This window comes from Peromyscus californicus, unplaced genomic scaffold, assembly GCF_007827085.1.
Source record: "Peromyscus californicus insignis strain IS unplaced genomic scaffold, ASM782708v3 Scaffold_7__1_contigs__length_154581171, whole genome shotgun sequence".
NCBI classification, from domain to species: domain Eukaryota; kingdom Metazoa; phylum Chordata; class Mammalia; order Rodentia; family Cricetidae; genus Peromyscus; species Peromyscus californicus.
In genome coordinates, this window is record NW_026294595.1 from 21,676,795 (window position 1) to 21,965,152 (window position 288,358).

Sequence of the window (288,358 nt, forward strand, 5' to 3'; positions counted from 1 at the left end):
GCTGGGTGTTGAGGTATGTGGATTCCCAATTTTCTGAGATACCATCATATTGATTTCCAGAGTGGCTGTACAAGATTGCATTCCCCCCAGCAGTGGAGGAGTGTTCCCCTTTCTTCGCATCTTCTCCAACATAAGCTGTCTTCTGTTTTTATTTTCTTAGCCATTCTAAAAGGCATAAGATGGTATCTCATTGTTGTTTTGTTTTGCATTTTCCTGACAGCTAAGCATGTTGAATATTTCTTTAAATGTCTTCTAACCATTTGAGATTCTTTTGTTGAGAATTTTCTGTTTAGTTCTGTAGCCCATTTAAATCGAATTATTTGATATTTTGCTGTCTAATTTCTTGAGTTCTTTATGTAATTCAGAGATCATCCCTCTATCTGATGTGGTGGTAAAGATCTTTTCCCACTCTATAGGCTGCCTTTTTGTCTTATTGACAGTGTTCTTTGCCTTACAGAAGCTTCTCAGTTTCAAGAGGTCCCATTTATTAGTTGTTTCTCTCAGTGTCTGTGCTACTGGTGTTATATTTAGGAAGTGGTCTCCTGTGTCAATGTGTTCAAGGCTATTTCCCACTTTTTCTTCTATGAGATTCAGTATAACTGGATTTATGTTAAGGTCTTTGATCTATTTGGACTTGAAATTTGTGCATGGTGATAGATATGGATGTATTTGGATTCTTCTACATGTAGATCCAGTTATGTCAGCACCATCGATTGAAGATGCTTTTTTCCCTATTGTATAATTTTGTCTTCTTTGTCAAAAATCAGGTGTTCATAAATGTGTATGTTAACGTCAGGGTCTTCAGTTAGATTCCATTGATTAATGAGTCTGTTTTTATGCCAATACCAAGCTGTTTTTATTATTATAGCACTATAGTAGAGTTTGAAGTCAGGGATGGTGATGCCTGGGGAAGTTCCTTTGTTGTATAAGATTGTTTTGCCTATCCTGGGATTTTGTTTTTCCCTATGAAGTTGAGTATTGTTCCATCAAGTTCTGTGAAGAATTGCATTGGGAGTTTGATGGGGATTGCACTGAATTTTTAGACTGCTTTTGGTAAGATTGCCACTTTTACTGTGTTGATCCCACCTATCCACAAACACGGGAGGTCTTTCAATTTTCTGATATCCTCTTTAACTTCTTTCTTCAAAGACTTGAAGCTCTTGTCACACAGGTCTTTCACTTATTTTGTTAGAGTTATCCCAAGATATTTTATGTTATTTTTGACTATTATGAAGGGTATTGTTTCCCTAATTTCTTTCTCAGATCATTTATCATTTGTATATAAGAGGGCTACTTATTTTTTGAGTTAATCATAGGCCTGAAGGGAACCTTCTTTCATTATTTACTAAATTATCATATTATCATCCCTACTTATTTAAAAAAAAAGAGATTTATTTTGTTTTGTTTATGTGTATGTTTTACACACACACACACACACACACACACACACACACACACACACACACACGTATATATAAAATGAATGTACCTGCATAGGCCAGAAGAGGTATATTGATTGTCCTGGAATGGCAGTTACAGATGATTATAAGCCAATATATGGATGGTCTCCAAGCCCCCTTCTTAATATTTGTGCTTATATCCATAGATCTGTGCTTCTTTCACCTTAGGAAGGGAGTTTGGAGTTTCTTTTATTCAGTAGATAATGCAGAGACTAATAACTGTTCAAATTGCTGAGAATAAGTATCTGTGAGTGCTCAACCATAGGGGGCATCCCTATCAACCTCCTCTCACGAAGGCTCAGGGAACATCTCAGAAGAGTGGGAACAAAGAATGCAAGAGCTAAAAAATGGGGAGGAGAGCTGCAAAATGCTGTCTTCCAGATGTCATATCTCTAATGTACATGTAAACTTCTTAGCAGCTGTGATAACTTGAACAAGATCAAGCTAGTCAAAATTAACATGGGTTGGGGAAGAGTCCTTATAGCCTCAACCCTAGCCAAAGAACTGTTAGCTGCTGATTGCTACTGAATGAGAGAGACTCATTTTCCTTTGGGGATGTGGCAAACAATAGGTTGTCTATACCTGGTTTGGTGCCCCATACCCATTCACATATGATCAGCACTAATTGGATTCAAGAGACTTTTAATAATAATAATAATAATAAATTTACATCACAGTTCCTGTATCTATCTTTGTCTAGGAAGAGGGTCCAGAAAAATTGTAAAAGCCAGAATAGCAGGAAGTCTGCTGTGAAACAGTTTCTCCTATAAAATGGCTGCATAAACAAGACTGACCCAAGGAATGACAATATCAATTGACATGAAAAGGGGAAATTTTCATGGATTCCCATCTCTACACAAAGAACTATGGGCTAGTATCGAATGCTGGGATTAGGAGAACTAGCCTTTCCCAGGAGCTAGCCTCTTGTTGGCTTTCCAATGTAGTTGTCAGTCTTGAAACCATATATACACCACTAACAAAAAGAGATTTAACAGGTTGTTTGTATGTGTATGCACATGTGCGTGTGTGTGTGTGTGTGTGTGTGTGTGTGTGTGTGTGTGTGTGTGCAAGTGCGTGTTTATATAAATATTACTTGCCACTGCCAATAAACTACCAATCCATCCCTGTCTGTGTTGGATAGTTTTATGTTAACTTGACACAAGCTAAAGACATCTGGGAGGGGGAAATTTCAATTAAGAAAATGTCTCCATAAGTTTGGGCTGTAAGCAAGCCTTTGAGGCCTTTTCTTAATTAGTGACTGATAGGAGAGAGTCAAGCCATTGTGGGTAGTGCCATTCCTGGGATGGTAGTCTTAGGTTCTGTAAGAAAGCTCCATACAATCTCATAATCTCTGCATTGCACTCAGTTGTTTCCTGTGATGTTCTCTATTTGCTGTAAAAGGAGGCTTTTTTGGGTGAGGCATCATGGTTATGCTTATCTGCAGGTATACAGATATTATTTAGAATATAGTAAGGAATTATGCTGATCAAGCAAAGTGGCAATGCTAGATTATTTTCTAAACTCCGTAATCTTACTCGCCTTGGGAAGGTGACTCAGTTTCCAGTGCCAGGCATGATTTCCTTTGTGCTACATGGGCCTTAAGTCTAATTAGATAACTGGTGGTTACCACAGATCTGTGGGTGTTTTGCTACTTTTATGCATTTCTTGCCTTGCTGGTAATGATCATAGTTCACAGGTATTTTAGCTGGACAGGCTATTTGATTACTTCTCATCTCATGGCAACTTGTGTAGTATTTATTTTTTAGAATCATGGGAGCTGGACCACAGGAAAGGGGCTTCTGCATCAAATCCAGCCCAAATCATCTCATCTGAGTCCTATGTTGTAAGTGTACAGTGTCTTCAGCAATAGGGGCCTGTCCTCAATCCCTGAGAGGGAATGAAGAGCTACATCAATAACCTATACTGTTTTGAGAGTCAATAGGACTACACCAACTATTTGAATGGAGGTTTCTTGTGATTGGTACTGGGTTTTTAATATTCTGGTTTTTAATTGGGAGCATTTTCAACTCAAGTGGCTTAACTTCACACAGACACACACATGCAAACACACATACACACATAGGTGTGTGTGTGTGTGTGTGTGTGTGTGTGTGTGTGTGTGAGTGTGTGTGTGTATGAGGCTTTGTCAACAGACTTATTGTCACTTGTCACTCACCTGTCCTCCTTTTGTATTGACCTCTGTCCCTTCTCCACAATTGGAACTCCCTCCCCCATTATTTCATTTCTAATTCATAAGACCTGTCTATATCCAGCTATGTCCCTCCCAAGCCATCTCCCCACCTATGACTGCTTTATATTTTCCTGGTTTCTGTGGTTACTCCATATTGTCTACTCAAACCTGAGGATTTGGAGGCAGGAGCCACAGAAGAGTGAGAATAAGAGACATTTGTCTCTCTAGATCTGAGTTACCTCACTCAATGTAATCTTTTCTTGGTCAATTCATTTAACTGGAAATTTCATAGTCTTATATTTTGTTACAGATAAAGAGTATTTCATTTGTATATGAAAAAGATTTTCATTATCCATTCATCTGTTGAAGGACATTTATGGTTTCAATTTCCTAGCTATGGTGAATAGTGTAATAATGAGTATCTTTGGGGTAATAGGTCAAGTACTTTGGGCATATACCAATGGTCATATGGTAGATATATTTTTAGTTTTTGAGAATTTTCATATTGATTTACAGAATGACTGCATGACTTTGCATTCTCATCAACAGTAAATAAGGGTTCCTGTTTCTTCACAATCTCAGTAGCATTTGTTGTCAGTTGTTTCAATGTTTAATGTCATATTTATAAATTAATGTTCATACATTTGTGCTCTTTTGTGTATGTATACATATTTCAACCTTCAGTATTCAGAGAATTGTGGAGAATTTTTTTGCTTGAAATCAAGGTGATGACTGTGATTCCATCGACATTAAAACATAAAACTATATGAATAATTTTTGCTCATTTTGCTGATTTTCACTTATTGATCTTTATTATAGAATAACACTGTGATGATAAGATAGTTCACACATATCAGCAAAATGATAGGTTCTTCACTTTCCCTATTCAGTTAGAGAGACTTCTAGATGTAGAAATTTGCTTTTAGAATAACTTATGGATATCACAACTTTATTTCCTCACTCTGAAAGTGTAATAAAGATGTGGGAGAGTCTAAATGCTGTGCTAGGAGCAGAAAGGTATCAGAAATCTAGTGGAAGCCCAAGGTAACTCCATGTGATCATCACCCTGTTGAAGCAGACTCATTCCAACAGGGAGCCTTACTTTAGCGTAGTCTCCCTTCTTTCTAAAGAAAAAGAGAAACGGCTTTGTAGTGTCCATTGTCCTGTGGTCAGTCATATAAAATCACATGCCTTGGATCAGCACTATCTTGTCTCAAGGTCATTTGCATATCATTAAAATACAGCAATGTGCTTTGTTTCAACTCAATGAAACAAGAGTCAAAAATTATTTATATCAATACATCCACAGTTGACTAACATTTAGCTATGGTTGTAGAATAAAAATCTTATTATTTATAGTAATATGGATGAACATGGGAGATAATGTGTTATGAGAAATCATCAGATGCATCAATAAAAATTCCACTTGTTCTCATTTCTACAAAAATCTAAAAACCTGATTGCTGTGGGATGTTCTGTATGGCAAATGTGTTGCTCTGATTGGTTAGTAAATAAAACACTGATTGGCCAGTAGTCAGGAAGGAGGAAATATAGGCGGGACAAGGAGGAGAATAAAGCTGGGAAGTAGAAGGCTGAGTCAGAGACACTGCCAGCCGCCATGATGACAAGCAGCATGTGAAGATGCCGGTAAGCCATGAGTCGCATGGCAGGGTATAGATTTGTGGAAATGGATTAATTTAAGCTATAAGAACAGTTAGTAAGAAGCCTGCCACGACCATACAGTTTGTAAGCAATATAAATCTCTGTGTTTACTTGGTTGGGTCTGAGCGGCTGTGGGACTGGCGGGTGACAAAGATTTGTCCTGACTGTGGGCAAGGCAGGAAAACTCTAGCTACACCTGATCTCATAGAAACAGAGAGTGTGATACCTACGAAAGGCTAGAGTAAAAGGCTATTGGGAAAAGGCACATGTTGATCAAATGGTACAAATATTCAGTGGGAGAGTAATCAGTGGTTGTATGATTCATAGAAAAGGACCAAAGAAAAGGAAGGCTATATGATATATTTCAAATTGCACAAATGATAGTTTTTAAATGTTTTCACCATACACACTCAAAATGTGAATGTCAATTAACAATTTTGTTAGTTTTTCTAATTTAAACCTGTATTAGAAACATATGTCAAAACATCACAGTAAGTCCCAGGAACATTTACAAATGTCCTGCTAACTAAAAAATAACATTAAAAATACTAACATAGAAAGTGAATCTTTTCCAAGTACATATTTTTCTAATTACACTAAGGATTTTATCTCCTACGTTCAGAGAACACTTTAGTGGGTGATACTATGTAGGATATGGAAAAGAGCACCACATGTATATGTCAGCATGTATAAGCATGCCTGTGCCTTGAACTCATGTGTAGTGCCCTCACTAGTAGAAATGCCTACCCATATGTAATCTCTTCTGGTCCACCCAGCAGCCTTGCAGGGGGAAGTAGGCATGTCACAATATTTTGGAAAGGGTACTTACTGAGTATTGAGTGTCCATGTTTTGTCAATGTCTGGGAAACTAGGATGAGACAGATTACTGCTTTGATTTATCTGTTCATGTTTGATTATTCATTATTATTATTATTGTAATTACAAAAGTAGTTATTCAGCACAACTTGGCAATTTGAGTGGAATTCTATGAATTGGTCACAGGCCTGGGAAACTCAAATGTCTACACTATTCTTCAGTAAAGAAATCAAATACATGGCAAAATTATTTTAGCAGAGGAAATAATACTAAAAGCTTTATGCATTAGACAGAACTTTAGTACTTACAATTTTGTCTTGTTAGCTGTACTTAATAGATTAAGAAAGTTGGCTTAAGGAGATACTAAACTGAGGTGATTTCTCTCTGTAAGTGCTGAAGCTATGGCTTGAAAATGAAGATTTCCAATCGGCGTTTGCCACTGCTGTGCACCACACTTGTAAGCTATTAAGTGAGTTCTGCTATTCTGTTTTTTCAGAATCTTTCAGCCTCTTCATACTGCATCCTCCTCTCCAACATAAGACACATCTCCCTTTTCAATAATTCAAAATGAGAAATATCCCTTTAAAATGGAAATTAAGATGCAGTCTTGTGCATATTACAGTACATACTTAAAAGTAGTCACAACATGCCACCTCAAAATATGTCACTTTGTAGTGAATATTCTTTTGAGCTGAAGGCAATTGAGATTCAACAGGTATAGGAAGCATTTTCTGTTCTTTTCTCACTAAGCTAAAAGCAGGTCATAAACTTACCTTTACAAAGGTGTCTGTTTCCTTCCCTCCCTGACAAGAAACCCATCATTGAAACAGAGTTGACTTCAGTATGAGTTTATGTAAATAAACATTTCTGAAATAAACATTATCTTCTTTAATATATGTCTACTAGGTTCCCCATGGGATTTTTCTTCTAAATGACACCTAATTGCCTTTTTTTCTTGTTCTTCTTGTTCTTATTCTTTTTCTCCTCCTCCTCCTCTTCCTCCCCCTTCCTCCCCCTTTCTCTCTCTCTCTCTCTCTCTCTCTCTCTCTCTATATATATATATATATATATATATATATATATATATATATATATATATATATATGTGTGTGTGTGTGTGTGTGTGTGTGTGTGTGTGTGTGTGTGTATGTGATTATGATTTAATTACAATTTTCCCCTGCCTTTCCTCCCTCCAAACCCTCCCACATATCCCTTACTGCTCTCCTTCAAATTCATGCTCTTTTCCAATAATTGTTATTGCATGTGTATATGTATATGTTTATGTATATGATGTGTATGTATATGTTGTGTGTGTATGCATTTGATATATGAGTATATGTATACTTAAATTACACATATGCATACATATATATATATATACATATATTTAGATGTATATATGATGTCTATGTACACATGTATACGTATATTCCTAAATATAACCTATTCAGACTGCATACTGATACTTGTGTGTATGTGTTTGGGGCTGATCATTTGGCACAGCATGTGATATGCTGAATCTCAAGGCAGGAGAAACTGCTCAAATATCATGGTAAGGTCAACTTGTCATGAGTGCATAGGATTCAATTCCATTTCAGTACCACAAAAATTAAAGAAGGAGAAAAGAAACAAAGTTTTAAAAGATTTTGTTTCACCACCTGCTTGATTTTCCTCTTCTGTTACCTCCTATATATATATAAAATATTAACTAAATTGGATTTTTCTTCTTTCTGTTATGTTATCCTTTGGTGGTTTCGTTGACAAGCTCTTAGTTACTGAATATAGAGATTAGAAGAGTCATTTTTATCTCAATACAGTGATATGACTCTGGAGGCTAGGGCAGAAGGGTAGAGAGCTCAAGGCCAGCATAGTCTACAGAATGAAACCTCTCTCTCTCTCTCTCTCTCTCTCTCTCTCTCTCTCTCTCTCTCTCATAAAAGTCTGTGTGTCTGTGGTTTTTTTTTTTGTGTGTGTGTGTGTGTGTGTGTGTGTGTGTGTGTGTATGTGTGTGTGTGTGTATTTTAAATTGTGAAACATTTGAGAGGTTTGAATATATTTCCAGGGATCTGATCCCAGAGGATTCAGACTCTATCACTTTTAATATGTTAAGCCACATAAGGCATTTCTGCCTTATACTTCAAAATGTAAAGATGTCTGGAACAAGTAAATATCTGAAATTAATGCCACCTATTCCATTTTCTTAAAGAACTAGAAAGGCAAACTGTAAGTAATCACTGATATACAGATGGAGAAAGCTGAATACAATGAAGAAGAATATTATCACACTTCCTTTTCCATGATTTCCATTACAATTGACCTTGCTTATAAACCATTTCATTACATTAGAAACAAAAATAGTATCATAGATATCATACATTAGTGTGTGATGACAATTCTAGAGAGGTTTTCAAAAAAAAAAACAGCATTTTAAATTTCTTTTTTAACCACTGAGATCACTACCCAGTTTGGTAATTTCTCCTAATGCCAATCCTTTGGTGTCATACTAGTGACAGGATTCTGATAGGTGCAGTGCCCAACCAACTCTGCATAGCGGAGGTCACACTTATGACCTATCTACATGGTCTCTGCTTTTATGGTTCCATCTGTAGAATGATAGATAAATCATCATAAACTTGACTAAGTGTGTCCTGTGTGCATCTGCTTGACTATACTGGATATGATTGACAGATAACAATAAAAGGCTATTAGAAGAAGTCTCAGTATTGACAAATGAGTGTCATCTGAACAGTGACTTCTGAGGGGTGGTCAGGATTCAGATGGGCTGAGAGGAAAAAAGCCATCCAAGGAAAGGAGAGATGGAAAGGGCAGTAGGTGCATGATAGTATGGCATCTGTGTGTGTGTGTGTGTGTGTGTGTGTGTGTGTGTGTGTGTGTGTGTGTATGCATGAACACAAGTGAAAGAAGGGAAAGGAGGGAAGAATATCTCACTATTAAATTGTTACTCATTGTAGCCAGTACATTCATATTAATCAGGAGGAGATGATTTTATAACTGTTAGTTTCACTGTAATTGTTGAATACCAAAACTTTACATCACTGTCACATTGGCAGGTCTGTACAGTAACACTGACATCACATCAAGGAAGAACTCATTACCTCCAGGCTTTCACACGTTTCTCTTTTCATGTTTTTCATATCAAATTATGTCCAATCAGAACAAGGTTAGTATAGAACAAAATCCTGGAAGCATCTTTCAAATATTATATAAAACTAAGAAAATATACAAACTAGTTGAACCAATTATTTAAAACAAGGTCCAATAACAGGTTTCTGTGGCTTCAGATGTGCCATGAACTGTAGCATCTCTGCAATGGTTTTTGTTACACATTCAATTCTTCCCATTACCCTTTCCTATTACTACTGGCCAGAGTTCATCCAGTGATCTGATGGGATCCCCCCACCTTGCTTTGTGGTTCTTATAAATCAACAGATATGCCTTAGTAGTTTCCCATTATTTCCTTTAATCAACTTGAACTTTCAATTCGGCTCTTTGGAACTTTAGAACTGCCTGTTCTGTGTGTGATCTGATCCTATAACCTGAGATTATAGATTTTTAATTTCTTTTAACAAGAATTTGAATGAATAGAGTCAATCTAAAGAAAAGGAGTAATATAACAGAAATGAAAAATTCACGAAAAAAAAACAAACCTCTTTTAATTATCGTAACCTTAGAGACTTGGGTAAACATTTCCTTGGAAGAAAATGAAAATGCTTAAGTCCTTAATTTCAGAATCTGATCTCTTTATAAGAGTTTGTGCCTAAAGAATTTCATACATGTCTAGGTACAGTCAAGTCACCATGTGGAGCACTATACAGATGGAGAAACAGCCTCAACAAACATAGGGACCTTAACACAGAGAGTCAAGTGAGGATGATGACCAGTGTAACAGAAGGGAGACACAGTGAAGCCATCACTCAGCAATGATGCATGGGCTTCCACAGGGGTCCACCCTAGACCAGTTCAGGAGCTGAGGGGACCTCATATGACGTCTGATATGCTGATATCATACATGTTCCCACAGTACCAACATACCAACATTTTCTTTCTTTCTTTTTTTTTTTTTTTTTTGGTTTTTTGAGACAGGGTTTCCCTGTGTACCTTTGCGCCTTTCCTGGAACTCACTTTGGAGACCAGGCTGGCCTCAAACTCACAGAGATCTGCCTGCCTCTGCCTCCCCAGTGCTGGGATTAAAGGCGTGCACCACCACCACCCGGCAACATTTTCAAATAGTTATTCCAACAACCTAACTTCTGCTTTTTATTAAATAATTAAATTTTTAAAAGATATACTGGCATTAGAAGAGTAAAATACAAATATTATGAGAAATATTTTGAACTAAAAGGCTAGGGAAGGATTTCTCTCTCATAGGACTTTGAAGTATGATTTAAAATGAAACAGTTCAGATGAAATATGAAAGGTATTATAAGAGGTAGGGAAAAGTCTATCAAAACAAATGAAGAAAGGCAAATGTGATGTAGTGATACTTCACTTAAGAGAGCGTCCATCAAGACAGTCTGACACAGGAAATAGTCTGTCCTACAGTGAAATTCGCAGAGATTCCTTTGTGTAGAAAAGGGGATGAGTTCAGGAGGCAAAGAGTGAGAAACACTTATAGTTTAAATGTCTTTAAAAACATGTTTCTTCAGCAGAGATCTTACCTTCTTGTAGGAGGGAATTGGGGGTGGGTGGTTGGGTGGGGGAGGGTTGGAGGGATGGGAGGAGGGAAGAGGGTGATCTGTGATTGGTATGTAAAATGAATAACAAAATTTCTTAATAAATTAAAAAAAAACATGTTTCTTCATCGTAGCCTGCTGGCATATGCATGGAGTAGCTGTCACAATACCACAGAATTGCCATCTGAGGAAAAACCACACCTTTAAACTAAAATTAAGACTTCTCCACATCTCTTGAATGTGCTTTTGGTCTGGGATTGAAATTTATAAACTTCTCTCAGAGTAAGAGAGCCATATTTGATATTGAGTTTGAGATCCAACATGTGCTTGAGCCATAATATAATCATTTAATTTTTAAAATAACATTGCTAAAATAGCTTTCACACAAGCACTGGATAATAGATAGTAATACAGATTAGAAAAAAACTGCAATGCCACTCTTCAGGGTGCAAAGCAGGTACCGCTACATCTCTGCATGTGTATCTAATGCTTGTACATTTTAAATGTAAATTGTTTCCTTTTAAGAAAAAATACTATATTGAATATGGATTCAAAGGGGTTATGCATTTGTGTTTCATTTTCTTGTGCTGTCAAACTCATTTTCTATCAGTAATGGGAGTTTTAGAAAATATTACAGTGTTTGTAACAAATCTGGCTTTTAAAGAAGCAGATTTACATAAACTAAAGCAGGGATTTCTCTCTATCTCTATGCAGCTTTGTTCTTTGTGACATTTTGTGCAGGCTTATTATGATTTTATCTATAGATGCCTTTAAATGTGCTTTGAATGCAGGGGAAAAATAAAAATTTGAAAGTGAACAAAGTGAGTTACTAAGACAAAAAATCTTAAATCGTATGTTTTAAATGTTAGATAAAGTTATCTGGTAACTCTTCAGGCTATAAAGCAAGTGCATGAATCATTTTAGGTTGTGAACTAGTCATGAGTTTTCTACAGCTTTTTCTATAATCATCACAGTCCCCGAGGTGTGGATATCATAATTACAGAATGTTCAAGAGACTGCCCTTGAAATAGGCAACATGATCGTAGCTTAGATGTCTATACACAAGCATTTACATTAGCAATTTTTCAACCAAAGAAATCCAAGCCTGGCGTGTTGGGTAGCACTTCAGTTTGCTATATTTTCAATACATCTATTGTAGTTAATATAGAATTGTGGCTTATGTAAGGTATATTATGCACATATAACTTCAGGTGAACATATATATATATATATATATATATGAAACTTAATATTATACACACACAAATAGAGAGAGCCAGAGAGGAATGGAGGAAGAGGGATGAGGGGATGAAGGAGGGAGAAAGAAAGAGAGTTTGGATTTTCTAATTGTTTATAGGTATGTGTATGTGCTTGCTTGTCTATATGATTATCATGTTTGTGTGAGCACATGGTGTCCAGAAGAGGGCATCAGATTCCCTGGAACTGGAATTGCAGGTAGTTGTGAACTGCCATGTGGATGCTAAAAACTGAATCTAGAGACCAAGCCTAGCCTGTCGGACCTTCCCAGCAGGCGAGAAGAAAGCCAGCCCAGGTCCTTGGGTCAGGCATGTGGGCCCCCTCATTTTAAGGAAATAATGGTGGGAGAATTAGGTGTGTAAGAGAATTGGAATGGTTCATTGGCACAGCCATATCTGAATGGAATGGCAGAAGTCATAAAGCCAGCACAGCTGCTTGACAAAGATCCAGCAGAGATGAGCCACATGATGGCTGCCATGCCACCTTTGGTTTTCATCTCCACCTTGGAATGGCAGAAATCATAAAGCCAGCACAGCTGCTTGATAAAGATCCAGCAGAGATGAGCCACATGATGGCTGCCATGCCACCTTTGGTTTCCATCTCCACCTGTTACATACTTGGGGCACTTTTAATATTTGTACAATTTGGGGATGTTGGATTGATGGAAAATTCTTTATGAATCATTTATGCCTTCTCCCAGGAATGCTGCTTCTAAGCTTACCCAGGAAAGTCCTGAACATACTACCCCCCCCCCACTTTGAGGGAGATATCCTTATCTACTTGAAGGTCTTCCTTATGCCTTGGAGGTTGTGACATATAAAGTAGCCACAGGTCTCTTCATGAGGCTATGAGACATTCTTGAAACATCTGTCCCAGTACTTACACTGGAACAAGATATTCGAAACAAAGTAAATTCAAAAAGGTCAACAAGATCTGGTAGGCTAGAGGAGTTGGCCACAGCTCAGATTACAAGCTTCTTCCCACTATACACTCAGATAATTACATGGCATACAACTCTGCCCTACATAGAGATATACTGATAAGTAAATTATGGAGTGGAAAGATGATAAAAGTACGAGATGTTAAGACCTGCCTCTCTTAGAAGTTAGCTCATGTAGAGCCACTATAATGTCATATGACCAAGGAACAACAGAATGCCAGGATTAGACATATAGACAAATTCTATAAGGATATAAATGTGAACATTGATTGTAATAACTGCAGCTTTAGCCTGGGCACTCTGACCACTAAGAGTTAATAATACACTGCTTGGGACATGGCAAAATGCCCAGGGTGGTTGAAGATTTTGTTTTGGTCTAATGTCCTTGAAGCAACCAAAACAACCAGCTTGAGCACAGGCTGTCATACGCCTCTAGATTCTCAAAAATTGGGTTATGGGTTTATGAGTAAGAATGATAACTCTGTTTATTAATGATTTCAAAACTTGAGGGAAATGATTGGAAATGATAACTCTGTTCTGTCATAGTTTATTAATGATGACTAAAAGATGAGCAAAAGGAAGTGAAACACATGTCCAAAAACAAAAATGATATGATCTATATGTTTTAGAACGTCATGAATGTATCCCTGCTAACTAAATTCTGTATAAATAAAGAAACACTCTGGCTGCTAGTTAGTCAGGCTGCAAGAGTCTCCAGACCACCATGGCCTGGCTTACTTTCTTCTCCCGTTCCTTATACCCTCTTCAGGACCCATCCACCACCGGGGAATGGCTCCGGGCAGTTCATATGCCAAGGAAAAACACATAAAGGAAGAAGGTAGATGAAGAGGATTGGGCAGATGTTGGAGGCCAGCTTGCTATCTGGGTCTATGACTGAGGAGGGAGGTCTCTTTACCACCTGGGACCATTGTGATGTCAGGCTCAGGCTGCTACCAGGGGCCATGTGTGGGTCTCAGGTCCTACAGTAGTCTACAGGGTCTGTGTTGATATCCATGGCTCCTGTTGCCATCGAATGTCAAGCTGACTCCAGTGAACTGGGCCCCAGATCCTGGGTCCAAGTTCAGATCTAGGAGTCATGCTGCCACTGGGGCCGTACTGATCTGGGTAGCCTTTGCTGTCACCTGTGGCCATGGTAACAACCAGGCCTAGGCTGCTTCTGAGGGCCATGTATGTGCCCATGGTCCTACCACAGCTGAGGTCTATGTTGATGCCCATGTCCCCATGCTGCCACCAAAGGCCACATGAAGCCTGGGGTCTGGGCTTATTGGTGTCCAGGGGTCATGCTGATGTCAGAGCCACCCTGATTTGAGTGACCAGAGCTATCACTCAGAGCAAGGATGTCAATGGAGCCAAGCTGCTGTATGAGGCCATATCTGAGTCCATAGTCCCACTGCAGCTGGGAATCTCTGTTGAACTCAGGGGCACAGGTTGCCACTAGGGCCCACACAGAGGCCCAGAATCTGGGCCGGAGCCTACAGCTTGAGTGAAGTCATGGGGAGCATGCCTCAGCAGGGTCCATACAGATATGGGTAGTCTGTTCTACCACCTGGGTCCAGGCTGCCACCGTGGGCCAAGTCGTGGTCCCTGGTCCTGTAGCAGCCAGGGTCTGGATTTACATACGTGGCCCTGGTTCTCTGAGCGCCATGAAGAAGCCTGGGGTCCAATCAGCCACTTGAGTCGGATTGTTGTCCGAAGATCAGGATGCATCCATGTTTGAATGGCCTGCACCGCTACTCAATGACATGGCTAGTCTGGGCCTGAGCTGTGGCTGAGGGCCATGCTAGGGTCCATGGCCCTACTGTGCTGTTGTCTGATGCTCCTGTTGCTATCAAAGGCCATGCAGAGACCCAAGATCATGGGCCCAGTTATTAGTGCCTCGGGACCATGCTGCCACTGGGGGCAGTGGTGACATCCAGACTAAGCTCTTGTTAAGGACCTTATTGGGGTCCAGGGTCCTACCTCGGGCCTACCCTGAGGGCATGCATATAGGGGAGCTGATCCTACCAACCACACCCGAGGCAGGTGGCCCCAGTGGCTTGATCTGACCTGCATGACTAACACCCAGATCAACAACTGGGCCTTGGGTAGATCCACCCTAGCATCTACCCCATCTAGGTCCTCCTGGAGCTCATGAAGGTACTGATCTTCTGGAACCTGCACGATCTCTAAGACATAGGATACCCCAGGAGAGCTTTGGTGAGGATGAGGTGAGGATGGTGTACCAAAAAACAGAGGCCTTGAACCAGACCAATGATTCACTGCAATGAACAGTTGCCAGTCGAGCTGATGGGACAAAAGGGTAGACTATATGACACACCAAAGCCTCCAATGCCATCAGGAGGGATGAAGAGGTGATGGAAAGTCAGGAGAGAAGAAGAAGCATAGTTTTTTCTGTTTCTGGTGTGGTTTTTGTTCTGTTACAGTTTATTGTTTTTTGTTTGTTTTGTTTTGTTTTTGTTCTTGCTTTTCTTTGCTTGCTTGGTTACTTGCTTTCTTGCTTACTTTGTTTTGCTTTCTTTCATGGTGGTGGGATTGCAACAGGGATGTCGGAGTGTTGGGTAAACTGGGTTGTTTACTGGGAGGTAAACAAAATTGGGGTTCATGATGTGAAACCCCCAAAGATTCAATAAAGAAGTTTAAAAAAAAACTGAATCTATGTCCTCTGCAGGAGCAATAAGCAGTCTTAGCCACTAAAACATTTCTCTAGACCTATGTCTTGACTCCTAAACATTTTCACACCTTAAAAGCCTATGTGCCAAGGCTGGTTCCTCACTCTACGACACTACTGGGATATGAGAGAACATTGCAGAGGTGGGACCTACTAAGAATGGATTAAAGCATTGGAGGCTTGCCTTCAAAGGATCTCCAGTTTCTTCTCCTTCCTCTTTGTTAGTGACCATCACTTGGTGAGCATTGCATTCTCCCATGCTCCCTCGGTGTGATGTACTGACACCCCATATGAGTAAAAGGTCAATGGGCCAGGCATCTAAAACTTCAAAAAAAAAAAATCAGAGAAAGTAAATCTTTCTCTTTATACAAGTGTTTATCCCAGATATCTCAGATAGTAAATGAAAGCTGATATTCTGTTGCAATAAAGCGAGCAAGTAGATCAGGTTCCTCATCTGTCAGTGACCATAAGCAGCAGGGGTCCTCTGCAGGCAGTGGGAGTAAATTTTATTCTCACCACTTGAAGAAACAGACTCATTTGAGCTCTAGAGTCAACGTGTGGAATATGGTAGGTCTATTATGTGGTCACCTTTAACCTTTATTAGGAACAGTAAAAGTCCCGAGAGAACAGGGTAAGAGAAGAATTGATTTTGACTGTGGTGTGGTAGGTTCCATTCATGGTAGAACATCATAGTGCAGAACTACAGCAGCACCTTCCTGAGGGTATGAAACAGAAAGAGACCAGAAGGGACAAGAATCACCAGGTATCTGTTAAAAACTGCTTAGTCATACGGTGTGTCCCTACTTTATTTCAATAAATTTAAAACCCCTAAATTTCAGAATGATGAGTTTTCTGAACCAAAGTGAATAAAGAGCTTCCCACTTTCTTTCTTGCTCCAGATGTTATCAGAATTTTAATTTTATGAGCATTATCGCTTTATAGACATTTCTAAATACCTTTAATGTACACTTCTGTGACTACTAAAGTGTTTGTCTATCTCTTTAAAAATATATTGACGATTAAGGTTTCTTCTTGTGGGGTGTTTTTACTTTAATTCTTCTTCCATTTTTCATGTGTTGTCTTTAGAAAAAAAACCTCTCTTAAAGTTTTAGATGTTGTTTCTAACCTCTCACCAGTGTTAACTCAATCTAATGATTATAATCTACTTCCTGCTTTTAAAAATAGAAACAATACTTGCATTGTTTGTTTCCACTAAGTATTTAATTAGGTAATAAATATAAGATACTAGTACAACATTTGACATGGAGTGAGGGTTTCATTCATTCTTGTCATTTACTAATCTGCTTTCAATTGTACTGATACATTTCTTGTACCTAAATATGTACATGAATTTAGAAATTATAATTTTAATCTATACTTAAATAGATTATTATGTCCATTTCCTCTCAGATCAAAGTCTTAGACTAGACACCTGCAATTTAGAGTGGGTGCTACAATGATAGATGAGGAGATACTTCTGGGAAATGAAAAGCCTTGTGCTCACATTAACCTGCTATTCCTGTCAGTGTGGATAGAGACCCTCTTTTACAGCTGACCTGCATTTCTGAACTCTTCATCTGACCTGCTGGTGATGGAGACATCTAAAATGGTACCTACTGAATCTGTATTTTCAAAACAAAGGCACTTTCATCTTAACCACTCTTGTACCTACTACTATAAGATTTATCACCCAACACATCAAAGTATTTTGAAGCAGGTATTACAAAAGGCAAAGTCTACTTTTTATCTGATTTCCTTTCTGAAGAAAAACCAACCTACAGGAGAAGAGAAAGTCCTACAGATGTCATAAAAGTGAATAAAGTCATTCATAAATTCATGAGGCGAATGTTTTCCCTAAGATTTTACTATAGATGTTAGACAATAGAGGTAAATGTGAAAAATGTGACCGTTCAAAGGTTTTTTTTTAAAGTATATGGCATCTTCTCTTAGCAGAAAATTTTACTTTCAGTTACTAAATAAATTTGTGAACAATGAGAGTATTTCAGAAGTTACCAAGACTTGATCATTAAAGCAACTTGCTTAGTGTTTGTCAAATGTCCACTCCAGTGTCAATTCTCAAGATATGGAGTCAGATTCTTCACTAGCAAAGAGTCCTGGGAAGAGTTTTATGTTCATTTGTCTACTTAGGTTAATCTACTATTCATGCTGTACCATACTGGATATACTCAACCCTAAGCTGGTAAAAAATTTCATCCCTTAAAATTAGTGCCTGCATACACTGTTGAAAGAGTGATAGATGACATCCTGGCATGGCACAGAGCAAAACACATAGTCAGTTCAAGTAGTAGTGGCCATCATACAGAAGTAAGAAGAGAATAGCATAGAGCATATCATCCTTTGTCTTCTGGAACATTCTCACCTCCTCAAAGAGTAATCATTACCTCTTGACAATGCTGTGGCAATGTATTCAAAACACTGTGATTGACTATTCTAATCATGTAGTCCAGGGTTCTAACAGATCAAAGGCAAATATAAAGTACTTTTCTTGAAAGCTTAAGATTCACTCTGGACATTCACAATGTTAATCAATAATTTCAATTCATTAATCAAGTAGCTTACCAGGTATTATGTACTTAGGAGCTATGCATAATTAGGGCTTTCCAAACTGGGCTAACCCTTTGATCTAATCAGATGAGTATTACAGGTATGTTCATATGGTTTGAGGGTTATTAAAAAAGTCATATTAAATAGCTCACTATTCTATAAGCCATATGTCAATAGGCTCAAGTCTCACAAACAGAATAAAAAATGTTCCTTCCATTGCTTTGTGCTGTAATTATACTATAATCAAGTTATAGAGCACATGAGGTAGTAGAAATAGATACACAAGGCCTGTCTCATAAATCAAGAATGAGATTCATTTAATAAGCAAAGACTGTTTAACTGTTAGGCTAAGAGGCAGAGTGGAAAAAATTAAGCTTTTAACAACACTTCTTTAATTGAAAATACAAGCATAATCTTTTGTTTGAGCACAAAACGCAAAGGACTGGTTCTCAGTCTGTGTGAGTAAGTGTGCATGATTACCCAGGACCATGAATGCTTGTAATAGGGGCAGCTTTGGTTGTGAAAGCATGAATTGTGTATGATGATGAAGTGAAAAAGTAAAAGTAAAATACTTTCTTAGTAATTCTACAGCCTCAATTTAATCTTAGTAGACGTTTTTATCAATGTTATAGTTTCCTCAAGACTGTGTTTTCTTGGTGGAGTTTCTTGTTTGTTTGTTTTAATCAAAATAAGATTATCCCAGTCATGTTTTCTATGAATAATTTTTATACTGAAAATTTAGAAATAAATTAACTATTGAGACCAATGATTATATTTTCATATAATTTTCTATTTGAAGGCTTACTTACTCAAATCCTTGGTTATTAAGACTTTAAAGTCAGCATTTAAAAACGTATTCATTTTTCAAGGAATAATTTTCTTCTTCATTATCTAATTAATTTGTCTCTACAAATTAATTTGTTTGTGGAGACCCCATGTTCATTTTTCATACCAAGTCAAGATAATACACAGATACACAGTCAGTAGTATTTTTTGTTTGCTTGCTTGCTTACTTGTTTGCTTTCTTGCTTGTATGTTTGACATGCTCTTGCTATGCTATCAGGCTAACTTTGAATTCATGCTCTTACGAGAACTTTTTGCTTCAGGTATCCCAGCATCTGGGACTATAGGTGCATGACATCATGCCCAGCTTGTTTCTTTCCTATTCCATTACCATATGTTTTGGTTTTACCTTGTGATATCCTAACATATTTGAATAATTGACATAATAGAATAAACCTTATGAATAAAGATAATTCAGAAACAATAAGTATAATTAAAAAGTTTAACCCAAATCACAAAATATTTGATTAGCTTCTACTTAAAAGTCAGTAGAGAGAGAGAAAATGTCCTGTGCAAGTGAAAAATTATCTAGAAAAGATGATAATTGTCCTAGTCAGTTCTGGGAGTTACAAAAAAATGGAGTTGATTATTTATAATTAAAATTTGCTTCCCACAGTTCTTGTGCTTCAGTTATCTAAGAAAAAAGTTAGGACAGATACTGGAAGAGTCTGCACAAAGATGATGCCTTGTTTCTTCATCCTCTGAAAAGGAGGGGAATGATGTATCCTCACATGGCAGAGGGAAGTGAAGACAAAAGCTTCAACCTGTGTGAACTGACATCCTGTAGTGTATTCACAAAGTGAAAAGATGGTGAAGATCTCTAGGCCTCATGTATAAGGCCATCAATGGACCTATGACTGACCCATCTCCTAAACATCCCGCCTCCTGATACCATCACCCTCCATTACAATGCATAAATGCAGGAAGGCACCAGGATTCAAACAATTCAGTTCTGCCCTTGAAACCATGATTCACATATAAACTGCATTCACTCTATCCCAATAATTCCAACCAGCATTAACTTAGAAAACCTGTGTCCTCAGCGTCAACTAATTCAGATGTGGGTGAAACCCAAGGTGTGAGCCATCATGGGGCAAACTTACTCTAGCTGTAATCCTGTAAACGCAAACAGATTAAGTACTTCCAAGCATAGGATAAACATTTACACTTTTAAGAATGAGACACAGCCAAAAAGAAAGGGTATGAAAAGGCTCCCAAGTAAGAGCAAAGCCCATAGAGGCAAACAATAAATCGTAGCATGAGAAAAACTGAGAACATTTCCTCTAAAATATAGACTGAGATAAGGATATCCATTTTCACCACCACAGACATACAGATAAGCAAAACACCCACCCCCTGACAAACACATAATATTAAAAAAAAAAAAAAAACTTAATGAAAGTGCTACCAATCAACAAATTGGCTAATGAAATCAGCAGATTGTTCTCAATGGATTTGCTCTATTATTCTCTATAATTGAATTTTTCTTGAGTTGGAAGAATATAGATTTCTATTTAGTTTTTTTTCTTCATTCTTTCTGCCAATATCCCATTTCCTATCTCCTACTTCTCTACATGCTCTAACATTTATACTCCTGGTGGTTTTTTTTCTTTCTTTCATTTTATCTATATTTTATTATCTCTTCTCCCTTAAGGTATCTCTACCCGCAGTGGCCCATTTCAAGTGCTCTGGCTTCCACATTGACTCTAGGTTAAGCATAGGAAACAAAGGATTTTAAGCTGGGATCTACCTATGAAAGAGAGGAGGCAGCATTTGAGTTTCTGTGCCAGGGTGACTTCACTCCATATCATTTTTTTTTTTTTTTTTGCAATTCCATCCATTTACATGTAAATTTTGTTATTTCATTTTTCTTACAGAGAGTAATATTCCATTATGTACATGTATCATGTTTTCTTTATCCATTCGTCTGTTGATGGACATCTTGGTTCATTCCAGCCCTTAACTATTTTGAATTGAACTTCTACGAGCATGAATGTGCAGGTATCCCTGCAGTAGGATATAAAATACTTCGGTGATATGTCCAGGAGTGATATAGCTAGGTAATGTGGTAATTCTATTTTATTTATTTATTTATTTATTTATTTATTTGTTCGTTTGTTCGTTCATTCATTCATTCATTCATTCATTCATTCATTCAGTTTAGAAACACCCACAGTGGTTGCCTTGCTTTATCTAGTTTATTATCCAACTAACTGGCATGAGGGGTCTGTTTTTCTTACCTCCACAGCATCATTTGCTGTCATTTGTAGTTCCAAACTTAGTCATGCTTCCTGGGGTGAGATAGAATCTCAGTGAAGGTTAATTCTGCATTTTCTTGTGGCTAAAGATGTTGCATACTTTTTAAAGTGCTTGCCAGCCTTTGTGTTTCATGCTTTGAAATCTGTTTTTTCTTGTTATTTTGTTAGTTTCATAACTGATTTTTAACTGGGTTCTTTATGTACCTTTTAGTTCGTTGTAAATGATAGACATTAATCCTATGTTAGATGTATATCTGGCAAATATTTCTGGACTTAAAGCTTTAAGTGGAATATGGGGACTAGGAGGAGAAGAAGAAGTTAGATTGTGCATTGGCCAAAACTTAGGATATATGAAGAATCATTTATAAAATCCATCAGTTTGTAGGGTAAATACACACACACACACACACACACACACACACACACACACACACATATATATATATATATATATATATATATATATATATATATATATATATCCGAGAAGATAATGAATATTTTGATGAAGATCTCAGTGGCAAGCATGAGATACCTCCATATGAGTTATTGGCTATGAAACATCTAAAACAAAACAGGCTGTTGCCATTGCCCTTGGTTGGTCATTATGACTAAATGGTAATGTGAAGCGTGATCCTAATCAGCCTTAACAATAAAAACCCGATTCAGATATTGAGGGTGAAAGCTGAATGATCAGAGGAGCAGAACAGCCAGCCACTAGAGACTTCTTACCTCCACAAAAATCTCAGAACAAATGGGCAGATCCTGTCTCTACAAATCCTCAGACTGAATTGGGGAGATTCTGTCTCTATGAATCCTCAGACTGAACTGGCTCCAAGATCCTGTCTCCACCAGCCTTATATTCCTGTTTATATTCCTGTTTCCACCTCCCGATTGTCCTGGGATTAAAGACATGAGCCTCCCAAGTGGTGGGATTAAAGGAGTGCACTACCATACCTGGCTTTGTTTCTCTTTTAGACTGGTTCAATCTCAAGCAGCCCAGGGTAGCCTTGAACTCCTGATCTCCCTGCTTCCTCTTCCCAAGTGCTGAGATTAAAGGTTTGTGCCACCACTGCCTGGCCTCTATGGTTAACTAGTGGCTAGCTCCACCCTCTGATCTCCAGGCAAGCTTTATTTGTCAGAAAACACACAAAATATCATCCAACAGTAACATCCTATTGCTGAAGATATCACTCATTTTGATTGCAAGACAGAGAAACCAACCTTAAACTGGCCAGGAAACTCTCTCCCTGCTTGCTAACTTCCATGGTACTAAAAGATGCTATACATTCTGCTAGAGGAGGAAAAACACTGATGTTGATACTCAGCAATGGACTCTGAATGATATAATACTAACTTGATGGCAAAATGGGCCTAGTGGTACAATTGTGGCATGATATTTATGGACATAATCAACCACTTTCTGATTGAATATGAGGCCTGTTCCATGGGGGTGATTTCATGCCTGCTGTATAACCCTGGTGTAAAACTCAGGACTGTGAAGATAATGGGCCCAAGGGGGAAACCTACTGCTGCTTTGTTAAATAACCATGCTGTCAAACTACAGTCTGTATATTTATGTGTATACTCACAGATTTTTGCTGCTCTCAACTTGGGTCTGAGAAGCTTCTTTTTTGCAGTGTATCAATGCAGAGACTCACATTTGTCAAAGTGCCAAGTATAAATAACAATGAGGGTTCTATTGTAGATGGATCACCTGTATCAATCTCCCATCATAGAAGGTCCAAGGAGCATCATAGAAGAGGGGAAAGAAGGAATCTAAGGGGCAGTGTGTAGGGAAGAGACATTGATGAAATGCTGACTTCTGGACATGATGGCTATTGCACACAGAATCCCAGCAGCTGTGATTATCTGTACAAGTTCTCTCCAGGCAAAATTCTATCATAGACAGGAGGACTCCAGAAGGCTTCACCCATGGCAGCAGAGCAATTGGTGGTTGGTGGCTACTGAGTGCATGTCACTCATCTTGGGAAAAGTGCTATTGATATTTTTCTCATATTCCTGTGGATGGGCACGTAACCATGAACATATGAGTGGCACTAATCATGCTCAGGGAGTTATTAATAACAATAAAAAAGACGTTATGAAGTTGGGGAGGAAACAGAGTATGGGGAACTAGAAGGAATTTGACGGAGGTAGTGGTGAATGCATTTGATCAAAATGTGTATTGCTGTGTGGAACTTTCAACGAATCAAAAATAAACAAGAAAGTCAAATGATCAGTAAGCATTTTAAAAGTTTCCAATACCCCTAGCTATCATGGAACTATAAATTAAAACTACTTTAAGACGTCATCTCATGCCAGTCAAAATAGCTGTCATCAAGAAAACAGATGACAGCAAACGTGGGTAAAGATGTGGGGAAATGATCCTTATTCACTGCTGCTGGGAGTGTGGAGCAGCCACTGTGTGTGAAGCACGGCCACTGTGTGTGAAGCACGGCCACTGTGTGTGAAGCACGGCCACTGTGTGTGAAGCACGGCCACTGTGTGTGAAGTATGGCCACTGTGTGTGAAGCACGGCCACTGTGTGTGAAGCACAGCCACTGTGTGTGAAGCACGGCCACTGTGTATGTAGCACAGCCACTGTGTGTGTAGCATGGCCACTGTGTGTGTAGCACGGCCACTGTGTGTGTAGCACGGCCACTGTGTGTGAAGCACAGCCACTATGAAAACCACTATGGAAGTTTTCCCAAAACCTGAAAGTAGAATTGTTATCTACCCCAGCTAAGCCACTCCTGCACATGGACCTATAGGGCTCACTGCTCTGTCACAGAGACACTTGCACACCCGTCTTTACTGCAGCTCTGTGCACAGTAGCATGGATATGTAACTAGCTTAGATGTCCAGTGAGAGTTAAATGAATGGTGAAAATGTGATTTATATCTACAATAGAATTTTCCTGTAAAGAAAAATAAAGTTATGAAATGTACAGTAAAAGGAAGATCTGTATCTTACTTACATTAAGAGAGGTGACCTAGACTAAGAAAGATAAAAATCATGTAATCTTTCTCATATGAGATCCTAATATTTAATCTTTCTCTCTCATATATATGTATATATAAATGTATATACACACATACATAGATACATATTTATATGGCTTGTATTAGTCACTTGTTGTTGCTGTGATAAAGCACCATGGACAAAATCAACTCATGGAAGAAAGGGTTTATTTGTGCTTGGCATTCTAGAGGGACATCCCATAACTGGAGTAGGGGATGTGACAGCAGGAACTCAGCTCAAGGATTCAATATTCAACCCCAAACATGAGGCAGAGAGGACAAACTAGAAGAGGAAGAAGGCTGTAAACTCCCACACCGTGCCCCAGCCTCCAGCGAGGCTCCTCCTCCTGACGGTTCTGTCACCTCCACATCATCACCACCAACCAGAGGCCAGCTGTTCAAATATGTAAACCCACTGGGGGACATTCTTCATTCAAATCACCATGCCACCTGAAGTCTGAAACAGGACTAGAAGAAAGGAGTGCTAAGAAAGGTGAGGGAGGTGAGAAGGAAGGAGAGTCGGCTACAACACATTTTGTTTGAGAATGTCATAATGAGAACTAATACATTGCATGCTAATTAAAATCAATCAATTAATTACAAAAAGACTTAGGGCTTAAGAATTCTCTGAACTTCTATGTCCTATATATTTACTAGCGCAGGTATTGATAATGAACTAAATGGGAACTGACCCTGTGTTTCCTGCAGACAAAGCCTCCACAGAATCCCTCTTCTTTGAAGTTGAACCTCTACAGCTCTCCCAGGATGGCACTGCATACTGTGGCTAAGCAGTTAGGGAGTCTGCTTGCTTAGCTTCTCTATACATTGCAGTTGTAGGAAATCTCAGCAATGGTCTACCCATGTGACAGTTCTCTGTCTATTTCCTAAAATACCTTGGAGCATTCTTTGAAATCAGGTGGAAATAGTATCTCTCAAGAGTCCATGCTTTTTTCATAAATGCTGAGTAAGTTTCTTATGGACATGACCCATATTTACAGCTTCAATATTCCAAATGGGTTATTCTGGATGATGTAAGTCATAACAATGACAATTAATAAGCACTGCATTCAAATACAGAATGCAAATGTTTGAGCTATACAAAGAATGCCAGATCCTCACAACTTCCTTAAATCCCTTACTAAAACCATTATATCCTCAAGCTCCTAGTTTTCTTGGCCTCTAGGTGGTGGTGATCTCCAACATGGCAATATGCCTTGGAGTTCATTCTTCCATTGTCTTGATAAATAGCTTCTGTTTTCCTTATAGCTACACTAATTTCTTTATCAAATATTCATTTGATGCCTTGTTCCTCCCTCATGAATACTCCTCTTCATTATTTATCATCTGATGAGCCTGAACACTTTCTAAATCTTATGGTTCTGCATCCCTTTTGACTATAAATTACATCTTTAATTCATTTCTCTCCTCTCACACTTTCTAGTAAGCAGCCAAGGGAAGCCATACAGAATCCTCAATACATCTTAGAGATTTCTAATGTTAAAAACTCAAATTTCATTGCTCATACACCTTTCTTTCCACACAATTGTAGGACACAGGCACAATTTGGCCACATTTTTTTGTCACTGGTTAAGAAAAATTGCCTCTTGGCCAGTTGCTAACACTGTACTTTTATTTGTATATGAGATCCTAGAACTGCCTTCACTGTGTGTGTTATTTCAATACTACAACTTCAATGGCTCATGCAATAATAGTCCAACGAGGTAAGACTCTCCCCACAGTTTTTGTCTCCTTCTGAGTCCTTATGGTCCAGATTCCATCATTGCCTACCTCAAAGCTGATTACACATTTGTGGGAGGGCATTTTAAAAAATATTCCTTTCAGTTTTTGAAATTAAAATATACTTACATCACCTTTCCCCCACTTCTTCCTCCCTCCAACTATTCCCATGTACTGTGCCCCTTGTTTTCTCTCAAATTCATGGCCTCTTTTTTTCTTTCAAATATATAGAACCTATGTAGTCCACATGTGTCAGACAATCCAGTCCAGTCTGCCATAGAGAACACCTAATCCACCAGGAGTCTTTCCATCTTTCTCACAGCTCTGGGTTTGAGAATGGTAAGATGCTGATAGTATCAGTGTATGATAAGGGCTTGCCTTGCCTGTCTACCATCTCTGGAAAGGAAGAGGAGACTGTTGTGCCCTCACAGGTCAGAGTGGACAAGAAGGCTGCTCTCTGAAACTCCCTTCATAAGGGCATTAATCTGAATCATGACACAAAGCTGCTGTGGCCCACTTATGTTCTAAGGCACCTAACTCGGTGCCATCATCTTAAAATTTAAGTTCTAAGGTGGGAAATTTGGGTACATGCAAACAGTAGAAAGGACCATGAATACCAAGAACATTGAAAAGTAGACTTGCTATGCAGAACAACACACACACACACACACACACACACACACACACACACAAATGTTCCAAAGACAAACCTGAAGGGTCTGTTGCACATTGGTAGCTCAAAAAGAGGAGCATAGAGAAAGAATGTAAGAGAAGAGGCAGAGCAGGGCTAGAGAATAAAGATTGGCCCAGGATCTGCCCAGGGAAGAAAATAGTAAGAGCGAATATAGAACCTGTCAACAGAGAGAACAGTTAGAATTTGTCTAGAGCATCATTGCAGCAGGGCCAGGAAGAGGGTACTATGAGTGATTCAGAGGAACTCGTGGTTAAAGGGACATGTAAAAGGTCTTACCTTGGCCTTCTCTTTAAGGACAACAGAAACTATGGAAACTTCTTTAAAAACACAGAAGGCAATTCCCTTTATTACAACAGCCAGGAGTGAAGCTACTCAGGAGGCTAAGGCAGGAAGGTGGCAAATTCAAGTCTAGCCTGAACAATATAAGCAAGATCCTGACTCTAAATACTATCAACAGTTCTGGAAATGTTCAGTGGTGAAGTTCCTTCTTAGCATGTCCAAAGCTTGGTCCTAAATAAGTAAAATGAGCCACAATTCTAATTTCAAGCATGTAGTATAAATGAGAGTTGCTAACTAGCATTAAGACACAGATGGAGGAAACCTAGGGATGGAGAGGGCACTGCTAATTGCTATGAGTGTCCCAAGGCAGATGATGTGGTCCTTGGCAACCCATTGAAGCCTATCTCACCAGGAGTTTCTAGGAAACTAAATAATCTGGGGAACGATCTCTAAACTCCATTCTGTGACTGGGCAGATGGCTCAGCATATAAGCATTTTCTGTGCAAGCAAGAGTACCCAAGCTCAGATCCCAGAGCACATTTAAATGTTGTGTGGGTGTGGTGACCTGCTTATAATTCCAGACCAGGAAGATGGACAGAGGGCCATTTGAGCTAGCTACCTAGCTAGCTAGGGAGCCTACCAATCCTAACCAGAGAGCTCTAGGTTTGTTTGAGGCCATACCTCAAGTAATGAGATGAAAGCATGATCTAGGAAGATTTGAAACATGAATTGGGCCTCCACATGCTCACATGTGTACATATACCTCACACATGCATAGGCCCATTCACATACTTATGTGCATGTGCACATACCATACACATGGGGGGAGAAAAAGAAAAAATAAACTCCAACTCCCTCTCTGAACACTGAAAGAAGACAGAAGACTGGAGGAGAGAGTGCATAGATCGAGCATTATCCTAAAAAAGTGTAGTCACTGTGGCCATCGAGTAACAGCAGCAGCAATTTGCTTTATCCACAGTGATCCAAGCTAGCTAAGTCATCTCCCAACAGAAAAACTGGGTCACCTGGTGCTAATCTTGAACCATATTGATTTTCTGCTTTAACAATAACAAAAAGGATTGGGCCATACAGGGAAGATAAATCCTTTCATGGCTCCTGGATATCTAACCTCTCTCAGAACAAAACCAGACAGTTAAATAAAACATTGTGAGGAGCAATATAAAAGAGGAGAGGAAAAAAAACACCTCTAACTATAGTATAAGGAAAGACCTCAGAGTTAAAATTGAGACTGAAGTTGGTTTTTTTTTTTTTTTTTTAAGAGTAACAAGAGAGAAAAGAATACCAGAGACAGGAGGAAGTAGCCACATGTAAGGGAAGGCAGAGAGGTGACAGAGAGTTTGAGAGTCAAATTCTCATAGAGAATCTAATGGAGCTCTTCTCACCCACAGTGAAAAGGGACACAAGATGTGACCCAGAGCTCAGCACAGGTCAAATCGTAAGAGCCCTGCATGTCATGTCGAGAACTGCATCTTTTTCAAATACCACTGCACAAAGCTCTTTTTCCCCTAATATATAATTCTACTTGTGTTTAAGAAAAGTTGATATATGGATCACAGAGACTTTATAATGCTAGATAAATTGCAGACGCGGAGTATTATGCTAGGATATTGTCTAAAGAAAATTAAAGGAAAACGAGTGGAAAAGGATTTGGAGAAATAAATGTGACCACACTCTTGGTCACAGCGCATGGGTGGTTTGGATCTTAACCATGCCCCAAGCCAGTGCGGCATATGGCATTGCCAGGAAAAGGTAGAAACTCTTGGGGATGGGGCAAAAATTGAGGGAATAGGTCATTGGGAGTGTGTGCGTCAGTGTCTATCAGGACCCTGGCCCATCCTTTTTTCCTCTCCTACATCTCCATGCACCCCATTATGCATTCTTTTGCCATGTGTTCCACCACGATGCTCTACCTTATCACAGGCCTAAAGTGATGTGACTAAGTTCTCATGCACTGAATGCATGAGACAAATAGATCTTTCCTTTCGTGGTATTTATAATATTCCCTGCCAGCCGTGGAAAGTTTATACTACAGTGAAAACTCCACATTTGCCATAAAGGATGGTGGGATGCTGATTCTACAGTCTTTGTCAAGAATTACAGACAAGAAACTAGAAACAAATCCTCCGGAAAATATTTCCTGGTGACATTTTTGTTCTGTATTAATGATATTTTATCTATTAAATATTTAGAATGCCATACCTAGCTACTTATTTGTATGAGGGAAATGTTAACCAATGATTGCATCTCAGAGTGATGAATCCAAATGTCCATTCTTTCAAGCAGGGAAGAAATTAGAGTTCTCATGTAAGGGGACTAATTGCAAATAATTTGTTAGATAAACAAGACAAATAAAGACAATTTGAAAGAAACAAAGCATAAGATATGTACATTGCTGTGTTAGAAGCGAACCTATGAAAACAGGACAGGAAACAAGCTAGTTGCTGACTGCTGTTTGTATGTTGTAGCTAGTATCCAGACTCAAAAGTCTCTTCCTATGCCAGTTAGGCTAGGGATGCCTGAGGACCTGCCTGTATTTTGAGCTCTTCCTTTGATCAATGTGGGGGCGGGGAGCGGTGGTGGATATGTTTCATACATGCTCTCAAGTGTATGATAATGAATCAAAGATAGCGCAATAAGTAGGTTTTAAAGAAGTACTCAAAATGCAGAGAAAATGAGAGATGGAACCTAGACAATGGCTCACTGGCCTTCCTGACACTACCAAGGCCATAGGTTTGATTCTCAACACCAGAAATGCCAAAAGGGAATTGTATGCATTGAAATTATGTCTATACAAAGAATGGGAAAGAAATAAGTAGGTTGCTAGAAGAAAATTGTGTGACCAATAAGGTCGTTAATGGTGAGTGAAAAGCTGACTGCCGCCTCTAACAGCCAGAGGAAATGATAGCACAAATCTGCATCATTTTTGAACACTGATATTTGAGAACTATTTCTCCTGTGGCTTCCCAACCAAAAACTCATGCTTTGTATTAGGTGTGGTGGGACATGGTTATAACTCCCTCATCCAAAAGTCTGAGGGAGGCAGGTTACAATTTTGAGCCCAGCTTGGATAACATACCAAGATTGCCCCAAAAATTCAAAAACAAGAGACAGACCAAGACAGTGACAGAGACAGATAAAGGAGCCATTCTGAATTGGAGTTCATAAAACGTGAAACCCATGTCTGTGCTGCCTTTACATGGCCCAGTTTACACCATAAGAGAAACAGAGTCCTCTAAGAGCCAAACCCACTGAACCAAAAGCAATGCATTGTAAGTATGCTTGCTACTATAGGTAAAATGAAATCTTCCTGGAGATGACCCAGATCTCTGAACTTCCCATTTTCAAGGTCCCTTCTCCTGCTTGTGGTCACCAATATGTAAGAATAGAGAGGTTAAAATATCCAACTTCTCCCTCTTGTATGAGTTCCAACATTCACAATGTTATTTCATCATGAAGACTGTCATCATCCAAAACTTTCTCTTCCTCCATTTGATAAAACTGTATTGAATGTCAATGTTATTCTGTTATTCCTGGCAAGAATCACATGGGCCCAGTCTCTTGACTTCAACTCTACATAGAAAACAGTGTATATCTCAGGGTACTAACATTAAAGATCACCAACTCCATTAGTTTGAATGAAAAATGTCCCATATAGGCTCACGTATTTGGACACTTGGTCTCCATTTGGTCACATTGTTTGGAAAGGTTATGGGACTTTTAGAAATACAACACCAGGAATAGATTTGCTGTATTGCTCTGCTCCCTGCTCACTTTCTCTCTGTGTCTGTCTGTCTGTCTGTCTCTGTCTCTGTCTTTCTGTCTCTCTCTCTGTCTCTCTGTGTGTGTGTGTCTCTCTCTGTCTCTTGCTTGCTCTCTCTCCTTACTATGCGTCCATGAAAATGTCACCCAACAAATTCCTACTCCTGCTGCCATGCTAAGACTTCTTTGCGATTATGGAATTAAGCCCTCCTAACCATAAGTCACAATAAAGTCTTTCTTACATTGCTTTTGGTATGCCCTTTTATCACAGCAACAGAAAAACAGAGTTATTTGTATCTTTTTTGGTTAACTCCTTGCCCATCACTTTTTGTGCACAGAAATTTGAGCATTGCTTTCATTTTTAAATGATATAAAACTTTGCTTCTACCTGCTGACCTCAATTTAGCTACGCCAGTTTACAGAATGAATTGCTTGGGGGCTAAATTTGTGTTGTTCACTTAATCATTTTTCTCTCAAAATTCTGGAATTTGAAAAGAAGCAAATTAGGAAAATCTCTTGAAATCTTTAAATCATTTTTGATTCACAGAATACAGATTTCCTGCTTTTATCTAAGGGAATGTACTAAAGTCAGACTGGATCATTTAGGGCCTGTTTTCTTAAAAAAGTAGGTAATTCGGGGAATAAGATATAATTTTGTTCGGACATTTATGCATTCAAATGTATATGTAGATACATGAGGGAAGGAGGGAGAAATACTCAAGGGAAGGGAACAGCCTGGGACTTTAGAATCACATGACAAACTTGTGCTTTCATTTAGCTATTAGTCTATTGAAGGAAACCAGTATGTTTTAAATCAATGGAGAAAATATTTGACGCAGGCCAGTCTCTATATGTCAATATCCAACAAGCAGCTAGAGTCGAAAATTGTAACAGCACCCCTGATATAGCCACTGGTGGTAGATAGTATGTATTTTCAAGATGTCCCTTAAGGATCTGGAAGATGAGTCCCAATAATCATGTGATTGCTACACATCAAAACTTTGATTGGTTGTACATCTCTGTGATAGCAGCCAGGCCACACAAGTCTTTGTCATCAGCACTTCCACACGTGAAATATCCCTCCATGACAGAAGATGGCAACAGCATTAATCTACAGGTATGCAAAAAAAATCTGTAAAAGGCAGTCATGCAGGCATGTGTCACATCCATCTAACAAAGCATTAACTGTTGTATCCACATTGGAGCCTACGACTTCTGCAGCCACGGGCTTCTGTTTTGGATTGCAGTACACGATTTGAGTTTTTCTCACGGAAAAGGCCTTAAGTTCTAGTGAATAGCAGTTGGTGGCATTCTAACATTATAAAAGCCAGGCAGCATGGAAAGAGCTCCCAACTCTTTTCTTATTTCTCCACATCACACAGTCAAGCATGGGGTGTCTTAAGCAATACAGTGTTATCATCTGGCCCCAGCATGCAATGAACTGCATTAGCATCAGCCTTTGTGGTTTGGGAGTGTCAGGAGACTCCTGGCTTAAGAGAAGATAGAAAGATAGGCCACCTCTGATACTGGGTTATTTAGTCAAATGCCTTATGATTTCTGACACTGTCTTTTCATGTCCACAGAGGTACTTTATTTAAAAACCCTCTTAACCTCTTTTTCATTCTTCTTCAAAATCCTTAAGTCACTCAAAGGTTAGCACTACATAATAAGATGTTTTTACAGAGTAGGGCAAGATCATTGAAGGTCCTGCTATGCTTTATAAGCAAGCATCAGTTGGTCTTAGACAGTTAAGAGGACACTAAAATGAAACATTATCGGGGCCCAAAAGATTATGAGAAGATCTTGTCCTAGTTTCATTTCTGATGAAATACCAAGACCAAAAGCAACTTAGATGAAAGGGGGTTTAATAGACTCATAATTCCACACTACAATTCCTCATGGTGGAAGTGAAGTCAGGAACTAAAAAGAGCTATTCACCTCATACCCTCAGTCAAGGGCAAAGAGAAATAAAGTCATGTATGTTGGCTTGCTTGCTTACACTCAGTTCAATTTCTTTACTCTTACATATGATTCAGCACCCCTACCTAGGGAATGGTTCCACTCAAAGTGGTCTGAGTCTTCCTATAGCAATTAACATAAGACAATACTCCACAAACATGCCCACAGCTCAACCCATTATAGAGAATTCCTTAGTGAGACTTTCCCATCTGATTTTAAGTTTTGTTAAAGCTAATCACCAAATGCCATCACTTATATCAATTGTTTCATCAGAAGAGTAATGCTAACTTCAGGCATGGGTGGGAAACACTATGCCATTCAGTCGTCAATCATTCTGGAAGGAATTCCAAACCATTTTATTTAAAGTACTCCCTTATTTTCCAAGTAGGACTGATAATGAAAATGGTTGAACATATGCATATCCTTAAACATTCATGAATTGTAACATGCACTTCAAAAGTATAAAACTGTAGGCAAAAGGAACAAAGCCAGTTCAGATTTCTCATTTTAACACAGACCTAGAAGAAAGAGGAACTTCACCTGCAAATTAATGACAAAATGTTATTCCAATATGATAAAAGATAAAATTCAGTCATTCTAACAACAAAAATATATTTTAGAACATATATAAATTCAGTTAAAATGTCATGCAAAGTAATTTGAGTGTCATGGATTGAATCCATGTCCTCAAGCATGCTAAGCACGTGCTCTAATCTTAAATACTCCTCACATCCTGCAAAAAGTTTAAGAAATAACTCTGAAATAAACACTGAATCACAAAAGACACTTTAAATAGAGTAAGAAGGAGAGAGTAAAGACTCTAGAAGAAAATTAGATGAAGCAATGTTACCATCTATATCCATCTGTGCATAATGAGAAGGTAGTTGATAATGACAGACTTGGAAAGTATAGTCGTCACCCTAGATCCAGTCTCTTGTAACCCTTGTTCCAGTCTCTTGAAACAGAGGGGGGTTTATGGAAAGTCTATTAAATATTAAACTACTTTAGCCAAGTCCAGAATACATATACGTCTGTACTTCAAGAAGAAGGAAGTAAAAGATTTCCAAATTTCTAATCTATGAATAGGCAGAAACAGAAGGGAAAGAAAGTGAGTGAAAAGCCTTTTAAAGGTGTCATTTTTCATGAGGGGAATGTAATAGGAAGGAAGAAGCAGTGAGGCTTGCCAGAGGAAAACGACACTTTGGTTCCAAAAATGGATTCATGAGGAAGAAATGGAAAGTGCCTAGTAGGTGAAAAAATATAGTAGAACTTCCAGTTGAAGATTGATGGGTCAAACAAGAAAAATGTGGGGATGGACAGGAAAAAGAATGTTTGAAATAACCAAAGATCTGTGACATAAAATTTGAATTGTATGTCACAGAACAGACTAGAAGTACAAAACATACGCCTGTGTGTAACACTGAAGATATTTGGGATTAGAAGATAGATAGGCAGATAGACTAACGATAGGCAAATAATGGACAGATATATGACAGACTGATGATAGATGGATATATAGATAGATATGGTAGAAGATAGATGATAGAGAGATATATGGAAGGATGGATAGATGGATGGGTGGGTGGGTGGGTGGATGGATGGATACAAATGCACTTCATATTATTGTGTATACATCAGGAAATTAAGAACAATGTGTGTGTAACAAGGTAGTATCTCAAATGTGGGAGTTCATGAGCCCCAAACTAACCATAATCCCCAGCATCCATGAAGCCAAGAGACTACACATGTCCAGGAAGTAGACACAGGGACAAGGGAATGGCCCTTAAGAGAATGAGGAGTTAAGTGTCATAAACAAGGATTGGTTGGCATGAAGGTACAAATTAGAAGAAAACATGTCCAAACTTAGACAGATATCATTAAGGGATAACAAGATACAACCAGAGGTATGACTTGCTTAGTGTTCAATCAGACATCACAAGATTCCCACGACCCAGAGCAGCTGTAGTTCCATTATTTTGCTTTGACAAAGAGCATGCTAAAACTTCCTGATTCTGAATAGTAAGTAACAACTTAGGAACAACTTGTTACTAAGTAGCTTAGTAACAACTAAGGCTACCTGTCAGGACAGCAGAGTGTTCCTCTTCTAACTGTCCTATCTAAGTAGTTTGGGCATATCATAAAAAGATGTTTTTAATTAAATACGATGATAATTCCCCAATACTAAACGTTTAAGGGAACTGGGAAATAATGTAAATTATGAAATAAAGCCAGCAGGGTGGAGTGAAAGGATGGAATCTAAGAACCTAAGGTCTGCAAGTCAAAGTACAATATGAGTAATGAAGGAAGCCAGGCCGCAACAGCTCTGTCTGAATGTGCTACAGTTATCACTCCAAGATTTTACCAATTACATGAAAGGAAGACTTTGACCTATCAGTCTTTTTCTTTCCATATCCAGTCAACAAGGGAGTATGGCTTTCTCTCCTGCATAGTAGAACTAATCTTCCAAAATTCTGACAGCACAAGACACTAGCTGATAGAAAATAAATAAAAATAGTATAATATTTTAGATTTCTCAATTACATTCAAATTTTTTATAATTCCTATTGAGTCAACGTAGGATCCTCTATTTTATGTGTTTCTTTTAAAAGTGGTCAGTAAATTATCTTGAAGTAACTTCATGTGTTCTATTACCCTGTCTTGGAAGCTGGGGGACAGTATGTTTTGTCTGGGGAATTTTGTCTAATTTGAGGCAACAAAGGATGTGTCAAAAGGATTTATGTGTCACGGTACAGTGGTTTTCTTTTCCCCTGCATTGTTTCACTATCTCAATAACCTTGTAAGGAAGATGTGTTTTCTGCTCATCAGGTAGATAGTAGCCTGAGCCTGAGCAAGATACAGCAAATTGTGCAGGTCACAATGAAGACACTCAGAATAAACTGTAGAGGGCCTCAAGGAGTGCAATGTGCTGCAGGCTTCAGGAAGGAACAGGAGCCAACCAGCAGCGAGCCAGGCAGTCTCTTCTGCAGTCACCATGCTGAAAACCGTGGCTCTTTGGATGCCTAATAGCACCTTCATCAAAAGACCTGAGTTCAGGAGTAGGCTGGACAAGGGAATCTAGGCCAGACAATAAAGAGCAGAGCTTAAAGAAATAATTTGCATTAGTGAAGTTTCTCAGTCTGCTTCTCACATGGACTTCCAAGACCTCTTTTTTTTCTGTGGTTGTCATACTAACCATCAAGATTTATAATCTACCCATTTTAAAAATTCCATTTATTGGACAATAAATTATTGCGAGGAACTAATTAGTTATCCATATTAATCTTTCTTTTGAGACAAGTTTCTTCTTATTTAGCGCAGAGTGCTTGAGTTAGTGGTATACACCACTACACCCAGTTTATTTTAACTTTTGAATAAAACCGTTATTCATTATAAGTCAAAAATCCTACAATCAAACTGAACAGTGGGTCAGTGTCTCAAAATCCAAGAGAAGTGTGTCCAGAGTTGAAAGAGAGCATGTCTCCAGGGTTTAGAATATTCTAGAGCACAAAGTAAAAGCACAAAGTAAAAAATACATGCAGATGTTTGGAGTTCAGTTCCCTGACACAGAAATCACCACAGAAACAAGTAGAGCTTAAGGAAGTGTCTGTGTGTGTCTAGAACTGACAGGAGCTCTATGGAAAAAGCTCTCCGAAGAGCCGAAGAGCCGGACGTCTCGCAGCCTGCAGGGGGAGGTGCAGCATTTTGCTTAGTTTCTGTCAGTGGCTAGAAATTTACAACTGATTAAACAGGGTGGGAGGGACTAAAGTTGACATGCAAATTCCTAACAGGGTGGAGTCTGATCAGTTCTTAGAGTCTGGCTGGCTAGCAACAAGGAAATATCAGGCATCTCCCCCACCCCAGAAGGTACTGGAAGCTGAGGGCCCTGTGAGGATCTGAGCAGGTAAGCAGGGAGGCCATGGCATGGCTCTACACAGAAACGTACATTCACTTCTCTTATTCTTTTCCAAATGGTAATTCTCTATGCTGATACAGTGAGGTCCTTTGGAGATTTCTTTTCCTTGTTTCTTTTATGGCATGGCCTCCTACACCTCTAAACCCAGGAGAGAGAAGAGATCTAAATAGCAAGAGTGAGATAACACATTGCAATTCATCTACTAAACTTGATTAGTTAGCCCTGCACTTCCTCCAGTTTCAATGGTCCAATAGAGTGAGTCCGAGTGAGGACAGGCATGTTTCAATAAGCTTTCTGATTTGTGGGTCTGTGTTTTGTCCTACACTGCTGTTAGTCACAGTAATTTTTACAGAAGTGAAAGTGTCTCTTCTGGAGTGGAGTCTCTTCCCCTTTTGTTTTCTATAGCGTTTGCCTAAGAATAGAAAGTCAGTTGATGTTTTTCTGTGTTTGGTAGACAGCTTTGGTTTCCAATGTTCACTGCTTTAGGAACTTGGAAACACTCAAATGCTCAAACAAACTAAAGCAAACACAAATCTTCTAAGGCTCAGCTCGGCTGACCGTACTGTGACGTCACATAATTCTCAGTGGCAGTCCCCCAAAAGCATGCTTTGTGCACCTGCATACAAACTTTTTACTTTTCCGATGGAGGATGACATTTCATGAATGTGTCTATACCAGCTTCTAAACTTTGAACTTGGGATCCAGTTTCCTCACTTCAGGGTTAGAAGGGCTCTTTGCTGTGTAAAGATTAACTATTGAGTACTGGGTCATTCATTTAACTGGTTAATCTTAGAACAGTAGGATCAGGATTCTTACCTAATAATCAGCTATTAGTAAGTAAGTAAAACCTTTCAACTGTGAAAATTTAGCTTCACAAATATAATCATGAAGATACAGTTTTCAAAATTTCAAGGGTATGACTGAGGACAAAATCAATTTCCTTCAAAACACATTGATATTTAAAGTTGTTATGAAAATATCTTATGAATGTGACTTGATGCTAACCACAGCCTCCTGCAAAAAGTTAAATTGAAGTTTAATTTATATAACAATGACCAAAGAGTGTTCAGAGGACTTGAATCAGATACATGACATGTTTGTCTACCTTTGCAAAATTAAACCATGCTAAGTACATGAAATATGAATTTTGACAGTTATGATGAACTAGGATTTAATGTCTTCATTTTCAAACAAATCATGTCAATTTACTTGGAAATGATAAGTCTAAACAAGGCATAAAATGATGTTTTGAAGCACTAATTGTCTTAGCTGGTGGTATGAATGCAGAATTAAGCAGCAATTAGTGTGAACTAATCAAGTGCTCTCTTGGGGCGAAGGCCTTGAATGAACATTTCAGCCTGTTGGAGCTATGCACAGAAGGTAACCCAGAAGGAATGAGACTCTATTTCAGCAGAGACACTCCTGTCCAGTAGCTCCTCCTGCCTTAGGTGTAACAAGCCCGGAAGTGGAAACTGCCTCAGTTTTGCCAGAAGGAATTAGATTTTAAAATAAAGACAGATAGGCATGAATCTGCAACCCCAGTACCCAGGAAGGAGAGTCATGAGTTCCAGCTAGGCCACTGCTGCCTCATGATGCTCTGTCTCCAAGTATGTTTTTAACAGGAAATAAACTCACATTTAGACTCTGCTGGTGTGTAGACTTTATGTGCAATTGAAAAGAGAAACTAGAAAAAAAGGGAATAAACTAAAGTCATTGGTTTTAAGACTCAAGAAACAGGATGCAAGGAAATAAGAGGCTGCTCTGAGCAGAGAGTTTTCTCTCTCTGAGCAGGGGGGATTTCTCTGTGGGTCTGACTCCATGCCTCCTCAAGAGAAGCACAGTTTGCCTCTTGGACACACTTGATGATAAACACTGCATTGGCCTCAGAGTCCATTTTTTAATCTGTTGTACAGTCTTTGGCCTCTGGGTTAAGGTAAGTAACTCTACCTCCTCAATATTGTTACAAGGACTAACTAGACATAGGTGAAAACATACTAACACTTTTCTTGTTTGTTTTTGGATAGGGTTTGGCTATGTACTCAGGGCTGGCCTAGAACTCGTAATCCGTCAGTCTTTTCCCCAGTAAGATTACTGTGATATAGGCCACTATGCCCAACATGATTTGCTTTTATATTGTTCACATGCTTTGTCATGAGGTCAGAAGCATTATTTTACTTTTTCAGAGCTATATGTCTGAGTCATAGTAGAGCTCAATAAACATTTTTTGAATTGGTGGTTGAAGAACTACCATTCTTTTCACAGTTAGAAAGTCTCTACATTTGTTCGCACAAATTATCACAGGTTGTTTTCTAGCATTATTTTATTGTATGTCAAAATATATGTAAGTAACCAGAAAGACTGTTTCTAGGTTGCTGTTGTTTAAGACAGGGTCTTATGATGTGGTACAAGCTGGCCTGGAACTCAGTATAGCCCAGGATGATGCTGAATTCAAGGCCATCTTCAGCCTCCCTAGTGCTGAGACTGCAGGCATGAGTAAACATCCCCAGTTTCATTTAGTAGTATTGCACCAGCGTTTCACAGATTGAAGGGATGATAGCAAGGTTAAAATGTGGCCACAGAAGATTTCACAGTGTTAACAAATGCTCCCTGTGAGGATAGTGGGGTGCTGCTTGGAATATGACAGTGAATTAATCTCAGAATGGAAATAATCTCTCTCAGAGCTCATGTGTCCCCAAAGAAATAGTAAAGTGCCAGCACTCCAGGTAAAATCCCACCATAAGGCAAACTCTTGACTCTGCGTTTCACTTGAAGTGTTTCTGTAATTGGTCTTCCTATGGTCAGAGTGAGAGAGGTCACATTCTCCTGGGAACAGCTAGTGCTCATGTCACATAATTCACTGAGCTGTTTGTTTGGCTTCTCCTATTCAGCTGTCATTTTATTCTAGGGGAAAGCCTACATAAGCAACAATGCTTAGCAATGAGGTAACCAGCATGAGTAATTAAACATGGTGTAGTGCCAGTGGAATAGACTTTAACTGAGCCTGTGAGAACTCACTGTCACAGGTCTGTAGTAAGGATACACCTTACAGCAAGGACATAAAACACCCCAGGATATTTAGCAATAGCCCTCAACAGGCCCCAGAGCTTTGCACAGAGCTCAGTGTATAGCAGCATTCTGTGACTCTCAACAGAGGACCAGCCTGTATTTGTTCGGAGTCTTCACTGTTTAGCCACAACAATTGCTCAGCTTGGTGACCTTATTGGCTACTGGAATCACTGCACACTTTCCATGGTTTAATAATCTATACTTCTGTTTCACTGTGAAAATAAAAATGAGTCTCTCGTGACCATATGCTCTTGAGCCCCAGTCTTTCATAGCTTCTCTCTGATTCTTTGCAATTTATGACCCTGTTTCTACCTGAATTAATCAATGTCTATCACAGTTCAAACTTCGGGAAGAATTTGCTGTTATGCTCAGCTAAATACTATGCCCACTGCCTCGACAGAGTTGCAGCAAGTCATTCAGACACAGAAATGCATGGTCAAGTGTTCAGGCAAGGACTAACTAAACATGTCAGGTCAAGGGAGAGACGCCATCATCTCTAGACAAGCTTCCTTATTCAGAAGGCACCCCAGTAGGAACCAATTTAAAATCAAGTTGCAGGCATAACAGGCGTATTCTGTCTTTCTCATCTGCACATGTACCTAAAGAAACTGTGCTTTAGTTAGAGTTCAAAACAAAAGGAAGGATAGAAAATAAAATGCAACTTTAAAACTTCTTCTATGCCAGTTTTGAACAAAACCCATTCTAGATTAGCATGAGGTGAAAAGCAGACATCATACACTGTCTTCATTACAATGGCCTTAGTAGCATCGCTGTCTATACTTTGGGAGTTGAATGTTTTCTATGTAGGACTTTCTTCTGTGCAGGAGAAGCCATTGCCACCCTGTCTGTATTTTTCTTACCAAATGTGCCATGAGCTCACACTCTTCTCTTTTCTCAATCCTGTAACATTTAAAAAATTATCTGTTATTACTAGTATAAGTAATATTGTGTATAAGTAATATTGTGTACGTGTGTGTGTGTGTGTGTGTGTGTGTGTGTGTGTGTGTGTGTGGTTTTTCTACATTAGTACAGGCATATATGTGCCATGGTGCGTGTCTAGGGGTCAAAGGAAAACTTTTGGGAGTAGGTTCTCTCCTTTCACATTGTTCAGTCAAGGGCTTTCTTGTATCTGCCAGACTCACACTCTAGGCTGGTTGTCCCAGGGAATTCTGGGGAGTTCTCCTGTTTCTACCTCCCATCTTTCTGCTAGAGTGCTGGGATTACAGATGTATGGCATATCATCTGGATTTTTAACTTTGGCTCTGAGAATCAAACTCAGGTTGAAAGACTTATGCACCAACTACTTTCGTCTGCTTTGTCGTGTCTTCGGCTCCCTGTTAAATTCTTATAATTCTTCAGAGCACATGGTGTTTTTCATTTAATACAAATTTACATATCTTTTCTTCACTCAAATCACCGAATAAGCCTATTTTCTGTTCAACAAGTACCCCAAAGCCCCTTTTGGTCACAGAAGTTTCCAAAACTAACATCTGCCCTTGTCTACTTCACTCGATTTCCCACACCCTTAACCTTACAGAGTATTGTGTGACCAAGCCAAGATCATCTCCTGCCCTGGACCTTTCAGTTTTAACCATCTTCCTTCCAACTGAGATCTTCATCAAGACAAATGCACAGGGCCCCACTGAGGCGGATCATTTAAGCCACAGCTGCATCCCATTATTCTGTCCCCTTAGTTCTTAGAACTATCCACAACATTTACTACAATATTTGCTCTCCTTTTCTCCCACAAAATGTCAACCATGTAAGAACTGACACTTACGGCCTTCTCCCCTGCCCTCCCACCAGTGTCAGGAGCTACAGGAAGGGAGCAGGGCAAGCACAGGTCTTAAAGGCTTAAGTGGATGATGCTTACAGAACGCCCATGTGTAAAACAAGGAAGTCTAAGGCGGGCTGGTAATCTTTCACACCTTTCTTACTCAACTTCAAAAACCTGAAATTTCGGGGAAATATAAATCAATATACCAGCTGATGGATGGAGTTAAAACATGCAGTTAAACCTCCGTTATCAGGCCAGTGAGATAGCTCAACTGGTAAAAGTGCTTGCTGGACAGCGGGATATGTTGAACTCACTACCCAGACCCACAGTGCAAAGAGAGAACGCACTTCTAGCAGTTTTCCTCTGATGTCCACACATGCTCAGTGGCATATAGGTGTCCCCATATGCATTTTATACATACTACACTAATTAATGAAGCAAAATTTTAAAAAACTAATATTAAATCTCTAATGGCCCCTCAGAAAGGTTCAGCCCACTTCCCCAAACACTAAAGAGTTCTAGATGATTATGAAACAGAGTAGAATGTGGTTTCAAGAAACACCACAGAATCCTGCTTGCTCTGGGGTGGCTGAGAAGCAGCAGGGGGTTGAATTAATTGCTCTGGTATCCTATGGAGAGAAAGAGGACATTCAGAGAGAACTTGCCTTTCCATCAATATCATATACATTACATTTGCATATACATTAAAGACTCTTGTTAAAGTTTAAGTTATCTATAGCTTTAAAAGGTTGTAACATGGAGAATTAGGTATCTATACTTTAAAAAAAAAGGACCCTTCATTGTTACAACTTAGTAAAATAGCTAGATAGAATGAGGTGAAACAATAAATTCGTGGTCTGTTTTTTTCAGATAAGAATGGAATGAGGACTAAAGAGATGGCTCAGTTCACTAAGAGTACTTGTTTCTTACAGAGAACCTGACTTTGGTTTCCAGCACCCACACAGCTAACAACTGCCTGCAACTCCAGTTCCAAGGATCAGAAACCCTCTTCTGGCCTTTGTGGACACTGCACACATAGCACACAGAGGACACACACACACACACACACACACACACACACACACACACACACATACACATATATATGTAGGCAAACAATCATACACACAAATTAAAAATAAATAAATCCTAAAATTGAAAAGTAAAAGAATGAGGAGGTTATGGGAGATGCTTCACTCAGGAAACTATCTGCCATACAAGTCTACAGACCTGATGTCAGATCTCCAGCACCAACAGAAAATCTAGGTGCAGCAACAGGCATTTGTAACCCCAGTATGAAGGGAAGGATGGAAACTAACTGGTCCCTGGAGCTCACTGGCAAGCCAGCCTAGGCTATTGGTGAGCTTCAGGGTCAGTGAGAGCATCTGTGTTAGGAATGTAAGACTAAGTGCATGAGGACAACACCAACACTGACGTTCAGCCTCTGCATGCACACACACAGACTTGCGACCCACAAACACACATGCACATACACACAGAAACACATGCATGCACACAGACATCTATATACCCCACACACACACAATCACAAAATAAAAAAATTTAAAAAAACAGCAATATTAACAACAAAAACTCTTCTTCAGCCTTAGCAATTTTTGTTTTTTATTTATGTAGACAAGGTATCACTATGTATCCCTGGCTGGGCTGGAAAGCTCTATGTGATCCAGGCTGACCTCAAACTCATAGAGGTTTGCCTCTGCCTCCGTATTGTGCCACCACACCTAGCATAGTGTTTTCAAACATTTCTAAGTTACTACTATTTTCATTTTATATAGGACAAAATCTTTGGATTAGGTTTAAAGTGAGTAATTACATTGTTCTTTCCAACATGTGGGTTACAGGAATGGAACTTGGGTTTCCAGACTTGACAGCAAAGGCCTTTACTCTTGGTGCCCTATCTCCAGCCACTTCTGTTGGTTTGATTTGAGCGAGGGGTGTTGGTTTCAGCATGTAGTCCGTCCTGGTGTGACACACTCACTGTGTAGCCCAAGCTTGTGTCTGTCTCTCAGTAATTCTCCTACTTCAGCCTTCCAGTTCCGGGATAACAGGTGTGTACCACTGCTCCTGACTATAATTCTATTGTTTCTGGAGTTGCAAAAATAGGAATCTCAGTTTAAAATCATGGTGCACTCTGTAAAGGGATAACACTCTGTAGAGAAATGATGATCCTATATTGTTTCATCATTTTACTTCCTTCTTAGATAACAGTTTGTGATGGAGCCCTCGCCTCTTGAGCTACCAGTTGATGCAGTGCGGCGCATCGCGGCTGAACTCAAATGCCACCCAACAGATGAGAGGGTTGCACTCCGCTTGGATGAGGAAGATAAACTGAGGCATTTTAGGGACTGTTTTTATATCCCCAAAATGCGGGATCTGCCTCCAAGTAAGACTACTGGGAAGGGTTTTATAATTCAATTTAGTAATTAATTTATCTCCACTAAAGCATGTGATTGTCATAAAATCTTCAAAACCATTGTTCCATTTCATAATAGAGCTGTTACAATTGTTTCTGAGAAAACAGCGGGCCCCTGGCACTACCCTACCAACCCATCCTCCTACCTGAGCCTAATATTCTTTATGTTTCTTATCCTTCCTGAATATAATGCTCACAGGGTGCTTATGCTGTCAACTACTTTTCTGAACAATACAGCAGCTGATTGAAAGTATAGGCAGAGGTGCTTGCTTGTTCTCAGCACTTAAAGCACAAAGCAATTCTTTTCAAAGCGATATTAGAACATGTTTTATTTTGTGGCATCTCATTGATGATAGCATGGTGCTTGTCTGAGAGCTAATGCATTTGTGGCTGGAAGTTTAGGAGGCATAATATGTGAACAGCTTTCTTTGCATGCTAAAAGGAAAGGCAACATGTGTCAGAGCTTCAAGAAACCCACACTGCATTTCTAATGTGACAAAGTGACCTCAATGTTTCTGTTTTGGGGGAGAAAACCCTGTCTTTAAACATATGTATACCAGGCGCAAAAAAATATAAAGCATCTTGTTTCAAGCTCTGTTGCTTTACATCAGTGAAAAGGCTACAAGGTTGACTGGAATGGATTGCAAAGTCAGCCTCACTTGATGTATATAATCCAAATTCCTTTAATTTTCCTTGAAATTTAATAAAGTGGGTACAATTTTGAATACTTAGAATCCAAGAACTTCCACTAACATTATTCATGATAGGTTTGGGTCACATATTCTCATTTGGCTTACACTCTCTGAACACCCTTGCGAAATGTGACACCTAGAGGATGGATCCATGTGTGACTGCCATGTCTAGCATCAGACATAATTTTGGAAAGATGAAAGTGCAAACCAGGTGTCAGAAGATGAATATGCTTGCCTCAGAATTGTACACTTAAAAATAGATGAGATGTAAAATTTTTTCGTGGGGATTTTAGCATATTGTTTTGCTATGTGTTACAAGTAGAAATTTCTGGGGCTTGAGAGATGGCTCAGTGATTAAGTGCACATGTTGTCCTTCCAGAAGATCAGAGTTCAATTCCCAGTACCCATATCAGGTGATTCACAACTGCCTATAATTCCAGCTCCAGGGGGATTCAATACCTCTGCCTCTGTAGGCACACAAATTAATGTTCACAGACCCACACAGAGACAGACAAACATATAATTTTTTTAAATAATTTAATTTTTAAAAAGAGAAGTTTCTTTTAAAAACAGCATTGCATATATGATCATTAAGGAGCTGATACCATTGTCCCAACCCTAAGAATAATATCCACTTTGAGTTTTTGCCAAACAGACTTATTTGGGCAATTCATGGCTGATTCTTAAAGAAAATAAAGAGGGATGATAAATTGATTCAATAAATAATTTAAATTTGTTTTAATAAATTGAGTTTCAGATGGCAAAAAAAAATAGTTCATCAAGGCAAAGTAAGGTTTCTTCACGAGCAGTCTGAGGGTGAACAGGGACTGAATTAGAAATTCTGTTTCTTAGTTCTGGCCCAGGGTTATTGAATCACAGCCTTAGTTTGAGGACATTGTCACCTACTCTAAATGAAACTGGGTGGTATACTGAAGGTGGATCAACTAATCACCATTCTTGAATTCCCATTCTGTATGTGTCTTTCTCTAAGTATTCAACCAACATTTCTTCACCATTTTCTGGTATGACTCACTTTTCTCAGAATAACTGAGTGAAGTAAGTAGTGGTTGATAGTGTGCTTGAATGTGTATCTAATGTGAGGAGATGGATATTAAGGAAAATCACGAAGAACACAATGTATGCTCTACTCTGAGGTATTGCCCTGGTAGAACAGTGATGATGGATGTTATTTTGCTCAAGATCATATGGGATGGAAACTTTGATATGGTTACATCTGTGTAGGGGATGATAAGGGAGTGAGAAGGTGAGCCCTGTGTAGATACAGGAGAAGTAAACTGAAGAAGAGCTCAGGTTTATACTATTAAAACAAAACAGAATCCAACTCAGGAGCAATGACGATGGCTTCTCTTTTGTGTTTACTTTTTACAAAATATAGATGCATCAAAAAATCAATATTTTAAGAGTATAGAACAATGGCATAGCAGGTCATTCTGGGAGACTAGCATAAAAGTCAAAGCAAAGAGCTTTAAATGCTGAGCGACAAGAAACAAAGGCAGGCCAGTCAACAAGACTGGAAAAGGAAAAGCAACAGGATTCTCAGTGGTAGAATTCTATTTTATTTTATTTTTTTCTGTACTACAAGATCTTGCTCATTGCCCAGTCTGGCTACAAACTGATGATGGTTGTCCTCCAGCCTTCCAAGTGCTTCTCAACTCTAATAGTATGTACCTTAGAATATTCAGAAAGCACTATGTTTATTGACCTGATAATTTCTCAACTCGTTGCCTGTGTGCTTGCCTTGAAGTATTTTCTGGGATGGCTGTTTAATTTAATTTTTATACACCCTAGACATTAATACCCCATCTGAGCTGTAGTTGTCAAAGATTTTCCCATCTTTTCTCAACTCCTTGCCTGTGTGCTTGCCTTGAAGTATTTTGCTTATGTTCTCCTCTAAACAGTTTCCAAGTTCTGGGTCTTACATCAAGTTCTTTGATCCATTTTGAGTAGATTGCTATGCAGGTTGGGATATAAGACCTCAGATCTAAAAATCTACAAATGCAGAAGTACATGCAGAAATCCTACTTTGTCCAGACCCATTTGATAAAGTCTGTTTTTCCTTAACTATGTTTTTTCGTTTTATGTTATTTGAGGATTTTGTATATGAGTCCACTATCCATTTCCTCCTCTCTCCCCATTCCAGTTCTTCTTGTATCCCCAACCCCTTCTCAAATCATTACCTATATATGTTTTATAAATATACATGTGTATGAATGTATATATGAGCTATATATGTAATATATATGTTATATATATGTTATATATATATATATATATCTCAAATACTTCCACAAATATGGCATCCTTATAAAAATTTGTTGTTACATTTTTGGGAGGCCCTCTATTCTGTTGTTCTGTATGTCTTTTATGTGCCAGTACCATGGTGGTTTTGTTATTGTGTCTCTGTAATACAATTTGGGATCCGGTTCTGAAGTACCTCTAGCATTGCTCTTTATAGTGTAGAGTTGCTTTTGCTGCTTGGGGTTTTTTGTGTTTCCATATGGTATTCATGGTATTTTCCATGTCTGTAAAGAATGACAACACTTACATTTACTCAGCATATTGCTTTTGGTAAATGGTTATTTTCATAATCTATATTATAAAAATGACTACTATATATATATGGCATATATATATATATATATATATATATATATATGGCATATATATGTAATTCTGCCAATCCATTAATGTAAGATATTTTTCTATCTTCTGTGAGTTTTTATTATAGAAGTCTTTCATCTCATTGGTTACATTTATACCTAGGCTAGTGTGTGTGTGTGTGTGTGTGTGTGTGTGTGTGTGTGTGTGTGTGTATGTGTGTGTGTGTGAAGCTATTGTGCATATATTTTAGCTTTGATTTATTTCTCAGGAAGTTCATTTTTGGTCTAGAGAAAAGTTACTGATTTTTCTCTCCTGCATTCTTGTTGAAAAATGTTGCCAGGTGGTGGTGGCGCATGCCTTTAAACCCAGCACTCGGGAGGCAGAGACAGGTGGATCTCTGTGAGTTCGAGGCCAGCCTGGTCTACAGAGCGAGATCCAGGAAAGGCGCAAAACTACACAGAAAGAAACCCTGTCTCCAAAAACCAAAAAAAAAAAAAAAAAAAAAGAAAGAAAGAAAAATGTGTATAAGTTCTAAGAGTTTTTTTTACATATGGGAGCATTTGCAAGTGAGAATAATTAGAATCTCTTTCCTCATTATACTCTTTTTCTCTTGATTTATCACTCTAAGACTTTGAGGCAGGTGGATCTCTGTGAGTTCAAGGCCAGCCTGGTCTATAAACCAAGTTTCAGGACAGACTCCAAGGCTAAACAGAGAAACCCTGTCTCAAAAACAACAACAAAAATAATAGCTCTGGGCTAATGAACTTCTCAAAAGAAGAAATACAAATGACCAGATACTTGAAAAGTGTTCAACATTCTTAGCCATTATGAAATTGAAACTGAAAATTTTCTTTAGATTCCCTCTCACTCCAGTTGGAATGGCTGATATCAAAGCAAAAACAAAAACAGAAGAAAGAGGAAAAAAGTCAAATAGCAACAAATACTGTCAAGATGCAGGGAAAGAGGAGCTCTCCTTCCCCACTGGTGGGAATGTAAGCAGACACAGCAACTGTGGAAAGGAGTGTTACAGCAGGCTTTCTTTTAGACCACCAACCAACTCTCATATCATGACACAGATACCTGGTAGTCATAATGAATGCTCAGGCTTAGCTTAGGCTCGTTTCTTGCTAGCTCTTACAACTTAACCTGTTTCTCTTTATCTACATTTTGCCTTGGGGCTTTTACCTTTCTTTCCTTCTGTAGATTTTACTTTCACTGCTTTTCCATGGCTGGCTGATGGCTGCCTGGCTTCTGGCCCCAGGCATGTCCTTCTCTTTTTCCTTCATTCCCTCCTACTTCTTCTCTCTTATTTTTCTAGAGCCTTCATTTCTCCTCTTATTTATTCTCTCTGCCAGCCAGCCCCACCTGTCCCTCTCTTGCCTAGCTATTGGCCATTCAGCTTTATATTAGACCAATCAGGTGCCTTAAGCAGGCGAAGTGAAACAAATATAACACATCTTTACATAATTAAACAATGCTGGACAAACAAATGTAACAATCCTTATATTGTTAACAAAGGCAGTAGAAACAAATGTAACATACCTTCACATAATTAAAGAAATATTCCTCAGCACAAACAAATGTAACACATGTTTACACAGTTAAAATAGTATTGTACAACTGTAGCAGGGCCCTTGCTGTTGTTCCTTTTCGGGGGGTGGGCAAGTAGGCGCAGAGTCAATCCACACAGACTCCGGGAGAATGTTGAAACAACAAGCTCAGTTTATTTAGGAAGAGGCAAGCCTTACATACCCTCCACCCCACACTGAGGGGAGGTCTGATGAATATGCATCAACTGGTGTGACATGGCTGCCTCTCATTGGTCCAGGTCATCTCTAGATCATGTTTCAGATGCTGTTGCTAAGACCCTTAGGCAGACCCAGGTTGGCTCTCAGAAAGTATCTTTTTTACTTGTTTGGGCCGGCTGGCCCTCAAGCCCATTAGGGATGAGTCATCCCACATATCTACCCCTTTTTATTATTTTATAGGACATGTTCAGTGGGAGCTAGGGTGTATTGTCCTAACCTTGTTGACCCCACCTCAGGAGAGTTCAGCATAATAGACTGTGTCTGTCTTAGATTGGCTTGTCTAACAAGCTCGTATCCGTCATTGACTACCAGCCCTGGAAGAGCATCAATCCTGGAGAGCTGTCTGGGTGGTGGGCTTTAGGCAGTAGCCTTCTGTATCTCAGTGAACCATGTGTGCATTATCTCTCTAGGAGGACTTTGATCTAGGTATCTGAGAGCCAATAAAACCCATAGGATCGTCTTTGTGGCCACCTTTTATTGGTGAACCTGTTGCAGAAGATATTTAAACAAGAGAAGGATTAGTCAAAATTTTAATCTTAAGGACATGGATGGGACTCCAGTCATTTTTATCGTGCCAATTGAAGTCCTTTTGATGGTATATAATCAACCCTGTAGGGGTTGAGGCAATTGCTTAATCTTTAGGGTCACATGTCAGTGATGACATGACTTTTACTAATGCCACAGTAGCAAGGCAAATCATACATTATCCTTTTGAAGCTTCTTTTTTGTCCAAAGTCTCTTGGTCTGTTGCCGGACACACATCTCTGGAGGGTACCCATATCAGTGTGGTGGTATTCTGAGGAAAAATGCAAGCATATCCTCGCCCCCAGGTTAATAGGGGACAGAGTATTGTCACTGAAGGGTGATGGGATCCCTTTAACATACTAAAGGCAATGGTGTCTCCCAAGTTAGGTAAATAAGTGTGTTGTCCAATTTGGGCTTGTGTAACACATGGTTCTTGGTCTGTGAGCATCTCAAGAGAAATAACGATATTGTGCTGTATATTAAAATGAGCCTGAGCCTTGGCCTGGTCATCATAGGCAGTTTGTCAATTAAAGAAGACCATAGGCTCCAACACAGCCTTCATCAAATGTTGCCAGTCATAATAAGTCTGTAAATGCATTGACTGTTGCCATAGGACTTGTTCAAAATACGGTGAGTCAGGATCTGATTCATTAGCAGCCTTATGGACCAAAGACAGGTCTGCAAGAGGGGTAGGGATCCATGGCTTGTTAGCCTCATTGGGGCTCACATTAACTGGAAATGCCATGGTGGGCATATGTGGCACCATAGGTGGAAGAGCCTGGGAGATCTGTAAAGCAGCTATCTTGGCAGGCAGACATCCAGGCAAATCACTCTGTGGATACTGCAGTGGTGGGGTAGCCACTCAAGGCATGGTGAGAACAGAGAGAGGGGCTGCCAGTATAGGCTTGGGTGTTGTAGCAAGCATTTCCTCTCTCTTTTTATTTTTTTCCTTTACTTTATGCCTATTTTCATGCCACTCCTTGCCAGCAGAGGCAGAGGAAATATCAGTTATGGATGGAATGAAGGCAATAGATAAGTTAGTGTTACATTGTTTTTGGTAGTGCTTACTGTGGGCCTCAGTAGAGGATGACTTTAGGCCAGCAATTATAGTCAACAAAATGGGCATAACAAACAATTGGAGGGTTACTCCTGAGGCCACTTCCCTTTTTCTGGCCAGGAACAGAATTCTTATCCACAGATCAGGTTCCTACATGTTCTCTATGGAATAACTACTACCAACTACTGATCCATCTCTCCAGGCATCACAACCCACAAGCACTTGTATGTATTTACAAACATACACACATACATACACATACACACACACACACACACACACACACACACACACACACACACACATACATATACATAACTAAAAATACTCAGATGGTGGCTTTTGTTTCCTGAGGGACCAGCTCTTATATGGAAACACTAGGCAAGCCTGAACAAAAGTATATGCCACCCTACCGTACAGACTGACTCGTGAACAAGACAAACAGAAAGAAGAAAGTGGGGGTCCCAGCATTTATTTGCTGAAGGGACCGAATTCATACAACGTAGAGTGGCCTACTCACTGAAATACACCGCTCAAGGGGGCTTCTCAACCAGTGCCGCACATGAGTAAAGGGAGACAAACAGACCCTGTTTAAGTACCAAATTTCCCGGGTTTCGGCACCAGATGTAGCAGGGTCCTTGCTGCTGTTCCCTTTGGGGGCGGGGGGCCAAGTAGGCGCAGAGTCAAACCACACAGACTCCAGGAGAATGTTGAAACAACAAGCTCAGTTTATTTAGGAAGAGACAAGCCTTATATACCCTCCACCCCACCCTGAGGGGAGGTCTGATGAATATGCATCAACTGGTGTGACATGGCTGCCTCTCATTGGCCCAGGTCATCTCTAGATCATGTTTCAGCTGCTGTTGCTAAGACCCTTAGGCAGACCCAGACTGGCTCTCAGAAAGTATCTTTTTTACTTGTTTGGGCCGGCTGGCCCTCAAGCCCATTAGGGATGAGTCATCCCACATATAACAGTATAGAGGGTGTTCAAAATCGAAGCCAGAACTACCATACTACTACACTCTGCCACTTTCTTACATATTGGAAGGACTCTAAGTTGGTATGCCACAGAGACACTTGCATATTCATGTGTTTTTGTTTGTTTATTTGCTCTGCTATTCAGAATGGCCAGGAAATCAAATGAGCATTTCATGTCTAGCAACAAAGAAACAGATAGAGAAATGTGCTACATGTAATGTGATGCTATACAACCATAAAGAAATATGAAAAAGTTACATGTCCAGGAAATAGATCAACTCATTGTGCTAAGTAAAATAATTAAATATGTGAGCACAAATACCACATGCTTTCTCATCTATGGACATTCAGAATTGCATGTGGGGATTGTTAGAACTAGGAAAGAGAAAAGGAGTTCTTAGGGGCAGGGAATCAGTTGATGGAATACATGGAATCAGAAAGCAGAAGGAAGACTATGTGTGGGAAGGAAGAGAGCCAGTCAGAGGGAAGCAGAAGGCAAGGGGGAGAGCAAAGGAGAAATAAGTGGGAGCAAAGGACCCTGGCATCTGTGTGTGAAAATGTCATAACAAAATCGATTATTTCATATGCTAACACAAAAATTAATTTTTAAAAATTCTTCAAGGAAAACTACAACCTATAGTTTTCTAATTTTTCTTCATTGAATACAAGATTAGTCTAGGTTTCCAGTAGAATTTTTTGAAGTGAATAAGCCTTAAAAACATTTTCTGGAATACTATTATGGATAGGATGAAAATATTCTTACTGATCTAGTGGTATTCTTAATGCTTCACATTGTTCTGCAGGTTATAGCCAAAAATGGAAGGAAGGAAGGAAGGGAGGGAGGGAGGGGAGGAGGGAGGAAGGAAGGAAAGATGGGAGGAAGGGAGGGAAAGAAAAGAGAAAACGTGAGTAATATATAGTGGTTGTGAGTAAAGAGGAGATAAGACCAAAGAAGTAAAAGTAATGGAGGCGAAGAAAGTGGCTGAGTTTCAAGACAGACTTGAAATGCTTATTAAACAGTAGATTTAATGTTAGCAGACACTGTACCAGCTTTATGGTATAGGTTAAATAGCAGTGACATGATTCATGTAATTAGCTTGTTTAGGTAACTACTCATCTCAAAAAAATGTCTTTTGCTGCTTTAGTATGTGTGGCCTTCATTTAGAGTTCAGGAAGGTAGCAGCTAAGTTTCATAGTAGTAAGAAGCATGCGGTGACAAAGAGAAAACAGAGCAAGGTATGTCCTCTACTTTGAAAAGGATTTTAGGTTCACCTAACATGTCCCCACTTAACTGGAAAAACAGGAGTGTAGATGGAATCTTAAAGAGTATTAATAAAACAAACCCAGAACCAAGTATTGGGGTGAACACTGGAAGATCAGAGAGACAGAACAAGCCACAGCTAACCTCACCTGGCCAACTTCTCTGCTGGTCTTGTTTCCTCAGACTGGAAGCTTCTGTGTCCTCATCCCAATGGCTCTCAGATGAACTGCTGCTCAAAAGCCTAAAAGTTTAACCAGACCAAATGCTTAACCAGCCAAATGCTTCTAGTTTCTGGTCCTCACGCCTTATATACCTTTCTGCTTTCTACCATCACTCCCTGGGATTAAAGGCTCACTTTCTGGGATTAAAGGTGTGAGTCACCATGCTTGGCTGTATCCTTGAACACATGGATTTCTGCCTCTGGAATGCTAGGATTAAAGGCGTGTGCTACCACTGCCTAACTTCTATGTTTAATATTGTGGCTGTTCTGTCTCTGACCCCAGATAAGTTTATTAGGGTGCACAATATTTTGGGGAACACAATACCACACAGGAGTGCTGATAAAATGTCTTTTTATTTTAAAAAAGATTTATTTAAATGTATATGTGAGCCTGCATGAGTTTGTCCACATTACATACATACAAGTGCCCTTGTGGGCTACATGGCATCAAATCTCATGGAACTGGAGTTCCAGTCTGTTGTGAACTGCCTAATGTAGGTGCTGAGAACCTGGGTTCTCTGCAAAAGCAGTAAACATTCTCAACTGCCAAGCCATCTCCCTAGCCTCACATTCATTCTTAATAGTTACATGCCAAGCTAACAATTCTAATACTATAAAGGAAAATGAGAGAGGAATCAGGGAACAGCTAACAGCTGGCTTAACAGTGAAATTATAAATTTGAGAGTCATCAACATTTAAGTAACATTTGAAAATATATGCTTGAACATTAAAAACCGTACATCCCACTGGAACAAAATTTCTAGAAGCAAAACAGTAAGCATGAGCCCGTAAAACAAACTATTAACAGAGTTGGAAAAAGTGAATCAGGGAACACATAATGTGTGTAGAAAGGCATTCAATAGAATGAGAGTGCTTACCACCTTCTGCAGTCACAGAAGCTAAGTCCAGCAGTTAAAAAAAGTGTTATTTAATAGGCTTAATTTTAATCAAGTCATTGGAATGATAGTGGGAATGGATTTTTGCAAATGTAATTGAAAGATTGGAAACTGGAATTTACAGGCATTTTCCAAGAAACTTTCCCTTGAAAAGAAGAAAACCAGAGATCACAGGGAGAGAAAGGAAACCCTAGAGGTCTTTGATCATGGCTGTACTTTAAGAAAAAGAAGTTGAGAAGAGTATGAGATAGAAAGATAAGTTTTCCAGCTAAGAGGAACTTATATTAGCTCTGTTGTCTTTCCTCACATATTCAGCTCATGGAACCCACAAACCTAAGACAGTCCTTGTCAATTCTCAAGAGATGGGCATAGTGGGCAAGATCTGCAACTGGGATGGATATTTCTTGAAGAACTTTCATGTCCCCATCTCAACATTACATCATCCTGGCAATACAGCTCATGCCTTACTCTCCAGTGTCACAGAGGGTTGGAAATAAAATGTGTTTATTAAGCATCCAGGGTTTCATCCAAGTGTGGGGGCAAGGTCTACTTTCCCTTTCAGTGGTTGCCTTAGTTGCATTTCTATTACTGCACTAAAGCACCATGACCAAGGCATCTTATAAAAGAAATCATTTATTTTGGCTTATGGTTTCTGAGGGTTAGAGTCCATGATGGAGGAACAAAGGAACAGCTGAGAGCTCACATCTTGATGCACTACCACAGACAGAGAGAAACAGTGGGAGTCATATGAGTCTTTTTAAACCTCAAAGCTCCTATCTAAGTGACACACCTCCTCCAACAACGCCACACTTCCTAATCCTTTCCAAACAGTTCCACCAATTTGAGACCAAGTGTTCAAATGTATGAGCCTATGAGGGTTGTTTTCATTCACACAATCACAGTTGTGTATATTTTTCCTAAAGGGAACTTATCTTCAAGAGTATAAGGAAATCCTTCTTAAGTCCTCAAAATGCATCCTTTCTTTGCGAGTCTTCCACCCTATAATTTCCAGATTACATAGAAGACTAACAAACTCAAAAATTACTTAAGAGTATATCAGTTGTGAGGGTAAGTCTGGAAGTGAACCATATTTTTCTCAATCTTCCTCTTAGAAGATAAAGTCCCAAGGGCTTTGGATGGGCATAGCCTTGCATCCTCATAAAAACAAAAATAAAAACTAAAATGGTCCTCTCTTAGTAGCCATGAATTGCCTATAGCTATTTATCTATTGGTGAGTCCAAGTAAGATATATCCCATTCACACTGGCATCTCAAGTGGTGGGTGTCATTTTTCAGATATTATTTAGGTGACCATATTTTTAAGATTCATGGCTGCACCTCTCTCGTATACACAGAAGACACTATCGTCCAGTAGATGCCTGGTCCTCTATCTCTTAGGTTATACAATCCCAAGTGGGCAGCTCTGAGCACATATACATTCAAGCAACACTAAAGGGACTCAACAGGTTGTATTTATAAATTAATATAGACATATGTAACAATAATAATTAAAGAATAAGAGGTCATGAAAAAAAAAGAAAGGGAAAACTAGTGTTCCTACAGGATAATATCAAGAAATCTAATAGTATTAAACTGGACTTAATGAGATGTTGTGGTGTGTGATGTTAGTATTAAGCCACTCAGCAATACACAAAGATATGAACTCATTCCATTCTGAACGGTAAACTAGACATAGGTACAACTTTTATTCAGTAAAATATATAAACCAGATTAATGGGTCTTTACAATGTGAGTAAATCTGTCATCAGACACATGGGTACCATTTTACAAATTAATGCCAGATCTTTGTGCATACATGAGTTCAGAGGCTCATGTGTGACTGACTCTGTATGATCTTCTGAAACTGCCTACTACTGAGAGAGGGTTATTTTTTGTGTTAATTTTTGTTTGGGTGAGGATTTTGCTCTAGGTTGCACACTAGCCAGCTTCAAAGGGCCCTAGTTCATGTACCTCTGCTAGAAAACTGAGAGTTTAGTTTATGTTCTGCTACTGACATGAGGGGCAAGGGCACTGGGAACAAGTTGTGCAAGTGTCCACCTTGCCTTCCTCCATGTGGCCAAGAGCCCTGATGCTGAATCAACACGTTGCTACTGGAAAATCAGATGGAGGGCACAAGCAGAAAACAAAGCAATAATTGCAATATCTCGTTCATTCTTCACAATCTTCAGAGGAATGCTGCTCTGACAAGTAAAGGAGAAGTAGGATTCTCCTAGAATTCAGCCAGACCTCCAAGTTTGGGGTTTCTGTTTCTGTGAATTCCTCAAGAATAGGAAGAAACCCTGAAACTCCTTTACAGTTTGGTTGTATTTCCAGTTCTGACTTTTTAGCCTAATTTACAGTTGGCCCTTAAACATGAAGCTATATCCCAACCAGCTTATCACAAGCTGAAAATGCATTTGAAAGTTAAAAACTATGAGTGGAATTTAAGTCTGTTAAGTTGAACCAACTCATGCCTCTGCTGTCAGTTCTCCAGAACCATCAGACGGCCACTAGACACACCACAATAGACTCCAGTGTCACCCTGGAAGTGCTTCACCGTGTCAAGTTGTATCTGACTGCTACCTAAGTGCAAAATACAGGCAAGAGTTTCCACAGTTCAAAGTAAAGTAAATACCCATTGTACCAGTACTGAATAAAAAAAAAAAAAAAAAAAAGCTTTATTTTAAAACATTTTTAAGGCAGAATATGTTAGTACCCTCATCTTTCATTTTAATGGCCAGGAACAGAATTGCTCCTTAGGAAGTTTGACAGGCAGAATTATATGTATTAGATAATGGAAGAAAAGGAAGCCTTCCCTCACCTATTGCTTTGCTTCTGAGGCATCTTTGTCTTCAACTAAAGTTTTGACCTGATTTCTCAGAGGACCGTGATCTCAGATTTATGGACATGAGCCTAAGTCCCAGCTAAGTGCTATTGCAGAGTGCTGAGATGCAGCTCGATATTGCCAATAGTAATAACAAGCCAGTTACATTACTATCACAATTATTAAGATTGGAACAATTTTACAATTAGGCAGTGTGTACCCAGCAAATTCAGATTATACGCTTGGCTCTTTCTGGTATTAAGGGGCTCCGAATAATCAAAACATGAAGGAAACAAGCACATCTGGGCCCTCTGTGTTTTCACCTAGTGATTGTAACACAACCAGCAACCATTTTGTGTCCATTAACCTGCAAAAACATTGTGCTTCTTTGAAGAACAGAGTATCTTTCATTTATTTCCTTTCCCTTCCCCGTCTTTGCACTCTGCCCATTTCCCTCTTCCTGCCCTTTAACGTGAAAATAAACTCTCAATTGAGATGAAATTGAAAATAAAAACAAAAGCAATTCATTTCTGCTTTCTTAAATAAATAGTTATGATGTCCCAGTGATAAGACAAAACTCTGGATCAGGATTTCAATCAGACGGGGCCACACTGCCAGTCCTGGAGAGGAGAGTCGGGGAGGAGCATGGGGTAGAAGTAGGGAGAGCCCTATGTCTAAGGTTTATTGTACAGTTGTCAGGGAGGTAGCAGAAAAGTTATCAACAAGTTCAATAGAAAAGCTCTTGTCACTATAGTCATTCCAGGCACCAGCAGATGGACACAGGAGCTGAACAGTCATCTAAGCTGTTAGTGTCAAGGTTTTGTATGCCAGAGTCTCCCATGCCTGAGCCAATTACTAAGCAGAGTAAAAAAACTGTTTTGTAATGCTCTGAGTGGGCAGTGTCTGTGTCTCCAGTTACACTTTGTGTGGTGGTCTTGCTGTCCCTTCCCTGGCCCTCTGGTATCCAGAAACACCTGGGAGGCAAGGAAGAGGGATCAGGTGGCCTTCTAAAGGCCTCATCTGTGCAGCACCCACAGACAGCACAAGGGCTGTTCCAGAGGAGGATGGAACTGAGGCTCATGGAATACTTGCAAAACTAGGCCAAAATCAAACACCTCAATGCAGAGCCCTGTTTCTACTCCCCTTCCCTAAGCCTCTGAGGATACTTCCCAGCACTGATAGTGGGCACTCAGAGAACCTCGTGTCAACAGGAGACCAAGAGACTGTGGAGAGAAAGATGTGTTTGAAAGGAGAAGATCCTTATTAGCAACCTGAAGGCACTGGGCAGAACTGAAGGCAATGATCTAAAATCCATCCGCATATGTTCGTTGCAGTCTTGGTGTTTGCTCTATAGGAAAGAGAAACAAAGAAAAAGGCTTAGGATTGTCACTGTGGCCCATCACCCAGCCTATCTGGCCTTATAGTCTGATTGATCATAACCTTGGAACATTATGTCAAAGTCAACCATGCAAGGCTTTGTTAGCACAGGAAGGTCACTGTAGTTTAGGAGGTAGATTCTCATATTCACCAATGAGTTTTATTATTCTTGGCATGGAAAGTAACCTGAGAGGAGAAAGATTGGATAGCTCCACCAGGAAAAGAAGCAAGAGGGAGTCAGATATAACATGGAGTTGGCCTCGACAGTAACATGGCCCTCCTTCAAACTTCCAGTGGCTGGACAGCCATCATTCCATTTTTATCAAAGTGGGGCTGAACATACAGCAGATACAATGGTGCATTGAAAATTGAAATTTTAGCTTAGAGCCGGGCAGAGTGGTACATACCTTTAAAATCCTAGCACTGGGGAAGCAGAGGCAGACTCTGTGAGTTCAAGGTCACCATGGTCTACATAGGGAATTCCAGGACAGCCAGAGCTACATAGTAATACCCTGTCTCAAAAAAAAAAAAAAAAAAAAAAAAAAAAAAAAAAAAAAAAAAAAAAAAAAAAAGGAAGGAAGCAAGGAAGGAAGGAAGGAAGAGAGAGAGAAAAGAAATTCTAGCAATAGCAATTTCAAATTAAACAGCTCTGTAGTAACATCTGAATCCCACCTGTCAGATAGTTGTTCACTAATGGTATCATGTCTTCACATACACATATAGGGAAAGACATGTCACATATGAATTCTTTCAAAGCAAATAATGTAGTTTGGAGTTAAATCTCACAGAGGTATTTCATTTTCTTTGATTTCTTTTTCTCCCCCTGTGCCCTCAGGCCAAAAACATCACCATAAATGCTCTTATAGCTATCACAACAATCTGTCCGGACACGTCAATGTTGTCAAAGCAGCTTTGGGCCCTGACATGTTTCCCAAGTCAGGACCTCGGCTTTGACAGCTTTGCTTTTTTATGTCACTCTGTACTTTGACATCTCCAAAGTACAAAGTGCTGTTCTCTGGTTCACAGAAAAAAGAATTTCAAAACTGGACAATATTTTTTTTTTTTTTTTTGGTTTTTTGAGACAGGGTTTCTCTGTGTAGCTTTGCGCCTCTCCTGGAACTCACTTGGTAGCCCAGGCTGGCCTCAAACTCACAGAGATCCGCCTGGCTCTGCCTCCGAGTGCTGGGATTAAAGGCGTGCACCACCACCAATATTTGTTTTTTTTTTTTAAAAATGTTGTAGCTAGAGTTTTCCTGCCTGGCCCACAGTCAGGACAAATCTCTGTCACCCACCAGTCCCACAGCCACTCAGACCCAACCAAGTAAACACAGAGACTTATATTGCTTACAAACTGTATGGCCGTGGCAGACTTCTTGCTAACTGTTCTTACAGCTTAAATTAATCCATTTCTATAAATCTATACCTTGCCACATGGCTCATGGCTTACCGGCATCTTCACATGCTGCTTGTCATGGTGGCGGCTGGCAGTGTCTCTCTGACTCAGCCTTCCACTTCCCAGAATTCTCCTCTCTCCTTGTCCCGCCTATACTTCCTGCCTGGCCACTGGCCAATCAGTGTTTTATTTATACAGAACGCTATCCACAGCAACATGTCCTTCAAAATAATTAAAGAACATTAATCTTGTATTCTAATTAATTCTAATGACAAACATCAATTGCATAGAAAGAAATTTGAAGGTTTTATCTTGTTGAAAATGAATGAATGCAGCTGCCGATAGTCACACTGAATGCTGATGTATAAATTACAGCCAGGACTGTGGTTCATACACCCTAAGTTTACACCAGGCACCCAGTAAACTCAGTCACTAACGTATGAATTCATTACACAATCATTTTATTTCTAAATATTCTGTATGCATTTAAAAATGTTCTGTAAAACTTCATGGTCACTTTTCAGTTTCCTTCATAATTTGAAAAAAGATGATGATGAGGATGATGATAATGAACCGAAGAGATGGTTCAGAGTTTGAGAGCACTTGCTGCTCTTCCAAAGGACCTGAGTTTGTTTCCCAGCACCCGTGTCAGACAGTTCACCAACTCCTGTACTCCTTCACCAGGAGATCTGATGCTCTCTTCTGGCTCCTGCGGCCACTGCACGTGCATGGCAGACAGATACACACAAGAATGAAAGTAAATGTAAATTAAACCTCTAATTAAATACTACAGTTGAATGTAACAATAAACTTCCAACTAGATTCTCAATATGAGATTGTTATTGCTTATGTTTGTATATCTGCTCTGAAGAGATGGAATTGTTCTGAGAATGCAGTCTTTGAGACAGCTGGCCAGAACCTGTCACCTAGATCCCAACATGAGCCACTTGACTTACTAAATATGCTGAACAATATACATTTAATCATGTGAAGACTGTGAAGATTATGCTCAAAAGGACTCTCTTATTGAATCCTAAAACATTTTAAGTGGGGTTCCTCAAGTCTTATATTCCTGAAATTACATGTCATACTAAGTGGGATGTAAAATATCCTTTATGGCCTCAGTAATTCCATTAAACTTGAGCAATCTCTGTGTTTTGCTCATTCTGTGATTTTTGAGAATTGTGTTGAGTGAAAGACTTCCCAAAGTAAACCTGGATAATTCGTTAGGTGATTTTTTTTAAATGCTAAATAGAGGGGCACTCTATAGGAACAAGTTAATTAGAATCTTTGATTCTAGCACAGATGCTGGTATTTCTTTTCAGGTTTTTTAAAATGATAGACTAGAAAGTAAATCTAAGGAAGCACATGAACACTTGCTTGGCATTTACAGTATTTTAAAATCATTATTTCATTAACAGGTCATAATCACTTTAAACAGCATCAACCATATTAGGTATAAAATAATTTTATATATAAGTATATAAATATACTTACATGATTTAAAAATAAGAAATAGTTTACCTCTTTCAATCATAACATACCTGTAACTGGTATGCGATGTATTTTCAATTAAGAGCTTGTGCGAACAAATTATATCACTAAGTGAATGGTCTAAACATCTAATGAGCCCATTTTGTGTGTGTGGAAAGTGGTGCAATAGAAAATTCATACATATAAAAGACATAAAACTCTACTTACAGACATTAAAATAATTACAACTTAAAGTAGCTTCATTAGTATGCCTGCAATGACTAAAAGTATATTCCCTTTGAGTTAATCAACCCAGTAAAAGCCGGAAAAACTTAAGTTCCTCCAAAGAGCCCTACTTGGGAAATCTACCTGTAGGATTCAGTCACCTCAGCAGAAGGTCTGGAAATGGGCTTTGCCACCAGAGGTGAGAGACAGAAGCAGCAGACGTGAAATGTCAGCTGAAGGGAATAGTAACTACTCTAATGGTCTGGTGGCCCTGTGTGGAGAGAAGTTTCTGGAATACTTACAATAAGCTCCCAGAGGAAGGAGCTAACCTAGATGCACCAAGGCCTGAGTAAGCTTTCCTTCAGTTTCTGTGCTCTACAGTGTCCTTGGTTTGGTTTCAATTGTCATTTTCTGCTCTGATGGAGGGATTAGAAACAACATCAGCAACAGAAAAACAAGTCAGACTTTGTTTTTCTGAATTTAGGACAAGTGTAAGATGAAACTTCGCATCCAATATGACACGGAAATTTCACTTTATTTTTAACACATGCATACAGTGTGTACTGATCTAATCACGGTGATGAGCGGGTACAACTCCCTGTCAGAGCTTTATGTTTGAAGCCATCAAGTCCATTTCTCCTGCTTCTCCATGATGTGCCAAACAGTTAAGATCTATATCCTTCCCATTGTGCAGTGAGATACCAGAGTTTACTCCTGCATCTTAACTTTGATACTCGTCTCTGTGACCTGCCTCCAAACATTTGTCCTTATCTTGCTCAACCTTTAAGTAACCACTATTATACACTCAAGTTGGCTTTTTTTCATCATCTATGTAAAATACAAGCAGTATTTGGCTTTCTCTGTCTGGCTTCTCTGGTTGCTTGACCAAACTTGGAACTGTTAAATAATTATAAGGATCATTGTTTTAAACTAGGTCCTATCCTGGACCAAGACTGCAATTCAGTTGTGGCGATTCGGCACTGAAGGCTGATGGAGTCTGGCATCAACAAAGTAAAACCAAGCTATTTATCTGACCTTCTAAAAAACCAAGAGAAATGGGAGATAGGAGTCAACTGTGCCAAATGGGCCGCTTCAGCCTTACTCCTCTGCACACTGGAATATGTAATCCTTGAAAAATAACCTGAAGGAATCTGTGTTAACAGAGCTGTTAGTTTCTGTCATTTGGCCTCGTCTTACATGGAAATCATCACCTGGTGCTTCTATTTGTACTTCCTTCTATCTTCCTGTAAGGAATCAACTTTTTATTGATGAGGTTGTTCTTTGTTTTAATTGTTTTTATTTTCTGTTTGTTTTGTTTCTTTTTTAGCTAGATCTTCGTTGCATAGCCTCAAGTTGGTATTAAATTCTCAGTTCTTTTTGTAAAAGCCGAGTACAGGGCTTAGTCATTGGAACACTAATTCTGTCTTATACATTGAAATATTACTTGACACTCCAATTATAAATAAAGTCAAAAAATATCTTTCAAATAATTTGCTGTCATTTTGCTCACCCACAAATTATATCCACTGAATGACAGAGTAAGTAAAGACCAAAGTGATGGGCATTTTTTATTAATTAACTTGTTACTCAGATTTGTAGTAGTGTATTTCCAGAACCTCACATTCTAAATAACCAAACTGTAGCCATGACCAAGTATGGAGACTTCCACAATAAATACAAGTTTTTGTCTTAAGTTTAGCTCAATAAAATTCTATAGAGAAAGTTGAAATTCTTAAGTGCTCCTACAAGTTCTTAAGTAAGTGTGGAGTGATTTAAACCTTTGCAGAGACTGCTCTGGGTTGAAATATATCCTTTCAAATCCATGCTGAAGGCAAATGAGATATCTCAGTGGCTAGAGCCACATGGTATCAAGTCTGATGATCAGAGGCCAGTCCTTGGATACTACATGGTAGAAGGAGAAACTGACTCCTCAACGTTGTCCTCCAACCTCCACATGCTTGTAAAAAAATGAAAATGTCATGTGGAATAAATGTTACTTTAAAGATTAGTCACGTTAGGTTATCCCTAATCTACCATGACTTTGTATTTTTATGGACAGAGGCAATCAGGAGACACATTACAGGAGATACAATGAAGACAGCCATCTACGAGACAAGGATAGAAATTTAGAAGAGAGCCTTCCTTATGGGATGCACAGAAATCAACCCAGACAACAATCTGATGTTGGACTTCTACCCTCCATTGCCACAAGCTTCTCTGTGTTAGGCCTCCTCATTTGTGAGAAATTCTTAGAGAAGAACTGTCCTGTTCTTAAATTTTGGAATTGTTAAATTGGAAATAAATCCAAAGGGCTTATAATGCAAAGTGTTCCAGCTGCAACACATTGCAGATGCTTGGCAGATAAAGAAATTAAGAGCATACAAGAATTTTTCAGTGACCTAGGGAGAAATTCAATACTTCTTTGATTCTTTTAAGCAGACCCTCATGAGGTCATGGCCACCATTCTTGTCTTGGGTGTTCTCTATAGGTGCTTCCACGCTGATAAAAAAAAAAAAAAAAAAAAAAAAAAAAAAAAAAAAAAAAAAAAAAAAAGCACTGCAGTAGAGAGATGGTATGATCAACAGAACCGGGTTCATGAAGGTCAGTGCTTGGTGTAGAACAAAAGTACTACTCGCTCTTCTGTCTACTTGAGGTTGACAACACAAAAGTAGCAAGTGGTCAAACCTGGACACAGATCATCAGGGCTGCAGATCAAGCAGCCATTCAAAGCAGATATAAACAGTATGGCCTAAAAGGAAAAAACAGAGGGATCACTTTTACTTCCTCCTTCCAGTAAGAGTGAGGCCAATTCAAAGAAAGTTTTCTTCTGATGGACTAGAAGGAAAAAATTAAAAGAGAATCTCAAAAGATACCCAAAGAATCAACCTCCTCAGGTGTTAGGATTTAGTCAACTTTGGGGGTTCACTTTAAAAGTAGATTACAATAGCTCATTCAGGTGAGGGTGAAAACAAAACCAAAACATAGAGATGGTAAAAACTCTGACATAATTGGAAACCCTTAATTCCAAGAAAAGAGGTATGTCAGTGCCATCATTTCTACAATAACTAGTTTTCCAAGACATCAAATTAAACATATACTGAAATAAAAGAAGTTTTCATGATGAAAAAATATCCTGAAGAGCATTAACACCTGATATGAATCAATACTAACTTCATTTTGGAAGAAAAGAATAAATTTACCTCAAAGAAAAGGCTCTGTGTGTGTGTGTGTGTGTGTGTGTGTGTGTGTGTGTGTGTGTGTGTGCGCACGCGCGCGCTAGAAGAAATTTCTCATTAGTCCATGAATATGAAGCACTAAAGAAGTTATCTAATACACTCACAAGATGTCAAGTTGTGAAAGACTGGGGGTGGGGCACTATGGACTTGGACTTATATATGTACCCAGACCTACATTCTCAGGAGTTGCTCCTAGAAAGCACTGGGGATAGGAAAGATACAAATGTATTTTAGAAGGTTCTAGATGTGGACTCCAACTATAATGTAAGAGGAGATAATTATTAGTAATGATTGATGTAACGTCAGTAACAATTGACACAACCATCTTAACAACAAGAAACAATGAGCCTTGGCTCGCCCAGCAACTAATGATGTAACCAAGGGGATGTGGCTTGCACAGATGCAGAGTAACCTCTAGACACTCAAGGAACACATAAATGTCCTATGATTCCAAAGCAGTTTGGAAATGCTTTAATCAACCTACTTTCCTTTCTTCTTATTTAATATAGAAAGAATAGTTGTGCTGTAACAAATAGCAAGGATTAGAACAAGAAGGAAAAGAGAAACTATTTTTGGTCCACATGTTCATGAACAAGAATGCGCATGATAAATTCTGTTCAGCTGTTGTCTGGTCTGAAGACCCTCTGAACACCCATCCAGTTACTTTCTTGATACTATTTGATGCTATGTCCTTCACAACTATCACAGATGCTGTTTCTCACAATGAGTTCTTAAGAGATTTTGTACAGTAAGTTATGTGTGAACATAGATAAGTTTCTTCCTCAACCCATGTCTCAACTCTCCTCAAATTGCTGACCTTATGCTCTCTGTCCCCAAGTAAATAATTTTTTCTGAAAAGGAAGGGAGAGTGGGAGAAAGAGAGAGAGAGAGAGAGAGAGAGAGAGAGAGAGAGAGAGAGAGAGAGAGAGAGAGAGAGGAGAGCACTGTAATATTATGAGGGTTTAACCTGCAGGCAATATCATCCAGGTGAATCAATGACTGACTGATGAAATTTTCTTAAAGGGCAATAATGTGATAAAAATAAAATGAAATTCATTTATGATTTTTCTATATGACCTATCTATAAAACAAGTTAGAGTTAAGAGATGGAAGATCATGTTAGAAGTATTGCTTGGCAGTAAAATGCTTGGCTACATTGTACAAGGCCTTGGATTCAATTACCAGGACAAAACAAGGAAGGAAGAAAGCTCAGTTTGAAGAAGAGGGGTACTTTATTTTGTACAATTCCAAAGTCATTAATATTCTGCTTTCCTTCAAATTATTGGAATAGATATAATTTCATTTTTAAAACAGGACCAAATTCACTAGCACAAGATTTGATAGCAGATTTTGTTGCTTTCATTTTGGAATTTCCTTTCCCTCTTCCTGTAGGTCTGTAAGCTGTGTAGAGCCTCTCTGGTCTTGTAAGAAACTCTTCTCTCCTGTTTACTCTTGTCCCAGATTCTATGCCATAGACATAGGCCTCAATGACAGGAGACCCTTTCTCCTATCAGTCTCCTCCCCAGTCCCCAAACATACTCAGGGGAGGGGCTTTCTTTTCTTTTAATAAAATTATTTATTTATTTTATATCTCAGCCACAATTTCTTCTCCCTTCTCTCCTCCCAGTCCCTCCCCCACACCCCCTGTGTTTCCCCCCCCAATCCACTCCTTCTTCCTTTCTGTTTAGGAAGGTCTGGGGAGGCCTTCTTAATGCCTGCAGTTATACAACTTAAAATTTTCCTCACAGTGACAAAATATCTGAGAAAATTAACTCCCAAAAGTGAAGATTCACATTATGCTCACATTTTAAAAGGTTTTAGTGCACAATTAACCACTTGAACTTGCCTGGACCACGCTGAAGCAGAACATCATGATAAAAGAGTGTGAAGAAATAAAGGGGCTGTGCCCAGGAAACAAAGAGACAGAGAGAAATTGGAACAAGGTCTAGCCTCCCAAATATGGCACAACTACTACTTCCTTAAGCTGGGTTTCAACTTCTAAAGTTTCTACAGTTCCAAAATAGCATCACCAGCAGGGGTCGAAAGCTAACACATGAGCCCAGGACCATTTCCTATACAAACCCTAAAATCCTACCCCTGACCCCCAAGGCACATGTCCATTTCATAAAGCAAGAGGCATTTAGAATATCTCCAGGAGTCTTCAAAGTCTCTACAGTTGCAACATTGTTCTAAAGTTCAAATCCAATATCTCCTGAAACTAAAGGTTGTATTCCTCCAAGATACAACAGTACAGAGTCAATATTTCTGTTCTGAAAGGGAAAAAGGGGTGTGGGGTATAGAGAGGAGGGATGGACCAAAGACCAAAACTCAACAGGGGAAGCATTAATGAACATAGATCTGGGAAGAAATGGCTGTGCTAAGCAATAATTCCAGCACTTTGGAAGTTGAAGCAGGAGAATTGTGATTTCAAGACCAACCTGAGCTACATAATTATACTTTCTCCTCTGCCCCTCCCCGTAAAGGAGTTTGTAATTGTGCATCCAGTGTTCAGGACAGGTAGCCTCATAATTCACAACTCCAAGATCGTGGGTGGCCTTGTCTCTCTCTACATTGCCACCTGTAAGTGGCACTCTACCCGGCTTCTGTCTCAGCTGGATCCAAAATAGCTTTTCTTGGCGAACATTTAACTTTTCCGGAATCGCTAACTTCCAGGGGTCTCCATTGTGTCCTTAGCTTCAAACATTGCCGTGTCAAAGACTTCCTACAGAGATCCTGGCTCTCTTATACACTGCCTGGCCTCCTAGGTTTTCCTTTAAAGTCTGGATGGAAGCTTACATAACCCTGTAATTCTTGCCTTTTACATGCCTGCAAAACCAGCATCTCCTGGATGGTAGACAAGTCAGTCCCCAGCTCAAGCAGTAGCTCTCCTTTGACCCCCACACCCACCTCATTTAAACCATGACTACAATTACTTCAGAATACCTAGGCAGCTGATCCTGGGAAAACACTTCCCTAGGCTATTCAGTGTCAGCAGTGTTCTCTCAAAGGAAAGTCTTCCACATAAGTTTACATGTTCACTCTTTGGCCACAGAGTACTTTATTGAGTCCTCAGGTCTCTTCAAGGTGTCTTCCCTATTATTCCAGTCCATTTTAATTGCCTTTTTAAAAATGATGTCAACCCCTTTAATATTTCCATCCTATGTATGCTCTTCTCTGGGAAAACTCTAAGCTTTTCTAACATTTCCATTCTTTCTGCTTTGTGTTCATAATTCCCACTATACATTGATTCAAAGCATCCAGCAATATTCATGCTACACACAGAGTTCCAAATTGCTCCCACTCACCCACCATCAAGTTTCAGCTTAAATGTCTAAATAACATTAACACCACCTGTTTTGTTATGTCATGTTCAAAAGATGCAACAAGGAGGTCCAGTAGTTAAGAGAAAGTTTAGTACTTTATAGCCATTATTATTATTATTGTTTGTTTGATTATTTTTATCTCTCACCAGACATAGTGGCACATGCCCTCAATTCCAGCACTTAGGAGGCAGAGGCAGGCAGATCTCTGTGAATTCAAGACTAGCCTGGAATACAAAGCGAATTCTAGGATAGCCAGAGCTACACAGAGAAACTGTCTCAAAAAACAAACAAACAAACAAAATTATCTCTTACAGTTCTAGAGATCCAAGATGAAGCTGTTGGCAGATCTGGTGTCTGACAAGACCCCTTCCCTTCACAGATGATTCCTTATTGGGTGGCCCCATGATGGAAGGGACTGGATGTTTTTTAAGACAAAGCCCTTCTGAGCTTGCAATGCCCCAAACCCTTCATTGCCTAAAACAAACAGTCTGGGAAGTAATATTTCAACATAGGAGTTTTGAGGGGATCCAAACATTCAGAATATAGCATATTTTGACATTTTCTACACATTTCTACATATGATTCAAATTTTTCACGGTAGAATAATTTACCTGTCTCCTTGAAGCTTTTCTTTATGATGAAATATATTTGACAAATCATAATAATTAAAAGCATGGAGTAATTCACTTGCTGAGAGAAAACATCACACTAGTAAACAGAGTTTCCACAGATGCTCTCATATAGAAATTATCTCAGCACATCCTTCTGAACAGCCACCCTCAAATCTCAGGGGATACCCCAAAGGTTTAGTTGGTCAGCTGGGAATGGCTAAGCTAAACGGCTGTTGCTCAGCAGTTCCCACAGTCCCTGTGGCACAGAACAACAGACTTGTTTCCTGTTGCAGAGATGATGCTCTATTCATTAGGTTCTCAAGGATTCAGCCACAGCGGGTCTCAGCAGTTGTGCTAGAGGGAAAGTAAGTTCTGGGTGACCTCACTTTGCTGCGTAAAGAATCCAGGTTAGAAATGACACACGTCCTTCCTGCTCACAATTGACTTGCCTAGATTAGTCTTGTTTGTCCTACTCAGTCACAAGAGGACAGGAAGTATGTTGTCATCGTATGTCCAGAAGATAGGAGAATCAAAAGCATTGGCAAAGAACTCCAATGATTTCCTTACTAACACCCGATATGTCCTGGTGTTGAAGTTGTGTCTTAAGTCTTGGGGATGACTATGCCTTGTTGCTCATCCATGCTGTTGGACCATGTCCTCTGACTCAGTCATGCAATACACAACGTGCAGAGATTGCAAAACGAATGTGAGGCTATTGGTAACTTAATTCTGAATTCAATAAAGTTCTTTGATGTTGGTTGGTCTTTGTATTTCTCTGGTTCTGGGGATTGAACCCAGTAGCCATTATTATTAATGTGTTCTTTTCTTCATGGTCTTAAACATAAGAATTGTTTACTTAATTGCTGCAGTGAAGACTAAGACCTAAGATGGAAAACGCAGCAAAGTTCTGATGTATCTGAAAGAGAAAAAGATGTAGACAGCAGTATTTACTTTATGATGTTTGTACTATACATGTGTATATATAAACACATAATAAGATACATAACTCTAATAGCATTATGCTGTTTAATTTCTAAACATTTCCATGACACCCAGTAATTCAGAGTGTACTTTGCCTAAATTCTGGTAAGCTAACACAGTTAGATAGGCTATCATATTTCCTGTAGAAAACTGTTCTTAAATCTTCCTAAAGCCTTTGGCCATTTATGATGGGAAGTAGTTACTAATTTAGATTTCTTCCTGTAGCACAATAACTGCACAAGATCTTCATGTCACCTCTGTGGGTTTAAGTTATGTTTTAATGTAAAATACAAAAGGTTAATTACTGTTCAGAACCTGACGCTTCTGTGGGAGTAGCTGCAAGTTATTTATTATCCTTCCCCCAGTTAATTATGTTAATTGTGGTGGATTTACAATGTCAAGTGCAAGAACGTTAATTAATTTAATAAGCACATATTTTTTTGTACTTTCTTCTGTTTCAGTTGATCCATCTTTAGTGAATAAGGATGAAAATGCCATCTATTTATTGGGAAATTCCCTTGGCCTTCAGCCAAAATTGGTTAAAACATACCTGGAAGAAGAGCTAGACAAGTGGGCCAAAATGTAAGTACCATCTTGAAAAGTGTAATTCTACATCTGACAGAAGAACTTTGAAAATTACAAAAAGTGTCTAATTTGTGCAAGTTATGCCCTAGCATTTTAGGACTGAGGAAAATCTAATTGACCATAATTATCAATACTACAATATTTTGAGGAAATGACTTAGGGTCAGAATAAAGCCAAACTGCAAATTTGTGATGAAGGGAGTGTAAAACAACATATTTAAACATTTAATCTCCTTTCCTACGACTAAATCAATGTAGCCACTTTATTTCACATGCTTGACCACCAGCAAAGAAGTTAATTTATGACTTTGAGTGTTTTATGATTCATTCATCTCTAAGCTAGCAATGACATCAAAAATATGGAAGCCAGGTTTGTTAAGATAACGTTAGGTTGAGGGACACAGGATCATGGATATACTGAGTAAGATGTATCACGTGTTCTTAGCATCTTTAAGCTCCCACAGTTTCCTCTTGTGTAGACAGTTAAAAGACATCTATTTCCAGGCTTTCTATATATGAATTCTTACAAGAGCACCCGTTTTCATCCTGTGTTCAATGTATACTTGTAGTCTTCTAAGGACTAACCCTTCCTCTTTCCACCCTTCCTGAGCCCTCTTCTGTAAACTAGCCTCCTCAGCCATATGCCACCTCTCCCAAATGTCACTACATTAAAAACACATCACTTTAAACATTTAAAACTTTTTCATTAACACCCAAGAGTTGTACATATTGATGAGTATATCAGTGTGATATTTTTATTTATGTTTATAATATGTACCAATCAATTCAAGGTAATTGAAGTTCCCATCTAGTTACCACAGCTTATTGTGAATTATGATGCCATCAGTTTTATAAAACACCAGAACTTATTGCTTCTGTCTAACTGAGTTCAGACGCCCATTTTTAACCCTCTGCAATTTCCCCTTGAGTAGACAGCTTAGAGATATCTATTTTCATCACTTTCCCGTTCTTAGGGAAATAATCTGGTTTTGTGTATCTTCTCTCTTTCCACAGTAATTACTTATAAAACTGAAATGAGATATATTTGTTAAGTACTTGAATGTTTTTGTCTTGTTGCTGAATTGTAAACACTTAAGTATTTTAAACAGCCCCAAAACATTCTTTAAATGTTTTCTCTGATCATTTGAAAAATAAAAAAAAAATCATTATGGAAATGAGTCCTACCAGATGGTCAGGAAACATTTCAGAAAGATGAGGCCACATTAAATATGAATTCTGGTGCAGGACATTGTGTGTTCATACGATCTCATGTTTTGTGACCTTTCCACCTTCGTGCTCTGTCATACTGGGAGCAGCTTAGTTCTTACCACCTAAGTGAGGACAGCTACTATGACTGTCAGGTAACGCTGCAACGCTCTCAGTTTTTATGGTTAAGAATGAGAGCTCTCAAATTAATGCAAGAGTGATGGAAAGCTGATATAATTTATTAAGCATGTTATAATTTCATCTGCCCAACTTTTATGCATAAGTTTCAAAATACACATCGCCACATTTGAGAGCATTTTGGACTAGCAGGTTTTAGTATTTAATAAATGAGGGTCACAGTTAATAAAAATGGTCGATATTCATGTCGGTCCTTAATGTGTGAGAGCAGAGTTAAATTGGATGATTTTGCACTTTTGGAAGTGTCGTCCCCCCTTGAATACTCAGGCAGCCAGGCTTTGCATTTTTATGCTCTAGGTATTTAAAAATGCTGCCCTGCTGCTCCATTCACTCCACAGCATACCTCAGGCCACCAAGGGACCAGCTGAGGAGTGTTGAGATGTTAAAATGATGTTTCAGGAAAGTGCCTGTCTCTCAGAGCATTGTCTATTGTTGCATTTCACTTTCATATTTTACTTTGTGAACGTAGACAAAGCCAGAGCCTTAGTTAGATCCTCCCAGTGTTCATTAGACAAATGATTCAGAGAAGAGTGCTCTTTAAGGCAGAAAGCAATGAAAATTGAATTAAAGGCCTTTTCTCGGCAAAAGACATCCACCCATTTTTGCTTTGGTTACTTTCCTTTCCTTTTCCCTCAGCCCTGGGGACATAGTCAGCCTTGTGGCCCTGCTTTCTCCTAGACAGCCGCAGGATTTCAGATGTGCAGTTACACTTCTGTTCCTTCCTCTCTTGCTTGCACATCTTTGATCCCAAAACAGTTCTTATTTGTTTTTTTGCCCCCAAAATACTTCATTTGAAACCTGACTCCTAGCCTTTTCTGTATGAGACTCTGTAGGAAAGAATTTTTTTTTTTCTTATCAACTTAGCTCCAAATAATAAGAGGGCCTGCAAACTTTTTGACAGCTGAGAAATTATTGAGGGAGGAAAGGTTTTCTTAATGGAGGAGCTGGCTGAAGAGCTGGGCATGATGGATAACTGTAGTGACTCACAGGGAAACACAGGACGCTGCTCTGTGGGACCCTTCACAACTGTGCTGAGTTAGTGAGTGTTCTGGGCTGGGAGCTTCCAGGAAGGACAGCAAGAAATTGCCTTTGTCCCTGAGTTTGGGTCCATGACAGCCTTCCCTTGAAGAGCCCTTTAGTCAAGTTCAGACTGTTTCTTTTATAAAATCTTGCTTTGTGTGCACATGTTTTCATTTAAAGAACTGTGGTAGGCTGTCCTCTCAGTTCCTTTTCTGACGACCGTTCTGGTTTCTATGCTAATCTCCCCTTGTGCCATTTGTCAATAGATCTGGGACTTCCCAATGTTGTGGTAAGCTTTTAACAGATGCGATTTTACTCTCTCTGCATCCTCCAGACCCATTTTTGTTCCCAGGCTGAACCTCAAGCCAAGTCTGTGCCTCTTTCATTTGACTAAAGGAAATTCTCAATTAAAAAAAGCTACAAGCTTCATTATTTTTTCCTTTAAAAACATTACGATATAAAGTGATAAGTTTCACTGGGGTATTTTCAGACAAAACTTAGTTTTGTTGATCCTTCTTCCTCTGCTTACCTCCCCTGGCCTCCTGCTCCCAGGCTTGTGCCATGCCATTCACAAGAGTTTCCTCTCAGTTTCCTTCCCTATCTTGTGTATTCCGTTACTGTAGTCCCCTACTTCAAACATCTGTTATCTACTATCCAGCCTCTTTTCTAGTTTCATGACCTACAGCCACATTGGTGTTCCTGTATGGTCTCATGTGATAGAGAAAGTGCAATTTTTCTCTTTCTGAGTGTGGGTTGTTTCCTGTACTATACTGGTTTCCAGATTTCTCATTTTAATATAATTTTAAAATTTCATTTTCTTTATAGCTGAATAAAGTTCTATTATATGTGTGTACCACATTTTCACATTGTCACTCTCTCGACAGAAATCTACCTTAGTTCCTGTCCATAGCACAGCTAAGAATATGGATATACAAGGATCTCCATACATACTACAAGTCCTTTAGAGTAGTCCATAAATGGTATTGAAATGATAAGAAGCAGGAGAGGGCCGGTGTCTTTGAATACAGTGGAAACTTTCTCACTAACCTCAGGTGGGCTTTGACTCAGAAGTTAGAGTGCGAGAAACTCATGGTCACACAAAAGGTATGCTGAGTCAGGGGCTCACAAATCTCAAAGAAGAAATTCACAGAGCACAGAGGGTGACTTTTAGATACATGTTTGATTGTAAGGAGTTTAGGACAAGAAGGGTCAGCATCCTACACAGCAGGAATGCAGGAGTGAGTGCATCATTCAGCTGCCACTCTGGGGGCTAGGGAAGGACTTAAACAGAAAGTGGGTGCTATGAGGTAGCTAGGAGAGGGTGCACTGCTCAGTGAGTCCCATGGGCCTCCTCTCAGTTCCAGTCAAGTCTGGGCAGAGCTGCTCATTTAGAGGAAGAGAGAGAAAGAGAAACCAGATTAGGAACCAGACTCCTTTGGGATTTCTGACCTCTAGCTAGGACAGAACCAAGGACAAGAATACGAACTGGCTGCTTTCATGTCCCAGTCCCTAAAACCACCCAGCCAGTTTCTCTCTCCCTTTTCCCATTCTTCTCCATAGAGCTGGTTATGTGGTAGCGCTACTTACAATTTTTTGAGGAGCTTTCATACTGATTTCCATAATGGATGTTCCAGTTCCTACTTATCAGCAGGGAATAAGGATTCTTTTCCCCTACTTCTTTGCCATCACTAATTAAAGGGGGATTTATTAAGGCAACTCCACATAGTTAAAAAGGGAGGTTTATTTTGAAGTAACTTACAACATGTAAAGGGATAGGTTACAGGATCCAGGAAAGGTGAAGTGCAGTTCAGCTGGGTTCTCTGGAGACCTCTGCTTGGTCTACCATCCAGCATATAGGATCACCAGGAACCAAGAGAGCCGGCACATCCGAATCTCAGGTCTTAAAGGCTCCCATCGTGGCCCTGCCTCAGGGCCAGGTCATAGGTAGGCATGACAGTTACTGGAAGCCTCACTGGGGTAGTGCTTCCAGGGTAAAGCTGGAAGAGCTATCCACTATAATTAATTGTCATATATTTTCTTAATGATGGCCATTCTAACTGGAAGAGATGAAATCTCAAAGTAGTTTTTATTTACATTTCCCTGATGGATGAGTAAGTGAAACAGGATTTAAAATATTTGTGGGCTCTTTGTGTTTCTTGGTGAGAATTGCCCAGTCCACTATGCTATTTATTGATCAGCAGATTTGAGTGGAGTTATTTAGGGGGTTATCCAATTTTTTAAGTTCTTCATGTATTCTAGATATTAACAATGTCTAAAGTATAACTGGTAAAACACCTTTTACCATTCATCTTGTTGTCCATCATGAGGGCTGATAGTTTCTTTTGCTATGAAAGCTTTAAGTTTACTAAATAGTCTAATATGAATTAAAATTTGTTGTCTTGGTAAAGACGATATTAAAAAGCACAATCTTGCCATGCGGTGGTGGCACACGCCTTTAATCCCAGCACTTGGGAGGCAAGGCCAGGCGGATCTCTGTGAGCTCCAGGCCAGCTGGGGCTACAGAGTAAGTTCCAGGAAAGGTGCAAAGCTACACAGAGAAACCGTGTCTCGAAAAACAAACAAACAAAAAGCACAATCTTAACAATAGAATTAAAATTATCAATACACTTTGACAAAACAAGACATCACTAAGAGCTGTGGATATCAAGGCAGGAAATGTCATATTCTTCTCTCTTGCACTCCACTACAGACATCCTGCCTATTTGAATACAGCAAAACCTACTTTTTACTGTAACTGACCTTATACCCTATGATGACCATGTTTGATTACTAATACTAAAGAAAAATCAAAGGTCAAAACACTTAGTGATTTTTTTTTTTTAGTAAGGGGCTTTGTATTCTAAAATAACAAAACACTGGAGACTGAGAATCTTATAAAGAACAGAAAAGTTTTATCTCACAATTCTGCAAAATTAAGGTATGAGAAGACTTGGTACTTGCCGAAAGCAGCACTTGCTTCCCAAATACTGTTTCTTGTCATGTCACAGGTGATAGATGGTGCATGCACCTTACTCACCTTTTATAAGGCTGTGGGTCCTAGTCACGCCTCTGCCCACATGACTTAAATCACTGTTCAAATCAGCAGTTATTAGCCTGTGGCTTGAGACCCCTTCAGGGGTCAAACACCCCTTTCACAGGGATCACCTGATGTCATCAGAAAACAGGGATATTTGTATTACAATTCATAACAGTAGCAAAACTACAGTGATAAAGTAACAACGAAAATAATAACACAACATGAGGAACTGTATTAAAGTGTTGCAGTATTAGGAAGGTTGAAAACCAGTAGTTTATACTCTATAGCTCTTAATACAGACACTCTGATGACTTACATTTTCACCTATTACTTCTGAAGAAATATATCTAGGCTCTAGTTGTATGCAAAGTATTTCTTCTACAATTTCCACTTATTAAGAAAAAAATTGCATCTCCCCCAAAGTTTAGTAAGAACTTTTACCTCTTATAAAACAATCCTTATTATTGCTATTTTGCAAATTGATTTTCATTTATGAAATTTCTTAAGTTGATCTGAACAGCTTACAATATAGTTTAACATATGTGTTCTGTCAAATGAAATTATTTAGGCAATTCTAATATTTTGAAACAGAAAAGTTGTAGCATAGACTCATTGCTATGTTATAATTATCAATAAAAAGTTTATACAATCCTGAACATTGTATCATAAGCCTAGTATCCCATCACTCAGGATGTTGAAACAAGAGAATTGGATATTTGAGGACACCCTTGGATATAGAGCAAGATATTGTCTCAAAAATGAAGAAAAATGTCCTCTTTATGAGAGATGGCTTAGAGGTTAAGAGCACCGACTGCTCTTCCAGAGGTCCTGAGTTCAGTTCCCAGCACCCACATGGTGGCTCACAGCCATCTATAATGAGATCTGGCGCCCTGTTCTGTATATATAATAAATAAATAAATCTTTTTAAAAAAAGACTAATATTCTTCAATCCTATGGTATATGAGAAAGGATAGGATGTCTGCTTACAAGATTTGGGGGAATGTTTTCTATTACATATTTACTAACAGTCTGTATGGTGGTTTGGAAGAAAATGCCCCCCAAAGAGAGTGGCACTATTAGGAGGTATGGCCTTGTTGGAGAAAGTGTGTCACTGTGGGGGCAGGCTTTGCGGTCTCTTTTGCTCAAGCTTCCCTCAGTGTGACACTGAGTCAACTTCCTGTTGCCTGCAAGATGTAGGACTCTCCACTCCTCCCACAGCACATCTGTCTGCATGTAGCCATGCTCCTCGCCATGATGATAATGGACTGAACCTCTGAAACTGTAAGTGACTTCCTTCTGTAGCCAGAAGTTTTTCCTATGTCCCCCAGCCACTTGGTCCCAAATAAATACTCAGAGGCTTAATATTAATTACAAACTGTTTGGTCTATAGCTTAGGCTTATTGCTAGCTAGCTATTACATCTTAAATTAACCCATTTCTATTCATCTATATTTTGCCATGTGGCTGTGGCATTACCAGTCTCCTGGCATCTTGTTCCTTTGGCAGCTAGATAGTGTCTGCCCTGACTCTACCCTACTTCTCCTTATCTCTCTGTTTGGATTTCCCACCTGCCTCTTATCCTGCCTTATCATAGGCCAATGCACTTTTATTTATTAACCAATGGGAGCAACATATATTCACAGCATACAGAAAGACTCTCCCACAGCACCCCTCAATTAGATGTTTTTCTTGTAAGAGTTGTCATGGTCACGGTGTGTCTTCACAGCAATAGAAGAAGCCCTAAGACAGTCTGCATTATGTAAAAGAAAGTAACGTGAGTTAATAGTCATGATGATAAACTTCAGTTAGAAGGCAAAACATCAATCCTAAGAGTATATTGTAGATTGAGAAACATACATTACATTCCAAAAACAGAACCTAGAACCATGGTATTTAAGTCATCTGCATTCTCAAATTTACTAGATAGATGCTGTCTTCTGTTTTTCACAGGAGTAATTCTTTCTGTGGTAATGCCTTCATAGGGACTTTTGTAAAAGATTGACAGCCTAGGTAGAATTAGTTAAAGAAGAAATGTCCCATGGATTTATACTTCAGGATATTCCAGCTGGCTGATGGAATGATTTACATGGCAGTGTGTTTGTGGACAGTGCAGTGATTAAGTAGCCCAGAGAAGCTTTCACCTGAAGACACCTACAATAGTTTTTATTTAGTTATGAATTTCTCCCTTTAAATAAGAGGGGGACACATGAATAAGAAAATACAGATCTCCACTAGTCAAATATGGATTATTAGCCAGTTATCAATTGGGTCATGGATAAAACTGTGCTTCATTAAGAAAGGCTCTGAAAATTTATTTATTCACTTACAGGGAAAGCTTTCTAAAATAGGACCACTTCTCATTTTGTAGGATGAGTAAAATATGGCCCCATTTTAAAGAGAATCCAAGTTTCTATTAACTTCTTAATTAGATGTTATATCCTGAAATCTGATTTCATAGGCAAATATTGCTCATGGCCACCTCACAAAACACTCCACTCCTGGCAATGATTAATTTTGTGGTAATGGGTTAACTCTTCATATTTCTTTCCCAACATTTGTAAAGGATTGCAGCTGTGTTCGGCTTATTTTAAGCAACTTTGAATGAAAGCAATCTAGCAACTTTCCTAACTCTAACACATATGTTTATAACCACACTTTAATCTACATCAATTCTTCCTAATGACAGGCCACTTTACTTTGGGTTTATTTGGATAAAACGTTCTAAATACATTTCACTACCCCAGGCTAGTGGGCTGACAAAATGAGGAAGTAGCCTTAGTGTGTAATATTTTAAAGAGAGGAAGATGCCAAAAGCCTTGCAGGGAGAAACATATCCCTAAAGATTATTACCATGGTGTCTACCAGAGTGAGAAGTAGGTGGCATAATATTCTGAGATATAAATTCTCTGAGGCAGAACATAGAATTTTACTACCTAGATGTAATAAGATATATTGTGCTATCAGCAAAGGCCAGGGAGCTCTATGTGATTAAAATAAAAAAGGATCCGAGTATCTGCCTTTAACTACCATTTAATGATAATGATTTTTGTCTTTAACATTTATATTGGGAGTCCAGAGAGGCAAGCTGCAGGCTATCTAATAATAATATGAATAATAATAACTAGCAATTGAATTGCCCTTTTCTTCCTCCTAGTTCTTAGCAGCCTATGTTTATTCACACAGAAAGTCCTCCTCCTTCATCTCAGTTTATATGGTAATGGAAATATTAGCTTAAAGATTCCTGTTATGTACCACATGTTGATGAAGGCAGTTTAGCATTAGATTTACATTAGAAGAGATGAGTCAGCAAGGGAATATTGTGCATCCATCTCTTTTATATGCTATCTCATTTACTTTTTCTGCCAACCCTTTAAAGAACATATTGTCACTCTTTTATTTACTTTTACAGATGTGGAAAATTAGCCCCTGGAACCTTCTAATAAATGTGATTTTCCTCCAGCAGAGACCTGAAGTTGACTCATACTATATGATAAAAAAACTATCAAACATTCAGAATGTATTTTTTTTTTGGTAGCATAGCATCAAATGTGAAGGCATCCCAGCTCACCACAGGCAAATGGAAGAATTTCAATAGGTGGACATAAACCTTGACTTCCCTTAGAATAAAAAGCATGTGCACCAGCCTTATTTCCTAGTCTATAAGGCATCACCTAAGATCAATCCATTTCTGAGTCATGGAAGACATGAGCATTCAACAGCATTCTAGATGTTCCTGCACAGACTTGGATTCAATTTCCTCCACATTTTCATGTGTATTATTCTTTCTCATTTTCTTAATACTGAAATATACTCTTCTGTATTTTCTGATTTCCCTCCCCCCCAAAAAAAAACATAGGAAATTTACTTCAATAATAAAATTGAGCTGAAACAGGATAGCCCAATTGCTAGAGAGGCAATATGTAGGGAAAGATAGGTGAAAATGTAGTGTTGACTATGATTGTTATTAAATTTTTGGTATTTCTATAAAATACCATCACAAGGATAGTCATTTTATGTATTTTTATCTCATTCATCGATTTTGGCCTCCCAAAATAAATTAGTATGTGTATTTTTGTATAGATACTACTGTAGGCAACAAGTATGTAAGTAGAGTGCTGTAATAGTCTTGAAAATTTCCAAAATAAAGAGAAAATAGTAGCTTAGGCTGGAAAATGTTTTACAAAATGAAATAGCACATAGATAATATTCCAACCACATGACAGTAGAAAAAAAAAAAAGCAATGAAAGAATGATGAATCTTAAACATACGATACCCAGGTACCACTTCTTGATTTTACAAAAGCTATATTTTAATATTTTTGCTTAAGCATTATAAAGATATGTATACTGGTTACTTGTCTTGTTACTATGTCAACTGCCTGAGAAGGCTCAACCTTAGGAGGGAATGATTTATTATGAGTCATGGTTTGAGGATACAGTCCACCATGGTAGGGAATGTGTGACAGTGGTTGCAGTGACTGATGGCTCACATTTGGGCAGATTAGGTGTGGTGATCTATTGTGTACCCTCATAAAACTTAATGTGGTGATATATCGTATACCCTAATAAAATTTGCCTGAAGATCAGACAGACAAAGGAACAAGCCACTGCCACATCTTACCTCTAGGACTCCTCAGCCTGAAAAGACTTCAGTTCTTGTCTCCTCGTGCCTTATATAACTTTATCTGCCCAGCTCTATTACTTCCTTTTTAGTGCTGGGATTAAAGGTGTGTGACTTCCCAAGTACTGGTAGGAGAGGCATGAGATTTCAAGTGCTTGGATAAAAGGTGTGTGCCACCACCACCTGGCCTAATATTGAATCTAGTGGCTTGTTCTGTTCTTTGATCTTCAGGCAAATTTTATTAGGGTACACAATATGTCACCACAATTAGGAAACAAAGCAGGACTGGCCTACAAACCTCAGATTTGCCCCTGAGTTACCCATTTCTTCCAGCTAGGCTCTACCTCTTAAAGGTTCTATTAACTCCCAAAATAGGGCCACCAACTTAGAAACACCTGTTCCAGTATATGAGCCTGTGGAAGACATGTTACCTCTAGACTAAATAGTACACATGGAAGTATCTTACTAGCTAATATTTGAAAACAAAATCACACACACCACCACCGCTGCCGCTGCCACCACCACCACACTACTATTGGTTGTAGTATTAAGGCAACATAGTTAAAAGGGACGTTTATTTTGTGGGGTAACTTACAAGTAAAGGGATAGGTTACAGGGTCTGGGAAAGGTGTAGTACAGTCTAGCGGTGTTCTCTGGAAAACTCTGCTCAATCTACCTCCAGCGTCCAGGATCCAGGAACCAAGAGAGCTGGCACATCCAGATCTCAGGTCTTAAGGGCTCCTGTCTCGGCCCTGCCTTGTAGGCATGACAGTTATTGAAGCCTCAATGGGGGTAGTACTTCCAGGTCAAAGCTGGAACAGCTACCCACTACACACTACTAAGAAATGTTTATGTCCCTTTTTCAATTTCAGGGGAGCCTATGGTCATGATGTAGGGAAACGCCCTTGGATTATAGGGGATGAGAGTATTGTAGGCCTTATGAAGGACATTGTGGGTAAGTACATAACAAAAGAATTGTGAAGATATAGTTTAGCTCTAAAAGTAAGTGATAGATCTTATTGACTAACATTCTGGTTTTCTAAGTTAATCCATAAAAGTAAAAAGAATATGTACCTTTAATATTATTATTCAAAGGTTTTTATGAAGAATATGTTATCAATATACAAAATATAAAAATAAATATCTGTTATTTCTAGCCCTTTCAATTATCTGTTTGTTTATTTAATTCTTTATTTTGTGGTACTGGGGATGGGCCCCAGTTCCCTACTCAAAATAGTCAAGTGTTCTCCACTAAGTTGCACCCAGGTCTCCTGGGTCTCTGCTTGATTTTTAACACAGTCTTCCTCTGTAACCCAGGCTATCTTACAACTCTTGCTTGGTCTATTGTGTGCTGGGATTATAGGCATGTTCAGCCCCTTACATATTTTGAAACCCCTATTTATCACCTTCTAAAAGGAAAAGCACATTTTATTAATTTATAATCAAATAATTAAAAAATACATGAATACTATAATGTTACATAATAAACATTAATTATCATTAATATGTTTAGTGTAAAGCACTGAAAGCATTGTTTCAGTTTACTCCTTGGTGATCTATTTAAATTAAGACTGAGCCAGGTGAAGAAACCAAGGAGGAGGTGTGGGGACCCTAAGTTAATGGCCAACAAGCTGCATAGTGTGATCCCATCCTAAACTTGACTAACTAACAATCAAATGAACAAAGTTTTATTGTTTTGTGTGTGTGTGTGTGTGTGTGTGTGTGTGTGTGTGTGTGTGTGTGTGCGTGTGTGTGTGTGTGTGTGTTAGAATAAGAATGATCCCCATAAGCTCACATAATTGAATGTTTGTTTCCTAGCTGGTGGGCTGTTTAGGAAGGTTTAGGAGGTGTGGTCTTGTTGGAGTAGGTTTGGTCTTATTGGAGAAGGTGTGTCACTGTGGGGTGGGCTTTGAGGTTTCAAAAGCACATACCAAGCCCCATGTCTCTCTGGCTCCCACCTGCTGATCAGGATGTAAGCTCTCAGCTACCACTCCAGCACTATGCCTGTCTGCCACCCTGATCCCTGCCATGATGGTCATGATCTCACCTTCTGAAACTGTAAGCAAGTCCACAGCAGTAGAATAGTAACTAAGTCTCTCTCTCTCTGAGTGTGTCTCTGTGTGTCTTTGTCTTTCTCTGTCTCTCTGTCTCCCCCTCTACCCACCCCTCTTTCTGTGTGTGTATGTGTGTGTGTGTGTGTGTGTGTGTGTGTGTGTGTGTGTGTGTGAGTATACATGAGTAGATGTACCTGCAGAAGCTAGAAGAGGCCTTCAAATCCCCTAGAGCTGGAGTTCCAAGCAGTTCTGAGCCATCCAACATGGGTACTGGGAGTGCATCTTAGGTATTTTGTAAGAGTAATATGTGCCCTTAATCATGGAACCATCCATCCATCCCTAAAACTTTAACTGTAATATGACTGGTTCTACTTTGTTGCATAATGAGTTTCCAGAACTAAATTTTGTATCCTACTGGTAGAATTCATGATCTTTTAGATAGTAAATTAACTTTTTATTTCATTGGCTTGAATACTTGGCATTGACTGAATTTTTATGTGAAATTTAGGGTACATTATACTTTTCCAATTTTTATATTCTATCTGAAAATATTTGATGTACTTTAGGAAATTCCCAGTTTTCAAATGGTTTTAAAAATCCTGCTCCCTTATTAGAAAGTATAAAACTGTCTTTATTTTTGTCTCATTTGATTCTGGGCAACTAACTAGGTGATTCAATCTACATGGATGACAGGTGGAATTAGAGTGGAGAAGACAGACTCAATTGCAGAAAGGCTATGGCAAACCATTAAAGTGTAAGAAACAGAATATTTACTCAAAAAATAACTTATGATCCTTTGCTAAAAGTTCCAAGGCTGTAGTGAGGAAGAAATGAAGACAAAAACGTCCCTGACTGCAAAACATAAATTAATGTACATATGACCACTAAAAACACAAGGAAGCCCAGAACTTGTCATTGTGACTCACATTACGATAGGAACTAAGCTTTTAGTTGACCGAGTGCCAGGCATATGTATGTAAATCCATTTTATCTGAATTATCACTCAAGAAATTATTTAACAAATTGGAAAAATTATGTAAATTCTCAATGAACAAAATAGAAAGCCAAGACAATTGATGTCCATGTTATTTGGAGAAGCTGTTAGCAGAAAGATGATTGCTAATTGCTTTCGTATAAATAAACAAAAAAAAAAATCTGTAAACACACAATAAACCAAATTTTTATCTTCTAGAGAAAAAACAAACAAATGACAACCCTTTCATTACTCTGGTCATTATCTTTCAAAGGCTTGGAAATTATTCAGCCAATCCAATAGGGGAGTAAGTATGAAGATAGGAATAAAAGAGAGATCTCTTGAAACACTGTAACCACTGTATCAAATAATCAGTTCCTCTTGCCCCTGTGTGTGGCCTCCAGGCTCCTCCTACATCAGGCTGAAGAGAAGACTGTCGGGTTGGAAAGCAGGGGAAAACCAGGCCCAGTGAGAGGAATGGCATGCATGTCCGTCATCCCAGGCTGCCATATAAAAGTATCTAAGATGGGGAGGCTTTAAAAGACACCTTTTTCCTGAGACCAATGGCCCTGATCTAAGAGCTACCAGGCTCTCTTTCTGATTTGCACAAGCCAATTTCATATTTTCCCCCAGTGACTGTTCTTTCTTGTAAGAAAGCTAGTCATACCTGATTAAGACCTCACCCGAATGGCCTCAATTATTCTCAATTAACACAGGGGATCAGGGCTTCAACATACGACCTTAAGAAGATACATTAAATTCATAACACATAAATGTGAGCACACTCTTCATAGCAGCTGGAACTCACCAGGAGACTATATGCTTTAAATCTAAAGTCTTTAAATCTAAAGGCTCAAACAGGAGACCATCCCCTGGCCAATTGACTTGGTGGGACCACCTTATTGTAAACTGCACCACCAGCTTAATGATCCTCTTTTACATTGAAAACTATATTATCATGCTATCTACTACAAAATTTTTTAACTCTGGTTTAAAAAATTGTGAGCAAAAGTAACCTTACTTCATTTCAATTTTATTGAGTTTCTAATGTGCAAATTTCTGTTGGTTTCACGTGGCTGCATTGTAGAATCTGAAGACTGAGTGCACACTGACAATACCATCCACCTCCTATGGAACAGAAAGATGACAGGAATAATTTAAGCATATGTACCTCCACAGACCAAAAGTATAGCTGCTGTGAAAGGGCTCAGAAATTTACAAGTGCAGCTTTGGGGGCAGCAAGCGAAAGGCTCAGAGAGTGGGATCTGCATTAAGAGCACTCACAAGAAGCTGTAGGGTATGTATGCAACCTGTAATCTCAGATCTTGAAGCCAATATCCCAGGATGCCAAAGGGCTTCTGACCTCAGGGAGGCTAGAAGCACAGCATCTCCTGCTCTACCACGAGGTTCTCTCGGAGCAGCACCCTTGATCTGTCAGGAAGCCCTGTGCATGACAAGGGAGGAAACTCACATGGAAACAGTCTCTATTATAGCTAAGAGACTGCATGTTTGAAAACCATGTGTATTTGTTGAAGTTTCTAACAGATAAACAAATGAAAACCTAAAAATAAATATGTGTATTAATTCAACGTGAGATTTGTGTTTCTTTATCTGTAGACTGTGCAGTGTGTATGTGTGTGTGTGTGTGTGTGTGTGTGTGTGTGTGTTAGTAGTAAGCTTGTTGTTCAGATAACAATTGCATTCTAATCCTGTTACTTTGTGTTTAGTATTTATTATCCTCAAAAGGTAGAGTTAGGATGTTTATAGACAGGCCAGGAAAGTTGTAAGATGATATTATTTAGTAAGACTTATTTATAAAGCCAATAAACTCTACATAATTTTCCTTTGACCATTTAAAAGTTTATAGGGCTATTGCAACTTATTAAATGGACAAGCATTTTGTTGCTCAATAAGTACATTCATGTCACATAAAGATAGCAAAAAATTTTAAAGCAGTCATCTTCCACTGCTATTAGTAAGGTGTGGGGGACCATCCCTCACCCCCACATTTCCCCAGAGTACTCTTGAGTAGAAGCAGTAGGAAATATTAGACAGAAGGATAGAGGGGAGAGAAACAGACAGAAAATACAGGACAGCCTCCAGCGGGTCTGGATCCTAATCCATCAGCCCGACTGTCTCTGCCCTAGGGTATTTAAAGGAATGCCAAAGGCGTGGAGCAAAAGACCTCTCCCCAGCACAGTCAGGTGCAGACCATCTTAGACACCTGTACTCAGGCCCGGGGTCCAATCATCTTCTTTATGCAGACCTGCTAGGTAAAGCCACTAGGAAACCTAAAAATGGGCTCCAACAGTAAGGAGAGAAAAAAGGGCTATAAATGTTCAGGTTGCTTAGAAAAGAAAAAAATGCTTGAACATTTTTAAATTTGAAGAAGCTACATTAATTAACCTCTGCTTTGTGCAGCTTTGTCTGGTTTGTAAATTCTATACAGTGTTATGTAATTCATGTTCTGATGCATTTCTAATGCTGGAAACCAGTTCTGACATCGAGACTATGTTAACAATCATTTGATTAAATTCTGACACCAGCTTCCCAGTTTTCGTTCACATTACACAGGTTTGGAGTTTGACCCCCGCCACCTCTGGTGCTCCAGCTTGTGACACCTGCCATAGGTCCCCACTTTGAACTGACTAGCTATATACTGGGATTTCCACAATTGACTCCTCGGTTGTAATAGCATAAGATACACTTTTCATATTCTAACCAGCTGATTTGAAAGTACACAACCCAGCAGAGCAAGAAGGAATCTCAAGGCCATGCATGTGAGAGGGTTGACATGGAGCTTGGTCAAGCTTACCATGCCCTCAGTGCTCAGGTCTGCTCTCGGGGTCAGTGTCCAGTCCCTGTCCAAACAGGAGGTAGTAGGTGAGATGACCAGTTCAATCATCTAGTCACATGATCTCTCCTGACTTCACCTAATTCACAGCCTGGAATAAAGAGCAAAACATATGAGACATTTCTTCTTTTCTTTGCACATTTTAACTTGGATGTTGTATTAGTTAAAATAGAGATGTTTCAGTTCTCTATGTAAAAAGGCATATAAAAGATAATTATTCTTGAAATGTCTAAAGTCTATTTTGTATATAGAAACTCAATAAAATATATGAATAATTTCCCAAAGGCTCAATATTATATAAAAATTATTATAGAGTTAAATACTTGGCTTTCTGTTGTAACTCATGTGTCCAGTGAAATATCCCTAGTATTTCAGAGGCAATAACTCCCAAAAGCTGAAACCTTGACGTTATTTGCACAACTTGCAGGTAGCTCAATAGGTTGGAAAGTATACTCTCTTCAGTAATCTTTACTGCCTATTATTAATCTTCAGGGAAAGAAAAGGCTTTGTGGATCTGGTAAGTTTTAGGGACTTTCTGAGTCTTTTGAGTTGTCTCATTAAGTCTTAGCAAAATTTTATTTAGAATTTTTCAAATTTGAAGGAGTTTCACTCAGGGATGGAATGTTTGAATTCAGAGGAAATTGCTACAGGGAACTGGGAACTTGACTCAGTGACAGAGTGCTTGTCCAGCAAGATCTAGACCCTGGGGTCAGCATCAGAAACAAAAAAAAAAAAAACAAGGCAAATTGCTACACAGAAGTATAGTAAGTATTCCTGTGAATTAAGTAGAGGAGACTGGTTTTATTCAAAGAAAACCCCAAAACAGAAAGAGGAGAAAAACTATCCATTTTAAAGTTAGTTTCTTTCCAAGGTAAGACAGGGAGACAAATTTTTTGTATCAGGTTTCTGTTGGTTACCTGTTCTGTGAAGGCACAGGGAATGTTATTGTGCCAATTAAAAGTGACTTGTTTGGAAATCAGACTATCTTTCTGATGCTAGTCTTTAAGGCTAGGTAAGAAATTGGTTTCACCTGGATGACATAAAATATGAATGTGATTTCATTTTTATTACTGGCCTGATTTATTGGAAACTTAGTGTGGCAGTTTTGTCCTAATCAATGTCTTCTTATTTAACATTTTTTTCATTGTGTTTGTCAAAGAAAAACCATACATGATTTCCTTTTACCTTGCTTTCAAAATGTTTCTAAGAGGGAAAAAAATATCCAAATTTAAAGTAACAAGATTGTTAACAACTTCAAAATACTGTTTCTTCTATACATACTTTACTTCATTGTTCTCTCTCTCTCTCTCTCTCTCTCTCTCTCTCTCTCTCTCTCTCTCTCTCTCTCTCTCTGTGTGTGTGTGTGTGTGTGTGTGTACTCGAATGCATGTATGTGAGTGTATATATATCCTCAGATGGAACCCATGGCCTTACCTGCAGTAGACAAGCTCTCTATCACTGTGCCATGCTTCCAGCTTTATTGTAATTTTTGTTATTCTTCTTTATATTGTATCATAAGGAACGTCAAACTGTCTCCAGAAGATGACATGGCTTAAAATCACGAAATAATTAAAATAACAGTGAAGTGTAGCAAAAGTCAAATTACTTTTCATTACTAAATATGTCATGAGCGGACAGAGATGTCTCATTCTGGTCATTGTTGAATCTTCTAGTCACTTGAAAACATGGTATTTGCCATAAGATTATTCAAAAGAAGTAGTAACAGTGCAGTGACAGTTATTATGCGCACATATTGATGGCTCTAGAATGAACAGGAAGAGAAAGAGTGATCAGACATATTTATTCAAATTTTTTTCGATTTTGAATACAAAGAAAAACTACTAATAAAATATTTTATATAGAGCCAACAATTCCACAACACATGGGACATGGGGTAACTTTCCCTATAATTAATGTCATACTATCAAGATGATAGAAATAGACGTGCTGGAGAATATTATTAGGATCATTATTAAGTCTACTTCCCCTGGATACATAAAAATCACCAAGGGTTAGATGCATGCATTTGATCTTTTAAAAGTGCAATATGAACATATTTCTTTATGAAACTGTGGTTGACCATGAGAGGAGCGATGATCCTCAGGTGATCTGCCTCAGCTGTCCCAGACCCTCTTCCATGCTCTGGCCATCTCTATGGGCCATAGAAATTTGTAACTAGAAAAATTCCCTGGGGCTTTGCCTAATTACAGTTCTGACATCAAATGCACAATAGCATTCGCATCTGCTTAATAAAGAAGAGGGAAGAGGATATGACAGTCCAAGTGGACTCTCTTACCAGACGGTAAGCAGCTGGGGGACTTGCTCTTCTCAGCTTGCAAAAACTTTGATATTATGTTGGAGAGACAAAGAAGGAAATTGGTTATGAACCTGGGTCTCCCATATTTGATTTTTCGGGGAATGTCTCATAAACAATGCCTCCAAATGTAATTCTGAACAAAAATTTATTTTTATTTGTGAAACTTTGGGTTAGTTCTATTTGGATATCAGTTTCCATATTGATATAATGAAGGAAACTCACAACAGATTTCTCATCTCATGGCTAAAAAGGCTGTGGGAAATAATGTAAGTTGCAGATTTCAAAGTGCTGATGCACTTCCTGAACAAAGTCTGTAATGGTTCAGCTCACTTTAAACTCCCAGGAGTGGCCGTTTAGACATTTCTGAAATTAAAAAGTATCAGTGCATAGTAATGGCTCCATAACTATTACCTTGCCAGGCTTCAATAGAAGAAGGCAGTGCTTATAATGAGTTGCCAAAAACAAGTGGGAAACACTCATCTCAGATGAAGCAACTCCAATTTCGACATTTATCAAAGAAAATCACAAGTGGTCCCCTAAGGGGAAGAGCCTCCCAAGTCTTAAGCTTTCAGGAAGCTTCTAAAAAACTGTGCTCTGAATAATTTTAGGTCATGATGTTTCCTCATTAATTCAAAGAAGGCTCTTAGGACAGGAAAGGGAACAAGGAGAGGCAACTTGAAAGAGTTTCATTTAACTTAAACCATTTATCTCTCAGAGAATATTGAAATAGTGTAGAACAATATTGTGTTCAGAGGTATGACTTGAACCCATGAGGTCAATTAGGTAAACTTTCTTTTGAAAATAAACTAAAAATTAGTTAAATTGACATTGCTGTGAGGTTAAGAATAAATTATTCTTAAGTGCCTTTAGTTATACTCACAGTAAACATGTCTGTTAGTGTTTCAAGACTTTAATTCTAGCATCCCTCCTGGGTGTACCTGGGTATACACATTTGCATCCTTAATAAATGGGTCTTGTCTTTGGACAGGGCTCAGCAGTAGGTTAGGGTGGCATTCAGGGAAGTGCTCTGTGTGAATTCCGTATGTAGTAGTCAAAGTTGGGATAATGGTGTAGGGACAATCACTCAAAGTAGTAAGAGACTATTGACAAAGAATTGGTTCAAGAATGAGTGTGCCCTTGAAAGTGAGGGAGAATTGCCATGAATAAGCTGAGATTGGTTTAGACCAGCATGTCTGGGGTGGATATGCTTGTGGAGTCAGAACGTACTCATGCCAGAAATATTCAGAAAGCAAATATCTATCATGTGACAGACCAAAATTTCCCAGAAAGTGGTAGTTTTAATAAATATGTAATGCTTAAGCAAAAATAAATGTCTGGGTTTCTATATAAAAGCTCTCCATTAATCTCTTCCAATTCTTTGTTTTCATCTGACAACTACTGTGTTTTCTTACCATTTTTATTTATCTTTAAATGTTTTCCCCCATTAATTGTTTTCTTGCCATATTGTTTTCTTTCTTTTTTCCTTCTATTTTCTACATCAAGTTTTTTAATAAGTGGTTTTCACAATAAATACTTACAAATGAGAGAGAATCAATCATATGATCAAGACAGATACCATAGAACAGGGTTTTATTTCAGAAGCAATAGTTTAAAAAAATCATACTTCAGTACAGAGAAACAGCTGGGATAGAGCTGATAACACTTACTTTAATAGCATATTTCAAAAGGTATTTCATATGTAGGAGAAGACATATGTTGTTATATGTTAAGTAAGTTTATCATGTCCATTTACAATGTCTAGACGTGTAGATGGAGATTGTTTTCATGGCCCCTTGATTTCAGACCTGATCTCACTTAAAATGACCAAGGATGTCTTTTAATGCCCACTGCTTCTTCGCCAATTGTATAACAAATAAAGAAATCCAGATAGCTGATACAAGTTGCCTCTGACCAAAGGAAAACACAGGCTCCTCCTTGAATAGCTATGTTAATATATGAATTCATCAGTTAAACACTCATTTCCAATAACCTCACTCCAAGCTCACTTACCCTAGAATTTAGTGGACTTACTACCCCACTGACCACTGTGTTTCTAAAGGGAATTCTATTATAACTATGCCTGTGAGTAGACCATGTAAGACCAGCATTACATATTTTCTCTTACAGCTTTATGAACCTTGTGATAGATATTTTCCTCAGTGTTGGTGAGGAAATAATTTCCCTTAAATAGGTCTAGTTGGTGTTTTTAAAAGAAACATCTAGAAGTTGAAGCACAGAAGGTGTAGAAGCTTCTCTGGGGTGTCCCAATCACAAATATAGGCTCTGTCTCCTGTCGCCTTCCAGTTCTCAAACCTTCAGAGCAAGGTCCCATGGTGAGTAGGTAATAGACTTCTTAATTTTGCTTATGTTTTCATCAGACGGTGCACATTTACCTTGTCTTTTTATCCCTGTGTGTGAACAAATCATAAAGGTATTTAAGTTGTGGTATTTCCTCATGTAGCACTTTCATCTTGACAACTAGGACCGATCTTACTGTGGTAACAGTGAGATATATCTGGCAGAGTTGACTTCTGTTACTAAAGGTGCACTTTAGTTTCATGTCAGGAGCAACCAGCTTTAAAGTTTAATTTCAAAGTGTACACACATTAAAAAGTACTCTCTGGGGATTTTGCCAACTGATAACAGAATAAACCACTCTGAGTTTGTGAGTCATAGAAATGATTATTATCTTGGCTTTGTTATTCATAACATCAAAAGAGAAATACAATTTTTAACTGTCTACATGTATGTAAGTTCAGGTATAATTTGGTAAATGGATCAGGTGTGGAACTTCCATTTTCATAATGACATATCAATAATAACATTGGTATAATCAAATAAAGCCCCAGCCTCATGTTCCAACTACATTCCAAACCAACAAGATAAGCCTCAAATATGATGGATTTTTAATGATTGTTTTCCAGGAGCCCATGAGAAAGAAATAGTTCTAATGAATGCTTTGACTGTTAATTTACATCTGCTACTGGTAAGGTTTCTTTTTCATCTGTGTTTTGTGTTCTTTTATTTGCATAATCTGATCTATTTCTATCTTAAATTCATAAATCTCTGATGGACTATTCATTAACGTGTGAGATTATTTATATTTTCACCAAGGAATTCTAGACCATGACCACATCATTCCTTCATAATTGTGGAAGAGTTTCTTCTTACAAAGAGCTTCAGAGTAATGAGTTCTTATCAAGAGCAGAAGGAAAAATAGTAATAGTACTTGAAAGAAAAAACTCTTCCATAAGAGCACTCACTGGCAATCTCTGAGCCTCTCAGAAAGGGTGTTTCCCTATGCTGAAAAAAAGTCAGTGGTTTCTAACATCAAACTAAAATGCACCTTTGGTAGCAGAAGTCAACTATACCTAATGTATTTCACCATTATCACAGTTTGGTTGATCATAGTTATCAATACAAAAGAGCAGCATAACAAAACACCACAGGTTAAGTACCTTTGGGGTTTATTCATACACAGAGAGAAAAAGACAAAATAAATGTTACACTCTGATGGAAACATGCAAGAATCTGTTTTTGAAGTATATCTAAAAGTTCATACATCCTTAGTTTTGACTCCCAACTAATTGCTTAGTGTCTCTTTAATGTTAGTCAAACTTCTCAGTATCTCTGAGAAATAGTATTTCTCTTTGTAATAATGAGGACAACAGTGTCTTCCTCATAGATGTGCAGGACTCAGTGATTCAATATGTGAAAATTAATTTAGCACCTGGCCATTAATGAGCATCCTGTCGAAAGGTGTTGCCTGTATTAGAATCTGGGCCAAGCTGATTGTTCAGGGACTTCATGGAGAATGAAAGGGCCTGTGAACAAGCAGTATATTTCTGGCTGGTGCCTCTAAGATGGAGAGGGGCTTCATGTGAGGGTAGAGGCACATTTAGCTGGACCTAAACCAAAACTCCATAAAGCAAACAACCAGACAAGAGGGAAAAGTGATAAAGGGAACAAAATTGGCAGAGTAAGATATGTAAATAAGACACGCATAGAACAAGCTATTTCAGCCTCACTCTAGAGAAATTACCTTTAAATGTTTAAGGAGATAAATTTTCAATTAACATTTAGGTAAAGCCTTAGAATATGTTTTTATCTGGTTCACATTTTCCTCTGAGTTTGTTTTCCATTGATAAATGTAATGAGCCAATATCTTCCCCCTCTTCATAATTCATTGGAAACTAGGCTAATTGGAAAGGTCCCCCTGTCAGATATCTTAGATGTTTAATTAATTAATGTCTTTAAAATGTTGGAGCTTATACAATGAAAGTGTGGCATAAAGAAGTGAATGAATAAATTGTGTGTTAATGCTTCTCAATAACTCTGTTTCATTGTAGTTATCATTCTTTAAGCCTACACCAAAGCGGCACAAGATTCTTCTAGAAGCCAAAGCCTTCCCTTCTGATCATGTAAAGATTTCTTCAAATTATATTTATGTTCTTTCTACTCTTCCTAGCGGGACGTATCATTTTCCTGACTTGAATGTTTATTCGTTAGTCATTTCAAAGTAAGCTGACTAAAAAAGATCTGTCAAGTGCTTTTGATTTAAGTTTTTTTTCCTAGATACAAGATTTATTTCTTTTGTTCAAGTAAAACATGTGTTCAGGGAGGAAAGGACTGAATGGGGACACTGATTTATTAGTCTTTTTAAAGATGTTGAGCAAATCGTTCCCTAAATCAAGTGTGGTTATAAATGTTTTATTAATTCCTGTTGCTGTTTTATAAAATAAAATCAATAAAAACTCCACTGCTTAACCCTTTAGCGATGTTAAATTGTCATATGAACGTGTATTTGCATCTCTTTTGTCATAGTATGCTAGCAATACTTATTGATTCCTTTCTATGAAAAAAATATTAAAGATTACAAAATGCTAATGCAGGGAGATGGCTAAGTCTGTAAAGCAGTTGCTGTAGAGGCATAAGGATCTAAATCGAGCTATCTACCACTCACAAAAAAAAGCTGAGTATAGCCGTGTGGGCCTGTAGTCCCAGAACAGGAGACTAGAGAGAGAGGAGGATGTCGGAGGCTTGCTGGACAGCCTGTCTCTCTTGTCACAAAGTTCCAGTTTCAATGAGAGACCCTGTCTCAAAAAAACAAGATATAGAAAGGTCATCGAAGTCACCTTACATTGACCAATGGCTTTTATATGTGCATGTGAACACACACAGAAAAATGTACGTATAACTACAGCCTTACACAGAGAGAAGATTAAAGGATTTCTTGTAGCTCATTCAGATACTCATGATTCTTCCAGATCCATACACAGATAAAGCCTTTTCATTTAGTTTCAAAGAAACCTCACTCCTATTTTTTTTTTATTATTCTACATTACATCTTGTAATTTTAAATCGTGTAATTCTATTAAGCCAACAAATGATATTTTGCTAAAAAAAAAAATCAAAACAAGATTAAGATCTTGCTACCTTGAAGATGATTCCAGCTCCTTTTAGTTATTTGGCCGCGTGCATATCTGATTTTCTCCATGGAGTTTCAAATGTGATCTGTCTTTTGTGCCTGACTCTTCCTGGTGAGCTGTTAGTTTATCCTAACTCAAGCCCAGTGCTGCAAACTCCTCTCCTTGGGTACATTGCAAGCCCCAGTTGTGATTTGCATTGGGTGAGTTTTACTGTAACAACCTCCTTATCTCTGAAAGCTACTCTGCTCTTTTGATCACCTTTAGTATGTGGTACTTCAACAAGTGCCCCAATTCCTGCTCCATTACATTAAGAAGGTCCTCTCTGGTGTAGTCATTCACTTTACCTTTGACATGTGGTTTAATATAATGATTAGGTTTCATTGGTATTTTATTATTTATTTTCAGAGGAGTTATGTTAAGGGACTGCTGTGCTTTGGACTTAATTTAATGAGTAAAATTTCTTTCTTTTTCAGTATGCTATTGAGTCACAGATTCAACTTCATGGACTTGATGTTGAAAAAAGTATGCGGATGATAAAGCCAAGAGAGGTATCTGAGAAAGAAAGAAATGTTCATTATACTTCTACTTAATGCCCATTGATTTCCCTCAGAAATGTATTATCTTCATGGATTTGATGTAGCTTCTAAGAAAACATAAGAGACCAATGCATTTTTTACTATTAGATCATTTTGTTTAAAATAAAAAGTAAATGGAAGTATATTTATCTTCATTTTCAAGAGCTAGATATATGACAAGGAATTTTTCCTTTTATGCCAATGGAGTCCATAGTGGTCAAGCGGGTGAGAACGGGATGATAAATTGGATATACCACTTTAAATTTCAAATATAGTTGCTGGTGGATCCCATTAAAATCAAAGACTAGAGATCATTGGGAAATTGTATGGAGACTGTATTTCATGTTCTTTTGCAATGTATCAAACTTTTTCTTGTACGTGAGACACAGTAAGTTTTCTAGAGCCAATAAGTTGAAGAGTCTGGGGTTCCAGTGTGTGTAGGAACCAGCATGAAGGATTAATGGTATAAAAGAGTCTCAAATCTGTAAGAGGTATCTGTTTTCACAGGTGCTACATAAATGGGTAGTTTCTAGCATAAATGAATATAGCCACCAGAAACCAAAATTCAGGGCTAGATATGACCAGTATACTTTATCCTTTGGGTCCACTTTAACCAGTTGTTTGCATTAGTAGATAGCTTCAAATCAACATGCTTGAGAGCTTTAACTCACTGAAAATTTCATTTCTAATTTGATTCATGGTAATCCTTTAGGCAAATAACTTACATGTTAGATTCTGCAGTACTCTCTTTAGTCTGTTTTTGGTTATTGTCAAACTGTATTAGAATTTTAAGAGTTTTAAGTTGCCAGTTCCCTAAGTAGAATTTTTATAATTACTAAGTTCTTTCTTTATATTTATAAAAAGTATATATCTAATAAAACAGAGATTTCAATATCAATGATTTCCCTATTTGGTAAAAAATCCCTAGGAGTCTTATAATAGAAACAACACACACACACACACCTACTCATCCATACAAGTCTTCTAACATGGGACTTTGGCCAATAGCAAGAAATTTGAAAACTTATATAGAAGGATGGTATATTATTTTAATGAGCTTTCTACATAATATTAAGGCAATTAAGCATGCACGGACCCAAATTTATGTCATGTTTGCTACAAGAGAAGATTTGTGGAAAAGTTGGATAGACATCAAACCCGCTCACCCCTAAGCAGATGCTTATCTGATTTTTTAGAGCTCAAGTTACTCTTTCAAGATTGAATCTCACTTCACTGACAATTTCCAATCATTAGTTGTGGTGAGGAGGTTAGAGAAACTTTGTCCTTGATACTTTATTTTGATCTGTTTTCTTCATGTTTGTCTTTATCTTTACATTAGTTTGGAAAAGATTAAATTTTATAATAATTGAAATGTCCATTTGGCAAAACTCAGTTGAAAGGTGTGTAAGGGAGTTTTCACTGGAAAAAGTACCACTAACTTGATAAGTGTAATAAGTGAATCTCCAGCTTTGCTATAAGATATTTCAAGGACTTCATGCTTTTTTTTACTAGATAAAGATAATGGGAAAACTATTTACAGGTTTGTAAATTGTAAAGATTAGTTGAATACTGAAGTACAAAAGAGCAGATAGGATTGTGCAGACAGGCACTTAAATGAAACCTCTTTAGCATCTTTTATGTCTTTGTAACAAAACCTATCCCAGTGCTGCTCTTTCGCTGGATTTCTGAAGAGCATTGCCGTGGGGAAACCTAGTCACCTTTCATTGCATTGTGAAGGAAAGACATTGGTGGATATGGAGTGACACGTTTGTTACTGTCATACTGTCAACTTGCACTGAATTTGACTTAGGGGGAAGAGACCTTAAGAACGGAGGACATACTGGAAGTAATCGAGGAGGAAGGAGACTCGATTGCGGTGATCCTGTTCAGTGGAGTGCAGTTTTACACTGGTCAGCTCTTCAACATGCCTGCCATTACAAAAGCTGGACAAGCAAAGGTAGATAACTCCTCTCTCCTTGTCACTTCCCCAGGCAGCACTCTGCTTGAGAGTGGTCCACCTGCATTATTTTATGTGTGCTTTAAATTGTTTTGGAATCTTTTTTCTTTAGAAAGGAGGCTTAAATTTTAATATATTACTATTACTATTGCTATGGTTGTTGTATTTCAAGCCATAAACATGTAAACACATGACATCAATGATCCAACCTCATTCATCATAATATCATCCTCATGTGGGCCCCTAGAGTCCAGGATGAGCACATTTTGCACACATGATGTGTGTGACTCTTCAGACAGCAAAAGAGGGATGAAATATCACGGTCTTCAGGACGTGCAAGGACTGTTAAAAAGCCCACTTCAGTACATTGTCATACTGTAACTTGTTCTAAATGTTAAAGCTAGGTACTTCCAGATAAGGAAATATGGATACTATTAGTAGTTCATATAGAGTTATCAGTAGGATGAGTTTTACTCAAGCGACTTTAAGGATGCCATTTTATTTCTAACAATCTTCTAGCTTTATAATATTGTCTATAGCAAAAGTGTTTATTCCCCCGTATACTATTAATTCAAAATTAAATTATTTTTAATTGTATATCATGTTTCTCTCTATATAAGTAAGTGACTTAAGAATTTTTTTTATTAATTTTGGGCTATAAGCAAGAAATCAACTGGGAAAAAATTCAATAGTAATAAGTTATATTTAAAATCCTAAGAAGCTGTTCTGTTTGATTATGCAATCAAGAATTATATTAAAAAAGGTGACAATTGAATTTTATTCTGAACATGAATAAGTTATAGGATTACTATATATGTGAGATCCAGTTAATATATGCAGTTATTGAAGCTAATGACTGGAACTAATGAAAAGAAATTTAACACCGTTTTCAGTGGTCTCTAGGAATTTCCAACCAGGACTTCCAGCTGATTTGATGGATAACTGTGAAAGTGGTGTGTTACAAGAGATATAAAGATAATGTCTTCTTAATTTAGATATTAAATCTTAAGCACCAAAATAAAGGGAGGCCAATAAAACTTGTGTTTTAAAATGTTCTGCAAGTAATCAGCAGCCATGTTGCCTTAGTATGCAGGCATGTCTCATTAACCTTCATAGAAATGAGACAAGGGACAGAGAAGAAAGACCATGAGCTAGCTTGGCATTCATACAGTCAGGTTTCAGACACTGGCTGGATCTTCGCCATGTTAGATGATCCCTAGCAAGTTACTTGACCTCTCTGAGCTTCTGTCGCAAGGTTATAATAACAGCATCTACCTCATGCTCTCAAAATTAAGAATGTAGTATCTGAAGATTTTTGTGACTGCCTCACGTTCTGCCGTTAAGCAGGAGTCCCTCCCCATTCTTCTCTCTTCAGTGGAGTTGAAACAATGGGGAATGTCTCAGATATTGACTTTATTTCCCATTAAAAATGAAAATAAGGGAATTAGAGAGATGGCTCCATGATTAAGAACATTTGGTGCTATTGCAGAGGACCAAGATTTTGTTCCCAACATCCACATGGCAGTTTAAAGCATGGCAGTTTAAAGCCTATTCCAGGCATCCAATATCTTCTTTTAGTCTCTGAGGCACCAGGCACACTCGAAGTACATATACATACATGCAGGCAGAATACTCACATATTCAAAATATAAATAAAATTTTAAAATCTTAAAAATGTTTATTCGGTTTTATATTGAATTCTTGTTAAGGGATTTAGTTTCTGGAACTAGTCTCAAAGTGTGCCGCTGGCTGTCATTCATTTAACATGTCTGTGGAGTCAAATTCTCATGACACTGTCAGTCAAACAAATGAAGGGAAAAATGAGCGGTTCCCATCTAAATGCAATGATGCCGTGGGAATGAACTAGGGATATGGCTGACTTAGATTTACCCATTATCAAATTTCTTTTAACAAATGTTTACCCTCTTGCTGTCCAATTGCTTTCATTCTCAGCTGGAGTTGAAAAATTAGGCTAATTTAAAATTAGACTTATGTAACTCTCCTGTGTGGTCTGTGAATATAAAGCTGATGAAAGAGACAGGGAGAAAATTAAAGATGTCAATCACGAAAGAAACTGACAATTGTAAGGGGGAAGGAGACTTCAAATTATCACTGCTAAGACTTAAAGAGTGAGGTAAAAGAGAGGGAAGTTTCTAGAAATTGAGCATGATAGCAGCCAAAATGACAGTGAATAGAGCGATGAAAATCAATGAGACGATTAGGAAGTAAAAACTTCAAAATCTTGAAGGGAAAATTTCAAAGTTTGTAGTAGGGAAGTGGGTCCACACACTTTGAAAGGTAGTTTAAAAATGCATAAATACCAACAACAGCACAAATCATAAGTAGCTAGAGTTACTTTGTATCTTGAAATTAGTTTAAAAATCAGCATATGGTTCTCCAGGACTTGTTAGGCAACCATAGTGCTGAAGTGTTATGGATGTACCTTCTTTGTCATTTCCAGGAGACGCTTTCTCACAGCAGATTTCCTGGTCCTCTAGCTCTTAACAGCCATTCGCCCTTTCAGACAGTATTCTCTGAGCCTTGGGTGTAAGAGCTGTGTTGGTTCAGTTGGGGCTGGGCACCCCATGACCACTTGTTCTCTGCTTTTTGATAGACATGCTAGCAAGGAAGGATAAAATCTTAAGGGGCCGAACTATAGGCAATGAATGACAGACAACTAAAACATGCTGGGAGCAGGAGAAATATTCAGGGATAAACCCTCTAGTTGTTTATACCAAGTGGTCAGCTCTGAAATCATATACCCAAAAACAGCACTGAACAAATCGAGCATATCATGTTTATATATATATATAGTGTGTGTGTGTGTGTGTGTGTGTGTGTGTGTGTGTGTGTGTGTGTGTGTGTACGGGTGTGTATGTTCAAACATGCACACACATTCTGCTCAAAAGGGAGGAATCCTTGTGCCTTAATTTCCTCCCAATGCCCCCATTCCTTTTTTATTTTTATTTATTTATTTTTTTTGGGGGGGGGTTGAGACAGGGTTTCTCTGTGTAGCTTTTCACCTTTTCTAGAACTCACTCTGTAGGCCAGGTGGGCTGTGAACGCACAGAGATCTGCCTGCATCTGCCTCCCGAGTGCTGGGATTAAAGGTGTGAGCCACCACCATCTGGCCCAATGTCCCCGTTCTTAATGCTGGTATTATTTAACAACTTGGTATTACTCAACAAGTTGGTATTATTTAATAACTTGTGAATTGGGAGGATACACCAATATTTAGAGGATAGACCTTCCCATCCCAGATTCTACCAACTTTACAAATATAACCTCTTTGTCCAGTTTGACTCTTTATAGAAGTTCAAAGTGTGTGCAAATATAGACCTTTTGTGCCTGACTTGTTCCTAGATTGTAGTACTAATTCATCCATGCTGTACTGAGCTGCAGTCTTGCTTCCTTGTGTTTCCATCTGAGTATAGCATTCACAGACAGGAAATACAGCACAATTTCTCAATTTGCATCAGAGCAGATGTTTGTTTGTTTTTCCATTTGAAGGCTGCTTCTATACATGCTACTTCAGCTACATATCACTTAGGGTAAGTCTCCATCAAATTTCCGGTAAGGCTGTATCTTAGAAGCAGGATCCCTGGATTATAAGTTGTGTGTGAATTCAGTCATAATCAACAATACCCACCACCTTCCTACAGAATTATGTAAATTTGGTGTCCACTTTGAGCAGTGTGTATGAGAACAATTTTTGCCCTGTTGCAGTCTTGGTATCAGTTACTCAATGCCCGGATTGAGTCAGAAACTTTCAAATGTGCTATATGACTTGGGTATCTTCTTTTGTGAAATGCCTTTTTAAGTTTTTTTTTTAACCCATTTTCTACTGTTGTCTGGTGTTTTCTGGTGAGGTGGTAAGTGGTGTAAAGTTAATTTTTGAGGGACAGAAGAATATTAAATTTTCAATAGGTATCAAAGATGAAATCAAATTCATAGAAGAAGAGCTGATACCACAACTTTGACTTATATGGCAATTGTAAGACGTGGAAGTACTTTTCATAGCAAGAGGAAGGTCAGAGATTTGGGTGGCAAGGTTGAGGAAAATGAAACAGAGTAGATAAGAAATCATAGGGAAGGCCATGTGGTGTCAGAAGACATGAGTTTGAAGAGAGATACTCATCAGCTCTTGGAACTACATGGTTGTTTCATATTACTGAACAACCCATCTTTCTGGAGCTCTGATTTCTATATTTCTGATTTTCGTGGTCTGTTACTTGTTTCTACTAACATTTCTTTTCTGTACCAGCAACATGCAGATATATTCCCTTAACCTCCACCACCATCTCTAGTGATTTTGAAACTGCCCCTCAACTCAGCCATTGCTGCCAATTGAAAAGCCCTGGATTGCAGGACAATGAAAAATCAATAGTCAATGCTAATCTTCCTGTAACACTTGGACATCCAGCATGTGTTTCAAGATCATGTGCTTCACCATTTTGCCAGACTTGGGACTCAGCTCTAGTTTCCTATCTGAATCATTTTTCTTTCTTTTTTTCCCTTCCTTCCTTCCTTCCTCTCTTCTTCCTTTCTTCTTTCTTTCTTTCTTTCTTTCTTTCTTTCTTTCTTTCTTTCTTTCTTTCTTTCTTTCTTTCTTTCTATCTTTCCTTCTCCCTTCATTTCTTCCATTTATTTATTTATCTGTTTGTCTGTTTCTTCCTGATACTTCAGACGAACCCTAGGGACTTGCACCTCTCCCTCCTGAATGCTAAAATTACAGTCATGTGCCACCATGCTGAGCCTTCTGACTTACCATTTTTTTTTCCAGAGAAACTTCAAAATGATTTATTTTCTATTTAATTATTTTAAAGTGAGAAGAAATCACCTGCATCCAGTATTTTCTTAGAGTCCAGTTGAATGGTTTGCTGTGTGCCACATTTACTTTTGGAAGATATTTGAAATTTGTTGAACCAATAGTGAACCAAGACATGCACAGTACTTTTAGAGTTTTGAAATTACATTAGTCATTTTCATCTTTTGTTTTATTCTTCCCTCTTGTATTACATCCCATGTACTACAGTTTCCCCTCCCTCCCCTCCCCCAGTCTCTCCCCCCTATCACTCAGCTCCAACCCTCCCCTCCATCTCCCCTCAGAAAAGAGCAGGCCTCCCTGCAGTATCAACCAAACATGACATAACATGCTACAATAAGACCAGGCACATACCACCATATCAAGGCTGGATGAGGCAACCCGGCAGGAGGAAAAGGGTCCCACAAGCAGGCAAGAGTCAGAGACCGCCCCTGCTTCCACTGTTAGAATTTTAACCAAACACTTTAAATTCTTCTTTCTCACTGTCTGTCTTTTCTTAAGCATTCCTCAATCAAATATTAAGATTTGCAGTTGTATTAATTGTGTGATTTACATACTAGACAATAGTGTATTAATTATGTATTTACATTAATAAACTAATAAGTAACTAATATAAAATATATATGTTGTTAGGGTGTATTATATACTTTTATATTAGGAGAATTATATTTGAGCATACTTTAACTGATGAAATGCACTTATCAGAATAACTTATTTTGCCTGCCTAGCAAATTAAGATGATAGTAATGTTTACTTCATAAGCCTGCTTTAAGAAAAATTAAGGGAAATGACATCTTAAAAATATTTAATACTTATTATGTGGTAAGTACTCAATAAATGTTTATAAGTTTCAACATGCAAAAAGAGTAAATAGATATTGGGATATATAGCTTTCTTGGAAAAGGAAATAGTGAAGAAAGGAGACTTCCAGGTTAAAAAAAAGGAAGAGAGTTTTTCAGTAGTGAGTGAGTATTTCTGCATGAGAATGCACACAAGAGCAGAATAATATAGACAGCTTGTTAAGAGCAGAAGAAGCTATGCTGAAGCTTCGAAAGTTAAACAACGGACTAATATACCATTCAATAATTGAATTCTTAAAAATCTCACTGTAAACTCCTCGTGCTCTCTGTCCTCAAGCAAATGGCTTACACCACCCGAAACACCTGGTTCCTGGCAGATAGTGAGTGCCCAATCATTACCCATTGAAGAGGTAGATGAATAAATAAGTCGCTTTAATCCCTCATCCCTTTGACACATTACAGTAACACATATATGTGGGTGCTCATGTATTTGTTTCCTTTGAGCCTACTAAAACTAAAACGCAGATGGTGGATTAAAAGAAATAATTCTGCAAGACATCTTTTTATCATGAAGCAGTTTTTATTTTTGTATGTGAGTTATATGTCAGGCCCAACCATAAGGCCTTTCTATTGCTAATAAATATTAATAGCAATTGTAGTCCAACCAATGTTAATAAAGTTGAATTAATTCCCAGCTATACATGGTGATCTGTACCTGTAATCTTAGCCACCATCTGGAAAGTTGAAGTAGAAGAATCATTTTAGTCCAGCAACTTAGGGCCAGCCTGGGCAACATAGGAAGACCCCATTTCTTCAAACCTACACAGAGTGGTGGGAGAGACAGGGAAAGAGATGGGGAGAGGGAGAGGGGGCAGGGAAGGACGGAGGGATGGAGAAAGAGGAGAGGGACTATGGAAATGGCTCACTGAGTAACAACACTAACTCAGTAAGCTGAGGATCTGAGTTCAAATCCCAGCACCAATGTAAAAAGCTGGGCATAGCCACAGGTGCTCCTGTTACTCATCACTGTGAGGAGGAAGAGACAGGAGGATTTCTGGGGCTTGCTGGCCAGCCATCCTAGCTGGAATAAAATGACAAGCTCAGGTTCAATGAGCAACATTGTCTCCTGGAAATAAGGTGCAATTGATAGAATAGGACACACGGCCATTGCAAATGCACATGGGCATGTACAAGAAACACACACACACACACACACACACACACACACACACACACACACACACACACACAAACAAACACACAGACACATGTAAACACACACATGCACATGCATGCACACAATTGATTCTGAATACTGAATGATAAAGAAAACCACAGAAAACTGATAAATATCTCATTGGTAAAATCAACTAGCAAAAAGTCAGAGACACCAAAGCAACATTCACATGTGAATGGTCATTCATTTATCTTCAGCATAAATCCCAACTTTTCTTTGAAAAGTTTTCATGTCTGTAAGTGCACAAATAAATGATTGCCTAAGCTTTTAACAGAAACCTTAGCTGTAATGGCTGAAGTCAACTTCCAGGAACTGTTATAGTATAATACCAATAATGCTTATGTGGGGCATCAAGACTTGCAGTCAGTTTGAATGCATTAATAATAAACTAAGTCACCAATAATGCGTTGGTGTCACATTAAGAAAAAAAATCAATTCCCTTGTGTCACTTAACCAGGAGAGAGCCCAGATTTGAATTCTATACTTGCTCTCTGTCTTCTGTCTTGTCTGTCAGAGGAGTATGAATCTGTGCCTGCCTCAAGGCTGTCTTGTAAATGTGTCTCTGTATCTGTATCTGTCTGTCTGGGTGTGTCTGTCCCTAAGAAAGGACTTTGTTCTCTCTTTCAAAAAGCAGCATAGTAAGCACCACATGGGGGAAGGAATGCGATACTTTACAGAAATCTTTAACAGAGTTTTACGAAGGATTAAGTCACTGACTCCAGCGCACTCCAGCTGGCCCAGATAACAAACAGTATTACAAATAACATTGTTTATACAGCAATATCTGTAGTTGGCTTACAACATTTATGATGGATATTTATTTTATAATGATAAGCTTAGTCTTCCTTTGCTGTTTTCAGCAAGTGATTGTCATAACACATGAATAAACACATACACATTAATCTTGGGTCAGGAGCATGGAAGAACATATACCTTGAGATGACACCTGTGTAATAGTTTAGGCTGTAATGTTGGTTACATGTGATATCCAAGGCAAGTAAGGTTGGTTGTTATATTTTTCTCTTAAAGGCATGTTAAATAAGCAGGGCAAATAACAGTAGGCTAGAACTCTTAAGTCTTACATGACTTCAAGTTATATTATTAATTCTGGCTGTGAGGTACAACAAAAGCTTCTGTCTCTTAGAATATAAGATACATTTTTCTCATAATGCATTGCCACAGATGCTAAATGAAATATATATTAAAATACATATATTTTACTTTATTTTATATGTATATATTATATATTATGAATTAGCATGATGTGTGTTCACTTTTTTTTTGTAGCCCAGTCTAGCCTGACATTCATGATCCTCCTGCCTCAGCTTCTTGACCTTTTATGTTATGATCATGTGCTTACCTGCCTGAAGATGCATAGAATTCTGATGTACAAAAATTAAACTCTTACACAAAAATTTAATATTACATTAAAATAAGACAGTGTATGAGGGTGACATAGTTGGAAGCAGCATCTTCCAAGCTTTATGAACTTCATGAAGACCATTGGAAGACACTCCAGGGCTTTAGGTGTTTAAGAAGACAGATCCATTTTAACTTTCAAAAGGAACTTCCTACCTGCAAGGGTGAAAATGGATAGGAAGGGAATGAGAGTGGGCAAAATGAAAAAGCATAGCATCATCTTTGCAAAAATGTAAAGACTGTTGTTGTGATGCACTTCAGTGTGTTTTGATCATTTGAGAAATCATTTTTATCTTCATTCCCTCAGTTATAATAAAAATTAGTTTTAAATAATCATTAGAGATTGTATCTACACAGAATTCCTGAAGTATAATATAGACTATCAAGGAAATCCAAGGAAAAGAAATTGAGAATGTGTGTTTGTATACATATGTGTATGTGTAAGTGTGTGTATGCATGCTTTAGATAATAAAAATGCTGTGGCTGCCCAGAAAATGATTGAGAGCAAAACATTAGTCTTTGTTTTAGTAAGGAGAGAAGTAAATTTTAAATGGAATGTGCCATTAACACTGGTCTTTGGAATGGTAGAGGATTGCTGTACTACACTCAGAAAATTATCCATACTCTTAAATCCTCCCATTTGAAATCCAGAAATTATTAAGTCAAAATAAATTGGTGAGGATCAGTGCTCAGGAATCTAAAATTATAGAGCTATTTCTAAGCAATCTCTTCAAGTGTTTTATATAAGACTTGATTAAGTGGACCATACAAGATAAAAATAATTTATTCCCAGTGGAAGAATATTCTAGACTCCAGATGTTGTTTTAGGATTATAGATCTGGGAAAAGCAAACCTCCTAGTTGTCAATCAGGATTTCTGATATTGCAGCCATTCCTATCAAAGGCACAAGGGAGAGCTAATTTTCTGATCTCAAACCTCATTTACCTGATAATTCCAGGACCACCTGAAGAAGATGTTACAGTCAGAGGGTTTTTTCAGATGAAACAAATGATGTAATTAGTTGTCTAAGTCTCAGGGCTGTTCCTCTTCCATTCCATTTTTCTTATCCCTTGACTAATCAAGGAAGATTGCTTTGTCTTTGTTGTGATGAAAAGTAAATGAATTTCAATGCAAAATGTATATATCCATGTATATACCCATTCTAATTTATTCACTACTATAATAATAAAGAAAGACTATGGAATTCTAAGGGTTCCTGGCACAGAAGAAAATGCAAAATAAAATACAGAAATCACCCACATCATTTCCTCTTCCCATTTCTTTTTTCAGGTGAATTATTAATGTAAACAAGTTTAGTACTATCACCTTCAAAGTTAGTTGAGTTGGAGATAGTCTACCTAAGGTAAGGCAGTGACCAAAGAAGAGAACCATCAAATTATCTATAAGAAATCTTTTCCATTCTTTTGGTTTCCTTTGGCTTTTTTTTTAATTTTCTTTAGCTTTTTTTATGTATGTCAGCATTTTTCCTACATGTAAGCATGTGTACCACATGTGTGCCTAGTGCCCACACAGGTCAGAAGCAGGCTTTGAATCTTCTAGAACTGGAGTTCCAGATGTTTAGGGGCCCTCATATGCATTTTGGGCAAAAAAATCCATGTTCTCTGCAAGAACAGCAAGTGCTCTTAACCACTAAACCATCTCTCCAGAACCTGTTTTGGTATTTCTAAGACAGGGTCTTGATATGCAGCTATCTGAGCTCAAGCCTGTCACCTTCCTGCCTCAGCAGAAGCCCTGGAAGTGCAAGCATGCAGCATCATGGCCAGTTTTAAAAATTAGCTGTGATGGGACAAACTTAAGAGAGGTCTCTTTGACTTATTGTGTAGATTTTAATGTGGCATCATCATATTTAGTGCATAATTAAAAACAGAAAAGGAAAAGTTGGTTAAGGATTTTATTACTATGATTGGCACAGAAATCATTCAAAAAATACTTTCGAGGACAATGTTTCTTGATTTCACATCTCAAGCTGGGCTGTCTCCAGATAGAGTCACCATTACTATGTAAAAGAAAAATTAAAAGGTTTTTTTTTCCACCTATGAAGGAATCTTTACAGGTGAATGTCCTCTGTTTTCATTCCTCGGGTTGACCCCTACCTACTCAAAAAGGCAAAAGCCTGCTCTGGAGATTTTTCTTGCTGCCTTCTTTCTCTTGGTAAACAGAGTGCGATTTAATTACATATAAATAATTAAAATTTATGATATTTTACATAAAACTACCATTTGCAAATATCTCAGGAAAAGCCAGAAGTTTATTTGGATTATCATTCCTGCATAGTAACAACTCTAACCTAAGAACTCCCTAAAGGCAAGCCTATGGCTCTATGCTGTCCTTGGTGCTGAAGCTGAATCACAACTGATATTTACATTCATGCTTTGGCCCTGTGGCATTCTTACATTAGGAAAGTGAAGTATTTCTCCCAGGCCCAACTTATATGTAAACTTGTCTGACTTTAGGCAGCAGTTCTCAACCTGGGGGCCACAACCTCTTCAGGGGTCTTAAGACCATCAGAAAACATTACTATTCATAACAGTAGCAAAATTACAGTAAAAATGAGCAACGAAATAATTTTATGGTGGGGGTCACCACAACATGAGGAACTGTATTAAAGGGTCACAGCATTAGGAAGATTGAGAATCACTGCTTTAGGGATCCTACATGTGAAATACTTTACCTTCATCATGAAAGCTTTTGCACCTTTTTTTTTTTTTTTTGGTTTTTCGAGACAGGGTTTCTCTGTGTAGCTTTGCGCCTTTCCTGGAACTCGCTTTGGAGACCAGGCTGGCCTCGAACTCACAGAGATCCGCCTGGCTCTGCCTCCCGAGTGCTGGGATTAAAGGCATGCGCCACGACCACCTGGCGCTTTTGCACCTTTTAAATCCCTTACAAGGAATTTATCATCCTGCAGTATTTCCAGAGCATGATGGGAAACATATCATCGGTTTCCTTTTGATCTGCCTTACAACTTTTTCTACACCTGTTTGGACTCTTAAGTTTAGGAAGCTTAAATCAGTAGAGTATCAATGACTGACTCTACAAACTTCACAGGCTGCAAGCTTTTGTTTTGCACAAAGTGATTTGCTTTAAATACATGATACGTCTGTGAACAGATATCTGTGTGTTTTCAACAAAAGTGTTGGTCAAGCAAGTTGATGGGTCACAATATCACATAAAGAACAGAATTTAAATATGATCATTTTCTGGAGGACTACTTATAGTGGCTAGTTACCCTAAAAGTTGAATACTTTTGTTAATTTTGAGCTCCTTTCAAAGTCTTCTCTACTTGTTGTCATTCTTAGGCCATACATGGTGTTCCATTAGGTCATTAAAAATTCAATGAACTAAATTAAGCATGAAAAATTACCTTACTCTATTTTCTCACTTAAGATATCTGAAATAAAAAATGAGACAGGCTCATTTTTTTTTTTAGTAAGATCATTGTCAGACAGGCCTAAAATTGTGCAAGAATATGGTGCCTTATATAAGTACATTATATTTTCCTGGTTTCGTACACATGAAATTAAATTAGGAAAGGATCTGAACGAAAGTGTAGCCATGGGTAGAGTGCTTGTCCTGAATGCATGTGTCCTAAGATTATATACCCAGCACTGAAAAGGGTTGGGTAGATCATCAATTTGTGGAGTATAAGTGACAGAAATAGTGAGACAGAAGTTTCCAGCTTAAAATTATAGTGTGCGTCAGAGTCTCTGAATTAATTTGCTTTTCCTGTCTCCCCAGTCCATGATTCTTACTCTATAAGCAGCATTTATTTTTGCCTTATGTATTCAAAATAGACACATTAAATCTCATTAAATCGTACTAGAAGATGTCCCTCTCCTTCTTTCCATTCTTTTTCATCTTCAGATTTCCCAGGCTTCTTTGGGAATCGAATCCAGGGTCTCATGCTACCTAAATGCTTTATCACTGAGATAGTCCAGTCTCAGTGTTGACTTTGTAACAACAGAACTAAAAAGATGCCTGTCTCTGGGGAATGATGCATTCTTTAAGTGGGGCTAGAATAACAGCAGCTGCTTCTGATAGCCCACTGTGGTTCAGGTGCTTGCTATCTAGTACAGTGCTTTGGATTTCCCAGAAAATACACTAGTGACTTTACATCATGGCTCAGATGAGAAAACTAATTCTGCAAAACCACTTGCCCTGCACACTTAAGCAGATAATGAGGGTTGGTGTTGAAGTCTACTTTCAGAGTATACCAAAGCTATCTTCTCAATGGCTAGCACAGAAGATCTCTTTCCACTAGACTATCTCTTTTTCTTTATTCAGACTAGTCACACAGTGGCAAAAAAGTTTGAGCATTTATGAAATTCAAGGTAAAAATGGGTAATTATCTCTTCTTATCACCTCCTTCCTTGAGTTTTAGATTACACTCAGTAATCAAGGATAGAAAATAGAGATTATTCCAGGTAAGGGTCTGACCAGTGCCAGCGTTCAGAAGTCACTTCCCAGACCCTCAGAAATACAAACTCCACCTCATGTAGAAAGCTCTTAATACTCAGTTTCTCCATCCCTCTTGGTGGTTATCTCACGCAGCTGCTCCATTAACTATGGCTCCAGATGAAGGCCCACATATCTGTGCACCTGCATCTCTTTAGTGCTTTATGTGGTGTTAGAAAGAGTTCCTTCTAAACAAAAGAGTATGCAAGCCTTTATAGGAATGGATGAGATCTACATAATACTGGGCAGATTTGCAGCAGGAAGTCCCTAGACACTTCACTGGATCCTGGATCTGCGGTGCAGGGCACAATCAATGAACTTGGTTCTTTCATCTGTATGTTGACGTCTCACTTTCGTGGGATTGGCTTTGAAGGGAAAAATAGAGAGAAGACCAAATGGGGGAAACTCTACTCTCTTTCAAGAACTCAGTTAGCCAGGATGTACAGACATAGAAACATTTGCTTTTGACTATTGAGTACTGACAAAGGAAAGAGCAAATACTCTACTGAATTTCATGAAGTCAATCCAGATTCACATAACAAAATTTATGCATATGCATGCTTAAATTTGTTTAAAATTTGGCCAATATTGTGGATGAGGGACTCCATTCTCAGTCCAGAAGCTCTTGCTTTCTTTTGTGTCTCTCCTCACAATTAAGAAACACAGCCATGGTACTAATTCAAACTTACCAGTTTACACCAAGGAGTCTCTGACTATGTTAATCCCACTTTGGGAAAACTGAAACTTAAAAGATAATTTAGATTATGTCGATGTTCATGTCAAAAAAATGTAAAAGAGATCTTCCTATAAAAGAAATAATTGCATCCAGGACGGCTCCAAACGTTGTGCTAGCTTGACCACCCTCCACATTTCAGTAAAGTTTCCTTATCCACATTTGGTATTCTAGGGATTTCATCTAAAAACGAGCCTTTGATGGGCTTGTGCCCACCTCTTTCTCACCATCATTCCATCCCCATTACTATACTTTGACAACCTGACACTTTCTTTCAATGGGACATTTTACTTCGTGGTGATTTCTGTCACAAAGTACCTAACTTTTAAAAATAATCTATATCATGGGATATTATACTATATGTGAAAGCAGCTTGATTCTAATGAAATACTCATAGTGTGTTGCTTTCATTGGTACAGGTCAACTAGTTCATGAGGATTCCCACTTTCATTTTTATACTTACCCTTTAACACAAAGCAGAGTATAAAGATCAAATGGTAGAAACAGCCATTCCAATTTTATTCAGATTTCAAAGAAAAAATTTTTGAGTTGGGATATTGCTGGGTTGGTCTCAAACTTCCAACCCCTCTGCTTCCATCCCCCAAGTGCTGGCTTCATAATCAGGCATCATCACACCTGATAAAGCATTGTTTCTACTGCAATAAGTCCTTTCATTTTTGTGTATTCCTTTTCTCATGACAAACTCTTTTTTTTATTCAAAACTCTCTTACTGGATTTCTTATCTTTAAAATTAAGCTCTCTGGGACAGGCAAGTCACAGAGCAATGCTCACTTTATCAGGAACTGTTGTCTCTCTGCAAATATATTGCTTAAGTACCATCAATCAATACATCTGGGACAAAGGGAACTGTGAAATCAATTTAGTGAGTAGAGTAAGTGTAACCTAGTTACTATACACTTATGCATTAAAATATTTCATTTGAAATTATCAGACATCAGTCTTGGGGTAGCTATTTCGGGTGTCATCCCAGCTTCCTTTATCCTATTCCAGTTTGCTATTGACCTTCAATATGAGCATTTAGAATTCATCATCACGCAGTTCTCTTCTGGGATAAAAGATTGTGTGGATTTATTTTCTATAATGTACATTATTTGTAGTTCTATCTTCTGTATTACTTACAAGAGCCTAAGGTCTAATACAACCTTGACTAACAGAGTTCTGCTCACAGAAAACTTGCACGCTGAATTATTTCGTGATGCAACTTGACTCCTAAAATCTGTTCCTGTAGTTGCACGAAAAAGAATGTGCCTCATACCTTTAAACTCGTTGTTTTCATTTTTGTTTTAACACTAAAGAGCTGCTGTTCCCACTGAGCTATTTATGTAACTGACTGGCAGCCTTCCACCCTAAACTAGAATAGAGTAGATACTTCTAGGTACTGTTTGGAAAGCATTGTGACCCACAGAACTTGGTGACATTTGCTACAAAGTAGGCTTAATATACAAAGTAGTATTAATTCCTGCTCATAACCAGATAGCTGAAAGAAAATGAAAACAGCAAAGGGGAAGACATCTGACAGTCTTGGTTAATTTGGTATGGATAAAAGGAAAGATTTTGTAAATTCCCAGGCTGAGGTGATTGACAGAGATGGCGGGACAATAGAAACCCCTTTTGTAGATCTTATTGCTTGCTTTAATATTATTTTATTTTAGTTAGTTAGTTAGATAGTTTTCAGATGTGGTTTTACTATGTAACACTGGCTGATGAGAAACTTGATATGTACCAGGATGGTTTCCAATTTACACAGTTTCCTCAATACCTGGATTGAAGGTGTGAAGCACCACACCTAGTCAGGTCTCAGTTTTGGTTTTGGTTTTTAACTTGGTATCTGTGTATGATTGTGACTCCTAACAAGTGAGTGAATTTGGGAATTAAATGTTCCAATACTGTGGCAAGAAACCTTATTAGCTTTGATCCTCCATTCCATTCCTCCCTAGTAATTCAGCAGATATCTAATGGTAAACCTCATTGCAAAACTTAGCGTCAGAGTTACCTAGCCAACCTGTTATTGTTAATCCACCATATGTCTGTATTTCTCTATAAAGTAGTATGTTCACAGACAAGCATACACATATAAATATACATAGAAACTTTCTTATAGATTCTAAAACAAATTTTTCCACCTCACATATTTTTTTTCTTATGAGAATGTTGTCCTAATTAGTGTACAATGTTAATCTGGATTTTTGAGTCAGGTAAAGAAGGGTGATCAGAATTCTCAATGACTTCACTGTTCTGTAAGGTGTCTGATAAGAAGCCAAGATGTGCTCACACAAGTGCACCAAGAGTGCCCACAATTAGTCTCAAAGGAACTGAGAAGACTCTGGACACACCTAGTACAGTTTTTGTGACACTGGAGATAGACTACTTCATTCAACTGGGTCCGAGTCAGCACTTTGAGCGAACACTCTGGTTGGTTGTATCAATGTACAGAGTTGCCCTTCTGTGCAGCAACAAGGATCAGAAGGCCTCATCTGTAAGATGGAATTCAGCTGGCTTAGCACAATGGCTATTGCACACCTCGTTTAGGTTTTCGACAATCCTTATGAACACACAAATGCACACCTGGTGAATACCAGCCTCAAGTATTGATACAAATACATGTCTTGTATCGTGTTCTGCATAATTCAGAGGCCTTTTTTGAGTGAAGAAGGAGTAAACCAAATAATAGTAAAGAGTCAACATAATGCAAACTTCCAAAAGAATCGAAACTTAGACTATCGGAAACTTCCAAGAGAATCAGAATCTTAGCCCCCTTCAGTTATCTCATTCTATAATTCATTTAATAAGTCCTGATGAGACTGTGCTTTCTTTTCTCTGGGAGATATCAGCATTAACCCTGTGCTGCATTCGACTCCACTGATCAGAAAAAAAATATTAATGCTGTGTTAAAGACGATTAAAGAAACAAACTCATGTGGTGTTTCATATTTAATTGAGTGATTTAGAACATTTTGAACTGCTATTTTGCCCAAAATACACCATTTTAAAAGATACCCTCAGAGAAAATAGCATATAATAAAACTACATCAAGAACAAACCTCAAAGAATCTTCTTCTATAATCCAACATCAGGGTTTTCAGATAGCCCTGTCCCCTGTAGTCACTTGCTGTAAGCCACGGTCAACCACACCATGTTCAGTGACATTGACATCTTTGTAGGTTGATAGGGAGCCCTTGGGGCATACATCCTTTGAGCTATTTGAAGACAGAGTTCTAAAGACAGCAGAAAACTCTCCTTCTCTTAGCCCTGGAGAAAAAGGAATTGTTTACAATGATTTATTTTCTTCATACAATTACTTCAGGATTCCTGTGCCAAGGTGGTGACATCATATTCCATAATGGCACTGAAGTCCATCTCTAGGAAGTAGTTTGAGGTTGAGAACTTCACCCTGAAACATACAGGTCCTAGGATCTTGCCCATGGCAAATGCTGAACCAAACACAAACAACTCCTAGGTTTTGATCTCACTGCCCGGACTGAGTGGTTGGGTGACAAGCCTGTGGTCTTTAGGAAAAAGAAAGATGATGGAAGCGTTGTGGAAGCCATGAAGCTCTTTGACTCCAGAAATGACAAAGCCAACAAGAAGATGGCCATTCCTGACTCTGGATAGTTCTGATGCTTTTGACTTGTGTGCATCTCAACTACTAGAACATTCCTTCTGTAGCTCAGGAGAGCTCCCCCTTCCCATCTGCTTGCAATATCCCAAGATATTTGCACTCTCATTAAAGTTTTAAGATCTCAAGTCTAGCTGTATTGCAGTGTTAAGTTTATGAATGTGAATAAGAACTATTAAATAAAGAAACTCCAGCATCAGATGAGAGGATATCCACTGGCAGTTGATTTTATTTGTTTATTCTTTTGCTTACTTGTTCAACAATGTTTTCACTTATTGTATAAAACAATAAGATTGGAAATTTGCATAAGAATATATAAATAGGGGGAAAGTACTGAGAATGAAGCCCATCCTTAAAAGTTACTTTATGAACATAATCTGAGCTATTCAAGCCCATCTGCTACCTGTGGCTGTAACTGAACAGTATAGACTGTTTAATTCATAAAGGAATGTTGTTTTATTTAACTTGTGGTTCTGAAAGTTGATAAGTCCAAGAGCAAATCTTGGGACTCTTGGGAACTCCCTTTCTGCAGTTCATCATACCCTAGCAGGGGACATCACTTGGGAAGCAGAGCTTGGATGATATGATACTGTGTGGTCTTTTACTTTCCTTATTCATACTCAGTAATGCCATACAGTGGGACCCTGTGACTTCAGCTAATGTTAACTACTACCCAAAGGCCCCACCACCACATGCCATTTACATATGAATTTTAGGGTGAAGTTTCCAACCTCTGTACTTTGAGAGACTCTAACATCATGGCATCAGCACAGTGAGGAGGGAAATGATATCGGGGAGAAAGTGTAAACTAAAGGGAAGAAGCGATAAGGCCTCTGGTCCAGGACAGATAGAAAAGTCTGTAGAGGCTCAAGAACCATGGCAACAACTACTACAGCATGCTTCCTCATCCTACCAGGGGTTTTCTAGAGGGAGAGCAGGTGTTGTCAAATTCATGGTTTAGAAAATTCACTGGAAAAAGGCAGACTGCAAGAATTTGCATTGTTTGAGAAATAAATTCCTAGAATTATTCAAAATGGCTAGAAATTAAGGGGTTATGCTGTCTGTACACAACTGTATTTCATGCAGTTCACCAAAATGTATATGCAAAGACCCATTTATGGTAAATCTGAGTAAAAAAATGTGTTGAAAATTTGAGAATTTTTATTTTTACTTTAAAAATTATATAAAGGAGGCAGGCAAGCTTTGGAGTCTCCTCCTCCTCCTCCTCCTCCTCCTCCTCCTCCTCCTCCTTTTCTTTGCATCTCAAGTCACCTACTCTTATTTGTAAAATAATGGAAACAGCTGAAGGAAGGCGACTTGGGAAATGGCTCTGTGCTATGCTTTGTTTTAAGATGCTGCCATCTAGCGACACTTCTGTAAAATCACACTGTGGCCACCTCACTCAACTTTGCTTCTTGCTGCTTCAATAATTTATGTTTTCTGCCATCCATACAAAAGAATGGTACATTCAATAAAATGTATTGTGGGAGCCTGGAGTGCTTTTCTGATATGATGCCACATCTGTGACCACAGGGCATTAATAACGGGATCCAGTAGGTGAACTTGGTACTTTCCTCATAGTCCATACTTTATAAATAATTCATAATGAAATAAAGTACAGACTCTAGAATTGCTTGAGTTGTCTAAGAAGATTGAATTCTATTCTAAAAATGTGTAAAAAGATGAGTTTGGAAAACTCTTTCATTAAAAAATCTTTCCTCCAATTAGAAATATGGGTGAATAGAAAGATGACTTCAATTTCAGGATCTCGGGGGTTTTTTTAAACACGGAATTTCAGTCTGATGTGTATTTCATAATACACAGTAACAAATCTGTCTTTCTATTAAGCCTGACCATGAATCTGAGAGTCTAGATTCTGATGACCTCCAAGTCTTCTTGGTGTGGATTAACCACATTGCTTCCCCGTCGCTCTCAAAAGGTGCATTATCATAGAAAATGTCTTGTTTATATGACATATATTCCGGAATTTGGGAGTAAGAAAAATTGTACAAATTCACCTCTCTACCTTCAAAGAAAGCGGCAAAATCAGTTAAATATTATAGATAAGGAGTTCCTTTTGTGAAATAATAGATGCAGTCAGGTTATAATAAGTATAGTTTTGTGAACTGAATTTCCAAGAATAAAAGCCACACCTGTGTTAAGAATCCTACAAAGCTGAAGAGATTATTGACTGATTAGAACATCTGCGATTGTGGAGTGTTCAGATGTGGTAGGTTTGAAGCACAATTATCTTAGGCTATCTTTAGTCTCCTTAGCAGGGATTCATTGTTCACCTCTGTGTGTGACCTGCCATTCTATGTAACTATCAGGTGAAGTAATTTGGGACTGTGCTAACAAAACTAATTGCCTCCACCAGCCCATAGACTTAGAATGTCATCAGATAGCACCTGGGGCCCATAACAGAGACTTCTCCATTTTGCTATAACAACCTGATATTTCCATGAAAGTCCTTGAGAACTTGAGAAGTGACGTGGTTTATGACTTTCTTTTGTTCTGTTACTATAAGAAGCACTTCATGAAACTTCTGCCACACTGGACATGGTATATTTGCTGTAAACTGAATCTGTGTTCTTGGACATGATCATGCACATTTGGATCTCAAATAAAATGCCTCTTATTCCCTTTGGGCCAGGAGCTTTGCTTCTGTATCCTCAGTTCTGGGCATACAACATGGGACCCCAAGGATGACCCAACTCACAGCAGGAATAACATGCATCTGTGTCAGATACTAGCATGAACCTCTCATGCCCAGTTGCCTAGTGTGGCCTCATTGTGTGGATGTTGATGGGGTCTTTCTGGAGGTTGGACTTCCCTTCCATCAGTGGATGATCCACTGGTTTCTTTTCTTTTCTTTCTTTCTTTCTTTTTTTTAAAAAAAAAATGTTTTATATATTTATTTTTTTATTAAGAGATTTTCTATTCATTTTACATATCAACCATGGATTCCCCTGTCCTCCCTCCTCCCACCTCCCCAGCCTTCCCTCCCAACCCACTCCCCATTCCTAATTCCTCCAAGGCAAGGTCTCCCATGGGGAGTCAGCAGAGTCTGGTAGATTCAGTTGAGGCAGGTCCAAGCCCCTCCTCCCTGCACCAAGGCTGTGCAAAGTGTCTCATCATAGGCACTAGGTTCCAAAAAGTGGGCTCATGCACTAGGGACAGACCCTGGTCCCACTGCCTGGGGGCCCCCTAAATAGTTCAAGCTAAACAACTGTCTCGCTTATCCAGAGGGCCTAGTCTAGTACCATGGGGGCTCCTCAGCTATTCGTCCACAGTTCATGTGTTTCCACTAGGTGTTCCCGAGTGCTGGGATTAAAGGCATGCCCACTACCGCCCGGCTAATCCGCTGGTTTGTTTTGAGCTGGTAGTTGGGAAACTATTTTGTTTGGATTCGATTTGTTTTTTGTTTCTGAAGCATTTAGTTGAGGTTAGTCATTTTCAGAACATTCAGTTACAGGCATTTGGTTTGTTTCTGGTTTTGGAAGTTTTGTTAATTTGCTAAGATTTGACCTTTTCCCTCAAATATCTAATTCTGTGTTTTACTCTGCCTCTGTCTATCACAAACTCCATGATACATAAGCAAATGGGGGCGGGGGAGCCCAGAAAAAAATGCACATTCTTGCGATGAAAGGAACTTTAATGGCTCCGTTGGGAACAAACATAAGGATTGATCACCCAGTACGCTGAGTCCCCATACATTACACGTCATGTAAATGTGCAGCAAATAAATGTCCAGGACAAGTCTTAGATACAATACGGTGGAAGGAACTGACAGGGTAAGAGCTACAGAGGGAATTCCTTCTGAAAGCACTTTGCAGATTCCACCCAAAGCACAGGTCCCTAGCCAGCACAGAGAAGTTCGTAATTTCCAGAAGAAAATGGGAAACAGATGGAAAGATGAAATATTTGGAGAAAAACTGATATTTGGTATTCTTCCTCATTTTATGGTGATATTTTTGTTAATTCAACTTGGGAGAAAAATGGGCACAGATAAAGACAACTTGGCTTACTATTGCCTCTCTGGAGAGCATCTGGTTTTTCTGGTGTATTTCATTTGTTTGGTGTTTTCTTTGTTCTTTTCTGGGGTTTTTGTTGTTGCTGTTTGCTTGTTTTATCAATCTCACAGTATGTTGATCTGTTTAAATTTTTATCCCATCTTGGTTTAATATTGGAAATTCATTTGCATCTAAAAATGTACCAACTTTTAGATTTTCCAACTCACTGAAATGTATTTCAAAACAAGACCTGATGATTTTTTTAATTTCTTTGGTAACTGCTGTAATGGATCTCCTTTCATCACTTATTTTATTAATTTGGGTCTTCTCTCTTCCGTTTGGTTAGTTTGTCTAAGGTCCTGTCTACCTTGTTTATCTTTTCAAAGAACTGACTCTTCACTTTATTCATTCTTTATATTGTTTATGTTGTTTCCCATGTCATGAATTTCTGCCCTAATCTTAATGACTTCTTTCCCTCTGCTCCTTGGGGTTTGGCCTGGTTGCCTTTTCCCAGAACTTTAAGTGCATCATTGATTTTTTTATTTGTAGTTGCCCTGATTTCCTTCCTTCCTTCCTTCCTTCCTTCCTTTCTTTCTTTCTTTCTTTCTTTCTTTCTTTCTTTCTTTCTTTCTTTCTTTCCTTCTTTCTTTCTTGCCTTTCATTTACTTCATTTTTTAAATTTGTTATATATATATATATATATATATATATATATATATATAAAATCACATTTTCACTTTCACAAATCCTTCCATATTTCTCCCACCTACCCACCCAACTTCATGCTCTTTCTCTCTTAAAAAAAAAAAAAGACAAAACCCCCAAACAAACAAAAAGCATCAAACCAAATGATTTCTTAATGTAGGTAGGTAAAACTACAAACTTTGCTCTCATTGGCTTTGAGATATTGTGTTTTCACTTTTATTTGCTTCTAGGAATGATTCAATTTTTTTCTTGTTTTCTCCAACAACTCACTCAATGTTAAATAGTGTGTTGCTTAATAACCATAAGTTTGTGTGTGTTCTAGAGGTTTTTTTTTTTGCTTTTGTAATCTTAAAGTATTGTAGTCTGATTCAATACAAGAAATTATTTAATATTATCCGTATTTATTATACTTGATTTGTGTCCTAATATATGATGTGCATTGTTCAGTGTTTGGCTGGAATGTACTGTAGATGTCGCAATCAAGAGAACATTATTATTCTAAACAACTCAGTATGAAGTTGTTGTCTTTATCTTTTCTCATTAGTTTTGGCTTAAATTTTATTTTGTCAGACATTATAACAGTGAAACATGCTTGTTTGTAGATCCATTTGCTTGGAATGGCATTTTTCATTCTTTCATCCTAAAGTGATGAGGTGCATTTTTTTGAGGCAACAAATAGATGACGCCTGTTCTTTGATACAATCTATCAGGCTGTGTTTTCAGATTGGGGAATTGAGACCATTAATATTCAAGGTTATTGAAAGTTGTGTATTGATTCCTACCACTCTGCTGATTTTGTAGTGTTTTTTTTTTCTTTTCCTCCATTGATTAGTATCATTCTCTCAGGCTTATTCCTATTTGTAGCCTCATGGAAGGTTCGTGTTTATCTTAAGTATTAGGATTCCTTTCAATATTTTCTGTAGAGCTAGCTTAGTGGCCATAATTTATTTAGTCTATTTTTATCATAAAAGTTCTTATTTTCCCCTTAAATTATGATCAGTAGCCTATATTGACAGTGGTTATCTTCCAGAACTTAAAATACATCATACCAAGACTTTCTAGTTTTTAAATTTCCAGTTAAATAATCTGCTGTTATTCTGATGGGCCTTTATACATGCCTTAGTGCTTCTCCCTTGCTGGATACTTTCTTTGTCCTGTTTAAATAATATTCTAATGAGAATTCTATGAAATGAAGTTCTTATCTGCCCTCAATGCCTTATTTATCTGAATTGACATCTCTTTTCTTAATTTTGGTAAATTTTCTATCATGATTTTTTTTAAATATTTTCTATGTCTTCTGAATAAGTTTCTTCACCTTATCCTATGCCTACAACTTATAAATTTGATCTTTTCAGAGAGCCTCATACATCTTGGGATTCTCAATATTAACTCACTGTTTTATCTTCGTTCTTGTTGGATTCTTCCAGTCCCTCCACCTTGTCTTCAAGCTCGGCATTCTTTCTTCTCCATGGTCCATTCTATTGCTGAAACTTTTTAAAAGTTTTGTTTCACTTATTTTTTATCTTATTTTACTTATTTACTATTTTATTTTACTTACTATGAAATTTATATCCAGCATTTCAGGTTGGTTTTTCTTCAATATTTCTTTCTTTTTGTTGAATTCTTCTTTCATTTCATCTATCGCCTTCCTTATTTTGTTTGGCTATTTGTGTCTCTGAACATGTTTATAATCATTATTTTGAGTTCTCTGTCTAGGATTTCATCTAACTTACTCTTACTAGATGCCATTGCTGTAGGAATAATACTTTTTGAAGAAGTAATGTTGTCTTGCTTTTTCATACTTCTTTCATTAGTGCATTGAGAATTGTGTATTTGGTATTACTTCTCTTGATTTGGTGTTTCTTAATCAACCATATTCTTTTAGTTGAAAGATTTGTACTGTTCAGGTGAGACTTGGGTGAGGAAGCATAGAATGTGTAGCTATGAAAATAGTTCTTCATATCAGGATCTCCAGGTGCTTAGCAGAGACTGTATAAATCCTGCTGTAGGACATTAACTAGGAGGATGACCAGAGCTGCTTGGTATTACCACTATGTAGTTTTCAAACTAGCATAGGTTTCAAAAACTGTGGGAAGATAAACAACCAAGGATAACATGAAGTATACTCAGATTTTAGTTAATATGACAGAAGAGAGAGGGAAGTAAGGTAAATAAGAGAAAGTATTAAATACTGGATCGACTTTGAAGAAAAGAAATTCAAGTGGGGATAGTCGAAGTATAGTTAAGATCTACAGAATTTATAGATCGTTACATTGACGGAAGGTTATGGTTAGGAAGTAAAAGAAGGAGGGATAAGGATGATAAAAAGAAGAAAAGTCATATGGGGAACAGGAGAGTGTATGAGATGTGACAGAACAGTCTAGATTAAACTTGAAAACTAGACTAGAGTGAAACAACTTAGAGTAAACTGTATGGAGCAAAATAAACAAAAGTCTAAAACCAGCTGCGCAACAAACAAAAGCAAGACCATCATGACACATATGTGCATGAGTGGAAGGTAAATGATGGAGGCTACATGATAAAAAAAATGCTTGTGGGGTCATTGCTAGTACAGATGCATGGAAGAGGGTTGTACAGGAGCCATTGGCTCTGCCACCTGGGTGTTCTGGGAACCCTCTGAATCTGTTGGGGATAATTTGTTGCAGTTTTCACGAGGAGAATTTAAGCAAACCCCTTCCATCTCCCATAAATAAACTGTGGGTTGAGTGCAATAAAGGCATTCCAGTTTGGCATTGCTGCTTGCGTTTCTCCTACTGGACCTGAAGTTTCACCCCATCCCCATTTTTGCATACAAGTACAAATGTCAACGCAGTGAAGAAGGAAATCGTGGCAGTTTTAGGAAGATGGCTTTGGTCTAGAAGGTCATGGAAAGAATTGTGGAAGTTGTAGGTCAAATGTTGTGAACTAAGGCATCAGGGAGGGAACTGTTACTGTTTAACATGTTGCAAAAGACTTGAGATACTTGTCCTGACTGTTTCTAATCATTAAACAAATTGAAACCTTGTTCTGTTCTTCCTCAGGGCTGTTTTGTTGGCTTTGATCTAGCACACGCTGTTGGAAATGTTGAACTCCACTTACATGACTGGGGTGTTGACTTTGCCTGCTGGTGTTCCTACAAGGTAGGAACTAGCTAATGCCTGGAATCCTTTTATTTCACATTGGTCTTATTCTAAAGAAAAAGCTTGGCCCACGACTTATATTCTATTTCTGTCAGTCCTGTGTTTTCTGATTCAGAAAATAATGAAGTCATATGATAGAATAACATGAAAAACAATTTAGTTCTATTATTCCTACAACTGTAGAAAATTTATTCATTATTTTTTTACGCTACTATGAAAAGAAATTAAGTATACAGAAAAGATTCCACACTAGAGCTTAATTCTTACTGATTAATGCCTTTAGTTTTGATGGATATGAAAACCAAGTTATAATATCTCTACATACAGAAACAAAATTTTTAGACTATGAGTATTTGACACAGAGCATTTGAACAAAGACTTTGAAATCTGTTAAATCTTAGTTGAACTGCTACCTGATAGTGATGCTGGGCATTCCATGGGCACCTCTGCAGGTTTCCAGACTCTCATGTCCTGAAGGAAGGAATTGGACTCAGATATATGAAGAAAGCAGGGCTGTGTGTTAGAGAAAGGTAATTTTCTAGGTAGGAAATTGCAAGAGCAAAAGGAGCTCAGTAGTTTAAAAGACCCTACTCCAGGGGATTGCAGCTTCGGGGGTCTTTTTTTAAAAGCATTCTATGCAAGTTCTATCTGTTAAATGTAATTCTATATACAACTTCATGCACCACAAGCATGTGTTTTGACCAACTTAGGTCTCCCCCAAAGGGTGTGTGTTAGCATTTTAGTGAGTCACAGATCACCATCAGACACCAGCCCCTTGCATCGGATGGTACCTGCACTGTTGCTGAGATTAGTCAGCCTACAGGAGAGGATCGGGCCAGCTAAGTTTTCAATACATCCAAGGCTCTCCAGGGCCTCACTCTGCCACACTCTCCTGATGCAATAATTTTAATAAAATTTCGTGGAAAATAATATAGCTACATATTTTCAACTTAGTAATATTTTTCATTTGTTTTTCTTTTAACAGTAAGACCCAATATTCTGTTTTACTGCAGAAGCTCAAATAATCACAAATTTTGAACTGGTCAAAAGTTATGGGCTTATTGAAAACAAGTAAAAATGAAAACAGTGTTTATATTTTTCTCATGTATTCAAGTAAACCCATAAAATTTCACTTCTTTTCCAGTATTTAAATTCAGGAGCTGGAGGTCTGGCTGGTGCCTTTGTCCATGAGAAACATACTCATACAATCAAGCCTGCGTGAGTAGAATCTCATAGCTTTTATTCTGTTACAAACAAATCTGTGCGCATTCTTAGGATGTTAAATGTTCCTAAAATTGCTCACGAACAGGAGCTGGATTAGATTATAATTATTTTACCACTCCATTAACAGTACCATGCTTTATCAGAAAGAACTGCTTTCCAAAGACTTCAATTGGCTGGATGGGAAGTTTAATCAAAAAAGGAATCTCCAATGCAAAATGAGTTCTAGCAATCATGTAGAGCCAACAGTTTAACGCAAAAGCCCTCTTGAAATTTATACTGTTTAAATGTGCTGCTTTGGCTTTCCAATTGCTATAAATACAAGCTGTCCCCCCACCCACCCAAACCACAGTGTTGTGGCCACAACATGAAAGTTACAGGTTGTGTTTGCGTTCCCCAATGCCAAAGTGTCACATGAACCATTGGAACCAGGACTTTTACCAAGTTTCAATTGCTTTGCCCTCTGAGCTGGCCAAATCATCTTCGGAGTAAGGACAGTGGACTGAGCACTCCTCCACCTCTAGGGAATAGAAGGATCAGGGGAAAAGGTGAAGGGTCAAGGGAAGTGATCATTGTTTGACAGAACTGGAGGAGCAGCTTCAGGCAGTACATGAACAACTGGCTCTCCTATCCTATGGCCCAATAGCTAAGCCCAAGCTGAAGAGAGAGAAAAATGAAAAATGGAAGAACCAGAAGGCAGAAAACATCAAGGTCAGGTTGGGACTGATGAAGATGGTGAGGGGCCTCAGGTACCTTGACCCTTTACCCCAAGGAATCTAAGAAAGCAAGTGACAGTGGGGGTGACAATGCTGCTATTCTAGGCCACCTGGCTTTGGACTTTCAGGAAGAATTAACAAGACACCCAGGGAGGCCACAGAGACAGCCCCACCTGGCTTGCCCATTGATTAGGATCCAGAGGAGCAAGAAGACAACAGTCCCATGAGTTACAGGGAGAAAAGGCAGTTGAGCCTGGATATCAAGATTGCCTGGAGAGAAGCTGTATTGAGCCACACACATCACCTAAGCTAAGGAGCCCTCTTTATGTGACTCAAATCCAGAAGCAATTGGGATTGATTTTGAAACTTACAACCCATGCACACTTAGCTTGAGCACTGTTTTATCCTGTCCATGAAAGAAACTTAGAAACCTGACATTATTAAACATGTGGGAAGAGTTTGAAATACCAAATGGTTAGCCACCCCCCACCCCAAAGATTTTATATATATATACATGCATACACACACACACACACACACACACACACACACACACATTTGTAATAACAATTAATGAAATAAAGAAACCATGGATTTGAAAGAGAGCATGGGAGGATCTGGAGGAAGGAAAAGAAAGGGGAAAATGATATATTATATTATAATCTCAAAATATAAAAGAAATAACTTTTTTAAAAACCTCAAATAAGAAAGGAAGGAAGGCAGGAAGGGAGGGAGGGAGGGAGGGAGGGAGGGAGGGAGGGGAGGGAGGGAGGAAGGGAAGAAGGAAGGAAGGAAGGAGCCTGTGGGAATGGCCAGGGAGGAGCTAGCTTTGGAGAAGTGGGAACTACAGCACTTACAAGATGTCAGTGGACATCATAACTCACCAGGAAGCCTCTCAAGAGGGTGAGTATGAAACCAAGTTACTGTGCACCAAGTCCTAGTGTCTCGCCAAGTCCAGCCCCATATTTAGCTCCTCATCCTCATCTTCCTCTTCTTATGACACCATTGATTTTGATTCAGTCAGGCTAAGAGACAGATGGGGCAGGAAGGGCCAGACCCCTTAGCCACACTGCCCCAACACTTCCCTCCATGTTGTGACACTTCTTCATCTCACACACAGCTGTAGGAGATCCAGCTCTGTAGGGAAGAGGATCACAGGGACATTCACTGAAGTAGGGATATGAGTGAAATAAGACTGAACTCCCCAGGCTGATTGGCAATGACCTCTTAGATGTAGAATCTCTTTCAGAATGATGGAGATGGGCAAAGGCATAAGTAGCAGAGGGCAAAGGCCTAGCATGAGGCTACCTGAAGACACATCTCCCCTGTTTACTCCCAAAGACCCTGTTTGGGGGGTTTTGTTTGTTTATTTGTTTTTGCTTGAATTTACTTAAGCTAGGTAAGACTGGGAATGGTCCTATGTAGCTAGAGTTTCTCTAGCTACAGTTCTACCCTCAGCCTCCATGGGGATGAGAGGAGGCAAGAGTTCTCTTTCTTTGTTTGCTTTTTTGTTCCATTTCATTTGGAGCCTGAGGATTTGTTCATATCCTCCTTTGGATCCCAAAACTGTCTTTCCTTTGTCTCTTGATTCTAACTTGTAAATAAGGAAAATGTTGAAAGAATTAGACATTAGAAAATGTCTTATTCCTTATCAATATAAAGACAACCAGACTGTGCCTAATAGAGGCCTAAGTGTGCTGTTGTTCAAATTGCATCTATCTTTAAAGCTGTCAGTGTTACAGGATAGCTTGTAAGGAGTATCTTCTCTCCTGATAGACTTGATAATCCATGAAACCTAAAGGAGCTGAACATTGAGCAATAGACTGGTACTACAAAAGCAATACTTGTGTGCTTCACACAACTCTCTTCATGTTTTACAATAAGTGTAAATACAAGCACAGTGTACCAACATATTTATGCATTTTTATTTGATGAGGGAATTCATTGTGTGCCTTTTATTTTAATCTGGTGTGGAGATAAACAAATAACATCTTATTTGTTTTTGTCCTGGAATGTGTTTGAAGAGCATCAGGAATGCCACTACGAGATACAGGGCTGCTGGTTAGGTTTCTTCATCCCCTTGCCACTGGCTCAATGATTTAACCTTTAAAGAAATTACAGGAGAATTAGTAGACCTTGGAGCACCTCCCATTTCTGCAATCCTCTGCATATTAATCCTAGAAATTTAAGATCATTTTCTGTGGGTTACTTAATCATGTCTGAAGTCTCTTCAAGATTTCAAGCTTCTAAAATTAAAGAGCACTTTTTCTTTGGACAGCTATTTAGTCAGGCCTGTATTTTCCTTAAATATATTGCTGTCAGTACATTAAATTGTTCTCTATATCCCAAATCTTCAGAAAAGACTATAAAGCACATATTATGAGAATACTACACATATTTTAAGTCACTGTTTTTAGGTATGTATGTGTGTGTGTGTGTGTGTGTGTGTGTGTGTGTGTGTGTGTGTGTGTGTGTTGGGGTGTGTACATGTATGGTACATGTGCGGGTGCTGCATGCTCATGTATGTATATCTAGGTGTAAAGGCCAGATATTGATTTCGGGTCTCTCCTCAGTTGCTCTTTACCTTATGTTTTGAGACAAGGTCTTTCAGTGAACCTGCAGCTCAATGATTTGGCAAGGACAGATGGTGAGCAAGTTCCCAAGACCCCCTTATCTCTGCCCCACAAGTCTAGGTTTACAGGTGTGTATGTGTACTAGCACTCCTAAATTTCTAAATAGGTGCTAGGGATCTGAACACAGGTCCTCACGCTTGCAGAACAGGCATTTTATAAAATGAGGTATCTTCCTCACTGGGAAGATAGCTCAGTAGACAATGCACTTGCTCAAGCATGAAGACCAGCATTTGTATTCCCAGAACCATAAAAAACCAGATGTGTTTGCACACATATGAAAGTATCAGCCTGCCTGTAGTATAATGACAGACACAAACAAGATCGTCTCCAGAAGTTCACAGGCCAGCTAGCCTGGCTGGCATATGTCACAATGAACAATGAAGTAAATATCCAAGGTTGTCCTCTGACCTCCCCACATGTGCACCATGGTGTATGTCTAAACACATGCACAGGAACATGCAAGCACATACAATACATACACATAACAAAGGTGGCTACCATTTGAGCCAGCTTAGTTACTTTCTACATAGTTGACAGACAAGGTATTTTTGACTTTTGTGTGACGAGTAACCTTCTCAGCCATTTCTCATACTCTGTTATTTAAATTGGGATTGACGATCTGATGTGTGATATCACATTGAAGGGCAAACTGGTTACAGAGGGACAGAGGAAGAAGTAATTTATATGTGCTTTAGGCCATGCTAGGAGTTAAGCTCTGACCTCCCAGCAGAGGTGCGTTGTCCTTGATTTCCCTTGCAATGACGGGGGAGAAGGTGGGGGTGAGGATGCTCTTCTGCACTGCGTTCTGTAGACTCCCTAAATTATACTTTCTTGCTGGTGTGCAACTTTAAGATTATTCCTGCACTTTCAATGCACTTCCCCTAAAAGAAATCATATCTGCCTCTATTGCATACACAAGTTTTGTGAGAAAAAAAATAATTTGATGTATCCTAAGGCATTAAATGTTGCCACTTAATTTTATTATATGTCATAAATTCATATAGGGCTACATAAATATATTCAAAGTTTCAGAATGAATAAAACTAGGTGACAGTTCTAAAAATTAGGACATTATTTGACACTTAATCTTTAGGACTTCTTTAATACTACCCCCTGGTTACATTATTGGCTCCCAGTGAACATGTAGCATTTTGCCCAATCAAAAGCATAAATTCTCCAGCGAGAGATAACTCCAAAGTTTATGGTTTCTGACCTTCTAGGATATCAAATTATTCTTGACTGTCATCAGTTTCAGTGGACCTTTGAGGAGCTGACTGAATTTCCATTCCCCGAATTCTCTCTCCCACTGGTCTTATAGCCTACTGTTTATTCCTCCCTCCCTTCCTCCTCTCCATTTTGAGATTTATGAGGCAGATTGTATAGCCCAGGCTAGCCTGTTCTGAGGCAGATTGTGAAGCCCATGCTGGCCTGGAAGTCAGAACAGTCTAGCTCAGCTCCTGAGTGTCTCATTCATTACAGGTGTGTCAGCTACACCGGAAAGGGAGCTCCTTCGATGCTTACTTTGTATTTATATAAGCTGTCGTTTAAGGTTTTTGAAAGATTATGTTGTGATGTACTGCATTTTAGCTAGTCAGCTTGGCATGCGGATGGGCTTAAAGCAGGCTTAACCAGCAAAGCTGCATTACAAGAGACTGGCTTTTGCTGTTTGGTCTGTTGTTCATGTCTTTGTGTCCTTAAAGCTTCTTTCCATGTGATGTCAGAACGACGAACTCCAGGGCTTCCTGTTTCTAACCTGAATTCCCTCTTCCAAACCCAGGATCATGTGGTAATTTGTGTTAGAGACCTAGAGCTCTGCAGGCCTGGGATGTTGCAGATTTTCGCAAGAGCAGCGTAAGCTATTCCTGGCGATCTGCTCTTGTCTGCGATGAGAGGCTTAATGCTTCACTGAAGCTTCACTTTGTGCTCCGTAGTGGGCTTTCTTTCTTTGTGCCTCTGCCAATCAAGCAACATCCTCGGGAAAACGTTAGAGGAAGAACAAATATTGGAAATGTCAAAATAGGACACTGAATTAGACGGATTCCATAAACAGCAGTGGTGTCCAGTAAAGTTGTATTGAAATGAAAGGCTGTTTCCTTGTGAATAGTAATTATCATGCAAAGACCGCATATAACTTGAATTTCAAAAGTATAATGCTAATTCTATTGCCAATTAACAATCATATTTCAGTTGTTAGGTCTCAGGTTTCAGTTAGTTAACTGTGTTTAATAAATCTTCTACTCGAAAAACCAAAAAAAAAAAATCTTCTAATGCCTATACCCTATCCATTTGCATAGGACTGCAGAGTTTTTTGTTATTAAATTATTCATTATTGTAGCTGAGAGCAATGTGAACAGCCTCAATTCAAATGCAAGGATCTGAAGGCTAACAAACTTGACACAAGGCAAAGTCAGCTTTGTTTCTTGAAAAGGCTGACATCTAGTGGTTGAAGATGTTATTTCAAATTAATAACAGTCATTACCATTCGCCTTTACCAGATATTTTCACACACACACACACACACACACACACACACACACACACACACACACAAGCACGCACACTCACACAAGCACGCACACTCACAACACAATTTTTTTTAATCTTTTATCACAATACTATGTACATTGCAGCAGTCTGATAATCAATGTCTTTAAAAAGATAAGAACAGAATGTAGGTGGGAGTAAAGGTATGGAGGAATTTCAGGTGTATGGTTACAGAAATTTTAGCTATTCAGCATGGATGTGGAAAGGACTGCCTTGCAGAAATGGATAGTCCATCTGGTGTGAAATGAATCACAGGAAATGAAGCACATTCTAGAAAGTTAGCATTTGCTATATAACTTTGCAACGTTTTTGATGCAGTATTTCCATCAGTGATGGATGCATTGTGTCTATACCAAGAATTTTAGTCCCTTTTTTGTTAGAAAGTGCTTGTTGGACCTTGTCCATAGCTAATGATATAAGATATTTCTGAATATTTTGTGCGTGAAAAGAATGAGAATATTAGAGAGCATAGGCAATCTACTGTGCAAAGATCAGAACTCAAGCCATCTCACCGTCTTCTAGTTCAACATCACCCTTTCTCAGAGCAACGTCACATTTTAACCTCCCCTACTTAAGAATTATGATATATTAGGACTGCTATGAATGAATTACATATTGGGAATCCCTCAACAGATATTTCAGGTGGACTGCAGCTCAATCTACAAAGTTAATAACTGCCCTAAAACAATGGGAATATATTTTAAGTTCTTTGAGTGTTTCAAATATGTCTTGTATTTACATCACTGCCTCCCCTTCCTTTATCCTCCAGTTCTTCCCATGCCCCCCATTTTCTTTCAAGTGCATGACTTCCTCACTCATTATTATTGTATATATATATATATATATATATATATATATATATATATATATATATATATATATATATATATAATCAACATAAACATAACCTACTGAGTCCCTTTAGTGTTCCTCATACGTGTATAGATTTAGGGCTGACCACTCAGTATTGGATAACCTGTCAGGGGGCTTTGTCACAAGAGAAAACTGATTCTCCCTCTCTCAGCAGCCATTAATTATCTAGAGTTCTTCAGCTGGAGGAGGGCCTTGTGAGATAGGTCTCCCTCCCATATCCACACTGGCATGTTCATTGGGGTTGTCATCACACACATCATGCTCTGTTGTTGATATATCAAATTGGGGCTTCGCTCCCCACAGTCAGTTGTTCTTTGCATTTTAACCAGTTGTGTCTTTCTTTCTATATGGATCTCCATGTACTACAAAGAGAATCTTCTTTGATGAAGGGTGAGGGTTTATTCTTATCTGAAGGTATAAGGATAATTATTTAGAATGCAGTTAGGAATTATATTGGTTTAGGAAAGCAACAGTAGCACATTATCCTTTAAAGTCTAAGACCTGACTAGCTGCCAGCAGTTAGCTAGGTTTACAGTAGCCATTATGATTTCCCTCCTGTTGAGTGGGCCTTAAATCTGACTAGATGGATTCTGGTTGCCCCTAAAACGTTAAGTGTTACTGTTGTACCTTTTAGGGTATCTTGCCATTCTGGTCATTGTTGTTCATAGGCTTTACAGATGGGACTATTAGTTGCTGACCTCTCTTGGTAGCTTATTTAATAACATCACTAGATACTATGAGAGCTAGTCCTCAGGTAGGGGCTTTCTAGGTCCATTCCAACTTGATTCTTTCAAGTACTATATCTGAAGCGGTTTCTTCACCAACGGGTCTTACCTTCAAGTTCTGGGAGGCAACTGAGAACAACAGCAATAGCTGAAATTGTTTGGAAAGTCTCTCGGACTCTCCTGAACAAAAACTTGAAGGGAGGTTTCTTATGGCTGGTTCTCAAGGGGGAGCATTACCACTCCAAGTGGTGCAAATTCACTTAATATATATGTGTATATATTGTATATGCCTTTCTAAGTAAACATAAAATAATATGAAAGGAGTCTTTTTATTGCAAAGGCTTAATAATCAGAAATGTTTGGGAAACAGCAGTGTTCAAATGACCTTGACTTTGTGTTAGCTTTACAAATGTCACCTATTTCATATGGTCCATGATAATGTATAATGTTTGCCCTTTTGATTTAGGAATTCCAATGATACCTGAATTCTATGAAAAGTTTTATTTTTTTTCTGCAAGATCCCATAGACTGTAATTCAATATTCAGCACCCAACCTGTTTTTATAAAAATGGATATTCTGCTTTGATTGGATGTGCAGAAAGATGATTTCTGTTCACAATGTTAACCTTAGTCAGTCAGATCCTAGTGCTCAATGTTGTTGTCCCTCATTTGCACTCTGATTTAGCAGATCTCCAAACACCCCCATTATGTTTGAACTCCTGAAATGTTCATTTCTCTTGGAATAAATTTGTGAACATTTTAATTGGTCCAGAATGATGCTGATTGATAATTTTGATGAGAATTCTCTAATTTTTAATTTATGTCAACACATTTTCATAACAACTTACAGTCATTTGATTGAAATTTCTAAATATAGATGACATTATTTTAAAAACTTTATTAAGGGCTTTCCCCCTCTTTATTGCTACAGATAGTTTGCAAGTTAAAAAAAGTCTGTCTAACTTAGTGAATGGTTAAAACAAATTATAGATCTCAGAAGCACAGGTTAGTATCATTGTTTTGGCACTTATTATGTACATAAAATGATTCTCAGAGAAGTCCAGTGAAGAATAAACATATGCATCAAAATGTCCTACCAAAAGACTTGAAAAAACATATAAGCTTATACCATGCTTCACCCAACATTGATTTGATGTTTCCTATATCTACATACATCTAGAGGCATGCCCAAAACCGTATCTAAAATGGAAGCCTTGCTTTAGTTTCTCAGTGATCTCTTCTGACTCACTACTTACCGAATCCTCTGTTGCTCCTGCATAATGTCTCCTTATGCAAATGCTCCTATAACAAAGAGTAGAGGTTGCAAAGGAAGGTGCATGTCTAGGACTAGCTCAGCCCTGGGGATAATTTTAACCACACATTTGTGGAAGAAAAAGTGTCCATAGCTAGCCATTATTATCATCAAATTGCAAATTGTGAGAGTTTCTCATTATGCAAATAGTACCCAGTGTCGAACACAATACAGTGATGCAAGAAAACAAAGATTTTCCTACAAGAAAAAATGTTCACGCATCAACCACCCTCTTATAAAATTAGTCCTTACTTGAACATCCTTCCTCAACTAAATTGGCATACAATTCTGTGAATTACTTTGTGTCATTTCATCATAAACAAGAGAAGATACAGCGAAAGCATACTGAACATTAAAAGTAAGATCTTTCCAGAGAGTCACAATGTAAATAAAGTTGAAAAACTGTTGATTCCCAAACATGGGCAAGAATATGCCATAGTTAGAGCTGTTAGCATAGATAGTTGAAGAAATCTGATAAGAATCTTAAATCAAATAACTGAAATATTAAGGATTTTAGAGAAAATAACTGTTAAAAAACATCTCCAAGATCATCTGGAAAGAGTTAAACCTTATATAAAGGAATGGATGTATTGTTTGTTCTTTTCAAAATTTGTTTTCTAGGGCTAGAGAAATGACTCAGCAGCTAAGAGCACTGGCTATTGGTTCAGAGGATCTGGATTCGAATACAAGCAGGTGCACATGATTCACAGCTGTTGGTAATTCCAATCCCAGGTGACTCCCCTACCCTGTTCTGGCCTCTGAGGTCACAAGATCCACATGTGGTGCACAGATATACATGCTCGAAAAGCACCAATACATACAGAAATTAAAAACAAAATAATTATTTCAAATGGTATCATTTCAATTTCAAATTTATCAGATTCTAAACTGAAATTTTTCATAATTTTCAACTTCATATTAATTTTTTCTATTTATTTTTGTTTCACATGTGTGGGTGTTTGTCAGTGCTACATATCAGTGCCTAGTAGCTGCAGAGGCCAGAAGAGGGCGTTAGATCCTGAAATTGGAGTTATAGATGGTAGTAAGCTGCCATGTAGGTGCGGGGAACTGAACTTCAGTCCTCCGTAGGAACAGCCAGTGCTCTTAACCGATGAGCCATCTCTCCAGTACTTTCATGTACTTATTTTAAGGTAACACTTCAATAAACTACTTTCTCCATTACATTTAAAATCTATTTCAAAAGATATTTGCTCAGTTTGTCATCAAAGGAAAAGAATTCCAGTGTCTTTACATACATATGTGTGTTGTGGAAGTATAAGTCTATATATATATGAATTTATATTTCCAACTCAATAATTAAATTCGGCAAAGCTTACTATGTATCTTATTCCTACCTGAGTACCCATCTACATTCTCAGTGCTTAGTCATGTAAATGGAATAATACTGAGTGGGTTAAAATGAAGCATAATTACAACCTGCAAATGTTTTTATGCAAAAACCTCTTTTTTCTTTTACTAAAAATGGATTTTTTTTTCTCATATAGTATGTCCTGAATTGTGTTTCCCCTTGCTCTACTTTCCTAGTTCCCTTTCAAACTCCCCTTCCCCAATCTGGATTTACCCTCTTTCTGTCTTTCATAAGAAAACAAACAGATCTCCAAGGGATACTAATATAATAAAAACAAGATAAAACTAACACATTGGAATAGGACAAAACAAACAATATAAGGAAAAGAACCCAAGAGAAGTCACAAGGAACAGAGACCCACTTGTTTCCACACACAGGAATCCCAGAAAAACACTAAACTGGAAGCCATAATATAGATATACAAGGAACCTATAAGGTAAAAAGAGAGAAGAAAAAATATGAATAAATAAAATAAAAAAATAAGATACATTTGTTTTTTAAAAAAAGGAAAAAACCCTGACATGATATTATTAGATAGGGAACATCCAAAGGTGATGCTGAGTTTGTTTTCTGATGGCCATCTACTGCTGGACATGCAGCCTACCATTAAGAGTAGTTTATTCCCCAGTAAGACTCCCTTGGATGTAGCTGAAAGTTTTCCTGTATCCTGGCCTGCTGGTGGTCCCACCAAATCTCTTCCACTTGCATCCCCCAAGTAAGCACACAGAGGCTTATATTAATTATAACTGCTTGGCCATTAGCTCAGGGTTATTACTGACTAGCTCTTACATTTAAATTAACCCATAATTCTTATTAATGTTTAGCCACATGGCTCAGTACCTTTTCTCAGTTCTGCCTTGTCATCTTGCTTCCTCTGTGTCTGGCTGGCAACTCCTGACTCAGCCTTCCTCTTCCCAGAATTCTCCTTGTCTGTGTCTCTCACCTATACTTCTTGCCTGGCTACTGGCCAATCAGCATTTTATTTATCAACCAATCAGAGCAACACACATTCACAGCATGCAGAATGGCATTCCACAGCACTTGGAGGAAATTAAACTTTCATTTACAAGTGGTTATCAATTGGAGATTGCTTCTGGGTTAGGGTGCAGACCCGTGAAGGCCCTGTGTATGTTGTTTCAGTCTCTGTGTTGGTACTTATGATTTGTTTCCTTGGTGTCCTCTATCACCTCTGACCCTTGCACTCTTTCTGCCTTCTCTTCAAGAAGGTTTTGTGAACACTGAAGAGAAGGATTTGATGGACCCATCCCATTTAGGAATGTATCCCAAGGTCTTTCATTCTCTGCATTTTGTCTGGCTGTGGGTCACTGTATTTGTTCCCATCTGCTGCTGGAGGAAGCTTGGCCATGATGACTGAGCAAGGCACGGATCTACAAGTATAGTAGAATATCATTAAGAGTCATTTTATCCCTTCCCTCTTTTTGTAGACCATTAGTACTTAGTTTTTCCCAAGGTCCCTTGTATAGTTAGTCTCAGGTCCTTGAGCCAATCAGCATCAGATATGAGTTCCATCTTGTGGAGTGAGCCTTAAGCCAAAATAGATATTAGTTGGTTATTCCTAGAAGTTTTGTGCCACCATTGCATTAGCATATCTTGCAGGTAGTACACCATTGTAGATCAAAGGGTTTGTGGCTGGCTTGTTGTTTACATTTCTCTTTTGATAGTATACAGAGTACCTTCCTTCACCCAAGACTCTAGCACCTAGGGGTGAAGACTCTATGTAGGCAACAGCTCGATTTCTTCATTTTCAATGAGTTTTGTAAACATTATCTTCAGCACTATGGGCTTGCCATCAGTTTGTGAAGAGGAAACTATAGTCTTTGCAACAGTCTGGGTTATTTGGGGATTCCCATTGGAACCCATTTTAAAATAATGCAATTAAATGTAACCCAATCCTGGTACTGGAAGCTTCATTTAGTAATAAGAAATATCCAGTTGTCACTCTGTCTCTCGATGATTTGGTGATTTCATTTAGATTACCTTCATACATGTCTATATTTTAGGAAGCTTTTACTGTATTAGGTTTCCATAATACCCTTCAAATGACTCTTAATTTTAACTATCTCTCCCCATATTCTTTCCTGCCCCTCCTTCTATCTCCCTCTCCACTTCATCTACCTGTTTCAATCCTGCCACCCATCCATAACTATCTATTCTATTTTCTAGAGAGATCTATCTATGTCCCCCAAAGTCTCTCACTCTTTATCTAACCTTTGTTGTTTTAGAGGTTGTTGTTTGGTTATCATTGACTTAACAGCTGATATCCACACATAAGTAAATACATTCCATATTTGTCCTTCTGGGTCTAGGATGCATCACTAAGGATGATTGTTTTTTTTTCAGGTTCTATTCATTTACCTGAAAATTTTATTATTTCATTTATTTTTACAACTGAGTAGTACTCCATTGTATACATATACCCATGTTATTTATCTTCTGTTGAGGGACATTGGGTTGTTTTCAATTTATGAACAAAGTAGCAATTAACAGAGTTGAACAAGTGTCTCTGTGGTAGGATGTAGCATCCTTTGGGTATATGTCTCAGAGTTACAGCTGGATTTTGAGGTGGATATATTTCCATCCTTCTGACAAAGTGCCACACTTATTTCCAAAGTAGCTCTACAAGTTTGCCTTCTCATCAGCAATGGATGAGTGCTCCCCTTATTCCACATTCTCACCAGCATAAGCTGTCACTTGTCTTATTGATCTTAGCTATTCTGATGGATGTGAGATGAACTCTCAAAGTAGTTTTGACTTGTATTTCTCTGAGACCTAATGATAGTTAACACTTCTTTTAGTGTTTCTCAGTCATTTGAGTTTCCTCTACTAAAAATTCTCTTGTTTGGATTTGTAGCCCATTTTTAATTGAATAATTTGCTGTTTTAGTTAGGGTTTCTATTGCTGTGAAGAGACACCATGACCACAGCAATGTTTATAAATGAAACATTTAATTGGGGTGCTCACTTATAGTTTCAGAGGTTTAGTCTGTTATCATCATGGCAGGGAGCATGGGAGCATGCAGGCAGATGTGGTGCTGGAAAAGAAGCTGAAGTCCTATATCTTGCAGGGAACAGGAAGTCAGCTGAGACACTGGGCAGTATCCTTAGCATAGGAAACCTCAAAGCCTTCCCCACAGTGGCTCACTTCCTCCAACAAGGCCATACACTGCAACAAAGCCACTCCTCCTAATAGCCACTCCCTATGAGATTATGGGGGCCAATTACATTCAAACTACCACATTTGGGTTTTTTGATATCTAGCTTTTTTTTTAGTTCTTTATATAATTTTGGATATTAGCACTCTGTCAAATGTGTAGTTGGTAAAAAATCTTTTCCTGTTTCATAGGCTGCCCCTTTATCCAAATGAGTGTCTTTTGGTGTATAAGAGCTTTTCAGTTTCATGAAGTTATTAATTATTTATCTTAGGGGTTATACTAACACTTCTCTGCTCAGAAAGTCTTCTCCTATGCCAATGAATTCAAAGATATTGCCCACGTTCTCTTCTATCAGGTTCAGTTTATCTGGTTTCATGTTGAGGTCTTTGATCCATTTGGAGTTGAGCTTTATACAGAGTGATAAGGATGGATCTATTTGGATTCTTCTACATGCAGCTGTTCAGTTTGACCAGCACTAGTTGTTGAAGATGCTTTCTATTTCAAGTGTGTATTGCAGCTTCTTTATCAAAAATCAGGGGTGTGTGTGTGTGTGTGTGTGTGTGTGTGTGTGTGTGTGTGTGTGTGTGTGTGTCTGAGTCTGAGTCTTCAATTCAATTCCACTGATTGATGTGTCTATTTTTGTGCCAATTCAATGCTGTTTTTAGTACTATAGCTCTGTAGTACAACTTGAAATTAGGGATGGTGACCCCTCCTGTGGTTCTTTTACTATTCAGAATTATTTTTTTAGTTATCCTGGTTTTTTTGTGTTTCCATATGAAGCTAAAATTGCCCTTCCAAGATCTGTGAAGAATTGTGTTGGAATTTTGATGGGGATTGTGCTGAATCTGTAGATTACTGTGAAAATCTCTTTATTGATATAAAATGTTCTTGCCGTATAGTCTAGGCTGGTGTTGAACTTGTGATCCTTCTCCCTCAGTGCAGGCATTACAGCTGGGTGACACTGTGAAGAATACTCAAGAAAGTAAACATTCTTTCTGATGGACATTTAAAACTGTTACAGTTCATTTGGGAAGATACCACTCAAACAATCATGTAATTGATTTAAATGACAGACAACACCAAGGTAGAATCTGTGTCCCAAGTCAACTTGTAAGTAATGGCTGGTGTTACCATAGAAGTGAAGACGCGTAGCTAACTCGGGCTGCTTGGTCTAACCTCAGACCAGGGGAGAAGGAATGTAAAGCATCTATTCCTCTGTCAAACAGAATGCAATATTAACTACATGATTACCTTTATCCAGTTGTCTATAAGAGAGAGTCACTCCACAAATTCCATCCATTTAAGGAGGAATAAAAGGAACAAAGAATTGTTTAAATGACATTCCTTAAGTTTATGTCAAGGGCCTCTTTTCTTTTTATTTCCTTCACTGGTACCTTTATGGAAGTGTTATTGGTTTAACATTTTAAACCTGCCTCACTATAATCAGATTGCCCTTTATCCTCATTCTTTAATATTTCAGAAAGTATAAGCAATAGTAAAATCAAGATTATTTTAAGTTACCAGTTCTGAAGCCACACTGAACAAGTTAGTTACATCTGTCCTCAGACTTAGGCCTCAACTTGTAAGTATATGGGAGTCCAAAATCAGACATGCTTCTTTCAGAAAATTTACCTATGGAATTATGATATATAACCAACTCTGTTTTCGCTTATAAACTATTAAGATTTAAGATCAGTCATTACAAAATTATTCTTTCCCTCGATGGCAAAGTGTGGTGTGTGTGTGTGTGTGTGTGTGTGTGTGTGTGTGTGTGTGTGTGTGTGTGTGAAGAGAGAGAGAGAGAGAGAGAGAGAGAGAGAGAGAGAGAGAGAGAGAGAGAGGTGGGTAGCTGAGCTTATCCAGAAAACTGGAGGTCAATATTTGTTGTTCTCCTCTGTCAATCTTCAACCTTATTTTTTTTAATCATTCCTCTCCCCCAACTCCTCCAAAATCCTTCCCACCTCACTAACTACCAATTCTCTCTCTCTCTCTCTCTCTCTCTCTCTCTCTCTCTCTCTCTCTCTCTCTCAAAAATGAATGTATAAATAAAAACAAACACAAATCCAATAAAACAAAAAATATACCAAAACAAAAAAAGAAGTGCACAAAATTTATGGCATCCGTTTTGTGTGGATCAACTACTTCTGGGCATGAGGCTTGCCTAGGTTTGTAGTTAATATACCCATGACACCCCAATGGAGAAAACTAATTTTCCTTTTTCCAGAAGGTATCAAATGCAAATAGATTATTGGTTAGGAGTATGAATTTGTGTCTACTTCTCCTTCTCAGTGATGGGATTTTGTTTGATTTGAACCTGTGCAGGTATGTGCATGCTGTCACCATCTCTGTGAGTTCATATTTACATCAATCCTATTGTATCTAGAAGACACTGTTCCCTTGGAGCTGTCCACCACCTCTGAATCTTACAGTCTTTCAACCTCCTCTTTCTCATAGATCTCTAATCTTTCATGGGAGGGGTTTGATAATGTCATCCCAACTGGGTCTGAATGGTCCAAGTCTCTCACTCTCTGCAAATTATCCATTTGTGGGTCTCTGTATCAATTGCCATCTAGTGCAAGAAGCTTCTTTGATGAGGGTTGAGAGATACACTGATCTATAGACACAGCAATATGTCATTAGGAGTCATTTTATTGCTATGTTCCTTTATCAGAATAATAGTAGTAGGTTTACCACTAGGACCCCTGACCTACCTTGTCTCCGATTTTTGGCCACATTAACAGTGTCAAGCATGGATTCTATCTCATGGAGTAGACCTTATAAACAATAAAGATTGGTTACTCCCATACCATTTGTGCCACTATTACACTAGCATATCTTCTAGATATGTCTCTATTGTAGATCATAAGACTTGAAGCTGGATGATATTATTACTTTTCTCCTCTGGTATCAAACAGTACTCTCCAACACAATGAATACTACTTAGTAGGGGCAAAGCTTCTAGTTAGGCACAAGCTTGAACTCCCCATGTTCAATGACATAAGTAGAATCTTCAGCAATAAGGCAATACTTTCGGGTTGTAGAGATAATATTACTTAACATAGAGCTCACTGATTTGGCTAGACTGGCTGACCAGTGAGACCCCTGGAATCTACCTGTCTCCTCCTACCTAGGCTAGGGCTACAGGCTTATAGCCTTATAAGAATTTTTTTAATGGTTGCATGGTTGTCCATGATCTGGGCCTTGTCATATTAATTATTTTATTATTATTATCACTATTATTATTGAGATTATAATGTAATTATAAAATTCTTAATTCCCTTTCCTCTCTCCAAACTTTCCCATATACTCCTCCCTAATTTCCTTCACGTGGCCTTTTTATTCACTAATTGTTATTCATATATATATATATACCTAAATATAACTTTTTGGTCCATATAATGTTACTTGTATGTATGTTTTTAGTGCTGAATGTTTGGCATTGGGCAACCAATTGGTATGCAAGTGTGGGGAAGACCACTTCTCCCATGACCAGTTTATTCAGTTTCCTATAGTTATTTTTGTAGGGTTAAGACCTTGTGGGCTTTTCCCCATCCAGTTTAACATGTTCATTAGTGTTGTCCTTGTTCAGCTCATGTTTGGCCATCCATGTTGGTGAGAATTTATGGGTGTAGCTTCTGATATTACTAGTAGACACAATCTCACAACAAATGCCTTGATCCTCAGGCTCTTAAAATGTTCCCATCCCTTCTCCCACAATGTCCCCTGTATCTTAGGAGCAGGATCACTTTGTATAGAGGTGTCCATTGGGATTGGGTTCCACAATATTGCATTTTGATTGGTTGTGATTTTCTGTAGTGGTATCTGTTGCAAAGAGAAGTTTCCTTGATGAGGGCGAAGACTACACTTACCTGTGGGTACAAAGACTAATTTTTATAGACTGTTGTAGAGACTATGTGCATTTAGTAAATTAGTTGTTGTAGATTCTCCTCCAATAACCGTGATTTCACCAGCACTGAGTAATTAGCTAGGTCCAGTACCAGCCATTGTTTTCCACTCACTGACATATCAGACTTTTATATGGGTGCTAGGTATCTGAACTCAGCTTATTATTCTTGTGCTTCAAGAACTTTACCCACTTAACCTTCTCCCCAGCCTCAGCAGTTTTTATTCTGTGAAATTTCCAAATAACTTTCCCATATGGTAAATTTAAGCTGTTACGATAAAAATAACTTATTTGTACTAAGGTGTGATCACAATTAAAAATAAATTTGATTAATCATTTTGTTTTCTTTCTACTAAGGAAATAAATAATACCAGCTGTTAAAGGAAGCTAAACAGTGATTATCCACATTATAAGATCCTTGAGGCCCTTCTTGCTAGCGCATCAGTCTTCACTGATAATGATGACATAATCATTAATTTGGGAACGGTGAAGTCCTTTGGAACCTCACATTTTATTTTATGCTCTAAAACTGCAGTCTAGGGTCTCAGAAGGAACATAGGGTCAATGATCCTTTCAGACTTGAAAAGCAAAACTTGTCAAAGAGCTTCAGCTCTTGTGTTAATTACTTCAAATTCTGAACAGAAAATGACCTTTGAAATCTGCAGGTTTTTTTTTTCTAAAATTTAATACAGCATTATCTAGAAATTGCTTGCATTCCCCCCCACCCCTCAGCTCTTTAAGATTGTCAAAAGAGCTGGGGTAGAAATCTGCTATGAGGATACACACACGTGGGCAGCTTGGGAAATGACCTTATCACTCACAGGCCCAGGATATGCTGGTATGTTCAAGACATTCTGAATACAGTTCTTGAAACAAATGGCTGACCTGCAGGCTCTAGTTTCTCTTTGCCTGCTTGTGTTTTATCAGGAGAAGGAATTTGCTTGGGCGGTAATTACTCATTCACCTGCTACTTTCATGGCCTTATGTAGATATGGTGTGCCTTTGGTTTGCATATCATTTTCTGTTTCAATCAGTTTTGGTTGATGTCTCAGAAACTTAACATGGCAATTTAGGCAGGTGATATGTTCTTTTTTTCTTTTTTTTTTTTTAAAATAAAGGGTTTATGATCCTAGTAAGAGTTCATCATAATCTCTCCAATATAAAATTGATTGTAAATTGAAACTTCTTAATTCTGAATTATTTGAGTAAGGGGCATTATGCTATTAATCTCTCCTTTATAATCCAGAATGCTCAGTGAAAAAAATTAATGTATGTTCCTTTCTTTCTTTCTTTCTTCCTACCATAATAGACAAACCAGAGTTTAGCATATGGAGACATTTATACTCTGAAAATTATTCTGAAGGGGTGTGAGTTGCAAAGTGCTGACAAATTAAATATGCATTTCCATATGCTTCTAAAAAGATCAAATGTATCTGTGAGAGCTATCTACATAAATCCTTCATGAGTTTGGTTCAACACGGATGCCCAAAATTTGAGTACTTTCAAAAGTCTCAGGCTGAGACGTCTTTTTCCTGTTCTTGTACTCAGGACATCAATATTATTTCAAAGGATTATACAGCAACATTTCAAGATAATAAAAGACTTCAAGAAAGTATTTTCAGAAAAATTTCAAAGACTTTTTGAAAACAATGTTGTATTCTAAAATATTGATTCAGCTCTTACAAGAACAACATAATATTCTGAAATGTCAGTAAACAATAATTTTTATTAACTAACAGTTATCAACTTAGGAGATATGTTTGTATGACTGTGCTTATCATACTGCTAGCTCACTGGCCACATTTGAATGAGTCTCATGCAAAATGAGACTTGAAGAAGTAGCTGAATATGTGACAGACCAAGAAAGCATGGATGGGCAAACAAAAGGAAGAAAATGGGTTGCTCTCAGCACTAACTCCTCAAACTGCTTTGCAGAGACATGTTAGACAGTTGATGTAGAACTAAGCACAGCAGTGGTGAGGAGGTGAATAATTTCAGAAAATAGAAGCTGATGACAACCTCAATGCCATGCCATATCAAGCTTGATAGCAGGCCTGCTTGGGGGCTGGTCACTAGTTTCAGGAGAGGAACCAAAATTTGTAGACCCAACCAACCCACGGTGCTTCTTTGCAGGATCTTCTTTGTCATGGGGACTCTCAAGCCAGAGTCTGTTTTTGTCACACAACCACACTTTCACCTTTTTGCCAATATGCTGAATAACCAATGACTGAATGTAGGCAATCCTTGCTCCTTCTCTGGCTGTTTAATTCGTGTTTCATTATTTATGATTCCTTTCATTACTTTCTCCACCATTGCCTGCTCTGATTCCTCTGTGCTAACTGCCTTCTCTCGGTGCCTGAAATCCTGTTACTGCGGAGATACATTATCTCCTTGAAGTCTAACAAAAGAGTGTCTGTTCCCTCTGTTTCTTCTTACTCTCACCATTGCTTTAGCAAAACAATGTCCTGCTGTGACACTGTGGCCAAAAAACATGACCTCATGACTTATGTACCTACCAGACCAAGTCCAAATGTTACCCAACTAACTTCCCATGCCAGAACACAAAGTACTAGTACGTTAAAACAGGGGTTGTTTGCATTTGTCCATGCAAATTGGATTGTACATCTAAAAGACTGTCATGGGAGCATGCAAGAAACACTATGGCTTATGATAGATGAATAAATCTTAGAGCAATAAGAAATGATAATCAAATGATTTGCAATCATTCATGAATAGAAGTTATGTTCACTGAACCACAGAAGAATGTTACCTTACAATTTTAAATAAATATTGTCCACATTAAAGAAATATTTCTGTACATCCACTATATGGCAAGCAAAATTTAAGGTACATGGAATGTACCAACAAATAAGCAATCTTGCTTATCTCCATCAAGCTTGTGCTTCTACTGGTGTACAGACCATGCCCATTATATAGAGCAATTGCATGCATGCTATAAATAAACAAGTCTTACAGGGGATTGAAAGAGTATCAAAGAAGAGGTTTATAGATGCACATTTTTGGGAACGTCGACATGTCAGATTTTGAAAAGGCCTTCATGAAAACACATCCCGAGTGCTAAAGAGTTAAAGGAATGAAAATATTTATGAAGTTCTTCTGAAAATAGTTGCAAGTACAGGAAATACTTTATCCAAAGCTATAATGTAAGAGCAGAACTTGAGTACTTGTGGGAAAGCAAGGATGCTAGCATGATCTGAATAGATTGGATGGGATGAGAATAAATCGACACAATTAGGTAAAAATCATTATATGTTAAAAATTTTAAATGATCATCAAAATTGATTCTTAGGTAGGGATAGGATGAAAGAATGATACCTTCAGCAAATCTTTTATTATATAGGATTGTTTTAGCTATCCTGAGTTTTTGTTTTTCCATATGAAGTTTAGTATTGTTCTTTCAAGGTGTGTAAATAATTGTGTTGGAATTTTAATGGGGATTGCACTGAATCTGTAGGTTGCTTTTGGTAAGATACCAATTTTTACTATGTTAATCCTATGCATCCATGAGCATGGGGAATATTTCCATCTTCTGAGATCTTCTCCAATTTCTTTCTTCAAAGACTTGAGGTCCTTGTCGTACAGATCTTTCACTTCCTTGGTTGGAGTTACCTTGGGATATTTTATACTGTTTGTGGCTATTATATAGGGTGTTGTTTCCCTGATTTCTTTCTCAGCCTTTTTATCATGTGTTTATTTAAAATTGTAAGGTAAAATTCTTCTATGGTCCAATGAACATACTTCTATTCATGAACAATTACAGATCATTTGATCATCTTTTTTTATTTCTCACAGATTTTTTCATCTATCATCAGCCATATTGTTTTTCGTATACTCAGCTGACAGTCTTTTAGATGTACAATCCAATTTGGATGAACAAATGCAAACAACCTCAGTTTGAATGTACTAGAATTCTGTGTTCTGTGTGTAAAGTTAGTTAGGTAACATTTGGACCCAGTCTAGTAGGTGTGTAAGTCATGAGGTCATGTTCTTTGGCCACAATGTCACAGCAGGACATTGTGTTGATAAACAGTGGGTATAAGAAAAAACACAAAGGAAATAGATGTTCTTTTGTTAGGTTTCAAGTAGACAACACATCTGCTGGAAGTTTCCCTTGCATCAGGCGTCTACTCTACTCCTTAAAGCCTCCCTTTCCAGTCATCTCTCTCACCATTTTATCCTTCTGCCCACCTCCAACCTGATCCTTCAAGTTCCCATGTCTACCCACCCCCAATTCAACTAGGAGATCTCTATTTTCCCTACCCTGGGAGATCCATGCCTCCCACCTTGGGCCCTCCTTGTTACTTAGCCTCTCTGGATCTGTGGATTGTAGCATAATTATCCTTTACTTTACAGTTAATATCTACTTATGAATGAGGACATACCAAGTTTGTCTTTCTGGGTCTGTGTTACTTCACTCGGTATTTTTTTTCTAGTTCTGTCCATTTGCCTTTAAATTTCCTGGTGTCCTTGTTTTTAATAGCTGAGTAATACTTCATTGTGTAAATGGAATCAAATCGAAGACCCAGACATACATTCACACACCTATGGACACTTGATTTTTGACCAAGAATCCAAAACTATAAAATGGAGAAAAGAAAGCATCTTCAACAAATGGTGCTGGCATAACCAGATCTTGGCATGTAGAAGAATGCAAATAGATCCATTTCTATCACCCCACACAAAACTCAAGTCCAAGTGGATCAAAGACTTCGACATAAATCTAGTTACACTGAAAGTGATAGAAGAAAAAGTGGGGAATAGCCTTGGCACAGGAGACAACTTTCTGAATAGAATGCCAGTAACACAGACGCTAAGATCGACAATTAGTAAATGGGACCTCTTGAAACTGAAAAGCTTCTGTAAGGCAAAGGACACTGTCAAAGAACAAAATGGCTGCCTACAGAATGGGAAAAGATTTTCACCAACCCCACATCCAAGAGGGCTGATCTCCAAAATATATAAAGAATTCAAGAAACTAGACATCAAAAAACCAAACAAACAAATTTAAAAATGAGGTAATGATGTAGACAGAGAATTCACAAAAGAAGAATCTCAAATGACAGAGAAACACTTAAAGAAATGTTCATCATCCTTAGCCATCATGGAAATGCAAATCAAACAACTCAGAGATTTCATCTTACACCTGTTAGAATGCTTAAGATAAAAAAAAAAAAAAACCACTAATAACAAGAGGATGTGGAGTAAGAGGAACACTCCTCCCTTGCTGGTGTGAGTGCAAACTTGTACAGATACTTTGGAAATCAATAAAGTAGTTTCTCAGAAAATTGGGAATCAATCTATCTCAAGACCCAGTGATACCACTCTTGGGCATATACCCAAAGGATGCTCAATCATACCACAAGGACTCATGCTCATCAATGTTCACAGCAGCTTTGCTTGTAATAGCCAGAACTTGGAAACAACCTAGAGGTCCCTCAACTGAGGAATGGATGAAGAAAATGTGGTACACACTGGAGTACCACTCAGCTGTTAAAAACAAGAACAAGGACATCAAAAAATTTGAAGGCAAATTGATGGAACTAAAAAAAAAAAAATAATCCTGAGTGAGGTAACCCAGACCCAGAAAGACAAACATGGTATGTACTCACTCATAAGTAGATATTAACTGTAAAATAAAGGATAATCATGCTACAATCCACAGACCCAGAGAGGCTAGGTAACAAGGAGGGCCCAAAAGGGGGATGCATGGATCTCCCAGGGAAAGTAAAATAGAGGAGATCTCCTGGTTGGACTGGGATGGGTGGGCAGGGAACTTGAAGGATAGGGTTGGGGGTGGGCAGAGGGTAGAATGCTGAGAGAGATGATGGAAAAGGGGGGGGGCTTTAAGGAGTAGGATAGAAGCCTGATGTAAGCAAAACTTCCAAGAGTCTACAAGGATGGCCCCAGCTAAGACTCCTGGCAGCAGTGGATGCATAGCCTGAACTGGCCATCCCTTGTGACAGGATTGGTGATTACCTTACTTGTCATCAGAGAGCCTTCATCTGGTAACTGATGGAAGCAGATACAGAGAGCCATGGCCAAACATTGGGCCAAGCTCAGGGAGGCCCCCTGAGAAGAGGGAGGAAAGATTGTAGGAGCAAGGGGGTCAAGGACAATGCAGGAAAACCCACAGAAATGGCTAGCCTACCTCATGGGAACTCACAGAATCTGAAACAACAACCTGGGAGCCTGTATGGGACCAACCTAGGCCCTCTGCATGTATGCAACAGTTGAGTACCTTGGTCTATTTGTGGGGCTCCTGGCAATGGGAGCAGAGTCTGTCCCTGGTGATTTGGCTGACTCTTGGGAACCTACTCCTCATCCTGGATTTCCTTGCCCAGCCTGAACACAGGGGGAGGTTGTGCTGCACTTATAGCAGCTTAATATACCATTCTTTGCTGATGCCCATGGGAGGCCTGCCCCTTTCTGAGCCAATACAGAGGAGGGGTGGAGTGGTGGGGTGAAGGGGAGGTTAGGAGAGGGAGTAGGGGGAGAGAATAGAATGGAGGCTGAGGTTATAATGTAAAATAAATAAATCAAATTTAAGAAAATGAAGGAGGGAGAGGGATTATTGGTGAAATTATTAAGGCCACGCCGAGGGAGGGAAGGGAGGAAGCAAGGAACAGAGCGTGCTGGCCCATCCAGATCTCGGGTCTCGTGCCTGAACTGGGTGGTCTTTCTGCCTTTCTCTGCCTCTAGCGACCTCGAAACTCACCTCTGAGACACCAACTTCTTCAGGACATATGAGTGAAGACATGTAATTGTCAACTTTCTGTGCCTTATCATTTTGTGTAGCATCCCCCAGTGTTACCACCAATGACAGCATTGTCTTTTTATGTGGCTGAGGCCATGCTATTATGTATGTAGGCCAAACTTCTTGGTCCGTTCATCCACAAATGGGCATCCCAGTTGTCCATATCTTGGCTGTTGGGAATAGCCTGTCACGAATACAGTGATCTCTTTGTAAAAGTATAAGGTCAAGCTGCCAACCATTTTCTACAAAAATAAGAACATGTAAAATTTATTTTCAGTGAATATGTTTCTTATTTTTCTCCAAATAAAACAATCTTTGTGAAACTTTTGACTCCATGAAACTTGTTTCATATATATATGTGTGTGTGTTTATACATATGTATGTATATTAATGTATCTGCATTTCTGTCATAGAAAATTCTGGATTGATAGACATTCTAACATATCCCCAACTGTTTTTTACAAATTGTATTTATTTTTAGTAATAAGCAATTATAATGCATCATATTGTGGTTTTGTTATGTTTTGTTTTTTCAATACTATAACACTTTGTTCAAATCAATACATTTTTAAAAGCCATGGAAGGAGTAAGACAATTATGTTTAGCTTTAAGTTGTGAGGGGGGAAAAGGAAGAATAAGTTGTGAGAACAAGAAGCTTAAATTCTGAATTCATGATCATAAGATATGAAATCAAAAGACATTATGACTGTAACTTTTCATGATATTTGTTCCTAAAGAAATTTGGATCTGACTGTATTATATTTTGAAATTTGCTCCAAGAGCAACTGAGTTTTTATAATAAACTGCAAAGTCAAATGATTGCTTTGCTTGGTTTCAATGAGGTTTGGGGTGAAGGAAAGTAAAGGGTATAAAGTCTTTTTAATTTAGTAAGTTAGATATTTATGTTAATTTGTTAAATTTCTGATCTGAGGATTCTAGCACTAATGTCTTCTTTAGAAGACCAAAGATGGGCCTGCCGTTAATGGCATAGTGGTTAAGAGTGCTTTTGTGCTGGGTGGTGTTGGCGCACGCCTTTAATCCCAGCACTCGGGAAGCAGAGCCAGGCAGATCTCTGTGAGTTCAAGGCCAGCCTGGTCTACAGAGTGAGTTCCAGGACAGGCACCAAAACTACACAGAGAAACCTTGTCTCAAAAAACAAAACAAAACAAACAAACAAAAAAAGAGTGCCTTTGTCCCATCTTGAGGGCCACAGTTTGGATTCCAGAATCTGGTATCAAGCTGAGCATCTAGCAAACATGATAGAAGCAACTCTGATGGCCTCTGCTGTCCTCTGTGTGGATACACACAGCTAAAACAAATGCAGGAGAGTTTTGCCCTCACTTTGTCATTCCTTATGTCCACATTTAAGCACCCTTGTGGTTTTCTCACACGGAGCAAGATGGCGTCTCAGAAACACCCTTAACAAGTTGCAGTCATGATTTCCATTGGTTTGCATTTATTTGCTGCTCTTTTTTTTATGATGGTCAAAGAATTTTTTGGCTTTCTTCCAACACTTTCTTTCCCCCAATTCCTTTATTTTTTAAGAAAGCCAACCTCTGTTTAATTTTTAATTTTTCATGAAAAATTTTTTCAATGAAGACTTCAAATACCATGATACTGCATTTTATTTATGATTGCTCAGTTCAATTTTAAGGAATTATTTGTGAGTCTGTTATGTTGTTAGTTGATTACTAACATGATTATAATTTTACTTCACTGGCTTTACATCTGTTGATTGGTAGAGTGTATGCCAAGACGTCACTAGACTGCATCTCTTTAGTGCTCTGGTTTTTTGTTGTTGTTGTTGTTGTTGTTTTGTTTTTGGTTTTGGTTTGTTTATTTTCCTAATTCTAGTTGGTGGACTCTGCTAGATTCTGTGTGATACATTTGGAGTCTGGATATCTTCTAAATAATTATATTTTTGTTCGTGTTCTATATCTTTAAAACCCTTTAAACAGTCCTGAGTCCATCTGTAAAAGCTTCAAGGTAGACTGTATGAGTGAAATTACTCACTCAAGTTTACTAATTCAAGTGTCAAGAGATGTTCTTTATTATTCTGAGACAGACTATCATGTCTGGTCTCAAACTTGTTATGCTTTGTAGCTGAGGCTGGTCTTGAACTCCTGATCCTCCTACTTTGATCTCTCAGTGTTGGAATTATAGGCATGTCCTGTCACACACACCTAGGTCTATCTATTTTGAAGTAAAATTGCTAACAACCAGAGAAGTCAGGCAATGATGCATGCCAGAAGAGGGCACCAGATCTTAGAGCCACCATGTGGGTGCTGGGAATTAAACTCAGGACCTCTGGAAGAATAGCCAGTGCTCTTAACCTCTGAGTCATCTCTCCAGCCTACTGATGTGTTCTTAATCATCATTAATTTCTCAGATCAAGTCAACCAGCATCAATTGGCTAGTAAAGTCAAGGTTTCACTGTAGTGGTACTGGTATCTTGTTAACCATGGCTGATTCTTCAGCCCCAGAGAACAGAACCACAAATTGTTAACTCAAAATATCACACAAATAGCCATAGGAGAGTCTTTGTGTCCCCCTGAAACTTCACAAGCTCTTTCTTCTGCTTGGCTCTCAGCAGTTCTCATAATTCACCAAGTATTTGCACTAAATTGTTTTTCCTCCCGCAAAGGTTCCAAAGTCCTTCCACAAGCTTCCTGTGCTGGATAGTTTTATTTCAACTTGACACAAGCTCAAGTCATCTGAAAGGAGGGAACCTCAATATAAAAAAAGTTTTCATAAGTCCAGGTTGCAGGCAGGCCTGTAAGGCATTTTCTTAATTAGTGATTAATGGGGGAGGATCCAACCCATTGTGTGTAGTGCCATGCCTGGGCAGTGGGTTCCATAAGAAAGGCTGTACAAACCATGAGGAGCAAGCCTCCTGTAGCTGAAGTTTTCCTGTGCTTGCCTGGCAACAAGGTCCCACAGCCACTTATAAAATTATAAAATTCCTGTGTCCTGCCTGGTCCGGTAACCACTCAGACCCAAGTAAGAACACAGAGGCTTATATTAATTAAAACTGCTCGGCCATTAGCTCAGGCCTACCATTGACTAGCTCCTACACTTAAACTCAGCCCATTTCTGTTAATCTATAAATCGCCACGTGGCTTTACCTGTGTGTCATTACATGCTGCTCCCAGAATGGCAGGCTGGAGATTCCTCACTCAGCCTTCCTCTTCCCAGAATTCTCTTTATCTGCTTATCCCACCTATACTTCCTGCCTGGCTACTGGCCAATTAGCATTTTATTAAACCATTGTACAAAAGCATTATCCCACAACACCCTCCATTGCCACTTCATTAGCTCCTGCCTCCAGGTTCTTCACCAGCTTGAATTCCTGCTCTGACTTCTATTGGTGAAATTATTAAGGCCATTTCTTTTTTTTTTTTTTTTTTTTGGTTTTTCGAGACAGGGTTTCTCTGTGTAGCTTTGCGCCTGTCCTGGAACTCACTTGGTAGCCCAGGCTGGCCTCGAACTCACAGAGATCCGCCTGGCTCTGCCTCCCGAGTGCTGGGATTAAAGGCGTGCGCCACCACCGCCCGGCCAATTCACGTAGTTAAAAGGAGATTTATTTAATGGCATAACTTACAAATTAAGGAATAGGGAGGTCTCGGAGTCTGGGGAAGGTGTATCATAGTCTAGCAGTGTTTTTTGGAGCTTTGTTCGGTCCACCTCCATTATCTAGGGTTTCGCAACAGAGAGAGTGTCCCCGATCCAGATCTCGGGTCCCCGGCGTCTCCCTTGGCCCCGCCTTGTAGGCGTGACAGTTGTCGAAGTCTCAATGGGGGTTGGAACTTTTAGATCAAAGTTGGAATGGCTACCCATTACATCTCCCCCTTTTTGTCTAAATAAGAAAGTTTTAACCTAATACAAGACTATATACAAAGGAATGGTTATCAAATATTGTCCAGGAATAATGAGGGATAATGACCTAGATAAGATGGAAGTACAACCAATGCAAACAATATCAAGCAAGAAACATATACTAAAGTCCAGAGAAGTATAGAGCATAGGTAAATGGCATGTTATAAAGATCATTCCAAAAGGTGTTCTATCCTAAAGAACCTGAGTCTAATATTTAATATGTTCTATCTATTAAGTTGTAACTATAACTGTTAGTCTTTAATCCCATCAAAGACCTGAGAAGGAATATAATGGTACCTGAGAAATGGTAGATGGATGTAAGCAACTTTTGGGAATCTTGTGAGAGTAGACGGAGACAGCTGGCAGCCTGGACAGTCACCTAATGTTTTTTAGCATTGTTGGTGTATTTAAATTGGCTACAGGCCTAAAGTATCTGACAGACCATTTTTAGAAGCAGGAATTTTGAAAGACCATCTTACCCTGTCTTGGCAGAGTACAGTGGTCGCTTTTCTTGTGTCTCGCTTGTCCAGAAAGGATAGCATTGTATTAGTACTGTCAGCCATCGAGGCAAGGGCAGTTCTTTGTCTAGTAGGCCATTTTGTGCCAAGAAGACAAACTTTTAAATGGAAATGTCTTAGAAGCCCAACATTTTCTTGGGATCAAATTGGTGCAGCCAGGAGCAATTATGTCTCACATCAACAGAATTCTAAGTTATTTAAATGTCATATTTTTTAGGTTTATGAAGTGTTTGAAGATTATCTGTCCATCTGACCTATGTATCTGTAAATCTGGATAACCTAACTAACGTAACTATAGAGATGACAAGCATAGGTGACTATAAATCTATAAGTCTTATCTACCGAAATAACCTAAGGACTAAGGCTTCATGTAAACAAGGTAAACAGTCTATAAGCAAGTGTATGGTAAAGAATGATGACTTTAAAATTGTGACAATACATAAGATGTTATAACAGAGGTAGGAGTATATAGTGCGATATGTAATATGACAATAATCTTAAATATATATCAATATACCAAATATCCTAAACAGAAGTAGAACCTACATAAAGTATGACAGATATAAATTTACATTTGTATCAATATATAAGTATTTTAAATAAGAGTAGAAATATATGTACATTTTAACAAATATAGTTTTGTATTTGTATCAATATACAAATTATCTTAAACAGGAATATAAAAATAGTTTACATTTGTATCAACATATAAGAATCCATAACAGTATAAATTACAGTGTAAATTATTTAAGGCTATTATTTTACTAAATTTGTTTACTAGTATATATAATAATCTACCATAATATCTTATATTTAAACTAGGGAGCTGAGACCGGACTAGCTGCTTCCTTTTTTGGGAATGGAACCGTGTAGGCGTTCCCTGGTTCTATGGAACTCTGCAGGCGGGTTTAGGTACCCGCCAGCCGGGGAGGAGGCTGAGGGCGGGAGCCACCCAGGCCTTTGGAACTTGCCCCACGTTGGGCGCCAGATATTGGTGAAATTATTAAGGCCACTCCACGTAGTTAAAAGGAGATTTATTTAATGGCGTAACTTACAAATTAAGGAATAGGTAGGTCGCGGAGTCTGGGGAAGGTGTATCACAGTCCAGCGGTGTTCTCTGGAGCTCTGCTCGGTCCACCTCCACTATCCAGGGTCCCGCAACAGAGAGAGTGCCCGCCGATCCAGATCTCGGGTCCCCCGGCGCCTCCCTTGGCCCGCCTTGTAGGCGTGACAGTTGCCGAAGTCTCAATGGGGGTTGGAACTTCCAGATCAAAGCTGGAATGGCTACCCACTACAGACTTCTTTCAATGATGAACAGTGTTATAGAAGTATAAGCCAAATAAACCCTTTTCTCCTCAAATTGCTTCTTGGTTGTGGTGTTTCATCACAGCAATAGGTACCCTAAGACACTTCTTCAAAACACATGGTCAGATCTGTCAAAGAATTACTCTATGAACTGGAACCAATTTCTTTCTTATTCAGGGTTTCTATTGCTGTAATGAAACACCATAACCAAAAGCAACTTGGGGAGGAAAAGGTTTATTTCAGTTTGCATGTCCCAATCATAATCCATCATGAAAGGAAGTCATGGACAGCAACCTGGAGACAGAAATCATAGAGGAGTGTTGCTTACTAGCTTGCCCACAGGACAATCTGTAGGGAGTGTTTTCTCAATTGAGGCTCCATTTTCCCAAGTGACCCTAGCTTGTGTTGAATTGACTGAAAACTCATCAGCACACAACCTTTCCCCTTTCAAGCCCCCTTTTCTCCTCTCATGAGCCCCTTCTAATAGTATTACCACCCATTCACTCTCATATAAATACCACATACAAAAAAATTAGAAGGTATGGTGTGCATGTGAGAGAGAACATTCAGCATTTGTCTTTCAGAACCTGGGTCACCTCACTTATTATAATATTGTCAGTTCTATGCATTGTCATCAATATTTTATCATTTAATTTTTCTTTATAGTTAATAATATTCCAATGTGTATATGTATCATATTTTCATTTTCTAGTCATCTTTAAATGTAATTTGATTTTTTCCTATTGTAAGTAAAAGAGTAAATATGCCATGATAGGGTATAGAGTCTTTTGGGAAGATATTCAGGAGTAGTATTGCTATATTATACAATAGTTCTATTTATAGTTGTTTGAGAACATTCCAGAATGACTTCCAGAATGGCTGCACAAATTTATACTCTCTCCAACAGTAAATAAGGGTTCCTCTTTCCCCACATCCTCACTAACATATGTTGTCATTAGTTTTCTTGGTGATGACCACTTTGAGTTGAGTAAGATGGAGTTTCAAAGTAGTTTTAATTTGCATTTCCTAGATAGCTAAGTATATTAGTTGGTCATTGGATTTTTTTTTTTCAAGATCTGCCTGTTAAGATCACTGGCACACTTATTTATTGGCAGATTTCTGTGGGTGTTCATTCCTTTTTTGCTGGTTAAAAAAAATTATTCTAGATAGTAATCCCTTCTCTGAAGTATAGCTGGTAAAAATTTTCTCTCATCCTGTAGGCTGTCCAGCTGGTTCACAGTTTCTTTTAATGTGCAAACTCTTTCTAATCTGATGTGATCCTATTGTAAATTATAGGAGATACTTGCTGTGTTATTGGGATTCATTCAGAAAGTTCTTGTCTATAACTGAATCCTGGCAAGTTTTCTCTACCTTTCCTCTAGTGATGCGATGTTTGGGGTTTTAAATTAAAGCCTTTGGCCCACTTTGAATTGAGTTTTGTGCAGCCTGAGATTCATATGTGTAATTTCATTCTTCTGCAGGTGGATATCCAGTTTTGCTGATGCCTTTTATTGAATAAGTTGTCATTTTTTCCAGTATGTTTTTTATATCCTTGTCAAAAGTTAGGTGTCCATAGATGTGTTGGTTTATTTCTGGGCTATCTATTTTATTTCATTGGTCTACATGTTTATTTTTTTGCCAGTACTATGCTGTTCTTGTCACTATTGTATAATCTGAAGTCAGGTAATGTGGTACATCTGACTATGTTCTTTCTGCTTAGGATTGCTTTGGCTATCCATGGTCTTTACATTTTCATATGAATATTAGGATGTTTTTCTAATTCTGTGAAAATTTCATTATTTAAAAATTTCAAATTTTAATAAATATGCCATTGAATTTGTAGATTATTTTGCTAGTATATCCATTTTATAATACTAACTATGCCATCATCTACTGTATTCTTCAGTTTTATTTTTTTCAATGTCTTCAGGCCTTTCTTATATAGGTCTTTCTTATCTTTGGTTAGCTCTATTCCCAGATGTTTTCAAAGCTGTTGGAAATGAGATACTTTTCCTACCTTCCTTATCAGCAAACTCTTGATTAACATATCTAGAAGCTATAGATTTTGTATTCTCATTTTATATCCTGTACCTTTCGAACATGTTTATGAGACCTAAAAGTTTCCCTATGAGTTCATGAGTCTTTTAAGTGTAGAATCACATTATCAGCAGGTAGAGATAGTTTAACAATTTCTTTCCCAATCATTGTGTCTTTCATACATTTTTCTTTTTTTGCTCTGCCTAAGACTCTGAGAAGTATGATGAATAAGTGTGGAGAGTATGGACATCCTCTATGCCTCTCAGATGCTCTTGGATTTTCCCAATTTAGTATAACATTATTTGTAGGTTTGTTGACTACGGTCTTTATTATGTTGAGGTTTTATTCCTAGTCTAGTCTAGGGTAAGTTTTATCCTAAAGAAATATTGAGAGAACGGAAAGATATCTCCATGCTTAAGAGTGCTTACTGCACTTGCAGAGGACCTGGGTTTGAGTCCCAGAACCCAAATGGCAGCTCACAACTACCTATAACTACAGTTCCAGGGAATCCAATGCCTTCTTTGAACCTCCAGAAGATGATCAGACATGCACATGATGAACTTGTGTTCATGAGTGCAGGCAAGCACTTGTGACAAAATAAAATAAAAATGAATAATACTTCATTTCCTCAAATGTCTTTTCTGAATCTATTGACATGATTATTTGATTTCTATCTATCAGTCTATTAATAAATTGTATTACATTTCCTGATTTGATTATGTTGAACTAACATGTGATATTATTAATGTGATCTTGAATAAAGTGTGCAAGTCTTTTTGTGAAGAATATTTACACCTATTTTAATCAAGGATATTCTTTTGTAATTTCCTTTTTTGGTTATGTCTACATCAAATTTTGGTATCAAAGTAATACTGACTTTGTAGAATGGGTTTGGCACTGGTCTCTCTATTTTGTGGAACACTTTGACAAGTATTAGTCTTAGATATATCATATTGGTAGGTAGAATTCATCAGTAAATACATCCCCTCCTGTGCTTTTATTTGTGAATTGATGTTTAACCACTGCTTCAATTTCATTGTTAGTTATGGGAATGTTTAAGCAACTTAAACATACCTATACATTTATATTCTTCTGAATTCTATATCCTTCTGACTTTAATTTTAGTGGTCATATACTGTTTACTGCTCTAGAGGCAGTGGGACTTGGGAAAATGGAGCAGATAAATGAGGTGGACTGGTCTCATGCAATAGCCAACTTCATTCAAAGCATTGGATAATTTATACTCTGAGGGTGAAGAAGCATCACATGACTAAAGTGTACAATCACAAGGGCAAGCCACAGGTGGTGGGCAGGCCACATGCAGCAAAAACATGTCTTTCCATAAAGGCATATAAATAAATAACAATAGCCAGTTGTAATGAATAATCTGAAGTAAACTCACTCCTATCCACTATATCTGGGAGGATAACTAAAGCATAATCCAAAAACAATTTTGTGTTTTTGAAGAAATTGAGGTCATGAGATTCTTGTCTTGGTTTCTTAGCATTTTCTCACAATCACTCAGAAATCTCTTCACACAGCTCCTTCCCATTCTTGGATCATGTCCGACAATATACATTTTGAATTTTTTTTTTCATTTCTTCTAGATTTTCTAATTCATTAGATGTAATGTCTCCCCTCTCATCAGTTATTTTATTAACTTAGAGTTCTCTATTTGTGTTAGTTTGGCTAGGAATTTACTAATCTTATAAGTTTCTCCAAAGAAACAGCTATTCAATTGATAATTCTGTTTATTGTTCTTTTAGTCGTGATTCCATTAATTTCTGTCCTAGTCTTTATTATTATTTCTTGCCATCAGCTGCATTTGGGTTTGATTTTGTCTTGTTTTCCTATAGTTTTGAGATGTATCACTAGGTTATTTACTTGCCATCTCGCTGATAATTTTACGTGAGCACTTTCAGCTTAGCTATAACTTTTCATCTTAGGCCAGGGTTCGATGTATCCCAAAGGTTCTGGTGTGTAGCACAATAATTTTCTTTTGATTATTGTTTAGAACCAGCACCGAGTTTAACTATAAAGAAGAGAACATTTCCCCTTTGGTATAGTCTTTTGTTCATATTTCTGTTATGAACATGTCATTGTGTATACTCAAGACAAGTTATCATTTCCTCCTGTGATACTATGCTGAACAGTACATCTTTGATGTCCCTGTTAAACACAAACAGAAACCATCGTAACTCATACTCTTGAATTTTTAATATTATCACATACACAGAGATGACAAGTACTCAATTCTTTAGTGAATACACAAAAATGAAAGAAAGCTTGCTAAGTAAGAAAAGATTTAAATATTGCTCCCAATTTTTATTTTGATCCCACTAAAGATGAAATGAAGAAACATGTTACTGTATTTTTCCACCACTGTGTCTCAGAGTCAAACTTTTCAAGAAAATGCCAAGAGGTAAATTTGATATCTTTGAGTGCATAAGGCTCATATACTGTCATGATATGTGCTACAAAAGAAATAATTCTACCTAATAAATCAATGTTTTCTACATTTTCAAGCTATAAAAAATGAAAGCAATTCCAAGTTCATGTTTTTGCCAAAAAACTTTACCTAGTTCCTTCATTCTGCAATAAATTTTATCTCTTGTACATTTTCCTTAACATTTCTCAAACACTATCATTTAAGCTATTAATCTAATAACAATTCTAGAATAAGTTTTATCAAAACAACCTTCTATTGAAATATTTTATAAAATGTTTGCTGTGGGGCTGAGGTGAACATGGGCATCGTGTAGATTAAATAGAAATTCTTGCCTCCCTTATAAATGTTTACAGAGGTAATGATTCTTTCAATTAGAATGAGACATACACTTTTTCTTTCTTTTTTGTTTTTGTTTTTCCTTTTGTGTGGGCATGGATTTTATAAATCATTACCACAAATGTCTCTATTTATGCTACACCCTTTAAATTAACTTTGTTGTGTCTGTCTTTCACTCAGCTTTTAACTGTTTTCAAACTAAATAACCATAAACTCATTAGAATTGACTTGATCATCTTATATAAATAATTGCATTATATTTCTTCTCCCACTTTACCTCCTTGATGTCTTTCAGCTAGTTACATGAAATGTCTATAATTCCCACATTATACTTAAAAAAGTTTTGATTTTTATTTTAAATACATGAAAAAGAATAAGTATTTTGAAGGCTAGTGAGATGACTCAGTGGATAAAGATGCTTACTACCCTGCCTAATGAGTAGAGTTCAATCCCTCAGACTCATATGGTAGAAGAGAAAAGAAAATTGAATCCTTCAAGTTTTCTTCTGAACTCTACAAGACACTGTGGCACACAAGTCCAAACCTTTCCACACAAAAAAATAAGTAAATAAATAAATGTAATAATAAATCTTTTGACAAGTATACCTGCCTTTGGACTCCAGTTTAAATGAAGAATTTTAAAAGTTAAAATAAAAACAAATTTTAAAAGTATTGAGTAAATTTCTATGAATGCCTCTTCACCACATGCCAATTGCATTTCAAATGGTGGACAAGGCTGTGAATTTTACTCAACGAGTGCTCTACTTGGGAAAGTCACTTTACTGAAATGATGTGCCTCTCTCATGCTTCTCTGCCTCTCTCTCCTAGTTTTTCCTTCCTTTTCTGCTAAAATAGACCCATATTGTTGCTTACCTTCCCTAGGAGAGCCCCTTTCCCACCCCAAGGTGACTCAGTTTTCCTACTTGTGCTTCCTGTATTGATCATTTATGACACATCACACCACACACATACTCTGACCTACAACATAGTCAAGTCCCTGAGCTCACAAATTTATATTCTAGCTGGAGAGAAAACAAAAGCAAATGAACAAGCAATTATTAAATATGATCAATATATACTGTGGGTACTCCTCATCTTCCTTGATTTTGTACAATTTGTAGTCATTCCTTATTAGCACATCCGGTTCTTTGCCTCACTTTTAACTTAATAACTACATACTAGTTTCTATTATGTTTCTATAATTTACAAAACCAAATTCCCAATTGAAGAAGTATTTCTTTAAGTCTTGAACAGTTACTGAGAAGATGTTGTGTCTATACTTACATGTAACTTGCTTTACACTATATTTTTCCAGAAAAATAAATCTTAGATGTGTATTTGCCAAGTCAATAGTATAAGTATTCATAACTTTTGTAGTCATTATTCCTCTGCTTTCCTCTGGTGCACATCTCATAAAACTCCTACAATAACATGTGGGGATTATCTTTTTTGTCACATTTATACCAATAGAGGGCATAAACAAATTTTTTATTTTTTAATCTGATGGATGAATTATGCTTTTTATAACTATAATTAATAATGACATCACTAAATGGAAAGCTGGTATTTTGATGCTTAAGACGACTTTTGAAACAACACTGACATTTTTATACACTTTGGCCTTTCTGGTTTATTTCTCTGCTCTCCTCTTTTCTTTCTTTGACTTTTCTTTTCTCTCTCTCTCTCTCTCTCTCTCTCTCTCTCTCTCTCTCTCTCTCTCTCCTTACTCTTCTCTAAGACAGGATCTTCACCTCTAGCATGGGTGGCCTGAAACTCTCTATGTTGCTGAGGCTGCCTCTGACTTTCGGTCTACTGTCTCTACTTCCCAAGGCCAGGGCTCCGGCTATGGAATGCCTATCACCCTTTGTCCATTCTCACTGAGTTATTTTGCACTATGACTTTCTAGAAAGCTTAAATTAACTTTAACTGATACATAAAAGCACACCAATTGTAAATATTAAAACTACAAAGTGATTTGATGCATGTGCACATTTTAAAATGCTCAGGTTAGCTGTGTTGTCTCACACACTTACAGTTTTTTTGTGGCAAAACCACTTATACCCCTTTTCTAGCTTGTTGAGAAATACTATGCTCAATTGCAGTGTGTAATCAACCTATGATGCAGTGTGGTGCCAAAATTTCTTTGTCCTGCCTGATTTTAATGTATTACCAGTTGATCAACTTTCCTTCACCTCTTCCTTCACTCTTTGCAAACTCTGTTAATCACCACTCCCTCTAAACATATTTGAAAACAGGTCATTTACATTTCATATGTTAGTGGCATCATGTTTGTCTTTCTGTGCATGTTTTGTTTCACTTAACATAATGTCCCCCATTCCTTTCATGTCATAAACTGCAGGATTTCCTTCTTCCCTTATGGTTGAATACTGCATCTACATACATATTAAGAGGGGCTAAGTGGTTAAGAGCACTTGCTACTCTTCCACAGGACCTAGGTTTGGTTCCCAGCACCCACAAGGTGGCTAACAACTATCTGAAACTCCAGCTGCAGGGAACTGCGTGCCGTCTTCTGGTCTCTGAAGGCACTAGATGTATGTGTTGCAGACATATGTGCAGACAAAATGCCTATGTACATAAAATGAATAAAGTTTTAGGTTGGCTAATCCTTTGTGATATAAATTGAAAATGATTGTTTGGATTGTTACTTAATCTTTTCTAGTTGGTTGTTCTGAAGAAACAATCTCAAGATTCTTCTTAGTTTTATTACACAATGAATTATGTATTTATTCACTTGTTGACATAGTGTATGCTGTTTTGGATGGGAACGTTCACAGACAGTAAAATCTTCCACAAATATTCCCTGTCATCATGTTTTTCACAAAGAGATTTCTTAGTGTGTTTGTTTTCTATGTGACATTTGAGTCAGCTTCACTTTTCATAAATAAAAGCAAGCTTGCTTGCATTTTTATGTGACTCATTTTAAATTTGTACATCAACTCAAGGGTAATTGGTTTCCCTTTGATATTGATTACTAATTATATCCTTTTCAAGTGGTTTAGAAATGTAGGCCTTACATGTTTCTTGGCAATATATCTGTGTATTAATGCAAGTATGTATTTAAAATTTTATTTTTGTAATAATTACATAAAAAACTATTATATTAAATGATCAACTTGTTCTTACCAAGTACAAAATTACAAAACTTGAAAGTAGTGATAATTTACCTCCTTCCCCTAATTTTTTTCATCCATAAACTCTTTTAATTTATGCTGGAAGTTTTGGTATTTCTCTGCAAAGTTCAAATTCTTTGTGACTATGTATTATTATTACATTTAAGATTAGTTTAATTTTATAGTTGCCATTCTTTTTGTGTGTGTGTGCTGAAATGTGGTGATATTTTATTATTTTTTTAACTTTATAATTAATTTAATTTTACGTATCAGCCACAGATTCCCCTGTCCTCCCTCCTCCCGCTGCCCCCCCCCCCCGCCTTCCCCCCAATCCACTCCCCATTCCCATCTCCTCCAGGGCAAGGACTCCCCTGGGGATTCAGTTCAGCCTGGTAGATTCAGTCAAGGCAGGTCCAGTCCCCTCCTCCCTTCACCCAGGCTGAGCAAAGTGTCCCAGCATTATTTTATATTTGTCATTCTAACTTAGGTTTATATTGATATTACATTGCTCTTACAAAATAGTAATTTTTCAAATGCTTTCTGTCTAATTGAATAGTTTTTGATGGATGGGAATAAATAATTTTGAGATTTATCTACTCCAAAACAGTGGTGAGACAGGTTTTCTTTAATGACTTTACGTTTTTATAATGTTTTCTAGTTCTGTAAAATCTTTTGGTTTAGACTTTTTCCCTTCTTTGATTAAGTTAAATAAATAACCTTCTTTTAGAAAAGTGCTCATTTTATTGATGTTTTAAAATATTTTAGGTAGGGGCTGGAGAGATGGCTGAGAGGTTAAGAGCACCGACTTCTCTTCCAGAGGTCCTGAGTTCAGTTCCCAGCACCCACATGGTGGCTCACAACCATCTGTAATAAGATCTGGCACCCTCTTCAGTATACATAATAAATAAATCTTTAAAAAAAATTAGGTAATCTCTGCTTCATGATAAACTACATTTTCCTTATTTGTGACTAACCCTGCACATAACTTTTTTTTTATTGCATTGTCTTCCATTTTCCTATGGAAATATAATCTCCTGACCACTGCTGACTTCAAGATGCTCCCTGAATTCACTGGCATTTATTACTATGATAGCTGTGTCTGGGCTTTATTCAATGTTGTTTAACGTTGTGTCTTCTGTGTTAAGAGTTTCTAAAAGAGCATTTCAACACACCTTGCTTTTCTATTTACTGTTTTTAAGCAAAATCTTCTGATTCTTAGGATTTTATTTAAAATTTTCTTTAAAAAAATTCTGTTGTTCCCTTCCATTGAATAATGGTGGGTTTGGCATGTTTCTTCTTCCTTCTGCCTAGACACCATCACTCTTTGCTCTGACTTCCTTTCCTTTCTGAACTCCTTATAAGCTAGAGTTCTAGTATGCAGGTTGGTCACTGTGGTCTGGATCACTCAGATGCCATTGCATTGTTTCAATATAAAAATTCAAATCAGTCTTTATTCAATAAGTTCTGTTGAAATAAGCCAGGTGGTGGTCATGCATCCCTTTAATCCCAGCACTCAGGAGACAGAGGCATGTGGATTTCTGTGAGTTCAAGACCAGCCTGGTCTACAGAGCAAGCTCCAGGACAGCCAGAGGTACACAGAGAACCCTGTCAATTTCCTTCTTTGGAGCCAATAATCACCACTTTTTCTATAAGTAAGTTGCATTAGATCTTTCTTCCTTTGCATCTTTGTCCTGCTGCTCACTTCCGTTCTTTTCTCTTTTCCCCTGCTCTCCTCACATTCCTTCCAAACCATTCATCACTTCTTTCACATGTCCTGTTTTCTTTTCAAATTCAATTCTACAAGCTCATTTTCATCTGTTACATTTCTAAGATATATGTTGTATGTGAAACTTTTCCTAAGAAGTCATCACACACAAACACACACACACACACACACACACACACACACACACACACACACACACACACACACACTTGCATGGGCGTGCACATCTATTCACCCCAGAAAGGGAACACACAATAGATCAGAGTAACATTTGAACCAAAATCAACTTCGTAAAACAGTGAGTTTTCACTGGAGTTACTAACAGGAGTATGGGTAAAGGGTTTCTTACAGGAGCAGGGGTGACTCAAAACAGTACTGTCACCAAGATGGCCACCCCAGTGCCTGTGGTGACTGATGAAAGCTACAAGCTAGGAGCTCTTTGCACAACTTGCAAATAGCTACAGAAGTCCCAGGATCTCCTCTGGGCTGTGAGGCTGGTCACTTTCCTCAAGGGCACTATTTGTTGCTTCTAGACACTGCTCCATTCCCAACATTTTCCCTTGGTATTTTCGCATCACACTGAATATCATTCACTACGCTTTTTCACATTTGTTGATTCAATTGCTGTCTATTTTCCATTACCTTTTTGGTAGCTAGTTTCACAGCTCCTGCAGCTTGTGATTTTCATCTGTGCATGGTGTTGCTACTGTTCTTGAGTTTCGTGTAGATTCTTCACGTTGCTACTGCTATTTTCCATGCATTTTGTCAAGTCCTCATTCAGAAAGGCGTGAATGCTTGTAACCCACATCACTAAACAAAGAGGAAAGACTGTCTCTCTTTGAATGCTTGGCAAAAATAGGCATCCCAGGTTTTATAATGAGATTGAGATGTGTTATTTGTTTTGATGAATGGGGGCACATTTGCATTTTCTCTTTGGTCAAATTTGTGCCCTGTTCAGGAAAACATAGCTCTTGGAATATTCTGTTATTCTCTTTCTCTGAAAAACAAAAAAATAAAAAACAATACTGTTTATGAAATCAATCAAAAATAGCAAGATCATTTCCCTATCTGTCATTTTCTCTGTAATTAGGTCTACCTTTTTAATACAGGATTTTAAGTGTTTACAAGTCTAGTATGTTTTACTTTATATTTTCTTCTTTCATTTACACTTAAAAATATTTTTAAAATACTGAAAATAGGGTTAGAGGTGGCTCAAGGATTAAGAGCTTGCTGTTCTTCCAGAAGACATGGGTTCAGGTCCCAGCAACTACATGGAGCTGCTCACAACTATCTGTACCTCCAGTCCCAGGAGATTCAGTGTCATCTTCTGACCACCATGGATACCCACATGCATGGTGTATATACAGACAAGTATGTACATGTGCATAGACAAAAATAAAACATAAAAAATTAAAAATAATGAAAATATACAAATGTATTTTCTTTACTCTGGAGTGTTTTAAATCACAATAATCATGTAGCACACAATGTAAGGCTGGCTTTTATGTATTCTATCCAGTTCCTTTTGTCTGAAGATGTTTCTTTTGCCAGTACTTTGCTTACTCATTTAATGTGTATTCTATATTTTTTAAAGCTTGTTGGATATTATTTACAAAATTAGACAGTAAACGCCTTTAAATATTTCTACATTTCAAAGTCTGTTTTATTTTCATGCATTTATTATGTATAAGTTGATAAACATTTCTCCAAGTTCCAAAAGTGAGTGTCATAGTCTTCATTCCAACAGCATTGCAATGACAATACTGTGCTCGTCAGCTTATGTGACAAACTCCTGGGAGGAAGAATTCAGCTGAATTAGTCTGCATCTCAGTGGCAGGTTCTAGTTCATGGTCAGGGGACTCCATTGCCCTTGGGCCCACGGTGAGGCAGAGTCTCATAGAGGAAGGTCATAGTAGAGAAGGGTGTCTCACCTCCTGGAACCCAGGAGGCAAGGAGAAGAGTAACTGGAAAGGGCTAAAGCTATACACAGTGCCCACAGTGCCCTCTTCCTCCAATGAGGCTCCACCTTCCACAGTTCTGCCGAGTATTCAAAGTTTGAGGCCACCAATAAGCCTTTACTTAAAATGATTTAAGTAGACTAGACCACTGATTAGAGCAGAGCCTTCATGATCAGTTTCTATGTCTGATGAACCCCTGTGGTATACCAAAGGCTGTGCTTGCTCATCTCCTCCTGATCATTGCATCTAATCAAGTTGACAGGATATCATGGAAAACATTGTTCACAGAGAACTCATGATTGGGAGCATTGTGCTTTTCTCAAAGGTTGTTTGTTTGTTTACTCTAAATTGTTTCATCCTGTTTTCCAGCTAACAGAGGCATACATGATTTTTTCCTATATACTCTATATTTTCTATCTGGCTCATTCAAATACATTCAGTGTAAACTAAGTTCAAACTGAAAGAAGACATTTCTTTAGGAAATTATTCAAACACCCTCAGCACTCTATCAAGTTTTGCTAGGCCAACTCTCTAGGATTCTACTGTAAAATATCATGGACTAGTAGGTAACTTTAGCATTTAAGCTTTAGTTTGTCATTTAAAAACAAAACCCCCATGAATGTTCTTCTAAATCATTTAAGAGATTAAAAAAATCATTGTATAAGAAAATATTATATAACTGTATTTTACTCTACTAAAATAAAATAAATAATGTGAGAAAATTAAATTCTCCTTATTTTTGATAGTGTCTTATTCTATTGTATAACATTTATATATTTAAGTATTTGCTAACTTGCACCACAATTTATTTTAATATACTGGCCACAAAATCCCTAAATCAACTGCAGTAGTGTTGTAGACGAAATGCCTATTGTTATCTTATATTTTAGGTTAGTGGGATGGTTTGGCCATGAACTCAGTACAAGATTTAAGATGGATAACAGTGAGTATATTCAACTTTATCATATGCAATTTTGTTTTGACTTCATTCTAATTTTCAACTGACTTTGTATTCCATGTAATAGACATGCCCCATGGAGAATGCACTTTGAAAATGTCATTGTGGTTTCCAAAATAAGAAATGACATTTCAGTATGTAAGGCTAAGTGTTTATAGATTTAGCATGATTTTGTATTTTATCCCTTTGAAGAGAGATTAAAGGAAGTGAAATCTAGCCTGTGGCTCATGTGGCTTGGTCAGATTCCCGAGTAGGAATGGCCAAAACATAGGCAGGGAAGATGGGGCCATTTGGCGATTGAGGCCAGAGCCAGAGAAACATGAATGTCAATCCCAATTTGCTGCTTAATAGTTTTGTGATAATGCCAGTCATTGTTTGTTCTGTTCCACATATTTAATGTGAATAACGTGGACTTCAGTGTTTGCTTTAAGAGTAAGTTAAACTCAAAATTACAAAGCCAATGGCATGCTACAGCCCTTTTAACAAATGTTCACATTTATTCTTGTTCCAAATATTCCCTTGCTGTGACATTTGCCACATACCAAAGAGTAAGAATCCCTATAAACAACTATGTCAATGGGTAGTAAGCTGCCACGCACAAGGGTCACATCTGTCCTCTTCCTTTTTCCCAGGACTGTGCTCTAGCCTTCTACAACACTGGAGGCATCCATTTTCCAATTAAGCATAAATTCAGAGGGCTTTGTATGTGTCCAGATCTTTGGAACTCTTTATATGTCTTTAAATTGGCAGTAGCCAGGTCACAGAGTCCTGAAAGACAAGCCTAGTTAAATCGGAAGCCACACTGCTAACCTGTTAGCTTCATGCCAGTCACTTCAACTGAGGTGAGGTTTCTTACCAGTCGAGAGGAGATTTGATTAGGTCAAGAACAGAACTGGCTCTCTTGCCGTGAGACGGAAGCTGTTCTGCTCAGCTCGGTATTGTAGTGCGAATGCAGCCATAGAGGCTCATAGAAGTCACCGAGACGGTTGTCCAATAAGCCTTTACTTAAAGTGATTTAAAACCATGTAATGGATTGGACTTTGCCTGCTGGTTTTATTTCAGCTAGCCCAAGGCTTGATAAATTTCCAAAGAAATTTAACATTTTTTTCTTAGTTTTAAGTGAATTTCTGGCCACACCAATGTTATTAGGTTTAACTTGTATCAGTTCAATCTACTTAATTGAGTTAGGGGGTACAACTTTATTTTTTAGCTCACCACACATAGGCAGATTTTTTTTTTAAATATCCTCTCCTTTTCTTAAGAAATCCATGTGACCTAATAAAACTCCTAAAGCTAAAACCACCTTCATGGGTCATTTCATTCATCTCTCTGCCTTCAGGTGACTCAGGATCACATGCCTTCACATCTTGATGTTCTCTCTCATGACATGACATTCATAATATTTTTAAAGCATAGAGTAAAAAGGAAACACTGTCTTGGAACCAGGAAGAGAGAGAGTAGGGTTTGGATGATTTTTATCTTCCTGTGAGGGTGCTAGCTGACGGGGCTGAGCCCAAGTCATAGGAATTGCCGTGGAGTGAAAAATACATCAGAATTTTCCCTCCATTGAGTTTCTTTTACACAGTTCAGGAATACCATGGATGGGGGATATGGTTTTAAGTCTTACTCTTTCAATATTGACTTCTTTATAGTTGTAAGCCCTTCTTTAAAGTATGTTGTAAATAATGATGTTATACTAATTTTTCAGAACTGCAGTTAATCCCTGGGGCCAATGGATTCCGAATTTCCAACCCTCCCATTTTGTTGGTCTGTCCCTTGCATGCTAGTTTAGAGGTAAGAAACCTGGGCTTCTGCCTTCCCACATCCTTCCTGCGTACCTCACCTGGTTGTCACGGGTCCTAAAGAGTTTCTGCTAATCAAAAAGTTCCTGCCATTTTCCAACAAACGATGGAGAAAAGGCAGCATTTCCTACTGGGACAGTGATTATTACTATGACCTTGAATTTGTTTTATTTGTTAATTGTGCCCGACATGGGGAGACATGTCTTTTGCTGTTTTCCTGAGATGTGTGTGGACTTGACAGAGTCAATGTTCACCTTTCCACAAACCAAATGAGCGTGGAACATTGAATTCTAATTTAATTCACTCAAGTAGCTGGTATTTACTGAGGAATTGGCAGGCATTGTTGTGACATCTAGATATCTTGGTACTTCTAGTTCAACAAGCCGAGGAACCGCTAAAGTGCCCTGTAAAAAAGTAACAGGAGGCTAACTTCATAAAGTAACTGAAGAATTAGGGAAACCATACATAGGGTAAGGTGGCCTCACTAAACCGGGTAGATATTTTTCTTATTGAGATGTCTACGGCATTGTATCCATGCATAATTTCTAGTATAATCACTCAGTATTTTCTTTTAAATGAATTCATACATTTGTCTACATTGATTTTACACAATATTAATATTTATAAAATCATTTAGGTTTATAGATATGTATGTATACAAAAAGTAGATACAGAAAAATGAACATATCTAGAAACCCAAACTGTTAGTGATATTCTAAATTTATTCAAGTAAATATATTATACATAACTATTACTCATCAAGTAATTAAAATTATATAATTATTTGGCTAGAGAAGAGGCTCATGGGTTAAGAATACTGGCTGTATTTCCACAGGACTTGGGTTTGATTTCAGACACTCACATGACAACTCACAACTGTCTGTAACTCCAGTCCCAGGGAATCCAATGCCCTCTTCTAACCTCTGTGGGCGTCATACACACATGTGGCACATTTCCAAAGTCATATACTTAATATTGATACATATATCAATTGAATACATTTGACTGAAATGTATTAGAAATCATACCTGTTTAAACAAATGCTTAAACAGATACCTCCTAGCCAAATAAAGATTTGTATTTGTTTTTTAATACCTTCTAAAACCATCTAATTCATGATATTTCAGGAAATCTGTTGTGTAGGATTTGAGCTTGAAAGGGGTTTTAAAGAAATGATATCTCTTCTAAACCAAAAATATAGCAGTTTCTCATTATGGCCACTGGGTGGCAGTATCAAATTCCTGTTTTTGTGCATCTTCACCACCAGATAGTGATAATTGTCTTTCTCATTTCATCCTAGTTTAGGAAGCACCTACTCAGTTTGACCACTAGATGGAGCATGTGCTGTTTTCACCTTTTGGGACTGTTTTGTTTTGACAGAAAATAGACAAGTGACAAGATTGTTTTTCAGCCAGTGTAACACTTTTTAAAGTCTTTTGGAGGACAAGTCTGTTTAGTACTTTGTGTAATGATATTTAGTAGTTGTCTAATAGTATTTAATAACTAGTATCCATGAGGAGAAAACTTGTTTAGCAATTTGAAAACAGCAGGTGGCATCTCAGTTTGCAAGGTTTTAACTGAAGGGCTAAGTATGGAAGCAACCAAGGCACACCCTAGGGAGCTAGAGAGTCCTAGCATTTAGCTCATAGTTTCTGATTTCTCTGATCCATATATTCCAAAATTGTTCTTTAAAAAAAAAAAAGACAAGATAACCTCCAACTCAGCTCTCTCCACCTTTGGAGTGGGGTGATTCTAGCCCCTGGGGCCACACCCAGCCCCACTCACTTTAGCAAACTACCTGCACACAAGGGAGGCAGACTGTCCTTTATCCTACCACCGGTCTACCGTGCTGGATTAGAGTCACCTGCACCACCTTTCCATTCTCAGACTCGAGGACTGACTGATCTTCCCCTTTAAAACCTAGACTTAAACCTGCCAAAGAACCTTAGCAGCCGCCTGCAGCGAGACACACAGGTCTCGGCAGCTTCTGAACTCCAATTGCAGCCATTCACTGCCAAGGCTATGTTCTGGCCAAATGATCCTTCCCCCTTTTTAGTTTTAATTTTTAGAAATTTTAATTAAAATATAATTTTGCCACTTTCTTCCTTTCTCTCCCTCTAGCCCCTCCTCCAATTCATCCCATGCCCCTCCCAAACTTACAGCCTCTTCTTTGATTATTATTGCTGAATATACTACTCAAGCTTTGTTTGGGCTAAAGTGGTTTTGAAGGTTTTTCCTCCACATTTTAAATTGCAAAGGTTTAAAATCACAAAATAACACACAATTCCCATTCCCATTCTCTGATATACTAATCCCCCTGTATTTCTGAGCCACATCAGTAAGCCTGGGCAAGTTAAACTCCCTGGTTTTACTTGTTTATAAGTTTTGTTTGTTTGGTTCTGGGGGAGAGCCAGCCATGCTGTGGAGACAAGAAAAGAGAAGTGTCATGGGGAAGAAAACAATGTAAGAAGGCGGGGGAGCTTCAACTTGAGAAAGGCTGATCAGTGAAAGAAGAGCGGAGATAGGGAAGGCAAGCTGGGACAGAAAAGGACAAAAGAGATGGGAAGAGAGCGAGAGTGGGAGGGCATGCACCTTACTAAAATATGACCGATGTTTAAATGAAAGAAACAAATGCTTTAACCAGTTTGTCTTGTCTACCTTCCTTTCAAAACTATTCTGTATACTTGAAAAACAACTGGAGGATTCTACACTTAAAGATCAACTGGACAGGGACAGAGAGATGTTTCAGCGTGTAAAGGTGCTTGCTGCACAAACCAGGGGACCTGTGTAGATAAAGGTGGAAGGAGAGAACAGAAGTGGCAATGTTGTTCTCCGACCTCCACATGTGCACCACAGCAAGCACGCCCCCATCTTCTGACAGCTGAGTTGCAATTTTTAAGTATTTTATACTTAATGTTCATATTTTTATATATCAGTAAGTGTACAATTTCTACATCTGCTCAATATATAAATTTATTGTTATGGCATAAGCTACAATAACTATTAAAAAACACAAGCTAAGTATTCAGGTTGACTGCAGGGTGATGAAGCCCAAGACAGCAGCAAGGACAAATGCGAAGTTCTTCTTCACAAGGCTTCGGGATCCAAGTTTGAAAATTTAATAGAAGCCAGGTAGGCTTGGTGGCTCACTCCATATGTCCCAGAACTCAGGAGGCAGAGGCAGAGACAGGTGAATATCTGTGAGCTCCAGGCCCACCAGGGCTGCATAGGAAGACCCTGTCTCAAAAAAAAGAATGAATAAAGAAGGAAGAAATGAGAGAAAGAAAGAAGAGAAAGAAAGGGAAGGGCATGCAGGAAAAAAGAGAAATAAAAGGAAAAGAAAAAAGAATTTAAGAGAAAAAAATCCGAACAATGGAATACTCCGCATTCTACATGGTTTTACTCCTTGAAGGGTCTAACCTTCTACCTTGAGAGTCTAGCCTTCTTCCTTGAGGGTCTAACCTTCTACCTTGAAGATCAAACCCCATTCTAGCTTGAAGATCAAACATTCCTAGTCTTATGTTCATTTTACACAGTAACAACAAAATAAAGCAAGAAGAGAAACCTGCCAAGAATTCCTTTAAAAGCTCTAGGATTTTAAAATTGTATTTTTCTTTCTTTTTTGTTGTTTGTTTGTTTGTTTTGAGACAGGGTTTCTTTGTATAGCTTTGGCTGTCCTAGAACTAACTCTGTAGACCAGGCTGGCCTTGAACTTAGAGAAATCTTCCTGCTTGTGCCTCTCAAGTGCTGGGATTAAAGGCGTGCACCACCACCGCCAGGTAAAATTGTATTTTTCAATTTCCTCTTAAAAAAAATTTCTTTTTTGATTCTTGAACGAATTAAGTAAAAAAAAAAAAAAAAAAAGCAACAAGGAAAGCAGGCACACGTTATATTTCCCTTCTAACTCCCATCAACTCATCTTTGGGTTTTTTTGTTTTTGTTTTTGTTTTGTTATGTTTTTCCATGCTGAGGATGAAGCCTCTTGGACTTTAGGCAAGCATTCCAGCACTGAGCCCATCCGCAGCTCTCTTAAATGCAGGACTTCAGAACCTACTTCTCAGCTCTGTGAGGACACTATAGGAAGGCTCAGGCCATGTTGTGGTTTGAATATGGTCCCCACAGATTCGGGTATTTGAGTGTCTGGTCCCCAGCTCAAGAAACCATCTTAGAAGGAGGTGGAGTTCTGCTGGAGGAAGCAGAACATAAGGGCAGACCTTGGAATTTTATAGTGTGTCCCAACTTCCTGTCTGCCCTGTTCCTGAAGGTAGACACAGTGTGACTAGAACTGTTAGCAGGCATACACTCTTCCTTGTTCACATTGCTTATTGTCAGGTCACAGGTAACAGGAACTGTGACTAGAAAGACCACAACCACCCTTGCTGTGGCTGTAAAGTGAGAAAATAATTTTATATTTATTTTTCTGTGGAAGAGTAAACCATTTTGTAATATAAAAGATAAAATGGGTTGACATTGAACACAAAGATGTTTTAGTTATAAAAGAAATCAGTAAAAGCAAATGCCTCATCTATTTTTAAGAACACAAGAAATGCGAGCTAATAGTCTCCAAGAGCTTCTTTTACCTGTTGATATAAATGAATTATTAAAAGTGGACAACTTGCTCTCCCTATGCATGGGGTCTTCATTCATGGAGTCATATTCAGGGGAAAACATTCTCCTCACACAGACCTATGTTTTCCTTGTCATTATATCCAGATGACACAGTATTTACAAATAGCTGCACAGCAGTTGTGCTGTGTTAGCAGGATCCTTAAGTATTATAGTGTGTGAGAGGATGTGTGATGATCACATGAAAGTCCAATGCTATTATATTTATGGAATTTTGTTGTCAAGGGTTTGGATACTTGTAAGAGTTCCAGAAGCAGATGGAAAGGAGCAACTGTATTTTACACATTACCCTATGTGCATATTTGGGGGCCAGTAACTGAACCAGAAAATTTTATAAAATAGTTTACTAAACAAAATATTTTTTAGAATATTATAATATCCAAAGAGAAACTTGAGCTAATGTAGCTCATAGTCTTGTTTCAAACCCTTACGAGCCATGGCTTGCCAATCTGCTCCTACCCTTCAAGGAGTATGCTGACATAAATACTGACTGGCTTCTCAGAAGCTCCAGCCTGCCAACATCTTGTTTTGCACAAGGTAATGAAACTTCCAGCAGCTTGGACCTAATGTCCTGAAGCTAGTGATGTTGACACCTGATCTCTACAAGACACCAGCACCTTCCTACACCTGCCTCTGCCTGCAGCTGCTTCGGTGTGCAGCTGTCTCTGCCTGGAACAGGTGCATTCACTCATCTCAAACATATTTCCCTTCAGCAGTTTCCCGGCCTTACGCACAGACAGAAGATCTAGAGTAGCCATCAGCCTCTGCCTGCGACTGGATCTTCACTGACTCACAATCCTAGCAAATCCATACCTCATACACTGTAGATCCAGAGAAATCTTTGCTTACTGTTTCAAGTCTGATTAAATGCCTTCTCACACATGCTGTTTATGTCTTGATAAAACCCAGATACCACTAAATGACACCACCCATATTTGTTCTTGATATTTTGGCTCATGTTATAGCAAAGGACATTAAATAGCCTGCCATATACAGCATGCTGTTAACATTTCCCCCAGTTCTTGCATGGAGGATACATTTTTAAACAAGACAGAAAAGCATGACTGTTATGGCCCATAACATTACTACACCAGTTACTGCAGACCCTTGTCACCCATTGTGATAGGCCCATCAGACAGCAAATGACAGTATTTTACACAAGTGTTTTGCAAGGAAAGGAGTGGTGGAAGGTGGTGGTGACTAAACTCCTCAGCAACAATAAGTATTTATGCCACATTATTAGCTTCCCTGAGAAAATCAGCTTCATAATTTAACTTTTAACAATATAAGCTGGGTGGTGGTGAATTACACCTTTAACCCGAGCACTCAGGAGGCAGGGGCAGCTGAATCTCCGAGTTCAAGGACAGCCTGGTCTACACAGCAAGTTCCAGGACAGTCAGAGCTAGACAGAAAAACCCTGTCTCAGAAAACAAACGAACAACAACAAAATACTACTGGGAAAGTGTAGTGATCACCAAGACTTTGTGGACAATACCAACAACCTCATTTACAAATATATTTGTCTTGTTTTGAGTGGTCTGTGGACCAAACTACAGATAACAGTTGAATGGTTTGAAGCAAAAATATTCTTCTCTTGCAAACATTGTTTAAATGGCGTTTTGCATATATTTTCTGTCATGGAAACTTTACCTAATGACAAAGTATTAAAAGATAGCATGTTTCCATGGAGGAAAGATGTTCTAAAATGTGTTTTTTTAATAGATCAAAAATTGGAATTTCCTTTTTTCTGTGTGATTTACATTTAACTTTTGCCTCTCTTTGAACCAGAAGCCACTGCTAATCTGATTGTCATTCTCAGCTCTTTCAGAAAGCAACTATGACAGCGCTGAGGAGAAAATCCATTCTGCTGACAGGCTATCTGGAATACATGCTCAAACAATACCACAGCAAAGAGAACACAGAAAACAAGGGGCCCGTTGTGAACATCATCACCCCATCCAGAGCAGAGGACCGAGGCTGCCAGTTAACACTGACCTTTTCCATTTCCAGGAAAGGTGTTTTTGAGGAACTGGAAAAAAGAGGAGTCGTTGTGAGTATATGATCAGTTTATGTCTTGCACTGAACCACAGTTTCTCTTTGGGCTCCAAGTTGGGATGAGTCTTAGGTTCCTCAGTTCACCCTTTACTACATAACATTCCCATTAGCCAGTCAGGATAAGTCAAACACCAACTCAGCACTCAGCACTCCGCTGATGGATAGCCAGATGGGCCCTCTGTTGTTTCTGATCAAATGGTATACACGACAAATCCTGCTTTTGAAAAATAGTCTTATGTTATTTCCTCAGTTTTTTGACAGCTAAGCAGAGATATATTTCATCAGACTTGGTGAAGATAAAATTTTCACCAGTTTTGGCTTGTAAAATGTGTATATATATGTGTGTGTGTGTGTGTGTGTGTGTGTGTGTGTGTGTGTGTGTGTATGTATATATGTATATATATGTGTGTGTGTATGTATATATGTATATATACATATATATGTATACATATATCATATATACGATATAAGTTACAGGGTTAAAGATAACCGTTCTATATTTTATTGAAAGACATAAAATTAGTCACCCTCACTTGGTTGATTAAACTAAATTAATCTCATTTTGGCACTTCAATCAAAAACAATGTGGTGACATTTCTGAGGAATGGGGATGAGACTAAGAATATTGACTGTTGCTTAAACCCTGTGTTTAGGTGGCCTTCTTAGCCTTTTGGGAAGAACTGACACATATTACTGAGGTAGTTGCAAGAAAAAAGGTATATGAGTTGGGCTGCATTCCACTCATTAGTACTCACAGCTTTAGAAAGGTTACCCTGCCTCGGAGCTCATGTTACAGTAACAGCATTGCAAACCAAGCTGAGGCCCTCCCAAGCTCTGTGCTCTCAGGAAATCCATGCTCCTTTGGCTTGAGATTTCCCATATTTATTTTGAGTTTAATAACACTACAGAGAGTCATTATAGAAATTAAACAGGATAGCATACCCAGACTATATTAACTGATGTCTATAATTGGCATTCCTTAAAGTTGGCCATGGTGATGACTAGGCCAGTAAAATTTTTTTTCCTACTTCCAAACCCATCAACAGTCCCAATGACATATAGACAAGTCCTCTCTCCATGGTCAGGGACTAGAGAATTAAATAAAGGGTGGTTTCTAAAGCTCCTAAAATCTCACCGAGGCACTTGTACATTTACAGTGGTCCCAGGGATCTATCTGATCCGGGGCTTACCCTCTGGAAAGCTGGTTATAGGATCCACTTTGAGAGATAACTCTCAGTGACTTCAGAAACATAAGAACCCACTGTTGGTGTCATTATTAAGAGCAAAGTTTAGACTAACAGAGACACAGAGTTTTACTTACAGTGACAGAAAAAAATTGCTCATATATTGTGTTATAGGGAAGTCATGGTCTATGGAATCTTATCATGTAAGTAGAATATCTGTGTGTGGATATTGCTTAGATGATGACTTTATGTTTTTTCTCTCCAGTGTGACAAGCGAGAACCAGATGGTATCCGTGTGGCCCCCGTTCCTCTCTATAATTCTTTCCATGATGTTTATAAGTTCGTCAGACTACTCACTGCCATACTTGACTCTTCAGAAACTAGCCGTGTTTTCTAGAATCACTCAAGCAAATTTCATTTCACTACTATTGAATTCCAGTCATTAAAAAATATCTAGAACTTGATTGCCTAGAATTGGTAATAATTATATAAACTTAGATAAAACTTGATATCTGTTTTAATGACGGTGTTGTTGGGGAATGTAGTGTCTCTGGGACTGGGGAGTCAGACATGACATGACATGACTCCAGCCTGTAGGTCACTGTCTTGATCAGCTGTATATTCCATGGTCACTGAAAGATTTTCTGTTTAATTTGTGATTGAACTGACAGCTTTATAATGTATGAGGACTTCTTGCATCATCATTGGAAGTGTTGCTTTAATTTTTATGTAAAAATGTTTTTCTTTTAAAACTTGTAATTGAATAATCTAAAATATGTATGATCGTGTGATATTCCACCCAATTCCAGGAAAAGAAAACCCATTTTCTATGCTGTTACAATTGTGTGTATGTGTGTGTGTGTGTGTGTGTGTGTGTGTGTGTGTGTGTGTGTGTGTGTGTACCCATGTAAATTCACATACATAAGGGATGATGGTGACAGTGCTTAGGCTACATGCTTATGTGAAGCCAGAGGTCAACACTGGGTATCTTTCTCAATCACTGTTCACTTAATTTTTTAAATTTTTATTCATTTATTTTTATGCATATAAGTGTTTTGTTTGCATATATGTCGGTCTATCATGTACATGCTGTGTCTACAGCAGCTAGAATAGGGTGTCAGATCACCTGGGACTGGAGTTACAGCCATTTGTGAGCCACTGTGTGGGTGCTGAGAATCGAACCCAGGTCCTCTGGAAGATCAGTCAGTGCTCTGGTCCTCTGAAATATCTCCCCAGCCCTTCCACCTCATATTTCGATACAGGTTTCCTCACCAAACCTGGAGCTCACTCCTTCAGCTAGCTGACCAGTGAGTCTTCGGGGTTTCTCTGTCTCTGCCCCCTCTCATTAGTGCTGGGATATAGATGTATGCTGCTACACATAGATTTTACATAGGTTCTGGAATCTGAACACTGGTCCTAATGTTTGTGCATCAAGCACTTCAACCACCAAGCATTCCCCAGACATCACATTGTTATTTTAATGTTCTTTTATATTTGTTCTTTGTGTCTTTCACATCATGCATCTCTATCTCATTCATTTCCCCATCCCTCCATATCTGCCCTCTGCCCTTGCAGCCCCCCCTCCAAAATAAAATAAAAGAAAATTTAAAAGAAAAAAATCAGTCTCATCATGGAAGCTGTAGCGTCACACACTGAGTCATGCAGTAAACCCTTTTACCCATATATCTTTACTTGCAAATGTTCATTGCAAAGAGTTGTTGGTCTGGTTCGAGGCCTCTGGTTTCTGCTACACTATCAATGCTGGACCCTCACTGAGACTCCTATTGCCTATCCTGTTGTTGCCTTGTGTCATGGAGATCCTGCAGCTTTGAGTCTGCAGGACCAGTCCCTTCACATGCTCCAGCAGGTAACAGATGGGATGGATGTTGGGGTGAGCCAACTCATAACTCTTGTTCAGGGCCTGGGTAGTTGCAAGGTTGATAGACCTACCAGGTCTCCCTTGTCCTTACCACCAGGTTGAGCTCTCCTGCATTGCCCTGGCTAGTTTACCCCTTACAGCAATGAGCAAGGGGTGGGGCCAGTTCTCCTGCTCTCATGTCCCCAGGGTCAGTTTTCCCACACCTACACCTTCAGGGACAGGTCTACTATGTTGCCCAGGTGTTAATGGGGAGGGGGGCATGCCATCTCTCCCCTGCCCATGCTACCACATAACAGGTGATTAATGGGGACTGCTCTCCCATGCTCACAACCTCAGGGCTGGCTTACCCATACCTCTGCCAATGGGATTGTCTCTATTGTGCTGCCCAGGCGAGTCAGCGGCTGGTAAGAGGGAGGGTCAGCTCCCTCACCCACCAGAGGTGGCAGGGGTAAAGGGGAAATGGCATCTTTCTCTCGCCATCACCACCACATGGCAGACAAGGGGGAGGGGTGGCTAGCTAGCCCACTCTCACACCCTCAGGGCTACCCCACCTGTGCCTCTGCCACCAGAGTCAGCTCTACTGTGCTACCCAGGCCAGGAACAGGGCCCACTTTTCTGAGCACTGAAGCTGGTAAATGGAAAGGTCAGCTCTTTTGTCTGTAACAGGTGGTGAGGGGTGAGAGGTAAGGGGGCATCTCTCCCCCACCCTTACCACCACATGAAAGAAGAACTGTGGGGACAACAATCCTACTCTCGCAACCTCAGGGCTGGCTCATCTACACCGCCACCAACAGAGTTGGCTCTAATATGTTGCCCAGGCGAGGTGCAGGGCCTGTTTTCCCGGGTGTTGCAGCTGGTAAAGGGGTCGGTCAGCTCCCTAGCAAGCTGGAGGAGGTAGGGGTGGGGGGCATCTTTCCTTCTCCCCACCACCACACCACAGGTGAAGGAGGCAGTGCCAACTATGCCCCTCTCACATCCTCAGACCTCAGCCATCACTTTTGATGTTACTACTAATATGTATTTATTGGCAAAGTATTCTAAATTTGCATGTATAAACAGCAAGATATGATGATTACAACATGATCAGTAGTACTAATTTGATAAACTTGAATTAAATAAACTAGGTCAAACAACTACTTTTGATGCAGTAAATAATAAGATGTGAGACTAATGTCCAACAGCTACCAACACACACAACACTCTTGTTTACTAAGCAGTTCAATTCCATGTGTTCACTCATATCTTGGTTAATGCAACAAAGCTCTCCACTTCATTATCTTGCCTGCATTGATGGAATGGCCATCAGGACATTGAACCTCATACATGCATGGCCTCCTATATGGGATAGTTTTTGAGTTTCACAGTGGTCAACAAAACAGACACAGTTTCCATTTCCAAGGAACATAGATCCATGGAGTTCAGCCCATTAATCCTGGAAAAAATAAAAAAATACTTAATTACAACTGGCAGCTGTTGTACCCAGAGTCCCCAAAAGACCACCAGAGACTGAATCCGATGCAAAAGCAAGTTAACTCAGGACTCTCCATCCGTCTGATGCAGCAGCAGAGCAGGAGAGACCCCGAGTAGCAATGGGGCAGGATTTTTAAAGCAAGGGGGAATTGGGGCCTACAGACTACATATGGACAGACAGACTCAGGATTGGTTTATGTGAGTGACAATCATGTTAGTAACTTTTAATTGGCTAGGGTTAGTTGGGGGCTACAGTTAACCATTTTGAGGCAGGCCTGGACAAGTCCCAGGCTTTGTCCTTGAGCTGCCATGGAGGCTGGGAGGCCTAGCATGTACTGACTGTGGGGGCTGCTCAGTGGCCCAGGCTCTGTCCTTGACTCATGCACGTAGCTCTAAGTTGGTAAGGGCTCCCAGACAGTAAACAATTGGCTGAACCTTGAGTGGTCAGAGTATGTGCAGAAAGGGAGCTACTGCAAAGGCTATGACTTTTGTTCATGGCCCTCTCAGAAACTGCTTGCTTAAGTCTGAGGAAACTGAACTTGAGTCCTGATCCCTGAGAGAAGAATGAGCAGCCTTTTATGGCGTCTGTCTGATCCTTTCAGTAACATCTGTTGATGATGTCCTAGGTAGTTCTCTGTTGCTGGGATAAATATTGTGCTGGCTAGGGTTTTGTCAATTGGACACAAGCTAGAGTCATTTGTGAAGAGAGAACCTCAACTGAGAAAATGCCTACACCAGATTGGCTTGTAAGCAAGCTTGCGGTATATGTTCATAACTGATGATTGATGTGGGAGGTCCCAGCTCACTGGGGATGAGGCAGTCTGACAAAGTTATGGGGAAAAGCCAGTAAACATCATTCCTCCATGACTTCTTTTTCAGTTTTTACCTCCAGGTTTCTGCCTTGAATTTCTGTCCTGACTTCCTTGGATGATGGATCACAGACTGTAAGGTGAAATAAACCATTTGCTTTCCAAGTTGCTTTTGGTCGTGGTGTTTTATCACAACAATAGAAATGTTAACGAAGACAAACACCATCACCAAAAACGACTTAGGGAGGAAGTGGTTTATTTCATCTTACAGGTCACACAACCCATTGCTGAATGAAGTCAGGGCAGGAGCTCCAGCCAGCCAGGAATTTGAAACAGAAACCATGGAGACACTCTGCTTACTTGCTTGCTCACAGGCTTCTGTTCAGCTATCTCTCTCATACAGAGCAGGCCCATCTACCGGGGATGTACTGACCCACAGTGCCTGGCCCTCCCACATCAGTTAGCAAACAAGTGAATGCCCACAGACATGCCCACAGGACAATCTGATAGAGGTAATGTCCCAAATGAAACTCTCTCAGATAAGTCTGGGCTTGTCAGGTTGACAGCTGAAGCTAACTAGGACTGATGATAAATAGATGACAGTATGAACTGGTAGACTTAACCTATATGATTGAGCAAGGGAGGTGTTTGAAGATGTTTATAAGGTTATATTAAAACTATTTCATGCTAATCATACTAACATTTTATCAAATTATAAACAGAAACCATGGAAGGAATACCATATACATATAACATACAATGAAATAAAGTGTTACAATCCTGTTCCCTTTCCTCTCCCCGATGTCACGTTTGTAAATAACTTCCCTGTTTTCAAGAGTTTTCTATTCATGTATACCCATAAAAATGAATTCATTTTACTGTATAATAACATTGTATAAATGTAATAGCGTTGGATCTACTCAACTGCTTTTGCTCAACATCATTTTGTTTTCTGAGATTCACCTATTTGTTTTGATTATCATTGCAATATAGTATTCTATTCTGGTAATAGTTTACAAACATTTAGAGACAATTTATAAGTCACCTTTATGCTTTAATATATCTAAGAACTTTTTCCTGAGCATTTTCAAGTAATTTTATTGTATTTTCCCCATGGAGATGATTATATAAACTATAATTATTTTCTCTTTCATAATTCCATTTTTTGTGTGTAGGTGTGTGAGAGAGGGAGAGAAAGAAAGAAAGAGAGGGGGTGGAAAGAGAAAGAGAGGAGGTGTGGGTTAACTTTTGTAGAGATCTGGCCAATCTCTATTTTCTTTCTTCAATTACAAACTGCCTTAATTACTACAACATAGTAGGACCTAGCATCTGCTAAATGAAATAGCTCATCTTTTATTTTTAAAAGATTGCCTTGGGTATCCTGGGCCTCTTTACTTTTACTTATAAATTTAGAATATATCTAAATAAATTTAGAATAAATGTATTGTGCTCTATAAAATCTCCTGCTGGGATTTCAATTGAATGGCAATTAAATTTTAGTGCAATTTTGGAAGAATTAACTCATTTCAATGTTGAGCCTTCTCACTCAAGAACATAACATTTATTTTCATTTATTTATGACTTCTTTAATGTTTTTTTTGAAAAGTTTTATTTTCTCTATTAAGAAACCACACAGTTAGAGTTCAGAGCACTGAACCCCTCGCATGCACTGTTGCATTACATGCTACCTTTTGTAAATGGTTCACTGACAGTTGACACTGCGCAGATGTTCAATTGATAGGTACATTTTGAATTTTTATTTAAAATCTAACTCTTTAATGCTCAATTTGTGGCAGAGTCTTCCATGCAAGAAGTCATTATCTGCAAAGAAGCTCCATTTCTACTTCCTTTCTAATTTGGGAGATTTATTTTTTCTTGTTTCTTTGTTTTTTATCATTTTATCACCCAAAGGCGAAAGGGTTTGAGCACATGGTTTCCAGGTGGAAATTTTAAATTTGAAAGTTACAGAACCTGTTGGATTATGGGGTATAGCTGATAAATGTTAGGCTACTGGGACATGGAGCTCTGGGAAGAAACTTCCAGGTGATGGCTACTCCCTAAATCCTTCCTGCCTTCAGATGCTTCCTGTCAGGTATTTGATCATAGCAAAGAGACAAGTGATTAATGCAGTATGTGTATGCATGTGTGCTCAATCTGTTTTATCCTTTCACTTGTATGGAAACAGTTCATTTACTCTAGCTCCCCCCACTCTGGTGCTGGAGTTCAAACCCAGGACCTTGTCCCTACTGGACAAACCCTTCACCACTGAGCTATACCCCAGCATTTGGATTTTGTGAGAGTGTCTCACTGTGCAGTTCAGTCTGGCCTCATTGGCCTTGCACACTTATTGCCTAAGATGGATGCACAGCCATGCCTGTCTTGCCCGGCTGATGTTAATGCATGTGCTTGACAAAGCTGAAAATCAGCCCTTTTCCTTCCACCCTCCTCCTGTGCCCTGAGCCTCTGGCTTCCACACCGGTCATTTGGTGCTCATGCTTGGGCTGCTTTCCACCAACGAAATCGTATACTGGGGATGTCTGCTCACACTTCATCTCGTGTGAATCACACCAAGGGATTGCATTTAGGGTTAGTTTGATTTTGTTTTAATGGGAATTTTCTACTAGACTTCAGAAAAAAAATACTCTGTTATTTCCCCACAACCCTAAAAGAAGTGATTTTCTTTGCTATACAATTCTATATTGAGGATTATTTTTCTCTTAAGAAACAGACACTCTTAATTCACTGTCAGCATTCAGCCACTGCTTACATTTTTTACTTTAACAATTTGTAATTAAAGCAATATTTGCATGGAATTTTGCTTTAACTGAAAACATGTCCAAAGTCTGAGAATGACCCTTTAAGATTTTGGATGAATACCCTAGCTCTGGTGTCATTTGTTCCAACATTATCTGTTCTCCACTTTTTTGAAACTCCGTTAAGACATTGCACCCTCATTCTTATTACTAACATGCCTCTCATATTTTCTGTCTGAGTTTGTAGATAACATTCTCAATTACAACTTTAAAAAAAGTATGTGTATGAAAGTTTTACCTCTATATATGTCTGTGCACCACATGTGTGCAGAAAAGGGCCAGAAAGGGGCATTAGATGCCATGGGTCTGGAGTTACAGGCTGCAAGCCACCAACTGGGTAAAGGAAATTGAACCCGGGTCCTATGGAATAGCATCCAGGGCTCTTCACTGCTGAAGCCTCTTGATTACAACTTTTAAAACATATTTTGAATTTTTATACATTTTATTCTATTTTCTAAAAATCCCCTGGACATTCTTGATCTTTTGATGCCTTTTATTTTTTTTAAACTACATTTCATGGGCCTTCTAGCATGCGAACTCAGTTCTCTTTACCAGCTGTCCTGTATGGAGCCTGATCACAGCCTATAGCTGCTTTGTTTATACTGGGTCAGTGGCTTAGTCCTGTCATAGTTAGAAGTACTACTACTGTGATAAAACACCATACCCAAAGCAACTTGGGGAGGAAAGGGTTTATTCTGTTTACAATTCCACATCATACTCCATCACTGAAAGAAGTCAGGACAAGAACTCAAACAGGGCAGGAATCTGGAGGCAGGAGCTGATGCAGTGGTCATGGAGGAGTCTTGCTTATTGGCTTTCTCTTCACGGTTTGCTCAGCCTGCTTTCTTATAAAATCCAGGACTACTAGCCCAAGGGAGGCCCTACTCAAAATGACCTGGGTCCTCACCCATCAATCACTGAGAAAATGCTCTACAGGCTTGCCTACAGTCCAATCTTATGGAAACAATTTCTTAATTGAGGACCCTCCTTTCTGATGACTCTAACTTGTGAGTCAAGTTACCATGAAAATATCCAATACAGTCACTATTCTAGTGTTGTGGAGAGACATCATGACCAAGACAACTCTTACAAAGGAAGACATTTAATTAGGGCCTTGCTTACAATTCCAGAGGGTCAGTCCACTATCATAATGGCTGGGAGCATGGTAGCAGGCAGAAAGACATGGTGCTGAAGCAGTAGTTGAAAGCTTCACATCCTGATCCATAGACAGGTGGTGGGAGAGAGAGAGAGAGAGAGAGAGAGAGAGAGAGAGAGAGAGAGAGAGAGAGAGAGAGAGAGACTGGGCCTGGAGTGGGTGGGTTTTGAAACCTCAAAGCCCATTTCCAGTGGCACACTTTCTCTAACAAGGACATACCTCTTAACCCTTCCAAACAGTTCATCAACTGATGACTAAGCATTCAAATATATGAGCCTGTGGTAGTCTGAGTATAATTGGTCTCTATAAGCTCATAGGGAGTGGCACTATTGGGAGGTGTGGCCTTGTTGAGGGAGGTATGGACTTGCTGAAGGAGGTGTGTCACTGTGGGAGCAGACTTTGAGGTCTCTTTTGCTTAAGCTTTGCTCAATGTCACAGTAGATTTCCTGTTACCTTCAAGATGTAGGACTCTCAGCTCTTCTCCAGTGTCACGTCTGCCTGCACACCACCATGCTCCCCACCATGATGATAATGGACTGAGCCTCTGAAACTGTAAACAAACCCACCCCCATTAAATGTTTTCCTTATGAGTTGCCATGGTCATGGAGTCTCTTCACAGCAATAGAAACCTTAACTAAGACAGAGACTACAGGAGGAGGGCATTCTCATTTAAACCACTTCATTCCAACTCTTGGCCCCCATAGACTTGCAGCTATATCATAATGTACAATTCATTTAGTCCAACTTCAAAAGTTCCCATAGTCATTCACAATCTCAACACTGTTTAAAAGTCAAAAGCTTCTTCTGAGACTCAAGGTAATCTCTTAACTGTAATGCAACAGGGTCCCAAATCTTAGCACAACTAACTCCATAATGGAAGTACCATTCAGGCTATTAAACTCAGCATGTTAGCAACATGACCAGCCAAATCTAAAACAAGGGCCTAATCCATCAAGTTGGTATTCTGGGAAAGTCTCTAAATGTACCAACCTTGCTTTTTGGCTTCTATAGTTCCACGTCTGGCTAACTGTTCTTGTTAACTAAAGTATGCCAACCAAAATCTGTTTTTGTGCTTAAAAACTCACTCTGAGAAAGGTTCATTGCCACATTGTGACCCTGAACACCCAGTGTAGCTGCTAGCCAGCTAATAAAGACTTTCTATTGGCTTAAATCCACAGCCAAGCAGTCTTCTCTGGTGGCTACCTACCCCACAACAGTAGCCCCTTAGAAAATCAAAACCAAAAAGCAGATCACATACTTCCAACATACAATGGCACAGAATATATATTACCATTTCAAAAAGGAGAGAAGGGAGCATAGTGAGGAAATACTGGACCAAAGCAAGACCAAAAACCAGCAGGGCAAACTCTAAATTCTGCATCTCCGTGTCTGATGTCAAAGTAGTCTACAGATTGACAACTCCTTTTTTCTTTGTTGACTGCAACACACTTCTCCTTTTTATACAAGTTCCACACCCTGTTAGCAGCTCTCCCTGGCAAATATCCCACAACTCTGGCAACTCTAACATCTTGGGGTCTCCAACACAATCCATGCTTCATCTTCCCAGCTTCAAGCAATGGCCTCTTTAGGCCTCCGTGAAGAAATTCCCCTGCCACACTCCTGGCCCCACTAGTTTTTCTTAATCCTAGAGGAAGATTCAATAACCCCTTTCCTATACCTTTGACTCTACAGTTAGAACCACATGGCTGACGCTAACAAGTTCTTCTGCTTGCCAGGACTGGAAGCTGTTCCTCTTCTTATTTCACATTTGTATAAACTTTCTGCTGTTGGTAGTTTCCTTCACTGTGTAAGCTTTCCTTTAACTCCTTTTCACAAGTTGGAGGCTTAGCTGGATGGAGTCTTTCCCTGCGGTCACCACTCTCTTCTAGTTATCATAAGGCTTTTCTTTAAACTTTTTTATCTCCTTGAGCACAGGAACTTTCATCTTCAATGTTATATTTTCTGGTGCTCCTTTCCTCCTTAAGCTGTACATTTTGTATTTTTCCTGGCTCTTCTTGCTCCTTTTCATTGTATGTTTGTGTAAGAGTGATCACTAATAACCACACTATGCTGCTAATACTCGGCTGTCTTGATATTTCTTCTGTCACTATCCTCATGGTGAGGACCATGGTGGCAGACAGGGAGGCATGGTGCTGGAGCAGTACCTGAGAGCTTTCCATCCTGATCTGTAGGCAAAGACAGAAAGACAACTGGGCCTGGTGTGAGATTTTGAAATCTCAAAGTCCATTCCCTGCAGTTTACTTCCTCCAAGGTTACAGTTACTCCAACAAGGCCACACTCCCAAATCTTTCCAATAGTTCAACTGGGGACTAAAAATGCAACTATGCCTATGAGGGGCATTCTCATTCAAACCCTCACAATCTGGATGTGCATTATGCCTGGAAAAGTATACAAAGCACAAGAAAACCCACATTTTGCTAATGCAGAATGAATGGGTCCTGCATACTTCAGAAACCATGCCCGAGCTGTCGGTGAAACCAGGAACAAATTGCTCCTGTGATCATGCTTTGCTTCCCCTAATATCTACTGCTCTCCACTCCACTCCTTAGCAAACTTAAAGATCCTTGTTTCAGCCTCTCACTTCAAATCTCTCTTATTTTGTGAGGTAGGTGCTTAGAGATATAAACTGTCCTCTATCAACTCCCTTCCTTGTGTTCCATAAGTTTTGGTACATTGTGATTTTCATTATCATTAAACGCTAGGAATGTTTTTACTCCCTTCTTGATCTCCTCAGCAAGCCATTCAGTATTAAAAAATGTATTGTTTAATATCCATAAATGTGTGTGTTTTCTGTAGTTTTTCTTGCTGTTGATTTCTTGTTTTAGTCAACTGCAGTCAGCTAGGATAGAGGGAATTATTTCAATTTTTCTGTATATAGTGAGGTTTTCCTTCTTCTTAGTATATGATCTACTTTAGAATAGTTTCACAGCTTTCTGAGAATGTATACTCTGTAATGTTTGGATAAAATATTCTGTAGATGTCTGTTAAAGCCAGTTGTTCCATGTCATAATTTAAGTGTAATATTTCATTGCTTATGTTTTGTATGAATTACCTGTCCCTTAGAGGAAGTGGGATGTTGAAGTCATTAACTATTACTATACTGGGTTAATACATGGTTTAATACCTAGTCATATTTGTTTTTATGAAATTGGAAATATCTGGGTTTGATATGTAAACGTTTAGAATTATAATGGCTTCTTACTGTGCTGTTCTGTTGATCAGAATGAAGTGACTGTCTTTAGCTCTTCAAATTACGTTGGAACGAAGTCTATTTTGTCTGACATTAGAATAGTGATGGTCCCTTGTTTTCTGCTTCCATTTGCTTGGGATAGTTTTTCTGTCCTTTCTCTCTAAGTCATTTCTATCTTTAGAGGTTAAGTGTGTTTCTTGTAGACAACAACAACAAAAATTCCTTTTTATTCTTCTAATCCCATGGTTAGTCTGGGTCCTCTGAATGGCAAGTGAGGTCATTAATACTCAGTAATTTTTGAAGGCTGTGCATTAATTTCTGTCATTTTGTTGATTTCCTGGGATTTGTTTTCTCAGTTCTACTTTGAGTAGCTGTAATCCTACCATCACCTATTTTTCCCTGTATCTCCTTGAATGGCTTTTTTTGTGATCACAAATGTCTTTAGTTTGCTTTCATCATGGATAGTTTTTCTTTCATTATCCTTCAATCATGATGAATAGTTTTGCTGGGTAGAGTAGTCTGGTTTGGCATCTGTGTTAGTCCCAAATTCGAATCACATTGTTCTAAGCTCTTCTGGCTTTTACTATTCCCACAGAGAAACAGTTTGTTGATCTGAGGGGCATGCCTTTATATGTGACTTGCAGTTTCTCATGTAGCTTTTAATATTCTTTCTTTGTTCTGCACAGTTTTTATTTTAACTACAATGTGGTATATGGAGGCTCTTTCCTGGTTTTGTCAGTTTGGTGTTCTCAGTGCCTCTTTAAACTGGTTGGCCATCTCTTTCCCTAGACCTGAAAATTTTTCTTTTATCATATCTGTTGAAAATATTTTCTATGTCTTTCATCTGAGATTTTCTTTTTTCTTGGATAATCAATAGATTTAGTATTTTCATGGTGTTACAAAGATCCTATAATTATGGATTTGTTGCTGTTTGTTTGTTTATTCTTTTCTTTAATTGAATGTTCCAATTCCTCTGTCTTGTCTTCAAACCCTAATAATCTATTGTACACACAATCCATTCTGTTGCTGTTCCTTTCCACATAGATTTTTATATTTTTTCATTTTCAGCTTCTTTTAACCTTGGATATTATTCAATATTTTTTATTGAAGTCTGTTTTCATATCATGGATTGGCCTATTTATTCCACTCAATGTTTGTGTTATCTTGGGTTTCATCAGTGTGTTCCTCCGCCCCCTGTAATTTCACTGAGACATTTATTCACTTCATACCATCTCTGAATTCTCTTAACTCTTTGAATGTATTTGTCACAGTGATTCTGATTTCATGCTTTACATTTTATCAAAGTTGTTCTCTTTGGGGACCATTTCAATAGGGTGTGCAATTCTTGATGCAGAAGTGATTGTCCTGATTTTTGTAGTGCTTGTGGTTTTACAATTAGACCTCAGTGTCTGCACTTAGGTTATATTTATATTTGATTGGAGATTTTATTTCAGCTACTGTACTAATCCAGTAGGATTGCATGCATCGTATATTGGCCTAGTGCAGTAGCTGAAAGGTCCTGGGAGTTTGGGAACTTAGGCCAAGAGAAGAAGTAGTGCTAGAACACCCAGGGCTTCGTGCAATAGCTGGAAGGTCACAGGAGGGTGGAGAGGGACTTTGTGGAATTCTGAATGGGAAGAGCCAATAAGAAGTGGTTACCAACCCTGGAGCAGTAGCTGGATGATCAAGAAGAGCAAGAACCAGGGTTTTTTGAGTCACAAGATGGAAGGGTCAATGGAAACCTGAGCAGGGACACTTACAGGGCCTCCTATAGCAACTGAAGAGTGGTGTGTGGGCCACTGGGGAGTACTGAGGAAAAGTGCCAAAAGAGCCAGGAACTACGGTGACTACAGAAGCCAAAAAGCAAGGTTAGTACATTTAGGGACTTTCTCAGAACTATGGACTTTAATAGATCAGGTCTTTGTTCTTCTTTTGGCAGGTGATCCTATCTGCATGCTGGATTTCAAGGCCTGGCCTGCTTACTTTCATCACAGCACAAGTTGTGCTAAATCTGGGGTCTACTAAGGTTTAAGTCCTGTTAAATTTCCCACTGGTTTTGTGGACATGAGTCAAGTTGTGGACTCATCTGAAGGCAGGGAGTATTGGTGTTATATTGTCTCATTAGCACTGGTAGTTTAACATAATTTATTCTCTGCTTTACATAGATAAGTACATAGAAGTTAAGCAAGCAAGATCCCAAAGTAAGGGCTAGGGAGCAAAAGGATTAATGACTCAGTCATGGCTGTAAGGAGAGTGGTTAACCAGGAGGGAGAGGATTGGTACCAGTTATGTAATTCTTGACAATGACCATGGCTAAACTTTCTCTAATTATCCCTGACTGGCATAAAAGCATCAAGAAACATACTTGTCTCACAAGGAAGAGGTCCAATTCTCTTGGGTTCTGAAGGACAAAGTACAGATGTGTCTATCTGCATCACACATAACGCTGCCTCAGTGGGTCTCAAAAGCACAGCTGATATCAATACCTTGTGTTGAATTGGTTTAGACCCAAGTCTACCAGAATATTTCAGAAGTAATCAACATTTAGAAGAGCTGTCTGAGATAACTTCCAGTTTTGGAAATGTACAAGTTTAATAATATTATTATTTTGTTAGAAGGCAAAGTTTCTACAGTCATGGGCATCTAATGTACTGCTTCCTGAAGTTGACTGTCCTCTTACAAATGCCCCCTTTTTGAGACTCACCTACAATGAAAGTTTAGAATGTATATGTGTATCAATTATGTTACGTAAATGAGAATTTGGGGAGCTAAAGAGATGGCTCAGCAGTTAAGAGAGTATGTTACTTTTGCAGAGGGCCTGAGTTCAGTTTCCAGCACCTATGGCAGAGGACTCATAACTGCCTGAATATTCAGCTCCAGGAAATCCAATGCATCTGGACTCAATGGGTACCTGTGCTCACAGTCATTTACATACTCCTACCCAAGTACATATAATTATGATTACAATAAAATATTAACATAAAATAGTTTTTAAAATGGGACTGTTTCAATGCAAGACTCAGAGAAAAGGCAAATGACCTGACATTTTGCTCCTTTCTTGGCCTCAAATGAAATTTCAGTATCATATTTACATATAATTTTAGGTGAAAAGAAATGTACTTTTGTGCCAATGTTTGTGAAGAAGAGGTCTTAACGTTTTCTCTCCCCATGTGTAAGAGCATCACTCCATGCCCATCTCCCTGCATTCCATCATGTTAAACAGCCAGCTTGTCAAGAATCGAGGCATTGTAATGATGCATGTGTCTGTGGGACACATTTTCTGTGGGTTAAAGTAAGTAGTTGGATCCAAGTCAGGACATAGATGCTACAGCTGGTCTGGGGAAAAATGGCAATTAAGAGGGAATAAAAAGAACACACAGGGAGAAAGAATCACAGACAGTCTTTTTTTAGGTGACAACAACAGATCCAGACTGCTTGAAACTGGTAAATCACTCCAAATGTCTCGTTTTTCACTGAATGCTAAATAATACTGCAACTTTATAACCATGAGTTGGTTGTATTGAAGACCATATTAGTTTCTTTCATATAAATGTATTGTATGTATTTTATAAACTGTATTTGTTATCTTTCTTACATTTCTTTGTCTCAACAATACTCAGTATGACTGAAGCAACGCTATGTAAAAGTTAAGGACTGTGTGACTTTTGAATGGCTTTCTGTCCAGCCCAATCTGGCATGTTCCGGGTTATTTGTGCAGGCACGTCTGTGTACTTTAGTATGTGGGATCTGTGTCACTACATATTAAACACACAAACTCACCTCTCTCAAAGTAAAAATGAAATAAGACAACAAGAAAAATAATGTTTTAAAATAATTCCTCTGGTGAAATTGGTAATTTACAATCACTTAAGGAGAGAAGATTTTCTGGATAATAATCATCTATATCACCAAATAGCAAGACGTATTAGTCATCTAATTCATATGAAAATCATAGTGAATAAATAAAGACAGGAAGCAAACACAGCAAGGCCCTTTCTCCAAATGGTGAGGAGCAAGCAGGAGGGTTTGGGTTAACATACTCAAAGCTGGCAAAGATGAAATCAACATTGAAGAAGGTTGAAAAATTGTAATTGCCTGGAGTGGAAATCAAATTGTAGAAACCTGATTCAAGTTAAAGAACCATTGACAAGTTTAGGTCTGAGTTATTCTGAATGTAGCCTGTCATTTCTGAAGGCCAGACTGCAGGCACAATGTGAGACAGATGGTTGAAAAGCTGGAATTAGAAGACAGGGCCCAGATCCCCTTCTCCAGTTGGTGCAGCCAAAACATTCGAAGTGACAGGAATATGTTGTCCAGAGAAAGGGAACTTGGGTAGTTCTGGGTTCAGGGACACGAGTGTCACCTGAGAGACAGATGGGAGTTGGGGCTGAAAAATGGGGATTCAAGGAAAAGTTTTGCATTCTAAATGATCAAAGTTTGCCCTCGGTTTCCCATTTGGATCCTAAGGATTGTTTATGTTTACACCCAATCTTCTCCACACAGGAGGTGAATATACACGTTGCTCTGGAAAAACTACCAGTTCAGTTAAAATCTATCCCTATCCAAAACTTGTCTCTGTTTCTCTGAGCTCTACTTTTAAAAATGAATGGATTTAAAGTATCAACAGATTATCAGTTACAATGTTTAAAATGCAGGACCAAGTCCAAGGAACAAACTAAAAAGAAACAATTAAAGAAAATAGTCAAGAGGAAGCAAATAAAAATACAGAATCAAAAATTGAGATACACAGAGAAAATATGGAAAAGAACACACTTGAAAATTAAGAATGGAATATGAAATTTTTTTAAAAAATAGCTCAAGGAAATTTTTGAATATACAGTTGAAAAAATGTCTCAAAAAAGAAAACACATTTTGATTACAGGATCAATATAAGATGCCAGTATTAGGAAATGATTTCCCGTTTAAAATACTATAGTGAGAGTCAAGGAGGTAGTCCAGTGGAGAAAAGGCCCTTGCTGCCCAGCCTGAGGACCAGAGTTCAAATCCCAGGACCCACAGAGTGGAAGGAAAAACCTGACTCCCGCAAGTTATCTTCAGACCTCCACAAGCATGCCATGGGACACATAAGTATGCATACATGCACATGCACCTACACATACACAAACAAAAATAATTGTGAGAACATTACTATGATCAGTAAAGCTACCAGTTACTGAGAAAATGCCTAAGACACTTACAGATGAGATCTTAGAATGTTCCAGTGCTTTGTACTTCTCAAAGAACAAAGAGAGCTACTTCAAAACTAAACCCTGGTGGGAGGGCATGCAGTTACCAAACAGCATGCAGACAAACCCAATGCTAACAGGGGTTCATCAGCCCAAAAGAGGAACCAGGCCAGCTGGGAGCAGGCTACTAAAGGACTCTCAATATGCATTCTGTATCTGTGGCTCCCAGTTCCCTTACCCAACCTCCCAGCCATCTAACACAAACCCATGAGGTACTCAATGCCTGCAATATTTGACTATTCTGAGAATTTTAACTTCTGTCAAAACTAATTTGAATATGAAAATAAATATAAGCAATAATATTGAGAAAATTTAAAAGATGACGATTGTTATCTGTAAAACACAGAGATACAGATGATGGGATAAGAAAACATCAAGAGTCAACTGTACAGTCACTATTTGAGAATGCTACATTCTCAATACATTTTAGGATACATCGCCATTCTTTTATTTATACATGTTAGTTTTGCCACAAACAAAAAGAATGAATATTGATATAATCAAATCACATTTGTATTGTATTTAGATAATGAGGAAGAACACATGTATTCATGTGTTTGCACATGTGCACTGCATGGGGAGGGGAATCCATGATAGCTGAAGGTACTGTTTCCATGATCAGAAAAACAAAAATATTGGAGTAGTCATTTTACTGAAATAGCAATAAATTACGTTATTTTAAAATGTGGAGTGGGGACTGGAGAGTTAAATCAGTGCTTAAGAGCACTGGCTGCTTTTCCAGAGGACCTGGGTCTAATTCCCAGCACCCATATGGTGGATCACAATCATGTCTAACTCCAGTTCCAGGAATAGGATGATCTCTTCTGACCTCTGCAAGCACCAGGCATGAGTGTGATACACATACAGACATACAGTCAAAACACTCAAACACATAAAATAATCAAATAAATCTAAAATAAATGAATAAACATATGGAGTGGGATCGTTATTATCCAATGCTTGAAAAAGAGGGCAGAAATATTGGAAGAGCCTGAGGGAGTGGCTGTCTACATTGAAACAATAGTTTCTGATCAAGACCAGAGAAGCCAAAATGCCAACATGACATCCCGCTTGTCACTAAGGAGCTACTGGTAATTGAGGGATACTAGGAGAGAGAGAGAGAGAGAGAGAGAGAGAGAGAGAGAGAGAGAGAGAGAGAGAGAGAGAGAGAGAGAGAGAGAAACAGAGAGAGAGAGAAACAGAGTCAGTTTTCTTCATGGGCCTGGGAGACTACCATTCCTCTAATCAATGGAACTTCACAGTGCACATACACATAACACTAAGTACACACAACAGGTATCAAGTAAAACAAGAGCAGCTAGTGAAGTCGGGAAGAAAATGGGGGTGGGACAGCAGAGCAACTAGAAGGAAGAAATGCTGGTAGATTTGATCCAAACATATTATATGCATCTACTAACATTAAATAAAATATTTTTAAAATATGAAAGCTGGATGTGGTGATACATACCTGTAACACCAGCACTTTAGAAGCAAAGGCAGGGGGATTGCAAGTTCTGGCTTGCCTGGGCTACTGTCTTAGTCGCGGTTAGTATTGCTGTAACTAAACACCATAACCAAAACAACTTGCCAAGGGAAGGGTTTATTGGGCTTACACTTCCATGTCACTGTTCATCATCGAAGGAAGTCAGGGAAAGAACTCAGAGCAGGAACCTGGAGGCAGGAACTGATGCAGAGACCATGGAGTAGTGCTGCTTACTGGCTTGCTCCTCACAGCTTACTCAGTCTGCTTTCTTAGAGAACACTGTATCATCAGCCCAAGGTTGTCACCACCCGTAATGGGCTGGCCCTCCCCCATCAATCACTAATTAAGAAAATGATCTTATGGAGACATTTTCTCAACTGAGGCTCCCTCCTCTCTGATGACTCTATCTCGTGCCAAGTTGATATAAAACTAGCCAGTACAGTGTCCAGTGAGATTTACCCTGCTTCAAAATTCAAATCAAAGAAGCAATATGGATCTGAATAAAAACCAAAACAAAAGAAAAGGTTGAAAGCAGTTATCTTGTTGCTAGCAGGAGTAAACAGTAAGTGTATGTGGAACAGCCCACAGATTTTGACAGAGTGGAATGGTACAGAGAAATACTCCAGAAAGATTAAGCATATGGATCCTGAAACCAAAACAGAGTAAAAATGATGTATCCACCTTCTCCTAGTTATAATTCCTGTTTTGAATACTTATTGCCTTTATTTCCCTGCTTGGGAATTTGAGTAATAATAGTACTGCTTCAAAGGGTTAGTCTAAATTTTGAGTTAATACAAGGAATTACTTAAATAACACCTGGCACAATTTACTAATGTTATCAATTATGTACATCTGCTAATCATCTACATGGACTACTCTGATATAAAAATGAAAGGAAAACAATGTGTAGCATGACACAAAGTAGTCAAGATACAAAGAGGGTCTTATATTTAAAAGCTGAGAGTTTATAAGTAACCAATAATGGAACATAGCTGCTTTAACTTAAGTACAATTTTACAACCTAACATTTAAATAATTTGATAATTATGCTTGATTATGGAAGAGCTGATTATTACTAAGTGTGTGGAGCACCTAGGATGTGAATTTTAAATGATTTTTTGAAAACAGAGATTGTATTTGTGAAAGAAAGGAAGCCAGTGCAATGAGTGTCACGCTAATCCTGAATTGTCAGAGGCTCTTTAACACTGGTGCTTGCATTTCTTCTGAGGAGAGTTAACACTGCACCTGTATGTGGCCGCAGCTGTGCTCCGGCTTCCGTTTCATATCAAGAAAAGCCTACAATTTCAATAGGTTTTTAACCCATCTCTATTCATTTATTAAGACAAAACTGATACTGAATGTTTTTTATTTCTCGTCAATACAAGTTGAACACAGTAATTTTTTTTTTTCAAATAGCAACTCTATTTAAAGAAATGCCGCTCAATAAGGGGAAATCAGGTAATGTTTTGATCGTGGTAGTTTTATTAATTATAACATACAGTAAGCCATGTTTGTGTTTTTGTTTGTATTTTCAAAATACAATGTAAATAAGAACACCTCCAGATATTCTTTTGGCAGGCACAAAAGCTGTTTATTCAACAGATGATATAGACAATAATGTATGGCTCATAATTAGGGAAAAAGCTGTAACTTCAGAAGTTCTGATGGCATTCAAACAGTTTGTGTGTAACTAAACTAAGGCTGTTAGTGAATGGCAGCTTCAAAACATTTTAAACATGTGGGCAAAAAAAATGAATTTTTATTATTGTAAACGCACAAGGAAGATTTGTGGAGAAGCTAGACAACATACTGCAGCCCAGGCTGAATGAGCCGAGAAGAATGCTGCCGTATAAATAGACACCTGCTCCTCCACACGTGGGCCAATTCTATGCTTCAAGACCTCCTGCTAAATGCAGACAGCACTGAGGGACAAGGTAACTGAACAAAACACAGTGCACAAAGAATGTCGTGGGAGAGCATGCACCTGCCCTCACAGACTCACAAATGCATATACAATTCAATCACAATCAGAATGTCATGTCTGAAACCTTAAGTCATCTGATTAATAATTTACATAATATATCTAAAGTTGAAGCTACATGTTGATACTTAAGAATGAAATCAATCCATTATTTGAAATTATTTCAAAGATTTTATCTGTCATGGCAAGTTATCTTTTCATTTTCAGTTAAGTAAGAACTTCACCAATGAGCTTCAAGATTAAAAGTGTAAAACCAACCATGTTTTGGTTGATTCATTAAAGTTCTAGTGCCATGACAACCATATCTAGGTAGTCTACCTTGTCTTATTCAAAACCCCCAGGAGATGTCTGAAACTATGGGGGGCATCGAAGCCATACGTATTTTCCTAACACATACTGTCTTAGTCACTGTTCTACTGCTGTGAAAAGACTCTATGACCACAGCAACTCTTGTAAAGGAAAACATTGAACTGGGGGCTTGCTCACAGTTTCAGAGGTTTAGTCCTTTATCATTATGGTAGGGAACATGGTGGCGTGTAGGCAGGTGCTGGAGCAGTAACTGAGAGCTATATCTTGATCTGCAGGAAGTAGGATAAGAGAAATAGAAACTGGGCCTGGCATGGGGTTTGAAGCCTCAAAGCCCACCCCTAGTGACACACTTCCTCCAGCAAGGCCACATCCCCTAATAGTGCCACTCCTTGGTGACTAAGCAGTCAAATTTATCTGTCTATGGGGGCCATTCTTATTCAAACCTCTCCCACTCCCTTTATTCCATTTAGCATCAGGCTTTTCTTTGAATTTTTTTTTTATTTTCTTGAGCATTGAATTAAGCCCCATTAAACTTCCTGCTACTCACTTTCTGCTCAAACTGTACATTTTTCTATTCCTCTTTATCCAGCTTGCATCTTTTCATTATAGATCTATATAACAGTGATAGCTAATCACCACAGGACACAGTAAATATTGACACTCTTGAACTCTCCTCTGCCAACACCATTAATCCCAAACTCTTTAATTTAGCCTTGGGCAGATTTTTAGGACAAGGTCAGAAAGCAGCCACATTCTTTGTCAAGATACCATAAGAATGGTCTCTCGGCTATTTACTAATATTCTTCAGCTCTGAAACCTCTTGAGCTGGGTCCTCTTGCTCTCAGCACTTCTGTCTTCTAAGATCCTTCTGTGAAGGCCCATTAAGCACCCCCTTGATGCATTCAACCACCTTTCTAGTCCAAAGTCCCAAAACCTTCCATTCCTCCAAACAACAGCATGGTCAGGCTTGTCAGAGCAGTACTCCAGTGTGGTGGTATTGTATTCCCCAAAATATTGTGCACCCTAATAAGCTTATTTGGGGTCAGAGACAGAACCGCCACTAGATACAAAGGCTATAAAATGGTGGCACACACGCCTTTAATCCTAACATTCCAAGGCAGAAATCCATGTGTTCAAGGATACAGCCAAGCATGGTGACTCATGCCTTTAATCCCAGAAAGCGAGTCTTTAATCCCAGGGAGTGGTGGTAGAAAGCAGAAAGGTATATAAGGCATGAGGACCAGAAACTAGAAGCATTTGGCTGGTTAAGCTTTCAGGCTTTCGAGCAGCACAGTTTCAGCTGAGATCCATTTGGATGAGGACTCAGAAGCTTCCAGTCTGAGGAAACAGGGTCAGCTGAGGATCCGGCAAGGTGAGGTAGCTGTGGCCTGTTCTGTCTCTCTAATCTTCCAGTATTCACCCCAATAACTGGCCTCAGGTTTGATTTTATTAATAAGACTCTAAGATTCCTGCTACACTCCAGTCCCTCATATCAATTTCTATCTTAGTCTATAGCTGTGGCTATTCTTACAAAGAAAATAATTTAATTGTGATATGTTTGCAGTTTCAGAGAGTTACCCACTGTCATCATGGCTGGAAGCATGGTGGCAGGCAGGCAGGTGCTGGAGCAGTAGCTGAGAGCTACATCTTGATCTTCAGGCAGCAGGAGTAGAAGAATAGAATCTAGGCCTGGCACCACCCACTACTAGTGACACACTTCCTCCAAGAAGGCCATACCTACTTCAACAAGGCCAGCCTCCTAATCCTTCTCAAACAGTGCCACTCTCTGATGACTAAAAATTCAAAAATATGTGCCCATGAAAGCCATTCTTATTCAAACCACCACACATACTACCTATGATAAATTTTAATTTATAAATTAGATATAAAGAAATATTCAATATTAGCAAGTGTAACAAATAGGAAATATGTAATAATTTATCTATATAATGCATATGTATATATAATGTATATGTGTATATATTATATATATACACATTATTTAAACGGTTTGAGTGTTTTATTTCTGGAGTCATCTACCTACTACTTTCAAATTATGTTTGGTCTCAATAATTGAAGCCAGGGAAGTGGAATTGTGTATAAAGAATGTTACAGATGGTCCCTAATTTGCAATGTTGGTTGCTAATGTATTGTGTAGACATTATTTGTACTTTACAATACTGTGGAAGTGATAAGCATTTGGTAGAAACCACACTTCAATATTGAATTTCTATTTGTTTTCTGGGCTAAAGATGATGTGTATTCTGGTATATTCTTACAATACAACATAGTAGCCATGAACCACAGCTCACAGTTGGTCATATGACCTCCAGGATAAGCAATTGATACAGCTGAACTACAATGAGATTTTTTTTATACTTGGGGTATATTTTAGTGCATTTTCCTAACTTCTGATATTTTTGACTTAGAATGTTAGCCTGCATTCCGATTTGTTCAAATTAATACAAGAAGAAAGCTTAGCACATGACCTAAGCTCTTCTACAAAGGAGGTCAAATCAGTGACTATCACGCAAGTGGGGAAACAAAGACTGTGAGGGATTGAAGGTAGGAAGAAGGATGAGAAATACTATCATCTGGCTATGATGTAACCACTGCAACCATGTTCTCACAGCTGCAGTGGGCTTCTCAACACCTGGCCATGGCCCTGGGAAGGAATGTGGGGCTGTATTCCTTCCTGTTGTCTCTGAGTGAGGAACACTCACTGTTACCTGCCTCCAGTGCATAGTTTTAAAGCTGTGGCCAAACAGACATTCTCAGTTAAAATTAGCAGGTTACAAAACAAAACAAAAAGACACAAATGTGGGAAAGATGCCTATAAAGTAGAAGGTAGATGACAGAGGTAGAGCATAGACAAGACAGGATGGGGACGGACTGGAAAGAGGCCTTAGCCATTGAAGACTAGGCTCACAACCAAAAAGACAAGAGAAGGTAGAGTAAGAGTAAGACAATATATGCAAGGAATTGTCAAAGAACAAATTTAATCAATAATTGTAAAGAAGACTCACATGAGGTCTACTTACATGATTAAGTACATCATTCTAATTTTGAAAAAATATAAACTCTACGAAAACAATATGAATCAATGAGAACTAAAAATTTAGTGAGTATGTGCATATGAGACAATGGAAGGAATGAAGTTTTCCAATGGACACAGGCTAATCCCATCATCCTTCCCAGATACATATCGCCTAAAGACATTGCTAGTCAAGATAAATATGGAAAACAAATGATAAAGAAAAATGTATAGTTGTTCATTAACCCAACTCATATTGTAATTTTAGTTCTTCATAAGAGTTTAAAATCATAGTAATAGCTCATTAATAAGAAAGAAAAGTGGAGAAAAAGGAAAGAAGTGAGAAGGGATCGTCAGCAGGATGGACAGTACCATTTTTTTCCTATTTTGAAACAGTTGTCATAAAGGAAACTCCTGTCAATACCTCCCACTCTTGAGAATTCTGCAGCCACTCTGTTTTATACTCATGTCCTTTCCTTACATGTCTCTCACCCTTTTAAAATTTCCATATTTATTTATTTAAAACTTTTCTTAATAAATTCCAACATTGTTACATAGACAACAGAAAAGTAATTTTATCTATAAACTTTAGGAATTAAATATAATGTATTTGATATTACAGGATCCTGAATACAGTGTTTTAAAAATATTTACTATGGGTCTATTGAGATGGCTCAGCCAGTAAAGGCATGCCTGATAACCCCAAGCCTGATGACTGGAATTTGACTTCTGGACCCCACATGGTGAAAGAAGAAAACTAACTGCCACAAGTTATAGTATAAGACAGGTTCCAAACTGACAAAATTAGAGATAGAAAGGGAGACATTGAAACAGACAATGAAGAAATTCAAGGAATCAGTGTTTAAAAATCCATATTCCACCAAACTGAAAAACCTAAAAGAAATAAATGAATTCCCAGATATATACAACTTACCAAAGTTAAACCAAGACAAAATAAATAATTTAAATAGACTCATATCATCCAAAGAGATAGAATAAGTATTTAAAAATCTCCCACCCCCCAAAAAAAACTTAGCACAGAATCCTATCCCATTTTCAAAGAAGAATACCAATGCATCTCAAAAAATTCAACACAATATAAAGGGAAGCAAGATTTTAAAATTATTTTTGTGAAGTCATTATTACCCAATGTCAAAACCTGACAAAGACCATGCCCTCCCCCCCAAAAAAATGAAAGAAAAAATTATAGGCCTATATCTTTGATGAACATAGAGGCAAAACTTCCCAGTATAATACTTGAAAAGTGAATTAAAGACTATATCAAAAAATTACCCACTATAATAAAGTTAGTTTCACTGCAGAGATACAGGAATGTTTCAGCATAAGTAAATCAGTAAATGCAGTTTACCACAGAAACAGACTCAAGGGTAGAAACCACCTGATCACCCCATTATATCCGCAAAAGGTCTTTGACAAACATCCAATCCCTTCATGATAAAAGTCCTGGAGAGAATAGGAATACAAGGAACATATCTCAACATAATAAAGGTAATGAACATCAAGCCTACATCAAACTCCAAATGTAAAATGATTCAAAGAATTTGCAATAAAGTCCCAAAGAAGACAAGAAGAACATGTCTTCATACATGTTCAATACAGTTGTTGAAGTCTTAGCTAGAGCAATGAGACAACTGAAGGAGATAAAGGGTACAAGTAGAAGTGGAAGGAGTCAAAGTATCCCTATTTGTAGGTGACATGACTCTCTACATAACAGAACATAAAGATGACACCAGAAAATTCCAGCCAAAAAACACCCTCACAAAAGTAGTAGGATACAAAATTAACACATAAAAACCAGTACACTTCTCAAAAACAAAAGACAAGCACTGAGAAAGAAATCAGGGAAATAACACTTTTCAAAATAGCCTCAAAAATACCTTGGGATAAACTTAGCCAAGCAAGTGAAACAATTACATGATGGAAAATTTAAGACATTAAAAAAAAATAATAAAGTGAACAGAACGCCAGAAGATTGAAGGACTCCTGTGCTCATGAATTAATTGGATTAATATTATGAAGATGGCCATTCTACCAAAAGCAATCTACAGGTTCAGTGTAATCCCCATCAAAATTCCAACCCAATTCTTTACAGAAATTGAAAAATAATCATAAATTGCATACGGAAATAAAAACAACCCAGGATAGCCAAAGTGACCATGAACAACAACGAAAATCTTCTGAAGCCATCAATATCCCAGATTTCAACTTATCCTACTCAGTTACGGTAATAAATACAGTGTGGTACTGACATAAAAACACAGTCATTTATCAATGAAATAAAACTGAGGATACACATACAAGCTCACACCTGTATGTGCACCTGATTTTTCATAAAGAGGTCAACATTATACAAAAGAGAAAAGACAGCATCTTCAATAAATGATGTTCACCAAACCAGAGAGCTAAGTTTAAAAGAATGAAACTATACCTTTATCCTTCACCCTCTACAAAACTCAGCTCCAAATGGATGAGGGAGCTCAACATAAGACCTGCTATCCTGAGAAGGCATGGAGTACTCTTGAACTTACTGGCATAGGAAAAGACTTGCTGAACAAGACCCTGATATAGGTATTAAGACCAACAATTTGCAAGTAGTATTTGAAGAAAATAAAAGCTTCAGGATAAGGAAACTCATTATCATTTTAGTGAAAAAACAGCCTGCAGGATGAGAAAAAAAAATTCCAGCTGTATATCTGACAGATGGTTAGTATCTACTATATACAAAGAACTCCAAATTCTAACATCAATGAACACATGGGACATGAAACTAAAGAGTATTCTAAAAAGATAAAATACAAATAGCTGAGAAACACGATAAAAATGTTCAACAATCTTAGGTCCCAGGGACATGCAATTACATTTACTTGGAGCTTTTGTCTTACCCTACACAGAATGTCTAAGATAAAAACAAAACAAAACAAAAACCTTCCATGATGGTATGGATGTGGGGAAATGAGAACAGTTATTCAGTGCTGATAGGAGTGTAAAATGGTACATCTACTATGGAAACTATTGTGGGGGTTCCTCACAAAACTAAAAATAGATCTACCACATGACTGAGCAATACCACTTTTGGGAATAAATTTACAAGGCTCTATATCTCACTATGGAGATAGCTGCTCATCCATGCTCATTGCTACTCTATTCACAATATCCAGGAAATAAAAGCAGTCTGTCAACTATTGATAATGAAATGTGGCACATTACACAAGGGAATATTATTCAGCTCTTAAAAAACATGCTTATAAAATTAGCATTAAATGGATGAAGGTGGAAACAAGTATTCTGAATGAGATAGCCAAGACCTCCAAAAGCAAACATGCCAATTTACTCTAATTTTTGGATATTAGCCTTGAATCTCCAGATATGTATGTTTCATTTGGAATACCCATAGAGGTCAGGAAATTAGTAAGGGACCATGGGCAGGGATCTTTCATAGGAAGGGATATAGAAAGCAGTCATATAAAGGATTAAAAAGGAAAAAAATTGTACAAGAAAAGTTTATTGAGGAAAGGAGTGGGGCAGAGTAAAGAGGGAATATAGGAAAAGATAAATAATACTAAAGACCTTTTGAATATGAGCACACACATAGATTAAAAGATTTAAAAATGAATTAACCTGTTAATAGGTTGACAAAGCCCTCACTAAAACCCACATGCTACCAAATACAAAGCTCAGTTCCATCAGTGGGTTATCTCATTTGGAATTGTTGACTAGTGAAGTTCCCCCAGAATTAAAAGCTCTTGTCAGTGCTGTTGGTTACCCTACAGAATAGGGTGTTAAGATCCTAATCACAGAAGACATCATGTACTTGAGTCATGGGAGATATCAAACTAGTACCGACCTGAAAGTTTCATCCCTTCAGATGAGCTTCTTTAGTGCTGGAAGGTGCTATGCATATTACCAGGGGAGAAAAGTAATCATCAACCTTATCCAGCTGGGAATCTGTGAGCTACAGTAATCAGAAAGCTAGTTGGTCCCATGGTGCTCATGTCTCTATTGCACTAGTGGTCATGGCTTGCCAGGTCAGTGATTAATCCTATATCATTATTTTCTTACTGCAGATCTCATGTATAGAGTGATATTGGATGTCTCCCAGAAGTCACAAACAATGCAAACACATGCCCTACCTTTAAACAATCTAGTAATACTAAGTCCTACAAGAGTGACAAAGCAAACAAAAAATGAAAAGCAATTTGTGGCTACGAAAAATGTTTTTAAAGGGATGGGGAAATAAATAGGGGACCCCTTCTACACAAAGATGTGGATGTGACAGTTTAGACTGATCACTGTTGTTTGCCTGGAGCACTTGACGTACAAGATTCCCTCTTTATTAAGCCATTGCTCATACAGAAGAGGTTAAGAGCCAGCCTTGCAGTGCTGCAGACCGCCTTCAAATTTCGACTCCATCAGTAGCTGCAGTACAACCTTTATCAGGGAAGCTTCTTTCTAAAATACATGGTGATTAACACAGAGATCCACAACAGGTCAAGGTGTAGTGAATAAGAGCATGTGGGATGCTCATCTGTAAGTGGGACGTCTCTATCACATCCCCTCCTTCTGGGGCTCAAAGATCATTTTGGAAGAACAGAAGACTGTGAGAGCCAGAGTTGTTGAGTGAATACAGGGACATGGCATCCTCTGAATACAATTTGGCAGCTGCTCATATGAACTCGCAACCATTATGACAATATGCACAAGTCCCATGGAAGTCAAACCAGACCAAACCCCAGCATGAAGAAGGGAGGAAAACATGAAGTCTTTCTCCTGGCTAATGAGCTATTTGCAATTGATTGCTGCTGGAACAGGGAGTATCAGTTGTAGCTGAAGTTTTCCTATGTCCACTTGGCTCCTGCAGCCTCTCAGACCCAAGTAAACACCCAATGACTTATATTACTTATAAACTGTATGGCCGTGGCAGGCTTCTTGCTATCTAGTTCTTATATCTTAAATTAACCCATTTGTATAAATCTATACCTTGCCTTGTGGCTTACAGGTACTTTTGCATCTTGCTTCCTCTGTGTCTGGCTGGTGACTCCTGACTCAGCCTTTCTGTTCCCAGAATTCTCTTCTCTCTTTGTCCTGCCTATACTTCCTGCCTGGCTACTGGCCAATCAGCACTTTATTTATTAACCAATCAGAGCAACATATTCACAGCATACAGAGCAATATCCACAGCACTTCCCCTTTTCTTTTTAGAGTGTGGTCCAGGTAAGTTGACAATGCTTCACTGAAAGACCACATGTCCAAGAGTATTTGGAAGCACATATTGGACTTGGTGGCTGAATAAATAAACAAAAGGACAAAAAGTTGAGTTTGTAGGGAAGTGGAGTTGATCTGGAAGGTGCTGGGAGAGGGAATGCACAAAATTAAAAATAATAATTACATCATCTGTTTGTGATGATGCAGAGAAGCACATTACTCACACACTGATGGCTACAATGAATAATGACCAGAAAAATCTGCAAAGTACTTTTGGAATTCCTTCTGAAATCCAAACATGTTTGTATTTGCAGTTGCTAACTGTCCTCTTGGGGATTTATGCCAGAGAAATGGAAACCCATGTTAACACAAAAATATTTACAAATGTGCATAGCAGTCCTGTTTATAATAGACAAAAATTAAGAGCAACAGCATGTATTTCAGGGGATGGATAGTTAGAATTTGCTACAGCCATATCATAAAATCCTACTTCTAAATATAATACAACAGACTTTTAATACTTTTAGCCACTTAAACAGAACTCAGAGGAATTTTGGAAAAGAAAACAGTTACAGTAAAAGGTGCTATGTCATATGGCTCAATTTTACAACATTTTAAAAATTGTATTTTAAGGTCTGTATAGCAGCTATGTGGTTGCCAGCAGCTAAGAATTAGGGATTCGGGAAGAAATAGCTAGAAATGGATAGCATAAAGTAACCTTTTAGTAAGTTTTCTGTAGCCTATTTGGATCATTTTTATGATATTACACATATAAGTTGCATAGAATTACACACAGGCATAAACAAGAACATTGTAAACTGGTAGTGTATGAAAAAGCTGTCTATAGTATACCAATACCAATTATAATTTTGTTACTGCACTATGGTGTTGAGGGGATGCCACCTAATCTCTCTCCATGTTTCTTGGTGATCTCTGAATCTATAATTATGTCTAAAATGCTATGCCATCAGTGCTGAGCTGAACCCAGAGTCTTGCATATGCTAGGTAAGTACTTTACCACTGAATTCTATCACCAGGCTCTTGAAGGCTTCCTTAAAGGATCATAACAAATATCTGTTACTTTTGAGTTTCTCATTTCACTCTTACAGATACTTTTGAATGCTTTACATCAACTTTATCTGAGTAGAACACACTATTTAATATTTCTTCCAAATTCTGCATTCATTAATGTTCCTTCAGTAGCTTGACATCAGGTAGAGTAGAAGCATTTATACATGGAAATTGGCAAACACTACAAGCCAAGAATTGATTCATTGTTCTAGTGATTCTCTAAAGAGAACTATTAAAAATTTAGATAAAACATATAAATGCCTTACCTATAGCTGCTACTTTGAATAACAAAATAAAAATTGAGGACATATTCTTCTAGTGTTAAACATGATTATCTGTTTTATATAATGTCACTTCATTTATTATTATTTCGTTTTCAGCTGGCACATTACATTATTGTACAGAAATAATCAACCAACAATCCCTTAGGATGTATACCCAGATTACTGGTTCCCAAACATTCGCCAGATGCTTACCATTTACTGTGATGGTTTTGATCCTGAAAGAGCTCTCAGCTAGACAGATGTGAATAATGACAGGACCCTGATCTCACTGTTAGAGTGTGCTGCGAATTCAACAGTTAGCAATGCAAGAACAGAATGATTCAGGAACAAAACTATGGGCAGCTCCTTTGACTTTGGCCACCTCTGTATTTTAGGTGAGGGGTCTGCATATGCATTTTCCTGAGTCTCATCAATAGTCTAAAGTTCTATCATTAAGAGTTTCAAGAGATAAGTCTAGATTGGCTTAAGCCTCTCAATAAATGTTTTCACATCCTACTTGTTAAATGAGGCCACTAAACTTAAAAAATATTCCCTACCAACATTTCAAAATTGTCCCAGGGTTCTTTCAAACCCTAAATTTATGGATGGCCTTCACAAGGCATTCTTCATCTGTTTCTGCTCCACCTACTTGGACATGCCTTCGCATGGATTCCCATTCTCTCTGCCTTCACTATCACCTCTTTCAGATCCACAATTTCAGAGCACAGATAACACAATTTTTTTGAGAACTGGATTCCAACTATATCCCTAATGAATCATACTTGCACGTGATTAGGTCTATCTACATAGTTCCTTCCTATGGAGAAGGGTTCCTGAAACTTTAACCTACTTTGATCAATGGAACATAGCAGAAGTGACATTCTATAACCCCAATGCTTTATGTTAAAGAAATATGTGGCTTCTATTTTTAACCTTTGGAATGATCTTCCTTAGTCAGCTACAATATTCTGTCAAACATGGTTTTAAATGACATCAAATTGGTTTTTATAGCTGATTCAGTTAACAAAGGCCTAGAGAATAACACCAAAAAGGTCAGAAGTAACCATCAACCAAAATATTTGTCTGATCTTTAAATATTCATTGAATTTAACATATTCTTACCCAGAGGGGAGAGAAATTCTCCCCTACTTGGTCTTATACTGACTGTTTAACTAAAATTCATTACAATGGTGTCAGCAAACTGTGGACCCTGCGATATACCGTCTGTTCTTGTTTAGCTTCAAGCTAAGAGTATTTCCCTTAGTCCAGGGATTGAACTTAAGGTCTCTCATGTGCTAAGCTGATTACTGAGCCACACTCCCAGGCCAATAATAGTGTTCACATGTTCAAATGATTACTCACAAAACTGTAAGAACCTTTCATAATTCAGTTATTTATTATCCATTGGAGTGCAGCCATGCTCATTCACCCATGTACTGTCTATGGCACCTTCCATGCTATTGCGCCAGACTCCTATAGTATTACCCATAATGCCTAAATAATACACTCCCTGCTCCTTTGTTAAAAAGAGATACTAACCCCTAAATTAAAAACTTAGTTTGTAAAGGGACTATCAGTAATATAGTCATATAGTAATATTCAGTTCTATTGTGTACCCAATTCATTTCAAGTTTTACATATATATGAAAGACTTCTACTTTTAATATTTTAATATTTAAAATATTCTTCTGCTGTGGATATCACTCTATATAAATAAAACACTGATTGGCCAGTGGCCAGGCAGCAAGTAGAGGCGGGACAAGGAGAGAGAAGAATTCTGGGAAGTGGAAGGCTGAGAGGGAGAGACCTTCCAGCCACTGCCAGGACAAGCAAGATGTAAGGTACTGGTAAGCCACAAGCCACGTGGCAACTTATAGATTAATAGAAATGGGTTAATTTAAGATAGAAGAAGTAGATAACAAGAAGCCTGCCATGGCCATACAGTTTATAAGTAATATAAACGTCTGAGTGATTATTTTATATGTGGGTTGTGGGACTGCGGGACTTGGCGGGACCTGGAGAGAAATTCTCCAGCTACATTCTTCCCATTGATATATAGAACAATTTAATTTGAATAAGACCATATAAATATTTTTGCTTTACGTCTTAACACTTCCTCAATTTTGTTTCAGGAGGTTAGAAAATCCTCTAAAATTACAATATAAAAAGTTAACATTAGATGTCAGTATTTTATGTATTATTTCATGTGTATATCAATGAAGACATACATATTATTTTTGAAGACAATGGTTCCACAGGAAAATCACAATTCATCATATTGCTTGTCCTGCCATATTTTGGGTACCTATATAATTAAAATGGCCTTTACATTTTCTACAGAATGAAACTTCACTATTTTAGAATGTCTGCTGATATGTTTTGTCATATACATGAGCAAGAATAGAACTTAAGAGAGTAACAACAAACACACTCAAGTTGTCTGCACTATAATGTGAATGAAGCTTCAGAACAGAGACCGTTTGATGGCTGAGTCTTATTTCTAGTTCATTTAGTAGACTCTAGATTTAGTAGAAGATCGTAAACTGAAAATAGAAGCAACACATTATAGGAAAGTGGGAAAGACCCTGAGTTAAAACTCTATTTCCAAGGTACAATAGCTGTCTGATTCAGGGCAGCTTCCTTAACCTTATCTCTGTTTTAATTTTCTAATTTGTGTCATGGGCAGGATGAGGAACCATCTAGTTCATACTCCTCTGAGTTTCTGTGAAGATTAGATAATCTGGTTTTCATAAGCCACCTGGCCAATTGGCTGGCTCATTGTGCACTACACATGCGTTAGCACCTCTGCCCTGCTATGTCCCGGTTTTCCTTTATCTTGAAATTGTTGTGAACAAATCTCATATGAGAAACACTCAGTATATGACCTTTAAGGAACAGAGGCTTTTACAAGATTAGGACTGGATCTTGTGAATCCTGAAAGGACTGCCTTTCCCTACCCCATTTCATAAAGGCTGTGCTGTCTGCATGACCATTTGAGAAGCCTGTGAAGGCCGGGAGGTGGTGGTGCACTCCTTTATTCCCAGCACTCAGGAGGCAGAGGCAGGCAGATCTCTGTGAGTTCGAGGCCAGCCTGGTCTACAGAGTGAGTTCCAGGATAGGCTCTAAAGTCACACAGAGAAACCTGTCTCAAAAAAAAAAAAAAAACAGAAAGAGAGAGAGAGAGAGAGAGAGAGAGAGAGAGAGAGAGAAGCCTGTGATGAAGCCAAGCCCTTAGGTCTGGAGGAAAAATTATACTTTAGTAAGATGAAACCGCCCAAACCTCAGAAATCATATTTTTAAAATGTTAGATTTTTTATATTTTATTATTTAATCACATACAACAATCATGTAAGTATGTAGTATTGGATGTGTCTCAAAAACCTTTTGTATTTGTCTGTATTACCAGGATGTGAAAAATTTGTCAAAGAATCAGAGATTAAATGAGAAAAAACTATCCTATGTTACTCTTTCTCAGAAACTGATAAGTCTTAACTCACCTAGTATTTAGTTATTTTATGTTTTTAGAATATATAATCAAAACAAAAGAAGATACCTGAAAGTGTGAAAGTATATTCAACCCTAATGAGTCAATAAACAAAAATAAACCTAAATAAAATGAAGAGAAAAGCACATAAATGGACCACATGCTTATAGAAACACATAGTACATATGAATGCTCAATATAAAGTTTAACCTGACATTTAAAGACTACAGTAAGAATGGAAAGATTAAGGTTAGAAATATAATTGACATACTCTGATGACTAACTTTGTCCTGCTTCTGAGTGAGTGTGTTACATTCAAAGTAGCTAAAGGTTCTGGTTCTTCTCATTAAGCAGAAAACTCTAACCCTCTTCTTGAATCTGAGCTTCCTTCACCAACAGAATGTAGGTCAACAGTAGCTCTCATAGGAGCCTAGTAATGTGTACTCATCTCTTAGCATGTGCCTCCAGGGGAAGATGGCTACCATGTCAGAAGTTCCATTGCCCTATAGCCTTCATGCTGAGGAAGGTGTATAGAAGCATGCCATTAGCAGACCCAATAAGACCCAGCCATCTAGCCATCTCCATTATAGTCTCAGAGAGATGAGGACAAATGTTATGGCTCCTGAAGACCAGAACTTATGCCAGTTGAATGAAACTAAGTAATCTTAGCTATTTTTATACTGAACATAAGAACTCAGCATGAAATAGCCATGGTCCTAACAACAGCACACATTCACTCTGGACTTCACTAACTCAGGGCTTCCTCCTAACCTCAAACAGGTGAGAGTGTGAAAGTAAGGATAGCTTAATACAAAGGATGTTGGGGAAAATCCATATGTAAACCTATTGGTCTGTTAGCTTCCAGCATATGTCTATTCACATAAAAGCATTTAATAGGAGTTTGTGTACAGGGGATATTGCTTCTCCAAGAAGTCAAAATCAAAAGCCCAGTGTCAGGTGTGGGAACTGAACTAGTAACTTCACCTTGAGTTACTAGTCAGGAGTATCCTAGAACCTCCAAAACTATTATAAATCTCCAAAATCTAAACCCTTGTCATTGTTCTCAGTTTCTCACTAGAACTTACTGTAATGACCTCATTGCTGAAAACAGCACATACTTTGATTATAGAACATGAAGAAATCAAGTTGGTACTAAGAAGGAAGCTTCCTTCTTGTTGACTAGATTTTGAAGTACCAGAAGGTGCCATGTAGGTTTCTGTGAGGTGCTATGGAATGTTGTTCTGTATGCTGTGAATGTGTGTTGATAAATGAAATTCTGATTGGCCAGTAGCCAGGCAGGAAGTATAGGTGAGATAAGCAGACAAGGAGAATTCTGGGAAGAGGAAGGCTGAGTCAGGAGTCGCCAGCCAGACACAGAGGAAGCAAGATGTGAAGGCAGAACTGACAAAAGGTACCAAGCCATGTGGCTAAACATAAATAAGAAGTATGTGTTAATTTAAGTATAAGAGCTAGTCAGTAATAAGCCTGAGCTAATGGCCAAGCAGTTATAATTAATATAAGCCCCTGTGCGTTTGTTTTGGATCTGAGCAGCCATGGGACTGGGCAGGACACAGGAAAACTTTTAGCTACAGTGAGGGAACAGTCATAAAAAGTCTCACCCAGCTATGAATCACATGAGCTATAATAACTAGCTTGATAAGTCATGCCCACGAGTGCAATAGTATCATGGATGCTATGGGGGTAAGTAACTGCTTCTTGTTAAGGCTTGCTCCATAGGAGAAAGTTCTTGCCTGGTGCCTGATATCTGGCTAACAACTTGAGGTTGGAGAGGTCAAAGGCTCTAAGAGATGAAGCTACAACTATTATTTTGTTATCAAACTAGTCTCTATATCTGTATCTGTATACCCATAGGTTAGCACCACTGTCGTACCACTTCAGAAATGTTTCTTTTTTTTCAATGGCAGGGGTTAGTACAGAAACTGGCAACTGATCAACATATGGAGGGTAACTGTAGAAGGTAATTGTCAATGGAGTGCTCAGTCACTAATGGGATATTTCTATTACCTAACATCTTCCCAAAGCTCAGCATTCATCAAGGATAAGGGGGTAGAAAGATTGTACAAGCCAAAGAGATCATGAGAGACTGAAGAAAAACAGTGTCTTCTGGACATGAAAGGACCACTGCACTCATGAACTCAAGCATCTTCATAAGACCTATGCAAGTCAAATTAGTCAACATTCCAGTATGATGGAGGGAATGTGGTTTGAATGGTAATGGTCCCCATTGGCTCATATATTGGAATGCTAGGTTTCAGGTTGGAAGAGTTTTTAAGAAGGATTAGGAAATAAGGCTTTGTTGAAGGAGGTGTGTCAATGTCTGCCTTTGTCTTTGTCTCTGTCTCTGTCTCGGTCTCGTGTGTGTGTGTGTGTGTGTGTGTGTGTGTGTGTGTGTGTGTGTGTGTGTGTCTTCCATGTGTCCATGTGCTTGTAGATCAAATGTAAGCTCTCACTTACTGTTCCAGTGACAAACTTGCCTGTCTGTGGCCATGCTTCCCATCATGATGATCATTGACTCACTCTGTGAAGCTGTAAGTAACCCTGCAATAATTGCTTTCTTTTATAAGTTGCCTTGGCCATGGTGTCTCTTCACAACAATAGAACTAAGATGGAGGGACATGAGCTCCATGGCTAGCTGAGGAGCTATTTCTAGCTGATAACTTCTGAGGAAGGGAGACTCAGGCTTCTTTAGAGGAGTGGTTCCTAATAAGTCAATTATGCACCAGTGGATGGTTCCAAACCCATGGGCTTCTGAGCAGCAGAACTTGCACTCAGTGTACCAAAAAATTTAATAGAAGAGGATACAAAGTTGGGTGGGGGTGGATTTGGATGGAGTTAGGAGGTGAATATGATCAAAATGCATTGTTTGCAGCTATGAAATTCTCAAGTGATAAAAATATTACATTTAAATAAACACAACATGGCTCAAATGGGCATGATGTGGACTCATATGAGGCTGCTCACTGTTTTTATTTATTATCTTTACTGTGAGTATTCATATAACTACTATATAAATATTAATAACTTTAAGTGGTGCTGCAATGATTCCATTGGGAGTGCTTTATATATATATATATATATATATATATATATGTATATATATATTGTATAATATTATATATATATATAGCTGTAAACTCAGAAAAAGTCTAATTTTTAAACACAAATAGATTCAGAATCTTCAAGTAAAGAATTGAGAGTCTAGATTGTACATTCATTGTTTCACATCAAAAACCAGGCTGTTGGGTTTAATTGTCTACTCTGTCACTTTCCAATATATAACAAAAGATAGATTTGAATTTGTTTTGATTTTGCCCTCTGCGTAAAGAAGATAGCAATGGTGTCTGTCATTCAGGACTACTGTGAAGACTGAGTGAATAGTTACATCTAGATCAATTTAGAAATCTAGATCACAATAAATGGTTAAGAACTGATTTCTAGCTCTTTTTTTTTTGTTCTTTTCCCAGGCATACCTACAACTAAGGACTAGGTGATAGTGAGGACTTAAATGGCACAATGATATCTAGAGAGAAATATTTCTTAACTCTGCATCTGTCCTTGAATGAATTTGCGAAGTTGTCTCTTTTCTTACCTAGACATCTTTCTTGCTAGATACAACTGAGGAATACTCTTGGACAGCCATGCAGCACTTTTAACTCACATCAGCCTTCACCCATCTTCTGTTTTCTCCCAGGGAGACATGTTAATATTCAAATATCTTCCCTGCACTAGTATATGTTTATTATGCATGCTACCATGTTACATAAGGTCATTTTCATAAAAGGAAATTACATGCTGTGAAAATTCTTACTCCATAGCCCTCTCTACCCATCCACCCCCTGTAAGACCCCCTATTCCCCGAGCACTTTTGCTTCTGCTTTCATGTCATATATGCATACATGACTGTACGTAGCTATATAAATCTAGAAACCATGAAGGAGAGGAAAGTTACTTCTGGGTATTTACTCAAAGACCTCTAGTCAATATATCAGAGATACACTTGCATACCAGTATTTATTGCAACACTATTTACATATGGTAAATTATGCAACCAACCTGGATTTTTGCAATGCAAATCTTTTTTTTTTTTTTTTTTTGCCAACAATTGCTCATAAGAAAAACCAGGACTAGGCTGACCCTCTCCTTCTCCCTGGAACATTTCACACCACTGTTCCTGTTCGTCTGTACTAATACTAGTTTGGAATGTTTTCTTCACCTAGACTTCTTTCTAAGTATAAGCAAATGTCCTCCTTTTTTTTTTTTTTTTTGATGTAGAAACCAAACTAGCAATGTTCTGCACTCACTTTTCTCACTACTTTATTTACCTTTCATGACTTTTTTTTTTTAAATCATGTAGGTATCCCTGAGACTGATACTTTGCTTCCAGTCTATACTCAGAATATGCCTTGCCTTACTTTGTTGACTTGGTTAGATGGTTCCCTGAGCATTGCCTCCAGGCCAACAGCAGTATCAGGAGCTTGGTACTTGCTAAAAGACAAATTCTTTGGCACTTACTCAGACATGCTTTTTCAGGTATTATGAGGAGGATGGGGGCCCGCTTTAAACAATTTTCAGTTATTCTCATGCATGGCAAAATTTATAATCTGTTAGTGTCAAGAATAATTGTATGGACAGCCAAAACTGTTTCTTACACTCCTTACAAGGTTGGGTAAGTTTTAGAAGATATGAAAGAAAGGGAAAAAGAAAAGAAAAATCTTCTTATTAAAAAGCCCTTGATTTTCCTGGGACTGGAGAGATGACTCAGTGGTTAAGAACACTAGCTTCTCTTCCAGAGGACCTGGGTTCAATTCCCAGCACAAACATGGCAGCTCCTGACTATTTGTAACTCCAGACATATATGCAAGCAAAAATGTCAATGCACATAAAAATAAATAATTTTTTAAAAGTCCATGATTTTAAAAAAATGTCAATATAATGATGCCTAGTGATAATCTGTTATACTCATAGATTGATGACTAGCCTAATGGTCATCAGAGAGGCTTCATCAAGCAACTAGTGGAAACAGATGCAGAGACCCACAGCCAAACATTAGGCTAGGTTTGGTAAATCCTGCTGAAGAGAGGGAGAAAGGATTGTAGGAGTCAGAGGGGTCAAGGACATCACAAGAAAACCCACAGAATCAACTAACCTAGGCTCACAGGAGCTGACAGTGACTGGACCAACAACCAGGGAGCCTGCATGGGAGTGACCCTCTGCATATATGTGACAGTTGTGGAGCTTGGTCTTCTTGTGGGACTCCTAACAGTGGAGCAGGGGCTGTCTTTGACTCTTTTGCTAGTCTTTGAGACCCTGTTCCTCATACTGGGTTGCCTTGCCCAGTCTTAGTACATGAGGAGGTGCCTACTCTTACTGCAACTTGATATGCCATGTTTTGCTGATATCCATGGGAAGTCTGCCCTTTTCTGAATAGAAACAGTAAAAGAGTGGATAGAGGGGAGAGGCAGAGGAGAGGAGGGGGACTAAGAGGAGGGGAGGGAGGGAAAACTTCAGTCTGGATGTAAAATAAATAAATCAATATTTTTTAAAAGTCCCTGATTTTCAAGACCACAGCTTCACCAAAAGCTCAATAGACAATAACTTCCTCTCTCTCTCTCTCTCTCTCTCTCTCTCTCTCTCTCTCTCTCTCTCTCTCTCTCTCTTTCTTCTGTTATTGTCTTTTCATTTTGTTTTGTTTTGTTTTTCATTTTTTTATTAAGAAATTTTCTATTCACTTTACATAACAACCACAGATCCCCCTCTTCCCACCCCCCAGCTTTCCCTCCCAATCCACTCTCCATCCCCACATTTTCCAAATCAAGTTCTCCCATGGGGTGTCAGCAGAGCCTGGCACACTCAGTTGAGGCAGGTTCAAGGCCCTCCCCCCTGAACCAAGGCTGTTCAAGATGTCACACTCTAGGCACTGGGCTCTAAAAAGCCTGCCCATGCACCAGGGACAGCTTCCAATCCCCCTGCCTGTGGGCTGAGGATGTCAAGATCATGTTGGGAAAACATGCAGAGATGACCAGCTTTCTCTCTTTAGCCCCCCAGCATCCGCTGTGAGGACATGCAGGGATACTGATTTAAGAACATCAAACATAACTGAGCAGAATTTTCCAGGTATGTTATCATCATTTTAACCAGCACAACAAATGCATCTGTAGACATTTCTCTTAAATAGAAATTTCCATTATTTCTGAATGAAGATCAACTCTAACATTCAGTGGCTAGATGAAAACTTTGATTTTATTCGCCCAAAATTCTGCAGTTCTGAAAATTTGATCAGTCTCAGTTACTTGGTTCTTCTGTGTTTGCAGCATAGTTTAGGATGGCTTCTAAGGTTCCCTCTCATTCAGATGACAGGTAGGGGCTAAATATCCAAATGGCTTCACACACGAATCTGTGCTTTGCCTCAGATACGGTCCAGAGACAGCAATGTGGAAGTGGATGCCACTGCTTGATGAAGCAGAAGAGCCACAATGCAGAAGCAAGTGTGAGGTCGAGTGTCTGGGCTGTCTCTCTAAAAAGAATCAAATATAAATATACTCGCAGGAAATCAAGTCAGGCAAGCTTTTCCAAGCAATTCTTATATGGATGGAAAGTGGGAATCAATGTAAAGCCTAACCAGACACTGTTAAGTTAATTAGTCCATCATTAAAAATACCATGTTTGCCATGTTTGAACATTTTATGATTCTCTACATCCAACATAGAACATAAACATAAAAATAAAGGAAAATGATTCCTGTGTGAAAAGAATCTTTACATTTTTAAATCTAAATTGGAAAAAACTGAGTAAGAGTGCATTACCAAGTTTTATTCAAGTAAACTGAGAGTTTCGATTCCAGCTGAGGGTGTAATGAAGAAGGCCACTCCTCTTCTTTTCTGAAAATCTTCAGATGACTCAACTTCACAGGAAGTCTTTCAAGGAGGAAGGAATGAGTCAGGGAGGAAAGAGTGCCATCCAAATATAGTGGAGTCATCCCATACAGCAGGATTCACCATCAAACATTTAAACTAAATGTGCACAGACAAAAAGATCCAAATTAAAGAAGAGGATAAATTGTGTGTGTAATAGTCTCCCTTCTTCATGAGTTGAGGTTGAATGTAACAAAGTGAACACAAATTCCCCTCATTGTCTCAATGACTTGCAAGAGCAAGCCTTGTCATACTAAATGGGATCACAGTGTTTTCTAGAATCCAAAGTAGTTGCTGTTCCTGGAAGGAACCAAAGTACCCTGTTTTCCAACAATATATGAGAACTGAGCACACCTAACTCATTTTAAAAAGAAGGGAGGGGGGCGATGTTGGTCTTGAAAATTTCCACCACTGAAGATACTCAGTGTACTTGGGCTCATTGTGACCAAGAAATCCCTGCCCCTGCCTCTTACGGATGCTGAAATTAAGGGACACACAGTCCAGTGTAGGTCCCTTCAATTTCTTACTCTGACAATTTTCCATCCCTTTCCACACTATACTTTTGTGAGGATCCACAGTTCTCGATTGCTCTGCCATCACTCTCAGGAGAAATAACGAAATTGCAAGCAGTTCCTTTAGTCATTTTCTTATTTAGCTGCTTGAGTGTCTTCACAAAACCCACTTCTTTTCTGAAAGAAAACAGGACAGCTCCCTGGAGAGCACTACACACTCATTTGAGATGTCAGAGATTTAGCACCAAGAGAGGGAATGAGCCATTGGTTTTCAGGCAGCACATAAGAACCCTGTCACTTGCCAGTCTCCATCACAGCAAGGAAGGGAGACCCTCCCAAAAAAACATGTTAGCATGTTAACTTTGAATAGAACAAAGTGATAGCACAGGCATAGTGCCATTTGAGATTTATGGCACTAGCCAAAGCTCATCTCCCCAAACCACAGGGAATGGGAGACAGCCTTGATGCTCCATCTCAGCCAAGACAACAGTCCTTCATCCCAGGGAATACAAAGGATAGATTTTATTTTTACCCTTTTAATTTAGGTTTCTTTTTCCTACTCAATCAGTAACTTTTGAAAATGGTATGAGAAACTGGAGGTGATGGTAACTTTTTTCTACATAAATCTAATCCAGACCACAACAAGGAATTAATACATTTAGCCAATATTAAAATAGAAAATCCTTCTCCCATAACCAAGAGTCCCACAGGAGTCTCTTGACAACAATCACTGGACTATTGCTTTATCCTCAAAACTGATATAATTTTAATATCACATAGTTAATAATGAAATGATCAAGTAATTAATAGGCCAGCATTTTCTATACCAATTGAGAATAATTGCTTTTAAATAGTCACTTCGGGCCAGGGAGGCACTCAGTCAGAAAAGTGCTCGCTGCAGAAGAATGAAAAACTGACTTTGGTTTGGTTTCACCAGAACCATTTAAAAAGCTAAGGGTGATGACATGTGCCTATAATCCCAGCGCTTGGAAAGTCATAGACAGGTAGATTCCTGGAACTTGTTAGTCAACCCAAACCAATGAGCTTCAGGTGCAGCGAAAGAAGCTGTCTCAAAGCATCAGGTGAATAAAAATGAAGACACTCAACATTGATCTCTGACCTCCATAGCTACACACATATGCACTTGCACACACACTCACACACACACACACACACACACACACACACACACACACACACACACACACACGTCACCTGTTTAATAGCCTAGGATCATTTGTTCTTTGACTGTGAAACCATGTTTTTCACATGCTCATCATTTAACACCTTCTGTTAACAGGCTTGCTTGTCAAGTTCATACATAGGTCTCTCTACCAACGGCAACAACAGGCATTTGGATCATATCTTAATATCCTGCCTGGATCAGAGATAGAGAAGAATCTTAAAATCATCATAAGAAATAGCAAAGGAGGGGGGGAAAGCTAGCAATCACTGTGTTCCTCACCCTCTGGGACAGAAGTTTCCCAAGAGCTCCCATCTGCTCCTTCCCTACAGACTTTCTCCTCCTTCCTGGCTGTCCTCTGCATCTGCAACAGCTCACCACCTACTCCATCAGCCTTACATTTCCCCCAAGTTCTCCCCAGTTTGAAGCATGGGCTTACTACCACTGAGATGACAAACCACTACAAACTGAGCATCTCTTGGGGGCACTGTCAGGGTGCTAACAGGTCTGTGTTCATTTCTGGAGAGAACCGCCTTTCTGGACTTTTTCAGATTCCAAAGACTTTCCAAATCCTTTTCTCCTGGCAGTTCTACAATCTTCAGAGTCAAGAATTTGTATTTGGATGATCATTGCTCCAAAGGCTCTAGATATAGCTGGGAAAGTTCTCAGCTTTTAAAGGGCTATATAATTAGGTTGGCCTACTGGACAATCCAAGGTGAGACTTATCAAGGCTTCTTAATTATCCCTGCCAAGTCTCTACTGCTAGTAAAGCAACATACTTGGACATTCTGCAATTAAAATATGAGCCATTTTGAGGTTATATATTACCTATGAGTTACCTACTGGGTAATCCCTTTCTTGTCCCTTACTTGTGCACGACTGCCTTGTAGAGTACTGGATTACTTTTCACATGAAATACTTCATTTCTATCTTTTATTCCCCATCACTCACTAAAGGCAGGTTTTTGTTTGGGAGGCAAGCTTCCACTTTTTATTCACATTTGTTCTGGAGTTTGTAGACATAAAGATTTGTGTGCAGACAGCTGCTGAAGAATTTTAAGGCTGATATAGCAGTTTGTAGCCAAGCACACAAAGAGCTCTAAGGTGAGATGGTCTTTCAGTAAATGAGTCTCTTATGTGGGGAAGCCCACCTCTTCTCCACAGGAAACTCTCGGGGAAGTGGTCATGACTTCCAGAAAGATGCAAAAATAAATAAATAGATAAATCATTGGCAAGGTTCAGAACCCAAACCTTAGCACTGCATGATTGGAAGAATGAATGTTTTAGGTGAAGGCAAAAGACTGTGACCAGGAAAATAAGATGAAAGGCAATGAAAGTATAGAATGTAATTTCCTATACCAGCCATATCTTGATTAATGCACAGGCCTGTGCAAGATCTCAGACCCAACCACCTGGAAACAGAGGCAATGGCCTTGTCTTGCTACTTCCCCTTCCTCTTGGGGGTTTCTGATGGCCTGACTTTAGTCTAATGAGCCTAGTATCCATGAACACATCCTTTATGCTATGTCATCACAAGTCCATGCTTCATATAGTAATATTCTAATCGAGTTATCCTATACACATACATGCAAACATAGATGTTCAATGTATATAACACATCCATAGAAACCTTTGTAAAGTGCTCATTCAGAGTGAGAATTTTGAGATCTTTGTGGGTAAGTACACCTGTAGAAGATTTGGGGTACCTAAAAGTCTAATATGAAGTTGCTTTTTTTATTTTTTAAAGAAAAAGTATTAATTCTTTAGTAACCATAAAAATTAGAAATAATGCATACACTTCCATGTGTAAGACTGGAAATTTTAATAATTAAAGATGTGAAAAGAGGAAAATTGCCCTTAACCTGGCCTGAGACAGAGCTGTTAAATCACCCCCTCCTTCTGGGAAGAAATTAGCATTCCTGATAAACTGTCCCAGCAGTTTGCACAAGAACTCCTAATGGTGTTAAGACCTCTTCTGGGAAACCAGTTGTCATCACACTCAATTTAGTGACAATCAGACACTCAGCGACCCTTAGCCAGATGCTTTCCTTTCCATTTGTAATTTTAAAGGGATTGACATATACATATATGTAAATATTCATATAGACCTATATACATGCATATTATGTAAGAGACTCAAATTGTCCAATTTATGATTTTTTTCTTTTGCAAAAGTTTAAAAGTAAAATTCAATCAATATACCTAATTTTGTTTTCTCAAAGCAAGAACCTTTTGAAGTAGGGAATATTTCATTAATATTTGGAGACATTTAGAAATCTCCTTTAAATATTTTAAAATATACATACAAATTCTAAAAACTTACTTGACTTATTAAATATTTACATTATCACAAAGATTCTCTGAGCACTAACATAATTATTGTAAAATGTACTAAATTAAAATGTGAAACATAACAACATCAACAAATGCTATAATGCTAATATTTTAGTTCTGATCTCAACGTCAATCAATAATGTAATTGTACTTTCTGAGGTATGATTACAGGCCTGACCTAATATTCTAATGCACCAAATCTTTCAAGACACACCCAAGTATTTAAAACACTAAGCATGCACATTTTACTAGACAACAGTATCAGCATACTAATAATATTGCTTAAACTCTCTTACACATTTTTTTTTAAGATTTTGAAACGTGGTCTCACTATGTATCCCGGACTGAATATGAACTCAGATTTCTGCTTCATCAGCCTCCCCAAATGCTGGAATTGCGTGTGTGTGCTCCTACAGTAGGAGTCTTTCAACATTTGGATATGTAATTCTAAATCTTTCAAATAGTTAGAAAGAAAAGTCACACATAAGAAATTAATTATGACTTCAAACACTGTTCCTGAATTTTCTTCCCCAAATGCTTTGGGGATTGCTTTTCAGCCTTTTGGCTCTTGAAGAACTAATGGGAAACCATGTCTGTACAGAGGACCCAACAGAACCCTCCCACTTAAAAGCATTGTCATTTGGATCATTTTCTTAAGACTAATCATATTTTTCCAATATTGCCAGGAAACAATACCATCAACTACATTTTTTTTAACCACATGGTATTATCCAACCCATGGCTATGTTGTGAACACTTAACTCGATGTTTATAAAATCTGTGTGCGGTAAATGGATTATTTTTATTTAGCACGCCATCTACTCTCTGCTGAGTTTTTTGTTGCAGGTCAGAAACCATGTTAGGGCTGCCACATCATCTTTTACACCATGAACCAATGCCGTGTGACAACAATAGAAATCTCACTTCACAGCCAGAGTTTCAGAGCGTAAGTAATATGTCCAGGGTTGTGCTGCAGCTACTGATAGAGTCGAAATTTGAAGGCAGTCTGCAGCACTACATGGCTGGCTCTTAACCTCTTCTGTATGAGCAATGGCTTAATAAAGAAGGAATCTTATACCCTAAGTGCTCCAGGCAACCAGAGAGCAGTGATCTGTCTAAACTGCCACATCCACATCTTCATGTAGAGGTGGTCCCCTATTTGTTTCCCCATCCCCTTTAAAAACATTTCTCCTACCCACAAATTGCCTTTTATTTATATTTGCTGTTTTACTCTTGTAAGGCTTACATTACTAGACTGTTGGAAGGTATGACTTGTGTTTACACTGTTGTGGTTTCTGGGTGACATCCATCCAATGTCACTCCATTCGTGAGATCGGCAGTAAGAAAATTGCTGTTAAGTTAATGTGGAAAACAGGTTTATGCCATTTAGTACTTACACACAAGTGGTATTCTATAAAAGGAGAAAAATAAAACCTTTAACATTTTTGTATTGGCTGATTTTAGCTCTGCTACACAATGGATGTTGTTTTAGTGCCGTCTAGCACCAGACAACAGCTCTTCAATTCACCCAGCCTTCAGTCCACTTTATTTATTCAAGCTTTTCAATAACCCAGCAAGACAGGTCATATTGCCACCATCTATTACTCTTGTTGAAACACTGAAGAAGTTAAAGGGCTTGTCAAAGGAAAAAGATCAAATAAGTACCAGGACGGACTTTGGAGCCTAGTGTGTCTGATTTCACTAATAAAGAGGCTTATCCTTGATCATGGAGGGGGTACTGAAAGTCACTCATTATTGAAATTATTTCCTGTGCTCTGCTGCATATTCTCGATAGGTCCCTTTAACAAAACGCCTACAGCTCTCCTCTAGGTTGATTTAAGTGTAATATCCTCATATCCCAGCGAAGATTTTAGGAAATTAAAATGTGCTTTCATTTCAGCATGCTTCAGCCCACTTTGGGTGTGTGTGCTTCTCCCTCCAAACACCTGCTACCCAGGAAGTCTTCGGAACCGATCTGGGATGCCACTCACCTCCTCTCTGAACAGAGCCATAGAGGATCTTTGCTCCCATCCCATTCTCCACACGTTTAAAATGGAACTCACTGCCTTCCCCACCACCCTAAACAAACCCTGACCCCCCCACCTTCCTCCTCCATTCTCTCATTTACTTCACTCTCTATCCATGGTGTAATACATATAACCACTCACTAACTGAACCCTCCCTTCAAGCACCTACTTGCAAGCAATTATTACATTGCATTTTTATCTCACATTGACTTCAAATTTGATTCACTTTTCTCCATTCCCACTGTTCAAATTATAGTCCCATAGAAAAAGAACAATGGATCAGCTGCCTCACGTAGTAGAGCCTGTTGCTCTTAGAATTGTTTGGATTGCTAACAGTGCATCTTGTGTGTATTTCTTTCATGGATGCTCGCCTATCCTTTGAGTTCCTTACATTACAATATGCGATGGTATCTTTAAAAGACAATTATGTTCAGCCGGTTCCTTGTGGTAACTCTCCTCATTTCCAGGAACCTGGGGACAGAGTGCATATCTACTCTGATACCCTCTGAAGCCTCATGCTTTAGCACCGATTTCTTCCTCCCATTTGTTCTGCAGCAAAACTTAGAACGATTTTCTCTTGCTTTGCAGCACCAGCCACGCTCTGCTTACATGGGGTCTCTCATACTTTGTCCCCTGCTTATTTTCCAATCATTCCTCAAGTCTACCTAAATAAAGAGAGCCTTTCTGTTGAGTGTAGACTTCATCTCCTCTGACAGGCTTGTATGAGATATCTAAATATACTCATGGCAAAACTGAGGAGCCCTCATTTGGGTTTCCATTGCCATTTTGTGCTTTGCCTTCATCTTCAGTCATGCATGGAGCCCCCACCAACTAAGTGTTATACAAAGACCTGGAACATGCCTGGCATCCCCAGCACAGTCATGCCCCTACAGTAGCACACTCATTCATCACCTATATTGCTCATCCAAAGTAGCAAACCTCAGGTAGCTGAATCACAAATTCAAATGGGTTCTTTCTATTTTTGAAATTATTTATGTAAAGAAATATGAGCAAAATATAAATCATCATACCTAAAAGCGTGACAGTATGCTTATGTGAGTTTGGACATCATGAGAACACAATATGATTAATGAGAAATCTTGGTGACAAAGCTGTGCAAAATGAATGGAGGACCAGTGTGTAAAAATCACACTTATGGAATTCTTATCTGACATTATGTCGTATATTGCTCTCCCATCTCTAGATTCTTTCTGAGCTTTGATGTTTTATTGCATGGCATTTTGGGTCAACTGAATTAATTTAAACAAGTGAGTATTGAAGTGTAGATTAAGGGGGAAATGCTCAAGTTGAGGATAATAGATAAAGTTATAAAAAGTGAGTTGGCACAAAAGAGAAAATGTAAAACTCTCAGCCAAAATAAAGAAGTTCAACTTTCTGATGTAGCGCATGTCTTTCGTGACATTTAATATCCTCACTTAGAAGAAGAAAAGTCAAGTAAGCTCCTTGCAGTTCCCCTTGGATGGCATACCCCATGAGCACAGATTTCTGTAAAACTCTTCAAGTGGCCAACCCGTTTGAGCACTGTTTTGACCAGGTATGAGTAGATTTTGCTCCGTGTCAAGGGTTTTTATTTTTCTTTTATTTTTGTGAAGCAGACAAACTTGTGTTCAATATTGGTGACATATTTTATTTACACACCCTGAAGCCATCACAATGTCTCCGTTATAGATCTGTAATTTGTGCCTTTTATTCTTCAATTTTATTACCTAAGCTTCCTCTTCTAAGCATTGTTTTATGTTTCTGGTTAAATATAAGTGAAAATTGATTGGAGTATTTCTCAATGGAATTTTATCTTTATTTCATCATAATTGCTTCATATTTGAATAATGACAGATGAACTGCCTCATTCAATTGTACTTTTAAGGCTTTGAAGTCACAATAACATCACAGGACTTAAATCCTCAAGCCATTATTACAGCAGAAACGACACTGGGGAAAATGGAAACTTATGGTGTGATAATTTGCTGGAGGGGAGAAAAGAAACTCCAGTGGCTAAAACACATTATCTCCAGGACAGTTTCTAGCCTAAGGCATTCTGACATATGAATGAACTAGAGAGGTACATGGGGTCCCACTTTTCCCAATGACTTCTAGAACACTATAACTATTAAACCAAAATTCACACAACGAACAAGTGACATCATAATTATTTTGTTTTATGATGAAACATTTGGGCTAGTAGGTAGCTCAACAGCACAGTGCTCTCCTAGCATGTACAAGACCCTGGGTTCAGTCCCCAGCACTGCTAAGGAAAAGATAAAACATGATCTCAGTATCATGTAATAACAATTCATTATTTCATCAATAGAGAACTCATTGGATTTCTTTTTTCCTCTGGCATATATATCAAGAGTTGAGTACTTGTTATCGTGCTCCAAGGTATATATTTAAAGTTATCTTTGTTTTTGAATTCGGTTTCAATTAATGACCTAAACTATAAGCAAATGCTAAAAGTAAAAGCAGATTTGACATTTAAAACTTCATATATAGATCTAGTGCTTTTGGTGTTGACTGATCTATGCACAAAGCACTTTCATTTCTGCAATATTAAACCATTTTTTCTGCCATTGTATTATTAAGGGTTCAGGTCCACACTACAAAGTGGAGTGTGATGGAAAGTAGCTGGAATGCACAAAAAGGTGAAAAGCACTCAGGTGGCACAGAATAGGGTAGTTGTGAGGGGATGTTTCTAAGGAGTGACTGGAGACATGGTGAAAATGAAGCATACTCCAGGGACGGGGTAGTCTCTAGCCAATGATAAGAGCATCCTGAAGAGATCATGTTAGTGGCTTTCTTTCTGAGTTTCTCAGTAAAGAAAAGCCAGTAAACATTAGTTTATGACCTAATACTCGAACATAAGTCAGCATTCCTATAAAGCATCATCCCACACTATGAATGGAGCATTTCAGAGCTTGTGGGGGAACTGTCCCTCTAATCCACAGATGCTCAGTCTCTATCATTTTCAAAGATAGCCTGATGTTTAATTCCATCTCTTCCCATCTTGTTCTGCTGAGCTAGTTCTAGATTCTGGCCCTCGTTAAGGAGAGATTTGCTTGGTACCTTTTTTAAGATTTAATTTATTTTATGTGTATGAATGTTTTGTGTGCATACATGTGTGTGTACCACATGTGTGTCTCCTGCCTAAGGAGATCAGAAGGAAGCTGTAAGATCTCCTAGAACTGAAGTTATGGATAGTAGTGAACTACCACATGGGTGGTGGGAACTGAACCCCAGTCCTTTGGAAAGCATCAAGTGCTCTTAACTGCTAAGCCATCTCTCCAGGCCCTATTTGACACAATTTTATCTTCAGGTTTAGTTTGCTCAATTCACCAAACTAATTAGTTCCAAAGTTCTTATCCCCATTTCCTGTGACTCAAACTTTGATTTGCCAATGTCTCTTTCTTGTGCTCTTTTCTTTAAAAAGAAGCCAGCATTCAGTGGAGACACTGGCAGAAACCGGTGGAGTTCAGTCTTGGAAAAGAAGACAGCTGAAAACTACCTCAGCAAAAATACATCATTTGTTGTTGTTGTTTTGTTTGGGGGGCTTTTGTTTGTTTGTTTGTTTGCCTTTCTCTTCATAAATGCCTAAGAGACTATCATATACCTGGAAAAATAATGTTTCTTTCCCCCCACTTATTTTCAAAATCACCCCAATATTTCCAGAGCCCAGTACAGAAGGAAAAGAAAAATTGCTTAAGCCACACTACTAAATAAAAGTTGCAAAACAGCTAAGCTATGATATCCAACACACCCCTGTCTCCCCACATGGCACATTCCCGCAGTGTGACCTGGATTCTTGTGCAGTTTGGAGTGTGGGAGACCCTGGCTCTGTCCTTGAATATTGAGTTTCCACTCTGCTTTCCATACCACAGCTTTACGCCCCAATGCTTCACCCAGCCTCCCCTGAACATCTCTCTCTAGCCAACCTTGAGGATTAGGGGAGCACACAGCTGGCAGTATGGCCTGCCCTCGGCAAGATCGATGGAGGGGGGAGGTTTAAATGAGATCCCAAGCAGACACAGAAATCACTGGGCAGTAAACAGTCAAATACCCAACCCCTGAAAATGTCTATAAAGGCAAAAGTCACAAAGGCCAACTTCCCCAACAACCCGCTGTTTTCAGTCACGGCCCACGTAAACTAAGTTTCTACCCTCTTTCAATAGCCCATGAAATGCGCGACTTAACCCGCATGCTCCCCATCCCTTCCCCAAAGCCACACCTCTGAACATCACAGCACCAGGGACCAAGCACCAAGCACAACGGGGGACAACTTAAAATCCATAGAGAGATGACACCAATCGTACACAGGAGGTAATTAAATTACGTATGGAAACATTAAAGGACGGACGTCACAGATATCTGCTCATTTTCTCTAATTCCTCATAAAGCTTGAACACTATTTTCTTTTTCATCTGGTGACATTCCTTCAGTCTGTGACCGCTCTACTTAGAATCCCCTTAACTTGGGGACCATATGATACAAGAAGAGTGACTTTAAAAGAGTCTATGTCCTGTCAGCGAATCTGGGGCATGGTGGGCTGTTGGGATTGTCCCCATCCCCTAAACTGTCGCAGGGGTTGGCTGCTGCATAAGCGCACTATCTACTTTTTTCAATTCCTGTACTCTTGCCCTTCAAACATCACCATATGTGGCTGATCTAGCTGACCTAGGTGTCAACCATCTACAAAGTCACCTGACTGAGGCTTCTCAGCGGGCTGTCACTGGATAGGAAGTTCCAGTTAGGAACACCCAGAAAAGGTCCCCATTAGTATTTACGCTGACTCCTATGGCTGCCACAAGGTGGCGCCAAATCACAAAGAAAACTGACAGGAGCGTGGCTAGTCTCAGATTTGCAGACCTTGCAGCCGGACAGCAAACAACCATGGCCCTGCCATTTCACTAGCCTCCCAATGGGCATCGTTCCTCGATTTCCCTAATGCATTAATGTTTGCATCCAGTCTTTCTTACGTTTGAAGGATTTTACTCTAGGAACCAAGAAATCAATGAAACCGAGGGAGGGCTTGGAGGTTGCAGATAATCCATAAAGTCGTACAGTTAAGTTTAAGAGATAAGTGGAGTTTCCTCAAAAGAAGGCCCGCACCGTGGCGACACCTGCCTGCAGCTCCCTATTCTGAAGGACTCTAGTATGACTTCATGTGCAGTCTTTCTCACCACGTCATATCATGCTGTGTTGTCTGAAACTCCGGGTATATGTCCCAGAATTAGGTGACACAGTGAAGGCACCTGCCACTTATGTACTAGAAGGGCTTGTCAACATAGACTGCCACACACCCCTGTCAGCATGGGAGTCTGGTATCTGGAAGGCCTGAGCTTACACACGTCTTTGTAGAAGCACTTGACTTCACTTTACTTTCACAACTTGTGTGTGTGTGTGTGTGTGTGTGTGTGTGTGTGTGTGTGTACAAGCACACACACATGCACATGTGTGACTCCCTGCACAGATACCAATATATCTACGTGTCTATAAGCGTAAATTTGTATACACTAGACACAGAGTTAAGTTCTTACTAATTACCTAAGTTTTACTTGTCTGTCATTGAAAATAGATTTTGTGTAATCTTCCTGGATTTTGTGACCTGTAAAGTAAAACACTTACATTATTTAAGAGTAATGTAAGTTAATTAATGCATTAGAAAGGTCATTTCTTACCTAGTCTTTTATTCTGGAAATTCCCAAACAGGGACGTCATCATTATTCTCCCCTTCTTAGGTAAGAAGATCTATGTTTTCACTTGGGCTGTCAATGGGCCCATCCTGAAGTGACTCATTTTGAGACCCACAAAGATAAAAAGCAAAACTGTCAATGTGGAACATTTGGAAGAGTGCTTTTTGTTCATGTGCCTGGTATTCTGTGAGGAACTCATACATGAAGGCAGGAGGTATAGCAACCATTTTGAGACCATGAGGGCCAAGACAAAAGGTTCCTAGCTAACTAGACCTTTGCCATTTGGAGACATTGAATTCATTGTCTATGTCAGCCACAGCCCAGATCTATGTTTCTCTCTACATAGCCATGCATATATCAAGCCCACTGGTAATTTGGGTTTTCTTTCACACAAGTAGAATCCTACCTATGATAGAGAATAACTGGGCACCGTCCTTATATGCTTCTCTTGAACTTGCCTACAGTTCTGTCCACACGTGATACCCACTATGGGTCATGAAAGTAAACTGAACTGATGTTTTTCTATGTTCTCTGTTCTTTTTATCATGAGCTCTGATTCATTCTTCCATTTGAACAGCTCAAAACTGGGACTGACGTACTCACTGTGGATTTACTACACACAGACAGGAAGGGTCTGCAGACGTACGTTGTAAGCAGAGTAAAGGTGAAATAAAGAAATAGAAAAGCAGGTGAAATGACGTAGAACCTGGGGGAAAAGGAGGTTAACAAAGCAGAAGACGGGCCAGCCTGGGCTGCGCACAGTGTGCAGCGGGGGCGTGGGGGGGGGGGGCGCTTCATTGTCAGTGGAGGCTCCGGATGCTGGACAGAGGAAAAGGAGAGGTGTGGAGCAACTGAGGGGACCCTTGTCAGCATGCAGGCCCCCAGAGGGCAAAGGTCACACTGCCAAGAGAGAACCTCAGAGAGAGTGTTGCTAGATACGCTGTAAACCTCAAGAAATGTCTGCTAAAAGCGAACCATCGGAACCCAGTGAAATAATTGGGTCAGTGTGGTTAATCCATGAGCGCTCGGATGGGAGGGAGAACTTAAAATACCACAGGAAAGGGCAACTTGACTCTTCAGACTTCATCTGTAACAGTTTACTGATGATGTTCTGCTTGTTATGAAATTAAGTACCCTGGCCGGATAGAGCTGGCAGATCTAGATGAGGATTCTAATAGATTCTGAAACTTGTGGTGTTTTTAGAGTTAACTTCCCTTTTGTATTTTTAGCTCATTTGTTACAATGTTGCAAACACCTGCTTCTGTAGAGGAGGCTGAAAGGCAAGAGACTAACAGAAGTCACAAGAGAAGAAACGCCCCGGTTGTCTAAATTCTTTCTGTGTGGTCCCAGTCACTAACCGAGAGTTTTAATATGATTTATCCAGTAAGGCAGGCATGCGAGAGAGGAAGAGTCAAGTTTCTTCCTTGTGGCTCTACCCACCAATATTTGATTAAGACATTTAGAGAACAAATGTTTCAAAACATAAAAGTAAGGTATTTGAAGTTGAACATCTAGAAAGTACTTGATCAAATATGAAATTATTGTTAACACATCAACTTAGTAAATGTTTTTACTTGTAGGTTTAAAATTGGCCCCTTAGTTTTAGTTTACTTCAAAATACATGTTTGCCTTCAATTTCAAAAGAGTTCAGACTCAAGTTTTCAAGAAATGCTGGAACCTTGCGGACCTTGGTGTCTTAGAGGAGTGCCACATGCATTCTGTGTTCCTATAGCTACTGTGATGGCCTTGAATTTGGTGACTGCAAAGCCAGAGTTTGTCCTTAGTCCCTCTTTCCTCGACTGCTACTCACCAGGGTGAGTGGCTGTGTCCTCCATGTGCTTCTACCACGGCTCTCCATCTCATCATGACCAGAATTCTGCAACTGAGCCACAGGACCACAGACCAAAACTTCAGAAACCCTGAGCCTCAGTCAGTCTTTCCTCTGCCATTTCAGACATCTTGTCATGTTGCAAAAGCAAATGGACAAACACACGCACACACACACACACACACACACACACAGAACCAAAAAAAAAAAAAAAAAGAACAGTATTTTAGCATGAAAAACTATTGGCAATCACTTCATACTTCACTCCGGAAGAACTAAAAGAATCCACCCAATGTTCATGCCTGAGTGGCCATGTGCACTTGACTACAAGGGTTAGCGAGCTTCCATGTCCGCAATTCATCGCTGAAAACCGGAAGATTACCTGTGAATGGGCTAGAATCTACCTAATGGATTAGCATATGTGAGAGGAAAGCTGCTGAGCCTAAGAGATCTTGTTTACATAGTGAGTCCACAAGATTCCTAATTCAGTAGGTCAGTGGCACTGGAATTCGAGCCTGTGTTTTTAAGTTCTGCTCATTTTGGTGCTGAGTTTTGACTAGATTCGAGGAGAAATGTACAAACAAATAAGAGTTGCTTTCTATTTTTCAGCCAGGGGAGGTTTGAAAAGAGCTCACTACAGAATGGAGACAACATTATTTCCCAGAGCTGCGGTGGTTTTCCTCATTACATGGAGGCGAAAGGATGTTTTCATTTTGAATATTCAAGCCTGCCAGAGAGTGACATACAACTGAGCTGAAGAGTCAATGTAAGATGAAAAAAGGGAGCCCCCCTCCACAGCTGTCTGCAAAAATAGATTATTTCTCCTAATTTCCTGATTTAGTTATAGTCATAGTGTACATAAAAACAGATTTGATTTTCTTGGAATCAAACGTAAAATGAAAGCCAAGCCCTTATCGCTGGAACAAGACAGCAGTTTGCGGGGCTGTTGCATCCTTTGAACTCCGATGACATTGTCTCAGAGGGAAAGATGTTTGATGAGTTTTTTACACTTTAAAGCTCTTGCTAGGGAAAATGAGCTGGGAATCTCTTGGTAGAATTGAAGGGGGGTTGGATCATTCTGGCTTCAAAAGATGAGGGGGAAAGTGTCATTTTCTAGTTCCCTTAAGTATCATTCTTTCAAATACTTGTGTGACAAGAGGTTCAACAGGCTTAGATATGGAGTTTTAGTTTTCCAGAAATGCATGGAGGACTTAACTGGCCTTGCACATCAAAAAGAAGAAAAAGAGTGACAGAGAGAGAAAATAAAATCCCCAGAAAGAAGGGAATGTTAGAACAAACCCTGAAAAACTCTAGCTCATAAAACTCCTGTGACCAGTTTTCTATCTTACCAGTCCAAAGTAAATAGGCCGCTCAAACCCAGAGCCAGCTAACACACACACACTTCATTCAGCTTGTCAACAATGAACTCAGGGAGAAATGTTCATTAGAGACAGAAACTTCTTTGAACCTTTGGACATTCCACCAAATATATACTATTTGCTAATAAGCATCTGTGTTTCATGGTACCCAGGTACCCAAGCATAATCGGGAATAAAACAGTAGCAGAAAAAGGTGACGCCAATTAGAAATGAAGGAGGGAGGATTGTTGGCCTCTGACAGTCATGATGAAATTAATAAAGATGAAAAGCTGAGATTGGAAGGACTGGAAATGTGAAGGATCAGGACCTCAGGTTTGGCTGTGCTGACAAGTTAGCATGTCTCTGCAAGCTTCAAAAATGGCAGTAGAAGACAGGAAAATCCCGGTCAGAACCCCCAGAGCAAGTGACAATTGTTCACTTCTGCTTCTCTTGTTTGCTAGTCCCCCAAGACACCAAGGATGGAGTCATAGGAACACTGTTTTCGTAAGGGATTTCTGTGAGCCGTTGAGATTGCAAAACTTCTATAGTGTGTGGAGGTAAACATGCAAGGAAACCGCTGATGCAATGGGAGGCACAATCTTCATCCTCCTCAGAGAGGAAGAAATCTCATGTCTGCTGCAGAGTAAGACACTATGTCCTTCAAGGCTATTGTCCACAGGAAGTTCTTGGAAGCTGTCCCAGAACAAAGCTACTGAGGCCTTTGTCTTACAGACAGGCAGGAAGGATTGTTTGCTGTAGGATATAGACATCAAAACCATTTCTCTTAGGATTCATGTGACATTCTGCCATTTCATATCTTCATGGTTCTTTCCCTCCCCAAGTCCAAAATATGATGGGCCCAAATCATTCTTCTACATAATCTTATAAAAATCTGCTTACCTGAGTCGTTCTTAAATAAAGCAAACAGCTATGCCTTGTCTAGAAATACATGTATAGAAGATGCACAATGAATTAAATGACATGGTTTGGAGGAACCATATCATGATACTTTTATCATGCGTGATTTAATCAAATGTGATTAAAATACAAGGGGGATGCCTCAGTCGGTGTGCCTGTCCCATCAGTATGGGGACCGAAGTTCAGATCTGTAGCACCTGTGCAAAAGGCAAGCATAGTGGCCTCATGTGTGACCTGCTTGGAACCAACAGAGATCAACAAGCCCCTTACTTAGCTCTCTAGTCTGCCAGGGTAGCTAATCACTGAACTCTGGGACAGTGAGAACCCTGACTCAAAAGAAAGAGTGGAGCATCATAGTGGAAGCCTGCTGACATCAAATTCTGGCCTAGAAATACATGCATATACATATACACATGCACTCACGTGCATACAAACACATACTGTGCATGTGGAGACATATACTAGACACAGAAAACTTATCAAACACTTTATTAATTCATTTCTCTTTATTTGCATTATTATTATTTTATAGAAAATACTTCATGATATTTGATAAGCCTAGCAGTTTGAGGTTGATATTTATATTTTCTCCATGTCCTAGTTATTATCATTTCTTTTAGTGAAAAAAAATGCCTCTTTCTTTTAAATTATTTCTTTTATTTTTGAGATTATAATATAATGACATGGTTTCTCCCTTTCCTTTTCTCCTTCCAAACCCTCCCATAACCTTCCTCCCAATCTCTCTTTCAAACTCATGGCCTCTATTCTTAATTAATTGCTGTTACATATATATGCCTAAATATATAAATAGTATATACATACATATTTTCAAATAGATAAATACAGCCCGATCAGTCTGTATAATGTTACTTGTGTGTATGCTTTCAGGGCTGACAATTTCACATCAAATAAATAATTGGTGTGCTCTTCTGGGAAGACTGTTTTTTCTGCTCTCAGCATGCCTTTGCTGCCTGTGGTTCTTTGTACAGGGTTAAGATCTCCCAGGCTTTCACTGATCCACTTTAGAGACACAGTCTCACAGTAAACTCTCTGTCCCTCCTTTTTTGACAGTCTTTCCACCCTCTGTTCTAAAATGTTCCCTGAGCCATCGGTGCAGAATCATTTTGTAGATGTATTCATTGAGACCGAGCTCCTCAACTCTGCATTTTGATTGGCTGTGAGTTTTTGTAATGGTCTCTGTCTGTTTCAAAGGTAAGTTTTCTTGATGGGGCTAAGGACTACACTTTTCTTGGGGTATAAAGGCAAATATTTACAATGTAGTAAGGGATTATGCTGCTTTAGTAAAGTGGTAGTTGTAGATTCTCCAAGATTTCATGACTTCACTAGCCCTTGGTAGTTGGGTAGGTTTCCAAAACTAGGAATGATTTCTATCTAGGAATGTTGAACATGTCTGAAGTCCAGTTAAAGAACTGTTGGTTACGTCTGAGCATACATACTATTACTGCACCATTAAGGTTATTGGGCCATACTGGTCATTGTTCTGGTTCATAGGCATCATAGTTCCATAGGACTTTTGTCTCCTCTCCTGTTTCAGTCAGTAGGCTATTGCTGTAAAGAGACAACATGACCATGGCAACTCTTGTAAAAGAAAAGCATTTAACTGGGGCTTGCTTACAGTTTCTGAAGTTTGGTCCATTATCATCATTGTGGGAAGCATGATAGCATGCAGGCAGACACAGTACTGGAGAAATAGCTGAGAATTCTACATTGAGATCCATAGGAAACAGGAAGAGTAGTGAGCCACTGGTCCTTCCTTGGGTTTCTGAAACCCCAAAGCCCACCCCTTGTGGCATACTTCCTCCAACAAGGCCACACTTCCTAATCCTTCTAAGTAGTACCACTCCCTGATGATGAAACATTCAAATACATGAGGCTATGGGGGGCATTTCTTATTCAAACCACTACATCTCCTTTAGAAGCTTTCATGGTGCCTTCTGAGCCTAAGAAAGCTGGCCCTTAGGGAGGAGACATTCAGATCAATTCTAGCTCAGGAGCTTCTGGACCCTGTTTCTGAAGTGTATGGTGTTTTCAGCCGGATGGACTTACCTCCCACCTCTGGTGGGGGATATCCAAAGGCAACAACAATAGCCTGTAATGTTTTTGGAGTCTCTTGGAAAACCTTGACCAACAACTCAAAGGAGGAATTCTTGTGTCTGGCATTGGGGTTTTCTTAGATGATCTCTTGCTCTTAAAGGGAGCAGGGTCAGTTCAGATGACAAAATTTCATATATTCTATAAATGTATATTTATATACAGACTTACATGTATCGTAGGATTTTTTAATAATATCATTTCTCTTGACTTTCTCTTCTCTCTCTTTTTCTCTCTCTCTCTCTCTCTCTCTCTCTCTCTCTCTCTCTCTCTCTCTTTAAAGCTTTTTATTGATTCTTTGTGGACTTCACATCATGCATCCCAATCTCACTTATCTCCCTGTCCCCTCCCTTCTGCCTTCTGCCTTCTGCCCTTGCAACCTCCCCACAAAAAAAAAATTTAAAATTAAAACAAACAAATAAAAAATTTAGGCATGGAAGCTATAGTGTGGCCCAGTGAGTTACACAGTATAACCTTTAGTATATACATCTGCACTTGTAAGGGTTCGTTGCAATGAGTCATTGGTCTGGTTCAAGGCCTCTGGCTTCTGCTACACTTTCAATACTGGGCCCTCACTGGGGCTCCTCTTGAATACCCTGTTGTTGTCTTGTGTCAAGGAGATCCAGTAGCTTTGGATCTGCAGGACCAGCCCCTTTACACATTCCAGAAGTTCATAGATGAGGTGGATGTTGGGGTGGGCTATCTCATAGACTCCGTTCTAAGCCTGGGTAGTAGCTGGGATGGTCAGCCTGCCAGCTTTCCCTCATAGTCACCACCCAGACAAGGTGTTCAGCACGACCCCAGCTAGTTCACCCAGTGCAGCAGACAGCAAGGAGAGGGGCCTGTTCTCCTGCTCTCACATCATCAAGTCAGGCTCACCTGCACACACACACACCACCAGGGCTAGCTCTACTGCTTTGCTCAGGCAAGGTGTAGGCTCTACTCTCCAGATTGCTGCACTTGGTGAGGGGCAGGACCAGCTCTTCCATTCTCATGCCGCTGAGGCTGGCTCTTCAGCCTGCCATGGGTGGCAAGGGGTGGTGAGGGGAGGACGTATTTCCCTTACCCTTGCCACCCCATGGTATTCAAGGGAAGGGGCGGGGTTGGGGGTGCAGCTCTTCTGCTTTCACACCCGCAGGCCCGGCTTACCTGCACCTCCAGCTCTAGTGTGCTGCCTAGGCAGGGTGCTGTGCTGGAAGGGCAGGGCCAGTTCTCCTTAGTGCTACTAAGAGAACTCAGTGCTACTAAAACAGTAAGGGGCAGGGCGGACTCTGTGCAGCCCTGTCCTCACTGCTTCCAGTGGTAACAGGAGCCACAGACATCAAAACATCAACACAGAGACCGAGGCTGCCATGGGGCCACAAACCCAGACATGACCCCCAGCAGCAGCCCTGGCCAGGAAGACACCATGTTCTGTGGTGGATGAGCAGGCTACTCCGATCTCCATGAGCCTGGCAAAGGCTCAACCCTCGGATACTAACCTGGTCCTGGGTGCAGCCCAGAACCCTGATGTCTGTGTGGCCCTTAGTGATGCTATAGGCCATGGGCGTCAATACAGCCCCCAGCTGTGATTGGACCACAGATCCAGACATGATCCTTGGCAGCAGCCAGGGCTCAGATGTCACCATGGTCCTGGTTAGCAGTGCAGGTCACTTAGATCAGCAGGGACCCAATGGCAGTGTGGCCCTCGAACCCCCACATGGCCCCAGGTGTGGGTCCAGATCCCAGGCATCCACACTGGCTTCAATGGCAACAGGAACCTCAGACATCAGCGCAGGTCTTGGCTTGCCAGTGAGCCATGGACCCTGACATGGCCCTGACCCCAACACCACTCTGGTCTCTCATGTCTGTGTGGGCCCAGCAGCCACACAGCCCTCAGGCCCTCAGGCACCAAGACAGCCAGAGGTAGAGGCCCAGATCCTGAGCATCAATGTGGCCTTTGGTGGCAACACAGGCCATGGACATCAGCACAGACTCAGGCTATAGTAGGTAGGACCATGGACCCAGACACGATCCTTGGCAACAGCCCAGCCTGAATGTCATTGCAGCCCTAGTTCACACTGCAGATTGCTCAGTACCATGACCCCAGTGGCAGCATGGCCCCCAAATGCCAATGTGTCCCCAGGTAGCAGCCCTGCCCCCGGGTATCTGTTCAGCCTTTGATGGTAACAGGAGCCACTGACATCAACACAGACCCTAGCTGTGGTAGGGCCACATTTTGGGAACAGACAACACCATGGCCCTGGGTGGCAGCATGGGCCACCAGGTCTGTATGGCCCTGGAGGCAGTTTGATCCTCTAAGATCAATGTGGCCTCAGGTATTAGCCCAGAGTGCAGGCCTTTGCACAGCCCTTGGTAGCAATAGGAACCATGAATGTCAAATGTCACAGGGTCACAGACCTAAACATGCCTCTCGGCAGTAATCTGAGTTGGATGACACCATGGTCCTGGGTGGTAACGCAGGATGGCATGGCCCCTGTGGGAGCACATCCCTTGGACATCAACTTGGTCACAGATAACGGCCCAGACTCCAGGTGCCCACAGGGCCCTCATTGGTAACAGGAGTTATGAACATCGACACAGACCTCCACAGCTGCATCAAGGCCACAGACCAAATCATGGCCCTTGGCAGCAGTCCAGGCCCAGACATCACCATGGCTCTGGGTGGCAAGCAGCGTATCTACCTCAACCATTCCACATTGTCCTCACCTTTTCAGATCTGTCTCTTTCTCTCCCCCATTTCACCACCCTGTACTCACTCACCATAGTGGTGCCTGACTGCCCATCGCCAAAGGCCCTAGGCAGGCTCTCAGGCGAATTCTTCCCACCCCAGGTCTAGAGACCTTGGGCAGAGCTGTGCGTGTCCTCTGAGCCCGCCAGGCAGTTTTCATTCAAATGACCAAATTCTACTCCCTGGCTCCCATAGGATTATAGCTATATCATAATGCAAAATATATTTAGTCCAACTTCAAAAGTCCCCATAGTCTATTATAGTCTCAACACTGTTTAAAAGTCTAAAGTTCAAAGTCTCATCTGAGACTTGTGCAATCTCTTAACTGTAATCTTCTGTAAAATAAAAGAGCAGATCACATACTTCCAACATACAATGACACAGGATACACATTATCATTCCAAAAGGGAGCAAAGTCAGGAATTATTGGTCCAAAGCAAGTCTGAAAACTTGCTGGGCAAACTCCGAACTGTATCTTCACATCTGGTGTCAAAGTTCTCTTCAGATCTCCAACTTCTTTCTCTTGGGCTGGTTCCACTCCCTGTTAGCAGCTGTCCTCAGCTGGTATCCCACAGTTCTGGCATCTCTAACATCTTGGGGTATCCAAGAAAATGCAGGCTTCATGGCTTCACACAATGGCCTTTCTAGGCCTCCATTCAGGGACACCCTTGACACATTCCTGACCTCAAGGGCTTTCCTTAGTGAGAGGAAGATTCCTGAAACCCTTTCTTCTACCCTTGACACTAAAGCCAGAGCCATGTGGTCAAAGAGGCCAAGTTCTGTTGTTTGCTAGAGATGTAACATTCAATTATGTCTTTACCAGCTTTCTGTTTTCCTTCACTGTATAAGGTTGGATTCCCTGAAACTTGTCTGTAGACCAGGCTGGCCTCAAACTCAGACAACTGCCTGGTTCTGCCTCTGGATTACTGGGATTAAAGGTGTGCACCACCACATTCTGCCCCAAATTTTCTTTAATTTTTATTTTACAAGTTGGAAACTTAGCTGGGTGGGATCTTGCCCTGAGGTCACCACTCCCTTTATTCCATCTACCATCAGGCTTTTCTTTAATCTGTTTATCTCCTTGAACACAGGATTTAGCTCCATTCCACTTCCTGGTGCCCCTTTCTTCTTGAACTGTACATTTTTTTTTCCTTGTTCAGCTTGTTCCTTTTCCTCACAGAGCTTCATAAGAGTTAACACTAATAACTGTTATTTATTTGTCGACGTTATCTACCAGGCACAAGAAAACAAGAGTTACAACAGAACCCACTGTAAGAGTTTTTATTAGGGAAAGCAAAGGATGGAGGTGGGTAGACCTACCAAAAGGAAAGGTGCACAGGGGGCGTGGGGGAAGGAGGGAGGTGCACACTACCTCTGGCAAGAGGGAGAAAGAGCAGGGAGCAGGTAGAGCCTGCTTTTATAGGTCACCTCACACATGCGTATATGGGTTTACGTAGCTATGCTATGCGTACGCATAAATTACGTGATCACACTGCATGCAGATTATGTTGTGCAATGGATTGCGTAGGACATAAGGCCCTAGAAGTGACTAAACATTTTGCCTGACTACTGACAGCACATGTGCAGTCATGTGACTCCAGAAGGGGCTAAAATTAATAACATTCTACCCTTTGTGTAATTATGAAAAGTAAGGGGTTAGGGGTGGCGAGTGAACAGGAATGGCATAAAAGGCTAGGAGGAGGAGAGGAGTTGCTGGGGAGTCTGGGGTCAGGCGAATGGGGGGAGCAAACAAAATGAAAGCTCCTACCTTGGCTAAAAAAATCTCTTCCTGTTAAAGGCACAAGGCAAGTTGGCAGGACCAAAAAATGTGTGGGTAAGAGGAATACCCCTGAAAATACTATTAAGTGGTGGGGTCTGATGAAGTAGATAAGGCTCTCCCCCTACCCCAACAATAAGAAGATTAGAAGGAGGGGTGGGTCCCCAAAACTCCCAAGTGGGACTGAGTAAGTGACTCTGGTGTCCACCAGGAAGGAAATGGGTCACCTCGATACTGTAATGGCTACCTGAGGCTCCCTGTAGGAGATGACTGCTGTCAAGCCAGAGCCTGGGCACCTTCAATCATTCATGGCCAAACCCAGAAGTTTGGCTGGAGGGTGGTCTGTGTTTGATGTCCCCATGCCACAAGGTACACAGGGGGCCAATGTCCCTCTTGGTGGCATGTTGGACATGGCCCTGGTGGCCAGTATGATCCCAATGCCCTTCTTGACCACATTTAAAACAAAGACCCGGGGGCCATCAGATGGCCAGTTGGATGGCTTTGGCCAGCATTTGGTATTCCTGTTTATTGGCTTTCTCATCTCTCCCATAGTACACCTTAAATGCCAGCACTAAGACTTCTGTCTGTGGGGTCAGGGGCCCTCTCTCCAGATGCTTAAGTTTGGCCCTAATGTCAGGGAAACTCTGCTAAACAAAATGGGTCATAAGGAGCTGCCTGCCCTCTGGTCTCTCAGGATCTAGATTAGTATATTGTAAGAGGGACTTTGTAAGTTGTTTTAGAAATTGAGACAAATTCTCTTGTCTGTCCTAAACTGTGTCTTGAAGCTTTTCAGTTTACTGGTTTGAGGGCAGCCTTACGAAGACCTGCTAGGAGACAGGTCATAAACTGATCCCTAGCTAGGGAGCTACCTGGGGTGTTATAATCCCACCGTGGATCCCAACCGGAAACTGCCCCAGTTCCAGGAGGATGTGATGCATTAGTCTGGTGGCCCTCATCTGCCTGTATCCTAGCCTGTTCCCAGACTCATCTGTGCTCCTCAGGAAGTAGGTGATTAGTTAGGATCATGTATTTATCATGAAAGGATTGAGTGATATATTGGAATTGTTTAATAAAAAAGGTAGAGTTAGAAGTATAAGAACCCAGTTTCTTTTCTTTTTTTTCATTCTTTTTTTTGCAATACAGTTCAGTTCTACATATCAGCCACGGATTCCCTTGTTCTCCCCCTTCCTGCCCCCCTCACCTTCCCTCCAGTCCACCCCATATTCCCACCTCCTCCAGGGCAAAGCCTCCCCCGCAGACTGAGATCAACCTGGTAGACTCAGTCCAGGCAGGTCCAGTCCCCTCCTCCCAGGCTGAGCCAAGCGACCCTGCATAGGCCCCAGGTTTCAAACAGCCAACTCATGCAATGAGCACAGGACCTGGTCCCACTGCCTGGATGCCTCCCAAACAGATCAAGCCAATCAACTGTCTCACCCATTCAGAGGGCCTGATCCAGTGGTGACCCCTCAGCTATTGGTTCATAGTTCATGTGTTTCCATTCGTTTGGCTATTTGTCCCTGTGCTTTATCCAATCTTGGTCTCAACAATTCTCGCTCATATAAACCCTCCTCTTTCTCGCTAATTGGACTCCCAGAGCTCCACCCGGGGCCTAGCCATGGATCTCTGCATCCAGATCCCTCAGTCGTTGGATGGGGTTTCTAGCACAACAATTAGGGTATTTGGCCATCCCATCGCCAGAGTAGGTCACCCAGACTCAGAAAGACAAACATGGTATGTACTCATAGGAGGATACTAGATGTGGAACAAGGATGACTGGACTGCTACTCACATCACCAGGGAGGCTACCTGGAAAACAGGACCCAAAGAAAGACATGGGGATCGCCCAATGACGGAGAAATGGAAGAGATCTACATGAACAGCCTGGACATGAGTGGGTTAATGAAGGGCGAGGGTCAAGAGAAAGAGAGCTTGGGGGAGCGGGAGATCTCAGCTGGATCAAGAACAGAGAGGGAGAACAAGGGATAGGAGACCATGGTAAATGAAGACCACATGAGAATAGGAAGAAGCAAAGTGCTAGAGAGGCCCACAGAAATCCAAAAAGATACCCACACAACAGACTGCTGGCAATGGTCGAGAGACAGCCTGAACTGACCAGTTTCTTTTCTATCTGAGAGAGTTCTGCCAGTGAGAAAGGGACATGTACCTTAACCAGTCCATCCACCCCGGCTACCTCTTGCAAAGGGAGGATGGCCACCTGGTTGGTTTGACTGGGGCAGGATTCCTTAGCGACTCCAGAACTCGTGACAGGAGGAGTAAAGGTGAGAGCCAGAGTTGGGTAGTTGGAGCGGTCCAATACCGGAGAGGAGGAAGCCGCTGGAGAAGTAGTGGGAAGTCGGAAAGACAGGGGTTCATTAACGATCCAATAGATGGAAGGGGGTACCCTAAGCTTTCTCTTATTAAGTCCCTACTCCAAAACAGCTTTTCTCTCTTTCTCCTTTTTCTTTCCCGTCCCCAGGGACTAATCCCTGCCCACTTCTCTGCCCCTTGTCCTACCCCTTCCCCTCAATAAACCTATGTGGGCCCTGTTGTATGGTGTGACTCTGTCCCGCTGTTTTTTAAAATACAGTATTGGTTCCCTGACTGGGAAGGCTCTCCTGCAGTTTGAAATGTGCTGGGACCCTGGAACCTGGTCCACTGCAACAGTCCTACTTTTCCACCTTGTGGTGATATTGTGTTCCCCAAAATATTGTGCACCCTAATAAACTTATCTGGGGTCAGAGAACAGAACAGCCATAATATTAAACACAGAGTTCAGGCAGTGGTAGCACATGCCCTTAATCCTAGCATTCCAAAGGCAGAGATCCATCTGGATCTCTGTGAGTTCAAAGCCACAGTAGAAACAGCCAGGCATGGTAACAAGAGCCTTTAATCCCAGGAAGTGATGGCAGGAAGCAGAAAGATATTTAAGGCGTGAGGACCAGGAACTAGGGCTGGTTAAGCTCTTAGCAACAGTTCAGCTGAGATTCATTCTGGATGAGGACTCAGAGGAAACAGAATCAGCTGAGGAATTGGCAAGGTGAGATGGCTGTGGTTCTGCTTCTTTGATCTTCCAGCATTCACTCCAATACCTGGCTCCCAGATTTGTTTTTATTAATAAGACCTGTTAAGATTCCTGCTACACCACCTAACTGATCAGATCACTGAGATTCTCCATCTAACACCGACAATAGGTAAGCCTCCCACTTCTGACCATTTTCCACAAATGAGGCTTCATTTCTCGAGTACAGTCCTTGCCTTCTGGCTTTTCTCAAAGTCCTGGTACTAGGCAATTGTGTCTCACTCCAGCTCCTAACCCATCAGCCCCCGCTTTTTGGACAATGGTCCACTGAGCAGCTTGTGCCTTCTCGGGTCCTCCCTGAATTTCTGGGATGCTAGAGATTCCAGCCCTTGGACCTTTGCTACCTCACTCATGGAAAATGTGCTTACCACCATATCAAAAATGGCTGCTCACCAGCACTCCACAGGACCTTTGCAACATCTGCCAGTGATCGGATAGATGGGAGTACCCTACTTTCAAACTTTCTCTTATTCAGCTTTTCACTTTTTCACTCTTTTGTTCTCCCCACCCCCACACCTGCAACAAATCTGTTTTCTGATCTGCTCTCTTCCACCTGCAATGAATCTGCTTTTTCATTTATCAATCGCTTTGGCTTCCATTCAATACCAACAATTGGGTCTCTGGTGGGGCCACAGGCCTCTGACCATTCCCCTAGATGTGAGGCTCCATTTCTTGAACACAGTCCTCTCTTCACCTTCTAGCTTTTCTTGAAGTCCTGGTACCAGGCGACTGTGCCTCTCTCGGGCTCTCAGCCCTCAGTCCCTACTCTTATGTGACAGCTTACTGAACAGCTTATGCCCACTTAATCTGATCCTCCCTGGATCCCTGGGATGCCAGAACATTCAGGCCTTTGGATCATCTTCTCTCTGCTTCATCCTTGGGAACTATGTCATACACCCCCTTGCTCCCATTGGGACGTCTTTTGGTGACCCACTGACCATTCTTTGGACCAGACAGTTGGGGAACTGAGAAAGAATTCTCTGTTTTCTTCCCTTTTCTTTGCTCCGAGATCTGCTTGTGTCTGTCTGTTCTTCCTCTCTAAATGTTCTGTTTGCTGCAACGTGCAAATCAGAGATGGAGAAGCCAGCTTTGTCTTGCATAGCACACACTGATTCTCCATTTCTATTTACTCAACTCCTGTTTAATTCTGTGTGTATGTGCATGTTAGTGCATGTAACTACTAACAGCAGCCATGTGGCTTTCCTCCATCTTGCCTGGTGATCTCATTGTAATTTTTTATGAGCTCCAAGAAGTTGACTTGAATCTGTCTGAACAGCATCTTGCCAGGTCCAAGTGTTGCTGGACAGTTTCACAGAGCCTGGACAGGGAAGTGAAACAGCCAGCTATCCCAGGACATGGCCAGCACCCTAGTTTTCTCAGGTCCCCAAAGATGATCGACACTCCCCATGCCAGTAGGAAGCAGTCTCAAGAACAAGGCACCCTCAACCCTGCCTCACCTACTACCCCTTTGTAACTCCTCACCTTTTTATCATAAACAAAAGGGAGGAATGTTAGCATTTAGGCATCTGTACTGGCCTGCCCTTAGGGTCCTGACAGGATACACCTCAACTGCAGCCACTAAGAGCACCTCCTGTGCGCATTCACTACCTTTCTTTATAAAAGGTGGGCCTTGCTCACCTTTCATCTCTTTCTCTTTCCCTTCCTTGTCCCCAGGGAATGGTCCCTGCCCCCTTCTCTCACCCCTTCCCCTCAATAAACCTCCTACGTGGGCCCTGTTGTATAGTGTGACTCCTTCCCACCATTTTCAAAATACAACAATAACCACATGAAAGAGTCAATACTAAGCTGTTTTGAAATTTCCTCTGCCAATAAAACTAATTCAAAACTCTTTAATTTAGCCTTTGGCAGACTTTTCAGACAAGGGCAAAAAGCAGCCACATTCTTCACCAAAATATCAAAAGGGCAGTCTCTAGACCACATATGAATATTCTCCTCTAAAACCTTTTGAGCCAGGCCCCAACAATTCAAATCACTCTCAGCACCACTGTCTTCCATATTCTTACTAGGATGACCCATTAAACCCCCACTTAAAGCATTCAACAGCTTTTCTAATCCAAAGTCCCAGCGTCCACATTCCTCCAAGTAAAAGCATAGTCAAGCCTATCACAACAATACCCCAGTTTCTGGTACCAACTTCTGTCTTAGGATCTCTATTGTTTTGAAGAGAAACCATGACCATAGCAACTCTTATAAAGGAAAACATTTAATTGGGACTGACTTACAGTTTCAGAGGTTCAGTCCATTATCATTATCATCATGGTGTGTGTAAACAGATGTTTCCTGTTTCAGCTGCCATGTCCCAAATAACTGACTCAGAGGCTTAATTTTACTTATAAATACTCAGCAGATAGCTCAGGCTTGTTAGTAGCTAACTTTTACATTTTAAATGAACCCATATTCCTTATTTATGCTCTGCCATATGACAGTACCTTTACCAACATGGCACATGCATTCATCTCCTGCTCTCTCTGCATCTGGCTGGCAACTCCTGACTCCACCCTTCTCCTTCCTGTCATCCTTAGTCTGATTGCCCCGACTATACTTCCTGCCTGACTACTGGCCAATCAGCATTTTATTAAAACAATTCAAATAACAAATCTTTACAGTGTACAAGAGGATTATTCCACAGCAGGTGGTGGTGGTGGGGGGTGCTTGTGGGTTCCTTCAGACAGGCCTAGAGGTGAAAATCAAGTTTCTTTAGCTTTGTTATTTTGTTCTTTCACAGGGATCTTGGCATTACATTTGAACCTAACACACCAGACAAGCTTATGTTGTGTTTCTATGTTGAACACACTGAGTAGAAATTATAACATAAAATATTGAAATAGTAATGCAAACTTTACTTATAAAAAGTTTAACAACCCCTGTGTCTGAGAGGGTTTCAGCTTAGAGTATAAAAGTTAATGCTAAAAGGCTTTCCATGCATATTATTTTAAAAATCAAAATGCAGGATATCATGATATTGACCAATATACATGCTGTTCTCTGGCAGAAATATCTTAGTGTATACTCAAGAAGTGCCTGAGATGGATTTACATTGACTTTTAAATACATGTAATAAATGATAAGTATTTTGATGAAGAAACAAAAAAAAACCCTCAACAAGTTACATACAGAAGGAACTTTTCTCACGAGCAGGAAGGCCATGTGAAGCAAGCTCATTGCTGGCTTCAACAGAGAAGACTTTAAAGATGTTTCCTGAAGATTAGAAAGGGAAAGGTGCCCCCTTACCACTTCTCTTCTATGTGTTATGGGAAATCCTAGCTACAGCAGGTGGCAAGAGAGAGAGAGAAAGAAAGAAAATGAGAGAGACAGGCAGGGAAGGAGGGAGAGGGGGATGAAGAGAGAGAGGGAGGACACTCAGATAAGAAAGTATTTAAATGGTTTCTTCAGATTATATAATCTGGTGAAGAAAAACCCCACAGAGTCCACCAAAACTTTGTCTGAGGTAAGCGACAAATTAAGTTGAGGGACTCAAAATTAATCCCTTTCTCCTTCTTTTTTTTGTTGTCGAGCTTTTGTTACTTTTTAAATTTAATTTTATTTTATTTTACAATATAATTTAATTCTACATATCAGCCACGGATTCCCTTGTTCTCCCCCTTCTGCCCCCTCACCTTCCCCCCAGCCCACCCCCCTTTCCCACCTCCTCCAGGGCAAAGTCTCCCTCGCGGACTGAGATCAACCTGGTAGACTCAGTCCAGGTAGGTCCAGTCCCCTCCTCCCAGGCTGAGCCAAGTGTCCCTGCATAAGGCCCAGGTTTCAAACAGCCAACTCATGCACTGAGCATAGGACCTGGTCCCACTGCCTGGATGCCTCCCAAACAGATCAAGCCAATCAACTGTCTCACCAATTCAGAGGGCCTGATCCACTTGGGGGCCCCTCAGCCATTGGTTCATAGTTCATGTGTTTCCATTCATTTGGCTATTTGTCCCTTGATCTCAACAATTCTCGCTCATATAAACCCTCTTTCTTGCCAATTGGACTCCCGGAGCTCCACCCGGGGCCTGGCCGTGGATCTCTGCATCCAGTTCCCTCAGTCATTGGATGGGGTTTCTAGCACGACAATTAGGATGTTTGGCCATCCTATCACCAGAGTAGGTCAGTTCGGGCTGTCTCTCAACCATTGCCAGCAGTCTATTGTGGGGGCATCTTTGTGGATTTCTGTGGGCCTCTCTAGCACTTTGCTTCTTCCTATTCTCATGTGGTCTTCATTTACCATGGTCTCCTATCCCTTGTTCTCCCTCTCTGTTCTTGATCCAGCTGGGATCTCCCACTCCCCCAAGTTCTCTTTCCCTTGACCCTCGCCCTTCATTACCCCCACTCACATCCAGGCTGTTCATGTAGATCTCATCCATTTCTCCATCATTGGGCGATCCCTGTGTCTTTCTTGGGGTCCTGTTTTCCAGGTAGCTTCCCTGGTGTTGTGAGTAGCAGTCCAGTCATCCTTGTTCCACATCTAGTATCCTCCTATGAGTGAGTACATACCATGTTTTTCTGAGTCTGGGTTACCTCACTCAGGATGATTTTTTCTAGATCCATCCATTTGCCTGCAAACCTCATGATGTCATTGTTTTTCTCTGCTGAGTAGTATTCAGTTGGAAACTCAAATGGCTGAAAGACATTTAAGGAATTGCTCAACATCCCTAATCATCAGGGAAATGCAAATCAAAACAACTCTGAGATACCACCTTATGCCTGTCAGAATAGCTAAGATCAAAAACACTGAAGACACCTTATGCTGGAGAGGATGTGGAGCTAGGGGAACTCTCCTCCACTGCTGGTGGGAATGCAAGCTTGTACAACCACTTTGGAAATCAATATGGCACTTTCTTAGAAAATTGGGAATCAATCTCCCCCAAGATCCAGCTATAACACTCTTGGGCACATACCCAAGGAATGCTCAATCATACCACAAGGGCACTTGCTCAGCTATGTTCATATCAGCATTGTTTGTAATAGCCAGAACCTGGAAACAACCTAGATGCCCTTCAACTGAAGAATGGATAAATAAAATGTGGTACATAAAATTAGTCTCTTGAAAGGTGTGGACCCTGTTAGGTTGAGCATGCACCAGCGGATGGCTCCAGACCCATTGAATTATTGATAGTAAAGCTTAGATTTGTTTGATACAAAGAAAAGGGAGAGGATAAGTTGAGGGTAAATTGGGTGTATAGGAAGGTAGGTATGGCTCTAGGAGGAGTCAGCATAAATGATCAAAATACAGACATTCTCAGAAATTAATAAAAATAGTATATTAAAAATGGGCTGTGAGACAGGCCACACCAGCCAGAAGAACAGATGGGTGCCTAGTCCAACTGCTCTCAGAGAAGCCTCACCCAGCAATCGATGAAAACAGATTCAGAGACCCATAGCCAAACATTAGACAGGGCTCAGGGAATCCTGCTGAAGAGGGAGAGGAAGGATTGTAGAAGCCAGTGGGTCAAGAGCACCACAAGAAAACCCACAGAATCAACCAAACTGGGCTCATAGGGGCTCACGGAGACTGGACTAATATCCAGAGAGCCTGCCTGGGATTGACCTAGGCCCTCTGCATATATGTGACAGTTGTGTAGCTTGGTCTTCTTGTGGGACTCCTAACAATGAGAGCAGGTGATGTCTCTGACTCTGCTGCCTGATTTGGGGACCATTCTTCCTACCAGATTGCCTCATCCAACCTTAATAGAGGAGGAGATGCCTAGTCTCACTGCAACTTGATATACTGTGGCTGGGTGATATCCATGGGAGGTCTGCCCTTTTCTGAAGAGAAAGACAGGAGTGGATGGAGGTGGGGTGGGGGGAGAGGTTCCTGGGAGGAGAGGAAGGGAGGCAAACTGGCAAACAGTGGTCCAGATGTGAAAAACAAAAAGAAATAAACAGAAAAAATGGGTTTTGGAACTAAATAAAGTTGTCAAAATGAAAAAATATGAGTGGAAAATTAACATTTAAAAAGGAGTTCAGCATTCTCAGTCATCAGGAAACATCGTTCAAAGGTACTTTAAAATTCTATCCAACTTCCATCCAAATGGAACATCAGGAACACAAATGACTATAAATGTTGGTGGGGATATGGAAAAGGGGACCTTTAGAGTTGGTAAAAATGTAAATTAGTGTAGACACTTCGGAAACCTGTCTGTAGGCTTCTCAGAGAACTAGAAGTCTAGCTGCCATCTGACCCAGCTATAGCACTCTTTTACACATACATGAAAGACGTTATATCATACTAGTGTGCTTTTACACACCCATGTGCATCGCTGCTCTATTCACAATAGCTAGAAAATGGAAGAAGGCAAGATGTCCACCAACAGAAGAATGTATAATGAAAATGTTATATATACACACAAAAAAGTTTATTTTAAAACTGTGAAGAAAAATAAGGTCATAAAAATTTCAGGTCAATGGAGGAGGTTGGGAAACTTATGTTGAGTGAGGTAGTGAGGTAACCCAGGCAGGACAGACAAATGATGCCCATTCTCTCCAAATGTGCACCCTGGCTAGGGGCGTCAGTGTTGTTTATTTAACCTGGATTTCCTGTGGAAACTGGGAAGGGGACCTTGAGGGGAAGTGTTCCTTTTAGGAGATGCCGAGTAGAGCACAGGCCAAAGGAAAGTAGGGAGGGTACTGGATGTGGGAAAGCATAAGGGGGGTGGGGGCGGGGCGGGGGAGGAGCTAAGGAGGGCTGACCAAAATGAAGGCTGTAGGAAGAAACCACATGGAAACTTACTGTCTTGTAAGCCCAAGACACCCTCTGCACGACTAAACACCACTGCTTCCGGAAGCAGTGAGGAAAAAAGGTCCCTGGGAGAGAGATTCCTTCTTAGAAATTGTTGGTCAGAGAGGCCCCAGAGGCCGCCTAAGCAACACAGGCTTTTGTCAGTCCTTTTAGACAGGTGCTGACCAAACCCCAGGTTTTGTTTGACATCTGTCTCTGAGGAACCTCTTCGTTGTGTTCTTCATTTTTACTACTAGCTTTGGCAAAGACTGACAGCTTCTTGATAAGGGTGCATTTTTATATTGTGTGCAAACACCTTCTGCTAATGCTGGGCTCGGGGGTAGACTGCTGAGCTGGTGAGCACTTTAGTTTCAGTAAAGCACTTGCTGCATGGAAATTTCCAATTTGCTTCTTGAAAAGGGCAGGGAGGTTTCACTGTCCGAACAGCAGTTTAACACGGAATTCTACCTTTGGGTTTCAAATACGAGAGCTGTGATTATAAGTTTAGCGCCTCAGCATGAACTCATTTTCAGTTTCTCTTCAACTTTTGCTCTGCCTTGTGCCTTGCTTTCATAAGCTTTCCTGTTTTTTTTTTTTTTTTTTTTTCAAGTTCCTCTTATGTTGCAGTCGTAGACAGTCGATGGTCTGGATTCCAAGCAGCAATGGTTTTTCTAACTCACGGCTTCAGACAGCCTTGGTGCCATCTCCTCCTTCCCTCTGGATTAGAAGCTTCCTGGCCAGGGGGTTGCGTTTAACTTTGCTCAGTTATCTGGAGATTTCCATGCAGGTCATCCTTCTGAGCGTCGGCTTCCTTTCAGAGAAGGTGGCTTGGCTGTGTGCTCAGCTTTAATTTGTGCATTTACAGTGTTGCCTGTGCAGGCAGAGCACATCATCTCAGCAGGCCGTGTTGCTGCAACAGGAAGTTTCCACCACAGCTTACTTCGCCACTGCCGGAAACAACAGCCTCTCGTAAATACACCTCTTGCTCCTTCTGCTTCTCTCATCAGAGAGAGAAAGATTTAGGATTCTCAAAATGGAGCCCGAGGCCCAGAGGTCAGGCCCACCTGCGTTACCCACAGCCCTGTACCTCAGAAGTCCATCCCCTAGCCCAGAAGTCCATCCCCGAACCCAGTGAAGCCTCTGGAGACTTCACTTTGTAGACATTTAAACAAATCACAGGGGTGTGGCCCTTCTTGATATAAAACCCAAACACGTAAAATGAATATACTATATCAAGGTGCAATTACCGTGCTTTGATGGAGGTGAGGGGGTGCATGAAGAAATTGCATGCCCTTATCTTTAAATTGCCACTGCCCCCCCTTAGTAACTTGTACAATATGCACGAAACCCTTTTCTCACCTTGACATCCCAAACCCCGCTCCCACTTGTTCTTTGCTGCCAGACAAACCAACATTCCAGTTATAATTCAAATTGCTAAGCAAACTCAACTTTGCCTCTACTTTTCCCTGTCTTGGATCTTAGTTCTCTGGTTGTGCTCCTGAGTCCTTTCAAGTCTTGCACCAAGTGTTATCTTATCAGAAAGGTCATCTGTTTCCTTTTCTCACCTCATGGTGAAGTGTCAATGTCTAAACTGTAGCTAATGACACTTTTTCACCTCCTCCGAGAGTCATTGCTCCAGTAAGTTTTCTGTTTTGTGTTATATCAACAAAATTCCTCTTTTACTGCTTCATTCAAGTTCACGTGGGTTTTACTGGAGACCTGAAAAGAACAAAATCTTCTCTTCTCTTCAACCTCAAGTAGTCCATATCAAATTCATATCTCTCTTCAAAGAGCTGTGTATACTTGCTGCCTGCTGTCTTTGCTTTACATTCTCTGTAGTTGTTCTACTTTGAATATATTAACTAATAATATGTTTACTCTCTGCCTTACCTCACTATCAACAAAATCAAACCTGAAGCTAGGTATTGGGGTGAATGCTGGAAGATCAGAGAAGCAGAACAAGCCACAGTCACCTCATCTCGCCAATTCCTCACGGATCTCCTTTCCTCAAACTGGAAGCCTCTGTGTCCTCATCCTAATGGATCTCAGCTGAACTGCTGCTCAAAAGCCTAAAAGTTTAACAGGCCTCTAGTCCCTGTTCCTCATACCTTATATACCTTTCTGCTTCTTGCCATCACTTCCTGGGATTAAAAGCATGTGTCACCATGCTTGGCTGTTTCTAGTATGGCTTTGAACTCACAGAGATCCAGACAAATCTCTGCCTTGGGAATGCTAAGATTAAAGGGGTGTGTGTGTGTGCATGCATGCATGCATGTGTGCCACCATTTTCTGGCCTCTATATCTAGTGGCTGTTCTGTTCTCTGACCCCAGATAAATTTATTAGGATGTACAATATATTGGGGAACACAATATCACCACAATCCAGTTTCTTTCCCCTAGGATAATGTAATACTTGTTTGTGAGAATTGTCATATTCTTCCCCCTACAAATATCTGATTCTGATGTGTACTATCCATTCTTGTATGAGGTTTTAAAACTTTTATCATATTTTGCACCCATCTTTCCCAACCTCATCAGTCCTTAAAACCACACAGAATTCCCTGGTACTTCTGTGGTACTCAGAGAAGTTCCCCAGGCCAATATGAACATTCTTCAGGGCTCTCTGTCCAAGCTCAAGGATGCAACTTGGTTACGATGCTCCTGAAGTACAGAAGCTCACATTGCTGTACTGTTGGATCGCCTCCTATTTCCTAAAACCTCCAAATCTTTGTCCCACTTTCCCTAATCCTAGTTCCCTAATCCTTACTGTTTTCCTGTTGCTGACAACCAGAAGGGAACTTTTAGTGACTCTGAACACAGGAATCTCTATATTCCTGCACCTTGCCCAGGAATTCAGGCAGGATCTCTGCTTCCCAGACTGTGCCTCAGACTCCTAGTCAAAGCCAAGGCTTGCAGTCATTCCTGATTCCAGTGCATCTCTCCCCTCTCAGGACATTTTCCACAATCCTCTCTGCTTTTTTCTTTCCATGCATGTACCATCGTCGCTTTTTCCCTTTAAAGACTCATCCTCCAAATTCATGTCTTCTTTTTCCCATCCCAATAAAGCAAAAACATATAAAATAAGTCTCTGTGGCTCTATTTCTCTCTTGGGTACCATACAATCCCTCCCACTTCTGCCCTTTCCTGTCACATAAGAGCTCCTTAAACATGGCGACACCTCTGTTACTAGTCTATTAAAATAAAGTCTTTCTTTTCCAAATTATGTGTGTGTGTGTGTGTGTGTGTGTGTGTGTGTGTGTGTGTGTGTGTGTGTGTGTGTTTGCACTAAGATGCATGTGTCATTGTCAAATAATATCTTCTAAGATGTAATTCTCTCTTTTCATCATATAGGTCCCAGGGGTCAAGCACAGGTCATCAGAATTGGCAGTAAGCTCCTTTACTTCCTGAGCCACCACACCAGCCCTGTATAACAAGATTTCTTCCCTGCATATCCGACAAGAACTGTTTTTATCAAAGTCACAGTGACCTCTACCATCCCCTATCTAAAGGCAATTTGACCACTTCCATTTAATTCTTGAGCCATTAGCAGCATTTGACAATTTATAAATCTCTCAAAGAAACATTTTAATTTGATTTTTTGAGACACCAAACGCTTCAAGGACCTCCTCCTCTTCCTTAGACTGTTTTAGTCTTTTTGGCTGTGGCTGTTTTTTCTTCTTCTTTCACAGTCTTTCAACTGGGCACCGAGAGTCCTGCCTTGACCTTTCTCTGTTCCACAATCACTTTAGGCTTTCACACCCAGTCTCACACAAGTAAATGCTAAATGTTGCTGACTTCCAAATAGACACCGTTAGCTCAGCCCTTTCCCTTGTCTCTCACCTTCATATCCAGCTTCACATTGGATAAGCACACTGTGAGCACAGCCAGTTTCTCAGAGGTCAATGTCAATAGCACGATGTACAGCCTTGGTGCTGCTCTTCTGAAGCCATTCTGTCTTATCTACATTTGATGTATTCTTTGCTGCTCAAGACAAAATGCAGTCTATTCTCAAACTCCTCCAGAACTGAACTATTGTCCTCTGCTGATGGTCCAGCTTGGTACATGACCCAGTCATCTCTCCTGTGGGTAATTTTGACAGCTTGGTCTATCCTTCAGTGCTCACTGGAGTTGCACAGAACTCCATGCAGTTTCTCAGGAGTGCCAGACGGAGTGTTCCTCCCAGCCTGCCATATCTCTGTCTCACCACCAAGGACGCTGCTTTCGTTACTTCTCCATGTTCTCTGACATCTCTTATCCAGCTAGTAATGTGATTCCTCACCACCACACCTTCCTTTCTCTCTCCTTATTCATATTTAATATCTAAGTATGTCCCAGAGACTTATTTCTTTTTAATCTAGAGTATAATATGCCATTATTTTTGTCTGTTTCGGTATAAATTCAGCAGCTTAAAGAAAACAGGCTGGGAAGATCAACTCTGATGTCAGTAGATTCAAAATCTGACGAGGATTATTCCACATGGATGATGCCTTCTGATTTTGACCTCATATGGTAGAAAAAGTGAGCTATTCTCATAGAGTCCCTTTTATAGGAGCTCTTTTCAAACCATAACCCTAAACGTAACTTCTAGGGGTTGGGGTTTCAACATGAGAAGTTTGGAAAGACTCCAACTTCTTATCCACAGCATCCATAAATCCAGAGGCAAATCCCAAAGCTGTATGCATGGCATGTGGAAAGTGCTCAATAAGCACTGTCCTCCAAGAGAGGTAACTGCTTCTCCTCTCTCTCACACGGACTCTCAGTACTCCTCATCCTAGCAACACCTATTGACCTATTCTGTGTTCCTGGAGTGTTCAGCTCACAGCATCCATTCAGAGGTCCCATAGACTTTCCCCCAACCACCACTAACACAGCTACTACCTGAGACATAAAAGCCAGGATCAAGACCCATTGACATATGAAGGGGTGAAAATACTCTGTTGGAAGAATTCTCTAGACCATTATGGACACTACAGTCAGGGTACTGGAGAAAACTGAGAAACTGAGTGTATTTTATTTTGTTTGTTTTTTTTTTTTTTCTGAGATTGCTTATTAGAATGCCTTGTTCATAGTCTCATCAATGTTGGTCATTTTCTCTTCGACACATTCACATCCAGAGCTTTAACACTTCAGTGGAAGCTGTGGTAACTAGTTTTATTGTGATTACTCTTGGTACTTCCCTTCATGCACTGGTTGGATATTAGAACATTTTCATGAATATTTCATCCAACTCCATTGTTTTTTTTTACCCAAATTAGCCTACCTAGAGGTTTTTAAAATTGGTTTATGTACATCTTTTGGAAATATGTGCATTTTCTACCAGGCTTTTTTTTTTGGTCATCTATGCCTGTTATATCTGTAATAGAAATGGTTAATTATTTTGTAGCCCAATCTACATATATTTGCTCTTTTCCATGGTAATGGAAAGATAGCCTTTATGAAAATAAAGCATATTTATTCACTTCACTGTATCAGAATCAGGATTTAACCTCAAGTATAGGTTTAACTCATTAGAGGTGGTTTATGTAACACAAATCTTAAAAGGTCTTATAATAAAAAAAAAAAAAACAGAGCCAGATATTGGGGTGAAAGCTGAAAGATCAGAGGAGCAGAACAGCCAGCTACTAGCTTACCTCTACAAAATCCTCAGCCTCAAGAGAGCAAGTTCCTGTTTCCTCACACCTTATATACCTTTCTGTGTCCTGCCATATTACTTCTTGGAATTAAAAGTATGTGTCACCACTGCCTGGTTCTGTTTCTCTCAGGTAGCCCTGTGTGGCCTTGAACTCACAGAGATCCAGACGAATCTCTGCCTCCCAAGTGATAGGATTAAATGTGTGTGCCACCACTGCCTGACCTTTATGTCTGATTTAGTGGCTGGCTCTGTCCTCTGATCCCCAGGTAAGCTTTATTGGGGTACACAATACATCACCACATCTACCACTACATGTAATCTAATGTAGGGTTAGACCCCTGTACATCTGTCCATTTACATCTGCTTAGTGGGTGTGTCCTGCCAACACTATCTACAAAACAAATGATTCCTTCTGATTTACCTTAGGATGATGTTTTCATCACATATTTAATTTTCAAATAATTAGTCTTTTATATTAACTATTGTATACAATGTTATAATATACTAATAACATTGATTCAAGTATTAAAACATTGATTGATAATTCTTTGAAAGAGGGTCTTGTGAAACTCAGGCTGTCCTTGAACTCAATATGTAGCTGAGGCCAAATTTTAACTGCCAGTTTTCCTTGCCTCTAACTCCTAAGTATGGAGATTGTGGGCCAACACCACCGTGTCTAATTTTAATCTATATATTTATTGCTATGTTTTTGTACTATGTTAATATCTAGCAGAGCAAGTCAGCTGACTTTTTGTTATTATTCCCAAATGAGCTCAAATTCTTTAGATATTCATACTTCTACAGAAATTCTGGAAGTTGTTAGTGGCTTTCTTCAAAAGTTCCCATTATAATTCTAGTTAGGACTGTCTTGAATCTATTTGTAGACTGACCTGGGCAGGCTGATGCCAAGCCAGGCCTTTGCATCTATGAACACAGTGTATTTCTGCTTATAGTGAACTTCATTTCATTTATTTGATATGCATTTAAATTTTAGAGAACATTCTGGGAAATTGGCTTCAATGCTCCTTCTGGAAATGACTCCTAACTTCAAAGTCTATTGTCCTCAGCAGTAGAGAGACTAAATGAAATTCTAAAAGTGGGACTTCAGGATTCAGTATCACTCACTCAGAGCTATGCTGTAGAGTGAGTGGTTCCAAGATGGCCTGTTCAGTTATAATAGGGGCTCCAAGGTCAGAGCCTCAGAGTTTGACTCCTGGTTCCTCTGTACTAATTTGGCCTACAAATAAATCTCATTTTCCTTAGGTATAAAAATAGTATACTAATATTGTCTGATTCATAAAGGCATTTTGAGGATTCAAACCAAGGGTAGAAGAAACTGCTTGCCCTAATGTGTAGCTCACTGCAAGTACTCACTAAGTACTCCCTCTGTGAATGAATGAACCTGTCTACCAATGAGTGACAACACGGGACAGAGAGCCTTAATTGTGATGAGTATCCATCACTTCTCATAGACCAAACCAAGACAAAGCCTTGTGAAAAGAAAATGCACCTTTGACTCCAGTTAATGTATTTTATTAATACTTGCTTTTAAAGAGACATCTAAGTTATACTGCTCATCCTTGATTTCTGAGTCCAACGAGATTTTACCAAGGCTTCATATTAACTGTCTTAAATTTCTGGGATTCTTCCTGGCCCCATAGGCTCATATGCTTGAATGTTTGGTCCTTAGTTGGTAGAACTATTTGAAGAGGATTGGGAGGCATGGCCTTGTTGGATGAAGTGTGTCATTGAGAACTGGCTTTGACATTTCAAAGCCCACACTAAGCCCAGTCTCTCTGTCTCTGTCTCTGTTCTCTCTGTGTGTCTCTCTCTTTGTGTCTCTGTGTGTTTGCTGCTGGTGGTGGTGGTTGTAGGTCAGGATGTATAGATCTCAGCTACTGCTCCTGTACCATGCCCACCTGCTTCCTTCCACAATGATAATGGACTAACCCTCTGAAACTGTAAGCAAGCCTCCAATTAAATTCTTCCTCTTATTAAGAGTTGCCTTGGTTATGATGTCTCTTCACAGCAATCAAACAGTAACTAAGATACCTACAATTCTTCAAGATATAAAGATTAGTTAAATCTATTTATTATTCTCCCTAAAATACAGTTTTCATGTCTGTGCGTTCCACTATATGGATGAGTAACTGAATTTTAGAGAATGTAAATGGCTTGGACAAGGTTAAGCAGCAGTATCAAAATTGGTCCCTGAATTCAGCTTTCCTCACTTCTTTCATCATTCTTCCTACTTTCTCTTTGATGCCAATAGCAAACACTCATCAAAGTCCCTTAGGACCCATGTACCTAAGAAGATCCATCCAGGAAGGAGGTCTGGCAGTGGATTGAATGGCATCATAAAGCTATCCATACTACTGTCCTCTATGGAAGTCTCATCCAATTAATCTGCAGATAAGAGTCTGCGATTTATTTCCTCACATATTTGGAAGGCACAGGTTCCCTTTTGGGACTATCCTGCAAATCTCATGGAGCAAACCAAGCCTGGTAACCCAGGGTCCGATTTTCTGAACTTTGGAGCTTAACGTATATGCACATATTACAGCTGTTACTGAGACCTGGAACTGTATGCTCTGGTCCAGCTGAGGCACAGCAGCTTGCCCAAAGGACAGCTCTTGAACCATTTATTTTGTCTTTTCCTTTCTGTTAGACCAAAGGATTGCGCAGCTTGAGCAAATGCTCTTCAGCACGTTTCAAACAGCTTAGGAAACAGAACAGGCTAGGGTGGAACCTCATTCATGTGTAGTACTGAAGCAAGTGCCCTGCACTACATGCTCTCCTGGAGTGCCTGCAGGACCTGGGCTGTGTGCTCTAAAGTTCTGATGCCATCTGCCCACAGCACTGTGCACTTGTTAACCCAAATAGGTTCCTGCATGTTTAGCCACCAGAGAGACAAGCACCAGCACTATGTCAGAGGTGACCTCTTGGCTTCCCAGTAGATATTCAGTGCCTTCTGTTAGCACGAACATGCATAAGTTAGCCCGGGAGAGACTGTTTTTAGGGCCTTACTAGAAGACAGAGAAAGAGGAAGTTTCCACTGGTCTTACAACCATCTCCTTCTCTGACCCCACCCAACCCGGTGGCTAAAATTTTATTACATTTTTCCCCTCTTGTGCAGCCCATACAAATATACAATACTGGAAAACTGACTATTATATTGGTAAATAATGATATTGTTAACTGACTACGCAAGATTAGCTCTAAGTCAAATAATGTGTGGTTAGCTGCATGTACCCAGGAAGTGGGTTGTTTTTTAAGGTCTATGCTCACCCTTTGCCCCCGCCTTTTTTTTTTTTTCCCTTCAGTACTGAAATTAAGCAGCAGCTAGCACAGGCCTCCTCCTAGGACATGTGACTTTGCTCTTTCCCGTTTTGTTGAAAAGTCATTAACAGGAGTTGATATCAGTTTTAATAGCAAGTCGTCATGGAGAAAAGGTATGTAATTTTAACTTCCTACTGTATATTAACAACTGGAAAGTCTTGCTGTTTGGCATGTATAATCATTTCTAGCATATGTGCTGCTCTTACCTATAGCTCAAACAGCTTGTTTCCTTTGGTGGAGAAAAGTGGCTTTTCTTGTTGTTGTTGTTGCTGCTGCTGCTCTTTTATATTTGCGACTGAAAAATTCAAAAGTCTGTTATGGAAATATTATGCTAGTATCTTTGGTTCTCATTTGAGACTAAACTGTTAAAGACCGAGTATGGCAAAATTCTAGCTTGAAAGTGCTTTTAAAAGTAACTCTGAGTAAAATGCGTACTTTTAAAAGTAACCGTGGGACCATGCACCTGTAACTGATAGCTACATAAAAATAAGCATTATTCAAAATTCAGCTAATCAGAGAAAAAGGCCACTACAATGATAGGAAATAGCCTCTTAAATTTCCGTGAGAAAATACTCTAAGGCATTGAGTAAAGAGCCATGAGAAGGTTCTCACACAACCTGATAAAACAGCCACTAAGAAGCAGGGAAGTTTAGCATATAAAAAGATAATCTCTGTCACAGCAATGGAGCATTTCCCCTAAATTTTATGTATCAGAATGGATAAAATCAGGCTGGTTTTCTAAGTCATAAACAGACCTTTATGTTCAAAACAAAAATTTCACCTGATTTCACTGACTGTTATTTCTGGGAAGAGGGCTCACTTGAAGACATCTTCCGGTGCTTAAGATAACTGTATTTTGAAATATTCTGAAATAATAAACCATGGAGATGAAAAGGACTTGTTAACTGCAAAGCAGCAAGAACTTTCCTTAGCCATTGATATGCTGATGCCTCTGTGCATTCTAACTTATGTGCAGAAATCATCGAAATGTTGCTGATCTTAGAGACAAATACCTAAATAAATCTAACGGAAGAGTTTTGAGAAAATTTAATAAAAATGCAAGATATGATCCCTTTGCCCCTAATATTATTTTATTGTGCTGTTGGATAAGGAAGCGATACCCTACAATGCAGATATTTGGGGTTATTAAAAATGGTTGCAGGGTCAGTAAGTGCCAACAATTTTATTTTCTTTTATTGTGGTCTAGTGAAAGACACTTATAAATGGTTTTGTGTGTGTGTGTGTGTGTGTGTGTGTGTGTGTGTGTGTGTGTGTGTGTGGCATGGTCAATTTTGTAGGAAATTATTCAGCATGCTGACACACTCCTGGCACACTGCATTTTAAGCTCTCTTCAATTGTCCACACTGAAGCTAGCTACTTGATGACTATTAAAATGATTATGGAAAAATGGAGATTAGGATGTGGTATCCAATACTTTTTATTGTTAGCATGTCAGAAGATCTGGTAACATATACTTGCTTTGATATTCTGATTAGAATTTCAATTTGTTGTATTTCCTTACCATGGAAAGTAGTATTTAAATCTGTTTTCAATATTATGCTGCTGAAACCCTGTATCCTGAGAAGCTATATCTTTCAGATAATTTTGGTTGATATGTTATTGCTAATTTCATTGTATTATAAAAGAGCATCCCCATGAATAGAGGTGGCAGAATCCACACATTAGCAAGAATGAATGTTCAGATGAACATCTGAAGTAAGGAAAAGACCATAAAGGTTTAAAGCATTAATATGATTGGAAATCAAATTCTTTGTTTAAAAAATGTTTCTGCAGCTTCTGTTAGATTCAGGTATTTTACAGAGTACATATGAAAAGTTCAGACAGTTTGGGATGGATGTAGGCAAGGCAGCAAGTAAAGACAGGTATATTGATGATTTCAACCCTGTTTTGCCAAACAGTGGTGCAGATTCTGGACTATTCAGACTAATTCTTAAAGGGCTTGATTACAGTTGAGTTATTCCAGATCAGTCTGCTTTAGTGCATGCTGAATAGTTAAGTAAGTTTTAGTGAACTAAAACAAGCAGAGAATTTCATTTTCAAAGTCACTGCACAGCAGACCTGATAAACAAACACTATGATTTTTTTCACTTGGGGCCAGCATTCAGTCAAATTCAGAAAGGAGAAAAATCTTTCCTGCATACCCTCACCCCCTTTTGCTAATCTTTGACTCTCTTCATGGGGTACCTCACACAGCCTCTAACTTAAAATCCTACAGTTTACTTATGATGCAGAACATAGGGACTTTAATGCAAGCAGCCTTGTGCTTTACAGGGAAGGCTACATGGTCTTAATGTCCTTGCCAGGGCATCCCTGTTCCACTAACAGACCTCTAATATGGTCTCTCAGACAACAGGATCCAAATGACCATTTACATGTTGAAGATTCCAGTCTTGCTTAAAGAAAATGGTGTGTGGTAAATGGTTGTAAATAGTCCAAGGCAGGGTGTCTTGCTACCCCCAGTCCAATCTGTAGTACTGAAAGACCAAAGTTCTGAGAGTGTCTAATAAGGAAGCACCTCAGGGATGTACTCACCTTTATAAACTATTTCTACAAAAGTACACTTCTTTTTCACACAAGTGAAAAACTACTGTGATGTATCTTCAGACAATTTTGATGTTTCAATACACAAAATACTTAACATGTGTAGATTTTTGTGAGTGAATGTGTGTGATGTATGTGTGCATGTATGTGTGTTTGCAATGGTGTGTGTGTGTGTGTGTGTGTGTGTGTGTGTGTGTGTGTGCGCGTGTGCGTGTGCATGTGCGTATGCATGCTCACTCGTGTTTGTGTTAGTGTATAGACCAAAAGTCAATGTCAAGTTTCCCCTTATTTGTTTTCAACAATACTTTTTGAGACAGCATCTCAGCGACCATGTCGTTCACCTAGTAAGCTAGACCGGATCCTCAGAGAGCTCCAGGCATCCTCCTGTTTCTGCCTTTCCAGTACCAGGATTACAAGCCCAGGCCACAGTCCCTGACTTCTCATGTGGGAGCTGGGGATCCGAACTCTGCTCTACATGCTTGTGCAGTGAACACGTTACCCACCTAACCATCTCCCCTCACCAGAGATGCAGTTTTTAAAAGTTTTTAATGTTCCAAATTATTTAAAAGTTTTTAATGTTCCAAATTAAAGTGGATATGATACTTTTATAATGTGAAACATGAGTTAGATGACAAAAGTTAGAAATGAATTTATAATTTTTATGACTCCTAACTTACAGCAAACAAAATCATTTTGCTGCTAATTATACAAACCTAGCAGTGGTAGCCATGACAATGCTTGATTCATGACAGCTCCACAGAATACAAGGTCAGGAAGAGTTGGATCCAGCATCTCCTTTGAGACTCTCAGGGTGGGGTCTTTATACCTTCCATAAGTAGTATGCAGACGTTCTCATTGAGTTAACAGAGCTTCAGGCTGTGTCTCATCCTTTCTGAAAACTTGGTGGCAAAAGAATGCTTTTCCCATCACCACAGTAAGACCTAAGATGTGTGTCTAACTAGGTCAGACACAGGAGTCTCAAAATTTAGATACAGGTTCAGGTCCATCTAATGATTCCATACCTGTAGCACATGGGCTTTCTCTGACATGAAGATTCTGCTGAATTGGGAAGGGAGGCACTTTCCCAGAAGAGTTATTGTGCTTCTTCAGACAAAACCACAGGACTCCTCTCCAGAGTTACAAATGGTTGGATTTGAAAGTATTGCTCCCACCTTCTCCAATCATGTGATTACACAGAAATACATTAAAGCAGGGTTGAGTAAAGTAAGAATTTCCATGAAACTGAATTGAAAATATTTTCAATAACTATTTATGCAAACATCCTTTGAAAAATCTAAAGTTTGTAATCTAGGACAAAAGTTAACTTACTTTGAAAGACTTGTTTACTTCTATTTTATGTGTACAAGTATATAGGCTGTATATATGTCTCACATCATGTGAGAGTAGTACCACAGAGCCAAAAGAAGGTGTCAGATCCCCAGGAACTAGAGTTACAGGCAGTTGTGATCTGCCATATGGATCCAGGGAATTAAACCCAGGTCTCCTGCAAGAGCAGCCAGTGCTCCATAGAAAAAAAGTTATCTTATTACAATGCAAATAAAGTATATTAATTGTATGTATCACAAAACATACAAAGGATGTTCTCTCTGGATTCAGAAACCCATTCAAAATTTTGCTGTTATTGTTGTTTGGCAGGCCACCAACTATAGAAACTTGGTGAATAGTACACCATTTGATCTGTCTTGTAAGATAATTCAGAAAAATTGTGAGACAGGCTTATGGTGGGTTTCAGAAACAAATTTATTCCAAAGAGCAGGATCAAATGTATTAAATTAGGAAAACATGGGCAAAGGCAGAGAATCTCAAAGCAGGAATGAAATGTCCAGTCCAGGTCTGCTGAAAAGTAATGTAATGCAAGGTAAGGCTGAAGAATGCCAGGGTCGTCAGGGCATGCACCTGCTGAGCAGGCTGCACCTTAGAGATCCAGATTTGTACAGCAGCTGTGAGTGGCATCGTCCATTCCTGAGATTGCACACTGGCGTGGAATGGGTTTTGTCACATGAGCATCAGTCTGCTTCTTCAATTTTCCTCACTGTTGAATGCAGTGCTCCTTGGAATTTGCAGACAGCCTGAACTCAGTGAAAGGCACAATCCTTCCAGACAGGCACTTGCTTCCTTGCCCAGGTACCCAAGGCTCTTGCCCAGGCTGAACTTCAAAAGACTTTTTTTTTTCTTTTACTGGAAGTACTTAGGTGATTTGATGGGGTGATTACACATAAAGGAGATTTTTGGAGACAATCCTTCTCACATTCATCTTTCTGTCTACCTTATTCACTCTGACTTCAACCAACCATTTTCATACTGATTTATACTCCTTGGGTTCTTCCTGTAAAAAGTATATATTTATGTATGTTCATATGTGTGTGCTTCCTCTGAGGCATAACTTTACACACTTCTCCAATTTTGATTTTTTACTTTAGCAGTGAATATTGGGAACATTTTCATGATAAAAATAAATTATATGATACTGTTTTTTTAACAACTGTTTAGTATTCCATATGAATTTATTACATTGAATCAGGATTTTACTGTAAGAGTCATAATGTTCATCATTTTAAATTTTCTATGGGGCAATGAATTTCTGTGTAATTATTTTGAAAATATATGTATAGAATGAATTCTTAGAAATACATCTGTAAGACAAATTAATTTTAGTAGTGGCGCTAAACTATTCTTCATATTCTTGTCACTTTTTGAGCCTCTATCCACACTTCGTTAGAGTGACAGTTGAAGCAGCATGGAGAATACCTCTGGCTGCCTCAGCTTCTGCAGGGATAGGAGGACAGCACCCGACAGTGTGCTCCACCTTTTCTGATATCATAAATTTACAAAATTGTATTCTGGCATAGTATTGTGTGCTACTTCTGCTATTATGAATGAAGTTGAGTTTGCTTTAAAAAGTCATATCTGTTTCCACTGTTCATGAGGGGCCTCATTCTTAACTATGTAATTAAAAAAAAAAAAGTATCACTGACGTTCAAACCTTGGCTGAAGATCTTGAAGAAAGTAAACTAGGGATAGAGTAGCATCCATAGAATAAACCTTTCTAAAGATTGAATGGACACTAGCCAACTGGGGAGGGGGAGACTGCTGTGTGAATGCTTGAAAGAAAGACAGAAAGAATGCAAATAAAACAATACATCCAGAAAGCCAACAGGTCTCAGAGGAGCCAGAGACAGATGGGTGTAATCACTAGCTCAAGTAGATAAATAACCTTAAACAGAAGGAAGCAGGCTTTAATGAGTTTGAATGTAGATGAATTGGATATAGATAAGATGAAATGAGGAGAGGAAGTTGAGGGAATTCATGCTTCCTAGGTTCTGTCTTCCCTGAAACAGTTGGAAGCTCATCTGATGACAGTGAGTACTTCCAGGTGCCAAAAAACAGATGGAACATTTTATTTAAAAATGGCCCTTGTCGATAACACTGTACAATTGTAGATTTTTAAAAAAATTTTTCTTAGGCAGGATTTTAACCGTGTAGTCAAGGCAGGCCTCAAAGTCTTTGAGCAGCCCACACCAGAGTCTAACACCTTGTGTAGTCCAGGTTGTACTCGAACTTGTGTCAGTCCTCCTCTCTCACCCTCATATGGGCTGGGAATGCGCTCATGTCCCACCATTCCCAGTGTCTTTATCCCCTTTCTGTTGCTGTGATGTCATACTCTAGCAAAAGTAACTGAGAGGCAAAGGGTTTGTTTCAGCTCATGGCTCAAGGTTATAGTCCATCATGGTAGGGGAAGTCACAGCATCAGGGGTTTAAGATAGCAAGCAACACTGCATCCACAACAAAGAAGCAGAAAGTCATCAGTGAACGCATGCTTTCTAGTACTGGACACATTCCCCATATTACATAGACCATATCCTCTGCCCAAAGAATATACCCCCACAATTAAGATGGGGTTTCCCACATCAGTTTAAATATACTCAAGATAATCCCACATAAATGTAACAGGCTTTCTTTTGGGCCACCAATCAGCTCGCAAATTATGACATGGAGAGTTATTATTAGTTATGAATGCTTGGCCTTATCTTAGTCTTGTCCCACTAGCTCTTATAACTTAATTTAACCGGCTTTTCTTCATCTACATTTTGAATCGGAACTGTGTACCTTTCATTCTGTATGTCCTACTCCATGTCTGGCTGGCTGATGGCTGCCTGGCTGGCCCCAGGAGCCTCCCTTTCTTTCTCCCTTGTTCTCTTCTCCCTCTTCTCTTTTCAAGCCTAGAATCCTCCTCTTACTTATTCTCTCTGCCCACCAGCCCCGCCTATCCCTCTGCTGCCTCGCTATGGGCCGTTCAGCTTTTTATTAGACCAATCAGGTGCCTTAGGTAAGCAAGGTACAGCAACACATCTTTACATAATTAAACAAATGTAGGATAAACAAATGTAACACATCTTTACTTAGTTAAACAAATGCAGTATAAACAAATGCAATACACCTTTTCATAGATAGTTAAAATACTATTCTGCAACATAAACAAATGTAACACATCTGTACATAGTAAAAGTAAAATTCCACAAAACATAAACGTGCCTAGAAGTCCATCCCCAAGGAGATTCTAGATTTGTCAAAGCTAGTTATCACATTTTTAAATGGATTTTTTTCTATTTTAATAGACAGTAGCACAATTGAATTAAAGTCTATAACCAATTTGAGCTTCAAAATCATATCCTGTAAAGTGCTGAGAATTATGGGGAAACAAAAAAAATTATGTATGTGTTCCAGTCAATGAAAACTTTAAATAACATAGACATACAAACACAAGAATTCAAATATAAAACTATGTGCACAAACCTAATTTCTCATGAATGTTAAAGCACGTACTATAGATAGATCCCCAGAGCTCTTTGCTTTTCACATACTAGCCATTGCACTTCCATGTTATCCAGACACTGAGCTGCACATAGTGCTGTTGTAGACCCTTCTTTCCCTATACTGTCCCCTCATTTGACTTCCTAATGTATCCTGTTCTGTTTTCACCCTACTAATTGGTGGATGATCTTTCTTGGTGTCTTTTGTGTACTTTATGCCAGCATTCAGATCTCTAAAAATTGAAATAATCTGAGATCCATCTTGGGATGCAATCCTAGTTTTGTCCTGGATGTTTATTCCTAGGTAATCTTTAGTTCTATGACTTTAAATCCTATCTATGTGCTAATTAGATCTCAAGACCAAACCTTTGTTCACAGCACTAAAACTGTAAATGCAACTGACTACCCATCGTCTGTTCTTGAATGTCTCTGATAAGTTGCAACAACTATATCAAAAGCAGTCCCTTTGGCTAGCAATAGAGCTCCACGGGTAAAATGCCTGCTAAACAAGTCTGAGGACTTGAGTTCCAACCCCTAGAACCCACATAAAGAACAGGATGCAGTAACACACGGGTCTGTAATCTCAGTGAGAAGGAAGTAGAAGAATCACCCCGAAGCCCGTGGGTGAGGTAGGCAGAAGTACAGAGTGAGGCAGAAACAAAGAGAGACTCCACCTTAAAAGAAAACAAAGTGGAGGGGAGAGCCAACTTCTGAAAGTTGTCCTCTGAACGCTATACTTCTGCTGGAGAACATGTGCTCCCCATCACACACACACACACACACACACACACACACACACACCCCGGAGAGACAGAGTGGCAAAGAACTTTAAAATACAAAACCAAAGTAATCACCAGGCACTGCCACCTCTACTCAACCCATGCTGCTTATCTCCTTCTGTCTTCCTTAGTTATGACACCATCTTTCGGTCTTTCTGGGGGCAATCTAGAATCATGCTTTGCTCCCCGCCTTTTTCCTTCTCTTTCCTCTAAACACCTTCCACTCCCTGAACAGGAAGCAGATTCTGGGAACTACAGACAAAGCTTCCTCCATACCGTTTATGTGTCAGCGATGCCTCTCATAAAATGTCCCTTCTTCCTCAGACTATTTTTTTACTAGTGTGTTTTTGTGGGTATAATGGTTTTTCTCTCCAGAACTCTGAGAAAACGGCTACACTGAGATACATGATGCCATGAAGTTTTAAACACAACCGCAGCGACCAGTTCACTGTTAGCTACTGTTGTAATGCAGAAGAGACAGCATGGCAGAGGCAGCTTACAAAAGAAAGCATGGAATTGGGTGCTCGCTTATAGATTCAGAGATTCAGAGAGTGGGTTTGTGACCATCATGGCAGAGTACATGACAGCAGGCAGGCAGGCATGGTTCTGGAAAAGTAGCTGAGAGCTTATATGTTTAGAAAACAGCCATAAGGCAGAGAGAGAGAGAGAGAGAGAGAGAGAGAGAGAGAGAGAGAGAGAGAGAGAGAGAGAGAGAGAGAATTGGGAATGGGGAGGACTTTTGAAACCTCAAAGCCCCCCTCAAGAGACATAACTCCTCTGACAAGGTCATACCTCCTAGCCCTTCCCAAACAGTTCCATCTGCTGCAAAGGTGGGGTGGGATGGAGGCATGGCAGGCAACAAGCATTCGAATATATGAACTTAAGGGGCCACCACCATACTCTCTAATCAAAAGTAATATGGAGCAATGTGTATTTGTCGTAACTCACAGTTTTAATGTTAAAGAGTTTAGGAAATTTTACAACCTTTTGACTTGGATGTTTGGTCTAAAAGTGAATTTTTTGCTGTAGTATATCATTAGCCACGTCTTGAGGAAACCATATCTTACAAATATTGAAGATACTGGCAAAGAATAAAGATATATAAAAAAGAATATATTATAAACAAAACCCCATCTATTACATTTTAAAAGGCATTGTCATACAAATTGTTTATTGTTTACATGTAGGTATTTTACTTGTATCCATGTATTTGTATTCATAAAATATTTATTTGTTTCTTGGATTCGGGCTGATAGATTTATACTTTCTAGGGGTCATTCAAAGCAAATCAGAGGACAACTAAGGGTATTTTTTTTGTCTTGAATTCAGTACTTTTAACATTTCCATTGGTGTTACTGCAGAATTCTTAAACTTTCCTCCCTGCCATTTCCAAAAAGTAGCTAAAGTGACCATTTGGAGACATGGATAATTCAGTTCTCTCCTAAGCATTCTTACTATGCTCCAAACTAAACTCCGTCCCCTCTCCTAGTTTACACTGCCCTCTGTGCCTCGGGACTCTGCTTTTGTTTCCCTTTGCAGGCTGAAGTTTATTATTTTTCAGCTATTCGGTGTTGATTTTCAAGACACCTTGTATGTCGTCTCACTGCCAACCACTTAGAACCTGTAAGAGTAGTTGTGTATAATAATCAGTGAACAACTATTTTCTCAGCTAAAGAATGAAAGTTACAGAAGTTGACCCTGGGCTATAAAAATAGGGAAAGACTTCTGAACACTTTAAGACTTTTCCTGAGTCTAAAAATTAGAAAAATGTAGAAGGTAACTTATGAATACATCCCATATAAATATCACTGCACCTACTCTGATGGTTATTGGTACTTCAGCAGCTGTGCCGGCTGTAGCAATTGGATTATCACTTGAATCTGTGACTCTCTTTGCCTTCTTTTTACTCTTATCTAAAGAAAAATGTAGCATGATTTTTGTTCTAGTTGAATTCTAAGTATTATAAATTCGTGAAATTCATCATGAGTAATTTCTTGCAATTAGTTTCAATTCCACCATGTAGCCATGTGTGGGAGTACAGTTCGGCAGTACAGGCAAGACGGAAGATGGGCTAATTCCTCTTTTGTTTGTTTTGGTTGGCAGAAAACCTTTACTCCAGAAAGCTCAAAACAGGCTGTCTCCAGAAATATTATTTTATTTTCAAGAGTTCCTATTTTTGATAAAAGTGGTAGCCAGTAACTGATCCTTGGAATTGAAATTAGGAAGAATGAAGGAGAACTAAGGCATGGAAAAGAGGAAGTACGATGTTCTTTTTACCCACTTTTACTTTAAATCTAGTGTTTGTACAGGTGTTCAAATGAATCACCTGAGGCAGGTATGCTGAGGCCACAGAAATGTGTCTGAGGTGGCGGGGAAGGGGTGGGAGGAAATTGTGGGGTACAATATCTCAATTATTGGCAAGAAAATGTATTTTGTTTTATTTCAGTTCTTCCCTGGGTAAAGCACCTCAGTATTCCATTATGGAGTTTAGGTGCGTATTCCAGTCCCTATTGTGAAACGGCATATACAGGACATCAATGAAGGCACTATGTTTAACTAGGGAACCCAAGTGCTGGGATAACATGAGCAGCAGCTGGGCTTCTGTCCTTGGAGAGCCACAAGATCCTGTGGTTGCTTGGCAATAGGTTCTAGATTAGCCATCTGGCTTTAGGAAAGGGAATTAGCAATGGGGTGGGTAGGTACTAGTGGGGCCATCTTAACAAGAAACCTAGAGATGAGTCTGTAATGGCAGATGTGCAGAGAGTACAAATAATGGCGTAGATGGGAAGAAAGCAAGATGAAGCAATTATTCTGGTTTTCCCTCACTGTGTCACACAATCCTGGGTCCATTTGGCTCTTGTAAGTGTGAATCGGAAGTGAAACACAGGAATCCAATGACACTCCACACTGACTGGGAATCACAACCATTTTAAGCATGAGAGCAAATCTGAACTTGGACATTCCCCCACGGTCCTGGTAGAATTTGTGGCATGGAATTGCAGCCAGGCAACAAGCATCTGTAAAGATGAAGGAACAGCAGCTTTGACCACACTGTCTGCCTAAGGAGCCTACAGTTAATTGGGCAGATTAGACACTGCTTCAATAAAGAATAGGAAGCAAGTCAGGATATAAATATCTGTCAAAGTATAATAGGAACAGTAAAAGAGGCCAGAGCAAGAGAAGAGAGAAAGGGGAAGTCACTTTGTGCCAAGAGCACAGTGCACTATCTTAACATCCAACAGGAATCACTTTGGGAGGACAGTAAGGACATGTGAAGTAATGTCTGAAGAAACTCTTTCTGAAGCTGTGGTGCAAACACCATCTCCTGGCTCCACTCCCCATTTCTAACTTACCTGCCTGAATTCATGAAGAGTAAAATATAGAAACTTGTGTGAGCTTAATGTGCAGCAGGAACTCTGTTCCATGCACTCAGCAGAGGAGGGATGCTTCTATGCATATTGATGCCAGGTGTCACCTTCAAAAATATCTCCAGACCAGTCAGAACACACAAGCTAGAAGAGTCATTCAGAGAGAAATGGAACACAGGGACATGTGTCCTCTCTAAGGGATGGAAAAGGGGTTCTCATCTAGCAGACTGTTATCAGTCAGTCTGGATCACTTTGTCAAAGCTAATGATTTTTCAAGTGAAGATATGAAACTTTTTTTCTATTTCTTTATATTTTTTTAAATAAACATCAGCTCTCATTTTCAATTGGAAATTGATTCAAAACATTTTAAAACATTGTTCAGGCCCAACACCATATGTCTGTGGGCTGAATCTGGTTGGCTGTCTGGCTGCCTTTTCCACCTCTTGTTGAATTTATAGCTGCTCCTAAGAATGCAGGAGCAGGTGTCACAGAGCAAACAAGAGCCACCAACTAACTTTTATACAGTTAAGACATCTCAAAAGTCCTTCAGGATTTGTTAAAACATTGAATTATCTTATAAGAAACCATCTATTTATATAGATAGCTTTTCATTTAAGTTTGTTTTGTCTGTCTAGATTTCATGACTGGGTTCATTTTCTTCACTAGAAAGAATAAATTTTCTTCTGCTGCCAACTCTCTCCAAAACATTTTAAAAATCATTAAAATATGTCTCCAAAAGTTTAACTTAACTGAGTAATAAAGAATATATTACTTTTTCAACGGATATGTTTAATTGTATGTTATAGACTGTGTACTACAGAGTGTCACCTGACATCTACATGTGTATAGATGTACTGTTCTATGGGATATGAAAGATTTTCATATCTCACATGAGAGGAGTAACAATGGCAACATCTAAACACATACCCACATGTGTGTGGCCACACTGGTGCTCATGCACACACACATGCACACACATACATACACATACACACACATATGCACACATGCACATATACACACGAAGTTCACAGTACACAAAGTAGGCAATATAGCCAGGGTGTGGACGCATAACCCTTTTCTTAACTCTCTGTGTCTCAGAAGGATCATGGCGAAGGAGATAAGCAAGTAAAGCCACACAGAAGATAAATAAAATCCAAACATTTTAAATAAAACAATCCTCAGTCCAGTATATTTTAGCTTATTTTAATTTTGAAATTATAATTACAACATATTTTTCTTTCCCTTCCTCCTTCCAAAATCTCCTCCTGGCTCTCCTGAGAATTCATAGCCTCTTTTTTCAAAAATTGTTATTGCTCGCATATATTTATATGCACATATATACCTAAATATAGGCTTTTAGTCCATATAATGTCACTTGTGTGTTCGTTTTAAAACTTGAAGTATTATGCACTCTCTACATTAGGATGGAAATTTGGCTGAACTAATGAAAATTATAATAATGTTGAATGAACTGGACCCCTGTTAGGTAGATTACTAACCCCTATCACCTCTATTTCCTAGCTAAGGGGGCCTCTGGGAACTTTGGTTTGGGGATCCAGCTACCCCAAAGGTTCATGAGTTAAGGTAACCAGCAAAACAACAGAAGAGATTAAAGATACTAAAAGCATGAGGACCCTTCAGTCACTCAGTTAGATGGAGCTGAAAACATCCTAAGATGTGCAATGAAATGGGATAGTGGGAAATTTCCAAAGATGGAGGATGAAAAATTCAATTCAAAAATTTCAATTTAAGTACAGAGGACTGGCCAATAAATTTTCCTCATTTTACTGTCCTTGGCTTCTACAAAGAACTTTTGCATGATCCATACTTCCAACCTTCCTCTACTCTTTAACAAGGACAGTTTTGTTGCAAGTGTCCAACTTGCTATTTGGTTCACACTTACCAAGTCCATGATATAAGCCAACAAACCAAAGGTAGCCAAGTACGCTGAACCGAATGTGGCACAGGCTGTGTCTGTGTATATCTCTTATGTGAAAGAACAGACTTTCAGCAGTATTTGTGTTGGATATTTGTTAGTATCTAACTCTCATATTGAAGCACTATTTGCATTCATCTGTGTCCATGTACCTACCCACCAACTACTCACATAGCTTTCCCTCTTCCCAATATGGTGCTCCACCACCTGCATGCTCTAAAGTGAACTTCCATCCCTGTAAAACAACTACAGTTACAACAAAAGCAAGATGAATCTAGTAATGATATAGCAATAATTTTAGAATAATATTAATATAAAAATAACTCAGCCGGGCGGTGGTGGCGCACGCCTTTAATCCCAGCACTCGGGAGGCAGAGCCAGGTGGATCTCTGTGAGTTCGAGGCCAGCCTGGGCTACCAATCGAGTTCCAGGAAAAGGCGCAAAGCTACACAGAGAAACCCTGTCTCGAAAAACCAAAAAAAAAAAAAAAAACTCTTATGATAATTTTTATAAAGCAGGCTAGGGATGACTCAGCAGTCAAGAGCACATGGATTTTGGGCAGCTCTCAACTACCCATAACTCTACCTCCAGGAGACCCCACCCCCCTTCTTCAGGTCTATGCCTGTGCCGGACTCATGCAAATAATATGCCACACATGTAGAGAATCAAAATTAAAATGAAATAAAATATATAAACCTCCTTATAAAATAGCTTAAAACTAGGAAAATCTGAATCCCTGAGGGATGATGGGCTAATATTATTTATTTCCTTTTCCTTTTCTTTTTTCTTTTCTTTTTCTTTTTTCTTTTTTCTTTTTATGGTTTTTGAGACAGGGTTTCTCTGTGTAGCCCTGACCATCCTGGAACTCACTCTCTAGACCAGGCTGGTCTTGAACTCAGAGACTTACCTGCCTCTGCCTCCACAGTTCTGGGATTAAAGGTGTATACCATCACCGCCTGGGGTAAATATGATTTTTGACCTTTCCTCAACCTTACTGATTTGGATTAACTGTGGAAGATATGGATAAGTTTGCTTGCTTAATTATCTATAGACAAATCATTGATGACCATTGTTTTATAACACATGCCCCCCCTTCTCTGTTATAGTCCAGTACTCATTTTCATTTGTAGTAGATTTTATTTTTTATTCTAACTCTTCGCATAAATGTTAACTAAGTGCTGGTAACCACTAATTCCAGAGGGATGGGATTGTGTGGTTGCAAAAACAACTGGTCTTGGATATTGGACTGGGCCTGCAATGTACACATCGAGCTCACTTTCTACCTTAGTTCCAAGTCCAAGCATCCATCAGGCCACTTTCTCTTCCCCAGGCATTGCATTGTCTCTGACTACAGCTTCCTCTACTGGTGACCTGGTCATTTGTTGCCTTATCCACTTACTAGTGTTGAAGTCCTGCTCCAACACTGCCAGTCTGAGATGTCTGCCACTCGATAATGGACCACCTAGTTGATAGCTTCTACACTGTGCCTCATTGGCTGGTTCTGCCTGTTAGATAATTCCATCTGACTTGTTTTTCCAGTTGCCACTGTTTACCCCAACTGTGACCAGATACTTGTGTCATTTTTGTTGTTGTTGTATAATGTTGGTACTTGACAAGTTATTCACCTCTGTCACCACCTGTGCTCAACAGAGCTCTTCAGAAACTGTCACTTTGGATGGTTTACTAGGTCATGGTCCCTTTTCACTTTGTGAACATTAGAGATGATACTCAATGACAAATATATACATCTATGAGTTATCCAGAGGGCAAGAATTTTATCCCATCTCCCACGAAACACAAAATTATTCCAGGTTAAATCACAGTTTTAAAAATGAAAACTTAAACAACCAATAATTTAAGGTAAAATATTTCATACAAACAAGTATGTGTGTAACCTAGAATTACTCAGGGTATATTTAAGAAAAAAGTGATAATTAAAAGAGGAAAGGAGAGCCTGGAGAAATGGTTCTGCAGCTCTGCATCTCCCTGCTCTTACCGAGGACAAGCTTTGGCTCCTGGCATGCATATGGCAGTTCATATCTGTAACTCCAGTTCCAGGGGATCTGACACCTTCTTATAACCTCCATGGGCACCAGGCACAGGCATGGTACACACAAATATGCACAGGTATTCATTCATCCACAAAAAATAAAAATTTTAAACAAGGAAAGAAGGGAAGGAAGAGTATATTAGAAAATTTTAAAATTAAAGGATCCTACTAATAAAATTATAACATTAAAAGAATGAAAAGGCTACCTACAAGTAGAAGATGTATACAATAGAGAATGGTTTGTATCAAGGTCAGTAAAGAATTACTACCAAGCAATAAATGAAAGAAGACAACACAATGGAAAAATCATAAGGAAAATGAGAAAGACAGAATCATAGTTGCCTTTGGTGAGGTGGCGACTATAACAGACAGAAGCATGAATCTCAAGTGCCCTAGTGTGGTGTTTAGCCATGATTACTCAAAAGTGTCCAGCTTCTATCAACTAATTGAGCTCTGGACACAAACACAGGCATGATCACACGTGCAAAAATGCCTTTAGAGCTATTTAACATGCTTCATGCTCATGACGAAGAGACAGCTACTTTTAAAATATATTAAAGGAACACCTCTGAAAAACTTTTGATAATACAGCCATCATCCTTCACAACAATGGAATGTCAAAGTGCTGCTCCATCTCCATATCAGTCTGCCCTGTTGGCACTGAAATTCAATCCAATCAATCCAGACTTTGGAGACATCAGCATTATGGGAAGAATAATGAACACAATAACAAATTTTCTAGATGAAACAAATGCCAGCTGTATTGACATTACTGATCACTGTTAATTACTGATGAACACTAATTGTGCAATACACAACTTCCCTATATTTGAACCCTGCCCAGGCAAAGACCGAGATAAAGTCTGGTATAACTGTTACCAACAGCTAGATTTAACCAACTTGACAGAGAACTTTGCCACAGCAACAAAGCCATTTAGGGGGAAAAATCACCTTAGAAATCCCAGGAAATAGACACAAACATAGTCTTAAATGCAATGTCTACACTTGGTACTCTTCCAGCAAAGATCAGAGCACATGCTTGGCCCCGGCAATATCTAGATACTGTTTGTCTCACCAGCGTTTTCTAATACTGTGGATGCAGGACAACTATGCTGGTATTTCTCTTAAGAGACACTTTATTTTCATTCTCTATAAGTCTGCAGGAGATTGAAAGTCCTCCACATTTCTTTCCGAGTTAGGTCAAAGCTAACAATGAAACAGACTGAAGACTGCCTTAGTTATACCCTGTGTAGTTCTTCTCTGTATCTGAGGGACTGGCATTCCTGAGAATGTCTTCCAGTCCTGAAAGGTAACCACATCAGCATTCACATTTTGGCCCTATGGATTTCCAATGCTTTTCAACTTGCCTGAGCATCAGACATTTCACTAATTTCAATTTCTGTCTTCTTAGTTCAATGAAATTGCACCTATGACCTCAGTCACTAGGAACTTTGACTTTCTTGTCTCATCTTACCATTTTCTGCATATGTTTGATGCCTTAGAAACATTAAACAAGTACTTGGATGTCCAAATTGTACTTTCTAAAATCCTGGATCTTTTTCCATCATGTCACATGGTTCTCTTATCATGACAGTAAGATTTACAAATACTTGAAGAAATATGTATTCAGATTTATGTTTCTCATTGTTGTTGTTGTTGTTGTTGTGTGTGTGTGTGTATGTGTGCTTAGGCATATATTATAGCACACATGTGGTTGGTCAGAAGATAGCCTTCAGGACTCAGTTCTCCATCTCCCATGGTTCTGGGGAGTCAAGGTTAGGTCACAGGCTTGTGCAGCAAGGAGCTTGACCAACTGAACTGTCTCACTGGTCATACCATATCTTTTGTAAAATAAAATAACCTTAAACAAATAACCAAATGTCTCCAAAAACTATAGGACAAGTTCAAATTCCTTGAAAGCAGTTGCACAGTTCTCCTAATTCAGCCCTGCCAGACCTTCTCTACTTAGCTTTTCTACCCAGCTACCCATACTCTACCATTCGATGTGGATGTACATGTCTTTCTTCTGTGAATGTAATATCTCACCCCATGGGTGAGATTTATCTCTGATTTATCTCTCCTCCAGTGAGGTTGTGTTTATCCTAAACAACAGCTCTAATGACATACCTTGAAAATGTCCCCAGTTCCATTCTCCTTTACACCCTTATCAGACTCCGTGATTGTCAAGCATGCTATGCCTAACTTTGCTGAAAGATTCTCCATAATTTCTGTAGAACCAGTGGGACAAAACAAGCCCCTTCTTGGGGTGAAGACCCACTATGCCTTGGACTAAAACTGTTTGCTTCGTTTCCATGAGAATACTGCTAAAGTCCCTGGAAGATGGGGGTGCCAATAACCTACAGTTAACAGATGTCAGAAGTGCCTATCATACAGAATTTGGATCTATTCTATTTTTAATGGATTATCTCCATTTAGAATGGCCACATGCAAAGATAATAATAGTAACATTACTGTTTTTCTAAGCAGCTGACCTGTCAGCCATTTTCAGTAAGTGCAGCCTACCCCCAGATTCCCTGATATTGGTTAAATAAATGTAAAGTCTTATTATCACATCTCCCATATGTAACACCTGCCCTGTCAAAGAGAATGTTACCCAATGGGCTGGCTATGATCAAATTCCTTTACTGTGATCTTCCTTTCTCATTATATTTGACATTTTTTGAAACTGGGTTTTATTGCATTCTCTCAGCTTATGGAAGTGGTCTGGGGAAATGAGACTTAATAGAGATGTAGAAGCCACTGGGAGAAAAAGAAAAGGAAAGTAAGCGAGAAGGAAACTGAAATTAAAATGTTATTTTGGTAAATGGCTGCTGTGGTAGAAACAGCAAACAATTGCAATGCAAGTTAATTACTGACCTGTCAGGAAAGCATGACACAAAGGTTGTGCCACGTATTACTGGAGCTACCACAGCCACAAGTCATTTCCACAGGGGAACAAGCAGACTTTGTTGTAGCACAGATCCACATAAGATCTTTCCAGGGGATTGAAATGGATTTCTCTGAGAAATAATACTTGTCTGTGGAGTAGCCATGCACTCTTAGCAGACCCGGAGAGTCAGTCTGTGCCACACATGCAGAGACGGAAATAGGATCTGATTGCAGAGGAGCTCTCTGCATTTGGGGGGACAGAAGAGACCTGGCTTTTGTGGGTACGGGTGACCACGTAGCTCATCTGCTACACAAGGAAAATCTAGGCTGGCTCTCATAAAATAGGAATTCTCTGAGGGTGCATGTGATATCTGCCTCTGAAATAGTTGTCCTCAAAAAGCTCCCAGTGGTAGCCAGTGTCATATGAAAAAGTTCATATTTGTGTATGTGAGTGAGTACATATATAAAGTGCCTGAAGTAATCTTGTTCTCAAGGGAGATGTTCACTTGTTTGCAATAAGAAGGAAACAGAAGGATTATTCTGAAATGGAATGAAAATATGGTGTTCTGTACATTTTTGGAAATCTATATGAATCTCTAGGAATACTTTAATTCTGGCCACATAAATATAAAAAGCCTCAATTCTTTGTGCCTCTGACTTGCTGTGAAATACTCATAGTGCACTAGCCCTCATCCCAAACATTGCTAGGAACACATGTTAAATAAAAAAAAAAAAAGTTTAGCCAGATGTTTTCCTTTTCCTGACAGTGTGTTGGTAAGTTACACACACTATTATTAACTACTTTCCTCAACAAACATTGATTCTATTGCTCTTGTTTTTCCCAAACCCATAGGAACACATATTAATTCATTGGGAGAGTTTATGATATGTATCTATTGTGGCTGCACTGTAGTCATTTTAACTTTCCTGATCTCTGACATACTTTCTTTGGAATCGTTGTTCTCTTAGTTTCCCAGACTAAGTCTTCCCTGACTTTGGACTCTACAACGGCATCAAGTATGTTTAGGGATACAGGGTCCAGGACTGCCTGGGAGGTCTTTGCGCTGCCCATGGCAACTTGGAGAAGAAAGGCAATGTGTTCAGGCCCATTTCTGCTGAGACCCACAACATGGAGACTCCATCATAGGTCCTCTTTACTTTTCCATAGCTCAAAGATATCTTAATATGTTCTTACTTTTAATGCTGCTGTTGTGAAAGAGATGTCAAAACTCTACTTTCAGACTCAAAAGGGCATGCTGCTGAGCTTCCCCATAATTAACAGTGTAAAAAATAATTGGCAGAACAGCTATGAAATTTGTGATTACATATTATGTTCACTCCTCTTTGGGCTTTTGTAGGGTGAAAGGCTAAATAGAGCCCAGAACACCATAGAATCAAGTCTCATGAGCAGAGCCAACATTTGTGTGGCTCTGATGAAGTGTGTTCTCGTCATACTTCCTGTTTTGAAAACAGGATTGAAAGTGGAACTTCAGCGATACCACAAGATATTCTTGCTTTCTTAGTATGTACAAAATCAGAAGTCTAGAGGAATAGCAAAACCAGGCTTAAATGATTTATATTTAAATTTCTAAATTGGGAATTTGGAACTTGTGGGAGAGGTTTATAAAATCAGTGGGTATCTCAGACACATGCAAAATTGTCTTGTTCTTCCCTATCTATGTTAGTCATTCACCATTATTGATTGCCTCCTGCAGAAAGCATCGAAGTCTTATCTTATGTAATAAAAATGATGATTTAAGTGAATGACATAGACTAGGATAAACAAGGGGCAATCTGAGCAGGAATGAGGATTTAATATAACCGGAATTGCTACAACTAGGAGCAGCAATATGCCTGAGGTAACTAAGTCATCCAGAGAAGAAACAGGCAGCACTAACATTATAAAATCTAGACAACTGAAGATTTGTGGGGTCGAGACATGGGTAGAACACTAGAATAGCTCTTAAAATATCTGTCAGTAATTTTGGAATAATGTAGAGACACAGAGCTCTTCATGTCCCTTTGAAGATGCCCTGAAATGCACACAGTGCTTGGGTTAGCCCAGCTACTTCCAGATACTGAGTCAAGTCATCAGGAACCCTCAAGCATGAGTCAAGATTGAGCAGGTTTTGTGATATAGCTTGGTATCAAGGAATGTATTTCATGAAGACTGGGGCATCACTTCAATACACCTAGGAGGCATTTTCCAGGATGGATCACTATGTGCAATCCTGATGGCATCTCCATGGAGCTTACTTAAGGCCATATGCAATATGGTCTGGTATTCATTTAGATTTTTGTAAGTTGCTCACAATGCTCTTCCTGTTTACTTAGGTGATATTATACATCCTTCTGAGGTCTTTGATGTAGTTGGAGACTAGATAGTTATAATTATGATTTCCCTGGTTATGATAAGAGATAAATTAGAATGAAAGTTTAGACTCACAAATATAGGATCTATAGAACATTTTCTTTAATTTTGCCAAATATAAATAGACTAGATATTGTAACTGTAATTCTTGCTTAATGACTGTTCTATAATATGTAATTTTACTATGTTAAAGTTAAAAACCTTCCTTTTTGATTAGACAGAAAAGGGGAAATGCTGTGGGATAATGCTTTTGTACACTGGTTTAATAAAACACAGATTGGCCAGTAACCAGGCAGGAAGTATAGGCAGGATAAGCAGACAAGGAAAATTCTGGAAAGAGGAAGACTGAGTGAGGAGACACTAGACTGCCGTCCAGGAAGCAGCATGTAATGGCACACAGGTAAAGCCACAGAACACGTGGAGACATATAGATGAACAGAAATGGGCTGAGTTTAAGTGTAAGAGCTAGTCAGTGGTAGGCCTGAGTTAATCGCCAAGCAGTGTTAATTAATATAAGCTTCTGTGTGTTTACTTGGGTCTGAGTGGCTGAAGACCCAGTGGGACACAAGAAAATTTTCAGCTACAGTCTGGTAAACATTATTCTACCTGATTCAAAGATGCACACTGCCAGAGGATTTTCCATTTTGATATTCAGGCAAATGCTTCTTTGAAAATTATGGAGACAGCTGGCTAATCTTTCATAACATCATGTTTGTTGGCTTAATTGGAATAATTTTATCTAAGTAATTCACTGAGAAAAATGAAGGATACAGGTCAGAAAGAACAGAAATGAAAATTGCACAAGTCCAGCTTCTGTAGATGACAGGATGCCTAAGTCAGTGACAAAAAAGGGACCTTCACAGGCAATTCATAGAGTAATGGTAGGGTGTGGGGTAGAGGGATAGAGTGCTGGAAGGTAAGGGGAAATAAGAAACCGTGGGGGGGTAAAGAGAGGGCTTTACGTATGATCCAAATACAGCTTGCAAAATATTATCTAGAAACAGTTCTACTTGGAGTCAGTGGTTCTTGTCATAGTGAATGAATCAGTCTTCTTTGCAAATACATTGCCCATCACTACAACATGTGTTCCAATTCATTATGATCACTCTGCTTCCCTCCACCCCTTCCTTATGCACCTCCTGCTGTCAATGGGGAGATTCTACTTTCCTCTCAATCAATCAGTAGAAGATGTTTGTATATGATGCCAAGAGAAGTCTCCTCTCTCAGACTTTCTTCTGGAGGGTTTACAATACCAGCTGGGTATAGCTCTGGCAAGTGTTCTCAACTGATGCATCGATCAGAAGACAGGCAAGCAACACTAACAATCTCACCCCCGCAAGTCAAACACCACTTTCTTTATGACATTCATTGGGTTTCCCTTCAGTTTACTCTCTTCCCTCTCACTTTATTTCCCCTTCGTGAAAGGATTGGTAGCTAGTTCACACTATCTTAAACGTTAGCAAGGCTGTGTACTCTAAGCCTTTGCCTGACCTAGCCAGGCATTCTCTGATCTTCTCTTGCAGAATTGCTCTCTCCATCTCCTAGCTCTCATCAGTCTGATAACACTGATCTTCTCCCAAGCTGGGTACAATCTCAGTGTAGTAGACTAGAGAATTTAATGACTGAGATGTTTCTCTATCATCCCCAGAAAACTGTAGGGCACTTGATGTAAGAACACAATCTCTGATGTCTAAGATGCTGCCCACCTCATGGAAGAATCTCAGTAAATCTTGAAGGAATAAAGTTTTTCAGCTGACAGGAATCTTTTCCTGTGTGTGATGGATGTGTGTTCTTGTGGGTATGTGCAGGTGTACATGTAGGTGTTCATGAATGTGTGTGTGAGAGAGAGAGTATGAGAGAGAGAGAGAGAGAGAGCGCCAGAGGGTGCCTTGCAATCCTCTCCTCCATCACGCTCCGTTGACCTTTTGAAACAGAAGCTGATACTCAAACTCACTAATTCAGCACTTCTAATGAACTCCAGGAATCTGCATGTATATACCTCCCAACTCCCCATGATGCCCAACTTTCAGATTTTCATATGAGTGATGAGGATTTGAATTCAGCATCTTATACTTGTATGGCAGGCTCTTTACCAACTGTGCCATCACCCCTGTCTGGAAAAACAGGTTTTGCTGCATTTTTTATTGTTGTTGTTTTTTGAGACAGGGTTTCTATGTGGCCCTGGTTGTCCTGGAACTAGTTCTATAGACCTCAAACTCACAGAAATCCACCTGCCTCTGCCTCCTAGGGTGCTGGGATTAAAGGCATGTGCCACCACTACCTGATTGTGGCATTTTAAAAACCCTCTTCAGAATACTATATTGTTCTACAAAATTAGAAACTCACAAATACTTGGAAATAAAAAAGATCAATTATAAAGTAGTTTTTCTAATTAATTTCTTTGTTCCTGAGATAAAATATTGACCACAACTTGAGGAAGAATGGGTTTAATCGACTTGCAGTTTATATATAGTCTATTATCCAGGGAAGCCAGGAGAGGAACTCAAGCAGGGAGGCAAGAAAAGAAGCATAGACTAAGGAGAAACACTGCTTATGGGTCTCCTCTCCATTGCTTGCTCAGCTGGATTTCTTACACACCCTGGACCACATGCCTAGGTGTGGTACCACCCACGGTGAACTGAGCCCTCCCTCATCAATCGTTAATGAGGAAATTCTCCGCAGACTTTCCTAATAGGTGGATCTGAAGGTGCATCTCCTCAGATGAGGTTTGCTCTTCTCAGGTGACTCTAGTGTGTGTCAAGATGATGAAAAACTAACCTGCACAATATTACACAGTGACTAACACAGCAAAAGAAAATCTAGTATCAGTTCCTGAGGTTCTGTGGCTTTAATTACCTATAGCCAATCATATTCTGAAAGTATTACATGGAAATTTCCGTAACTTAAAACAAATCTTAAGTTTAAAGCCATGTGCTGCTCTGAGATCATGGTGAAATTGAATGTTGTCTGCTCTGACACTCTCAAGAACATGAGCCATTCCTGTGTGTAGTGTCTTCATTGTATCTGATGCCCACTTGTTACTGGCTTGGTAACCCTCTCAGTAATTAGATCCAGCATTCAGCATCTTACACTTGATTTTGTGTAATCCTTATGCAATGCCTAATTTACGTTACAGTCCTACCTTCTTCACATACTGTATGACATCACTTGGGCATATGTCTTCTCCCCTTGTCACTAGAAGACACATGAGGATAGCACAATTTTAAGAGAAAGAAACCACATTTGCATAACTTCCATTCCAATACAGTGTTATAATTGTGATCGCTTAGTGTGCATGACTCATAAAATAACCTATATCGCTAATATATACACATAGAGAAAAGCATAATAAGCATGATGTTCATCATGGTCCAGTTTCAGGAACCCACCAGGACACACGGCACATCATCCTTATAGACAGGGAGGGCTACAATACAAGGATAGCTGAGGAAAGACAAGAAGCAAGGTGTAGTAAGAAATGAACAACATAAGGCCAGATGAAAGGAAGCAGCAATTAGGGGAGGGAAAAGAGCAAAAATCAAGAGCAACTGGCCCGAAGAGTCATACAGCTGAGAGAAAGCTCTGAAATAGGGAGATTGTCCCTAAGCAAATAACCAGGGAGGTGAGAACAGAAGTTTGCTGAGTAACCTGCCTTTTGACAGTAGTACATCACTAGGCAATTTAGTGGTTGGTTTTAAAATGAGTATAAGAATTCACATGGTGGGGCTATGCAGATATGGTGGCTAGATAATCTCAGTCAAAAGACAGAGACTTCAGCATGAATGAGTCTCCCACTAATATAACAAACATCCCACCCTTAGACTTTGAATCTGTTGAGTAGTGTGGAATATCAAGCCTTGATTGTACTTGGAGAATTTCACTTAAAAATAAAAGACCTTTCTAGAGGAAAGTAAAATGTAATTATTTTAATATGAATTAAAATGCAATTAGTTGCCTCAATTTTTCCTTCATACCCATTGAAAGAGCTTCTCTATTCAATCAAATAAGTCTTACAACACATTCAGATAGACATATTAAAAAAAACATAGCTAAGAAATTCTTTGAACAACTTGCCTCTAAACAACTTTGCATATTATGACTGAGGTATGATAGAGTATAATTATTTAGTGTGTACAATGTATTCATTTTATTACATGAACATGGGACCATCTCAACATTTAATCAGTAAGGCAAATATCCCTATCCCTCCCACATTTCCTCCTATTCAACAATGGCTAGGCTATTATTGCCCCCACTGTCTTCTTCCTCCTTAAGCAATTGTTCTTTGGGTTTCTGTCCCATGTTGGTTTGCACTCTTTCAGAACACTGTACTGATAAGATAGCAGAACAAATGCTCTTCTTTTCTTTTTGAGACAGGTTCTTGTTATATAGCCCAGGCTGGCCTAGAACTCACCACCCTTTTGCTTCAGCTTCCCAAGTGCTGTAATTACAGATGTGTGAGACTACAACCATTTACCATGCTTCCAATGGTTCCACCTTCCCTTTGGACTGGCTTAATTCAGTAGACAGAATGAGTTTTCGATTCTTCATCTTAGTGTCTGTGAATAAACGGTTCCATTTTTAAGATGTTGAACTATGTACATGCATATGTGTCGGTAGATGGGTGCATCACAAATATAGATGCTCTTGGAGAACAAAGGCTTTGGACACCCCCCCGCCCCCCTGCCCAGAGCTGGAATTAAAGGCTGTTGTGAGCAGCCAGATATAAGTGGTGTGAACAGGACTTGGGTCCTCTGTAACAGCGGTGTTTTAAACACTGATTTCCCACCCCTTTGTTTTCACTGTATAGATGCACTAGAATTTGTTCCTCTGTGCTGCTTTGGTTGGAATTATGTGCACACTTCACCTTCTTTGCCAGTGTTACTGGGAAAGTCCTTAGTCCCTTTGCATTTATCTCCTCTATAAAAATTGAATTGAATGTCTATTTCATAGGCATTTTAGAGAATCAGGAAATGAACTATTGTGAAGACTGACTACCATGTAGTAAATGAATCTGGACATATTTCTAAGCTGTTGTAATTTTCTTTTCTTATGGAGGTGCTTCAAGACAGGGTTTCTCTGTGTAGCCCTGGCTGTCCTGAGACTTACTTTGTAGACCAGGCTGGATTTGAACTCAGGGATCTGCCTGCCTCTGCCTCCTGAGTGCTGGGAATAAAGACATGCACCACCACTGCACAACTGCACAACTAGTTGTTGTAATTTTCTAATTATCATTTATTATAAAATAACACTATTTTTCATATTAAAATACTTTTTTGCCCAGCACAGTGGTGCATATCTGTAATCCTAGCACTGAAGGTAGAGGTAGAAGGGTTAGGAACTCAAAATCAAGAAAAGCCTGGGATGTGCAAGACCCTGTCCCAAGCCAAAACACAAACAAACAAAAAGCCCCAATTTATTCTTTGCTGCAGATTTTAGTGCCTGTTTTTCTTCATCTTTATAACAATTCTAATCCCATTTCAAACCTATGGATATCATTACTCTCGATTCCTCTGATGTAAGACTACTGTTCTTTTAAGTTATATTACGTTCTGGAATTGATGAGTCATTGCTTTGTCTAATGTTGTACCCAGGTGCCTAGTGTTGACAGCACAACGGTCGGCTGTGCTTGCATCACATGAGGGTGTGTTCTCATGAGGGGCTCTGGGGGGACAGGTGAAGAGTGTTCTTCCTCAGGTGCTGCCCTGAGTCTGCTTTATTTCCCTCACAGCTGCTCGTGTAAGTGTGCCTACGCTGGATTTGCCCGTTAGACTTTTTCTGTTGAATATATATCATAAATAAATAAAATGTATAGGAAAAAATAAGTAAATGCTGTTTTTCTTTTTCATCTTATTCTTCTTAAATATGATATCCAACTAATGTAGCAAACAGTGTAGTAGGCAGGTGTCAATGAACACAAGAATTTCAATTTCTCCCTGTGGATATTGTGAGAGGGGTCCATTAGGTCTGCTTGTTTTTCTCTGACGCTAATTCTACTTGATTCATATAATTTTTTATCTCTCTCTCTCTCTCTCTCTGACACACACACACACACACACAGTGCTAGTGGCACACTCAATGTGCATACAAAACTGGCAGTGATGTAAATAATGAAAAACCTGTATCTGTAAGAGTGAAGAGTTAGCACCATCATTTCCCTATACAGAAGACTGTATTATATAGAAATTTCTTTTTTTAAAGATTTCATTTGGGGGATTAAAAAGATAGCTCAGCAGTAAAGAGTACTGGCTGTTCTTTCAGGTGATAGGGATTTGATTCCTAGCCCTTAGGCAGCAAGCTAGCAACCATCTTTAAGTCCAGCTCCAGGTGATCTGATACCCTCTTCTGGTCTCCATGGGCACTGCATGAACATGTTGCACAGATACACTGCAGGCAAAGCATCAACACATATAAAACAAAATGGAAAAATTATTTTAAACAGATTTTATTTTTAAAAGGTGGGGGGGGGGGTTGGGCACATGAACACAGTGCCCATAGGAGCCAGAAGAAAATGTTGGATCCCATGGAGCTGGAATAACTGCCAAGGCTGTGAGCTGCCCAAGGTGGGTGCTGGAAACTGAGACAGTTCTTACGCAAGAGCAGTAGGTAGTCTTAGTGGTCTTAGTCATCTCTCCAGACCCTATACAGAAGCTTCAAATAAAATTAGATATTACACAGATAGGAGCTGTGATGCTTACAAACATCTGTCATCTGTGGGGATGGATAACAGAGCTGCTAAAAACCAAGTGGCAACTGTCTCATTTCCTACTGAATTTTAGTAACTTGATGATTAAGAGGATTGTCTACTCACTAATAGATTTTCACAGGAAGTGTATGTATTTATAGTAATACAATGTTTTATGTTTTACCAGGATAAGCTGTAGTGTGCAGACATCTACAAATTGTGATAACTCGTTGGAAACACTGAATTCTGCCCACCAAGCTACAGGAGCGGTGCAAATGAGAATCAAAAATGCCAACAGCCACCACGACAGGCTGAGCCAAACTAAATCCATGATCCTCACTGATGCTGGGAAGGTCACTGAACCTGTAAGTCAAATACTCCAAACATGCCACTTTCTTTTAGCAGACAAATTTAAAAAAAAAAGAAACAAAACAAAACAACACCCCCCCAGCTAATTAGCTTTGTTTTGTTTGTTTACCTAATGTGCACCAGAAAACTGTTTTGTAATGGATTTTATCTTGCCTACTTAGAGTCATAATAATATCCCCAGTTACAAGAGCAGAGCTGGGTCTAATCCAGAGCGATAAAGGGGATGTGGAGCCAGGCTGAAGAGCACCTTTGACTCATTTTAAGGGCGTCTGCTATCATGCTTCATTGTCATAAAAATAATGAGGTTATGCTAGCATGCGGCGTTTGTACTTCCAAATACAGTACATCACTTTGAAAAGCCAGAGGCTAAAATTAGCTAAGAATGAACTGAGGGGAAAAAAAATCAACAACTTAAAAAATGTGAAAAATCTCTTTCTTAAAATCTCCCCCTAATAGAGAAGAGTTGAAATTGTGGTTTGATTTGCAGTAGGCTCCAAGCGGCTGCAATGGTGTGGCTATTTAAGGTTTGGAGAGGAAGCCATTTTGTTTCCATAATGTGTCATTAGAAAGATTTGAAATAAAATAGTTAGAGATGAACTCTACTGCCAATTGTGTCCCTGGCCCTGCACGCATCCTGAGCCACTATACCCACTGATTGCAATGAGTCTCCTCTGGTTAATTTTCTACCATAATGGTGGTAACTTGCAGCTGAGGCCATAGAACGTTACAAAATTATTTATGCAATGTTAGCCACTCTTTTGGACCCCAGATCTATTTTGTTTGTCACAGTGAGAGGAAGAGTGAGAAATAAGTTAGCTGGGGACAGACCATGAGTCCCAGTCACCCTGCAGAAGCATGTGAGCTATTAATTGAGTATTCTGTTAATATCATAGGGGCCTATGAAATATTCAGCTCCCTAACTGCGTTATTAAATGAGGTAAACTTACTGAGTAGAATGTTACCAATTATATTTATTTTCCATTTTTCACTTGAATTTCAAGATCAAAATTAACTCACAGCAATCTCAGGGGTTTGAGAAATATATGAGTTTAATCATTTCTTCCTCAGGTGTTGCAGACAGACTTAGTGTGAGAAAGCCAGTGTTGATACAGGGGGAGTGAGAAATCCATCCTTAGATAAGGTAACTGTGAGAAAGGCATTTTCCTTTATTGACTTTCTCATTTACAACAATTGTCTGCTGGGAGGCACAACACTGTTAGCTGCCTTCACTTTAAAAACAGCTAACTGTTTGTCAACTATGAACTTGAGACAGTGGTTACAGTCAATTATTGGACTCTCTATATGTTCTATCCATAAGAACGGTACCTTTGGAAAAGTTTAAAAGTTAAGTATATTTAATGATGCCTAACATATTTTATTGGCTGTGTTTAACAAAAGGCACTATGCCGCAGTTGTTTTTGACAAGCATGAAAACATCACAGCATGAGACTGCAAAAGGAATTATGGAGAGAAATTACAAGTGATCCATCTCTCAATGAATTATCCACCTCAATAGCCCGCAGAACTCAGCTACCAATTAACACCTACTTTATTACATGTTGGGATGTACTTAATAACTTTCATGTGTTTATGCACTATTACCTTGACTGATGCCTCTTGTACAATTAGGCATAATTGGCATATCAATATGCAAAAGTTAAAAGGATTAACCCTCTTAAAACTAATGAGCATTTCTGTATCCAGCTGCTAAATGAGACAAAATTAGCATTTTTCACTTTTGGGCAGGATTTTATCATGCAGTTTCTCATTGTTGGTATTACCTTGTTACATAACTTTAGTTTGGGGGGTTGTATGCTGGACTGCTAGAGAAAAAGAGTTTTCCAAAGTTAAATTAGCTGTAATTATCCCAGCTTTTGTTTCCGCATTCTTAGTCTGAGCAATATGGATTCCTCGATAAGGAACAAAAATAAAAGTTACTTCTGGTTATGTGTACTCAGTGCATAATTATATAAAAGGGTATTTTAGTGAGGATATGTCATTTCACGGAGAAAACTTGGCTCGGAGATCCTGTATTGAAAGCTTGCCATGGCACTAATTTTCTTTCTCTCTCAGTTCTTTTCATCTTTTTTTCCATGCACAATTTTCTGACTAGATACTGACAGAATGTAAAGTATTTTGGCATATTTATTCAAACAAGCCTGTTAAAGTTATCTGCTTGGTTTTTCAGAAGTTGGGCGATGGTGTGAGGTCAAGGGGGAGAGTTCGCATTTGGAAAGGGGGGGTGAGATGTACCCTAAAAGTTTGTATGCATGTTTGCACAAAGCAGTTTTTTATACCAGAGACACATACATGAAAATCTCTACAAAAGAAACATTAGGTGCTCAAAGGCTACATATATGGTGTGTGTCTTGTTTAATAAAAATGTCTTGTTTATAATATCTGTTTATTGGAAAGTCTCATTTTAAACTACTGGACTAACTGATAACATAAGCTGTCTGATATTCACAGTGATTTCATTATTATTTTTAATATTTTAGGGTAAAATCAATAGAATTTTTCATTAATTCACAATTTCATTTGTTGGCTTACAGTATTTTTATATGACTGTTTACTTACAGCATACAATATTATGTCATTTGTAAGTCCTTTAAGATTCTGAAAATCAAAGTTATTTTGAAATGCTAATGTAGTTCTTCAACCCAAGAAATACAAACAGAGGTGAATTTAGTTGGGAATTTGAGAATTCTGATGACCTAAATGTTTCAGGAAAGCATTTCAGTCACACAGGTACCCCATATGACATTAGAATGATATTAGTGTGTGGTTGGTTTTTTTTTCTCTTTAAACATCAAATAATTAATATCAAAATTTCAAGAAGTTAACTTGGTACTCAGGGAATGATGGACAGGTAGGAATATTGGGTGTTGAAGGATGCAGTTTGCAAGACAATTGCCTCTCCATTAAAGAAATCTAGAACGTTCCATTTGAGTGGGAAGGAAGCTCCCTGGTCTCTGCAGTGATCTGTTGTCCCATCCTGAGATCTGCACAGTGAGGCCTCTGAAAGGAGGGTGGCTTGTTTTCCAAAACACACTAGTTGGAAAAGCAGCCTGCAAGGACAAAACATGGAGCAAGTGAAGTTGTCTGTCAAAGGGCAGAAAGGCCATTGTGCAATCCAGCAAATAGCTAGTGCAAAAGGTTCAGTGCACTTCGATGCCTATTTATCATAGGGATGCTCTAGTCTACCAGACAGTCTAAAATAGATATTAATGAACAGCTTAAACAGTCCAAATCAGGAAGCTGCAAACACAGGATCTGCAGGCTGGAGCCATTTCAGCATTTACTGCTGGTGTCTTCCGCAGTGACAAGCATGAATATTCACCATTTCCATCCTGCAAACCCACAGAAGGGCATTACTACATTCATGGCCATCATGAACAGAGAAATATGTTTTCACTGGTGTTTAGATGAGGACTTAGGTCGAGCCATCCCTAAGTGTTAACATACAAGATTCCTCTTACCCCTGTTAACACACTGCTCCTGTTCTCTCTCTCTCTTTTTCATTTCAATGTATTATCAGAAAAAAGAGGAAACAATTTTCTTTTGTTTCTTACTTCTGTCATTATAGGATACTTGCCAAAGTTGTGGCTAGCCAAAAAGGCAGACATAAAAATCACTACTAAAAATATAAGCCTTCTGTTTAGCAGACTTTTTGAGAAATATTATGAGATTGTAGGGCATGTCCATATTTACTTCAAATCAAGCTTATAGTTAGGTTTGAGGCTTTGTTTGGATAAATTGTCCTGAAGTGGATCCTGATATTTAATTAAAATGACACTAAATCACATTGAATTGATAAGACTTGGCATCTCAAACAAAGGTAATTGCCCGTATTGGTTTTGTGCAAAAATAGCGCTGCTTGGAAAATGTGCAGGCAACACAGACTGTCAACTCCATTTATAGATCAATATGTGAAAACCATTGATCAGGCAGGCATGTGTAACAGTAACACTTTGCATTTATTTGTTGTTTTTATACCACATTAAGGCTTACAGGATTATAGACTTCCTAAATATTTTGACTTCCTCATAAATATATGATCTGTTCCATGTTAATTAAATGAGAGTCTGCAGCCATTTCTAAAATTGTTTTTAGTTTGATGGTTTCCTTTTATTGCCACAGATCGTATGATCTGAAAATGGATTAGTTTTCTTTTGCATAAAGATTATTAAAGCTTATTTTAATGTGTCCTATTTAATGTAAGATGTGACTGCCGTTTTGCTTTGGAAAACATAGACACAGACAGTTATTTTCTCATAGTGAGTGGCTGATCTGTTTTTTATTAACTGGGCATTCTAGTGCACAGGGTAGAATTATT

General features: G+C 39.1%; 2 protein-coding genes across 2 annotated transcripts in view; both read left to right on the forward strand.

Annotated features, from left to right (window-relative positions):
- Positions 1-36,654: 36,654 nt before the first annotated feature.
- Positions 36,655-175,011, forward strand: Kynu (kynureninase). Its single transcript, XM_052725648.1, has 14 exons — positions 36,655-36,748; positions 43,826-44,007; positions 70,000-70,120; positions 81,076-81,158; positions 91,326-91,387; positions 92,751-92,822; positions 94,304-94,378; positions 96,216-96,362; positions 121,245-121,343; positions 122,488-122,561; positions 164,813-164,865; positions 166,589-166,674; positions 173,128-173,358; positions 174,813-175,011. The coding sequence occupies exons 2-14, from the start codon at positions 43,839-43,841 to the stop codon at positions 174,942-174,944; spliced, it is 1,404 nt and encodes a 467-aa protein (XP_052581608.1). The 5' UTR covers positions 36,655-36,748; positions 43,826-43,838; the 3' UTR covers positions 174,945-175,011.
- An 81,170-nt stretch (positions 175,012-256,181) lies between these two features.
- Arhgap15 (Rho GTPase activating protein 15) overlaps positions 256,182-288,358 on the forward strand; it is a 597,450-nt gene continuing 565,273 nt past the window's right edge. The window contains exons 1-2 of the mRNA XM_052725640.1: positions 256,182-256,291; positions 283,841-284,018. Coding sequence (XP_052581600.1) covers positions 256,281-256,291; positions 283,841-284,018 — 189 coding nt within the window. The 5' untranslated portion in view covers positions 256,182-256,280. The remainder of the gene's footprint in view (positions 256,292-283,840; positions 284,019-288,358) is intronic.

What these genes read in the sequence shown, in the direction of transcription:
- Kynu (XM_052725648.1), top strand. Translation starts at nt 43,839, where the DNA reads ATGGAGCCCTCGCCTCTTGAGCTACCAGTTGATGCAGTGCGGCGCATC. An exon ending in TTAATTTACATCTGCTACTG is followed by an intron (nt 91,388 to 92,750) that starts GTAAGGTTTCTT and finishes GTTTCATTGTAG; the next exon opens with TTATCATTCTTTAAGCCTAC. An exon ending in GGATGATAAAGCCAAGAGAG is followed by an intron (nt 94,379 to 96,215) that starts GTATCTGAGAAA and finishes AATTTGACTTAG; the next exon opens with GGGGAAGAGACCTTAAGAAC.